The sequence below is a fragment of the Plectropomus leopardus genome, chromosome 14 (genome assembly GCF_026936395.1).
Source record: "Plectropomus leopardus strain MGB_pleo_1.0 chromosome 14, ASM2693639v1, whole genome shotgun sequence".
Lineage (NCBI taxonomy): Eukaryota > Metazoa > Chordata > Actinopteri > Perciformes > Serranidae > Plectropomus > Plectropomus leopardus.
The window spans coordinates 21628503-21913702 of record NC_142189.1 but is presented as its reverse complement, the minus strand read 5'-3'; the positions used below and the strand labels follow the sequence as shown (position 1 = coordinate 21913702).

Genomic DNA, 285200 nt, shown 5'->3' with positions numbered 1-285200 from the left:
TTGCATGTGTAGTGGAGATTGATGGCTGGGATTGGAAAACCATGACCAATTTTACAATGTGAAGGCCAGACAGCATGTAATTGCACAAAACCATTACAACAGGAAGGAGTGGGTTCAGCCTGTGGCTTGTGTACCATGTGGCCCTTTCTTTTTCCTTTATAATGTCTGTCACTGAACAGAGATTAAGAATCCAGTTTATTCTGTTGTCTTGTGTTTTCAGGCAGGTGAGGGAGCGTCTGAAGAAGGATGTGGAGCAGATGAAGCTCCAGGACCCAAACTTCAGACCTGGTCTAGTGGTTTTGCAGGTAAGTGTTAAATGGCAACTAGAGCGTATTGCAGTTAAAGCACATGTTGTTATTTTTTGTGTGCTAATTTGGGCATATGATTTCTCATGGCGTTCCCCTGGAGATGGTCTTAAGGTAAGGATTTTGGTCAAAAAGTGAAAAAGTGTGCCATTGTGTGTCCCTGCATGTTTGTAGTGTGTATAAATGTGTTCCACTGAACTGAAGTCCCCTTTTTGAAGCTGAAGACAATTATGTATGTCCCCTGGCATCATTAACACACACACACACACACACACACACACACACACAAGAATAACACGAACACCTATGAATCACGTTTGAATAAGTGGTTTAAAAACAGCAATAAAAACATAAAAACATTAAAAATCAATTAATAAAAATCTACAGAATATGATAAAACAAAGTAAACACCAGTGTTAAAAAAAAAAGATTAAAACCTAAAGTTAAGTCTGTAATATGACTTCAAATTAAAAGTCAGATTAAAGAGACAGGTATTGAATTTCATTTAAAAAAGTTTGCCATTCTAATGTCCAGAGGCAGCTTAGTGCTGATGAAAGATGTATGGATGATCACAACCATTTAAAGCTTTATAAACATTTAAAAACACTTCAAATCAGTTTTTAAAAATGTTATGTGTCTTTGCAGGTTGGAGACCGGGATGATTCAAATCTGTACATCAGCATGAAGCTGAAGGCAGCAGAAGAGGTAAACAGATCATTTATGCAAAATGTGTACAAAACACTTTTACTGGACTCTGTTTATGATCTGTCCAAACTTCCAATCTGATTTCTTTTTCTGTTCACACAGATTGGAATAAATGCAACGCATATGAAACTTCCCAAGACTGCAACGGAGGCAGAGGTGAGACTGGATGTCAAGTATTACTGCAACTTATTTTTATTTGCCTGTACACATACACGCACAGTAACAGGCTTTTAACACAAATTCCTCTCAGCCCAGGACTAACTTTGCTTTTCATACACACACATTGCTCACCTTAGCCCAGGTCTATACGATTCACACTGTAACTCTACCAGCCCTGGGTTAAATGTCAGTCGAAACATCTAACTCACGTTAACATTCTCGGTTTCTCTTGTTTACTTTGCCTTGATTCACACTGGTAACTTTAAGCCCGGGCTAAGTCTATTTCCTGGGGATAACCCCACAAACACATGACTAACCCTGCTACAGAACAGGGTAGACAAGCCCCTGGCTAATGTCAGGGTTACCCCCGTTGCAGGGTTCCTACAGTCATGGAAAACCTGGAAAAGTCATGGAATTTCACAATTGCATTTTGCAAGCCTTGAAAAGTCATTGAATTAGTAAAAATCATTGAAAGTTTTGGTAGTCATGGAATTTTGTTGTGTGTAATGGAATTGTTACAGTAATCTTTCGCAGATAAGCTTCCACATTAAGTAACATAGGGGCAAATTTATTTTCTATAGCTGTTGATGTAATGTAGCTTTAATATGCTCTGGTATGTGAGGTTTTATTTACCATCATGTACATTTTCCTAATTTTTCCCCCCGTTCTGTCATGTATGCCAGCCACCTAAAATTATGTTTGAATAGAGTTTGAATCTCTTGTTAAAAAAAAAAAAAGCAGACAAGTTTGGTATGGATCAAGGATTTAAAGATTCTTTATTGTCATTCCAGCCATGCAAATACACGAAAAGAACAAAATGTAGTATTCAGGTCTCTGTGATTATTAAACAGTGAACATTATAGTTAAACACTGGATCGACAAATAAGTAAATAAAAAAATAAAAGAAGTTAGCAGTTCAGAAATAATAAAATCCATAAAAAAAAAAACTAGAAACATTATTGCAGCATGCCCCTGAGGAATATAAATTATACTGAAAATATTAAATTATGAGAAAAAATGATGGTTCCTCAGAAAGTCACTGAGCCTGGGGCTAAGTGCAGTGTGATAACGGCTCAGGACACTCACATGAATCCTTTAATTTTATTGTTTTACATAGTTAGCAGGTGGTTTTCACTGCAGTAAGATTGGGGTTAAGTTTTGGATTTGGATGCTGTTGTTGCTGTAACAAAACAAGAATATAAAGCTCACATGGTAAATGACAAACTGAAAGTACCAAAAGTGTAAAGGCTGTCTGTCTGTCTGCAGATTCTTCACAGCATCACTCAGGTGAACGAGAACTCGTCTGTCCACGGCCTCATCGTGCAGCTGCCTTTAGACTCCATCCACAAGATCGACACGGAGAAAGTCACCAACCACGTGGCCCCAGAGAAAGATGTAGACGGGTAGGCACAGACATAAATATAAAGATCAGGGTGCTCATAATTAAGGTTTTTATTTGTGTTTCTTTGTTTCCGTTGAGTCTTGAGATTCTCTTCATTATTCTAATCTTATTATTCTGATCTTTTTATAGACTGACCAGTATTAATGCAGGAAAGCTGTCTCGTGGGGATCTGGGTGACTGCTTCATCCCCTGCACACCAAACGGCTGCATGGAGTTGATCAGACAAACTGGTGAACCCAACATTTAACACCCTTTAACAGCCGTTGCCGAGTTAACCCTTTGAAAACTGAGCAAATTGACCTGATTGCAATGTGCAAGAAAAGAATAAATGACCCAAACATAAGCAAAAAATAAGTAGAAAATTACAAAAAACATACCTGAAAAAATAAGTTCACATACACGCACAAGGCTTGGAAAATGTGCTTAAAATTATAATAATTCTGTAACATAATTTTAAATATGTAATTATGATAGTTTATGATAGCAATTATTAACAAAAGAAGAAATGACCCAGAAATTAGCAAGAAATTAGTAAAAAGTACAAGAAAATTACCTGAAAGTTAGTAAAAATGAATAAATAAATAATAACAAAAAAGAAAAAGAACTCTCCTGAAAAAGTGCGGAAAATTTAAAAATCAATCATTTAATAATCAAATGTAATTTTTAATATTTGATTATTGAAAATATTGTTTTTCCATAGCATTTTTCTTTTTTCCCTAGACACTTTACTTAGCTTTTAAAAATAACTTTCTAAATCTAATAATTTCTTGCAGTTGATGAAACTGCAAGAAGCTCCTAATTGCCCTTTTTTCATGTTTTTGAAGAAATTGCAACAATTTGCTCAGAGCTGAAAGGTTTAAATACTTGTGAAAGGTGTGTGAAAGCAGCACATGAAAAGTGATGTCGCTCCAGGTTTCAAAGGGTAAAATAAAACTGTGTGCTGTGAGAGTATGTGACGAAGAATCAAATAAGACCAGAGGGAACTGATGAATGGATGGCTTCTCTACAGGTGTGTCTGTGGCAGGAAAGAGAGCGGTAGTGATTGGTCGCAGCAAGATCGTGGGCGCACCGATGCACGACCTGCTGCTGTGGAGCCACGCCACTGTCACCACCTGCCACTCGAAAACCGCTGATCTCCCTGGAGAGGTACAACACCTCAACCCAATCCCGCAATATAGTCTCAGTATTCATTTTCCTTTTTGTCATTATGTGACCCAACACTGTTACAATCTGAGCATATAATGTGACCACTGAGATTTCTTGTTGATGAAACTCCATAAACCACTGGTTTGCGATGACGTGCTGGGAATTATAGATCTCTACTGCCATCCAGTGGTGTAAACAATAACATCATGTCTTGCCAGATTTGGAACATTTCTGTGAACTCACCTGAAATTAATGTCGGCTAAGCCTTGCATGATTTCTTGCTATTCTCTTATTCATGACCATTGCTGTTTTTGTGCAGGTGAGCAAAGCAGACATCCTGGTCGTCGGCATCGGAAAAGCTGAGATGGTGAAAGGAGAGTGGATCAAGAAGGGAGCAGTCGTCATCGACTGTGGTATTAACCACATCCCAGGTCCGACTCTGCATTCCTCTCTGCTTTAATTCTGACGCTCCAGAGTTCAGTTAGTCAATCAGAGAAATGTTGTGTCATTTACCACAAAATTTCTCCCTGTGTCTTTCAGACGAGACTAAAGCAAGTGGGAAGCGGGTGGTGGGTGATGTCCACTACGCCTCAGCCAAAGAGCAGGCCGGCTTCATCACGCCTGTGCCCGGAGGTGTGGGACCCATGACTGTGGCTATGCTGATGGCGGTAAGTTTTGTCTGCAGATTGAAATCTTCTTGGCATGTTTGTGTTTTCATTGCTTGCACACTTATTAACTGAACCACCGTATATAAGTGGGAAATTGAGACTCTAGCCTCACGTAATCTAGATGTTAAAACTGTGTGTTTGTGTGTAGAACACGGTGTTGAGTGCAAAGCGTTTCTTGGAGAGCCACCAACCAGGAAAGTGGAATATTTCTTATACCAAACTCAACCTCCAGAAGCCCGTGCCGAGGTTTGTACCCTCATCTTCCCCGTCTCTCAGTCATGCGCTCTGTTAACTTGGCACTGCTTTGTTTGATTTAGTACTACACATGCAAGAAGAGCTGGTTTAAAGGCAAAAATTGCCACCTTTTATGTGGATGTAAATGATGCTGGTGGTAAATGTAGTTGATTGAAGCAATTAATTCCTCAGTTAACAGAGAAAGTGAAGTTCTCCTGCTTTCGTAGTCTTGCTGGCAGTGCCTATACATACCAGGATGTAATGTGCTCAAGCTTTGATGACCGTGACATAGCTAGGTGGCAAATGTACTCGCTCAGTCGTCATCTGTCCTCTTGCCCCTGCTGATCTTGGTTGTTTTTTTGTTTATTTGTAGGATTTTGAAGAAAGTCTCCAGCAAAAATGTTCAGTCATAGTGATGCACACAGCGTTTTCGCTCATGGCTTGTAGAAAAAATAGATCAGAGGGCAAAAATGTTGCTTCAGATCGTGAGCGGACCACAGAGCTCTGTGTCCTGTAGAACAGCTTAATTGGTTACTCTCGCCTATGCAGCCTCTGCCTCGACCTCCTCCTGCAGCAATTGTCCTGCTGTGTTTTGGGATGCAATTGCTGCTACTTTGGAAACATAATTTGTTGCCAAGTGAAGAGAACAAGGAAGTCGTGTGTTTGAACTGCATCAACAGCATGTACCCAATCCAAGCTGAAATAGCCTGTAGTTCCTTGCCTCCAACTATGTTACTGTAACATCAAATGACATAGGTAGAAGGGAAACACATTTTGCAGCTGCAGACTCTGCTTCCTCTGTCAATATTGCAAACTCTGAGGATTCTGTTGCTTCATTGGACAACATTTACTGTCAGCATTGATTGGACATCCAATAAAAAGGCAAATTTTCCCTTTTTTTCCCTTTTTCCTTACCTCACATTAGAGCTATCTGAATGTGCTCTTTGTCTTTCAGTCCTTTTTGTGTCTTCCTTTGTTCAGATACAAAAAAGTGATTTTGTGTGATTTTCTTTGAATCTCCAATAGCGACATTGTGGTTTCTCGCTCTGTGGTGCCCAAACCCATCGACTGTCTAGCAAGAGAGGTTGGCCTGTTGTCCGATGAGGTGGAGCTCTACGGGAAGACCAAGGCCAAGGTTCAGCTGAATATCATCAAGCGGCTGCAGGCCCAGCCAGACGGCAAATATGTGGTGGTCACTGGGTACGCTGTCAGCACTTTATCTGCCTTAATTAACATTACTGTTTGTTTTTCTGGAGTTTTTTTTATGTTACAGTCAATATCTTCAGATAGTATATAGCTTTGTTTGTAATGTCATGTTTTCTGTTACACTGCCTAGCAGGTTTATACAGCTGATCAGTTTCCTACTGCATAATGCCATACAAAAGTAGTTCAAAAGGATTATTTCTAGCTTTGCAGTCCATTATGTTTTATGCTGATAAGATTTTCTGTCTGCAGCATTACACCCACCCCCCTTGGTGAAGGAAAGAGCACCACCACCATCGGCTTGGTCCAGGCGCTGGGAGCACACATGAAGCTTAATGTGTTTGCTTGTGTCCGACAGCCTTCGCAGGGACCCACCTTTGGCATTAAAGGTGTGCTATGGCAAAAAAAGAAATAATATAGTCAGTGAGAGGTTCTACAGTTTAAAAGCTGTAAAAATGTACATTTTAACGTCTCATGATGTAGTCTTCTGTCTACAGGTGGTGCTGCAGGTGGTGGATATTCTCAAGTCATTCCAATGGAAGAGGTACTACAATGCAAGTTAGAAACTATGCTGCTTGTTTAAAAAATCAAAAAAGGCAAAAGTGCATTTGATTAATGAGTCTGTTCATTTTAGTTTAACCTCCATCTCACCGGCGACATTCACGCCATCACGGCTGCCAACAACTTGGTGGCTGCTGCCATCGATGCTCGCATGTTCCATGAGTCTACACAAACTGACAAGGTGGGTACTCTATTTTGTCATCATTATATCAAGAAATATATACTTTTTGTAATGAATGGATTGTGACTGTCTTTGTCTCTCTGTGTGTCATCCTCAGGCTCTGTATAACCGCTTGGTCCCGCTCAGTGGAGGACAGAGAAAGTTCTCTCCCATCCAGATCAACAGACTGAAAGTAAGTGATTGTGTCAGAGACTTGTATGTTTTGGCTCACAGTCCAGACAATGCTGCACATTACACATCTAAGTTTTCTGTATTGGTTTTAGAAACTGGGCATAGAGAAGACTGATCCCTCCACTCTGACTGAAGAAGAGATCACCCGCTTTGCCCGCCTGGACATAGACCCCAGCTCTGTCACCTGGCAAAGAGGTATGATTAATCCTCACAACTCTGAAGTTGTTGGCCTCATTCAATCTGTTTATGAAAGATTGTGAGTGTAATGATCCTTGTGTTGATTTAGTGTTGGATACCAACGATCGATTCCTGAGGAAGATCACCATCGGCCAGGCGCCAACTGAAAAGGGATACACAAGAGAGGTATGAAGAGAAATCCAAAAGAAACTGTCGCTCACTCAGTCAAAGCCACTCTGTTACACCAGAGAGTTTGTTTGGCTCCACCCAGTGACTGTCAGAAAAGACACTGTGGTAGGAAACAATGCAACAACAAACCCTATTTTAGAGTTAATTTAAACCTATAAAAAACAAAGTGAAAGATAGACAAAGATTCCAAGAGTTCACAGCAAAATTGAGAATTGTTTACATTTTTTAACAATAATGAGACTATGGGAACAACGGTTATATTTAAGCTGTTAATAATTTACATGTAATTCTATAGCTATGTATTATTGATTTTTAAAGAATGTGTATTTGAGGATAAAATTATTTGATTTTATTTATAACATTTTTAAAACTTGAGACTAAAGTTTTGGTGCGGATAAATCATGTCTATTTAAAAATTTGAGTACGTCCATCTCTATGAACCTATCCACACCAGAGCTGAAACTTTTGTATTTCACAGTGAAGGAACAAGGACATTCTGAAGCTGTCTCAATTCCTGCGGATTTTAGATGCCAATAAAAAACAAGCAAACAAATAAGATGACAGGGTTTCAGGTTCCCGAGGATCCATTATAAGTCTTGAAAGGCACTGAAGTTTGAATTGAATTAATCATTCTTAAAAAATAAGGTCTTAATTGGTATTAAAATGTCTTTAATCAATCTTTCAGAAGTCTTAAAAATGTTCAGACATTGGAAGAAGGATTTGGGGAATTTTTATTTTTTATTAAATCTAAAAAATAATTGGTAACATATTTTTTTTACGATATATATATATATATATATATATATATATATATATATATATATATATATATATATATATATATAAATTAAAACTTTTGTTTTCAAATTTGGTTATTGTAATATTGGTCTTAACTTTCATTTTGTGGCATTTAAATAATTTTTAAAAGGTTTAAATCTAACTTTCCTGAAGCTGAAGAAACCCTGCTTTTGCTCATGAGTTTCTTGAACATCAGTGTAATAATTATTATCATACTGTCACACAACATTATGGATATTGATCTTGCAAAAAAGTGTCTGCTTTGATAAATAAAATAAGTAGTACACTGTCTCTGAGTTTGCTGGATTGTTGTTGATCATAAGTAGTCATGCATTTCCTATCTTTGTCCTCCAGGCTCAGTTTGACATCACAGTGGCCAGCGAAATCATGGCGGTGCTCGCCCTCACCAGCAGCCTTGAGGACATGCGTCAGCGTCTGGCCAAGATGGTCGTTGCCACCAGCCGCGGAGGACAGCCCATCACCACTGAGGACCTGGTCAGTGGTCAGGACTCCTCTATGACGAGACCTTATGAATAAGCACCTGTGGGAACAAGGTTCCTTTAATGTAATGTTTTTCTCTGTAGGGTGTGAGTGGTGCTCTAACTGTGCTAATGAAAGATGCCATCAAGCCAAACCTAATGCAGACCTTGGAGGTGGGTAAAGCACACACATGCTGACTTATATAGTTCCACTGTGAAGTAACTTTATAAGAAAAAAAAGTTGCCTTGAGTTATCGGCTCTTTGTCACATGTGTTGCATGAATCCACAGGGGACGCCTGTGTTTGTGCATGCTGGCCCATTTGCCAACATCGCTCATGGCAACTCCTCCATCCTGGCTGATAAAATAGCTTTGAAGCTGGTGGGACCTGAGGGCTTTGTAGGTAAGTTGGGCTGAGAAAATGGCTCTATGCTATCATGTTTTTCAATGTTTTTGTGTCTGATCTTAAACTGCAGAGCTACAATAGGTTATTTGTTTATAGTTAATTTGATGGAAAAGCAGATGTAATATAATTCACTAATGTTACTCAGTATTCCTCATAGCTGTGAGTCTTTTACTATTCTCTTTACCTCACAACCACTGTGCCCTACAGTGACGGAGGCTGGCTTTGGTGCTGACATCGGCATGGAAAAGTTCTTCAACATCAAGTGTCGATACTCAGGCCTCAGACCCCACGTGGTGGTGCTGGTGGCCACCGTCCGAGCTTTGAAGATGCACGGGGGAGGTCCGACAGTAAGTTTGCTTGAGTTTTCCTCACCAATCTAATAACAATATAATTAATTTTATTGAAAAAACAAAATGTTCCTTTATCATTTTACACGATATTTGTATTTCTCTATTGTGAATTCTAGAAAAAAGTTTCTGCAGCGTGCACATCTAAATGTAGTAAAGACTAGGTGCTGGACAAAGCGAAAACAGATTCCCAAAAATAAATAAAGTCCGCACACTGGCGAATGCTCCCATGAACATTTATTAAATTAACTCCACGCGTATGACGTTTTGGGCCATAACCCTTCTTCAGACATCTTTTGTGAATTCTAAACATCAGCATTCACACAGTCACAATAAATACTTCCTCTGCATGTAACAATGTTGCACCCTTCCTCAGAGAGTGCCACACTGCTGGGAGTGTTATTACATTTCCTGCAGAGTGTACGTCACAGAGCAGTGACTTATTCATTCTCACTTCTTTATTCACACAGTTTTTGGTTTCTTAATTATCATGAAGCAAATCATTTAAAAAAGCCTCTGATGTGTAAGGTTTATTGAGTTCATTGATTATTTTTGAATAATTAAAAGTTTGACTTATTGTTTTGTTTAGGTCACTGCAGGAATGCCACTGCCTAAGGAATACACTGAGGAGGTAATGCATTGCAGCAGATCTTTATTTAAAATGATATTTTCCTGTTGATGAGCCAATAAATAAGTTTGTTCAGAGATCCTCTGGTTAATAACATGTCAAGTGTGCAGCACGGCACATTGTTGTATACAGTTAAGACAATATAAAGATGTACATAAAACATGTATGTTGACTGAGAATTGCTGCTCTGAAAAAAATGGTCATAAGTTTATATGTACCTGCATGTAGAACCTTGAGCTGCTGGAGAAGGGCTGCAGCAACATGAGGAAGCAGATAGAGAACGCACAGCACTTCGGCGTGCCAGTGGTGGTGGCTGTTAATGGTTTCAAGTAAGTGATGGGTGACGACACAGTGGCAATGGCTTCAAATTATCTATTTGACCAAAAACATAGACATAGAGAACTTTTTATTCAGCAGCTCAAGAGCCAGATAAACACCAAAAACAGATATTAAGAAAGTGAATACTGGACTTATGGAGGCTTTACGGTATAAAGTGAAATATGTCTGTTTTTTTGTTTACAGCTTATTGTGTTGCCCTTAAGAGGCCAAAAATCAATATAGACAGGTTTACAGCAGGATCAAAGGACTATGAATTTATTTTCTGTTGATTTATTGTCCCAACAATTTATATTGTAATAGGGTTGACTGGCTGAATAAAAGCAAAGAAAATATTGCCCTTACAACAGATTAGATGACAAATATCAGGAAAGAAAAGTTTCTTGTATTTCCTACGTTTTTGTGAGCCTGTCTGTATCCCTCCTTTTGGATGGAAGCCTCTGTGTCTGTTTATCTCTATAATACCTTTTGTTGTTCTGATCCGTCCTGCAGGACCGACACCGAGGCTGAGCTGGACCTTGTCTGCAGCGTGGCCAAAGCCGCAGGAGCCTTCGATGCCGTGCGCTGCTCGCACTGGGCTGAAGGTGGAGCAGGTGCAGTGGCCCTTGGTCAGGCTGTCCAGAGGGCCTCCGAAGCCCCGAGCAAATTCAAGTTCCTCTATGAATTGGAGGTACCATCACATTATGTGTCACAAAATTGGTCGTAAATGAAATTGCCAGAAAACATGCATGTTATTATTAGGAGATTCGATTCATCAGTCAGAGACCCATTAGTCGACTGAGATTTCTTCTGAATTGTCAGTGTGCTTTGCAGTGTACTTTTCGGGGCTTTTTGGTCCCTACATTTTGCTGCAGAGAGAACACTTTAATGATACTCTTTGATAAAAGCTGCAGCCGACGTGATGCAGTGGCACTGAGAGGAAGAGTCACTCTGCACTATGAGGCTCTGAGACAGCATTATCTTCTCTTTTCTGCTCAGAAATGGTGGATTTGCAGTGAACAGCAGCTTAATAAGACACAGACTCTGGCTTTTGTTTAGTGTTGGCGCCGTAAGCTTTTTTACCATTTTAAGTGAATGCCACTGTCACATTGAATGTCCTGCTGATCTGTTCAAATTGTAAAATTTTATACGCAACAAAAACCCTCAATAGTCAGATGTTTATTATTGAACAACCAAATCTGATTTGAATTACAAAATTCTGAGTTGAGTACAGCCCTTGTCATTATATTTGTTTTTTTTCTGTAAAGGGGAATAAAGATGTCTGCATTTGTAAAACACTGCAAAGAAAAACTTGGGTCCTAAACTCAATCAAACATAAAAAATGTCCTAGTTTGGTCTGGATGGCATTAGTTGGCCAACGTGTTGATTATTGTTTTTGGGTATATCTGATTCCTCTTTAGCTTCCTATTGCTGATAAGATCCGAATAATCGCCCAGAAGATCTACGGGGCGGATGATATTGAGCTTCTCCCTGAGGCTCAACACAAGGTGGAGCTCTACACCAAACAGGTGAGCATCTGTCCCAGTCAATATGTCTTCCCTCTGTCTTGTCAAACCTGTTTGTAACTGGATGGAGAATGCTTGATTTGGCTTTTAAAAAGACTTAATACATTTCTTTTCTCCCCTCTTCTCCCCTCAGGGCTTTAGCAATCTGCCAATCTGCATGGCAAAGACTCACCTGTCGCTCTCCCACGAGGCAGACAAGAAGGGTGTGCCCAAAGGGTTCATCCTACCAATCAGAGACATCCGAGCCAGTGTGGGCTCTGGCTTTCTGTTCCCGCTGGTTGGCACGGTAAGTTTACAAAACAATGCATTTCTTTCACACTGTGTTGGCGCAGACTCACGTCTGTGACGTATTAGCATGCGACTCTTCACTGCTCTGCATCTACACACCATCAAACAGCGTCGCTGTGTAACTTGATTTTCTACATTCATCTGTCTGTCTGCATGGTGTCTTATTAATAAAAACAAAGCATTAGTAATACTCAGCCGTCATAATCTTTTCATTTAAATGACAAACACATGATGTCACTTGCTGTCAGCTTTGTTAAAACACACACTGCTGTGATCAGTCTGTGCAGACACTGTGTGTGTAATGACCTTCGACTGTAGTGATGGGCACAGCAGTTCTTTACAGTCTACTGGATCACTTGAATAGAAGTTTTTGTTAAAGATTTGTTTGGATTGTTCAGAGTTTGACTGGAGCTCCGACTGCGTGTTGTCCCACTCACTGAACTGAAACACAGCTGGCAATAACACTCCAAGAAGCATGGTGATGGATGTTCAAAACACTAGTAGGCTTATTTCTTTTGCAGCCACCACACTAACCGTCATTATCAAGTGAATCAACAGAAGGAGAGGTAGGCGGGTTATGGGAGCAATAATGGAAAGGCGAGCCTCTTATATTTGGGAGCAGCCATATATGAGGGCTTTCTCGGAGGTGATAGTCCACGATTTCACAGAGGAATCGTGGATTCAAAACATCTGGATGAACTACTCAACTCTTGAACATTTATGCGATGCAATAACTCCTGCTGCATCATGCCCGAGGGAGCCAGTTCCTACCGACAAGCTCATAGCCATAGCATCATGCAACCTATTAAATCCAAAAAAGTGTTTCCTTTGTAGTTTTTTGCCAAATGTGGCTTTTTAGAATCGCCTGAAATACCACCTCATGCGAGTGTAAAAGCTTTTTTGCTGTACATGGGAGTTTTTGTTTCCATTTGGTGCATTTATATTCGCAATATCAATTTGCACAATTTGAAGGTTAATGGAAACCCGTCACTCTTTCTCTCTTTAACACTCACACATGCTGCAGCGCATAGTCCTCGTCTCTGTCCTACCTGAAGTCCTACTCTGTAATGTACAGAACTCATATTTTCCTAATTATTAAATAAAATATTTGGTTTTACTTTCTACTTTAAGACTTTAAGATATGCGAGGGAGCAGGAGGGAGAGGGGCGGGCTTGAGCCACTCAGCAACTGTCCATCACGGCTCATGTTCACAGTTTAGTGATCACTATATGTGATTCACTCACTCATTGAATAGCTGCATGTTCGCTCGCAGCAAAACATTAATTCTTTTGAAAAAAACGTTAGTGGATGACACATTACTCAGTGAAGAGTAAATGGATAAATCCATTCATGCTCTTATGACCACATGCACTCAGGAAGAGTAAAACAAAGCATTATATTTGTGTTTTGTGTGCAATGTGACACCACCTGTGTTTGCTGAAGGTTACCTGCAACTGTGAATGAACAAGTATCCTAATCAGAGAATGCAATGAACAGTTGCTTTCATTTTCAGTTATTCAAACAATTGAACCATAAATTATTTAATATATAAAACTTAGAAAAAAAGTGCTAAATGAGTCACTATTCCCCATACCCTGAGAATATATCTAAATGTCATGTTTTATCCAACCAACTGTCCAAAAACCTCCTAAATAAAATTTTGAAATAATGTTTTTAACAAAGTAAACCAGAAAACCCTTACAAATCCTCACAATGAAAACAGTAACAAATCTGACTTTTTATTTCACCACGATTGACTTAAACAGTTAATCTACAAATCAATTAAGCAACTAATTGTTTCAGCTCTAACAGAGACTCATTTAAATGCCCCGCTAATAAAATGAGTCTCCATGTCATCCCTTAAAATTCATTATGTGTCTGCACAGAAGTTGTTGTTCAAGTTCAAAGGCTGCATTATATGTGTATACTTTTTTATATAATTGATTGACAGGAGATTTAAAAAACGACTTTCTTTTGCCGTCCTAGATGCCCACCATCCCTGGTCTGCCCACCAGGCCTTGTTTCTACGACATTGACCTGGACCCTGAGACTGAACAGGTCAATGGGCTCTTCTAAAGCGCGCCTCTGCACTGTACGATGGTAAGAAAGGTAGTAAAGACATAAAGTTACAAGTCTCATACAGGCACAGATTTTAATAGTTTGCGTTGGTTGTTTTCTTTTTTCCCTCACTGTGTAGACCCAGCGTCCCCCACTGAGCCTTAATGAGATGTGATGGACTCATTACTGGAAGCGCCATGAGCTTGTCTGCTGGTGCTGTTTTTGTTTGTTGTTTTTCGTTCAGACACTGACATCTGTAAATAATTGATTTGCTTTGCCCAGAGGGCTGCAGATGGGTAAATCAAGAAACTTAATTAATCACAGAGCAGTTTACCCCCAGAGATTGTGTACGAGGGAGAAGCGTCCTACTGACAATTCTTTCAGATACATCTCTCGCTGCACATAAACAGGAAAAAAACCCTCAGTGAAAATAATAACAGGCCTATATTATATTTTTAAGTGACAAATCTAAACTGTATTGACCACTTGTGTATATTTTGTGTGCAGTACACCAGGAGCATCTCTTCCAGGCCACCGTCCTTCCTCCAACTCTGTGTGCCTTTGAGATACATTTAGTATAAAAAGAAAAACATCTGAACCTGAAAATAATGTTGATTTACAAGATGTCTCTTTTTCTGAACAACCTTCCATCCATCGCCTGTCAAATGTCCCATTTTGTCTGTCCTTTATTCTAATTGACTATTTCTAACACTGTCTAACACTGCTGGAGAAATCATTGTGTTTTAAATCAGTGGTTTCAACTTTTTTTTGTCAGAAAACATCAAATAAATTGTCCATGATGACCCACTTATCAGCCCTTTTTTTGAGATGTGTTATTTTTTGAGATGTGTTATTTTTGACTGTACTTGTTGAACCTGTTTGTGGAGATGGAATTTTGAGATTCAAGATTTATTTGTCCCTGGGGAAATTTGTCTTGTACATAATTTGAATTTGTTGTCTGTTTGATTATTCCGTCACTTTCACGCCTTTCTGTGCATTCAGTCTTATTTTATTACTCTTGTTGTGTTTTTTGTTTGTTTCTAAGCTAGTGGTCTACCTAAAGATTTGTTGTACATATGCTGTATGTTTTTTGTATGTATGTTTATACATATATACAAACTGTGGTGGCCAAATTTGGCCCTCAGTAGGGTGCTGGGTGGCCAGGCTTCCATTATGTAATCCACAGTAAAAATGAGCTTTGTTTTTTTTTTTTTTTACTTTCAACATAAATAAGGTGCCAGAGTGCATAAAAATGATTAAAATAGAGCTTGTTTAATAATAATAAAAAAAAGTGGCAACACATGGGCGGATTATGAGACTATGCGCCCCTGGGCACAGGTACACAAAAGGCACCACTACCTCTTCTAGATATAAGCAAGACACAGAATTTGTGGTATTTTGGCCTCTTGTTTTGCGTATCTTTGGGGTGATTTTATGTCTTTTTTGTTGTTTTGTGTCTCTTTGCAGTGCCTTTTGGATCTCTCTGTGGTCTTTTTGAGTCTCTTCCTGGGCACTGACTTTTTACAGGTGCCATTTTGGGCCCCTGAGCTTGTAGGATAGGCCTGTACAGTGAGTGAAGAACCCTTAAATCCCAAATGTCCTCAAATCTGAGTAACACTTTGTTGTCCCCTGACCTGTGCAGGGATGCTTCACAGGATCTATCTAATTTATTCATTTTACCTGCTAAATACTAATAATGTGTTTATTAACTGGCCTCCTGTCATCTTGCAAAAGTGGCCCCTAGGCAAAGGAAGTTAATTATCTGTTATTTAGAGTAGGACAGCCAGACATTTCAGTGCACAAAAATATAGAGCATGTGACAAATAAATCTTTTAATCTTAAGTGTAAGTAAATATTTTAGTGTGCATATTGAGTGATAATTATATATTTGTGGACACTCCAAACTGAGTGATGATTGCTAATGCTCTCGTTCAATAGAAAATGCAGGTGAGTGTGTCATGATCACATGCTGAGAATTTTTTCTTTCACACAGAAAAAAATGAATATAGAAAATGTTTTCCAGATAAATGCATTTTTATATCTAAATTAATCAGGAAATGGTTTCTGAAATGCACTTCCAGGATCCAATATCATTTGCTCAAATATCCTGTTTTATTACAGTGGCTGTGTACTGGCGTGGTTGGCAATTCCTTGCATCGCGAAACACGTCAGTCATTGCATCTCCATGGAAACCAATGTGCCCAGTTGCTGTTAGAGCTCTGCTGAGCATCTGAGGCGTAAAGAGGAACATTCAAAGGGGTGTCAAATACACTGCTGTGGAGTGAAATAAGGGGAAGCAGCAGAGATAACTGACAGGTAAGGAACATTTTTCATGCATGTGGCTACAGATATGTTAACTGACGAACAGTCCAGATGTAAAACTTGCATATTAGAACATCTTTCCTTAAAAATTAGTGCAAATGTGATTTGTTCATGTGTTTAGGCGACACTTGGGCCATAACTTTTTCTTTTGAAAACATATTTCATTGGATAGTAACATATTGTATGCACTAGCATAAATATGTATCAATGGATGAATCAGACAGCAGTGGTCAAAAAAAGTCTTATCAGCATTTTGTTTAAAGGAGAGTGACTCAGTTTTGCACAGATCGCAGTGAGACAATAACAGATGGTGTGTCACTGTAACAAACTGCAAAGTGGACATTAGCTGTGCCTTTTGATATTTTTAGGAGAATTTATATTAAACAAATGCTTTTCTATCAGCAGGAAAACTGTTAAAGATCATGGATCATCTGAGGGGTAAGCTGACTTCTTCTAAGTGTCTCCTGGGAACATCAAGGATAAATACTGGAAACGGGAGCATTGCAGTGTGCAGGCACAATAGCCTAAACTGCACATGTAACGTTATTGAGGTTTTTGTGCAGAACTGTGATGTGAAAATCAGTGAAGTTAAAGCAGCATCTCCCACAGAGCATCAGAAGCACTCAACGTCCACGAGTCCTGAAGTTCACAGATCACACCAAAATCATTTGACACGAAAACTGAATGCTTTGAAAAAAGTTTTCTCAACAGCTGTCAGCTGCTTCACGTGCACCCTGAAAACTGAAGATGGAGGCAACCATGATGGATGTGAATATCACGCCATAACAATCTTCAACAGACACACCAGAGAGTCTGTGGACCTGAGCACCCAAGAAATACATCATTTCAGCAATACAGGATACAAATCGTCTGTGGAAGAAAGGGAAGCAATCAAAAGCAAAACATTTGAACTCTTGAAATCTTTATTTTCTCTGCGGCTAAAAGCATTTTGGAAGCAGAAACCCAAAAAGCCTTTTCCTTTCTTCCAGAAGTATAATGAAGAAACTGAGTATATGGCAGAGGAGATAATAGTCCTGGCTAACAAACATGCTGATGAGAGCACGACCCCGAGCACATGCTCAAAAACCGAGGTAAAACACCTCTGTCCTGGGATGCTGACAGTGAGTGTAGATGTTGCGGCTTTTACATCCGAGATCACTGAAGATAATAAAGCCTCTAAAACACCTTCACATGTAAGTGATGACATGAAAGTGATGGCAGGAATTCCCAGTGAGGGTGTGACTGGTGGTGGAGAGACTCACATGATCGCACAGTCTCCACGGGACTCTTGCATGACTCAGAACCGCGCGGTGAGTCCTGATTATGGCCATTCTCCAAATGTGGACGATCTACACAAACAACAAAGCACTCCTGATGTCATCTCATAGGGAAATGCATTAGAGCATGTGGCAGTAAGGGATAACATCAGACTTCAGGCAGCATCCAGCAATGACTCATTCTCAATTCACCACAATGCTGCTGCAGAAAAAGGCCCAATGGGAGACAAAATAACAGCAAACACCAAGACAGATGTGTCTTATGGTAGTTTTTATGTAATGATGGTGCACTCTGAGCAAAATGCAGAGGAACAGTGCGAGGCAAGAGAGCTTTTCCTTTTAGAAATGGCACTCTCTGTGGTTTAGGTTGCGATAAAATCTGCACTGAAAATGTTTGAAGATGAACTACTGGGTACCTCTACCCATCTGGATGCCTACAACTGTATATAATTATAGTGACAAAGCCATTAGTTTTGTGGATATTAGGGTTGAGCCAAGTACTCAGATAAAAGGAGCATCTCACGTGGATAATGCTCTTTTTACAAGTATGACTATTATGTGAATAAGATGTGTCAGTATCCGTACTTGTAGAAATATCCTCATTTGGGTATTTTATCTCTTAGTTTTGTAATTAAAAATGAACTGAAGCTGAATCCATTTCCAGATTAAGTCCCAACCAAATCTGGTTTAAAGTCCACTCATTTCAAATAAAGATATGGATACAGATTATTTAGGTCACTGACCACATACAGATTACAGTGTACTTGCTCATCCCTAGATTATGTTTGTCTTGAAGACGGCAGCAGAAATGGTTTGTGTCTAATATTTTGTGTTCTATGTGGAAATTTTTAGGTTTTTATTGTCTACAAGTGAAACTTTTGGCCTTGTAATGGTGCTACAGTAGGTCAAAAGTCATTGAAATCAACAGAAATCATTCTTTGGAAACTGTAAACCTCAGCTGATTAGCTGCTGGGCCCAGACCTTTGAATCCACCCACAAAAATGAGTTTGAGTAGACTGTTTAAACAAAGTGGAACAAGTTCACAATTCTGTCTAATATCAGGTAACCAAGCCTCCGTGTGGTAAGTTGATTAAAAAAAGTAATTTTGGAATATGCAACATATAGGCAATAAAATTAACAAAATTATGAACTTAAAGTGTTAGTTTGACATTTTGGGAACTACACTTATTCACCTTGATTTTTTGCATCATCATCACTGTTTGCTGTTCTTAACAATGCTTTTGTATTTTAATTGATATCATTTATTCTCCATTATAGCCTTTAGCTTAGCTTAGACTGTAAATGGGGTATAACTGCTGTATTTGTTGTGTGAACAGATGACAAAACTGACTTGCAAGCACCTCTAAATCCCACTTTTTAACATGTTTTGTCATGTGTGTTTATCCCATAAAAAAATTAGTTGTATGCTATACTATGCTAAGCTAAACTAAACTAACTAATTGCTGGCTGTAGCTTCAAATTTGCACAATAAACATGCGATTAGCAGTTTATGATGACTTATATTCTGTTTTCTTGTTTATAATGTAAGTATAATATTTTGAAATATTCCCATGTCCCTAATCCTTCGTCTATCATCCTCACACTTAAACTGAATTTAATTTCACCAACTCTAACTCTATCCTATGCCAAGGTTCTCTCTAAATATTTGTTTACCACATTACATTGTTGTCACAGACATTATATTAATGTAATCTGATCTACTGTTATTGATATTATGCTTCATCATCAGGCATTTACTGTCAGCATTAACAGATCTGACAGTGGCAAGACTGGCAGCAGCAGCAAAACGGTTATATTATTTGTAAGAAACTCACATCATCATATTCCTCCGTGTAACACCACCCTGCATAGTTATCAGCCAGCTCTGCATGTTTACCACCTTTAAATTATAGAGACAAGCTCATATCCATCTGTTTTGGGATAAATGTGTTAAAATTGAAAAAACTGACGTTTTGTTTGTGTGAATAAATAATACACCAGTCTAGCATTTTTCTGTATTAGTTTATTGGAGATGTACTGTATTCTTTACAGTCATTATGTCAGAAAGGAGATTAAAGGATTTTTCATCATTCATCGTCACCACAATGACCGCCATGACCAGCATGACCACCACGGCCACCACGGCCGCCAGGACCGCCACGGCCGCCACGGCCACCACGGCCACCAAAGTCGCCATGACCGCCATGACCGCCATGACCGCCAGGACCGCCAGGACCACCACGATGACCGCCACGATGACCGCCTCGACCACCAGGACCACCCTCCTCATCAAAATCACCTTGTCCTCTCATATTCCGTCCATGTTTTTCATCCTGTAAACAACCATAAGAACAGAGATGAGCCAGTGGAGCAAACCAGTTTGAAACTCACGACAGGAACATTAGCAAGCGTTAGTCACCACTCTTAAACACTGCAGGTAGACAAACCGGCTCACCGTGTTTTCACCTGTGATGGCAAGACCAAAAAAGAAAAAATATTCAAGTTTAAAAAAAAATTTAATGAACTACATTTTGTCAGAAGCAGTAGCAAGTGGACAGTTTATTAAATAGCTTCTAATAGTTGTTTTTCTAGAGAGGCCCTGAGGGTCAAGTGAGATTTTTTTTTTCTGGTGATCCATTTTCCAAGTTCAATTTCTTTTTTCATGTATGAAATAGAAAGAGAAAATTATTGGATTTTTTGCGAGAAAAAACATTTTTTTGGCGAAAAGAAAAATTGCACTTGGTTCCACACATAAAAAAATAATTATTTTGCAAGAAATGCTTGTTTTTTATTTTGTGAGAATTTTTTTTTCTCACTCGCCACTCAGGGCTTCCGTATTTTTCACAACACATGCTGATTTTTTTTTGCACTGAAAACAAAGCATTCTTTAAATGTAACATAAAAGATACTTACAGTCACTCATTTTGTCTCGACAAGTGCAGGATAAAATCTTTCCCTGGAAAAAAAACTAACAAAAAAATAGAAAGTTAGTTTTCCAAGCAGTCATTACAAATTAACAATCTTGCAGTTCCACTACATACCTGTGGCAGAAATCAAAATGTTTTGTGTCTAATGTTTGCGCTCAGTCTGTATTTATAAGGTGCTGTATAATAAAAAGGGTTGGGTTGGGTGTGTTAACCCTGCACGCAAGTCTCATGCTCTCATGCTCCAGAGCTGGAGGGATGAAACTGTCCAAGCTGTAACATTACAGGGCAGCTTTTGTTTCAGCCTGAATCATCAAATCTTTTTTTGCCTTCATGCACTATTTACTTTCTGCTAAATTGCTAAATCATCATTTTATGTGACCTCAGTGACTGAATTTTGCTCATTATTCATTATGAATGTGCCAAATGGTCAACAAAGATCATGACCATAGATGCCACACATGTAAAATCTTGTTCTTTAAAGTTTCTTATAGATAAATATAGTGAAAGCACATATTTGCCTCTAAAATGTGATTGAGTAAAAAAGCATAGAGTTAGAACACTCTAGTAAAATTGTACTTCATTGCAAGAGTGACGAGAAAACAAGACACTCCACCAGTCATAAATGCATAAGCAGTACCACCCGTTTACTACATGTAGGTGCATGTTTTTTGTTTTGTTTCTCCACTAACTCAAACAGCAACAACAGAAACAGACTGTCCTTTTATTTATAATACTTATACAGATCATAACGTTAGGACACACATTTTGGCACACCTTGTCTTAAGACATTCATCCAAAATTAGATGTACAATGTCACATGAGGTGATCTAAGAAGTTCATAGACAAACAGTTGCCAGTCCAGGTGAGTTTCGAAGTACACACCCAAATTATGACCAGAAATGATCCGTCTTTTGCTTTCCGAGCTGCAGACATGTCTACACATTTTGTATACTCAGATTTTGGTCAAGCTCTATCTCAGGCCACATTTAAATCTGAATGAAATTTTTAGATTTGTGCACTAACTTTGGCATAAACAGGCTCACAAAAAATAATTTTCATCTGAACACATTTGTAGGGCATGCTGGTCGTGACATTATCTGCATAAACACCAAGTTATGTTAATTTGGGTGAGACACATGGGCCTATCTGAACTCAAAACTTTGAAATTCTACAGTTTACATACTAAAATGTTTAAGACTGCAGCATTGCTCATATTGTAGCTAATTGCACCTCTAAGACTTTAGATTTTATTCTTTTCAATAAATCAGGTAACAAAATAGATATTCAGCAGTTGCCAGCTTTTTTGTTCTTTTTTTTTTTTAGTTGAGCAAGTTAAGATCAGTTTAACTGATTCAGACTTTTCTTCTAACATCAAAACCTTTTTCTGTTTCATGCTGTAAGGGGACACGGTTTATAGTGAACAGGGGCCTCTGGTGGTGAGGACTGCTCACAGACTTTTTATCTTTATTCTTACTATGTAAAACAGAGACACTAGTTTACAATGCAGATGGTGTTTCATTACTAATTGAAATTTTTTGCTGCTCACAATAGTCTTTTCTCTGTCTCGTAGGAAATAAAATAAAATATTCCTTTATTAGTCCCACCACGGGTACATTTGGATTGTTACAGCAGTAAAGGGATATAACATAAAACTAGTAAGAGTGATAGAAATTGAATGAAAATACTAGAAATAGAAATAGAACGAACAGTATAAATAGTAAAAAACAAGATGCAAAAACTTGAGCAAAAAAGCAAAAAAAATGTCTAAACCAACTGCAGGTAGAAAATAATTGCACAGTTGGCTTCTTTTTGGAAAATTGGCTTTCTTTTTTTAGGAGAATTAAGGAGCAAAAGAATATACCAGAATATATCATCATACAGAGTTCAGACTTGAATTTGATTTCTGAGATAAATTCTGAAACTGTACGGGCTAATTTTAAAGCCAATCAAGTTTTCTTTTGGATTTACCTGTTATCTCAAGAGCACATTAGACAAACAAAGATGAATGCAGTGAAAGAGAAAAGGGATCTTGAATTAGGATCGGGCTGAAACAAGAGGGAGGCTTTTTTTCAGGAGCTGAATTTGATAAGTATATGAAGATGGTCAGAATCTCCTATTAATTGTAAATTGAGCTCAATTATATTAACAAGACATAGGCTGAACAAAAAGAAGAGATCTTATTTTGAATTGTCCTTTCTCTGGGTGTTTTTGTCCATTTTCCTCTCATTTCAGTTTCATAGTCTATTATTTTCATACTATTATTGTCTATTTCAATTCCAGTAGATTTTATTTAAAATAATAAATCTGAAATATTTCTTATGTAATGTAATGATATTTATTAACGATCTTAGCCATCAGGCTGGGAGGAGGTCAGGAGGTCAAGGGTCAGGAGGTCAGGACTCCTTCGTGTGTTTTGGGCTCCGTTTGACAGTTGATTTGGCGCCATGTAGTGGCCATGAAGTGAAACTGCATCCTGTCTGCTGTTAGCTTAAATGACGGTGAAGCCAGCTAATGTGGAGGTAAGTACAGTTTTCGTTGTTGTGTCACTTATATATATACCGACAAATAAATTCAAAGTCATTGTATCGTGATTTGGAGTTACTGTGGGCACTAAAAATGGATTTCAAAGCTAACATCCAAGTTGTCTTAAACTCCGGCATATGTGCTAACGTTAATTAAGCTACAGCGAAATGCGATCATTAGCATCAATAATGCTAGCTGTCACTGTGAGTGTGAATGTCTTTTTGCGTTTGCTTAGAGATAGACTTGGGACCTGCTTGTGGAAGTGTTTGGTAATGGAGACAGTGTGTCTGGTTTTATGGTAAAGACAAAACCGTAAAATGAAGGAATTTATTACAACTGAACCTGACAATGGAAGGAAATTAAAATGAATGTGTGGGAAGGCTAACATTATTTTTAGCCATGCTAACAGCGTGTTGGTCAGTTTGTAGGTCCACCACTTTGGTACAGACTGAAATATCTCAACAAGACCTGTTAGACTAATTGGCAAGAAATATATTTTTTTGTTTTATCGAAATGTGGTCCCTTAGGAAGTAGTGTTTCTCCCTGCTAATGTTCGGCGGTCCTCTCGGTGGTTCGGGTTAAAGCTGAGGGTTGGTGCAGGTTCAGGTATGGGGAAACAGGTATTGATGGGGTTTCTATTAACGGTCTGTGCCACAGATCTGGTTCATCTTGAAAACTTTGTGGATCCATCATCTTTCTTTCACCCAGTGCCATCTTCAGGTCAAAATTTCACTGTCCATTATTTATTTCATGTCCAAATACGAGCAAAACTGATGACATTCCTGTTCAACCATAGCTGTACTTTATGAGCTCAGTGCTAATTAGCAAATGTTAGCATTTACAACACTGTAAACTAAGTATTTAGCATTGTTATAGTCATTTTATTAAACATTTGCCAAAGGCATTTAAAAAAAAGTTTTGTGTTGGAGTTTGTTATATTCCAAAGTCTAAATATTGACAGAAAGATTTTCATTTTTATTACAAATGCATATTGGTTCCAAATATTGGTTATTGGTCTCATTAACTGATAATCGGTATCAGTATCGGCCCTGAAAAACAACATTGGTTTACCCCTACTTCTTAGTCTTTTTAATTGATTAATAAGCTTAAAGAGCAACTATATCCATTTTCAAAATTCACACACGCTATACCTATGGTCAAACACAGTCCAAAAATATTAAGAAACATGAACAGTTCCCTCTCAAATTAAAAAAAAAACTGTGAGTGCTAAAACTCAAATTTCTGATGTCGGGTATTAAGTCTGGAGCTGCTCCATAGACAATGAATGTTGACAGATGCGTGGGATGAGTGATTCCCAGCTCATGGGTTGAGGTCGAAAAGTGTGTTGTGCCATTCTGAATGGACCACAAGGGACTCGTGTCAAGTTTATAAAGAACACGCTTTATTTTGATGTAAAGTTGCACAGAGCTTTTATTTTGAAGTGCTATTTCTGTTTATTCTTGCAGTATGTTTTATTTCTTCATGTTCCAAGCCAACGCGTTGTTTACATTTTATGAAATAAAATGTATTATCTGGTAATTTATCGGAAGTGTGGACCTTGAACAAATGACTACAATAATATAAAGCTTATTTGAGTATAAAAAAAGAAAACAAACATTCTGTAGGTTCACAAAATCATGCTTTCATTCATTGTGTGTGGAGCAGCTCCAGTCTTCATACACTGTGGCATCAGTTGAGACTTAACTTCATGTTCACAGATACTTCATAATGTTTGAATTAAGATCATTAAAATATAAGTGCAAGTATATTCTTTAACTTGAACTTTTACTCGTGGACACCTTCAGCTGCAGTTACAGTTAATAAACCTAATCACAAGGTTACAACTCAAGTACTTAGTTCACCACTTAGTGAAATAATTTCTGGGTGTTAAAATGTTAGGGGCCAACACAAGATCAAAAACAAACTTTTTTTTCAAAATTAATTCTAAAATAGCTCAAATACTTCTAGGCTAAAATGTTTTGTAAAGAGCTTTTGCTCATTAGCAGGACTGATCCATGTAGAATGTAAGATATGTGGACTTTGCTAAAAATGTAGTTGAGCCCGGTAACTTTCAAAGATGTGTTTGTTTCCGTAATGCTCTGGAAATTGCAAAGCACTGACTCCAAGTCTCAAGTGACTGACTTCACTGCTGCTGCTGCTGCTGCTGCTGCTCTCCTTGAGACGCCTGTCGCATTTGTCTGCCAGACTGCCTGTTTGCTGCATGTCATTAGCTCTCAGACTTGGCTTTGGCAAAAGGCAGCATGCCGTGCATGAAGAATTGTGGGAAATTTGGCAGGAGACCCCTCATCCCCCCTCCTTTCCAGTCTTTAGGCAGCTTCTTTAGTACTCTAAACATGTAGTGTGGCGCTTGTAGGAGATGCAGCTGTCGAAACCACAGTGGGAACAAATAACACATGCATCGCATTTATGATGTCCACATTGAGATGAGAATGAGACCCTCACCACAATGTGAAGAAGCGCTTTAAAAATGGATTCTTTAGATTAATCCCCGCCCCTTTTCCCCCTTCTTAATAAAGTTATTGTTATTATCTTGTTTGGTGGGGACACAAGGACATAACATAAAAAAGATATGGAAGTTCTCACACAGAAAACACACACCACATGATAAATTATCTACAGACTTTGAAGAAAATGAAGAAAAATATCTATACACAAAAACATTGTTTGTAATAACTGTTATTTACCCCGACGTATCAGCATAAATACAGACCCCAAACCAGTATACCAACCCCATATGCCTATTATACCTAAAACAGGAAAAAAGACTTCACCCTGAGCAAGATATGGCTGAAAAAAATGCAAAAAATGTAAAAAATGTTACAAGAGAATTACCTAAAAATAAAAAAAAATGCGCTCAGTTTTGTGGCTCAAATAGCTTGTGAAAGACATCTGAGTGCAGCACAAAAAAAGTGACGTCAATCCAGGTTTCAAAGGGTTAATAAACAATCAGGTAATGGATATTACAAAACAATCATATTGCCATTCCAGCATTTTAATTGGAAAACAAAAAAGTAAAAGTGATATAGATTTGCGGTGGCTGCCAAGCATTTAATGACACATACACGAAAAAAAAAAATCACAGCGTCATTAAGCATTAGTGCTAATTTACTTTAAGAGTGCGTGTATGTGGGGAGGGTGACGGGATATAACAAGCATGCTCTGAGCAGAAGATAAGTGAGGAGGGGAAAGAGCAAGTGCTTTAGAGAGGGCGAGAGGGAGTGAGAGAGCGTATGTGCAGAAGGGTGGGAGGGTTGGAGAGAGAGAGAGACAGAGAGGGAGACAGAGGGAGAGAGAGAGGGAAAGGACAGGCGGATGGGTGCTGTGAAATCTGTTAACAGGGGAGCTCTGTGCATTTGTTAGACGTCTTGGCCGCTTGCCCAACTTGGCTCATTGTAATCGAGGCATGATCGTCGACTCTAGGCAGCCCTCTCTGCCGCCTCGGCTGCCTCGCGTCTGGACCCAGCCCAGCTCTCACCGCTGACATGGAAAGACCCGTGAGTGCCTTCTCTCTCTCCTTCTCATCCCACCCTCTCCAGCTCTCTCCGGTGTAAGGTTCCCCCCTCTCCCTCTCCTGCTCTGTCGCAGATTTAGCTGTGGCTACATGCAGCGTTTCAGTTGTGTCTCTGGATCTTTCTCTCCCCTGTTGTTGCTCCTGTAGGTGGCAGGAACGCTGGCAGCTTTCTCTCTGCAGGGCCCCCCTTCTCCCTTTCGCCTGCCAGTCCAGGCATGGGTGCTGTCCGCTGGCAGACCCACAACGTCTGTGTTTAGTGTGTGTGTGTGTGTGTGTGTGTATATGTGTCGATTTGCCGGTGCACAAACACAGAACTGACCCAGAGGGGTACTCAGGCAGAGTCGCCCCACTTTGGTTTGTGGAGGCCGGTGTTTACTTCAGTCTCCGCCATTGGCTTCGCTGAGATTCAGATCCGGCAGCGTGTCTCTCCGTTGCGCCTATTCTTGGTGGTATGTCCTCATGGTCTGTTGTGTTTGGATACCCTGACAACTAGGAGCTGTGAGGTAACCGCTTTCCAGCCTGCTGCTTCTCTGAGTGAGTCCCAACTTTTCTCACTGTCTCTCTGCAGGTTCGACACAGCTGCAGTCAGGATGTGCATTCTTTGTTTTTCTACTAAAAGTCTGTGCTGACACCTCACATTCAGTCGACAGCATCTCAGTAGCAGCTATTCTTCGCAGGCATAACAGTGGCTGTGATGGAAAAAGCCCTAAAAAATTTCTTGCAGTCCCAATGTGAGGGTCTTTGTGCGCCCGCTCGCCGTGAGTCATCATTCTGTGTTAGCGATATCACACAGAAAAAGCCTCAACTCTTTCGTTGTCACCGGGGCGACAAGTGGAGAGTGACTGTCTCACTTTGGCACATCTACTTCCTGTCTCTGTCAAGATGCCCTGACCCCTCCAAAAAATTTACGCAGAGTGCCGAGAATGGGATGCTTCAAAAATGTGTTTTCACAGTTTCGACAAACAGCAGTTGCAACTTTTCCATTGTCACTTCTCCTCAGCTGTGAATGACAACAGGTAGTGATGCCAGCATTGATTTGGAAACACTTGTTGTAGCTGATTGAGTTGAGAGTTGTCGTTTTTTTCTTTTTTAACAGCGATTGTCATTCGTTGAGTATTCTCAGAGTACTGTTGTTTGTCTGCTGAATGAAAACTTTGTGAAAACATAAAGAGAGATACATCTGCCAGGAGGAAGACGGAGGGATGAAACAGCTTCAAATTCACAACTCTGATCCCATCTTTCCAAAGTTTTGGCACATATTTGTTACTTTCTGTCAAAAATCTCAGAGAATTATTATTAACATTTGATTTCCTCTTCAAGCTGAGGGCTTTGCTTGAGTTCATTTTTTTTTTTTTTCTGTTAGTATCATTTTGTTGCCTGAGGCGTGGGTCTTTGACACAAGATGATGCTTTTTATGAGGAAAGAGCTGCCTTGTGACTGGTCTGTGTGCTGACGTTTCATATACACTGGCGCACCGATTTAAAGAAACAGTGCAACATTTTGGGAAGTATGCTTATTCACATCTACTTCACAGAGGCCTCTGGAACTTACATCTGCATGCTAATTTAAGCTAACAGGCTGCTAGCTGTAGCTTCATATTTATCTACAGATATGAGATTAATATTAATCCTCTCATTAAAGTCTTGGCTTGAGTTTATTCCCAAAATGTTGTGCTATTCCTTTGAAACAAGCTGCAGCTTCTTCTTTCATGGCATCTCTGACATGTCGTGCACCTGACCTGACCTTCCAGTGATCTTGGCTCTCTTGGAAGGCAGCACACGCTCCTAAACCTCCTGCTGCAGAGAGGAGCCCCTCACCCGCCAGTCCTCTGAGACACTTGCCCTTTAGTTTACTTTACGGCTAGGTTAAGGAACCAAAACAAAGGAGGGAACATGAAGCTGCTGCAGGCTAAAGAAAATTAGATCTCTGCGTTGGACAATGGTTGATGCCTTCCCATTATTCTGTAACATTATCCTAATCTTACCTCTTTTGAATATTTGTGCACATTTCTTCCACTCAGCAGCTCTCTTGCACATGCATGAACAGCAAGTTGAAGAGAGATTTTCATGAAAGGAAGTGTTAGCATGCACCTAGTTGCTGCTCCGTGAGAGCACATGGAGATTTTTGGTGTGGGGCCTCTTGTCGTGTAAGGAGGTGTGTCCCTGCTGACCGCATTGGGATGTTTAGGATGCTCGGCATAGGCATTCTCTCTGTGTAACCGAGCTTCGTAATGAATGCTCCATCTGTGGTGGGTGTGAGGGTGTGTTGTGTGCTATCGCAGCACACACAGTGGTGTACCAAAAAACCTCAAGTAGTGAAAGCCGGCATGCAATGTCTGATCAAATTAGTAATCTCTGTTTTTTATAGACTAATTAATATGGGCAAAGTTCTTGTACAGCTGCTTGTGTTTAGACAATATTTTGGAACCTTGGGTTCTTTTATTTAATGAATAAGTTTTGTAGACAAATTTTAAAAAATAGTAATTTATAATATATACAAAGTGCTTTGACAAACAAGGCAAAGCAGAAGCAAGAAGGGTTTCTTGCAGAGGCAACATAACTATCAGAGCCAAACAATAATGCTGACCTAAGGCCAGACAAACTGTAAAGTAGAATTAAACAAGAGAGAAACAATCACAAAACAAAAATAACATTAACAACCCATGCCAATGTGAGTAAATAAAATCCAAAGGATGTTAGTAGTAAACACAGAAATAGTAGTAGTAATAATAGAATTAAACACAATCAAGACAGAATAAAAGAATAAATTAAAAGACAAACTAAAACAGATTAATTTAAATAGACGGCATCACATAAAAGCGAGTCTATATAAAGGGGTTTTAAGAAGTGATTTAAAAGAAATTTACATATCTCAAAGTTATGTAAAAAAAATTGTGCACAGTAGACCTAATTTTGAAATGCAAGGTTACCTTTTTGTATAAACGCTGTGATGTGTTTCTTCACAGACCCCCAGTGACATGATGCCCAAGAGGGATCATGAGAGGGACCTGGAGCTGGACAAGAAAATCGAGGCTCTCCGCAGGAAGAATGAAGCACTAATGAAGAGGCACAAGGTAACGACAAATGGTCGCAGGCAGAGAAAGCTCTGTGGAGTTTCAATGGTCATCATTCCAGGTGTAGAAATACACGTCTGGAGCATTTGTGTCTTCTGTAAAAGCCTGCAGCTCTTTCAAGCTTCCTGATTAGTTTGTTGTTCTCATTGAGTTGCCTTTAGGAGGTGGAAGAGGACAGAAAAAGGGCAGAGGAGGAAGGAATGGCACTGCAGAGCCGAAAGGGCAAAGCTGAGGATCTTTCCATCACAATCAGCAAGTCTACCAGTGTGAGTTCATCAATACGATTCGACAGATTTAAGAACTGTAATAACACTTGACGAATGGACCTTTTTCACAGCAAACATTTTGACTTGACTGGAGGAAAAGCACAAGTTAACTTGATAACAAACTGTGGCTTAGTTCCATTAAGTATGCCAGTAAGCTATTCTACACAACACCAGGACCTCCTCTAAATGCAGCAATCATTCATGTGATTAAGTACACCTGTGCTTTTCCTACTATGACATCAAAATGTCTGCTATGAAAAAGGTATAAGCCTCAAAGAATTGTTATTGCTACTAAGCACACATGACCTAGTCACAATTTTTGTCTGAGAAAAGACGCTACAAAGTAAAGCATGTTTGTGTCTGTGGTTTGGAGCAGGACAGTCGAGTGGTGGTGACAAAGCCATTCAGCGGTGGTTCACCAGCTGGGAAAGGACAGCAGGAGGCCGGGCCAGACAAGGGGGGAGAAGGCCCTCCGCAGGGTGCTGGCCGAGGACACAGGAAGCAGCTAACAGTCACCATGGCTGGCAAAAAGGTAAATACACCGCAGTGCAAAATTTCACTTCGAACAACAAGAAGAGGCATTTAACCAACAGGTTTTAGGTGGGAAAGAAGTACGATAACTCGCAAAGAAGGCAGGAACAATTACGAACAATGCATATGCAGTGTAGACTTTAATTCATGAGGCGATGCATATGCAAAATTGTGCCCTCAGAGAAAAAATAAAAGAAGTGGATACTGCAATGAAAATGTTATGATTATCATATCACAAGGACTTTTAACAAAACCTACATATGTATCAGAACCTCTGTTGAAGAACATTATGAGAAAAGCTCACAACAAACATTTTGCAAGAGTCAGAGCTTTTATGGTCACGATTACTGTATGCGTATCTGCTACTCAGCAGGTTCTTTATTTCACTCTTCCAGGACGTTTCAACGTCAAGTGAAATGAACACATAAAATGTGGGGGTAGGGGGTCCTCCACCAAAAGAGTTTGAGCATCAAACACTTATTGGTAGACTGGTGTCTATACCAGTCTAAACTCCTCAGCTACTTCTTGCTTTTGTTAGGGGGGACAAATAAACATGTTCTATATACTGAAGGGGGCGTGTCCCCTGCGTCCCCCCCAAACTCTAAGCCTATGGTTTGTATGAATCTATGTGCTGATTGTGCAGTTAAAAAAATAGGCTAAATATGTCTTTTCTTGCTCAACCAAGCTGTGAGAGCTCCTCACATGACTTAAGTGTCTTCAGCTCCGAGCTTGCAGCTCTGTGAGCCACACCAGTGCTTTGAGCTAAATGCTCACTTTGACATGCTAACATGCTCACAATAAAAAAATGCTGAAATACTGTTGTTTAGCAAGTAATCTTTACTAGGTTTGACATCTTAATATAGTGTGTTGGCATACTAATGTTTGCTAGCAGTTAGCAGGAAGTACAACTGAGGCTGAATGTTGTTAGTTTTGCAGGTGTTTGATCGTAAATCGAGGTATTGATTATTAACAAAGTTAGGATACATTCTCTGAGCATCTTGGATATCTGTATCACATGGCAGTGCATTCAGTGGTTGGTGAGATTTTTAAGGCTGGTGGACTGAAGTGTAGTGGGCCGACTGGCAGAATGACAGAGAGACACACTGCTAGCATGGCTAAAAATGTGCAGCTGTGTGAGATGCAGCATGTAATCCTGTTCAATCAGGGAGCTGCTGGATTTAAAAAATTAAGGTTTGTGACAGTGCTATTCAATCCATAATTGTGTCTGAATAGAGGCCACAATTGTCAGTGTTTTTTTTGCACGAGTGAAAAATGCTGTGTTACAAATTAGTCACTTGAATCCTCAAATGAATCATTCTTGTGCACAATTTTGACATTATAAGGACTGACACTTAAATATTAAAATGCACACTGCCACAGTTGTGATACTTTAACATGAGTGACTGTCTCTCCAGGGTAAGAGGGTGGTGAGTGAGAGGCCAGAGAAGAGGCCGGACCCTGTTGACATAAAGAGCCCTTCAGATGACGGACAGGCGAGGCGTGTGGAGTCAGCTGGGAGGGGGAAGCAGCCACCTCACATGACCAGAAGAGACGCAGCAGCACAGGTCTGAATCAGACTCTCAAAACACTCAAGCAATCGTACAATTCGGCATTTAAAACCCAGCATGCACCCTCGAGTGTGTTTCCACTCTCTCAGCCCCCTTTGTTCATTCTCTCGTGCTGCACCGACATGTTTTACATAGATGTCAGACATGTCGGCTGGCCACACCCCTCCAGTGACGGAGCACAATGGTTTGTGGACAGGAGGTGGATTGAGGCTATGAGTGACTGGTGTGGGATTAACAGAGGGGGGCTGCTAATAGAGATGTTGGCTGAGTAGTGCTGTCGAACCACACCTTCAAATTGCCTGGATGACTGGTTCTACTGTTTTTAGCATAACCTTACTCAGGTCTGATGGTTATTTATCTTGTTTTGTTTTTCTGTGGAGCTTTTGCTGTATTTGCAATGGAACTGAATTGGAGACATTGGAGATGGCATGTTAAACATCAATAGCTTTACTTTATACTGTAGGCCTTAGATCCCATGTTTAATGCAGATGGGCAGAGACACACGCACATGCAGTGCCCCTGGCTCGGCTGTGAAATGCCACACTGTCATTGAACTTAGGCCCCCCGGGTATGCAGAAACTCTGGAACAGCTGCTCTGCCCAAGTCTGACACACACTCACAGACACACACATGCTCCTCAATCAATGAGTTAAAGCACAGCACAGACAGCTGATCCTCAACACTGTAAACACAGACACAGTCTGGTTGACGGAGAGGTGTCCGGACACAAAGCTCATGGAGGCTCTTGCTACATATGTATATATACATCTGCTCCTGATTGGCTGAAACACTGAGCACTGCTCACTGGCCCGTCTCAGTTAATGTGCACTAAATCTATGGGCCGAACACGCTGTTCTCTTCGCATTTATTTCTGGCCGGCTTGGTCTGTCCCCCTTTATTTATCATGTGGACTGAATCAGCATTTGAACAGAAGCCAATGCTCCAGTGCACCAGTCATCTGTGAATCCCGGAGACCCAGAGTTTCCACGTGGTCGCTGTTTACATAACCAGTATCGTTTAACGATGTTTGTGAGACCTGCAGGGTAAAATGCTGCAAAAGGGTGTTGATGGGAGTAGAAAATGTTACGGATCTATCTGGCAAGTGTTAGAAAAATATTTGTATGGATTAGATCCATGATAAGCTGCACATTTATGTGGTTTTGCCCTGCCGCTGAAATATGTTTCTAATGAGTGCCTGTGTGTGTCTGTTTACACTCTCACATGATGTGGACAAAATGCAAGTCCCTGCGGTTTAGGGTAAGTCTCAGTGAGAATATTGTAAGGAAATATAATGTCCGCTGAAGAGAGGAAAACACGACTATGTTTGTGTGTGTACATGTGTGTGTATGTGTCTGTTAACACTGTCCCATTGTGGGGACTTGCTTTTGTTTTTGGGTAATGTAAATCATCAGATTTTAGGATGAAGCCTTTGGCTAACTTTAGGGTTAGGATTCTCCAGGAAATGAATGCAAATCAATGTAATTTCCTCTGTAGTAATGGAAACATGACTGCGTGCGTGTGTGTGTGTGTGTGTTCGTGCGTGCGTGTGTGTTTGACACTGGAAATAAATAATGACTCTGTGAGGGGGGTGTGGCTATTTGGCAGCATCCCAAGCTGATATTGTAATGCCTGGAAGTACCCCATGACTAGGCTGTCAGTTCACACTCATAAGAGAGCGAGAGAGAGACAGCAGAAAGGAAATTTAGAGGGAGGGAGGAAAAAGTGGAAGAGGGAGAGACTCCTGGCAGCCCACCATCTGTTTCCAGCCTCCATTTCCCCTCTCTGGAACCTTAAGTGGTCTGCTATCCTTCGGCACGATTGTTTCCCCATTCCCACCATCCTGAAAGGACCGATTTGATCTAATTAACATTCAACTGCCTTCTCACTCTGAAAAGGCTCATTATGCTGCTAAAGACAGTGGCCTGGCGAGGTGCCAGGAATGGGTCAGTGAGGGAGAGGAGGAAGGAGTGAGAGGAGAGAGAAGAAAAGAAACAAGGTAGTCAGGAGTCTTTTGTGTTTGTGTATAAGCCAGGCTGCATTTGGGTGTGTAGGAGAGCGTGTGTGTGGGCGTCATTGTCTGTAGGTGCGACAGACCGCTCTGTCCAGCTCTTATTGCTACCCCCCACCCCACCCCCGGCTCTTCATACAAGTGCTGTTGTTAATGGCAGCATGACTCATCCAACGTGTTCACCAGAGCACATCTTTGCAGTCAGAAATACACTTGAAGCAAAATTCATACAATTCTCTATCTGCAATAAGACAAGTTTCATTTTCCAAACCACTGAAATGCAATGACCTGCAAACTGCACTCTGCTGTGATGACCTCATTGCAGAGTGAACATTTAAAACTGAAACACAACAGCCAAATTATGCTGCAGCAACATTAGTCCACTTGGGGGCAGTGTCGGTCTCTTAATCCTTCTCAATGGGTGAATCTGAGCTCTTGCTTGATTTGTTTTCACTGTTTATGGCAGCAGTAATGTGACTCTGTACAACCATGTGTAATTGGCTGGCAGCAAGTTGCTGTGTCACCCTTATTGTTGTTATGTTCATCTTCCTCTTCTTGTCTTTCCTTTGTGACAGGATGAGGTTAAACAAGGGCAGAAGCACGCCGAAGAGCATCACAGGCTTTCAGAGCAATGCCAGGTATCACAATGACGTAAACACTCATGACATATTAATGTGCATTAATTTGCACATCAAATGAGAACAAATATGAAATTTCCACATGACAGCGCCGCTATAACACAAAAACAGAGAGGAATGCAAATATTCGCTCCTCATCATAAACGCTCACATGCAGACAGGCACAACACGTTGCCATGCACACCCCTCTTTTCTAGTACTCGTCCCCATCTGCCTCCCGCTGGCTCGCGTGTTAACGTCGCTGGAGTAGCTCAGAGCTCAGCTGTCTCGTGGAGCGGGCGTGCGACAAACAGGCTAACTAGGGAGGCAGGGAGGACAGGCTTCAAAGGCTCGTCGAGCACGCAGCATGACAAGTGATGCTGTTCATGCCTCTCTGCCTCTCTGTACCTTGTCTGCTTTGCAGCCCGAGCTGAGTGACTGCTCAAGGAAATATGAGTTTTTTTTTTAGGTGTTGTGTTACAGAGTAAAGGTCAGGCTGCCTTTGGGTTCTTTAGGTGCTTTGTTTAACAAATTTACCGGAAACCTCTAATGGCATTTTCAAGCCTAAACGAGTGCAGCTTTGGAGGATGAGAGGAAGCATTTTAGCACTTGAGAATAAGTGCATGATCATTCTTACAGACCAATCTGTCTAAATTTGCATGCACATGTCTGAGTCCGTTTTTTGTTTCTGCACTGGCCAGACTCGCTGTGTAAAATCTACCCTACCTGTCTTGGCCACTGACAATCTCCCTGCGAGGCTACACTGAGGCAAGAAATTGAAAAGTGCTAATTAGTGCTGTGACTGGTGTGGCAGCAGGAGACGGCCTGTTGGAACATGCGACAAGTGCCCTCCCCTGTGGCCCCTTGACGTCCTCTAGGGGCCAGAGGAGAGGGAGGATGGAGGAGATGGAAAACAGAAGGATGAGCACAGATGCCATGTTCTCCAATAACTGTTCACTGGAAGGCAACATGTTTACTTGGCTGCGATTGGTCCACACCTGAGTCGAAAAAACATCACACATCATAGTTTCTTACCGGCACTGTGCTGTTTCTCTCTGTCACAATACGCAGAGCAGCGTGAAGACTGTTTTCCCTTTCCCTCACACTATTTTATTTTTTCTTTAGACAGCATCTCCCTCCTGCTGTATAAAATGAAAAACACTGATGAGCACTTTCTCTCAGAGATTGCTGCTCTTTTACGTGATTTCCCTCAGAGCAACAGCAGTGTTTGTAGTCCTGCTTTGCTCCAGGGCTTTGTAACAAGAGCACACAGCCTCTGTCGCCTTTGATGTGTTAAAGAGCCTGCATCACATCTCCCTTTAGTATTAGCGAGCAATCCTTTCTGCTCTCATCACAGTAATCAATAAACAGGTTAAGAGGGGAATAGAGGAAGGGGACTTAATTGCATTTACTGTAGACTGCACTTTCCCTGGAATATTGTCTCAAAGAATTTGATTGTGTTTGTCATCACAGCAGGCAAACAAGACGCTTTTTGTAATCACATGGTAGCCGACTGGAATGAACTCACATTCTCAGCGGCATCTACAGAGGTGTAGCAACTGGAATTAACAGTTGTGTAGAATGCAAGAAAATTGCAGAAATATCCTGATTTGCTCCTTTTCTTTTGAGCCCGAATGATCTGTAAATTGCTTTGTTGCTATTTACTTGTTTACAAATGAAAAGTTGTTCTTGTTGGCCACCCATGCTTAACCCTTTGAAACCTGAGCAAATTTGTTTGATTGCTTTCAAAAACATGGGCAGAAGGCAACGAGCAAACCAGACATGGCCCAAAAATGTGCAAAAAAATTAGCAAAAAGTTACAAGAAAATTACAACCCCCCCCAAACCAAAAAAGACAATGACCCCCCAAAAAGGGTCAAATAGCTTGTGAAAGGCATCTGAACACAGCATAGCATGATATAAAACTTATATCAGTCCCAGTTTCAAAGGGTTAATGTGAGGCTATTAAGCTTCACTGCTCTGATTAGTGTGTAGTGATGCTTCAAATGTATTTTAACGTGCCAGTCTTGGCGCGAGTGTTTAATGTAGTCATTTTTCAATGCCAGTGCTTCATTAATGGCGAGCGGACAGTAACATGATATAAATCTCCATAAAGAGGACGACTTATTTTAATGAATTAAAATACATTAAACTGTTTTGTTTCTGCCAAGGAGCCTGAGAGCCCGCAGGCCAGCACAGACCTCAACATCCCCACATCGAAAGAGGAGCAAGAGGAGTATGTGCGATGGAAGAAAGAGCGCGAGCAGATCGACAGGGAGAGAGTGGCACGCCACAAAAATGCCAAGGGCCAGTGGAGACGAGCGTGGGACATGGACAAAACAGAGAACATGTAAGACTTCTTAGCACTCAGCCCTCCCAAGGCAATTCATCTGCTGATGTCTTTGATTTTTTTACAGCTGTTCCTGTGGGTGAGATTTCAGTGGCTCCCTCTATTTATATAAGGGAATACAACTCCAGGAAATGCTGATTGAAAGTTTGAATGTTCTGCAGCAGTGCACAGCTTTACAATCACACTCATCTCCCCAAATGCCACTGAGCTGTAGGAGATAACATGTTTATCAAGAGCCAGGTGATGGTAGTTGTTAAAGGAGAAATCTGTCTCTCTAACCACTAGTTTTAAGTCACGTTACTTATGAAATAATAAAATAAGATGACTCTTCATTATTTTACTTTGACCTTACATTGTGTAATATCATTATGTAGGCATTGTGCTAACAATCCCCCATCTGTTTTTTTTAATTTAAGTAATGGTTCAACATTTAGGGAAATAAACTCATTCATTTCTTTGCTAAGAAACTGCTAGCTTGGCTTTTTACATACGGAATAAAAAAAATGCCTACCAGCCCCTCTAAAGCTCAACAAATCAACATGTAGTATTTATTTTATTTTTTTTAATTTTATCTGTGCACAAACAGAAATGTAAAAATGACAATTAAGATACGATTTGAGGTTTTAGGCGAAGTCATGGTCTGGAAGGTTTTTTTTTCCGCCACAAACTTGTATTTAATAATGGCAAGATACGTTCAGAGGCACTGGTAGATGAATATTTTTATGACTGTGCATCAATGACAGCTGTGCTAGGGCAATATGTTTTCAGGATTTGGAGTCTGTCCCTCTCATTCTTGTGAACACAATGACTCAAGAATACCTCTTCAGATTTGGCACAAATGTCCACTTGGACTCAGCAATGAACTAATTCCAATTTGGTGGTCGAAGGTCAAAGGTCAAGGTCTCTGTGAGCTTACAGAACATGTTTTTGGCTATAACTCAAGAATTCATACAAGAAAATGACTTGAAAATAAGGAATAAAAAATAAAAAAGTCAAGAAAATGACCTGAAAGTGCAAAAAAAAATTCTACAGCTATATGTATATATATATATATATATATATATATATATATATATATATATATGTGTGTGTATGTATATTTATATATATATTTATATGTATATATAAAACACAACATTCCAGACCTTTCTTGTCATGTTTCTCATTGTCTTTTTCCCATTTAAAAAAACAAAAAAAAAACCAGACCAATTTTCTTTGGTTTCATTACTTTAAATGCTTGTGAAAGGCATCGGCATCTGAACACAGTACAACAAAATTGATGTTGATCAAGGTTCAAAAGGGTTTAACTACGGTAACCGTCTTCTTCTCATCTAACTCTCTGCAAGCAAGCGGATAAGTTCATTTCCCAAGAAAAGTCTATTTTAGTGTATTTCTCATGAAATGTGCTCTAATCATAGCACCTTTACTTTATTTTGCTTTGCTGACTTACCAGCAACACAAGCCCTCTGCCTAGTTAGCAGTCATTTTAATAATCAAACATTTGCTTCAGTCCTCTTTTTACTTCTGAAGTGAATGAAAAGATTGAGGAGCCTTGAGGAACATGTTGTTTCTTTTTAGTCAGTTTATTCAGTGGAAGAATCAATTAGATAAGGCCTATGGTCTATGTGTCCTTCCACATGATCACAAGACTAAAACTCATGAAGTCAGAGATTGTTGCTAAATTATTGTGTCACCAAATAATTAGGTTTCAGGCTAATAGTATCATTGTATGAACAGTTATGTAATTCTATGCCAGCATTACTTGTTATTCTCGCACCGTGAAGACTCAGTTTGATCACATCTTTGTGAAAACACACAACAGCACCCCAAACTGACTGGAGGGAAAAACACAGCCCATTCATTTTAAGTGTTTGTTAGATTTCAAACAATCCAGGCTGTGGTAGGAAGAGTAAATTAATGTGCTGTTTAAGGAAGCATCAAAATGTAAAGAGACAAGGGAGGAGCGGCTATTTTTAGCTTGGGATAAGGGATGGAATACCTTGCCTTATTTGGCGAGGCTTAAACAAGGCCCTCGGGTAAGAATAGGAAGAGGAAATGTGTTTTTGATTCGACAGTGTAGATGGCTTCACTGGATGTAAAATGCAAGGGTGTGACTCATGGAGCAAAAGCCTCTCGCTGACTCTCCAGAATCTCAAATTTACATAATAAATGTACAATAATGATACTTGAATGTCAGAAGAGCCTTTTAATGGGGTGCAGATGAACTGTTATGTCACCTGAACAAAAAAACGAACTATTTTAAGACCTGACAATACAGGACTTGCACTGGTTTGTGTTTCTGTCTAAACTGAACTTCCACTCTTTTAGGTTTTCAGACAAATCCCTCCCTGACAGAGACTGGGGGCCTTCAAGCAGAGGTGAAACATTTACACCCTCCACACAGAGAGCATGAGGAATGAGACATTTCACATTACAATACGATTCTAACATGTATTTCATTATCCTTTTCCCTCATTATTTAATGCATTTTTTTAAATTCCAGGTGGACGAAATGCTAGAAGAGGACAGTCCAGGGCAGGTGCGGTATCTTATGTTTAAAGCCTTAAAGGGACAGTTCACCCCAAAATCAAAAAACATTTTTTCTCTTACCTATAGTGCTATTTATTAATGTAGATTCTTTCAGTATGAATTGCCAAATGTTATATATATATATATGTCTGCCTTCTGTCCAAATTATGGAACTAGATGGCATTCTGCTTGTGGTGCTCAAAGTTGAAAAAAATTACTTTAGGAAAACTCATTGCGTTCGAAGTATGTATTTCTGAGTTGGGATGTACTTTTAAAATCATCAAGTAGTGTACAAAAAAGCCCAGATAACGTTGTGAATTAATGTTATTCTCTGAAGATGCAGTGACACAATCTTCTGAGAGCAGCTTGCAGCTGTATTTTTACAATTTTTATGTTGAAACAGGATACTGGCGGTGGATATAATTCACATGATCATCATTAAACTGGGTAAACTGGTGGGATCACAGCAGTGATAAGAAAGGAAGATAAGGCTGGGGGTGGCAGAGTGAAGGCAGTTCTCGGAAAGCGTTGGCATTATTTATTATTATTATGAGACAGTTAAGCCCACATAATAAGAACGCAATTGAAGATTTACTGTTGTCTCAGAAAATGACATTTTATGTCATTTAATATTGACTTTAAGTATTTTTCTGTCTTAGGTCACGAGAAGCGAGGCAAAGACAAGGGAGCCAAAAACGTACTGGTGATGAGCAGTAAAGCAAAAGGCATAGATCGTCTGACTGGGAGAGCCAGGAGGTCAGTAACAGCTAAACATCATCCACATAAGTGCCACGTACACAACAGCCTGATGTTCTGATTCAACCAATGGGACGTCCCTCAACGCAGCCTCAATTACGTGTTACTAGCAAATGAACTACGACTAATGAAATGCGTGAAACGAATGTGGGAAAGCACATAGTTGTTTTCCTGCACTGTGCCCTCATGCACAAATTCCCCCGAATGTCATAAGACTTGATTTAGAAGTTGTGGCAGCTGACTAAACAACCCAGAAGGCCTCATTTGTGTCCCATCGCATTAACTTTTTTTTTTATCCTGCAGCTTTCCTCTGTTGTGAAACAAGCTACTGTGCTGGGTGTTGAAGAGGCTTTCAGGGTGTGTTGTTACACAAGCATCGCTCATAATCTCAAGCCACAAGGCCAGGGACATGCAAGTGAGGCATTATAGCCTTTTAGTGTTGAAATGTAATGTGCAGATGATTTCCTCTCCATGTGTCTGCGATGGAGGTAGGAAAGGGTTCGGAGAAGCACAAAACAGCAGGTGTGTGCTGACAGGTTCCTGTTATTTGGCTGTGCTGATGTCACAGGTGGTAATAGACTGTAGTGTAATGAGAGGCAGCCCACGGGCTACTGAGGATACAACAGCTGAGACCAAAGCTAACCAAACTAAGCTACCTACAGCTTTCCAGCTCCACCATTTTCATCCTTTACTTTCTCTTCCAGGACAAAGCAATGTTAACCCTTTAACACCTGGATTGACCTCAGATTTCTCGTGCTGCATTCAGATGCCTTTCACAAGCATTTAAACCTCCTGAAACCTGTGAAAATTGGTTCGATTTCTTCAAAAACAGGAGAAAAAAACACAATGAGTAACTTGGCAAGAAATGTAAAGAATTAGTAAAAGGTGACAAGGAAATGATCTGAAAATATTATTAGATTTATTAAAAAATGGAGGCAAAATGTCCAGGCAACTATATTTGGTTATTTCTCTTTTTTATAGATTAAAAATTTTATTACAGAAAAAACTGTAATTTATTAATTATAACTTAATTTTCTCATGTGTTTTGCATTATTTTTTGTATGACTTTTTCCTTTCTTTTTCATGTTTATTTTCAAGTATTTTTCTTGTATTTTTTATTAATTTCTTACCATTTTTTGGCCATTTCTTATTAAGTGGCTCATCACCTAAATCCCATGTTAATTAAAGAAATCAAGCCAATTTGCTCAGGTGTCAAAGGGCCAAAGGAATAGTTTTACATCTTGTGAAATGCACTCATCTGCCTACTTGAAGAGAGTTAGATGAGAAAAATGACACCACTCACCTGTACTCGGGATGCACAATAATATTGGCACATCATCGGTATCAACAGATTATGGCTTGAAAATGAATTATCGGCATCTGCATTTAATTCTTCATCTTTTCTACTAATAGGACCATCCGACAAGTCTGTTTTAATTATGCCACTTTAACTAGTCAAAACAGGTCAAATTTGCCCTTGTTTTGGCTCTTGTCAGGATTGTATTATGGGGAGCATTGTCCAAGCCTACAATTTTGTTTAAAATTTGTTACATAAGTATTAATATGAAATGTTGACATGTAATCTAGGTTAAAGTAGTTTTTTTGTTTTGTCCAATGGCCATCATGATAAGAGTAGGTGTTATATGTTAATCACACTATAGACCCTATGTTCTCTGCCATTAGGTGGAAAAATGTATATATCGGTATTGGCATCAGCAATCGAGTCAGAAAATATCAGCATATCGTATATATCAGAAAAAATCCAGTGTTGTGTATCCCTAATCTGTACAGGATATATGAAGCTACAACCAAGAGAAGGTTAGCATAGTTTAGCACGAAGACGGGAACCCATGTCCCCAGGAAATGCACCTGGCTTTTAAGTAAATGTTCATAGTGGCCAAATTTTGGAATTTATAACCTCAAAGTCCATCATGTGATGCCACTGGGCCCAAAAAGACTTTTTCTCCAAAGATTTACCTAGTGAAACAGAAAATCTCTAGTCTGGAAAATGTCACAAGCCCCAATTAGTGACTTTTTTTTGCGAAAATAATTTGATCCATTCAGTCTGATGATATTTGTAAAGTTCAGAAGAGCCACCTGATTAAATCATTTTATCCCCATTCAGGTTAGCGGAGCACTAAACTGGCAGTAGGAAGTTTCCAGTGCGCTTGCTCTATGGGCCCAATGATGCACATATATTCCCGGGTACTTTTATATGCTGCAGATGGACATTTTTGGCTTAATAAGTCACTGAGGCAATTTATATAGGAATGAACGGTATCCTGCCGTCAACGCTGTATCCAGTTTTCTTTATACATTCATGCTAGTGATGTGGAAACTGCTATCCTAGCTCAGTCAAAAGCAAACAAATGCTGCCTTCCAATAGCACAACCCTGTGTGAGGACAATAAACATATTATGGTGTCAGTCAGTTCTGCCTTTCTGCTGACTTCAGAGTGCTGCTAAAATAGAACATGTTGCTTGTTGAATTAAAAAAAATGAAAGGAAACTATTTCCAGTACTATTAATTGAACATTTATTATTGACCAAATTGAGCATTTAACTCATTATAGGAGTTATGGTTACATTTTATAGTGCAGTTTTCCACAGATACTGTCATGCAACTTCAAAAAATCCCTCAGTGCAAATTTGTGATGCGTTTGTTCGCACAACTTGACATCACAATTACGATTTAAAAAAGCAATATATTGTGCAGCCAAACCTACCAGCACCTGTGAAGTTTTCTTAATAACTCGTTATATCTTGTTTTACTTAGTCGTTAGTATTTTGTTACCCCACGACTGAGCCAAGCTGGCTGTTTTCCTATTTCCTGCCTTTATGTTAAGCAAAGCTAATTGCTGCTGGCTGTCGCTTTATATTTACTGTACATGACAGTGATAATAACAATCGTCCCATGTAACTCTCTGCAAGACAGCAACTAAACGTATTTTCCAAACTATTCTAGTTTACTGTAAGTTGCATATGGTAACAGAAAAAAGAATAACAGATTTACAACAAACTCTTTCTAAATGTCACAGAATGGCTTTTGATAAAAGTCCCTTTATTTTTGTAGATGGCAGGCAAATGAAGATGGAGAGAAACAACAGGTGAGATGAACCTGTGAGTGTAAATGTGAATTGGTTGATAAATATTACTTAAGATGCAAAGTATAACATAATATAAATGTTCTAATCCCATCCTCTAGTCCCCTGACACGACATTAGAGGAATTCTTGGAGGAACTGGACGCCCTCACAGAGACTGAGGTAGATCAGCAGGACGAGGACTTGAAAGTGATGCCGTCACCCAGCCCAGATTCACTGAGAACATCTGAGGAAGTGAGTGGATCCACAGCTTCCCCGAGAGAGGACGCCCCCACTCATGGGAAGGCAGAGGCCTCGTCCCCTCGGGGTTCGGAGAAGAAAGTGCGCTTCTCAGAGGAGCTCATCCAGGGGGCTCACACCACGGGCTCTCAGGACACTGCCAGCTCAGAATCAAGAAATGCGAGCTCCTTAAAAGCTTCTTCACCTATAAAAACCCAACACAAAGTGCAGGGGCCACAGAGGCCCCTCGAAAGTGCCAAGCAGGACAATGTTAGTCCTCAGGATCAGGGAGGTGGTTCATCTGCTCCTCCTGTTGCCCAGCGGCAGGCTCCTGAAACTGAATGTACTAAAAAAGACAGAACCCTTCCCAATGCTCCCAACTCCCCCTCTGATGCTGAAAAAGCCTGCGCCTCTTTACAGGAGAGTTCTGTCCCGCCTGTAGAGCTCGCCAAGTGCAACATCAGCAACGCAAACACAGGTATGCAACAGCTTCAACTGCCCTGACTTTGTTATGCCTCGGTGCCTGATAGCCATGGCTTGAGGCATTGTATGTTTTTGGGTTGTTTGTCCGTTTGCCTGTGCTATTCTTGCAAAGGCATTATCTCACAAACGCCTTGAGGGAATTTCTTCAAATTTGGCACAAATGCCCACTTGGACTCAAGAATGAACTGATTAGATTTTGGTGGTCAAAGGTCAATGTCTCACTGACTTTTTCTCTCATTCTTGTGAATGTGAATGCCTTGAGAGATTTTTTTTCTAATATGGCATAAACACTTCCTCTGAGTCAAGGATGAACTGATTTGATTTTGAAGGTCAAAGGCTAAAGGTCAAGGTAACCATGACCTTGCATCCGCCTCATTTTTGTGAATCTGGTATCTCAAGATCACTCTTAGAGAATTTATTCAAATTTGGCACAAGCATCCACTTTGAGGCAAGGATGAACAGATTAAGCTTTGGTTGTCAACAGTCAAAGATCACTGTGACCTTTCATGACCGTTATTTCTCAAGAATGTCTTAAGGGAATTTCTTAAAATTTGGTCCAAATGTCCAAAATTTGGAATTTGGAATTTGGTCAGTTACTGAATTGGTGACACTAATTTTGGGTGTCCATCTTGAAACATGCTGATTGTAAAGATCTTCTGTGTGAAGCATCCATGTTGTTAAAGACATGGATGTAAACTTTAAGTGCAACTTGACAGGTTTACAACTGCAAAGAGATGATTCTGGCTTGTTTTTTTTTTTCGCCCTGGATGGTATATAATTAATATAGTGTATAATTATATTGTTTTTTCCCCTCAAAGAGGAACTAATAGACTCTGGTCTGTCTGTCCTGAGCCTGGAGTCAGGAGAAACACACCCAACACACTCCACCAGCAGCGACAAGGTCAGTGTGCGACACAGGATGAGGGATGATATAATCAATAGATGTGTAAATGGACTGATGGAGGGAAGTGCAAATGGATGATGAGTTAAATGGATGGAGAGAAAAAGAGACGTGCAGTATATCTGCACTGCAGCTGTGTGATATCCAATTTCGGTTTAAGTACATTCACCACCTCTGAGGCCTGTTGGAGTGCAGGAAAAATAGCCTCACGAGATAATGCCTCTCCATCTCATCCAGCACAGAAACAGCTTGATAATATATAACAGCCTGCTTAAACCATTCATATAGAAACGAGATGAATAAGTGGCTATTTGAATTATGGGAAAGAAATAAGCTTCCACTAATGCATTTGTGTATGTTTTTCTCTTTTTTTACAGGCAAGAGAGCATGGGAAGATAGTTTGACATTTTCGGAATGTAAATACAGAAACCAAAACACAACGACACAGAGCCTTCGCCTCTTTGTATTTGCATTTTGCTTCAGGTAGCTCTTATGAGATACCTTGTATATGGCTTACACACAAAACCATGGTTTATGTATTTTGCTGTGGCGTGTCCCACCTGTGGAAGATTTCAAATTATCTAAAATTTGATGAAGGTATGGCAAACATTTTTTCTGCTCAAATATTTTTTTACATGCAAGCACTTTATGAGTATAAAAGTATGTGTACTGACACAGGATTCAGTATGTTGGTACGCTGCTTGAGTGCAATATCATTGAATGTTTACATTTGTATGAAGATTTCAAGGTACATATCAGGAGGCTAGCTAATCAGTTACACTTTGATAGCCCTTGAAAATTCAGCCACAGTTAAATTATCTAGTGCCTAACTCTGCCTTTGAGGTATTTTCAATAAATGAAGTCTGTGTGATATAATGATACAGAAGTGACAGGCAGCACGGTCTGTATTTCTGCACTCAAAACTGTGTGAGTAGGTATTGTTTATTAACTGCTTCCAGCATCAGTTAATGGCCTTTCACCAATCCGAAATCAATACACAATTGAAGGGCACATTTGAGACTTATCATCTTATTAGCCACTGAAGTTTCTACAGTATTCCTACTGACATGAATGTTTTTGTCATTAAGAACATAAAGGGGCACTTCAGTTTATTTGTCAGTGTTACTCGCCTTGTCCAAAAAGTCTTGTGATGTCTTCTGTGGCTCTGGAGGAGCTTCATCAAGTGGGACAAAATAACCCAGATGATGTCATAGTAATGTTATAAACGTTGTCTTAATGTGGAAATAACGAATTTATACCAGAAAGCCTACATTAAAAAACTGGGGGTAGAAATGATCTAACAAATATATACCATCGTGGTGAATATAGGGAATGTAGTATCAAGGGTTTTGGAGCTACAGTAGGGTTTAAAAGTCAGGATACTCAACCCGTTCTCATTCCCAGGGGGCAAAAAACGGCAGCTTGGTCAGTGGTCGTCACCGTCTGAATCCGAGGCACAAGGCACCCCTCTAGAGTCTGTATGAGATGCACCGGGCTTTCAGCTAACTTCAAGGTAAACATACCCACAGAAATTTTAGACGCTCGAGGAGCTGACGTGTAAAAAATTATAAAATGTGAAAAAGGCTGCAAAGGAGGATATGGGTGGATGGACGGGTCAATCAAATAAGAGGACTTTCCCCCAGGAGACCACTTTTTGTTTCCCATATGAAACAATAAGTCAATTTTGAGTTTTTTTTAACGTTACGTTATATGTCACTTACTTCTGCAATTTAAGTTACATTAAAAACCTATTTATTTGAACCCAAACTAAGATATTTTTAGAAAAACCTAGAGTAGTTTTTGTGACAAAAGCCCACCTATTCTGTTATCTCAGAAGTTTGTTTTGAAAGGACACTTAATGTATGTAACAAGGAATCTGACTCAACCAAAACTGATGCTAGAGTGGTACCTAGAGTCCCGGAGTTTGAAGCAATGGGCCGTTGACCAAGCTGTCACATTTGACAAGTTGAGAGTGAAAACGTGTTTGGATCTCTCTGCTTCTGCTACATAAATTCAGACTACTAATTTCATACTTTTCATAAGAAATCACTGGAACCAGATCACCAAATCAAATCACCAAATCACTGGAGTAACTTTTTCATAAAAAGCTAACTGTCAGCTACTTTCAAAATCCACATAACTGTTGTAAAAATATGTGGTTTGATGAGTAACCAATGTCACTGTGGAGCTACAATCTCAAACTTGCCCTTAAACTCAATATTTTTGTGCTCCAAAGTTGGCACAGTTCAATTCCAATTATCTGGTCTTCCTCAAACTCTTACGTTTCCAGGCTTAATATAAAATTGTTATGTATGTCTGTAGTTTTACAAATTGAAAGAATGCACAGCAGAGATTTGAAAATCAAGGTTTTGTGAATCAGAAACTAATTTGGGATAGATAATAGTTCAGTCATTCTGTTTTTAAACAACCAGTGTTAAGGGTCCCGGTACGTAACAGTCTCCTCTTTTTTTTCTGTTGAGACTTTTGGCCCCTGTGGGACCGACAGAGTCGAGGGTTTGGCCTTTAGTCCACAGTCAAAACACTGGACTTCAGCTGTGATTCCCCTTTGACATTATTTTGTCATTTCTTTTATTTCTTTTATGAAAGACAAGTATTTTTAAAAAGCTGAATTTCGCCAGTTGTTGTGCCTTGCATATTGGTTTCTTTAAATATTGAAGGTGTACCTTTATTTCATTACTTGCACTGTAACATACAGTAGTGTTAAATGTACTGTACTAACAGCTCAGCATCAGCATTGATTTTATTTATTTGCCTCTCCATTTGGACAACAGAATGTTGACTACAATGATTTTACAAATCTAAAAAAAACGTCCGTGTGCATTATAGTAGCTGTTTTTTTCCTCTGTGACGTGTATAGATCTGTTTTTATTTATTGCCAGTTTATGGTTTTATTTTTGGTATCAAGTTACAACTACAATAAGAAGCCTTACAAGAACTCTGTCCTCAAAGACATTTTTTGGCTTTCGTCAGTGCTACAGTATAGTAAACAGTTATGTAACCGTAAGTAGAGAACATAGTGGACATGCTCCGAGCTGCGGGGCCCCGTCAGCTTCAACTGTGGTTACATAAAATACAAATCATCAGGAATCTAGTAGAAGCACACTGGGGAAAAATCAAGAAGTGAATCACAAGGTTTGAGACAGGTCGAACCATCAAGAAAGAAAATGTGCTGTGTTTGGGTATAGGGGCCTTATTCTGTATTATATATGGATAGAACTGATGCTGAAGGAAACATCTGTTTGAGAAACAGGTCATACTGTACAGATTACCTCTGAAGTATTTAAAATTCCCTCTGGGATTCAATTTAGTGAGTGAAATTTAGGACCTACAACCATAGAGCAGTTGTACATTTGTTTAGCATTTAGTTATTAGACATCTGCATTTTCACCTTGCTTAAATGTCAATTTTAGGAGGTGGTTGTGATTGTCTCGCTCCACATGGGTTTCCTCTGCTGTCCTCCATGTTTTCACATACACTCATAAGGAAGGAATAATTGTTAGTGCCTGTGTATGAGTGTTAAATCTGTGTGCATCATAGCTTAATTTACTGTAGAGTAATTTGGAATAAAGCATACAGAACATCAATAAAGTTTTTCCAAACTCTCTCATCATGACTGGCATAATTTTGTTGCACAGTCACCCTCTCTTACGTCTACCTCCCGCGCCTCTCACTCTGTTTAGCACCTGCGATAAACACCACAGATATGAATGCAATCCTGTCTCTGCAGAGTTGTTGTGTCTAAAAAAAAGAAAAATGTTGCTGTGGCGAGTGAGAAATTAGGGCAGATGTGACGGAAATGTAGCATTGCAGCATCAGCAGTCCATATCGTCATACCTCGGCCCACTGAGTCTGCCTGCACCATGGATTTGATTAATTTCAGATGAGCTCTCTGCAGGGCGGTTGCATTGGAGACGGCTCCCTCTCAGCCCTACAGGTGGGACCTCTTATAGGTGCTACCATTTTAATTATCTCCTCCCAGGGCTATCTCCATAGCAGCCCTCTCCCACTGAGGCTTTGGGGCTTGTTACCTGTTGTACACTGCCTGCAGCAGCCTCATTCACCTTGAAGATGAACCTTGTTTTATTTAGTTACTCTTTGTAACACAAGCATGAGGGTTTCAGTCCATATCACTCCTGGTTCACTGTGGTGCTAAGCTAGCTAATAGTTTGAAGGGTTTGACGCAATAGTACAGCACTACAGTGGGGGTGTTGGTATTATGGAAATGAGTCCTGTAGGCTGTTAGAGGTTTGAAGTGCAGTGTAGGATTATGTCAGCTGCACTCTGCAGAAGCTTGCCTTCCTGAGGAAAAATCAAAAATGAGCTCAACTTTTGGACAAAGCAGTTTTAGAGCAAGGTGGTGCTGAGACAGGATCTGTTTTTGTGTGATATCACAGGATTTTTGTTTCGGTGCTAGGTTTTGATGTGTGGACCGGAGAAAAGACTCACTGACTACTGTCACTTTTTTGGTGAATATTGATTGCACGGTGTATGGCTATAGAATAATGAGGCCATAAGCATTTAGACTGGTTCCCTATAATCCTGCCTTTCATTATGCAGCTCCGTCTGCCACGAGGTACAATCTCCTGGGATTATGAAGGCTTGATTTACAGCACAAAGGAAGTGCATTAATGTCCCTGTTTACTGTTCCCAGTTAGCAAAGAGTATCATTTGAAGTTCTTTGCAGTTGCTATCAGTAGCGGAAATGGCGGACAGTGATGACTGTGCTGTTGGTAGTTGCTTTGCTCTGGGGAAAATAGCAGGCAATCCTGTTGTCTTTGCGACAGTGTCTCTAACAAAACTACCATTTTGAAAGTAAAGCACTAATTCAGAAATTTGGGGCTAAAAACAAGTGTTACAAGAGTTAGATGAGAAGACTGAAAGCATTCTCATGCATGTCTAGCAATACAAACAGCAAATGTTTAGATTAGCTTAGATGAAAATATAAACACAGTCTGACTCTGTTGGGAGCACTCAAATAAATTATTTGGTCTATTTTGACAAATTTACTCATTTAAATTATATATGAAATTACCATCCAGTTGAGTAAAGTAATTCCTTAATTTAATCAAATCAAAAAGAAATCAATAGACTATGGGGATTTATGTAACTTTTACTAATAGAATGTACTTAATTTACACAAGTATATATTTTATATAATTACTGTAATAAATTGTACATTTTAAATATGATGAATTTATTTTGATAAAGTTTATTAAATTACTGTTAATGTGTCTAAATATGTTGGTGCTAATCAACATATTTGAAATACAATAAACGCTATTAAAGTAAATTAAATGTATTTAATACACAGAATTTATTAAGAATACATGGGCTACATAAATTTAAGTAAATTGGGTGAATTGATGAGCTACAAAAATTCTCATAGTCTAATTATTTCAGTTTTGTTTGATTTATTTACATAAAAAGTACTTTTTTGGTTGATGTTATTCAGTTGGATGGAAATAATTTCTCTGAGTGAGTCTAGCCTATCCCTTTATACAAACAACTAAAGCATATTTAGTGCTACTGACCAAGTGCTTAGAGCTGTTATGTTTTTCTTTTTTCTTTTTTTTAAGAAATGACACATGAGAAGGCTAAGTGCTAGCAACACTATCTCATCAACACTGTTGACAAGACTCCAGAAAATAGTCTGGCACATAACCCCGTGTAAAAACCACAGTCCATCTTTTTATACATCATTTTTAGGAACTAAACAAAATATTTTGTGTTAATTGGTGAGTTTCAGAGGTAAGACAGCAAATAAGCGTATTGTAAGTTAAAATCTTAATTGCTATAATAATGTTTTTCCTGTGTCTAGGATGCCGTCTGTTAACCATAAACACAGTGATTTAACAGTGGGAGGCTCACGAGGTGTTTCATTACAGTTGATGGATGTGGGTTAATTGGAAGCGGGGTCTGGCCCGGCCCTGCGACCCTGACAGAACCTCACACAGAGAGGCTGGCAGTCCCCACCGAGCGTGTGCGTCATCCCCCAGCCCTGCCACGGTTCAGGATGTAACAACCACGCCTCGGCAACTGCCCAGATCAAGCAGAGTGTTTGTGCGCCCCCCTTCCACCCACCCACCACCACCACCACCACCCTGGCAGCCTGAAGACAGGAGGCTGGGCTGATAAGGTGTCCATGTGCTGCCTGCCATGTTGAGCTGAGGTTGGTCCTTTTCGTTAGTATCTAATAACCCTCTTTGAAAGCCTGTCTGTAGAACTATTATTTTTTTCCTAATTTTCAATTCTTATAAATGTCAGAAATATATTACAGAATTCAGCAAAGCAAGCAATCCTCAATCACATCAGGATGTGTTAGTACATGTGCTGGATCATTAGTTTGACATTATTTAACAGTGCAATTCATTTGAAGCATGTTAAACAAAGGTAATTTCGTCTTTCGCAGCATATAAGAAGAATAATATTATTATAATGGTGTACTTCTATTGGGTAGCAATCCTAGCTGCCACTAGCTACTGACCTAATGTTACCTTTTTCAACAAAATTTAATCAGTTTATGCCTCTAAGACATAATAGCGCAGCTCACAGATACCCAATATAGCTTTAAACCCATTTGACCTTTTGACCTTGACAGTTTTCATTGCATCTTATATAATAATACCATCTTCCTTGTCCTTATGAATACATACATAGCTTCATCATATTCGTCATAGAAATACACAGCTATGTCAACCTGCAAACTAGCAATTATTGGAAATGAATGCCATATATTTGCCATATATAAGATGTAATATTGTTATCAAACTTTCTGGAAGCTGACAACACAGTGCCTACCTATACAGCTTTGTTTTTGTTTTATTATGCATCACTCATCACACATTTTTGCCCTTTCATTAATTGAAAATGCTATTGTTCGCTCTCTTCATATTGTTCTTCTGTATCCCAAGACACCATGTTAATATTTCATAACTTCTGTGATGGCGTCTTGCTCGAACAATGGTGTATTGGAAAGCCTTTAATTCCTCCGACTTTGTAAAAGGTCTCTTGGTTGTTGCATGTCAGCCCAGAAACATGTCAAATCTGATGCGGAAAATAGATTCTGAAAAGCAGAACCTTAAAGCCTCACCACAGTTTCAAATGTGTTTTGTTTATTGGCACTTCACTTGGATGTTTGAGCTTCTCTGTGCAGAATGATGTACGTGCGTTGTACGTTACGTTTGACAACAGAACTCTATTTTCAGTTAAGCTGCTGAAGGGTGATATTTCTAGGATTACTGAAAATCTGACTGAGGTTCTTGACATTTTTGGACATCACAGTAGGTTTGTAAATCAGCCATAATCCAACATAAAATTTGTAGCAGTGTGGCATAGACACATGGAGCCTCCAGCCCCTGTACACTTATAAAGGAGAGGTAGAGAATTTAAAACATTTCAAAGCAAAAATATTTGCATATTAATAGATTTAGTTTAGGTAAAGAAGTGGGTGTAATTTCAAGATTTTGTGAGGGGGGGGGGTATGACATGCAAAGGGCCGAGGCCGGAATTGAAGCTGTGGCTGCTGCGGCTGCTGTAGTGGGCATGTAACCTCTGTACATGCGCCCCAGATAATCACACTTTTAAGTATCAGACACAAAAAAGATCATTTCTAAGTGTATAATATTTGCTTGTCTGTATAAGTTCTTTTAAGGAGCATTATACAACATTCAGAGTATTTATGTAGCATTAAACAGCTATTCGCTATCACACTCCCTCTTTGTGTGTAATCTGAGCTTCTCTGTCGTTTGTTGTGATAGCTGGTCCAGCTGTGTGTGCACATTAGTGCATGTGAGTCTTGTTTGTGTATCCTATGGGCTAGCTAATCACCACTGCTTTGCACTGTAGTCATACAGCAGTTACCACCTGTGTTGGAGGGGGTCAGTTTTATAATGTTATAGTTACAAATTGCCAGTTACCCTGTTGAAAAGTGTTATAATATTTTTATAATAATTATTATTGATATTATTGATTACTTTTCTAACCAATGTTAAAACTGGGAAATAAAGCTGAAAAATGTCTGGAAATCAGCAATGCATAGAGAAGTCATTCCAGCAGGGCAAAAAGATGCAAAGCAACTGAATGCATGTATATATAACCCTTTTGATTATGGAGTATGATTTAATTACATTTTTTCCCAGGAACTGACAATTAGGCTACATTTACTTTGTAATTTAATTACATGTAACTAGTGACAACACTGTCCCAACCCTCTGCGTCACTGTAGAAGCGTAATGGCTACTCTCTGATAGCTCTGCCAGCATTGTTGGTGTTAATAGCACTCTTTATGCTGTTAGCACCGATAACTCCTTGCTGCTGGCTGAGTCATCTCCATGTTGAGAGCCGTGTGCAGACAATCCCAACCCAGCTCTGAAGTAATGATATGCCCTGAATGTCATATAGAGCTCCTTTAAGCACTTTTTGGCATATGCTTCTCTGCCTTTTAATTTACATTACAAGCAGTGTAAATCCGTGCAAATCCCCCTCTATATAATGCCTTGCATTGTCTCACTGTGTCTGATGGATGATGTAATTACTTGTTTAGCTTCCTCTTGACAATTCTGACCTAAAAGTAGCTGGTGCAGCTGAAATTGCCACCATTTAAGAACGACTGTGTTATAAAAAGGCACATCCTTAGCTTTTATACATACATATATTCATGATTTGATAAATGTAATGATTTTTTTCTCTTTCCTCTTGAAAGAAACCATTTCATGCTTTGGCTTGGGCCACAAACAAAACTGAATCTTAAACATATAACTGATTTCACATTAGAAAATGTAATCATCTATCTGGGTGACTGGGTTCAAGGGTCATAAGGTCAGATGCTGTGTCCTGACTCAGACGTAGCCTCCAGTAATAACTGTCAGTAATGATGAACTCCTACATCAATAGGTCAGTCTTTACTCCGCTCGTACATCACAGGAAGCTATAAGAGGCAGTGGAAACGCCTCCGTCAAAGCCGTCCCATATATCGAGGCCACTGCAGCACTGACAGGCCTGCCACTGCGTATCACATTTTTCCGATACACATGGTTTATGTTGTGATGATGGGTTATGTTTGTGTGCTGTGCCATCTTCCCTGATGAATGGACTTCCTTTTTAGCACACATACCTTGGCTTTGGTTCTGAAAATCTGTCATATTAACACAACAGTGCATGTCATCACTGTTTACATCACATTGGCTGCTCGGTGGATATCAAGTGGTTTTACTTTCAGCGTGATAGTGAATGGTGCTTGTCACCAGCCAGCATAGAAACCAAACAGTCCTTTTTCACAGAGAGCTGGATCAAAATAGCACCGAGCCGTATTGTGTAATGTGTTCTTCTCTGTTTTGTACAGCGCAACAACAGAGCTCTTGAATCGATACACCTCCCTCACATGCTGCTGAGAGGGCGCACGGGGTGGTTTGGTCTTATTTCCACTTCATAGTTCACTACATGTGACTGTGTGAAGTGGTTTTCAGTGAGAGATGCAGTGAGCGACTGAACTGTGGCAGACTGGGAAGATGAATGCTTCTAACTCCACTAGGAGCAGACAGCCTCTCTGATCACACACTGGACAGTTCACTCGGGTAATTAAAGTGCTCCCACTGTGATTTGATTAAATGTCCAGCTCAGAAGGATTGCCATAAACTGGGCGCTCTTTGTACTTGGCACTCTTATTATTATTTCTCCTTGTATCAATCAATAACTGTGGTTTTTTTTCTCCACATTTACTCACCTAATAGCCCCAAGTGAAACACAATTTAAATCTTCATTTTTGAAATAAAATGGCAGATGTTAGGAAAAACCTAACATTTATTTGAATATATATTATCCATTCTGGCTCTGAATAAATAAAATATCATCAACATACAGGATAATGTCAGGTCATGATTTACATAGATCTACTATAAAACCATATGATTTTCTAAGGATGTTTATTTTGTACCTTGTGATATAGTTATACCTATTATACATATTGTACCTTTAATAAAAATCATCTAATTACACTAAAAGGCCCAAAAAAGATGTACGCCTGCCCTATATACTGTATGTACATAACCAAATACACAATACATTTACATGGTTATATGCACATACCTGAGCATAACTCAATAACGCGGCTTCTTCTACTCCAGGTTTGATCCATGAAAAGAAAACACAGCCTATGTTAAAATGCAAAAAAAAAAAAAATTGGTTTAGACCAGCTGATGAATGGCAGTGATGTAAGCGCTGTATGCCTGTGAGACACATTTACGTCCTGCAAAACTGGAGTCTATTAATTTAACAAAATATCTATACCAGTATTGTCCATGCGCACAGGCAGGTTAGTGGCCTCAGTCCGAGGTAAAGTAGACACACATTGATTTAACCCTTTAAAACATTGGCAAATTGGTTTGATTTTTTTTCCAAAAACACAGGGAAAAGGCAATAAGCAATATAACAAGACATGGTCAAAAAAAGTAAAGAATTTACAAGAAAATTACCTAAAAATAAGCAAATTAAAAAGAAAAAAAAACAGACATGAAAAAAGAAAGTGTGAGAAATTAAATAAAGATTTTTTTCTGTAACATAATATTGAATATATAATTATAAGAATTATTAATATAGGTATCTGGACATTTATCCTTTTTTTGGGGAATAATATCTAATAATCTTCACACAGCTAATATTCAAGTCACTTTCTTGTTACTTTTTTTTCTCGCCAAGTTGCTCATTTCCTTTCCCCGTGTTCTCAAAAGAAATCAAACGAATTTTCTCACGTTCCATAGGTTTAAATGCTTGTGAAAAGGCGTCTGAACACAGCAAAAGAAAACTGATGTCGATCCAGGTTTCAAAGAGTTAAGGCATACAGATGGCCTAAAACAAAAACAAAAAAGCATAGTTAGTGTTGAAGGGGAAACAGTGTTCACTGAAGAAGCGAGGTCTCCTCTTTTCTAATGAGTTCATATGTGCAGTTAAGCATCCATAAGAGGCTCTGCAAAATGTGTTATCCGACCTGCGGCACCGATTCTGTAAAACACTCCTTGTAGGGTCAGTTTGTGTGTGTGTGTGTGTGTGTGTGTGTGTGTGTGTGTGTGTGTGTGAGTGAGAGAGCGAGGGGGGGGGGGGGGGGTGTGTGTGATGGTGGTGGTGATGGGGATGAGGCCCGGTCAGTCTCCTCTCAGGGTCGTCGGGGATGTTGGAGGATCCGTGGCCGCATCTGCAGCTGCCTGCTTGGGGTTGTCAGTCGCCCCCAGTCTGTGCGCCTCCCTCTTCTCCTCCTCCTCCTCCTCGTCCCCAGACTCTCTGGTGCTTGACGGGATATAGTGCCCCCCTCCCAAAGTGTCCGATCTCTCCGTGTGACCGTGGGAAGACGCGTAGAGTCCTTCCTCCTGCTGCGAGTGCGCAATTTCTGCTCCAGGCACACTCTCGGCTCTGTCATCCCACTGAAACGCCTGACTGTACGGGGTTGTGCCCTGCCTGGTCTGGTTCAGAGACAACAGTCCAGTCTGTGTGGAGTTCCACTCTGAGACATTGTTGCTTGTGGAGATATTAGTTGAGATGTTGGCGGTGGGGGTGACCTCCTCGGGCGCTCCCGGCTTCCCCGCAGATGAGGATGCGCTGGTTGGTTTCCAGATCAGGCTGTAGTAAATTGCCAGGATAATGGCTGCTAAGGACACGGACAATACATATGCAAAAACAGTGGCTAGTCTCACCCACTTCTTGTTAGTCTTAGCAGCCATCTTAGCCTTTTTGTCCCCCGTATAAGTAGCAGGTTTGCCCCTCTCCATATTGGGCATGAAGTCCCGCTCTCTCATATTGCCCCTATTTTTTCCTCGATGCTCCACCACCCCCTCCGTCTTGAAGGCTTCTTGTTATCCACAATCCAAGAGAAGACAGGAAGCGGAGGGCTGAGGAGAAGGACCACCTTGAACCGTCCGCACCGCAGGAGTATTTTGCAGCTAAATTGATTTCTCGTAATTCATTTGATCTCAAAAGCGCTGCGCCGACTCGGTGCCCAGTGCAGCATTGCGTTTCATAATGGACATCAAGCATCCACAGGGGCTGGTTGCGCGTTTCAGCATCCGACAGCGGCGGGACAAAACGTCTACGACATTTCCAGGGAACAGCTGGCTGTAGGCCCACGACAAATCCGCAGTATAAGATGTGATTTATTAAAAGCGATTAAGTGAGATCATACGGTACACAACTGTCTGTCTTATCCAGCAAATGAAGTGGCTGGCTCAGCTAAAAATACAGGAGAGGGGGCGGGCGGTGGCTCTTAAAGAAGCAGCAGCTGTGCAGCAGCCCGAGAAGAAAAACACACACACACACACATGCACACACACACACGCACACACGCACACACATCATCATCTTCACATCAGGACGCTTGTGGCGCACATGGAGAGCAGGATGTTGTAGCGGGGATGAACACTTGTCCTAGTGACGCTGCAAAGTGTTTACCTTACTATGTGCGCAGCCAAGTGGAAAGGATGTCTGTCAGATGTGTACAATGACTCAGTAAAGTGGTGATTGATTAAATCTGACCGGAATTTATGAATAATGTAATGTATATCAAACCCACTCACGAACCTTTAAGCGCAAAAAGCGGCATATGCATACACATATAGTTGTCATTTTAGATCAGTTTGGAGCAGATTCTACCTGTTGGCAGGTCCACTTAACAGCGCGTCACTTCAGCACAAAGGACAGCGCCCAGGAATTGTCAGTGCGCATGTCCTCTGGGAGGCTGCAGAGGTGAGACAGGTGAAGGACAGGGACAATGCATTCAGCAAGTGATGTGCCAAATTAGAACTAGCTCCAGGTGGTGATCAATATAACTCACATAAGTATAAATTGTGAAAAGCTAATATTGTCAAAGAATCACAAACTTCAGTATGTAGGATTTAGGGGCATCTATCGGCAGAAATGGTACATGTTTTCATTAGTTTATGATCGCCTAAAAATAAGAATCGCTCTGTTTTTTCATGACCTTAGAATTAGCTGTCTGTGTCTATATCAAAGAGAGCTGGAAATATACAGTCAGTACGTTTACATGTTGTTAGGAAAAGTCGAACCATCGCTTTAGACTAATTAGACTATAGTCTAACTAGACTATAGACTATAGTCTAATTAGTCTGATTAGTCTAAACTGAACTTTTTAAATGCATGTAAACATGTTCGTTCTACTGAATTTCTCAAAGTTTGACTAACACAGGGAGATAATTCATTTCAGAATAACTCTTTTCTCTTTCATCACTACGCCTCAGCTGTGTCTGAGCTGGCCTAGGCGTCTGTCGCCTAGCTCCTAGTCGTCTTATCCGACTTTGACTCAGAAGTCAAACTGCATAAATTTGCTAAAGAAAGCTGGGAGAAGGGGAGAAAACAGGCAGTGTAGGTCAGTGTAGCACCTTTCTGGGCCCTATAAATAAGCGGTCTCTGTGGGCCCCCTGCCTCTTGATTTATGTGTTTCTCATGCACCTTGTGAACCTCTTATTTTAAAAGAAGGCAGTTTTATTTCTTTCTTCCTTGACATGACAGTGTACATTAGTGCTTCAGCAGCAAAAGCAGTTGCTCACATGTTTGTTTAAGGGGTAAGAGGGCTCCTCAGTTTCCATTGTTATACCATAGTCAAAATTTCAACCGATTACTGTGCCAATTTTAATTTAGTTAAGCCACTTATTACTTCATGAAAAAAACCAACCTGCAACTCGACTTTCTAACTGTTCAGCCGATCCTGCTGCAGCAAGCATGGCTGCTGTCAGTGAAGTATGTTTATATGTGCATGTGATGTGAGACAAGCAGTCCTCCCACAGACACACATACAAACACATTCAGGTGTTTATAGGAAGGCAGATTGTTTTCATTAGCATGTTTATGAGAAGGAGAATGAGGTGGATGGTGATCAGCTGAAATGTGGGTTGCTTACCACATAAAACACTTAAAATAATTACACTAGAAATGGAGGAAGGAGAATGTAATGGGCGGGCTGTTCTTCTGTCTTTTACGTGAATTTTTTGTTTGCTTGTTCAGTGTAAATAAATGGCTGCGTGCAGCTCAGTTACATCAACAACAAATCAGCTGGAATTTATTGCCTCATCAGCTTATTATTTTATGATATCATGCCTCAACCATCTGTTCAGGGTAATATTGCAGAGTCATTTATTACAGGAGGAACCACACTGACTGCTGTTTCAACAAAAAAAAATCCTGGTCATTTGGATACCATTCAAATAAACCTTAAGACTGTGCAATATCAAATGCAAACTTTCAGCCAGTCAGACACCAGAGGAGTGCCACCTGAGAACCACAGAATCAGTTTATTTAAGATGCTGATGTTTTTTATAAAAAATACTGTTAAAAAAATGAGACCACCACATTAACACATCAGCCTGTAAATCAAAATTGGGGAAAAGCAGCTGTGAAAATCACTTATTAAAGGGTCGGGTCACCCAAACTACAAGGAAAACGTTTTCTCACTTATCCCCAGTGGTGTCAAGCTATTTAGATGCTTTGAATGTTTTTGCCAGGTGTAATATTTTTGTCTGTGTCCCAATACAGTGAAGGTAAATGTTTTTTTGTTTTTTTAAATCTGATGCCCACAAAATAAAAATAAAATAAAGTAAAATAATTAAATTGAATATATAGGGGAAAAATGATCCTGCATTGTGTCGGTGCTATATTGATCCAGTGGTTTTTAGTGTGTATTTTAAATTCTGTGAGCAGCACAAAGAAACATTCTCTCACCTGCCTTGTCTTGGGGTGACTGTGCAGAAATATTACACACAGATAGCTTACAACCAGAGCAATGCACACTTAAAGCTATAAAATAGGTTTGATTTTTATAATTTGGGCTAATTAACCCTTTAATGTCAGCATGAAACTAATTTTTCTTTCCTTTTTTTCCAAATACTGCCTGTTCAATCTAGCATTCTGATTCAAGTTAGTTTGAAAGCAGCACTTTCACCTTTAGTCAAGTTACATGTGATACATGTTTTTTGCAAACTTCATTTGCAATGCATATCACTCGGGGTGTGTCTTAAGCACTGAGTCTATGCACTAAATTACATTTTAGTGTATCTTTTGGATCCAGATGGTGGAGTAAGCTAGTCAGTGGGTATGACAATAGTGGATATATTTCAGGTATAGCATTAAACTGTGTCAAAAGTCATTCTGGAAGGACAAAATGAATAAGAAAAGACACTTTCTGGAGCCTCCAGAGGTCAAAGACTACCTGGTCAAAGGAGAAAGATTTACAAAATGGTCAGAGGTGAGTGGAAATTTCAGTAAAATCTGAGCTGTATCATTAAGCTCAAAGGAAATAGTAATTCTGAAAATCTGTGCACATCTGATAAAGGGAGTTTTATTTGAATTCCACCATTGCAACAACTGTTCATGTTGAATTAATGAACTGTTTCATAAAATATATGTAGTCTTTCAGCGTACATGACCTAATAATCTAACACCAGCACATCATCATCAGAGGTTTTAACTCAAAACATGTCCAAAAAGTGTGAACACTAATTCCCTTGTGTCGATCCAGGACTCCACAAAGACTGTCCCTGTCACCCTGAAGATGGATCCCAAAGGTTTTTATGTCTACTGGATCAACCAGAGCAAGGTAATCAATATCTAAAGAAAAGAAAAAAGCCCTTACACGATATGTCAAGAGCGACAGGAAGTGTTGAGTAGCCAAAAAGAAATGAAATGGCTTTTTGTGCATCAGACACCCTGACAGATTAAAGCGCATAGTTAAATAGAGGCGGTCGTGTTTCAATGATTCACATCCAGAGTGTGTGTAATGTGCGTTTGATTGGGATCCGCCAAAGCTGTAGGATCACTAAGAGCTGCTTTCTGGTCCAAGCAGCTTGTGGAGATTATTGATTGGTGCTGATGTGGGCTCACTATGCTGCTACACCGTGCTGCTGAACTGTGATGCACCTGATGGAGAGGACTGCTTCATCTCTCTCTTTCTCTCATTGAGGCACCTACTGGTTTCCACCACATCACAAAACCAGTGAAGCCTACATGAAATGTGTGCCTGATGTGTGTGTTGTTGACTTGAAAGCTTTTGTGCGAATTTTAAATGAAAAAGCAGTTTCCTACATGATCTTCCAAGACATTGCAGTCAAATATTCTCCACACAAACAAAGTAAATCCCATAGTTTTTGCACTTTGCCAAAGGATGACTTGTATCTGAATCCATATTTGGCCTGGCGCCTACATGTTGAATTGTATCGGAGATGCTTCTCTGCTTCTTGTTTCTAGGAGACAGCGTTCCTGGATGTTGCTTCTATCAGAGATACCAGAACAGGAAAATATGCAAAACTTCCCAAAGTGAGTACATTATTATTTTTTGTACAAAACCTGTTCTTTGATACAATTAAGTCAAACTGGTGAGTTTGTTATGTAAGAATCTCTGCAGGCATGCAAATAGGGTTTTAGGCCCTCAATTTGCCCATTAGTATGAAAGGCATATTTGCATTGCAAAAACAGCAATGGACACATGCACTCAGGCTACTCCCCTACTAAGGAAACACACACACACACAGACACACAGACACACACACACACACACACACACACAAACACACAAGTGAACGCACACTGTACCACACCCTGAGTCATGACCTCAGATTTCTGTGAGTGGTCTTGCTTGTTTGTTGTTTTGAGTCCAAATCTGACAGCTGTAGTTCTTTTACCGCTCCTCGCTGGCCTCCACGGAGAGTTGCAGTATAAAGCCATCGTCATCCCTCACTGAGGGTTCAGAGGTGGAATCTGAAATCTGTTCCCCTCGGAGAAAGCACTGCATCATCCCAGTCGGGGTGCTGTTGGAAGCACGTCTTCCTCTCTGGCCCCTGAGGAGGTTTTTAGGGGTTGGAGTGAAACTGGCACTCGGGCTGCTCAGCACTTTTGACCGTAGCATAGAGGTGGTTTATTGTAGAGTAGCAGATACATACACATACTCACACTGGTCTTCTCGCTGCTGTTTGTGTTTTACATAAATGTGTGTGTGTGCGCGCGCGCGCATGTGTCTCAGTGTGTGTGCATATGTTTGCATGTCTTGGTCAGCAAATTTGCCTGCTGTGCTGCAGAAGCTCCCAGACAACAAGTGCTGCAGACATGATATTACTTCTTTAAAGGAATACTTCACCCACAAAATGATCACTGTGTATCAGTTACTCACCTCGTCGTACTCTGAATTTTTGTAGAAAACTTCTCACATTCCTCCACGGCACTAAACACAAATGTAAATAAACACCAAGAATCATTTTCATCCAGTCACTTAAACCACTCACCGAGGTGAGTAACTCATATACAAGTCATTATTTTTTGGATGAAGTGTTCTATTAAACAAACATAAGGTGACCAGATAGAAAAAAAAAAAATCAAAATGTTGCACTTTCGGTGCAACATTTTGATTTTTTTCTGCACCGTAAGGAAATCTAATTGGCTATGAACACACCTTCTCTCTTTTGGCTTTCACAGCACACCAAGGTTCGCAACGTGTTTAACATGGACTTCCCGGACAGCAACCATCTCGCAAAAACTCTCACCATTGTCTCAGGTCCTGACACAGTGAACCTCACCTATCATAACTTCTTTGCCTCCAAGGAGAAAGTGACACAGGTAAAAAAGTCACTGACTGTGTGCGTTTTGGCAATGTATCTGTCCTCTAGCTGTTTACAATCCTCCCTTTCTGTCCACTCTGATTGTTCAAACACAGCCACAGGCCATTAGCTGTTATACAATGAGCCTTTGCTTCCCCCATACAAGGCGCCCTCTGTCTCCCCTTTGGTCTTTATTAGACTTTATGACTCCAATATCCGGATTTAATCAACTGTAATGAAATCACAATTGAGCTTTGTTCAAATGCAACATGCACTACTTTAATTTCCTGAGGTACTATTATATTAATGCCCTCTAGTGGTGACTTTGTGTGTCTTTAAAGCCTTTTATGACATCTCAGGAACAATTGATGCTGCCCTTGAATTTAATACCCTTGTTTGTTTTTGTAATTAAATGCATATCAGAACTGGGCAAATGACATTCTTGCGATTGCCTACAATGCTGCGAGGAACAATGCATGCAGACAGGTCTTCCTGGAGAAAATGTAAGTGAAAATCATGTCGCTGAACAGATCAGCTTGTGTTGAGTGAACATCACTTAATTTCACCATGTACGACACAGAGTCATGTGGTAACATAAAGCCTTTGTGCTCAATCTTAGATACGTCCGTATTTCTCTTCACACTAACAAAGACGGCAAGATACCAGTGAAAAAGTAGGTCACAGTTCAACCATTTGAATGTTAAATGCAGGCGCACAGAAGTTTGTTTTTACAGTGGAGTTCAGTATTTCATACTCAGTGTTTCACTGTTTGTTCCCTCTCAGTATTTACAAGATGTTCCCTGCAGATAAGAAGAGGGTGGAAAGTGCATTAGCATCGGCACACCTCCCCAAAGGAAAGGTTAGAAAATAGAAACATTTTTGTGGATCAGTTATCTAAGTCCAACTATATTTCAGGACTCTTTTACTGTTTTAATAACATTTTCCCTTCATTATCTCAGTGTATAACAAGATAACCAGAAAACAGTAACATTAAGTCAAAAGACTGTTTTTTAAATTTTTTTTCAGTTGCAAAGAGATTTTAATAATAACTAGAGCTTTAACCAAGTCGATCAAAAAAAAGAGGCAACTGTTTTAAAAAATATATTTATGTTCCAGTCACAGTAATTTTTCAAGCAGATGTGTCAAACATTTTCTAGTTGTAGCCTCTTAAATAATAGAATTTATTTGGAAAAAATAAGCAATTTGAAGACGTAACTTTGGGCTCTGGGAATTGTTATATTGTTTATTGTAGACCACATGATCAGTCAAGCAAATAATTAGTGATTAATTAAAACAATTAGTCCAAATAATCACATGTACAGAAAATGATCAGAAATGATGTGGATGTTTTGTTTTTCTATTTTAGTATGACACCATGAAGCCTGACGTCTTTACTGAGTCTGCTTTCAGGACATTTCTGACAAACCTCTGCCCTCGGCCTGAGATCTATGAGATCTTCACTTCTTAGTGAGTTGACCTATCCTCCGCTTCACTGATTCTTCTGATATAGCTGAATAATCCTTGATTTATCATTTTATATCCTGTAGGTTTTCCAAATCTACACCTGTTTTTTTTTTAAATCTTATTTTATTTTAACCTTCTCTTTTTGAAACTTCGACAAATTTTCTACCAAAAGTAATCAGTTTAATTTGTTGTTTTTCCACATGCTCTTTTTGGAATACCCTTTCATTTGGCATCTAAAGCTTATATTATAAATGGGGAGGCTAGTTTTGAAGCCAGAAACTTGCTTCTTTACGTATTCTAATTTGGTCCCACAAAACCAGAAACATGCTTCGCCAGTCTGAGCTTCCACTTCATGCATTAGCTGCTTGGAGCGGGCTCAGGTAGCAGGTTCTTTGGCCGTGATTGGCAGGAGCAACATTACATACAGCGCTCAGGTGACTGTCACGCCTCACTGTGCTCTGCAGCTCCAACAAACCCACCATGACGAAGGAGAATTTCACCAAGTTCCTCAATGAGAAGCAGAGGGACTCTAGGCTCAACGAGGAGCTGTTTCCACGTCTGCGGCAGGACCAGATCAAGGTTCTGATGGACAAATATGAACCCTGCTCTGCTAATTCAAACAGAAGTGAGTCATTGGTGATATGTTTGTTAAATGGAGGATTGACACGCTGGATAATGCTTTGTTTTAAATGTGTCTTTCTTGTTCATCTGCAGGTCTAATTTCTCCAGAGGGTCTCTTATTCTTCCTGATGGGGCCAGAGACATCAGTCGTCATGCAGGACAAGTTGGCCAAGTGTCAGGACATGACCCAACCCATACCGCACTACTTCATCAAGTCCTCTCACAACACATACCTGACAGGTCACACACCACTCTGATTTTAGCTCATAACTTCTCATACCTGACAAACTCAACACCTGAGGATCATTGTTTGAGGGTATTTTTCAGAGTCTCTCTGTCTGTCACCCTGCAGCCGGTCAGTTCTCTGGCGTGTCCTCTCCAGAGATGTACCGTCAGTGTCTGCTGTCCGGCTGCCGCTGTCTGGAGCTGGACTGCTGGAAGGGCAAACCTCCAGATGAAGAGCCCATCATCACCCACGGCTTCACCATGACAACTGAGATCCTCTTCAAGGTGGTGTCTCACATTTCACTGTAACATTTGACATATGACGTTTTTGTTTCAATTTTTTACATCTGCCCTCTGCACAATCTTATCAATGGCAATGTAAACACATACAAATACATTAATTGGATATGAACAGATAATGATTTCCTTTTTTTTCAAAAGATTATTTTTTGGGGCGTTTATGCATTTAATCAATGGGAAAGCTTATACATAAAAGGGGCAGAGAGAGAGAGGGGGCGACATGCAGCAAAGGGCAGAGGCCGGAATCAAACCCGTGGCCGCTGCGACGAGGACACAACCCCTGTACGTGGGGTACCCACTCTATCTTCTGAGCCACCAGACACTCCCAGATACTGTTTTCTTGACGGATTCTTACCATGCCTTTTTATCATGCTCTTTCAACTCGAACCTTAGACATGACGAGGAAGAGCTCAAGTTAGGGGTCGTCTCAAAAGTGCATACCAGGAGGCTGAGAGAGCTATTCAGATTTCTGTCAATTGAGATCTCTCTTTTTGAAAAATATTCATACTTAACAACAAATCCTCCAACAATTAATTTGTTCTACCCTCAAATACCCCACAGGAACATTTAATAAATTAGCACACTTATTTGTGGCAGGAGATCAACGCCTACTCATACCTAAATAACAGAATAGATTGTTTACCAGTGACTCTGAAAGTGACATATATGATCGCTAACGATTACAGTTTTAAACATGAGGTTAATTTCAAAAAAGATCATGGTTTGGGTTAAAATAAGTACATTTGTTTTGTGATTTAGGTTACGTATGCAACTCACGGTAAGTGCATTGTGTTAACGTAAGAATGTCATGCAATGTACGCAAGTTAAAATAACTGTGCTGACTTTTGATTTCACACAGGACACAAACAGTGTCTGCTGGGTCAAAGTCCTGTGTTTGTTTGACACATTTATCCACTCTAACCTCCTCGTATAGACAGTATAAAAATAATAAAAGAAGCTACCTTGACATCTCCCATTGGTTTATGAATTATCGTTTTGAAGCCACGAGTTCGGCATTTCAGCCACAGCCATCTTGATTTTGAGAAGTGACCATATTTAGTGACAGGTTTGAGCTGTGTAGAAATGAGGCGAGGATCTGGAGGTTACCGCTTGCCTCCTCCCCACGTGGACTTTGTCTCTCTTTATATGACTTCACCTTACTTCCTCATTTGCTCCCATCACAATTACCACGGCCAATAGAGGTTGCTGTGTAACAAACAACATAAACATGGCTCATAAAAAGTGGCTTATACAAACAACATATGATGTTATTTTCTGGGGGACAGTCTCATGCATCTATCCAACTGTATGTTGGACCTTCTTTTATTGCATATACATCCTTTAAAAAAACCCTGCGAGCTATTATGGCTAAACATTGTTTATCACATACTTTTCAAGCCAACTTTAGACTCTATCTTAGACTATATCACAATCACCTCTTTTTAAAGACAAATCAAGCAATATGGCCATTGGGACCATAAACAGTTTATTATAGAATAACTGTGTATATTTTGTAGACAGCTCAACATTTACATATACCTATGGGAAATGGAAAACTATGGAACCCAGAATATGAAACCTTATAGACAAAAATCACTTCTTGTGTAAGCCCAGTTCACTTCCACAGAATATGTCTTTGCTGTTGTCTATCATAAATCTTGGGCCATTTCTAGTAAATGTCCAACCCCTCGTTTCCTGTGAGCACAGTTTGCATTGTTTGAATAAACATCTTCATGATAATGCTCACCAGAAGCTGTTCAGAATCAAAGAGTGCAACAATGTGTCACGGAGATCATAAAAAGCATATAAAGTCAACTTTAATTAATGTCCATGTGCACATTAAAGAGCAAAAGTGTGTGAAGGCTGAAGAGTACACAGTTACACACACACACACACATACACACATGGCCGTCATCCTCTCACTCTCAACACTTCCATTTAAGGGCAGCCGGCGCTCCACAGTCCCAGGGGCTCGGACACAACACCTCAGTTCAGTTTACTGTCAGCCTCTAGATGTGATAGGTTTGGAGCTGACTTGAGGGCCTTTGCACAGACGCAATAGCTCTGCAGTTTGTCATGTTTTCGCTCTTCATGTTTTGGGAGAGTAGTCATGATTGCCTCAGTCTGATTCTCACACTTTTGTGAGATTTTCATGATTTTATAATGATGTTTCTTGCAGATTGCTGCTGCATCATCTTCTACTTTGTGTTTACTACAGCTCTCTTGCCCATTGTATCTCTTTAACTAAAATCTAATTCAAATTAAAGTCTAATTAAATGCATAAAAAAACAATAAATTCCTGTCTCTTTTTGATCACAGGATGTGATTGAGGCCATCGCCGAGAGCGCCTTCAAGACCTCCCAGTATCCCGTTGTCCTCTCGTTCGAGAACCACGTCGACTCGTAAGCTTGTGCCATGTGATGTTATGCCATGTGATGTTATTAACACAATGTAATAATGCACTGAGGCCATTATCCCAAATAGAATATTTATGGAACATATTGAGGGTGTAATTGAAGCTTTCGCTCTGGCAGTAACAGCAGACAGTAACAGGTGTTGCTCTGTTTGTTCCAGGGTGAAACAGCAGGAAAAGATGGCCAACTACTGCAAAACCATATTTGGTGATGCCCTGCTAACAGATCCGCTGGACAAATACCCTGTGAGTACCCTGCTGCAGCACAGCTCTCTGTCACAATAATAGAGTGCGATAAAGTTAACAAACGGGGGTTTGTAAAACACACTTTGATAAAGTAGATAAAAAGATTATTGCTGTTTACTTGGTGTCTGTGTCATGAAGGCAATACATGGACAAGAAAGTCCCTCTCTTTTTGCTGCGTGACCCCGACAGGCTCCTGTGCCCATCCAACAGATTTACATCAACAGTAAACGCACCTCCTCTCTGCTGCATGTTGTGTGGAGGGGTGCGCATGTGTTTGTATTCCTCCTTAGTCAAACAGAGAATTTAACAGAAAAAAAATTAGGGCCATAGCTAGGATTTTTAGGAATGTAAATTTGTTCTAACGTGACATTTTATGATCTTTCTTTTTATGCACTTTCAAAGTTCCCATAAAGTCAAAAAAGATAGTCATTTTTATTACAGATTTCTGCACTGATAGCCACCTTTACATCAGTATCTGGCCCAGCAATTACAAAAAGTAATTTTGTCTTTATTCTAAATGATATATGGAGTTTGTCATTTCCTGAAAAAAATATTTTAAAAATTTCGACTCATCCTGCACTCAGGGGTGTATAGCCTACTTATTTTGCATCCAATGACACGCTAACAAAATTGTTGTGTCCCCTGCACGACTATTAATTCTGCCAGTTATGACTGGCATACAGGACCTACATGCTAGCTAGTGAGTGATGGAGAGATGTCGCTCGGTTACCGTTGATAATGCCATCCTGACCCCTTATGGAAGGACAGCGTCATCGTGGTTTGTAATGCCCAACCTCATTACAAGGTTAACACCGTTAGCCCTGTCAGCACTGTTTCTGTTGCTTGCACTGTTGGCAATATTAGCAACTTTAACAACGCTAACATCTGAGTAACACAGTACTAAAATACTAACACAGCATTAAAAGCTCCCAGTGGTTGTAATTGTGCAAATCAAATTTCAATCAGGTACATCAAAAACTGCACAATTAAAATTGTTGGGAGCAATCTGACAGAGGGATCAAACAGATCAAGAGCTTTTAATACAGTGTGTTAATCTTTTGTCAGATTCTTGCCTTAATTTTTTTACAAGCACCTATAAAAGTTTTCGGAAATGTGAACCCTGCCTACACCTTATTTGTTTTTGTAAAATTAGAATGTAATTGCCTTTTCTGGTCATAAGAGAAACATTTTTTTCTATAGAGAGATATGAGAATATTGATGCCATTTTAACACGTTGCCCAAAATGTCAAATTATTCCTTTAAAAATCCTTGTTTCCCAAACAGTCCCAAAGACTTGACTTTGGTTTTATTTTTTGACCTTAAGTATTGTTTTGTCAATATTTACCCAGGATGAGTTTTGGTGTCTGACTGTTTATCTGTTTGATCCAGTTGAAGCCGGGCCAGCAGATCCCGAGCCCAACTGAGCTCATGGGGAAGATCCTCATCAAGAACAAGAAGGGCAGCCATGAAAAGCCGACCCAGACTAAGAAAACCAGCACTGCAGCCACTGATCAGACCACAACCATAGCTGCACCCACACAGGACCCAAACAACCCAAACACCACCTCCCAGGATCCTGCCAACCCAGCACCCACCACCCAAGAGAACCAAGGTCGGACTATAAACTTTAAGTAACTATATTATAACTTTAAGTTGATTATGTTCCAAAAAATAGTCCTATTTAGTTACTTTTGGGTGTCACTGACAGTATGTTTACATGTTTAACTAGAGGGGGACACAGCTGTGGAGGACACAGAGGAGCAGGAGGACACAGAGGAACAGGACGAGGAGAAAATGAAGACATCAGATGAGGTAGAGTATGCGGCTGCGATGACAATTTAGTTGCTATACATCATCTGTGTCCACCTCAAACAGCTCACGCATCAGTTAACTTCCTGTCAATCCCCCACAGGGCACAGCTGGACAGGAAGTCACAGCCTATGAGGCGATGTCATCCCTGGTCAACTACATCCAGCCCAACAAATTCATCTCCTTTGACAATGCCAGAAGTATTTCTTAGCTTCACAGACAAAATGGATTTTAAAACATATAAAAAAATTGCAGGTAAACAAATCAAAGTCAGTGTGAGTTATGTAATTTTTTTTTCTTTCCTCCAGAGAAAAACAAGAGTTACGTCATCTCTTCTTTTGTGGAGACCAAAGGGGAGGCAATGATTTCCAAGACTGCTGTCGAATTTGTCGAGTATCCTTTGAGAGTGTTGCACTAAAAAAGCCATCACTGTACAGCTGTGCTCCCTTAACCATCTTGCTCAGGTACAACAAGAGGCAGATGAGCAGGATTTACCCCAAAGGAACCAGAATGGACTCATCCAACTACAGCCCCCAGCCCTTTTGGAACGTAGGCTGCCAGATGGTGGCGCTCAACTACCAGACGATGGGTAGAAACACACACACACTCAATGCACTTAAAATGTGTTGCACTGCATGAGGGGAAGTAACTCTTTACCGTTTCTCTTTAATCTGTTGAGACCTGAGCAAATCAGCTTAATGTCTTTCAAAAACTTAGGTAAAAGGTGATAAGCAACTTAAGAAAAAATAACCCAAAAATGAATGAAAAATTTGTAAAAAAAAAAAAAAAAAAAAGTACATGAAATTACCTGAAGATTAGAAAAGCAAAAATCAAAGAAAAAATGATAAAAGGGAAAAGAAACAAACAAAAAAAGGAAAAGACCTGGTAAAGTAAAATAATTTATAATAAATAATTATGATAATGATAAATGTTGTGCTATGGACATTTTCCAAAAATCTAATAATTTCTTCCAAGTTGCTCATTGCCTTTTTCCCATGATTTCAAAAGAAAGCAAACCAATTTGCTAAGGGTTCAAAGATTTAAATAAGGTATCTGAATGCAGTGCAAGAAAACTGATGTTGATGCAGGTTTCAAAGGTTTCATCTCCACTTGAGTCTGAAATTTTTCAGAAATGTGATATTTTTATTTTATTTTTCATTTAATTATATTTTTTTAAACCTGAGCTTCTATTTTCCACCACAGCAGGTCAGTGTTGCACCTCTTTAGGCCTCTGCATACCATGAGCTCACTGCTCCTCCTTGTGCTGAAGAGAGGGGGCATGAATGGGCCATTTTTTGTGCGTCTATTTTCAGATTTCCCCATGCAGCTGAACATGGCTCTGTTTGAATTCAACGGCAGAACAGGCTACCTGCTCAAGCATGATGTCCTGCGTCGCAGTGATAAGAAGTTTGACCCTTTCTGTGACAGGATTGACACAGTTGTGGCGAGCACACTGACCATAAAGGCAGGTTCACAGACTTCACTTTAACCATCCCTTGTGGTGTGTGTACGCAGGGATCCCAGTATCTGCAAATAAGCTAAAAAATGTTTAAGAACTTAAAAGCTGCAGGTATAATTGTTCATGCACTAAAGCTGCATCATTAATGGTGGTGCATTGTAGGGAAAGTGATGCAATATGTGCATAGCTGAGAGCTGTTGTTGCTCTTCTAAATTGAGCGCCAAATTAGCCTCAATAGCCTTGGGAAGTCTATGTGTGTATGCATGTGTGTGTGTGTGTGTGTGTGTGTGTTTGTTAGTTGAAGAGTCTGTAATAATAAAAGCTTCCTGCTGAGCCTGATACATGGTTCTTGGTATTCATCAAACTCTGCATGACTGAAAACCTGGTCTCTATTTATACCCACCGTGTCCTGAACTCGGGTCCACACACAAGGACATCCATACTGTTAGCCACTTCATACATGTATGTCACTAAATCCTTTATGCCTCTGCTTTATTAGATCTATTCAGGCCAGTTCCTGTCTGACAAGAACGTGAAAACGGGAGTCGAGGTCGAGGTGATTGGGCTGCCAGGTGACCCCAAGAAGAAATATCGAACGAAGTGGACAACTACGCCCAACGCCATCAACCCAGTGTGGAATGAGGAGCCTTTTGTTTTTGAGAAGGTGTGTATCAGTAGACAAACACATTAAAGGTCCAGTGTATAAAACTTAGAGGGATGTAGTGACATCTGGTGGTGAATATTGCAGGTTACAACCGGTTGAGACTTCTCCTGGTTAGAACTCCCTCAATGTTGTTCAGGAGATTTTCGGAAGGAAAATTATCCTCAGAGTTCTCCTTCTTTCCAAACAAACGGACCAGATGATTAAAACTGGGGAAAACACTGAATAAAGCATGCTGTTTTGCATGCTGTAGACGTGCCGTTAGCTTAACACCACCTAACGTGTGTTCAATTTCATTCTCTGATAACTTCATGTAATCTGATCCAGATGATCAGGAGGTTTTTAGTGTGAGCCAAACTATCTGCAGAGGTCTCTTCCACTCCAAAACAAATGGAAGTTAAAACCTCGAAAAACACTGAATAAAGCAGTTTCACATTACAAATCAGTGTTTCTGTTTGACACGTCACAGCCCAGTTGCCCAGCACCTCCAAATGTGTGCTCGCGTTTTTTCTCTGATAAATGCAGATCCAGATGTTTAGGAGGTTTTTAGTTTTAACCACATTATCTGCAGAGGTCTCTCCTCTAAGAAACTGGTGATTTAATGTGCTAAAAACACTGAAAGAAGCCGTTTACTGATAAAGATATAAGAAATAGTTACCACGTAGAGGGTGCTAACTATGGTGACCAACATGAAAATGTGAGTGCCAGTGCATCAAGATGATCTACGTCGATGAGGACTCAACTCCCTATGTAGATATAAATGGCTCATTCTAAGATACCAAAAATACAATTTTTTTTTTTTTCAGGTGATCATACACTAAAGAAGTTATACTATACTCTACTATACTATACTATATTCCATGTGTGCCAATATATCCCCCTAAATCCAACACACTTGACCTTTAAAATATGCACAAATGCATTTTTAGTGAATGTATTTATGTGAGCTCGGCCATAATAACCCACTGTGCTGCTGCTGCTGCTCCTAATATATTTGTTGTTGTTATGATGCATAGATCCTGCTCCCAGAAATGGCCTCTCTAAGAATTGTCGTCCATGAAGAGAACGGTAAATTCTTGGGACACAGGATCATCCCACTTGATGCTATCCAATCAGGTCAGTGAAACAGAGAAAAAACACCTCACTTCATGCTTCATCTGATCTACATAATTTAAAAAGCCTCTGAATCATCCAAGGCCTCAGAATTTTTTTTTTTTACGTGTTTTGGCCAGCTTCTGGATCAGAGGAGCAGCTGCTTTTATTTCACCGAGGTTTGTTTTATGCCCTGCAGGTTTCCATCACATCTGCCTGCGCAGTGAGAGCAACATGCCGCTCACTCTGCCTGCCCTCTTTGTGTACATTGAGGTCAAGGACTACATCCCTGCTGCCTTCGCAGGTGCTTGGCTTTTTACTTTGGGTCTCTGCAAACGAAAAAGCGTCTGCTGCAATTGAATGCATGTCGTTAGAGTGACAGATAGGGACAAAGCTGATTTAGTTTGGATGTGAGGAGCTCAGTAGCATTTAGTTTTTTAAACACACTTTTGGTTAAAGAGCAAAGTACTGCTACACTGACGCATTTGATTCTACCCTAGATTTCACAGATGCCTTATTTAACCCGACTAAGGGAACAGAGAAGACCACAAAGACACCAAAGGAGGTAACGAAAAGCAGCTAAAAGGAATCTAATTCAGCCATCAGCTTCTAAAATTGACATATCAGTAATGTCCTCAGTATTGCCTTAAACTTTTAACAACACTAATTACCTTCCTGGAAGATGGCCAGCCTTTTTATCTTGTGATGTTCCTGTCCTTTTTGTGCCCACACAGTCATCCTCTGACTACATTTCTCCTTATGAGTTACCTCTTGTGGTCCAAGCCGCCACGGACAAAGCTAAGGAGAGTGAGGCCCCTGCTGCAGGTAATTAAGTGTGCAAATGGGACATAGTTTAGAGAGACTATTTTTGAAAGATACTGAGCTTTAAAAGACCAGTGTGTAGGAATTAGGGTAATCTGTTGGCAGAAACTGTATATAACATTCATGACAATGTTTCAATTACTTCTGAAAATAAGAATCGCGTTTTCGTTACATTAGAACAAGCCATTTCTACCTACATATGGGGCGAGTCCTCTTCCACTGAGTCTGCCATGTTGTTTCTGTCATGGCCCAGAATGGACAAACAAAACACTTGCTCAAGATGGGGCCATTCACGTTTTCATGACAGCCACCGTAGTTCTCCTACATGCTTTGCACATGGGAGAAGTTTCAGTTCTTCAAGCTCACCACTAGATGCCACTAAATTCTTTAAACTGGACCTTTAATATTACTACTGTAGTAGGTGTTTAGTGCTGAATGTTCAGATGCCTCGTCTATTCCAGTGAACATAACTTTTCTAGAGTGTCTAGAACTATGATTTCGGACATCTGACTCCACCCAAATGCAAAGACTTATTTGATGGTTTGTCTATAATCCAATCGCAGTGTTCAGCATCATCTAAAGTGTGGACTGCAGTAGAGCCATTAACCCTTTTTTGACAAGTATAGCTGACCATGAGGGAAGGAGGAAAAGCAAGGCACTTTTCAGACCATTAATCATACTTTTTAAGTACATAATTTGTCTTTAAACTGTTTTTAAAGTAAACATGAGATGTTATATGACTTAAACATGTCAAAAAATCATATGAAAGATTTATAGTTTTTAGTCAGGATTTTTTTTTTAAATACCCGTCCATTGGGATGGATGGTGGATCTGATTGTTACTAGAAAATGAACAGGGTAATACAGTTTAAATAGGGAAATACTGTTCTGATTTAATTTAATTTTAATTTTTAATTCTCATAATATTGCAAGCTTATTGATTATGTTGTTGTTAATATTCATCTCAGGAGGTTTTCTGGTAATAGATCAGAAATTGAAGATATTTTGATTTGTGATGACAAATACAATACAAAAATATACGTAATGTGTTTTGAAACATCACTTTATCCACTGACATGAGTTAACCGTTAATGAAAAATAAATAAACTCATGTCTTTGTTAAAAATAAATGTTTGTTTTTTGTTAGATGGTTTCTGTGGTCAGATTTCATCATCAATATGAATGGACAGAAAAAAGAGTGCATAATAAATTATTCTAATAAAAATAAATTGCTAATGATTTATGAGGGCACTGAGATAGAAATCCACTTTTACACAAAATTTATTTTGTGTTTGGAACATATTTGGGTTCTCTATGGGTTGAGAAGCTGTATTTGAACACTTTTCCACTTTCCCTTTTTCCCGTAGAAAAGGCCGCATCCGAATCTACACCACCAGCTGATGCCGATGACCAGTCACCCCAGTCTCCACCAGAAGCAAGTGCAGAAGAAGCTAAAGATGAGAATGAGATCAAGTCAGATGCTCCACAACCTGCAGCAGAACCTGCAGCAGAACCTGCAGCAGAACCTGCTCCAGCTCCTGACGACGCTCCTGCTGAAGATCCAGCCCCAGATGCAGAAAGCGCCACACCTGAAGCCCTCCCTGAAGCCTCTCCTTCCCCTGAGGAGGAGGTAACACCTGAGAAGGAGGAGGTTCCAGAGCCAGAAGCAGTTACTGATACCAAAGAGGAGCTGGCAAACGACTCCAATGCAAACCCTGAGCCTTCTTCAGATGATAAATCAGACACAGAAGCTGCCGGTGCTGCTGAAGAGCCAGTTGCTGTAGTCTTGCCCTGTCCAGTGAGTCCATCACCCGAGTCTGCAGGATTGAGTGACCCATCTCAGCCTCCGTCATGCAGCGAAGGTAACACTGAAATGCTTCATGTGCTGCACTCACCACAGTTTCCAGTATGTTAGTGCACTAATATCTCTAAGAGGGAAAATGTCTAAGAATATTTGGTACATAGATATATCACAGTACAGGTGCATGCCCACTGCAGACAGCTGTGGGACGATTCTCACAACAAAGCCGCTTGTGTTTATGCTGCAGAGCCTTCGACTGTGACTACCGAGGAACTGACACAGCACAAGAACTATCTGAAGGTCATCAAGCGACAGGAGAGAGACATGAAAGAGGCAGAGAAAAAGTATCAGAAAAAAGGAGAGGATGTAATTCAGAAACACTCTGACTCCTTCAAGGCCATCAAGAAGAAGGCCTCGGTGAAGAAAAAGGAGTAAGACGGTTTATTTTATCTTATTTGTTGTCTTTTCCAAGTCAGTTTTCTAGCTGAAATGCAGTAGGAGAGAAAATGTTTGACACAAGACACAAGACTAGATAGTGTTTGTGGAGGAGGGGTGTCGCGCAATAATTTCAGAGTGCTGAGATCCATCTGTCCGATTGTTTATGTTTAGTCATTCACCAGAGACTGTTTCTGTTTCCTACAAAGTAGCAGTGAATTCAACAGCATATTAATACTGACCCACTAATGAAGTTGTTGTTGTTTTGGTCCGTGTCATTAATGAGATTATATTTAGAAGCATGGAGAATATTCCTCAGCTAATGTGTTTTTCCAGCTGAAGCAAAATATTAGCGGATGAAGAGGACAACTAAATGAATATGCTTTTTGTGCACAGTCCTCAACTCTAAGCTCTCAGGACAAACATGTTATTCAAGGCCAAATCAGCATTGCTATATAGGATTTCCAGTAACCATTTCTGCACTTAAAGGGGTACTGGCTGTTAGTGCATGAAGTGTAATTCCCTTGCATATGTCCTGTTATGTTGTCTCATGTCATGTTTCCTCCAGGGGAGGGGGAATCTCCTCGGACTCTGGGGTGAAGACAGAGCGGGTGCAGGAGCAGAAGGAAAAGATGCAGGCTGAGCTGCAAGCTCTGTGGAGGGAGCATTGTGATCAGCTGAGGAAAAAGAAAGAGCAGTGTGCTACAGAGGTCAGTAAAATACAGGCTCATGTTGGCTCATTTAAAATTCTGTTTCCCATTTAAAATGAGAAAAAAGGACATAAGTGATTGAAAGTAAATCAGTACATTTACTAAAGTACTGCACTTAATGCTGCACTAATCAATATTCTTATATTAACAAGAGGTCAATTGACTGTGTAATGTGTAAGGTGTTGCTCATAGTGGCAATTATCAACTTCTTTAATTGACTCTCCAGTTCCTGGTCAGCAGAAGATCCACCTGTGCTGCAAAAAAGGGCCTTTATGTCTGATTTATTCGCATCAAATGTATAGCTATTTGTCACACTAACTTCAAATGTCTTGCAAGAAAGTTTGGAACCATATACTTTTTTTTATAATTGCAGTATCAGATGATGCACTTCAATGTGCTATAATCTCAAACACATCAACAGTGTTTTTACATTTCATCCATATATGAACATTTTAAATAGATACCTGAAAGTAATAATCAACTCCTCATCCTAGTATAACCTGCTCTTACGGGCTTCTTATTATTAACCATTACTCTCCTCATACCTCCCTCTTAGCTGTCATTATGACTTCTGATGATACAAACCAAAAATAGGATTCATTTCCATGACTCAAGATGCACTGTGGCTCATAGAGCACCTATTTTTTTCTCTCTCTACCTGTGGTGTGTGTGAGATTGTGGGCGAGCAGCCAGTGTTTTAGATGCTCTATTGATTTCTATACCAGATGTAGGTGCTCAGGGGTACTCTCAGCATAAGCTCCAGATCTGCATGAAACTGAGAGGTCAGTCAGGTAATTTTGGAGTGAGGTGAGAGGAAGCATCCTGCATGCAGGTTCTGGTGCTCTGAGAGCCAAGGGCTGAACACGGGGCTGAACTTTTGCTTTGGGGGAGAGACTTTAATCACACACAAAGCACTGGCATTGTTATTTAGAGCAACTCAAAATCTTTTCTAGCTTGATCTCAACTGTGATTGTGTCACTTCCGTCTTCTATTGTGACAGAGACTGGCCAAACTGCTAGAGATGGCCACAGAGAGACACACCATAGAGCTGAAGACCCTGGAGAGGTGTGAGCACACATACAACACATTGAGGACATGGTGTGCACACTGACAGTGCAGAGGGTTTGCTGGGTGTGTGCAATCTGTGCCTTGAGATTTTGGTGTGACAGTGTGTATGTGTATGTGTGTCATCTGAGGTGAAACATTTGACATTTTTGCAAAGACAATACTATCAAATAATGAATAAATCACCTCAATGTGCGGGTCTTTTAATGTCCTTGGCTGGCTTATGGTGCTCTGGATGTGTGTGTGTGTTTGTAAGTGTGTGTGTTATCCAGAGTCCCCAGCTGGCAGATGGTTATCTCAGGACAGCCATTATCCAACAGGTGTTTAAACAGCAGTAGGGAGGCGAAGGCAACCTCAATAATCTACCTGTCTGCACAGACACTATAACATCACATTTTAAGCCTTCCTTTCACTGTAAAGAAAAGGTCACATCAGAGACACACAGCCCAGCAACTCCTTTTTAAAGGAAGTAAGGTTGTTTATAGTAACACTTTTCATTTTTTAGAATCTGAATCAAGTAGGGGTCTTCACTTTCTATCTTGTTTTGCAGTGAAATCAAAGAGAATAAGAAGAAAACAATCTCCAAATGTTCATCCTCAGAGAAAGCAAAGTGAGTTCACAGCGTGACCTTGCCTTCAGTTACTTTATGTGTTTTCTTTCATTGCCGTTTCTCTGTCTGTGTCGCAGTCTTTTTACTCAGAAGAAAAACAGCACATTGGATCTGATTTGATGAATTTTTAACATTATTTACAAGAGTTCAAATTGAAAATTATGATTATCTTCTCTTAGGCTGAAAAAGGCAATGAGCACAGAGATTTTGGATGAGCCCAGTCAGTCTGATAACGTGGTAAGTAGTCTTTTAAACTTGTTGAAAGTAGCAGATTTAGACTTTTTGAGCATGTATGTAGACTTGAAGGAGTTGTTTGACATCTTAGGAAATGCAATTTATTACTTTCCTGCTGGGGGTTTGATGAAAGGAGTGATACCAGCATAAAGTCTGTGCAGAAAGTATGAAGGTAGAACTAGAAGCTGGTTAGCTTAAAGACTGAAATCAGCTGAAATCAGCTAGCCTGGATCTGTCTAAAGGTAACAAGTTACCAGCATGGCTGGCAGAAGCTTGATATTTAAAGGGGATCTAATATACAGTACTTTTCCTTGTTTTCTCTCAAAGGCTTTATGTAATGTCACAATGTTAGATGTTCATATAAACTGTGGCAAAGATTTAGGTTTAGGAGCTTTTACCAATAATTTTTCAAGGTAGAAAGTGACACTATAGACTAAATCACAATGTTTTTTTACAATAATGCTTAACTGGAAAACCTCTGCATCACATACATAAAATAAAGGGTTGCTGAGCAAACGTTCCCTCAATTGGTTAGTGTTTAGCCGCCTAAAAAGGTCCACTGAAAAAAATCCATATAAGTTTAACTATACGTTATATTTGGAAGATTGCCACTGCTTTACCTCGCCACCACACCGAACTTTCAGATGGGGAACTTAAACGGTTATCTCAAAGCCACCAGCCTCTATTGACAAAACAGTCATTTTACTTTGCAAAACACAGAGTTGGTCCACTGCTGCCTCGATCAGTTAGTGTGTTAGCTAAAGTGGTGAAAATATTCCAACTATAGTGTACACTTAAACTGATGTTGATTTTTTTTAAGGTGGGTCTTTTTAGTTGGCTAAATTTTGATTTGCAGTACTTGCTTAGCTTCTGTTACAGTAGATTTGGTTTATTAAAGACATATGAAATAAACACAACAGAACTGCAAGATTTATCACACCACCGTGTTAAACTATACATCTTTAAACATTACTTTTATGAATGAAAATGACAAACAAGTTTGCCGGTTTCAGTTGTCTACCTGGAAGTTAATGTTGTTTGTTATTGTTGTCCGGACGTCAGTGGCAGTGAAGCTACGCTGAGAGTGAAAATGTGGAAAACCTGGAAACGCTGATCAGTCAGAGCAGAATGGGCATTTTCAGGAGTAGGGCTTAAAGAGACAGATGCTAAAACTAAGTCTTTCAGAATGAGGGTGAATAAAGGTGTTCCAGCAGAGACAGTATGAGGAAAATAAAGTGTTTTTTTGGAAATTAAAATATGTAAGCATGTTTAGGTAGAAAGTCAAAATACAAGAATGAACCTCAAAATGAGCATAATAGGTCCGCTTTCACAAGCAAACATGTGAGTGGTACCAATCTCTTCACCTAAATCGCACTAAGAAAGTACATAAGCATACATCTCAAAATGTTGAACTGCTCCTTTAAAGGAAAAAGCAATGGAAATCTTCACATAATTTGACTGAAGTTTGATGCTAAAAACTCACATCTCTGCACACGTACCTTAAACAGCATCACTGTCAGAGCTCACACTTCACATCCACTGACTAGCTTGCTTAACACATTATATTTAACAGTGTAACTATGGTTACCAAAAGAATCGAACAAAACATTGGAGAAATACGCGTCTTACAGCGCTTTCCTTTCATACATCTGCACACCTGCTCTCATAAACCCATGTACTTGCTTACACACACACACACACACACACACACAAACACACACACACATTGTTGAACTGTAAGTACAGTCACACACACGTGAACACGCACACCCATTTACCCTCAAGCTACCCGCACAGGCAAACACACACAGCCCTTTAACCACTGAGTAAAGTGCAGCAGGCCCTGACCATAGGCCAGGCTTGTCCATTACTCAGAGGCTGTTTACAGGGAGCAGACTAATCCATGTGTGGTCGATGACTCACCGGGCTCTGCTCTTGTTCCTCATCAAGATTCAGACCTGTTGTATCTGGGTTAAAGACCAGGCCATTTCACTCTGTTCCTCTGCCATCGACTCGGAGCAAAAACCCACTCACCTCCGTGCATAAGGGTCGCATTGCAGCTCATTTCGATCTACCTAATCAGCATTTGCCTGATAATTATGGCAACTATTTATAACACAATCACTTGTTTAATCAGCGCAGCTTCAGTATTGAATGGCCCAGGTGCAATAACAGCGGTGTAACCAAACTGGACAAGTCCAGCCTGCTGTGACTTAACTGTATCGATTCTTTTGCTCAGGTTGCATCCCATGAGTGCATTCCTCTCTAGATCTGCACACATATACACACACACACGCACAGGCAGAAACATGAGCAGAACTGCTTATAGACATGCAGACAGTCTTTTATCTCTCACCTGATACCATATGCACTCAAACAGACTCAAACCACAGATCAATCATGTTTTCCAGGAGTGACATGTGTTGTACTTTGCTGTGATTTTACAGTCTTCAGATTACAGCCCACAGCAAGTGGCTCTGATGAAGAAACAGGCTGCTACGCTGGAAGAAATCAAGACCCTGACTAATCAGGTAACACACTGACACCAGGATACACTTAGGAGGATGTTGCAGTCACTTTTTGAACAAAAACTCTAGAAGTTAGGAGCTAAACTAATTACTAAGGGCTATGACACACCAGAGCCAATCGGGGGCAGAGTGAGGTAGACTGTTGAGGGTCATTCCTTCGCTATCCTCGGAAACACAAATCTATGTCCTGTTGGTCTTCCAGTTTCCTTTGAGAATGAATAATACAGACTATGAATGTATAATAATAGATGGATACCAGACCCTAAGGTGGCGCCTATTTGATCCATTGGAATTGTTTGCCTGGCGCAAATGCCCCAAAAATTTTGAGCTTCCAGGTTTACTTCTGGTGTATGTAGCCCACTGAATATGCGTAGTGGTGTTTCTCAGCACTCTACATTTAGGATGCTGTCACAGATTTTTAATATTTTCTAAATATAAATCTCCATCGATCATAACATCATAACAGAAAAAGTCATAACTGGCCTCGTTTGCAGTTCGAGGTGTCTTGTCAACAGTTTAACAGACGTTTCTTTTACTGGAAAAGTTTGAAGCAAGGTTGCGTTCCTGGGGGGCCTGATACAGACAACCATCTGTTGGTGTGGACAGTAATTCTCTCTCACACAGGTCTAGAATGCACATGCTGTGCGTTAGCTGTTGTTGTCTTTGTGGTCTTCTCAAGTGCGACCTTGTGGCTGAGACACAGACCACGTAAGGTGACGCACCAGTTTGCCTTCGTTGCCACTAGTTTTTTTTTATGTCTGTTTGGTGTGTTTGAGGCGTAAAAGTCCCTTTTGCACATTTCTTCTTCTGTGTCTGAAGATCTGTAAAGGCAAATTAGATCAATAGAAGTTTTACAAATTAGCAAATGTTCAGCACTGTAAACCCAGATGGCTGGTAACCATCACAACCCCCTGAAGAAGGACTTTTTTGCTGCCTGGAACAATCACGCAGTAACTAGACTCAGCCTGCGGTTCCTCCGGTCAAAAAGCAGATTAAATTCTTGATTTCTTGGCCCCCTAGAAATCTTCTTGTGCTGGAAACACCCTCCCACATGGTAGGTGTGTTCCCACAGCGTGATTAATATCTGATTAATACAAGCAAATCGACACTATGCCAACAACAAATCCCCAAATTCATTGTCAACGGCTGCCATCTGTCCATTCAGAGATCATACGTAATGTTTCAGTGTGACGCATCCAGTTCAGGCGATTGAGAAAGCAGCCCCAAGCTCCCACCGCTGTAAATGATGTCAGAGCACTTTTCTGACAATGCTTTGCTTTGGATTGCTGAAGTCTTGGCAGTTATGATTGAGAAACGAGGTGTTAGATAGTTTAGACATTGACGCTTGAACGCCAGATGGATGGTGTGTTTTTATGCCTCACCAATAGTATTAGCTTACAAATACATTTTTTGATATGAAGAGAAGCAGTGGGAGGAATTCAGGCAAGTGCTAAGAGATTTAGGGACAAATGAGGATAACATGCAAAACTAATCTTTGCTGTATGTGTTTAACATCATTGATAAAGTATTGAACCATTTTCTTTCATACAGGCACATTGCCACATTATTAAATATTCTGAAAGTAGCTGATCCTCATTGTTGTTTAAAATCAATCCACTGGGTTCAAGCCAGTTTGCTAAGCTGGAGCTTAGCAATGATCTTTATTTTTACTGGTGCCAATACACAAATCTATTCCCTAAAGATTATGATAAGCATCTGGCAGAGAGAAAAGAGACGGTGAAAATGTCAATGTGTCCTTTCAACAAGCCTGTAACCTCTAACTAACCTTTGGTCCCTGTGCCTGCAGCTCAATCAGGAGGCCCTGAAGGAGCACGATCAGAAACTGAGGTCTCTGCCAGTGGAGGTGAAGGAGGCTGTCAACGTGTGTGTCGGGGCTCACTTTCCCGAACTGGTCGACCAGGCCGGAGACAAGAAGGCGGAAGGAGTGGGCTTCTATGGAGATGTCTTCTTAGGTTAGAGTTGCCTTTTGACCTCACTTTTTAGGAACATTTTTACAGTCTGAGCATAACTGTGGAGTAGTAGAAGATTGAATTAGGGAAGATGTGTGTGTGAAATTTCAATTTAGAGGTGCTTTTCTTAGAGAAAGGTATTTTAGGAGTCAGTAAGCCATACTGATGTTTTTGTGGATGTGCTGTAAACCAAAAGTTCGATCAGTTGGAAATAATTTTCCATTTAATTGTATTTTTGTTGCTTTTCCCTGATGAGAAACACCCAAATGCAGCGACAGATACCTTTCAGATGAAGGCCCATCACTAAAAGCTTCTCCTGTCTCCCTTCGGTCTTCTTAATGAGTTCAAAAATAGGAATAAATGTAGCAGGGAAAATGTAGCGGCAAAAATGGGTTACCAGAGTCTGCAGGCTGAATTGAGACAATGACTCCATCTGTCACACTTCGGCACATGGTGTGTGATACTCTATGAAGCCACAGCAAAGCACTCTCTCTGAGATTTAGGTGTGTTGTGGTTGAAATGAAGGTTTGCAGGGGAAACATGGCTACATTATTTCTTTAAACCCTGGATTAACAACAGTTTTCTTGTGGTTCGTTTAGAAGCCTTTATCATGCATGTACACCTCTGAAACATGAGCAGATTTGGTCCAATTTCCTTTGAAAACATGGGGGAAAAAAGTCAATTGGCAACTTGGCTAGAAATGTCATACAAATTGCAATAAAATAGTAAATTATTACAAGAAAATTACCTGAAAACAAGCTTTAAAAAACAAATATAATATTCCCTCTGCATTAAGAAATATTTGTTTTTGTGATATATAGTTCCTAATAAACTATAATTGCACTGTATGCAGGTGTGTCATTCTGTACTGTCTGACATTTCTGTTCACAGCTGTAATGACATTTCAGCACACTAGAATTGTTATTTATCATCAGACTTTTTGTCTTACTGGCTGTAATGTGACTGGAGTTAAGGACACAGCTGCATGCATGGCAGAGAATGAGCAGAAACCTGGACAAGATGTTTATGTGCCCCAACGTCCCTTTTTATATCACGACACTGCAGCTAACATATCCAGGTGTCTGAAACCAGGATGTGATATTGACAACATAATTGGTATGCACCAAAAAACTGGTCATAAGCAGGAAACTAATCTGCATAAAACTCACTGAGATAAATGCTCTCTTTTCAGGAAAATTCCTGATCATGCTCACGCACTTACCCACATTCACACATACGAGCCGCCTTCTAAAATGTTGTTCTTGCTCAGAAGCACTGAAACTTTCACGTACACTTCCTGCTGATCCAGGGATCAAACTGGCAACCTTCAGCTTGTGTTTCTATGCTAATTTGAAATGACTAAAATCTGACAATCTCTATCATTTTGTGCTGCGTTCAGGCATCTTCATAAGTATTTAAACATTTAAACCCTGAGCAAATGGATTTCCTGTCTTTTGAAAACATTGGTTAAAAAAGGAGGAATTTGGCAAGAAATGTTGTGCATATTGCAAGAAATTAGAAGTTATGAAAATTATTTTTAAAATTAAAATGTTTTTTAAAAGCGAGGGAAAAAATGTCCCAGAAATATATTTGTAATTATCATAATAATATATTTAAAGTTATTCCACAAAATTACATTTTTAAGCACTCTTTTACATGTTGATTGTTGTTGTTTTTATTTTATTGTTCTTGTAGTTTTTACATTTTTATTTAGTTTTATTTTTTGCTAATTTTTGGGTCATTTCTTCTTAAGTTTCTCTTTGCTTTTTCCCATGTTTTGAAAAGAAATCCATCCAATTTGCTCAGGTTTCAAAGGGTTGAGAAAAACAAAAATTTGAAGTAGCACCTGACTACTTATTTTTGCAATGCACCGAACTGCTTATGTTCCAGTGTTTTCTCATACTGTCAAGATCCTGAGTTTTTGTGTGTCTGTTATCTTTTGGACGTTTTTTTTTTTTCCTGAAGGTTTTGCTTTGTTTCATTTTGGTCTGATTCTTGTTTTTTTTGTAGGCTCACTCCTCATGTGCCATGTTTGGTTTTACATCCTGTCTTTGTGTGTTTTCCCTCTTTAGTGATCATCTGCCCCACCCTGATTAGGTTCACCTGTTCCTCTTTAACCCTGCTGTCACCTGTCCCCTGTTATCTCCCGACTCTCCTTGTGTATTGAGTCTTTGCTCCCTCTTGCCTTTTTTCAGTCTGTTTATCACAAGTGTCCTCTCTGTGCTCCTTGTTCCAGTATGGCTCTGTTCTCAGTTCAGTTTATTGTGTTATATTGTTGTACTTTGTTTCACCTCAGCCAGCTTCCTAGTTCTGTTGCTTGCCTGTTTTTTTTTGTTTTTTTTTTGTCATTTGTCTGCCATCAGCTTTATCTCATTACAGCTCACTTTTTGTTGTTTCTACCTGCCTTACTGCTTTTCTGCAATCGAGTCCCCTTTTGAACTGCGAATTGTGACACATACAGTAACACATACATTGGTTTGTATGCTATCTACATACACAAGTACACTTGTGTACCAAATACACTTGCTACACAAGTTACATAGGTCATGTAGTTTAGGTTAAGGAAACACGGTGATGATGTAACTTGAAAAAAGTTCACTTGGTTTCATTACTCAACTCATATTTTCAGGCGATTATTTAAACTAAAGAAATATAATTCTGAATATTAAATACCCTTTCTGCTAATAGATGACCTTAAATATCAAACATGCAATTCTGTGTCACAGGGTAAATGTCTAAGAGCCCAGTTGAAGACTGAGTGGACAAGAGAAGCATCAAAATTGTATTGTTGTATTGTATACTGTAGTTTGTAATAAGACTTTCACAGTCCAGTGGTTCAACCATCGCTAAGAACTTGAGTAAAGAGCAGCTGGTACATGGAGTCCAGTGGTGACCACCAAGGACCATCTAGAGGTCTCTCTCTCTGTGCATTGCTTCAGACTGCTATTCTGGTCGGTGTAATTTGGCAAATTATGGCACAGCTGATTCATAATTGCAATGTCCTTTCTCTCCAAACTAATAAGAGATCTGCAGTGGATCGAGTGCGCTTTTTGTAAAGGCACATGGACTGGAGAGAACGCAGGTGACTGAGAAATGTTCAAAGTAAATACAGCACCAGATACATTAAATGAGATAGACCAGGGCAGTCTGTCAGATCAGTGAGAGCCCATTGCTTCTTCAATTGTTTAGACACACATAAAAACATTTAGTAATGAGCACAGCTCTCCACTGACTCGCCGTCCAAACCAATCTGTCTGTACCTCTTATTTCCTTTTTGGTGCGAAACCCGTCTTCTGAATCAAATGACATGACTGACATTTAAAAGCGGAGGATCTGGACAAACCACGTCTGGGAGACACAGCTTGTGCCTGAGAGTCCTGCCACCTCATGCACAACACAGATGAACTGTGAGCTTTAGAGTGTGAAATCAGTCAGCCCTGAGTCACCGGGCTGATAATCTTACATAAGACGATGAAGACGACTCTGGCAGCTCTGTCTCATACCAGCTGGAGAGGGATGGCCTGAGCAGGATCTTTGCCACTGAGCAACACGTGTCTGCTCACTGAAACTGGATGGAGAGCGGAAGGAAGTGCTTCTGATCACACATGTACTGACACAAACATTTACAGAGCGAACACCAGAGCAGATGTTGTGATGGAAAATTTGATTTTGTTGGCTAGAATTCCCAGTGCATGCATGTTCAGAGAGAAATGTTTAATTTACTCTTTGAAACCGGGAACTTTGAGCAAATTGGTTTGATTTCTTTTGAAAATATGGCTAAAAATGCAATGAGCAACTTGGCAACAGATGTTCCACAAACCACAAAAAATAGGGAAATAAAATGACCCGTGAAGAAAAATTAATAGAGAGTAATGTCCAGAAAACTATATTTAAAATTATTATTAATATTATTACTACTACTATATATTTAGCATTTTTGTCCTGTTTCTTTGTTTGTTCTTTTCGTTCTCCTTTTTTTTTTCGTTTTTGCTAAATTTCAAGTTTTCTTGTAACTCATAACTTGTAACATCCTCCCATGTTTTTGAAAGAAATCAAATCAATCAATTTGGGTGTTTGTAAAGCTCAAACAAGAGCTGCGTACAGTTTTTTGTCTTTTTTTTGCATCCAAAAGGGTCTTAAATACATTTTTTCGAAATAAATTTACTGAAAGGAAACATCAAGAAATGAAAAGCATAAAAACTGTTAAAACAGGCCATCAGTGTAGTCCTACTAAATCTTGGCTGTGATTGAAAGCACAGTTCTGCAGTAGCTTTTCTCTTTTGCTATCCATCTATTTTAATCCTGGAATAAAAAACTGAGAAAGAAAACCCTGCAATTTAAAGACCTAATTCTGCACAATGTTCTTGTCTAATGTGTAACATGCAAGATTAAAACAACATACTCAGAGAATAGAAATTGTGTAATTTTGGTCAGATAAGCACAACAATTGAGAACACTGTAGAGTGCATGCAAAGAGTATTTTTCTCGTCCTCTTTGTTGTTTGCTGTTTGAGGAAGCGGGCCTGACCCACAGGAGGTGGGTACTCATGATCTATAGTCCATCTTGGCTTGAAGTGGATGCCATCCTGGAGGAATATCAAGCACCCACACCACCCACATACACACCACCTGCTGAGGCTGCACTGTCACAGGCTGCTTGTGTGTGTTGGATCATTCTGTGGGCTGCGTACGGTACTTTAAAAAAGGAAGAAGACATTGCCAGGAGTAGAGATTGTGATAAAATACTGATTTCTTTAAACATGTGCATGTTTTCTCCAAGCTGCAAGGATGTTGTTTTTTCCTCCAGGTTACTTTAACAAAATCCCATCAAAATCATGGTTATGGCATGGGATTAGCAGACTAATGAATGTCCCAGGAGGCTCCAGCTCCCCTGCGTGTCACATGAGCATCAAGTGCCTGTGAGAGACACCTCCACCTTCTCAGAGATGCAAATTTTAGCTTCCTACGTGCGTTGAGGATACGGTACTTACATTTAGACAAACACAGATGCATACAATTACACGCAGACACCCACATACTGTAAGCCGGTGCCAGACAGCACTCTCATGGCTACTTGAATTCTGATACTCTCGTACTCCCTAGGCATTTTTTGGAGCTGAAATTCATGCCATCAGGTCCAAGTCGGGTGATTTATTCTGGCTCTTTGCACTGTTTGGATGCCCCATTGCCTGCTGATATCTCCATTACCTCTCTGGGGTAAGAGCATCTGTCTCACTGCAAGTTAAAAGGACAGAAGGACGGAGCCTCAAGAGTCATCAGAAACCCGGCAGCTGGCTGTGCTGTTATGTAATCGTAAAGACACCTGATTTGAACAGCAAATGATTGGACATAATAATCTACACTTGTTTCTGCAGTGTTAATAGGTTCATGGCATGAAGTGATAGGACACATGGTTGAGTCAAATAAGTGTTTTGATTTAATATAGAAAAAACAAAAAATTTATGTCAAAAGTCAAACAATTCTATTTAATATTGCTGGAAATCTTTTTTTTATTTATCAAAGGAGAAAAAACCTTTTAAAGCACTCAAATTGAATTAAAACTACATTTCGTTGAAGAAAAGAGACACACTATGAAAAGCAGTAAGTCCCTGAGCCTTCATTAGAACTGGTCGGCATTCAGGAAAATACACTTTTTGTTTTTCTTGCCAAGAATTATAAAGTCAGCACCAAGTTAGCTTAGCTTAGCAGAAAGACAGAAAATAGATGAAACAGCTGATGCAATGCCATTGTTCCAATGGCCCCAAATTCTGAAGCCCCTTTAGTCTGAAAAATGTCCTATTGGGCCAAAAGCCCATTTCTCTCACACCGCATTATCTCACAAACAAGCACTTATTGCTCTGAGGTCCTGTTTCTCCAACAATACATACCCCTACAGTGATTGAAGCCACCAATTTTGGGTGTTTTCACTGACCCTTCATGGCATTTTCCAGCTGCCTGTGAGCACTGACAAGGTTTTTTTTTTTTATTTGACCTGTCTCTGGTTTTCCAGTAACTTTTGAGCCAATAAACATGCGAAAATATGCTCTTTTCCTCACCATAACCAAATGTATGTATTCATGGTTTACAGAAACATAGCCTACAATGCCAACATGTGATTGAGTTGTCTCATTGCAGGCAGGGTGTATTTTTGGAGAAATGGGACTTTGGATAAATGGAACCTTTTTCATACCAATGGAGCTCCAGCAGAGCAGCTGCGGCGCTGCTGCAGAGTGCTGCGGCGCTGCTGCAGAGCTGCCTGCTCCTATGACTACTGTATTTCCACAATTAAAAGCTGATACTCCACTCATTTATAGAGCCATGAAAGCCACTGCATTGTCAATAACACAGTCGTGCAAATATTTTTTTTAAAAAAGGACTTGTATTAACAACTGAAGGGCTTCTGTCCACAGAAATGTTGTTAGAAGGCTATTTTAAAATGGAGGCAGGAAAAGTTCAGTAAAACAGGCATATTTGAATTTCTTTATATCTTTGACAGATGAAGACATTGAAACTACAGTGCAATGTGGTTGTCAATATGTTTATAGATAGATAGATAGATAAATAGATAGATAGATAGATAGATAGATAGATAGATAGATATACTTGATTGATCTCAAAAATGAGAAATTGGGGTGTAGCAGCGCCATGCAGTAAGAACAAAACATTATTAAAATACTATTTGTACTGTTTATTTTTGCTGTATACCTAGTGGAAAAAATGGCAAGGCTCTGAATCTCTACATGTGCCACAGCTGAGCAGCAGCTATGCTGTGCCTGAGCAGCGCTGCTCATGCTGGCAGTGTGGCTGCTTAAATATGTTAACACAGGCACAAAAACAACAGGTTTCACGACGCACATGTGCTGATCCACAGGCAGTGTGGCCTGGGTGTAAAGCTCACATATTAACTTATCACATTTGTTTAATCCTTGAAAAACCTCAAATAAGTGTGAACATGATATGTCATGTGCCAGGCAAGCTGCCCATCCTTGTTTCCAGCATTCGTGCTAAGCTAAGCAAACGGCATCTCCTAGATTTAGCTTCATAGACATGACAGTGGTCTCAGTCCTCTCTCTTATTGAGAAATTGAAGTATGTCTACATCTTGTTATTTGTAAAATCAAATTTAAAAAAAAATCTCAAATTAAATCAAAACTATATTCCACAGAAAAAGAGCCAAACTTTGCAAAGCCATTCATGGACTCATTTATCGGCACAAAGATCTAGACATTGTTTTAGGACATATAGAAAGACTCAGCTTTCAAAATATCTAATTTTTAACAAAATAATTTCGGTATATGCACATTATATCTCTTTTATATCTCTTATACCATTATATCTCCTATGTTTTCCTGTGTTCCATGACCTCACTTTGTATCTCTCTTTGTTTGTGTGTGTGTGTGTGTGTGTGTGTGTGTGTGTGTGTGTGTGTGTGTGTGCGTGCGTGTGTGTGAGTTCCTGCTGCTTACCTGAATCATTCACACCTACCTCCAATCAGCTCATCACCTCCGCAGCCATCACACCTGTCTTACATCAGCTCATCACCTCTCCAGTATTTCAGCCGCTCCTTCTCTCCCAGTCATTGCCAGGTTGTTGTTTCTGTCATTGTGGATCACAGCCATCCTGCCTGCTCACTGAACTCTTCATCACTACCCCCGTCAACAACGCCACTTTGCCATCTCCATTCCTCCAGTTTTCTTCAGTGCTATAATTTCGTCTTACAATATATTAACCCTCATCTGCCTTTGAGTCTGTGTTCTGTGTTTGGCCCCACTGGAGTACTAAACCTGACAAAAGAGCATTTCCCCTTCAGAAGCTGTGAAAACAGCCTGCATATCATTTTACACAGTGAAGGCCAAACATGCAAGTGAAGTAACAAAAAGCAAAACGAATTTCTGATCGCAGGAACTTTAATGAAGGTGGTGAGTTAAACCAAACATTTTTGCCATTCTTGAGTCCATGCGCCTGCAGGCTTTTTCAGACTGTTTGAAGCACGTGCCTTCCTCCGAGGCTAAAAAGTGAAGCCAACATCCAAGTGCCAGAAACTGTAGTTCCTCAAATGGCCACTGGCTGGCCATTGGCACAAGGGTGGTTGCAGAAACCTGTCAATCCCTTTTTTTAATTAACAAAATGAACATGCACAAAATATAATGCAAATAATAACTGCATGTGTGAAATTAAGCATCCAGATAAAAAAGGTGTTCAGTCGAAGGATTCGGTGGCAAAAAATGCATATTCCAATAGCTGGAGACTATTTTTGTTTTTAATAAACTAAGATTTGAGACGAGACTTTAGTTCTAAGAGGAAAGATAGAATTTCATGAAGTGAATCAGAGAATTTCAGTTTGTGAATGAAAAATTAAATATTTAGAATGACAGAATTAGCTACATATTCAAGATCAAGGTGTTATGGTCAGGATTATGATAATAAAAATAATACCCTTAAGGTTACAGAAGTAAACTGAATTCAGTGTTTCCAGGAAGTGAGATTCCACATTTGTCCAAAATCATTTGGTATTTTACATAAAAAGATGAGAAACTGTTTCTTTGATAATGTTAATAAAAGGAGCAGTAAGTATCAATGTCTGTAAACTTAGCAATAAGACAATTAGCAGGGTATATTTTATGTGGAGTTTAGAGATCTAAACTCCTTTATCCTTATTTGAGGTACAACAAAAGGTAATATAATTAAAGGCCAAACCCTTATCCAGTGTACCTTTTTTGAAAACTTGCCTCTCGGTACAGTTTTATTCTTTCTTGGAAAAGATCAGCAAATATATTGCTACACTTTATATCTGTTAGCTTAAATCTATACAACTGTGAATGGAAAAAAAATAAAAACCCATGGATGCATTAAGAGACCTGGATACAGTTTTGGAGGCAGGAAACCCCTCCCCCATGTTGAAATGCCCAACTTTACAGCAGAAATAAACATATTTACAGCCTAGTTTTCGGTCAGATCCATCCCTCGCTTCTCAACAGCACCACCATCTCACCCAAATGTGGTCACTTCTAGCTCGAAAAAACAACAACCAAATCATCAGTTCATTTAGCCAGTTCTTGCTTTTTTCTTTTTCTTTTGTTTTCTTTTTTAAAATTTCTGCTCCATAGGGCGGCAAGTGACAGGGATGGTGGGTGTGTGGAAAATGTCAGAAGCCGCAGGCACACCCACCATGTCATGAGAACATGCATTTTATACTGTGCACTTAAGGCAGGTGAGTCACCAAGTGGCTCCTTTCAAAGTAATAACAGCCTTACCGCGGGCTCATTTGCTGTGAAACTTATGCTTTTACCTAAAAGCTACATTTACTGTATGCAGCGTGCAGCTAAATAAAGAGCCAAAGGAGCCAGTGTGAGCATTTAGAAGGTGAAAGCTGAGCAACGTGAGTGGCAAGGCATGTGGGGGAGAGAATGGATAGTCGTGGGCCTCAAGGCCGATAGTTCATTTATAAAGAAATGAAGCTCTTTCGGGAGAATGGAGCTTTTGTGTCTTGAGGTGAGGTTTGACTGATATGGTCTTCCTCTGTTGTTAATGTTGTCATCTGTCACTCTGTTTGAGTCACTTTATAAAACATAGATGTCTTTTAAAAATTTAACATCAATGAAAAGTTGATCATGAAACAAAAAGGATCAGCTTCCTTTTAATTCAAAGTCTATATAAGTGATGGACTGAGGGAACTTGATAAAAGATGCAACAGTGTCAGCGGTCAAGACATCATGTTAAATGAAACCTGGCATCAGTTATTTTCTTAAAGCCTCCAGGTGCTTTTTTTTTCTGCCCTGACCCTGTCAAGCCTGCCATTTCCTGCCACTTCCTTTGTGGATGTAACTGTGTGGCAGACCTTTACTCCAGGTGTGGCTGAGTGTTACCCATCTCTGCACAATGTGGCCATCAAACAAATACATTTGTTATCCATTTGTACAATTTATTGAGCTGTCAGAGGTGAGCGGGCCCGCAAGGCCACAAATAGGACCTGTCAGATGGGAGATGGAGAGGGAGCTCTCTGGCCCTCCATCTCTTCTGCATCATTGCTGGGAAGGAATTTCCATCAGGCCTGATAGATTAAGGAGGGGGTACAGGTGGCTCAGGGGAAACAGCATGGAGGCTCAGCGTGGCAAAACATATTGTTGATACACATTCAAGTCTCCAAGCTCAACAGGAAACCAGTGACAAGTTTGATTACTGGGACATGTGAGACATGCTGCGTTGTGTACTTCTAACATCAAGAAATAAAGTGTTGCTGCCAAGACTGCTTATTCTTGGGATTTGTCACTGCATATGAACATTTACACCTAATTTTTATGCTAAATTTATGTGAGTATTGATTGTGCAAGATGGTACTTTGGTGCAAATATGTTTTTATAAGTAAGCCAAAACATTTTAAGCTAGCAGGGTCTCCAGCAGTCAGAAAATGTGTTAGCACAGCTGTGGTTTGAGTTAAATGTGAACATATGCTTGCTAACAAGCTCACAATAATACAATGTCAGGAACAGCATGACATATTGGGAAATATGCTTCCCTGCTAAGAGACTGACAAGAAGATTCATTCAGATTCTTGTGTCTGTCCACAACCATTTGAGCTAGAACCAGAGTCCAGTAGCTTATTTTAGCAAAAAGATTTTAAGCTGCTGTAAAGCCTGGTTATGGTAGGACCCTTAGTGACTGTAGCTTGACAGAAATTAGGGAATTTTGACAGGGAAGTGTTGTCAACCCTTTTTCATATGGAGACAATGGCGACCATGAAAAGATAGCTTCTGTTGAACCTACTCTATCTAACATTAGTATTGCAGAAAGGTAGTACGGAGTTCTCTTCACCCAGAGAAGCTGTCAATCATGATGCCACACCCCCTTTTTGCAGCAAAGAATTAACTATAACCAAAATTAACAGAAAAAGAAACACATGAACATAGAGCACCATGATAAAATGACAAAAACCATCTTTGTGAAAAAATTATTTGATGGGTTTTTTTTAGTTTTTTGTGTGGCCTATGTCCCATTCACCAACATGGAGGGGCGGGCTTTATGACCTATACTGCACCTGGACACTAGGGGGCGATCGAGATGCTTTGACCTCGCTTTGGAGGAAGTGTCATGTCATCAATCTTTTTTTACAGTCTATATTTGCACCCTGGAGAGTTCTGTTATGTCATGGACAACTTCATATTTTGTCGCTCAACGTGATTGGTAGTATTACTTACTCCTCCAAAGAGATGGAATTTTTCAGTCCACATCCACGATGACCTGAATTCATCGTCCCTGTCCACTGAAGCAGCTGTCTGTCAGCAGCAGCTCCTGGAGGAGCTGAGAGGTATGCAGCCGGTTCAGCTGCCCTCACAAGCCTGACATACAGCAGACTTTAATGAACCAAAATGTTTTTTCTGTCAGCATCATGGGCAGAAATAAACAGTGTTTGTAAACTATGTTAAATGTCTGCCAAGCACCCTACCATTTATCAAGCTTAACCTCACTGCAAACTTTAAAAAGACAAATACTTTAAGTATATTACTCCCCATAAAATCACAACATGTTTTTTTATTTCAGTTTTTGTACACAAATGAGACATAATGTATTAATGAATTTCGTGATGCTGATAGGCTGATTTTTTCTTTTTTTAAATTTAACAGAGCCAGGCTAGCCTAATTCCCCTGCCTACAGTCACACAGACACAAGAGAAGTTTCTTCTTAAGAAAGCAATTAAGTGTAGGCTATTTCCCAGAATGACAAACTATTCCAAATATGTCAATGTTAGGCAGGTATGTTAGCCATGGTCCCCATTTTAGTTTAGTGTATAAAAATGCTAACATTTAGCACTAAACACAAAATACAGCTAGGGCCGATGGGACTGTTAATAGGTTTGCAGGCTGATTATCAACCAAATGACAAAATGGAACTTTTAACCTGGTGATGGAGCTACATAAAAAGTCAGAGGATCACCGAAGACATTACAATTCATTCTGAGCAGAAGAGGAAAGTTTTTACCATATTTTATGACTATCCTTCCAATGGAAAATTTCAAGACCAAATTGGTGGACCACCATCGCTTTGTCCCTTTGTTTTCTTTTAAATAAGTAATTCATGGCCTCATCTACACAAAACCACCCAAAATTTTGTCTTGATTTGCATTTTGCACTTTCCTCTGCGGTGCTGCTACCTCCTAAACTATTATCATCCCATCATTTCCCCGGCAAAAGAACACAGGACAGTCACAGTGTAGACGCTAATTCTCTGTTGTCCAAAATGTCTTAGTCTGAGAACTGATATTAGAGCCCCCAAAATCTGAAGGCTGAGGGAAAACAGCCCACTGTTTACCATCTGGTTGTGGAGAGCCTGAATCAGGGCGATAATTGATGAGAGCAGAGAGAGCAAAGGCCCTGAAGGGCCCGCCTCCTGGCCAATGACATATCAGTGGCCCCTGTGAATGGCAGCTCCTGGTGCGCTGTCAGGGTCTTCAGCTGCAACCCTGTAACTCCATGTAATTGTCTTGCAGCTCCTCTGTGCGATCTATCCTTTGTCTTGTGGCAGAAATGAAAAAATATAAAACCTTTGATCATTTTTTTTTATCAGTAAACAAACAGAAAACAACACAAAGTCACTTTCAGTAAGGAGGAAGTTCATTTAAAGAGATTCTGCTGTTGAACATGACATTTGCTCTCTGCCACGACAGTGACCTCGCCTCCTCAGCAATGATACAAGCACACCATGGTTACACGGTGACAGCAGGCCAGCTGCTGCCTCTTTCCTGGAACGGAAGGCGTGTGAAATCTCCATTCAACCTCAGACTGCTGTGTCCTTGTATCAAATCAAAGGGCATTAGAGGTACCGAATGGACACACAGACACATGATTGTTCTTGCTGAATACGAATGCATCAATTTGGTGCTTTTGTCCCAGCAGGAGCCTTCATCCCCCACGGCTCAAATGACTGAGCTACCTGTGTTAAGATGTTACATAACTAGTAGGAAACAAAGTCAAATTGGGTTTTGTTGTGATTTGATATTTGGACATGAGGTGGAAACAAGAAAAGAGGTCTGTAAAAATGGTGACATGTTCTAGGAAAGTGTCATTGTATGAGGTTAGAGATTATGGCTTGATTGGGTTAATTGTGCATGAGCTGCTGATGAATTTGAGCAAGGCATGGAAAATAAAGGTCATGGTTGCATTTGTTTTTCACAGTGCAAACATGTGATAGCCTGAACCACATCACTCTCAGGTGTGCTCAATTATCAGGCAGAAGATGAAGCAGTCCATGGAGGATGAGGGCATGTTGAATCATTGGTAAGAAAACATTTTTAGTTACAGTGAATGGGCCTTGGTGAATCTGGTCCCAGATGAACTCCATTTCCTATCCTCTCCTCAAGTTCTAATTTAGTCCCAGGTGTTAGTAGCTAAGTGGAGTTACCAAGGGTGTTTAGCTCAGTGTTTTGTTTCCATTTACAAGTTTTTCTTGAAAGAACCTTGAGAGATTTGTTGATTTTGTGGCACTGAAAGTGCATTCTCCCCAGTGGCTAATTAAGACGTTTAGGGCTGTTGATAACACCTCAACTTGACACGAGCTTTAATTTCTAATCAGGCATTCAGAGTGGCTCCTGCCTGGGCCGGGCCGGCAATGAATGGGAGATCAGGTATTTACCATGACATTGCTGCTTTATTGCATACATCTTCCCAATTAGCAAGTCTCATGGTACCAACTCATTCTCAGTCTGAATATTTCATCCACATTTCATTCATTTCTGCTCAGTCTATTTTGAGTGAATGGATGATACGGTGGTTTTATATAACACATTCTTTGAAATGTTTTTTCATTTACTGATTTAAACCCCTTTGAGTGCAAAAAAATGTCTGTTTTCCTGGAGCCCTCTTTTTTGATGGTCTTATAGTGTTCCTACAGTGCTGTCTGTGTGTTACCCCTTGAAAGCCCCCCCGACCTTAGTTTTTTAAACAATGTGATTATTTTAATTTTTATGTTTTATTTATTTACATAAAACCTTGTCCCATTTTTTTCAGGGATACTTGGCTCCACTCTTGAAACTTCATCTTGGAGTTAAAACAGGCATTATTGAGAAACACACAGTGTGTGGTAAGTATACCTATTCAGCTGATCTGATAGTTTAAGGCAGTGGTTCCCAACTGGTGAGGTGTGGTCTAAAAGTGTGTCACCGGTTTATTCTGAATGGACTGCATGTGACTTTTGAACATGCAAGTTTGTAAAAAAAAAACCAATTTATTTTGAGGTTTACACAAGATAACTTCTCTGTGGTAAACCATTAGTAAAGGCCAGAATCAACATATGAGAAAGATACGATAAACTAACTGTTGGATGTCGACAAAAGAACATATGTTATCACATGATACAATCGGTATACATGCTGTAAATACAACAACAAAATCACATGTTATGATAAAGCTATCAAGTGATATTAGAAGTCACACACTAGGATGTGGTACTTAAATTATTTTCAGGTTATTGTAAGTTACTAAACTGTCTGTATCCATATGCTTCAAGTCCAGACAGCGATATGATAGGAATGTTAATCATAATTATTGTCTTTGCCCTGTGCTAAAAATAAAGATGAGATAAAAAGGTTCATAGACAGCCACCCCCAGGGAACTATTTTAAAAATGACTAGTCTATTAATCCATAACTCATTCTTATAAAAACAGTCAGCCCTGGTAGAAAATGTCACCCCACATACAGATAATCAGCCATAGCCGGGGGCCAACACAATAATTCAAGTGTAGCCTGGGCCTGCCTGCAAGGATGTGTACAGTCCAGGCAGCTCAAATCTATTTCTGGACTGAACTGTCCTCTGTATAAAGCAGCCAAAGTCTCAGAGTGTTCAAACTGGAACACCTGATAAGAAGTGAGCACAAGTGTTATCAAGCTCTGTGCAACGCTCAGTGCCTGTTTCATCAGTTTTATCCCAGAGGTGTCCTCTATTTGTCATATATTTATCCTTCACGTAATACTGTGGAGCCGAGATGATGCTGGATTCTGAGATGTTTTTATGATTTTGTCAACATACTATAGAGTTTCACCTCCTGTGTAGGAGACAGACAAACTGTTTGTCATGGACACAACCTACTTGGTATGGAACGTGGGCTATATGTTAATTTGTGTAGGAGGTGATCTGCAGCATTTCCACAGTCACATTCAAGAACCTGTGATGTGGCACTTTATAATCATGCATGTTTACCATAAAGGACCAGGTCCACTCTGCAGTATGGATTTAGATATATTTAAATGTCTTGAAAGTTTTGAGATTAAAAGAGTTGTATTGACATTCCTTGTATGGTCTGCAGGATGCAACTTTGTACAGATAAAGCATGCAAATGAGGTTAAGAGGTTCAGCTACTCTTACATTAAACATTAAGATGTCAGACACATCGTCTGCAGTGAGGGACTTTGAATGTGGTGTGACTACTTAAAAGTGAAAGAGCAGTGTAAAATGGTGAGACTAAGTACAGTTAAAAGGATGAAAAATATGAAACATGAAATATCTCAACAACAATGTTATGGACCACCACCAGTAAATTTTGTTCAGAAATCCATGGTCCATGGTGTTCACTGATTTTCCACCTAGCAAGCTAACAGGCTAAATGAAGATGATGAAGATGGAAAACAATCGATTTTAACATTAGAATAGCATTGTTATTGTCTGATATGAGCATTGAGCTCAAAGTGTCACTTTGCCTCAGTCCAGCCTCACAGATCTGCAGTCGTGTTTAATCAGAGCTTTATGTTTCATTCATCTCCCAGGCCTGCTTGCATCAGTAATTCAGTTTTGCCATTATCTGGATTGAGTTACGACTTCCTTTCTATGGATAATATATGCTTTGAAGGCAGAGCATCAATCCTTAGGACATAACACCTGTGGATCCGGGCATTGTGAGGCTGGATCTGGAATGGCATTTCTGGCATTAAGTGCTTAAACCTGAGATGTTACCATGATGTGATTTTGTTATAAAAAGATGTGGCAATGATATTTCTTTATGATGAAAAAGATATGTCTGTATTAAGAGAGTTGCCTGAAAGATTCCCAGGAGGAAGTGTCGGCCCGCTGATGAATTTCAGCCATGTGTAGATGAGTGAATGGCTCTCTGTGTAGCATGACGGACCCGCTGAGGGTTTGATGAAGCCGGATGGTGAACAGTCAGGAAGGTGGAACCCCAGCAATGTTTCTCTCACCTCTGCTGTTTGGCACAATTTTGGCCCTGCCGAGATTTATATTAGCAATTAAAATGACATTCTGGTCTTGTGGAGGAGGAACAGTTGCGTTAAGGGTCCATGTTGCTTTTTTTATTAAACAGAAGCTTTTTCAAATGATGTAAGAGACAGGTGTTAAAATTTGGAACATCTGACATTAGTAGTGTTGATTATGAAGGCTGTCAGCAAAGTGCGGAAATAAAAACATGACTAAATTTAATTAATGTAGACAATGGAGCAATATAATTCTGTGTGACACACCAAGTCAAAGGTTGGCTTTTGGTCAATGTTTGGTCGTTGGTGAGAATCTATCACCCACACCATTGAATTTTTTTAAGCCACTGAGCTCTTTAGCAAAAAGTGTTGGTAATGGTTTGATTGACTGTTCACTTTGCTTTTGTTTTTCAACATCAAGATGCGTTGTTAATGTGCTGACTGGTTAACCAGCATCTTGAAGCCATCCTGACGGTCTTCTGGTTATCCTTTTTAAATGACGAATACAGACTACCCCCACCTGCTGCTATAGAATACAGCAGGGATGAGTTTTTCTTTGTGGGCTAATGCAGAAGTTAGAGTCGCCAAGGAGTCAATGGAAGACCCCCCCCCTTGTATAATTTGTTATACAAGGGGTGAGTGTTCACATGACTCAACATCCACACCACAACGAGGCTGTAAAGCCATCAGCATGATAGTGTTCTCTAGTCTCAGTTAGCCATTTGTAAGCAAATACCTTTTTTTAAGACACCCTTCAAAATTCATGACTTGTGTATTTACTGACAACGTATCTTGTATCATAGAACTAAACTGAAGTCTATAAAGCTGTGTCAACCACAGACCTTATTTCAGGCATCTAACCAAAAATCCACACAAATTATCCATTGATTTCAAGACGAGGGAACAAAAATGCAAAAAAAGCTAACTCCTCTCCGGGGTTTAGGAGTCATTCCTGCACCACTCTGAATTATATCCTCTCATGATGTTACAGAAAGTATGTGCTGGTTGGCCATTGGCTATATTCTTTGTGTTCAAATGCAACTTTTTGGCTGAGACACAGGAGACATAGGGTGACACAACAGTTGTTTTTCATCGTTAGTAATTCTTTGATGTCAGTTTGGTGTGTCTGGTCCTTAACAAGACACATGATAGACATGAACATATGATACTAACAAAAACAAATCACAAGAACATTTTACATTTATTGTCAGTGTTACTTATGCAACAGATAATCATGCTGAGATTTTCATAAAAACAGCAGACTTGTCCATTCAGTTCAATGAGCTAATAAAACAAGGCTTTCACCTCATTTTTTCTTGGAGTTCACTGGATTTCTACTATTTTCCATGACAACAAAAAGACCTTCAGGCAAAGTTATTATTATGAAACCTTGATAGAGTTGAGTTACACTAAAGTACAATATTTGAACTTGTTGCAGTGTATTATAATTTGTGGATGAAGCAAACTGCAAGCATAACCATGAGGTAGATGGATGGATGCAGCAATTAAAGACACATTGGAAAAAGCAAAAGCAAATTTTCCCTTTCTCTCTATTTGAAGCGAGCCTCTCAAAGCCTTCATTCTTCCCCCAAATCTTTACTAAAAGCCCTGATAACAGAACAGTCTTGAATGTAAATGGGACTTGACATAATGCGCTATTCATAGGTTTCAGAAAATGCTGTTTGGTTCCTTCTATGAGCAGCAGGAATTTGTTAATTAAGTTAATTTGCATCAAAGAAAAGTAAAAATGGTGCATTTAAGTTAACCTCACAGACCTCACATGAAAAACACTGGCCATGTTTTTCTCCTTGAGTAATTATTCTGTTCAAATAGCATATATTTCTCTCCAGGCAGAGAGTGCTTGGGCTGAATGGATGCTGCCACTGCATAATGGTCCTCAGACGTTTGTTTCCTAGGCAACGTGGGGAGGGCATGTGGAGAGGGAGGTATAAAAACACTGGCAGCTCCTCTCTGAGTCTTACTCTGAGGTAAATGCACTCACTGTCAACAGAGCGCCTCAGAGAACTTGCTACACACTTTCTCTCCCTATTTGTCATCTTCTGTCTCAGCTCCCTTGAAGGCTCGGCTCCACAGGTAGTTGTTTGAGAATGATGCGGCCGAAAGATTTACGCCAGGGCTCTGGCACCAAGACCTTCCTGGATGCAATGCATGGTGGTAAAGTTCACCTCGCACGCTTCATCCTGGACGCTTTGGACGGGCGCATCATCAACTCTAAGACAGAAAACAGCCGCACCCCACTCATGTACGCCGTCTGCCTACAAGACCCTGGGACCAGGGCCAAGTTCACCCGTCTGCTGCTGGAAAAAGGGGCCGATGTCAACTGCCAGGATGAGGACGGTCGCACTGCGCTGAGCCTTGCCTGTGAGATGGGTCACCTGGACGTGGTCAAGCTTTTAGTGCAGTTTAACGCTGACCCGGATGTGTCTGACGCCTGGGGTAACAGCGCTCTGATGTATGCTGCCTTTTCTGGGCACAGTCAGATTCTGGAGTTCCTGGTCCGGGCTTTTAAAAGACTGGGACTGAGGCTGGACAGGACCAATAATGCTGGTCACTCAGCCATCGAGGTGGCAAACTTCTTCGGACATAACCAGTGCGTGCAGATTCTGAACTTTCCCTGCAGGAGGAGCGTTGGCACAGATGACGCTGATTCGGGTAACATCGGTGAGGGAGAGTGCCGACTGCCCAGCAGGCTGCCCAGGCATGTTCTGGAGAAGTTCTCCAAGCAGCTGAGTAACAATGACAATCAACTACCAGAGGTATTTCAGAGACAGCTGAAGGTTGGAGACAGCAGCGGGCTGTGGAACCGCTTCAGATGTCCCAGGAGCCAGTCTCAAGATGACAACTATCGCCACAGCTGGGCTCTGCCTCCTCATGTTGAGAAAAACAAGACTGAGGGGGATCACAGCACTTTCTTCACTGCCAAGCAACTGCAAAACTGCAATCTTAGAGAACTAAGAGCTAAAACTCTGAACTCTGTGCCTAAGCCAAGCCAGAAAGATGTCAGTGGAGACACTGGACTCCAGGAGCAAACACCAGTAAGTTTTCCTCTCTGGGGTAAAGCAAAGTCGTTTAACCTGGACCTTCTGAGCAGCAGAAAGCAGTCCTATCACGGTGATGTGCGTGACATGAGCCTGACAGCCAGCAAATTAAAGAGAGCCTCGCTACAGGATGAGAGATGCCTGATAGACAAGATGGAATGTCAAGGGAACACCCGAGGCCTGACAAACGATGCTGACAAAACTGTCTCCGTGCCAAAATCTCTTTCACACAGCAAGAGTCAGCCCGTGAGAGCACTCGAGGAGAATCTCAAATCACAGAGGGAAGAGGCTAATGACACAGCCTCATCAAGCAGAAGAGAGCAGCAGAAGCGGGGAAGCTTTGGTGCGACCGGGAGAAACAACAAACTGCTGTTTGCCAGAGGGGAGATGGAGTCCGGGAAGATCCCAAGCCGCACGCCGGGGTTCATGGGCCTGGGGACCAGACTGCTGCGCCGATTCACTGCACCAGAGTTCATGAGGATGGTGATAGACTGTTCGTCTGGCTCCTCGAACGGCCGAGGGCGGATTTCCCGCTCCGAAACCTTTCCTTTCTCTCACACACACCAGCAGGTCAACAGCCAGCCGAGCGTCGACAGCATCAGCGGAGTGAAGTGTGAGTTTGAAAGCTGCTCATCTCAGTCCACCCTGAATTAGAATAAGGACAGTTTCAAGTGACAGAAATGGCTGGAAGGAACATTTTTACAGTGCTTAAAATTCTGACAATGCAGTTTGATTGCTTGGTGATTTATTATATTTGTTGAGAGAAATAATCTTTTGCTTATGTTGTAGGTCATTAGTTTTTTCAATGTTTATCAATAAAAAAGAGCTAAGTGTTCAGTTGCATACAGCTGCAAACAATTTTGCTAATGTACATTTGAAATAATTTATAGATTGATATTATTTCAGTCCATTAGCTACTGAAAATAATTATTTTTGTTTGACATATAAGATATTTATATTGTATCAAATTAAATGTATTTGATATTGCTTCTGTGTTTATAAGAAATACTGTATGTATTTCGCTTAAAGATATTCACTGAGTGTGCACTGTACGATATATGCTGAATATCTAATAAATATTTTAAAACACCAGTGTTCATACGTGTGTGTGTGTGCGCGCGCGTGTGTTTGTGTGTATTTCTGTGAGTCTGCCTGTGTAAGGCAAATGCAGGATTAAATGACTTCCAATTCAATATGCATCATTTATTGATTTATACAAAATTAAAATGTGTAATTCTCTTTTTCATGAATGATCCACACAGAGATAGAAATACATGAAACATGTCAACATGTATCCGTGTCAGAATACAAAGACTATGTGCAAAGTGTTTCTCAGCAGGTGGACGTCCTGCAGCATCACATGCCAGGCCTGTGTGCTTTATCTAGGCAAACAAATGCAAATACAGTCATACACATCTTCCAGGAGGAGCCACACACAAGTCTTGTGGTTTTTAAAAAGTCTGTCACAATACAAAGAGGGTTGTATCCGAAGCAAACACTGAGATGTCACCACACACACACACACACACACACACACACACACACACACACACACACACACACACATCCATGTGCCAATGTGCTCACACACACATGCATACATACACACACACACACACAAACACACACACATACAACTATACACTCACATTTCAGTAAGGAAAAGTAAAATTCTGTATTCATCTCATATAATTTACTGCAGTAGATCAGCAGGTACAAGGACCTAATATTTTTTATGTACATTATTAATTTATCAGCTTATGTTTCAAGTCCATACTTAATAGTGAAAACTTATTTGCAACTTCACATCATACAAACAACCCACAACACCTTTTGGAAATAAAGAATAAATATGAAAAACAGGAATATGGTACTTTATGGTAATTTTCCAATAGCCCAATAGTAGCAGCTGGGCTTTCATCTACCCATTTATTATGCTAATAAAGGAGAATTGTCTTTCACATCCCGGTTTGGTACATATTCAAGCATTCACATCAGGCCAGGTGTGCCTCCATTTGGCCATGCAAAGAGTCTACTGTCAGCGTTTGCGGAGTGTACTGACCATGTCGTTGTCCAGTTTCCACAACAGAGAGAGTGAGTGTGCAGAGGTAACGTTATCCTTCCTTAATAATGTCACAATGAGCTACTGTGGTTTGAGCCTAACACCAGCTTTATAAGCTTTACACTGCTAGTAATAATGCCCACTATGAACACTATAAAGGATCTTTAGAGTAGCACATGTCCATTACATATAGTTACGTGGAGTATTGATTTTTGCTATCAGATGATATGCACCATGTTGTGTTGTGTTGAGTCCCACTGAATGTTACAGGAAGCCAATCAATATTCGGGTCAAAACCGAGTCGAGAGGTGAGGAATTGCATGCTGCCTTTAACTCACTCCTAAAGTGCTTCTCTCATGCCTGAGACCATGCGGTGTCTGTCAACAGAACTTGCCATCCTGCCACCATCACTCTGGCAGCAACATGCTGTCTGGGTCTGCTTCTCTGGAGCTGATCTCCCGTTGGCTTGGGTGCTAGAGGAGTTGGGACCCCGGTGCTGGTCCTCGCCTGGACAAGGTCAGACTGAAGGTGGGTGCTGGGGAGCGGGAGCCCCAAGTGGTCAGCAACGGGACATGCGCTTGCGGTACTGCTCCACCAGTGGGACCAGGCACTGAGGTGAGCCGCTCTGCAGCAGGAAGGGGTGCTCCAGCAGGTCGGTGGCACTGGCCCTCTCTAGGGGGTCCCGAGTCAGCATACGGTCCAGGAAGTCTTTTAGAACTGGGGAGATCTGGACAAAGAGCAGTGGGTACATATATTTTAACACCAGTGAATTCTGGCTGTATTTACTTGTTATACTTAAAACCCTTTAAATTTATTTTTAAATAATGTGAAAAAAATTGTTAGAACAACTTTATTTTTATGAATAATTATCTTAAAACGAGTGTTCATAAATATGGTAATTAAAAGTACAAAACATTAAAATTTCTTGTAGATAATGCGGAAAACTTAGCTTGAGCAAAAAAACCTGTGTTTATAATTATGGTAAGTAAGTATCAATTACCATATATATGAACACACATTCTTAATTTAATTCCTTAGAAAAAATCAGTCTTTTAGATTATTTCAAAGGAATTTTAAAATGTTACTTACTGTTACCATAATTATGAACACGCATTTTTAAATCCATTACTAGTAAAACTTAAATTGGTCCAACATTTTTTTTCTCATTTAAAAGGATTTCAAATGTTATATAATAATTATCAGAACATGAACACAGTTGATACCTCATAAAAATGTTATTTGTTGCAAATATTTTTTCCCACATCATTTTAATGGAATTTCAAAGTCTCAATGATATTATTGTGAAAGTTAAAGCCGCACTGGCAGCACTGTGCTTGGGTACAGGGCTAAATGAGCTAAATATGCCTTATTATGTTTTAGCTTATTACATTTACTATGATCTTGGCTCTTTAATGACTTTTCCTTACTGTGTTTCCAAATGTGTTTTATGATTTCTTTTGTAAGACCAGTGTGTAGGATTTAGTGGCATCTAGTGTTGAAGCTGATGTAAATTTTGGTTTGCAACTTGATTAATGGACACCAGATCCTGCTCTGTGTCCAGAGTCCCTCTGCCTTTTTTTAAGACTATCTGGTACATATCTTTAAGCTATATTTGTAATCTGTCTTGTTTTCACGTCTTATGAGTATGATGATCTGATTTTTGGTTTTTCCTCTAGCCTTGATCGCCTGCCCCACCCTGATTACTTTCACCTGTCCCTCCTGAGTTTGCAGTCATCTCATCTTCTGCTCACCTGTTTGCACTTCCCTATCACTCACTCCCTGTATACACATGCTCAGTTTTGCTCTTTGTCAGTTCATCATCAGTCTTTGTGCCTAGAAGTCATGCTTCTTTTTGTTTGTTTATTTCCCAGTGTTTTGGTGTTCCTGGTTTTCTGTTTGGATTTGCCTTGGTTGCCTGCCTGTTTTTGGACTCTTGCTGTAAGTCTCAATCATCCTGCTGCCTCCTCTTTTCATTCTGTGTTTTGGGTCCTAACCGGTTTATCTTGGGATCTTTACAGTACCAATAACAGTGGAACAACTTCACAACTCGGGAGGCCGAGGAGCATGTGAATGCAGCTGGAGTCATAAATCAAAGTCTTAGATAAGGTAAAAAAAAATTGACCTGATGAATACTGATGAAGTTTGCAATACATCCAGAGGGTGGCATGAATGTCTGTAACAAATTAACAATCCATTGGCCCAAAGTGATGGCTCTATAGACTGATACTGCCCTCTCCTAGAGCCAAACCATTAGCATGGATGAAAATGCTACATACAGCATAAAGAACCCTTTGAAACCTGGAGCAAGATCACTTTACTTGTGCTGCTTTCAGATGGCTTTCACAAGTATTTAAACCTTTGAACCCTAAAAAAAATTGGTGCAATTGTTCTGTTGTTGTTGTTTTGTTTTAAAAACATGGGAAACAAAAGGCCATGAGCAACTTGGTTAGAAATGTTCCACAAACTGAAAAAGAAATTAGTACATTTAGTAAATTACTTTAAAAAAATAAGTGAGGGAAAAACTCTATTATCTAAAAAAAAAAATCTATTATTATTTTATTCCTTTTAACTAACTAAAAGGTAATTCTCTTGTACGCTTGCTCATTTTTGGGTTGTCTCTTCTTTCATTGCTCATTGCCTTCTTTCCATGTTTTTGAAAGAAATCAAGACAATTTTCTCAGGATGCAAAGGGTTAAAGAAATAATATGTTGTGAGTGCATGTGTGTCTATTCTAGTACCTGGTTGACATTTCGCACAGTAGGAGCCAGCTCATCCCTCAGTCTCTTCATAGCTGCTACAGGGGTTTCACTGAAGTACGGTGGCTCTCCGTCCACCATCTCCACCACCATGATACCCATTGACCAAACATCCACCTGGTGCACGGGACACATTTACATTATGCAAAAGCTCTTACTGCACAGATTGCCACCGTTGGCATTTACACTAACATGAGAGAGACCGCCGCTGTTTGTCAGCATGGGTGCATTTGAATGTGTGCCTCCTTACCTCAGTGCCATATGGCGATTTGGAAATGACCTCAGGAGCCATCCAATAGGGCGTCCCCACTAAAGATTTCCTCTTAGGGATGTCCTTGCTGATCTGAGCACAGAAGCCAAAGTCTGAAAGCTTGACCTGTTTGGAACGAGAGAAAGACCTTAGTATCAAGTTAGCAAAATAAAGACAGAAAGAGTACAACATCTCATACCCTTCCGTCTAATGTGAGTAATATAGAGTCGCTCTTGATGTCTCTGTGGATGACTCCCTGAGAATGGAGATAGGCCAGGGCTTGCAGAACAGCTTCACACACTGTGGCAATCTGCTCTTCACTCAGCCTGCAGGATAACACACATACCAGTTAACACACACATACACAAACAGATTTTACATTAACATTTCACACTTTTCCATTACGGGTTACGACAACCATGAGAAAGTTGATATCCATGAATCACTGTGCATTAATGATAAAGAGTGGAAGGATCAAAACAGCAACTCCCACACAGCCGAATGACCGACAAAACAAGCTCATTCCTCTACAGTGTTTATGTTACTTTGATATTTTTACAAGTGCAACAAAAAGACACAAGAGCGAAGAGACATTTTCAAATAGCAAGAAAGGTTGTGTGCCCACTAAAAAACAAAGATAACACAAGGTAAGAGTTACCTAACTGAGTGCTGAATTCTCCCACACATAACTCTCATCTTATTTAAAAGACACCTCTAAACTATGTCAGGAAAACACTTGCATTAATAGAGGCAATTACTCTGCTTCTTAATTTAGGGAGACTTTAATGAGTCCGAAAATTATTTGACTCCAGACTGCAGCCAGGAAAAACAGAAGAAGAAGAAAAGGACCCTTAGTCTTGATTATCATGTCAATATACCGATTATCTTAGTGTTTGACAAACAGTGGCTGTGACAGTTGGCTCATTTTATATGTCCTCTGGCTCAAGAGAAATATTTTCATCTCTCCAAGTCAAGGGATGTAACCCCGGTGTCATCCCATGAAGATCGAGCCAGCCATCTGTTAATAATATAAAATATACTGACAGCTCAAAAACAAATATGCCCCGACCAATTCAGCTCCCTTCTGCTGGTCAATATGTTTTCCTTATTTTTGATGCATGTGTTACCGGACAACGTGACAGCATCAGGAAATCAAATTCTCAACTGAAACTGACTTTCCGCATGTAAACATGCACATATCCAATTATGTTATTGAATTTTTACTTTTCCTCAGAGAAAAGCAACACAGGGAGAGAGACGACTGAATGACGGCCTTTATCAGTTTTTGTGCTGCTGGTATCAACACTGATCCCTCTTCAGTCAGTACCACACTACCCCCTTGTGGTTGATTTAATTATTAAAGATGATATCATAACCAAACAGATGCACCAATGCAGTTTCCCTAAGAGGGACCAGGATGAGTTGGTGGGGCTCTTACCTGGTCTCAGACACAATGTTGGTCAGTGCTCCACCCTGCAGGTACTCCATGATAACCCACAGCTCCTCCTCCACCAGAGCGGACTTAAACATCTCCACCACGTTCCTGTGCTGATAGTCCCTCATGATGACCACCTGCAACAGAAAGCATTCACGTTAAAACCGAAATCTTTAGAGAAAAGGCCAAAAAATGTGGCCAAATTGTAGTTCTACAATGTTAAAGGGGTGGTCAAGCAGTTTAGTGTGGCACTTTCATAAAGTTCGGGGACTTGCGAGAGACAAAAAGATTGGTGCTGCAGAGTCCAAGATGACTTTCACCTTCTTCAGCAGAGGTGTGGACTCAAGTCACAAAACTTGGACTCCAGTCAGACTCGAGTCACAGATTTGATGACCTCAGAATGGACTTAGCAAAATCAAAAAGGACTTGTAACTTGACTTGGACTTCAACACCAATAACTTCACTTAGACTTGAGCCTTTTGACTTAAGAATAATTGATACCTTTCCCTAAAGCCCAAAAATTAAAAGTATGTTGTTTAAAAAGAGGGCCATGTAAACTGAATGCAAAGAACAGATTGCAGTATGCAAAACATACAGGAAAAATAAATAATAATAATAATAAAATTACAGACAGAGATGCAGCAACTTCCGATGTTGTTTGACATTTGAAGTTGCACAAAGAACAATATGTTGAGGCTGAGTTAATGCTTAGCTGACGTATATATATAGAGCTTTGTTAAAGTGGTTTTACATTTGGCTAAAGCATATTATCTTGTTTGGGACTACAAAATTAAGTTTGTGACTTGAGACTTGACTCAGAACTTGCCTGTCTTGACTTGGAACTTGGGTGCAAAGACTTGAAGCTTCACTTAGTCCTAACTCTACTCTTTTGTATGGATAAGGCTCTAACTGTTTAACTTAGTAGTGTATTTTATTAGATCACATCTGGTAAATGTCCATGTCTTTCACTGTCTCCAAGTGTAAACCTTGGTAACCTGGATGACATCATGAGGTGGTATTTTCTCAAACTTTATGAAGCTCTCTGCAGACCAACAGAAGTTATTATGCATCGGTTTTTATGGGTTGAGTTGAACGACAGGCAAACTGAACTTAATGTGTAAAATTATCAGAGTACCCCTTGAGGTAAGCATGAAAGGGAAATTCTTTTTTTTTTTTTTTAAATTCCCTTTTTGTGTCTATTATGACTCAGTGGCTCATGGTAACTTGGGGGTTGCCACCTATGTTGTAGAGATTCAGGGAAATGAGCTGTAATGTATGCTCCAGGTGGAGATAAATCTTTGAAATGCTAAGTGTAGAAATGATGTATATTTAAAAGGCTGTGGGAGACTCACAGCTTGCCCTGATATACGTTGTTCAGTATGAGTCCTCATTAACTTGAATCTCTACGACAGAGGTGCAAGTGCGAGATCAGTTAGCACAACACATAGAGCCACATTAATGGGTAAATAAGCAAGGATGAAACTAACCAGAATTTCCTATAAATGCAACACCACAAAGAACAGCGAGCCTGAATCCTCATATGTGTTGCTGTGACCTTGAATGCACTGTGTTGGTGATTTGTGTTGTGTTTGTTGGAATCACTTTGTAGGCCACCTAGTTCAGCATTGTACCTCATTAAAGAGCAACTCTCTCCTCTGCTGCCGCCGCAGGTCCATCATCTTCACCGCCACCTGCCTGCCGCTGTGCTTCTCTGTAGCGATACACACAACCCCCGTTGAGCCCTCCCCAATCTTCACAAAGTTCTCCAGGTAAGACCGTGGATCGCCCTTATCCACCACCATCTGCAGGGCCGCCTTGAACTGTTCGTGGGTCACCTTGGGCGGGTCTGGCGGTGGTCTGGGGGAAGGATGTTGCGGGGGCCTGAAAGCAGGGGAGCAGGTGCCTGGAGGACTGGTGGCAAGTGAACCTGTGGGAGATGGTCGAGGCTGGGAAGGGCTGTCTTGCCGGGGGTAGGGAGGATTGGGGCATCTAGAGTGTCTGAGGAAGGGGTCGGGACCATTGGGCCTCAGCCCCATGTTAGGAGACAGGCCCAGTGTGTAGCTAGCCGAGGAGCGCACAGTTCTCTGGGGTCTGATGCCGCCCGCAAGAGGACTGCTGTTGCCAGTGGGCAGGAAGCCGGAGTGGTACCTCACTGCCGACTCTGCCTGCACAATAAAAGAGAGAAGGGTAAAGAACATTAAGGAGCTAAAAGAGAGTTGGCCGCCTGCCTGGGGTTCAAGACCTGCTTTAAAACTGAATGTAAATCAAGTCATTCCCTCTCACTCTGCACCCACTTCACCTGATATGACCCATGTAAAGATGTTGCTATACGGACGCAAGTGTCCCGCTGAGGTCTTGCCAAACACACCATCTCTCAACTTTTACTACCCCACTGGCACTTTAAACCCACATTTCATATTTTAACTCTAGAATTAAATAAAAAAAGTCAACCCCAGAGCTTTAATCACCTTTAGTGCAAATCCAATCAATATGATGCCGCACTAAAGGCAGCATATTGATTGAACTGACTTGCATTTAACCCCTGAATTTGCACACAAAAACATAAAAATAAATACTTAGATAATAATAATAATAATAATAATAATAATAATAATAATAATAATAATACATGTATTTATTTGTTTATTTATTAATCTATTTTAAAGGGGACAAGGTACTGTTTAAAAACATAAATGGTACCATTTGATGGACCATACCAGATTATACCTTAGAGCTAATTTGCATCTTGGCTGGTCAGAACAAAGAGACAGCACAATGATGATAATAATGACCACAACAAAAACAACATCAATTATTATTACTATTATAGTTTTCAGGAAATGTTTCCAAATTTGTAATAATTATTAACCTTAAATGATTTATCTCTCCCTCTCTTTTTAAAAACTAATTTTCAGGTCATTTTCTTGTCACGTTTTCCTAATTTATTGCAATTTGGGGGACATCACATTCCAAGTTGATCATTGACTTTTTAGCTATGTTTCGAAGGAAGTTAATTAAATTTTTCAAAAGGTCAAATGCTTGTGAGAGGTGTCTGAACACAGCACAGGGAAACTGATGTCTTTCCAGGTTTCAAAGGGTTAACATATTCAGAGCTCATGCAAAAACATGTCGAGCACGAGTAATATGATGTACATAACGTTAGCAGAAATATGCATATATTCTGTATCCCATAAATAATGTATTATCAGTGCACTTAATGACCACAGAGATGTGCAAAGAAGCTGCTGTGATGTCAGGCTTACCTTCAGGTCATAGGAAGAGAACGGCCTCCCCGGGCTGTTCTGGGGGTGCATGTACATGGGTACGTTGGGTCGTAGCTCCGTGGTGACTGTTGCTTGATCCCCGTGTGGCTGCTGGACAGCCATAGCTGGGCTGTAAAAACAAGCTATAGGTCTCTGATTTGGTGGCATTCCCCTGGGCAGCTGGAAATCTCTTTTCCATATCACTCTCTCCTGAGGGCTGCCGACCTCACCGCTCACATAAGCCCCGTGACTTAGCACAGGCATGTTCTGGGGTTGAACCGGTTGCGAGGGCCCCTCCAGGGAGGTGACACTGACTTCATAAGTGGACTTGGCCTTTGGTAAGATCCCATTGGGCTGCAGAGTGATGCTCTTCTTCATGCCCAAGTAGGGGGTGTTGGTCTCACTATGAATGTTCCTGGCCCTGTCCCTCCACTCCTGACCTACATCCTCGTCGTCTTCGTCATCCTGGGTCAGGCCCTCGTACTGGTAAGCGTCTCCCTCGTTCACTTCCCCCAGCCTTCCCAGTGACTGGGCCCTCTTCCTGGCCGAGGGGCTGCTCTTCCTCAGAGAGTTGGAACTGGTCACAGACAGACGGTTCATGTCATTGATCATGGCTGCGATGTAGTCTCCGTGACCGATCATGCTCCCTCGCACAATGGTCTGAAAGAGGAGAGGCGTTTATCTTTATCACATAGCACTTGCCATGATCACATTATAGAAAGATTTTGCACTGAAAGGAATAATGAGGGTGACATAATCATTGCTCAGAGGCGAGTTAAATTTAGACTTGAGAATCTGTAAAGGACATCTTTGTCATTCTTCAAAGACAGCGACTTAAATCATTTCCCCAGTGGCTCCTTCTGACAATACACTGACAAATATCGCAAGCAAGTGTATCAGGAGACACACTACAAAGTCAGAGCCTCTACAACTATGTTACCAAATTCAGACATAACTGTTCCTATTGACATTTCAGATGGTATGTATAGTTAGCAGGCATGCAAAGACAAACTTGCCCTGACAGAAAATGATCAGACTTAAGATCTTTTGCTAGATCGGTGATACTGTTGCAACTGTAAGAGAGAGTGCATGGTGTCTCATTAGTCACTCTCACGGTAGAGTCATGTTCAGTTCACAGCCAGTCAACAGCCTCTCCTGTTTCTCTGGTTCGATGCCATTACATCTGCACAGGGGGTAGAGGTCAGATGACATCTCACCTACTGTAGCACCTCTCACAGAGGAGAGAATGGGAGGTGATAATGGCCTTGGTGAGAAATCTTATTCTAGAGGATAATCATAGTTTGAAATGACATCACATTTTCCTCTTTTTCCCCTGTTAATATCAGAACTGTTTTTCCATTGTTTTTTATTGTTATTTTTTATTTATGCATTGTTAGGGTCATCCGGGCAAGGGTGTAGCACCAAATAGTAAATAATCCCCCACCTCTTTCCCCTTACTTTATTTATTTATTTTTTTTTTAAATGTTGGAGCTCCGATTTCCTGTTCTTGGTAAAATACATGACACTGTAGACAGGTGCTCCAGCAGCTCTAGCTGCATTTAAAGGCCCTGACACACCAAGCTGATGGTCGACTGTTGGTTGGGCCGTCTGTGAGTGTCTGTTGCCCTAGTTGTTGTGGTGTGTCCAGCACCATTTGCCCTCACTGGCTTTTTTCCTGCTGATTCAGCTTGTTGAATCGGCATCTGTGACAGCAAAACCTGCTGGTGTATAAAATCACTCTGATTTGCAGTTCAGCTCAGTGCATGATAAGAAAAATGAGTGAGGAAAGTAAACAGAAGGCTAAAGTCAAGAGGGAATGAGGTTGAAACAAACTTGTTATATAAGGTAAGACTGATTTTCTTAAGAGGATGAGTTCTGTAGCAGAATTGTTTCCTGATGGTTTGTGTTTTTGTCCACTGACGTATGGTAAATATGCTTTGTTCTTTCAACACTGGATTGTGTTGTTAATGTGCCACCTGGCTAACTAGCTTTTAGACAGTCTTCCAGTTTCCCTTTTTGAATGGCAACTACAAATGACTGCTTTCTGCTGGTATGGTGAACTATTTCCTCTCATGCAGGTGCAGAACATAAGTACTGGTCGGCCGGCAGTTGTAGTCTTGGCGTTGTGTTCAAGGGCTGCTTTTTGGCCAAGACACAGGCAACGTGAGGTAACACAACAGTTGGCTTTGTCGCTGCTAGTTCTTTGGTGTCGGTTTGGTGTGTTTAGGCCATAATGATGAATCCTAGTGCAGGGATGGACTCCACCATGTTGTGCCCTTTTAGGGGTGATAGGAACCTCAGAGTGCTTCCACTATTTTTTTTTTTATATACAAGTTCAGTCTTTGAAACAATTTTTTTCAGCCACTTTTTATTAAGTTTTGGCAATGATTGCTTAGAGATAAAAACTCCGAACAAAACCAAGCTTTTTATTCCATGTTTTTGGAGGGTCCCCCTCTAATTGTGATCATGGTTAATCAGTTCCATTTTCTCCCCTTACTACAACATCCCTGCTTCTTGGTATCACCACACTCATCTTGATGACGCACTTAAACCCATAAATCTGACCTAAATGCTGACATGATGGTTCTCATATCGAACAGCACTTATCACATCAGGGAATTAATGAAATGTTGGTGTTTTCTTTTTTTTCTGAAGGGTCACAAACAGAGTCAACACTGTATGCTTCGTGGAGCATAGAAATCAAAGAGATTTGCAGGCGTTATCACTAACTGGCATTTCCTTTGCTGTACCTGCACTTTTTTTTATCCCTTCTGCTTGACATCTGTGGGAAGGCACCATGGACTGTTATTAATTGCCTGCATGGAGTAATAAATCTTGTGGCCCCTCTGAGTATTCAACATTGTACAGTCAGTGTACACAGCAGGGTCATTAGCTCAGCCCCATGATAGATAAGAAAGCAAAGAGATGGGGAGGGGAAGGGAGCAGACCTTCCCTTCTGCGTTGTCATCGGAGGATTATGGCATTTTCTGAGACTAAAGCACTGAAGGACACTTTTGCATCAATACAACAGGCAGCAGAGATTACTTTACTCGTGATAGCTTAATGAGCGCCTGGTTGAATAGTTGAATAGTGTGCTACTCATTAGTGATCAGTTCAAGGTAAGGTTAGGTCAATAAAGAGTTTGACCCTTTGAAAATTGGGCACATTGGCTTGATTTCTTTTAAAAAACATGGAAGAGGAAATGACGCAGGAATTAGCAACAATTTGGTTAAAAAAGATTTTTTTTAAAGTGCAAGAAAATTACCTAAATATTAGCAAACATCCCCCACAAACCAACAAACAACATGAAAAAGTTTAAAAAAAAAAAAAAAAAACCCACAAGGAAATGACCTGAAAAAGGTTACTTAAAAAATATAATAATTCTGTAAAATAATTTTAAATATTTAATATGAAAATTATAAATATAGTTTTATGGACACTTTCCCCTTGCTTTTTTAAAAAAAATAATTTTCTAAGTCTATTAATTTTTTGCAATTTGTGGGACATTTCTTACCAAGTTGCTCATAGTTGTTCTCCCCATGTTTTTTTTTGAAAAATCAAACCAATTTGCTCACTGTTAAACCTTTAAATTACTTGTGAAAGGCGTCTGAGAGCAGCTCAAGTAAAGTGATGTCAATGATTTCAAAGGGTTAATGGAGGGTATGGTGTACCTTCTTTGGCCTCAGCTCCACCTCTGTGATCCTGGAAGGGTCCACCATAGGTTTGGGCCTGCGCAGATTCTCGATCAGGCTCTGCCATTGGGTCGGCAGGCCCACAAAGCAGCCACGCTTGGAGTCAAATGAGGTGTGGACACGGTGCTCAAAGTTCTTGGGCGCTGATATCTCAGGCCTCTTCTTTTTCTTCTTGCGAAACATCCTCAGGTCCACGAGGGCGGCAGCTTGCCCGCTTCAAAATGTCCCTGCGGGGGAAAAGTATTCGGCCTTTAATAATCTGCACTCAATATTACAGACAGCACGTGTTCAAGTAACTGTAAACTTGACATTTGAATTTAAGCAAATCTCTTCTGCCCCAGTGATCAAAATGTTACCACTGACTGACCACTGTCCCTTATTATTATCTGTCTGACCGAGTGTTTTCAAATAAATCTGACAACAGAAGATCTTTCCACGTGGGGGAAAACATTGAAACGGCTCGTCTAAAAGCTGTTCCGTGTCTGGGATGTGTGCGTCCCTGCACGCTGCCTTGCTGGCTTGTCACAAGCTTGTGCCTCTGAGAATGGCTCTAAGGAGAGTGGATGGATTTGTAAGCACATGTGTAATGAAGGATATCTGGTCAATCATGGCTTATTCATTCTCTGTGCCATTTTACTGATGAGCACGTGGCCGGGCTGGCCAGCACCCACAGGCTTTCAGTGCATTAGCAGGACGGGTACAACACGCAGACACAAACACACGCTCATGCACACACACAAACACAAATATACTATGGCAGGCTATCCTTCATAAACCCTTTATAACTCTTTCATATCCTGTCCTAATTAGAAGCTCGTGTGCCCTTGATTGCAGGGAGGGTAACCATTTAATCCTTGGATGGACGGCCATGCATTTGGCGAGCCACTAACTCGGGTTTACTGTATGGTAAGCTTTATTTTCCATTCAAGTGTAGGGAAATAATTAAATACATTACATCTCATTTCCTCAGCTGCACAGCTGAACTGGGAGATAATCACTCAAATTTTAAGTCTCATGATTAGTATTAATACTGTTTCATGTAGCTCTTAGTATGGAGGATGTTTCGGCTAGTCATGCTGGCTGCGCGGCTCTAGGGATGGCAGTGCTAGTCCATTGGTCAGTCCATCACTTGTGACTGAAATATCTCAACAACTTTTGTCATGAACTCTGGTCCCCAGAGGATGAATTGTGATATCTTGATTCCTTTTTATCTAGAAACATTATCAAGTAACGTTTTAATTTTGACCAATATTTTGATTTGTGACCTTATACCAGCAACATCATGAGGTCTCCATCAGCCTTTTTACCTTGTGTTTACTGGTAACTATTGAGGTAGAGAAAAATCCCTTTGCGTTCAAGTACCCAGCCAAAGTCAAGCACAACACCACAAGGGTTCGCACAACCAAATCAACTAGAAGGCTCTCACATCAGGGACCCGGCCCCGCAACAAGTACATTTGACACCAAAGTCCAGTTCGTTTGATTAGTGTGAACACTGTACAGTATACCAAGGCCAAGTCCCCCAATCAGTGCCCAGGTCCACTTGTGAAAGGTTGTCTCGAGTATGGTTAATGTGTACTCAGAAACTACAAAATCTGCAACCGCGTAGCACATGCCACTCTTATTACCTGAACTGCACAGCCATGGGTGATAAAGTAGGAAGGCAGGCAAGAGGGTCATTCTTGACATTATCAAGATAATCTAAACAATTGCAGGCATAATGTGAAGGCTGACATGGTCTAACTGCGATTGCAGTGCTTCTCGACATTGTAGCAACAACAAGAACAAGCATCATATAGATGATGATGCAAGTGTACTCAGGTAAGGAGCAACATAATAATAATAATAATAATAATAATAATACTACAGTAAAAGCTGAGCAGCAGGGGAGTGAAGAGGAGGGGCAATTCCAGGTACAATACTAATCAATTATACCTACTATGAAAACACCCTTGTTGTTCCACTTCGTTTTTTAATGTCAAAACTAGCACAGGGTGAAAATTTCACACACATTTCCGTTATTCCTTCTTAAGTGTAAAATAGTCCTTCAGTGTCCTGATTAAGTCCTTTAAACTTATTAGCAATGGGTGCAGAGTGGCTACCTGTCATAATTATAATACATAGGACTTCTATAGCACTTTCCTAGGTACTCAAAGATGCTTTTATGAATAGAGCAGATACAAATACAAAGAACAGAATACAAAAACAAAATGTAGAAGATATGGCAGTCAGATTTGGGGAGGCAGTGGGAAACAGGTATTGTAGGCTTTTTTAAAAAGCAAAATAAACTCAAAACCCACTTTTAAGTTTATTTTTAAATGAGTGGAGTGAGTGAGCTGTGGATGTTTGGAGGGAGGGAGTTTCATGTTATCAGTTAACATGCTTCCCCAGGCTAGTAAACATGATCAACATTTTACCTGCTAACATGCTAGCCCCATCATTGTGAGCATGTAAGCATGTTGGTATGAACATTAAGCTCAAAGCACCACTGCGTGTAAGTACAGCCTCACAGAGCCACCAGCATGACTGTGGGCCTTAAATGTTGTTTATTTTTGCAGGATGTTGCACTTAAAGTCCCTGTTGTACTTGTCCCAATGCAGAGCCCGACAAGGTGCCCCTAGAATATCAGATACAATCTCCCATCATGCACTGTGAAATGGTGGGAGTTGAGGAAATGAGTTTTGCAGTCGTCCGCAGCTCAGCAGGCGATCACGCTGGCAGCCTCTCCTCTCTCCACCTCCGCCCTCAGACCAGCACGGCTCTAATCGGCATCAACGACGCCTGTTATGAGCTGTATCGGTGACTACCCCATTCCACTTGCCTCGCCACACCACCAGAGGGTAAAAGGAGGTCGGGCCCGCTGGTCACATCAGCTAAACCTGCCTCATTAAAGGGAGGCGGAGTAAAGATGGGAGAGGGGGAAGTGGGGATGTCACCCTCCAAGGATAATTCAATCACAAGGCTAATATGCTAAGTGTTGCATAAGCGTATCACTCTGTGCTCTCCCTATGTACATAATGTGGTGCTGGGAAGGGCTTTAATTCCATCTGACAGGGACATTATGGTGTGAGGGCTCTCAGGAGGAGGTGAGGAGAAAAGAGTTAGGGCCAAGATTACGGTCAGACCAGGATGTATCAGAGAGACAGGGACCCAGCTTCTTTGCCACAGACACAGAAACGCTTTTAAGCACCAATTGTGGCTGCTTTTTGAATAAAGAACACTCGAGAGAACAAGCTGCATAACAGAAGATTGCGATCTCTTTTTTTTCTTTTTCCGCTACACAAGAGACTTTCTGCTTAGATAGCTGTTCGATGTGCAGATGTTGGCATTGCCTGAACAAATATTTACACATAGCGCCCATGTATCCTTTTTACAAGCAGATCAATCAATATTTACTCATGAGTCAAATGCAAACTGCTACAGTCCTCCACTGCCAGCAATAATGGGGTAAAAAACTACACAAATAGGACGGATGCTTTGCATGCTACTTTATCGAGCTTTGTCGGTTCGAAGCGGCAGAGAACAGTGCATATCACAGCATTCATTATTCATCCACATTTTTTTCTAACCACTGTGATATTAGAGGCAAGTGGAAACACACACATCCACTATGTTGATTCATGCCTTGGCAAAATGAATTGAAAAGTTGATGCAATTATTGATTTACAAGCTTTAATCACATGCAACTGGCCTTATATTGACCCCTCGCACTCTGCCAAGCTTATGACTGTCTTGATAACAATATGCTATTGATTTCCGAGCTCGTCGTATAATGCACAGAGCTGAACTTGCTCGGTGCATAATCATGCTTTCTGGTCACATCCCTCTAAACTGCAGGGACTTGACCCTATGCCTCAGTGGCTTGTCTTGAATCTATCAAAGTGCTGAGGCAAAAACTCAGCCTACTGCTGTCAGGGATGTGAAAAGCCAAAGAGGATGAGGTCACTCCAAAATTGTGTTATTTTAATCTCCATGACTGTGTGCAGGATCAAAAAAAAAATTAAATAGATCCAAATGCATGACCTAAAATCTCACTCACATAAAATCACAAGAAGCTTCAAGTCTGACTTAACACAAACCTTTTAAAAAAAAAGATGATGGAGCATGCAAATAGATCCCATTTTCTCTGCAGAATCACCACTTAATCACAGCAATACATCCCTATCCCAGGCTCAAATGAATCACAGCCTTACCCCCTCTACCGCTTCTTCACCTGACAGAGCGGCCGGGCTCTCCATGCCATGCAGAAATGCAAGCAGGCAATCCATACGTATACTACAGACAACATGACAGAGGAGGAGAGGGCATGCTCACATTCCTCTCATGTTCAAACCACCCTGAGCAGGAGCTGGGGATGAGTGGGAGTGGATCGGGAGATAAGAGAGATACTGGATTTGCTCGATGTTAGTGCTCCGAGCTCTGTTGAATGATTTTTTTTCCTATTTGCCCTGATTTGTGCTTCTATCTTTTTTGTTGGCATGCAAGCAGGAATGTAGTGAGTGTGCAGGTGACTGTGCTCACAGGATTAGTATGGTGTTCAGTCCTTCACTGATCTAATTTTAGGACACATCATGCTCCCCCCAACACCACCACCAGCCTCTCCTCTCTAGCACCAGACGCGTGTTTATTTTGTACAGGATTCATGTCAAATAGTGAGGTGAGGGTGGGAGACGATGGAGATGAAGTAATCCTCTTTTTGTGTTTGTCAATGCATGTAGAGGCATAATCCTGCTATGCTGAATTACAGGGGACTACATCTATTTCATAGGGGCATAGATAGCATCAAGGTCTTAACTGCTGTTTTTGGTCTCTGCAGTGCAGCGTGGGGGGCTTAGAGATTGCTCTTCTATCAGCTTCATTATGATGACCGTTCTGCCCTTTGAGTGTAATGAGACTGCCTCTCAAGAGGGAGGAAAGGGTGGGGGGGGCTCTTGGTTGGTCATCTCTTCCTTTTCCTTGTGCCTTTTAAAAGATACACACACACACATACACGCCATCTGAGGACATGAAAAAGGTACACAAGCGCTGGACGTGACTGGACAGTACAATAGCAGTGTTTATGATTTAAGTTGATGTCTGCTTTCTCTTTGAAGTCACCTCTGCCGACATGAAAGGATTGTCAATAGGAGACGACAAGTGATGTAATAAGCTGCATTCAATGACATGGAATAACACATTGCTGTCATGCATATTTCATGCTAGTGGTCTGATACATCATGCACGACAAAGCACTCAGAATACAAGGAACATTGGAGGATGGCACACATCTACTGCCTCTGTGGAGTCACCCACTGTGCAAATGTGGCTACAGCCGTGTCTACAGTTGCTTTTTTTAGCCATGCTATCAGCTAGGGATGGTCTATCAGTGGATGGTCGGAGGGTCAGAAGGTTCGTCAGTTGGTTGGTCAGTCATTTAATTGGTAGGCTGGCTGGTCGATTGGTTGGTTGGCTGGCCAATTGGTTGGTTAGCTGGTTCACCACTTTGGTCCAGACTGAAATATCTCAGCAACTACAGGATGGATTGCTATAAGGTTTCCAGAGAATAAAACCCAATAACTTTGACGATCCCCTGACTTTCCCTTTAGAACCATTCTAAACCCTTTTCCACCAAAATGGAACAGGTTCTGTTATTGTTCCCGCATTTGAACCATTCAGAGCATTTTGGGAAAAAATAAATAGGTTTGGACTCCAAAAAGTTTGTTCCCAGCTGGAACCAAAAATATCAGGTTTTCCTTGACCTGAAGTGCGAACCATGACCACATTAGTAAGTGTGTCATGTTCTCCAGGTTGGCAAGAGAGGATGGAGTCCATGTTTGTTTTAAGGATAAAAACAAATATCTCTAATATCAGAATAAAAGCTCAAAAGTAACCCCTCCAATTGCCATCTTGCTCCTACTGTTTACTTTTGTTGTGCATGTGCAACGGCCACCACTGGTGACACATCCTTGATTACATCGGTTCCACTCAGAACTGGTGGAAGCGAGAGCTGGTTTGTTTGTTAGAACCAAAGTTCAAAGAGTCCTTAATGAAACCAGTTCAAGAACCAGACCTTATTTGGTAGAAAGGGGGATATATGAGGTTCACATTTGAGTTTTTGAGTAAAATGTCTCAACAATCTCAACAAATTATGGGTTGACTGCCTTGAATAGCCTACACAAATTCATGTCCCCCACAGGGTGAGGTGTTATGGTTTTGGTGACCACCTGACTTTTCATCAAGTTCAGCTTTCAATTTGTGCTAAATTTCAGCTTATGACTAGATACATGCATAAACAATGACAGCACCCTCGGCTTTACCTTTTTATTTTCTGCCAGTTAGCAAATGTTAGCATGCAAACATGCCAAACTTAGATGGTGATAATAAACGTCATACCTACTTTGCATCAGCATGTCAGCACAGTCTTTGTGAGCATGTTAGCATGCTGACTTTTGAGCATTTAGCTCAAAGCACCATGTTGCTAAGACATTAAGAGCAACTAGCATGACTTTAGACTCTTGGTCTAGGATATGGATTCAGGTACCCAGAACCAAAGGACGTTCAGTTTAATCAGGACAAGTCAAAGTTCCCTATAGCCCGATCACAAAGCATGACCCAATGGGCTTTTCAAATAATAACTTCAATTTTCTCTATAACATAAAGCCTAATATCACAAATTACAATTTCCCTCTCAGGGCTTTAAGACAAATGACATCCCCCTGTCCTTGGGAAGTGGGTGGGGGTATATGAGGTTTAGGTAAACTGTCTCAACAATTATTGGGTGGATTGCCTTGACTTTATTACACAAATTTTTGGTTAATGATGAGATACATGCATAAATAATGACTGTTAGAGCCTCAGCTGTACTTTTTGTTTCTTCCTAATTAGCAAAAAAATGCCAAATAAAGAAAGTGGATTTAAATATGGTACATGCATATTATCGCCATATTAGTACTGTCATTGTGAGCATGTTAGCATAGCATTTAGCTGACAGTGACTCAGTACAGCTTCACAGAGCCACTAACTTGACTTTAGGCTTGTGGTCTAGGATACGGATCGAAGGACACCGACCCACAGGACATTCAGTTCAGCAGCCGAGGAAAAAAAAGGTTAAGATGAGTGCTCGTCTTTTCAAAAGTGGTCAAACAATAACTTTCTCAGTCCTCGAAATATTTGTATCTCTGATAAAAAAAGCTCCACTTAGGGGTAAGGACACAGTGTAGAGCATATCCAAGGGCATGTGAAGTGAACGTTATGGACTACTTTCATGAAAAGAGAAGCACTAAAGGAGGGTAAAGTGCAGAGAGTGTGCAGTTTATGATAAAACCTTGTCAGAGTCAAATAATATTCAATGAATTTATTCCATAATTTGCATTTACATCTCAGTTTGTAGAATTGAGCAATAGGCTGGGATGACCCATATTTGCACAGAGAGTTCATTGATAGTGACATATCCCCGGGTATTTCAAATGTCACATAACTCGCAGAGATGCGTCATGTGTAGGCTTTCACTAAAACCTCTGTATGAAGTAGTGCAAGTCGGAAATAGTCAGAAGTCACAGAACACCGTGATTCTGAGAAAGTAAACAATCAAAGAGCTTGTCTGTCACTTTCTCATGCACTAAGAAAAGGCCTCAGGATTGGAAGTGTGTCAAAAAATGCAATGTCCATGCCCAACAATGTGGACTGTCAGTCCTTCAAGGGCAGACATCTGCACAGGAGTGCACATCAGTCTTGTGTTAATATTGACAGGAGGAAACAAGAAATGAGAGGTCAGGACAGGAGGAAAAATAGTGGGGGAGGAAAGGAGAGTCTGGATACTCAGATGTCATGACAGAAAAAGAGATGGAAGGGAAGAAAGCGAGTTGATAGGAATGAAGAGAATAAAGATACTAAATAAGTGGACATAGATTTAAGGTGTCAGTGCCTTGAAAATGACTCTTTTTGGTCTAATTTAGTGGCACAGTTTTGTGGATCGCAGCAGGATTAAGATGTAACCTCTTTTTTCTGTCATCTTGAGCAGCTATGTCTGCAGCAAACAAGCCACTGAAAGGGGATTTGAGGACAAGACAGTTGCATCATCAGAGCGCATATATCATTCTGTCACCTGACATATTGGCAGTGATTCTCCAGGACGACATAATGGGCAAGAAAACTAGTTTGTTGTGCCCTGCAGCGAGGAGTGTGGACATAAATGCACAGTAAAAGCTATAATGTACTCAAAACACCTTAACATAATGACATTGTAAAAGCAGCACGTCTAGTGTCCTGTGGCTTTTATGGGATGTTCTACTGGTGCTGACACATCACAAGAAAAACACAATCTTAACTCAGGAAGTATGCCTCTCCATCTAGAGTAACAATATGTATACTAAGGGCCAGTTGGGAGAAATGCAGCACTGACCAACACTCTGTTTAATTAAAGATCCTCTTGGCTCTCACAAGTGCTTTGAACAATTTGACGCTGCACTGATAGAGACGTATGATCAGCCTGGACCAATGGTACGAGCCCAACTCTTCTCCCTTGGGTCTAATTTATTGATGCGCCAAGCCTCAGTGCAAGCTTTACTGTACGCGCATGTGCTTATGAAAGCTTTGATTTATATTTTTTTGGCCCAGGCCTCAGCGTGTCTCTCCCAGGGACAAAGCACCGACCATTTTTAACCTCCGATTCCTTCACTGTATCAATCTGCGCCGACTCTGCTGCCCTCCTCTGTCACCCAGCATGGGTGCTGTTTCAGCCCAGAGAGGGGAATCATGTCACACTGTCCTAATTTGGAATCTGTTTTAATCCTTAGTGCTTGACGTCTCATGGCCAGTGGCGACGCTAAGCTGCTAATGCACGCTCTCCCCCTTGTTCGGCTGACATGACACGAGTATTCCTGAAAACAATCGTAAACACAACAGGACACATGACAAATGATGTACACCTGCATGCATGTGTGAGGCCCCCATCACTTCCTGTCCTGTCAGAGTCCCAGTGCATGGACCGGAGTCTGTGCTGCCTGTTCGTGTTTGTGCAAGATGGGTGGCCTCCAAAAAACTTCGAAATGACTTTAGTCTTTGGAGCGTGCACATCACCCAGCAGATGTCCAGCTGTGTGTGTGTGTGTGCATGCACCAGGAGACCTTCTCTGTCACCTCCTCTGCCCTCTCCCTTCTTCTCCCCCTCCTGCTCCTTGAATATCAATGAGTAACCTGAGACACAAACACATGACAGTTCAGGAATTGCAAAGCCTTGATTACATCATCACCAGACTTTGGTGTTGATCATTTACAGTACACGTCTGCAGTCACAACTCTTTAGCAAGTGCATGAATGTCACGATTGTGTCAATAAGAATGAGTTCAATGGTGATGCTAAAGCACTGGGCGAAAACTAAAATCTATACACTTCTTTAAAACACCTTAGCCTCCATTGATTTTCACTGTGGATTTAGCATCTAATAGAGAGGCTACAAGAGAGACTTCACAAACCTGTTTTCAACAATATGGAGCAGATCCCCTGTTTCTTAACACCTCAAATTCAGATTCAAACAAGAGTACAGTTCAAACATCGCCTCCCATGTACATGCTTGCGCAACAGGTTCTGTAATGATTACATTTATGGATGAAAGTAAACGTTAATGAAATATGTCCCATGTCCTCTCCTGTGCCAGCATCCTTCTAGGTGTGTATATATACAGTAGCTTAAATCCCAATGCACTGGTAGGACTGGAAAGATCACCTGAGAACTCAGCCTTCACACACACTGGAATACACAATGGTAAAAACAGGAAGCTTCTGTCCACAGTGCCCATAGCGATGGCACAGTCTGTGTTTGTCAAGTGTGATCTGTCTTGGGGAAGACAGCATTTTAAGGGCTGTAGTATCCTTTTCGTTGCATTAGAGGTTGAGGATGGAAGCGACAGAGGGACAAAAGGGAATGTTGGGTATTTGAGGAGGAGGAGTGAGGATAAAGTGAGGGCTCTTTTAAGATGCAGTCCATCACTGAATCCATCCCCCTTTTTTCTCCCTTTCTCCCCCACATCAGCACCTGGCTGCACTGCATTCTGCTCACAGCCCTCCTTCTTCTCTTCCTCCACCACGGCTGATGCCTACCGATGGCACACACCAGCCTGCTCTTTATCAATGACGTTAAGCCTCTTTTCCTTTTCCCCCCACCATCCCCCCCTCTTTACCCCACTCTCCTCACCGTGGAACGAGGAAACAGGAGCTCTGGTGGGATAAATCACCATGCGATGAGGATAAAAAATAAAAAAATAAAAAATAAATCAGTCATCCCCCTTACCTTGTGAAGAGGAGAGCCTCTCTCCTCCAGGAAGGATTGGAAGCGAGAGTGCGCACATACACGCTCACATACACTATAATACACTCACACACACATCTCTCTCTGTCATGCACACAACGACGAGGAGTGCTGGCTCTCAAGCAAGCGCACACTGCAGGCTGCCGCTTGCCTGGGAAAGCCTGATGCGTTCCTCCCTCCAGGCAGAAGCACACACTGCCATCTCAAAGGCTCTTTGTTGGGGCTGATTCATCCCCCGCTTCATGGATTGAGTGCTGGTCCGTGTACCGGTGCCTGCTCCTGGGGACACACGGCGACCGTACAAAGGAGGGACAAAGCCATAAGGAGGAAAGGCAGCATCCAGGAGGAGAGAATATCACGGTCCCATACAGCTCCTTCCATCCTCCCCCCCTCTCCCTCTCCTTCTCTGGCTCGCTGTCTCTCTCTCTGACACACACACACACTACCTCCCACCTCCCCTCTCCCTTTCTCTCTCTCTCTTTATCGCTTCCCTCCTTCTCTGCCTCCTCCCACTCTCTCATTGGGCTGCAAAAGAATTGATAGCAGCGTGTGCATGTGTGCGTGTGTGTGTGTGTTTAAGCTGGTTTCCAGTGACTGTAAGGAGAGGAGCGCTCTGCTACACCTCATCACCTGGGATACCTTTCACCCGCCCTCCCTGCCTTCTCCCCTCTGTCTCCTTTGCACGTAATGTGGGTGACATGAGAACATGTTCGCCTAGTTTGCTGCTGTTCAGTCAAATGCATTATCCATGGTATGACAGGGTCAGGGATGGCAGATGGCGGGAGGGGTTGCTGTATGTGTGTATGTAAAGTAAGGGGGGGGGGGCAGAGTGTGGGACTATTTCTGTAGAGGGTACAATCCTCACAATCTCTTTTGAGTCCATTGTGACCCAAAAATCTTTGTGGAGGAAGGAAACTTCAACACTGGCCCAGTCTACCATCCTCATTATTTGACTGAAACGTTCCCCTCTCTTTCCACCACAATCATTTCCTGAATAATTTATACAGCAGCTAAGACCAGACACAAAGCAGGAAAATGTATTAGGGTCAAGTCGTGCAGAAACTGCACACAGAGCGAGCCAGATTTGGGGCATACATGTTATACATGGCGTTTTGATATGATGAGACGCATGCAGAGGCACTGTAACAAGCTTAACATGATGATGTTCCTCCTTACACATCAAATAAAGTCAAGTGAAAAAAGACTCCACTGAAGCAATCTGCATAACAATAACAGAATTGGCCTGTTGGGGGATATAGCAGACACGACCCCTCCCTCTCTTTCACTCTTACTTGTCAGCATTATTGTCACAGATATTTATTGGCTTGGCTATATTTTACCCCCCCGCATGACTTATTTTCTTGATTTCTTTTGAGTTCAGAGCTGTGAACAGCAATAAATCGGTCGCGTAACAGGCATCTTTATGTGCCCAAAAAATTGTGGTTGTCACAAAAACAGTCCTGTTTGCTCATGCTGGGTGCTGAGTCATTTATGTACCCTTACTCATATCTCTGCCAGCCCGGAAACTGAAGGGGTCAAAAGGTCAATTAAACTGCTTCCATGATAGAGTTTACCAAACCTGACATTTTTTTCAACAAATACAGGCAATACAGACAATTTAAAATAAAGAAACTAAAAAGGAAATAATAAAAAGCCTTTATTATGGTTGCTGCATCGGTAAAAAAGTTGTTTCTTGTCCTGAATACTGATGTACCATTAGCTAAAAAAAGTAATTTTTGAAATACAGTTTGACTTTTGTGATTTTTTTTTTGTTTTGTTTATTTGTATTATTTTAGAGGGCAGGATTGCAAATATGCAAAGGAAGCTAAATAATAACAAGAAAAAAAGAAAATTAAGGCCAGGTTTATACATCTATACTTGTTTGTTTCTCTCATTTATTTAATTTTTTTTAATATAATTTTTTATTATTTTTCATTATTATTTCAAAATATGTATATATGATTATTTTGCATGTGCAGGTTATTTGAGTTACATATGTTGCATATTGTCTCTATAATGACAGGATTATTTGATTTTTTTTTTTAGCACGCCTTTATAGAGAGAAAGTACAATGGTAACTAAGATTTCTGTCAAATTAAAAATAAAAGGGGACTTAGAGGTGTTAATTCAAATGTATTTGTCAGCTTTGCTCTCAGACTTCATGACCTTAGTAAAGTATCTCATGAAAACACTTACCCCCTACTTGGATAAATAGTGGGAAATGGCTTGTTATGTAAAAAGGGCTTACAGTTAAACCACAGTGTCATTAAAATGAGAGCCCAGGGGCCATATAAGTGATACTGCCTTAATTGTTTGCATTTCAATTCATTCTATTGTTTAGGATGAATCTGTAAGGATTACACCGGGGGTTATCAGGGTTCAGCCTATACAGCTAAAGCTAATGTAATTTCTTGTCAAAATCCATTGACATTCCTAGATGACCTACAAATCCATTTTAATTCTGTAAGAGTGAGGAGACTACAGTTGAAACTAAGACAAAGCTCATGTCACTCTCATGCTTGCTCAATAATAGTGTCGTATTTGGAGGCCCATTTCTGCCCAGAAAAGAAATAAATAAATGACATTTTAGCCATAAAAACAAAAGTTCTCATGTTACTGAGTCACAATTGGGATTTTTTAAAAAAAATCTAATTGTGATTATTTGTTTTTACTATGAAATAGTTATAAATAAATTGTCATAATTATGAGGCTCTAGACAGGGATGGACCCAAACAACTTACTATTTAGATATTTGTTCATTCGGTAGGTATTCAGTTTTCAGTGGCTTGTTTTTGTTTGTTTGTTTGTTTTGGGGTTTTTTTTAGAAATGAAAAATAATTTATGAATAGTGTTTCCTGTACATTACATTTTTGTCGCAGCTACCACAATATCAACATTGGCCACCTGTTTCCTTTTTTTACAGTTTAGAATGGGTAAATATTATTCAGTTGTACAGAGTATTGATACATCCAGCCTCTCTTCCTGCTATCTTTCAATTTAAATCATGATAGGTCCGCTCTGTGCCGAGAACAGTTAGTGAGAGTTGCTTGCATACACATGGTGACATGGCTGACAGGTAGCATTAGGCTAGCTAACAGTCAAGCTTTTTTTTATGTCAGTGTGTTTGTTGGGATTGATACTCAGAGTTGAATTGTATTTGATGTTAGCTGCTGCTGTGTTAGCCAGCACTAACTGGACAGATGTTAAGCTGAATGTTTGCTTGGAGGAGAGTAGCTGCGGAGATCGTTTTTCTTCGCGCTAACCTGCGTAAAAGACACATTAAATCTTATAAATCTCAAATGTGTTCAAGTTAGTAAGCTGTTTCTGTGGCTCTGTTCACTTTGCTTTGACAGGCATCAGGTAGATTTGAACTCGTGCTTACAAAATGGGAGGTCTTGGACACAAAGTCGTGAACTTGGAGCTCAGCAGATTTTCACTAACGAGGTGATGAATACCACATCACGGGGGTGTTCGTATGGTTGTTTCTTGTGAACATGATAAACGCGACCCTAGTTGGATCTATCAAAACAATGTATCCATTATAAGAAAATTTTGGGGCTTCGAATATTTGTAGTTGATAACTACTGACGCTCAGGAGCCCCCTCCCAAAAAATGGTATTCAAGAGACAACCCTACTACTATGAGGGAAGTTATTTTCACCATAATTGATTTAAGCATTTTTCTCTTTTCTTGGCTTGAATGTGCTTCCATACATTTTCCCCCCAAGAAATCGCTTTCATGATTTGCTGCTGCACTTTCAGAGACTCTTCCCTCTCCATGCCTGGCTGGTCAATTGCAGTTCACCTTGATGCAAAACTGACTACGGCCACTAGACAACTTTCTGTGAACTGGTGCATGCAAAGCCTAACCTTACAAATAGGTTAAGAGCTCTGACTGTAAAATGTGGCCCATACAGAGCCTAAGTGTTCTTGTCCATCAAAGTAACAGTGCTGGACAAAAGCGCTTCTCTGAGGGCCTGTCCAAGGCACATTAAGGAAAGGTAGCTTGCTTGTACCATCTGTCCACTGCAGTAAGGGAGAGCTATGGATTTTCTGTCTGAGACGCTATCTGATGCACTGGCTGCTTGCTTTCATGGGATGAGCTTTTAATAAGTCCTGCCAAATAGCGAGCCATAGAGTATGCATTATGATGTGGTTATGCTGTGTTATTATGATGGGACTGCATCATGTTGCCTATCATTTATCACTGAATTTCAGCTGCTCTCAGAGCTAAGCCAGAATTGAGAGTAGACGGTTTTGGGAACTCACCAGTTGAGAGGATCTTGGCTGGCAGTGTCATATTTCCAGAATGAGATTAAAGTCTGTTCCTTCAGTGCTCCATGTGCATGTAAAAGCAGCAACGCTCTGTGCCACAGTACATCAGGGTAGTGACCTCTTGGGGATAACTGAGGCCCGTTCTGCCCACAACTGCAAAGGGTGGATTTCACTTGCTAATGAGCCAACCACCTATCTTCCAGCCATTCATCAAAGTCTGCCCCGTGAGCTTTCTGTGTGTGAAGTGCATCCCATCATCACAGTAGATTAGGTTTACTCCCACCACTTTACTCAGCGGACTTCTGGGTAACTTCCCTGGACAATAATTAACATTTGGCCTGCTGAATGCATGATTTGCTTCTGCCCAGTGTTGGGAGTGCCTAAAAAGCACAAGTGAAGATGAAAAAATTAACTTGCAGAATAACTGACAAATAATTATGACATGTATGTTTATTTGACCGCAGATTGTTTCTGTTTCTACTGAAGCCCACCAGTGTTACAGATAACCGTCAGCACTAAATTGTTCTTGTGGGCCATTAGTAAACCAAATACCATTACCAGATATAAAATCCATGCTTTCTCTCGCAGGCCCCCGCTGACAGTGCATTATTACAACCCCCCTGCCCCTCTCCATCCAACCAACCAACCAGTTTCTCTAGTCATCAGCAAAACATTTTTAATGAGTTCACTGAACACCAATGACACATGGCTGTAAAAGACATTTCAATCAGACTGAGACAAAAAAAAAACAACAGTTCAGAATCACCTCACTGAAGACCATTTTAGACTGTATTTGAATTGTTCTGAAACACAAAATACCAAACTAGACGGATCAACTTAAAGCTATACAGTTGGTAACTTTTAATTTAAAAAAAAAAATCCATCAGAAGCAGAAGGAAAAGGAGGGATTTTTTTTTCTCAGAATATGTCTCATGGGCTTCTTTCAGAATACAATGACTGTTTCAACAAATATGACAAAATTATTTTCACATAATTTTGACATTTAAAGAGTAAGCACACAAGAAAAAACACCATTCTGAGGAAATAAGTGATAAAAAATAGAGAAATAAAGTAGGCTAGAAATTAGCAGTAAGTGTGAGTAGTATATCTGTAGCAGAGACTTGAACTGTGGTGAACAAATGTGTTTAGTATTTACAAAGTATAATGAGTGGACACTTAATATAATACAATCCAGTAGGCCTTTCAACACTATTCTGAAACCTGTCATTTCTTTTGTTGAAGTTGTACAAATGTTCCACGTTACTGTCAGGTTGTTATTTCGTACTGGATTATTTTACAGTGTACAGTACTTCCCCCATTATTTGGTCTATCAAATATAAGAATGAATCCGACACAACTACAATACTGTACCTTCAGCTCAAAATGTCTCTAAACATCTTAAACCCTTTTTTCTTTTTACCTTTCTAAGTAACAAGCTCTCTATGAGCAAAATATTTACAGCAGGAAAACAAATAAACAGCAGCAACTACATGATACTTGCAGTATAAATGATGGTAAAAATTCAGGAAATTAAGAGCAATCAAATTGTCCTTCGATGCATCAGTCTGAAGCACTGGCACTTGCTTGATCCTTTTGACCTTTGACCTCCTGTGTCATCTTTTTGAAGTAACGTTCAGCGCGCAGCTCTTCAAAGCAGAATTCAGTGGCGCCGCTGTGCAGCAGCTCCTTACAGTACATATGCTGCTCTTGTAGTTTTCCTGATTCTGCTTCCCTCTGTTGCTGTTGGTGTTCCTGTAGTCTCTTTAGAGGAGTTTCCTCTCTGCAGGGCTTACGTGCTGATAAAACTGTGTTCACGGACGGGTTGATTTTACAAGGAGTCCTGAGCGGGTAGAGGGGAGAAGCAAAAGCAAATGAACAAAATTTTACTAACATTACAACAAGCTCAAACTAAGATCACAGACTTAAACGTACATATTTATTACTCTTTCAGTTATTTGTATAGTCTATTGAAAAAGGCAACCCATAATGTGGTACACATTGTATTTTTTAACATCTGTCTATAAAAATTATTTACATTACATGATATGAAAAGCAGCACACCATCACAATTGAGACATTGTAATAAGACGTGCTTGACTTAATTATCAAAGTTGTTGATTCATTTATTTCAAATCAAAGCACTGCAGACAAAAGTTAGATTTTTGTCACCCACATTGTTGGAGGCTGATCCGACTCCTCAACAAATGGTTGGAAGGTGGGTTTGGGAGGCGGTGGGGCCATAACAGTGTGCCCAAATTTGGTCTTCTGGGGCATCTGTGTTAAATACACATTAAATTGACATCAGTGGGTTACACTCCACACCTTTAAAATCAATTAACACAACGCCTGCTTGTCTCATACCTTGACATCACACCATTTTTCAGCCTTCTGCTCGTTCTCTTTTGCCCTGGAAGTCGGAGGGGCCACCCAAGACTCCATTTTAGGCTCTGAGGGTCCCGCACTTTGAGACTTGCTCTCATCAAAGATCATCAGCCGACTGTTTGAAACACTGCCGAGGACCGGGGTGCCGTGTGACTGCAGGCCTCCAGAAATACCTGTTCACAAAACCAATCAAAAATTTGAATGATAGTGCTGATATTTCTAGGTGCTAGAGCACTATTAACACCAACCTAAAATTTCACAACAGATTTTAGTTGTATATTCGCATGCTTACTTCTGATTGCAGACCCAACTCTGTTTACAGGGGCGATGGCCTTTTTCTTTCCTCTATGTTTGAGGTCGGCTAGAGAAAATCTCTCCGGCTGTTTGGGCTCATCGTCACTGTCGTCCTCATCCACATTCATCATCACCTGTCGGGACACACGTGCCTGCAAAGCCCTACGAATAGAATAACATAAAATTAAAATTATGCCAATAATTTGCAATGTCAAACTATATCTTAAATTTTACTGAGGAGTGTGTACTTGTGAAACTGCAGGAGCTTCTCATGCGGCTCTGCACACTTCTTGAATCCTTCCTGGTAGACCAGATCTGCTTTGCGACAGTTGCCTTGATTTTCATATTCTTCGGACCAAGCGATGTAGAGGGATGCCTGTGTCACTCCGATCCCCTGTGCTTGCATGTATCTGTAAATGTCCAAGGGCTCTGGGCAGTTTTCTGCCTAATGGTACACAAAATACACATATGGAAAAAAGTTATTATTGCTGCATTAGGTTATGAAAGTAGCAAAAACAGTCAAAGGTTAAAATGTTTAACGTACAAATTTGATCCAGAGGTCAACATAGCGAGGGTCGTCGTGATATATCTTTTCCTCTGTGAATCTGGTCACGACTCGTTCCAACAATGTGGCGAGGTTGCTCTCCTTTCCTCCCTGAGGGAAGGTTTGCTCTGTCCACTTAATATACCTAAAAAAGAACCATGGGTGGATTAAAAATGAAACCTCTCAGATTTAAAAGCAGTACATTTGAATTCAACAGACTGTATAAATATCTGACTTACCGATCCCAAACATCAAGTGGATCATCTCCGTCATACATCCGCAGTTCAGACTCAAAGGCCCTGGAGAAACAAAAAGCCACAAAACTTCCATCATCATGTGAAAACTGACAGGAAAAAGTGTTTTACAGAAATTTTAGCCACCCAATGTGGGTGTAGCGTTTTAGAGATCATCCATACTGTCGCTGCTGGTTGATGGCAGAACTGAGACCATCCTGTTGTTGACTGAGCGCCTGATGTAAAGCTGATATAGCTCTGCCTCGTCGCAGTGGCTGGATGTTTTCTTTGCTTAGCTCCCACTCGACATCTCCTCCTTCTGCCATTGTAGAAATTAAAACAGACCTACACACACACACACACACACACACATACAAACATATCATTTATTTAAAGTAGTCTTATTTATGTCTAAAATCATTTCTTGCATATGTCTGATGATCCTTTCATGGAATATAATTTCATATTATTATGAAATGGGCCATTCTACAGTGCTTTTATAGTATGTCCTTTGAGAACACTGTCATGCTAATATTTTTGTAAGTTTACTTAAGCAAGATTTTCAATGCAGGACTTTTACCCTAACAGAGTACAGTACTGTGCAAAAGTCTTAGGCCAACATAGAGTTGTTGTTTGTGGATATGTATCTATACATTACTCAGTCTCTTTATTAAGATATAAACAAAGAATTCAGACAAACCCCATACACCAAAAAAGTCAGAACAAACGGGAGTCTTTGGACTCAAAGTGAATATTTAGTGTGAATCATATAAGCGTATAACCACAGCAAAAGATAGTTAAAACAATCAATATTAAGCTTTGGACATGTCCTGAATGCAACCTGATGTGAATAAACCAGAAGTTTAGTATTGTAAATCTCAAACTGTCTGCCCAAGGAGTTCAAGACATGCTTGAGTGGAAAAGGAGGTCACACTAAAACCTGCAACTTCAACCTATTGAAATCGTTTTATTCTGAAATATTTGTGTTTTTAATGCTGAATACAGATTTCCTGTATGCTGTGGTTATATTTTTGTAACAAGACTACTGGGAAATAAATATCTATGACTGTTGTAACCTTGCAAAATAAAGTTTAAAGTGGCCAAATACTTTTACACAAAACTGTATTTCTGTTGTATTTCTACTTTTACTAAAAAAAATGATCTGAATACCTTTCCACCACTGGGGACCAAGTACTATGATCTCACGTTATCATAAAACGTTACGAATATAATCTGGCACACAGCATTAGCAGTCAGTGAATAGCTGTAGGTTAACAAGTACAAACGCAAGTAACGTTAATAATATAATCACCTATCGCAAAACAACATTTAATACAAAAATAAAAGATTATTTATTGTAGCTATCATCTTGGATCCAAGACTGGGGGACAGCTGTCATGTTTCCAGTGTCCTTGCTACACAAGTGAGGTCCCTTCACCAACGTAAACGCACAGCGTGGGGACGGGACGAACATGCTAGCTAGCTAGCACTAGCTTTAGCTCGGTCATTATTTTTGTCGTTTTTCGCAATATTAGCGGAATTCAAAAAACGCTGACAAAAACAAAACCGACAAGCTACAAAACTGTGCGCTTCCATACCGCTTACAGGCCTTCTTCGTGTCTTTTCCAGATTAATACAGCTATACCGTTGTTGTAACAGGAGCGGTGCTCAGCGGTCGGTTAAGTGTTTTGAACAAGGACCGCGAGAGGATTTGGAGAAAGCTGATTGGAGGAACGTCAAACAGGAAGACGCAAGTTTACGTCACACGGCATCTTCCGGAAAGCTTCCTGTTTTGATTACAGCAACGTTGAACGGTTGAATAAAGGTAGCTAGCTGCTAAATGTTTGTTAATAGAGTCCGTTTTATTTACACATTTACCCGCTAGAGCTGTATAGGTTACATTTAAATTGCCTGTCTCATGACTGTCCACACGTGTCGGCATGGACAACCGTTGTTATTGTTGTGCATCAAAGTTCAGTCTCTTCAAGAAGGAGGTAAGGCTAATATCAGCAGCGCTGTACACATGAAACGTTTAAAGGGGAGTAAACTGTAAATTTACGTTGCAATATCCTTTTAGCTGGGCTGTAAGAGCTGCGGCCGCTCCTTCTGCTCCAGCTGTTTGACTTTCAGTGCTGTGGTGCCTCGCTGTGGCAACACCCAGCAGAAGGTCTGCAAACAGTGCCACGGTAATCTGACGAGGTAAAGGCCAAACCATGCAAAAGAACATACATGTAATTATTAATTAATTTTCCTATGCATTGTCGCTCATCTTCGTTTCTTTATTTTTAGTCGAGAATCGCAAAACAGTGCTGGAAAATGGTCTCCTCCTGAAAATTATAAGAAGTCAGTATGTGATCAAATTTGGAAAAAATGTTTACTTTTTAACACTGCAGTTTCATGATCAAGTTCGTGTTTCTTCCACAGACGAGTCGCTGCATATGAGGCCAAACAGCAGGGACAGGCGACACAACCTCTTGCACAAGGAAGCAATAGAAACAGTAAAGCAGGACATCTACCAACCAAAGGCCTGAGTAAGGAAGATCAGGCTATTGCTGAAAGACTTCAGAAGCTGAGGGAGGACACTGCACCAAGTAAGGAAATTAGAATTTTAGCAGCTGCCATTTTGATTAAATCTGGCTCATGTTGTCATAAAGCAAAAGCAAAAGCCACTGTAAGCCTGTTACCTCTTTTTCAGAGTCTGTCCCCTCACAGAAAGAGCTTGAGTCTCGTCTCGCTGCTCTGAAAGCTCCCAGCCAGCCAGTGCCTTCTGCAGCAGAGATGGAGGACCGCCTGGCAGTTCTACAGGGTCAGAATCCCTCATCTCAAGCTCCTCCACCTGTGAGCAAAGCCTCTTCCAACTTGTCTCCCATATCTTGGGCATGGCTCATTACTAAGACCTGCATGCTAAATAGTTTACCATAATATCTTACCAGTATAAATGTACTTGTGAACTCATGTGCACAGGTTCATCAGCCTCCTGATAACCGGACTCAGACTGAACAAGCCAATGATCTGATTACTCAGATGACAGAGGAAGTTGCCATAGACGACCAGCAATCAAATCCTGAATGCAGTAATTATTTGTCTCATCGATTTATCTCACCTTCAATTAATTATTAACAATGTAATCATATCACAATTTTAGGCAGTCATACTCATTTGATCATGACTGCATTCTGACATCAAAATCTGACTGATGATTGAGATCAAACCTAATAATCCCTCTTCAGGTGTAGATGGCCGTATGAATGATCTCAACAAAGGGGAGGGGGATACATTGGATGAGAATTTGGAGGAGAACCAGGATGCAGACAAGCAGCTGGAGGCCGAGAAAGCCCGTGTCCTTGAAGAGGCCATGGAGGAGCTGAGGAAGGAGCGCCATTCCCAGGATCAGATCCTCCATATGGCAAAGAGGATGGCGCAGCTGAAAGGGCAGGATCCAGACAAAGGTATGTCGCACAAAGATTGTGGTGTGACACTTTATTGGCGTTATTGGTTCCGCTTACTTTCACATCAGAATGTCAAAAAATAGGACAGGAACTATAAGCTGTGACGGACGAGGACAGAAGTGTGAATATCATTATTGTCATTTCACTTGTAGTTACTATGGAGGACTTTCAGCATCCTGACAGCGAGGAGGAGACTGAAGAAGAAGCTGTGATGAGAGTGTTAAAACAGGTCTGGGGCTTAAGTACAAATACTGTTCATATACTGTAATGGAGATTATATTAGATGCACATAATAAACTTGTTACAACTGAGTGCATATCACACCCTTAAAGAAACTTGTGACTTAATATGGACCAGTTCAAGTAGCCACAAGGGGCTGCTATTTTGCCATTTTAATAATCTTGTAATGTAATTTGAGGATAGGTTTTGAAATTCCTGTTTCTGATTTTTGTTCCAGCTCTCTGAAGAGGCTGCGCTGGATGAGGCCTGTGGTTACAACATACCTTTAGAGCACAGCGGACCAAAGAACACAGAAAAGAAAAAAACTTCTAAGAAACCGGTACTAAACAACAACCAAAATAATATAAAAACTCTTAGAAAATTTCAAGCTATTACAGAGAATAACATTTAATACCTTGTTAATCTGATATAACTTTTTTTAAAAAAAAAATACCCAGGCTCCAGCACCTAAGAATCGGATTTCAACGTCTGCTGTGCCACATCAGCCATCAGACAGTGACGAGGATGAGCTACCGTGGTGCTGCATCTGTAACCAAGACGCCACCATTCGGTGTCACACCTGTGATGGAGACCTATACTGTAACCGCTGCTTCAGGTAGCTTAACATACATTTATTAAAATAAGTTAAGTAATAATTCTGGTTTTTGCTTCGTAGTAGAGCTTTGCATGGAAATCTTTGCACTGATGGCAAAGTAACATGGCTGTGATTTGGAATGCATACCATGACCCAGATAAATTGTAGACAGGCTGTTGCCATAATGTTAAGCAGCATGAATATAAAGTATTTATTGTGATGAATTATCAATTCGCTCTCCATTATCCCCCCAGGGAAGGCCATGATAAATATGACAGGAAGGAGCATCGCACCAGTAACTACACTGCACCAAAGAAGAAGAGGAAGACATGATAGGGAGACTGTGCTGCAGGTGTTTGCCTTATCAGGCTCTGGTCAGTCATCACTGTTAGACTTGTGCTTAAGACTTAAGTGACCTATTAGTGTTAATTTAAAAAAAACAACTGTGTCTCAGAGGGTATAAACGCTACCGTATTATCTTAAAAAAGCCAGAACCCCTAATTTTAACTCTTAACTTATAAGGGCTGTACCGAATGTCATTATATTACATTTGACGCTTCTATTGAGGTTTCCAAATTAAGCTTTGAATGTCTTTTTTATGACATTGTCATTCCCCTCAAGAAATTAGAAATCCTCAAATGAAATCCTCAATTTAAATAAAGTGATTCATCAGATTATAATATCAACATTCTTTAATGAATAAATGTAATTAATGGTAGTGTTAGATTGCCACTAGATGGTCCCATTAATTCAGTTGCTCACCTCTCTTTGTGTGCAGCAAACATACAAGTAAATCCAGCTGACATGTCATGCGATGTCAGGCGGCTAAAATTCAATGTCAGGACAACTCGTACCAGCGTCAGATTGGCATAGAATACTGCCAACTGATGATGTTAACACTTCAAGTTGTATTTTTAAGTAAACGAAATCAAAATTCTTCCAAATATCTCATGCCAGCGTCATCTTTACAATAACATTTGGTCATGAAGAATTGCAGGCCAAAACCAAACATAGACAAAACATAATAATGTTACCGTCCCAGCAACGAGATATTCCAACGTTGTTGTACATGTAAAATATCGTCAAACAGATTTTTATTCCAACCAAAATTTAAAATCTGTCCAACATCAGATTCCAACATCTTTCTAACGTCTTATTGATGTCCAGTACCAGCTTGGAACTGTTTTTTGTACGCAGGGAGAGTGTTGTTTTTGAAATGCCAATGAATATTGATTGAAGCAGAATATTTCATCAGATAAAAACATGTTGTTAATTTTGGAAATGATTCCATCTGTCTTTTTTCAAATTAATTAATTAATTTGAACTATTCGGTACAGCCCTACAACTTATCCAGTCTGCTTAGAGTGGCTTTATACATGTGTCTGTGTAGACCACAGGAAGAGCAACATCTGCTTTCTGTAATAGCTAACAGGGATCTAGATTAACTGAACACTTAAAATATAATGCATAATATTTATGATAAAGCAAAGACTAGACATACACATACACTTTAATGTTAATGCAACACAATATGAATGATGTGAAAAACATAGCGCCTGTTTAACCATCTAAATGCCCTTTGTGGGCATCAATAATCATCTTATCCTTTAGGTAAGTAAATCTTGCAGAGGCTGCTTGACATCGTTGGTATTTTAGCAAAACTCTAAAGTTTTAAACTGTCAAACGGAATAAGAAGCTTGAGGTGTTTTCTTATGTCACTTGTCCTACTTCCAAAAAGCAACAAAGTCTCATCTCAGATGATCTTTGCACTTGTCACCGTTTGAATATTTTAAAAAAAGTTGTCAGCACAGACAGAAAGCAGCCATATCATGAGCTCATCTGGAATGATGTACAATCTCAGACTACTGTCAGCTCTGGACTGAAGAAGTACAGAGGAGTCAGTATAAAAGGATTACTGAGGGCTTTGTTTTCTTTTGGCAGGCGCTGCAGTCACTCTTGTAATCTATGTTTGGCTGCAAGTGTGACATGAGCGTTGCCTTTCTTGTCCTTGTGTGTAATTCCATTATAAAGGATGCAAAAGTCTGAGGTGCCATGTCACATCTTTTGGGTTGTATTTTTAACACAGAAGCCTTTTTTTTTAAATCACCAATATCATCACTTGCCAAAAATGTCCCGGACTGGCAGGTCTTGTCAGAAGTGTAGTCTTTCCAGTATGGATGGCCTTTGTGTCAGAGAGTGGAAGTGGGTGGCGAACAAAGCAAATTACTATAATGGAGCCCTCAGCCAAAAGACCCTCTGTGTATGACAGAGAGAGAGGGCCAGAGTGCAGTTTCATCAGTGTGCATTACCGTCAAGCTAACCGGGGAGAAACCATAATTACACTTTCCTCTGGGGGCCGGCTCCATTAAGGTTTGCATGGAGGCCGTTGCTGTGTTTCCCTCGTCTGGCCATGTCATACACGCACCACAGACAGGAAATGGAGGAAGATAATGGAAGCATACTTAATGGACCTTCCTGCTGCTGATTTCACTGTGTTTACTCCTAGACATGACATGTCAACGTCTCCTTTGTTTCCATCACTCTATTGAAAGATTTACACCACAAAGCTTATATTCTGGGAATGCTGACAGTAAAGTCTTACAGTTGTCTCTGGATAGTAGGACATAATCATTCTTTGTGTTTTAGAGCAGAGAAACTGTGGTAACAGGGTAGTGAAATTGATAGTTGTGGTGGACATGTCAATATTTATTTGTATATGTTGAATGAATAATACCTGGTGATAGCATACTATTTGTGCTGTCACTTTGTTGAAAATCAGATGTAACACTTTTGATCATTCATCCACAGCCTTCTCTTGAAAATGTTCAGTTTTATTTCGACATACAACACTGTTATCAGAACAAAAATATTTATGTACATAAATAGGCAACCGAAAATGTACACCAAAAAAACAGTCCATCTGAGTAATAGTCAACTTTTATCACATGTGCATTATTGTTATGTTTATGGGAGACAAAATGTTACAGCAGTCCATAAATTAAAGTGAAATAATAATACAAAAATTCCATTCAAAACCCGTCTGCTCTGGTGTTAAGACTGATGCTGACCCAGGACGGGTGGGTGGGCAGGAAGAGAGTCCCACTGACATGTTACAGTCAACCCTAATGCATGGGAGATGGAAAGATAAGAGGATCCTCATTGTCTAAATTCTTTTTTTGACCTATAATTATTTCTTCAAGGGACCTGACATTTTGCGTAGACCCTTTATCCTGTAGAGCAGCCCGTTGATAAAATCCTATAGGGAAAATGGAGAATATTATTTTTTTTTCTGCATGTAACTTTTAAAGACCACACACAACGATAGTAACTGTAAACACGCAATATTCTACTCTGTTAAAGGTCCAGTTTGTAGCATTTATGGGCATCTGTTGGTGGAAATCTTGTTAACCATTCATAACGATGTTTTCATTGGTGCGTAATCATCCTTAAACAAGAGTCATCCTTTCAATACCCTAGAACAGTGGAATCGTAAGGCATGGGCATTTTAGCTCTGAATATTTTATAAATAGTATAGGCTATAACAAAATTAAAACTAAGAATAGGCCTAATTATTTTTTTGAAAGGCCTGGATTTAATTATCTGTCATGTGTGCTTGTATAAAACCTTAGTTACATTCAACCACTGTTAACATAAACACACACATTTAACAATTTTTCCAATTATAGTCAGTAAAGTTTATATAACAATATTTGTAAAGTATTCTGTACTCAGTGTGAGGCTACTTTAAAAAAATGCCATAAAAAGCATCAACATAGAGCTTGTTCATCAAAAGAAAAGTTCTCAGGGAATGATCTCCCTGGTCCTCCTTAAGTTCAGGGTAAGCCCCCCCCATATCATAAAATCCTACAAATGCCCAGAACGGACAAACCAAACATTAGCATTTTCGCATTGATCACCATAGTTCTCCTATACGCAACATATGAGAAGTTTCAATTCTGCAAACTCACCACTAGATGCCACTCAATCGTACACACTTAGACCTTTAAATAACTTGAAATCTTTACATACTTGTGTGTAGTTTCACATAAGTATTTGTCTCACCTCTTTTGGCTTTCCGCATTCCTGCAACAGCTCCTAACAAAGGAAACAAAGACATATAGGCCCCCATTGGACATTGCTTTTTCACTGCAAACATTGCAACACTGGATCCCAGCAAGGGTCAAGTGCTTGTTAAGCCATTACCCCACATTGCAAATGGTTATGTACCCATGTGTGAAGGTGTTGAAATGTTCAAAGTCTTTGACCTGAATGTTGGATTCCTGAGACTTAAGTTGTCTTTTGTTTGAATAGCTGCAGTTGGGCGCCAGTTCCATGAAGCCAGGTAGTTTTTTTTTTTTTACTGTTTATAACATTTCAACAGCTTATTAGTTGAATTTAACAATTCAGCTGTTTTGCTTTATTCTGTAGATATTAAACTGATTATATATAGAGTATAATGTATGTGACAATTAATGAAGATACCTCAATATTCTTAGAATAATTTAGTTAAACTTGATCTATTAACTCAACCTGTGCAGCATAGGTTGTTTACCATTATTCCCACTGGGTAACACCTTATGTAGATTGTCCATGTTACCCAATGGGAATAATGTTGCTTAATAAGTCATCCATTGTTATCCACTGGGAATAATGCTACCCAAAGGGAATAATGTAACTGAATGGAAATAAAACCCAATTTGAATAATGCTACCCAATGGGAATAACACTCTTATGTGTCACATCTTACGTGTAGACGGGTTCTCTGCCCCTCGTCTGTCAGCTCCAGGAGCTCATCTATGTCAATCTCTAACTCTGGAATCTCTTCCTCCTGTAAAAGAAGAGAGAAATACATTTTGAAAGCAATATTCCCCTTTTACAATATTGCCCACATTTTAGCATTTCTGCATGCTCTAAAAGCTCTTATAAATCTATAGTTTGGGCTTCTTGCCATCCTCTCAGTCGCAGTGGTAAGATTTTCCACAACACTGGGCAAAGTCATACAAAAGGAAAAGAAAGTGTAAGATGTGACCCAGGATCTGATGCAACATGGTTGGATTGTTAGGTTTTTAGGAGTTGGCACCGTACTTTTATCACCCTGAGTTAATAGTGTTGGCTGTATTGTAGTAATAAGAATAAACACCAGCTTTTCTTCCTTAATTTCTCATAATAATAATAATATGATTGATGATGTGCTGTGCACATAGGCAAGGCTGAGGAGCACTGAGGCATGAAGGCAAAAAAGGCTCCAGGGGGCTGTACTTGCCACATGACACCATCAGATTTCATGGATGGTTTACCCAGCTAGCATTTATCTCAGCCAGATTATTTCCAGTTTAAATGTTCTCTGAAGAATATTTTCTCAGCTAAGGTGCCCCACGTTGTGAGTTAAAATACAAACCCAGTAGGAACTTTAACTTTAATATATAAACTGCATGAGGTATTACTAAATCCATACAAACCCCTTTTTCTGAAATGTTAGCCTTAACTTAACAGTTACTGGCAGCAAATTGAAAGATTAATGCCAACATTTTGTAAAGGGCAAACAGTCTTGAGTTATAAAAAGCAAATATAGGAAAGTAATCAATTCATATCACAAGCTCTTATCCACACCCTTTTAACTACCTTTTCAGAGGGACTGAATGGTGCTTACTGGAGGAATCCTGAGATATCTAGAGTCAGCAGGTGTACACTCATTTTTGACAAGTGGGGCCTCATTTTAAGAGGAATATTTTCCGGTTGGGGAGTTTTCATGGCTTGTGAGGATGGGGCTCACACAGCTTTCTGGATGAAGAGAGAGCTAATCAATGTGGAAGTGCTGAGTGGCGGAAAAGATGGGCCCACCTTCAGAATCCCCTGTGCCCCCCTCTAATTGATACATGCTGCCTGTTTGGACCTGGTGATTCTGCTGATGTCTGCAGGACACACGCAGGGCTGAATGCTTGTCTTTTTTTGGTTCATGCTGTTCATTTCTGTGATATGTGGGCTTTGCTTTACTAGTTATAGGCTGTGGGCGGTTGTATTGTGCACTTTGTATTTCAGTGTTAGGCCAAAGACTTCAGCTGTTTGGTGTAAATGAAATAGTCCAGATTTCTTTTCATTATTTCCCTGTTTAACAGTCACTTATCATGTAGTTTATATATATGTATGTGTATAAATATATATATATATATATATATATATATATACTCGTATTTATACACTGATTAGCAACAACTTCAAAACCACTGGCAAATGAAGTGAATGACAATGATCATATTGTTACAATGCAACTTTCTGCTGGGAAACATTGGGTCTTGGTTCTACTCAAGAATGGGCCAAGAAATGTGACAAAGAGCTCAGTGTGTCAACTTGACCTTCAAATTCCCCAATTCCATTGAACATTAGTGGGATGTGCCGGGACCCCACCTCACAACCCACATGACTCTAAGGATCTGCCGCTAACACCCTGGTTCCAGACTCAAGGGGACACCACCCACAGGTCCTGTGTCCATGCCTCGACAAGTCAGAGCCAAGTCCGATCCATTCATTGGATCAGATTCATGTGGGTGCCACTTGACACTCATCACCCACCCAAACACTTTGCAGACCAAGTATACCTCATCATGGCAACCACGCTCTCAAATAGCATTGGCTCCAAGTCCGCCCACAATGGGACCTCCTTGGATTAGACTTGGCTCTGACCTTTCGAGGCATGGACACAGGACCTCGTTGGGCGTCCTGTTGTGTCTGGCACCAGGGCGCTGGCAGCAGATCCTTTGAGTCCTGTGGGTTGTGAGATGGGGTACCGCCACATCCCACAAAAGCTTGATTAGAATTGGATCTAGGGAGTTTGGAGGCCAGGTTGATGCCTTTAGCTCTTTGTCATGTTCCTCGGGCCATCCATGAGGAGGTTTTGCATTGTGGCTTCATGCGTTTTCCTACTTTGTTGGCCACTATCATCAGAGTGTGCTGTTGCCATGAGGGGGTGTACTTGGTGCGCAGTAGTGTTTTGGTGGGTGGAGTGTGTCAGGTGGCATCCACATAAATGCCAGCACCCAAGGTTACCCAGCAGAACATTGCATTGTAACAAGATATTTAATATTATTCACTTCACTTGCGATGTACTCTCTTTAAGTAGTCCAGAGCTAACATGATGATATCCACCCACCTAGTGACTGTGAGTAATTATTTTAAAGATTTACTGTTGTTTCTCAGTTGAAATAGGTATACTCTCTTTACCCTTTTGGCATCCAACTGTACATTTGGGGATAACCAAATTTGTTACAATAGAATTTAGCTAGAGTAAGGATTAATAATATGTTGACATTAATTGCACAGTAGTTGAGCTCTATGGAGTAGTAGTAAGTAAAGGATGGAGGTGAAAATGAAACCTACCTAAGTGCTAAATTAGTAGTAAATGTAAACATGAATATATCATATGTATATTGTAAATAGATATTTATTCCTTTTTGAGGTAAAGCCTCCCTCTGTCTGCGTGTGAATGTGAGGCCAAACAGAGAACTACTGAATATCGAGAAGTAAATGCGTGTGCATTTAACATGTAGAAACACAGTGACCCTCCAATAACATTTTAGTAATGCATATTGTACACAGTTGCAATATTCAGCTTGTCAAGAGTTACCTTCATTGTCAGAGGAAAAGCATTTTAATGAGGTCTCTGGGCAGAAATGTCTTAGCAGCACTTTCTGAAGTTTAAAAGCAATGGACTGAAGCTAAAATGAATGTTGGCACTAATATTGGAATTCATGAATATCAGAGTAATTCTCAGAGCAGTGCAGTTCAAGACGGCAGTCAGGATAAGCAGCTGGATTTTGTCGAGATAAGATGACCTCCACTAGAATTTATGATTCAAAATCAGGAAAGTTGCCTTCACTATCATGAGCAAACCTGTCAAAACTTCATAGGTTTGGAACTCATATTTGAGTAAGAAACAGCAAATGTTTATTTTTTATTTTTAAATTTATTTCATTTCTACAATGGATTTCTATGTCTGTTTATTTTTATCCCTTTGATCAATCAGTCAGCCCATGCAACACCTTTTAACTACTAGCAAGTCATGAAATTGAGTATTGACATTCATGGCCCCCCGTGAATAGTTCTTAATGATTTTGGTGATCTTCTGACCCATCATCTAGAACAACCCTCCGGTTAAAATTTTGCCCTTGACTTTTGCAGGGTATATATATACATGCTGAAATCAGAATTTAAGGTTAGACTGGACACTTATATTCTGGTGCAAAGCCCAGTAAAAAATCTGTCAAGCAAGTGATCATAATATTTCCTCAGCACATTTAAGCTCCTCAGAAGATGACCTGTAATGATTGTGGTGACCCATTGACCTTTATTCCATCACCTCCGTCAGGCTACACTTTCCACTTTTTACATAGGGCAGTTTAAATTATAATTGACAGATAATTAGGATGTTTACCAAACATGCTAATGCTCCCCATGAAAGGATCTCAATCCTATTTCATAACTATTTCTTTAACCCCACCCTGTAGGCCAGTTTATGAACTTTTGAAACAAGACACCTGAAAGCTTTATAACTGTGAAATTTGTTGTAGACATTCATGCTTTTCAGGTGATTCAGTGACCCATTTTGTTGTTTGATGCTTGTTAATTTGGGTTGTTGGTCTGTTTGACTCCTCTTCAATATTGTGGTTGTAATGAGGAAGTTTGCAGCATGTTAAGTTATCAGCATGTTACTATTTAAAGCAATAGTTTGACATTTGTTGACACATACAGCATAGCATTAAAATTAGCTGGGCTCACTGTTTCCTGTCGTTATGCTTAACTAACCAGCTGCTGAATATAGCTCAGTACAGTCTTTGATCTTCTCGTCCACCTTTCAACTAGAGAGCTAATAAGCATATTTCCCAAAATTTGAAACCATTCCTGTACAATTTCAGCTGCTAGAGTGGAAATGTTTCCAACATGAAAAGTATTAAATGGTGATGTTATCTGACCACTGATGTCCGATAATACAACAAAACATCTGTGGTTCCATTACACATGCTATGTGTTTGCTATGTTAATGTAAAGGAAGCCATGCCCAGGAAATCAAGCTGTTTTGAAGATGCCAGTGTGAGTTTAACTTATCAGACCCTTCCCTTTTCCTGCCAGGGGCATGAGCTGCACACGGATCACAATATTCATTAACTTCACCAAGTGAGTCATGACACAGTTTAAAGAGGGAAAACAGAGTGTACAGATCCAAATCGTGTTGCCTAATTATATGAGAGGGGCTTAATTTTTGGAAAAATTAAAAAAGACTAAAAACAAAACATTTGTAAGTCCACAGTACATCAACATTTCCATTACTGACCTGTAGTCTCTTAAAATAATACTTCACCTGCAAAATGACTATTTGTGTATCAGTTACTCATCTTATGTTATGTTGAATTTGTGAAGAAAACGTTGTTTTCCTGCACTCCTCCACAGTGAATGGAGAGCCCCAAAAATGGCAAACTTTTGAAGTAATTGGGGTCCGCATTTAATACCAGCAAAACTGTACCAAAACATCTGTTTACAAAGTCTCACACAACTTGTGCAGTATAATTCAGGTCTCACCTATCCACCTGAATGCTCATTACTTCTCAAACACATACATTTCACTAAAACATCACAATTTAAAACACTTGCCCTGCAAGTATTGAGCCCTGAGTGCATTTGCACATGCATGTGCATATGAGCTGAGCTTAAGCAGAGTTTAAATGCATATGTGTGTCCAGGAACGCTACTCAGCCATGCGTGAGACTGTACGAATATGTTTTAAATAATATTTTTTTTTGCAAAAATGCATGTGTTTGGTAAGTACTGAGCATACAACTGGATAAATGAGACATGGATTATACTGCACAAGTTGTTTGAGAGTTTTGTTAACGGATGTTTTGATATAGTTTTGCTGTTGTTTAACCTGGACCCCATTCACTTTAATGCATGAAGAATGTTTGCCTTTTTTAGATGCTCTTTCTCTTAGATTGCCTTAATTAGAATAAAACTGACATTGAAAACCCCTTATGGTTTAGTGTCAGTTAGGAAACCTCTAATTTTGGTTACTGTACACACACAAGCATAAACATGCTCAACTATCTATCTATCTATCTGAGAGCTGTTTTTCACACCCTTTTTTGAGTTTATCATTTCTCAAAAGGTGTGAAGTTTGCAACGAAGGCGACCACTCCAGGCCGAGGCAGCACTTGTATGAATTAGAGATGCCTCTAAATAATTCAGGTGGTGACACAGGGGACTGATGGTAAATGCTTCCACGCGGAAGACTCTGAGAACCAACAGAGTAACCTTCCCCTGAGCCCATGCAAAATTCATTACACTGGCCAGTGCACATGGACGAGCCACGACTAATTCCATACAAGTGGCTAATGCAAATATCCAGTCTGTCCCATCCAGAAAGCAAAGCGGTCATTTTCATAAAGCAAGGACGTAGACTATTATTAGGACTTGAATTCATGACATTAGGCAATATCATGATTGAATCAAAGTTATTTCTACTGTTACTGCTATTTTTCATGAATATGAAAGGCCAAGTACTGCAAACATGAAATAAATGTCTGTTTCTGGGACGAGATCAAAAGAGTGCGCAAGGAAAGACTTCAGATCTGTTTTCACATGTCCTGGTTTCCACTAATGTAATTTATTCCACCCTCAGCTCTACAAGCATATTATCATATATTACCACAGGGAAGAAGGCTCCGGATGTGAATGGAAAAAAGCTCATAAAGTAGACTAAGTATTGCAATGAAAAATATAGTAGCACAATATTGAAAATGCCTAGCAATCAGCTGCGACTTAAGCCAACCAGGCTTTTCTGTAAACTTTGATGTAAGGCAAGCCATTTAGATGGATGTGGATGCATGCTCACGGCCTGCAGTTGTAGTATATGCCATATGCAAAAGGGCTCACTCACAGTGTAAGGCGATGTCAGACAGAGTGGTGGCTACAGGCCATCTGCAGCCAAGGGGTCTTTGTGCGGTTTGAGAATTACATGAAAGACAGTTTGCCTCTGCCATCTCCGCTATGAAACGGAGGCGGCGTTGTTGTCATCTGATCTGCATCGTCATTAGGAAGCTTGTGCTTCTTAACAGACACCCTTAAATGCACCCTGCCATGCTGCCTCATGTGGGCGACGAGACATCTGTTGCCATGGTTTCCCCTTGGAGAATGCCAAGCAAATCAATATGGAGCCTCTGACATAATTGGATTCTATCCCACTGTACAGAAGCGAAGTTATGAAGGTTGTGTGTGTGTGTGTGTGAGAGAGAGAGAGAGCTGGCTGATGTCTCAGCATAATCCCCTGCACATATTCAACTTTACCATCTATGCAATAAGGCCATTAATTAGGCACACTATGGAAATAATGAGCACACATTTTCACATTACAACTTTTTTTTTGCAGAACACCTACTGTGTGCTAATACAAACTGCATATCTTCCAATGTTTGCGTGTTTGTTTATAGAGCAAGTTTCTCTAACGTCATCAGTGATCATCATCCATTAGGGAAGATCTAAGTATGTCGTTTCTATCATGCGTAACTGTTGATTGATTGTGTAAAAGAATGTCTGCAAACATAGAGACAGGACACACACACACACATACGCAGACACTACAATGATGACATCATGTCTTGGATGTCACCATAAGCCTGACGTAAAAACAGAAACATATGGACTGCATTTCAAAATAAAATACCCTGTCTATCCTGGTCCTTAGCTTTTATTTTTATGACTTCCTCTGGCAGTTTTTTATTACTTTATCACAGGGTTACAGGAATATTTTTTCAGTGGTGTGCCTTTCGTCTTCCTTGATATTGTTTGCTTCATATGTTACTGATCTGAAATTCACTTCATAATACCTTAAGTAGCCATATGGCAACCATATGTTTAAAGTGATCGAGCATTGTCGTGGTTGCATCCTGCTTGCATTTGTTTCCTAATGACTTGAATTAGACATCATATCTTGGTAAAATAATCTTATTGCGATGGTAGAACACCCCGGAGCACACTGCACAGCTGATACTGCAGTCAGGTTGATGACACATGAGAGCTTGTGTGCCAGAAATTGCAGCCTTGCTTCCCACTCCTCTTTTAGGTCGCCGTAATCTCTCCTGCATGATGGATAGCCCCGGTCACAGCCACCTATGGGTCGCTCAGTGCCTCCCTTGCTCCTTCCCCTCTTTTCCTCCTCAGGCACCCACCACAGTGTGAGTGTGTATCAGTGTGAGCCAGCCCTACCTCGCAGTCGAACAGCAGGTGCAGCTGCCCGTCGATCCACTCCTCAATATCCAGCCTCCTCTGCAGGTCCTTGCGGTTGTATTTGACCGTCAGCTTGCCCAGCTTGCGGTGCGCCGGCTCCTCTGTTTTGTCCGTCGCCTGGAACATCACCCTGGACTGGGTGCTAGGCTCTGACGCCATGGCTGCCACGGCCTCAAGAGAACCGTGGAAACACACAGAGCTCTCTCACACACTCACACACACAGCTGTGTCTCTATGTGTGCTTCCAGTGGGCAGTCGTTCCCACACGTATCTCCTGTTATCTTGTTGAGTGTTCGTACTCTCCCTCTCTATAGCTCTGGTTCTCTGCCCGTCCTCGTTCTCTCTCTCCCTCTCTCTAAAGCTCACTGTCTTACTCTCCTTGCCTCCTCCTCTTGCAACACCCACTGGCTGCACTATCAGGAGGATGGTAATGAGATATGCCTCTGCGCGTGTGCATGTGTGTGTTTGTGTCTGGGCATGCATTTGTGTTTGCACATGCACCTTATAGGGTGTGTGTTTGCCTTTTTGCTGTCTGTGTTATAGCTGGTGGGAGAGCAGAGTTCAATTGCAGTGATAAAAACAGCAGAAAGGGTGAGAGGGCAACCACGGCAATCAAGTTTGGGATATTACTCTGGCTGAAAAGATGCCAATATGTGTTACTGACATCATGAAATGTAGAAATGTGTCTTCTTTTTTCTGCAGTCATATGATTTGTAGTCATACCTATCATCAGAATACCAACACACAACTCATATTTTCCTAATATTCACTCAGTAAGAGTATCTGAAGTGTTTGCTTACTCACAAAGTCTAAAAGGTTTGGCATGCTAAGGGCTCTTGTGTTCACAAACACTTCCAACAATAGCTGGGTCCCCCTGACAGGTGAGCCAGGGTTCCTCTAGTGTGATAGCAGCCCTGCCCTTTATAACAGGCATTATCAGGTGTACGTTTAATAAGCCTTGAAGTCAAATTGGCATCCTCAGTTACACACCCTTGAATAATAGATGAATAGCAGAGCACTATTTATGGCTCCTTAGAAGTCAAATGTCAAATAAAAGCCTGGAAACCATCAATGTTTGCAAAGTCAAATATCAACAGCAGCACATAAACCCAAGGTCGAAAATTCATAGTTGTACCTCCCACTGCCAAATTATTACAGTTGAGACAACACAGACAACAGGCCACAGAGTTTCCACAGATCCTATTACGATATGAATAATGGGGTTCAGTTTTTTGTTTTGGCAGGGACTATCAATCAGGCAGAGCCGCGCGTGTTCACCCACTGATGCACCGTCTGTTACAAACACTGAATTATTGAGCGCCTCTAGCAGCTCACCTTTCCAGGCAAACAAATTCATTCATCTCGTCTTATGCTACTTGGTTCTGCACCGTCAGGTTAAAAAAGGAGGGGACATGCACCAGAGGCCTTCTCACCTCGGACAGGTGACGCGTCCAGATGAGAGAAAAGGAATGCAGCTTGACCTTTTAACTGTTTTATCACTGTTTAATGAAAATGTAAGATCTCATTGGCATGAAGTTATGCTTTTCCAAAAACCAGTTATCCTCTTGCTAAATCTGTCTGACGTTATGATTCTGTGCAAATGACGAAACCAATTTGTACACATTGCCTAAATTGGAGTGACCACCTTTCTGTTTCCTCCAGTCTGGATTGTTGATAACTTCCTTACTGGCTTCATGACTCACTGCATACTGTAATTGGATGACTCAATGCATGAATCATCAGTATCACTACAATTGCGAAAAGATGACGGGGGAGGGGAGCTTTGAGTTTAAATTAAAAGTTTTGTTAATGATTATAGTGTATGTGAGAGAGCATGAGCCAAACATCATGTTTTACAATGCTTTTGAGTAGGTTCATCAGCTACTGCTTCTTCAGCTGTAGATGGGATCATACTGCCACCTCCTGGATTAAAGCTTGTCAATTTAAAAGAGGAGGACAACTAAATTGTGGCAAAGCAAATGTTTCCCTAAAACACTTTCTTTTTTTTGACCACCAGACATTTTTAGTTTTGTGTAACCAGCTCTGCCATGTTACCACCAGGGTTTGTGTTTCTTTTTTCTTTTGTTACTCTTGATTTGTTTACGTGGCAGATTTCGATAATGATTTGATTTTGTACCTTAGTGGTGATTTATGTGTTTTTTGTGTTTTGTTTTTTTTTTATTATTATTTAATGTGTAATTGTACTTTATGCTATCACTCTGCATTAGAAAGCATTTTGTGCACCTACACAAATAGAATTATTTCTATTAGACATTTTTTTAAACGGGTAACAATATAGGACAATTTATTCTATATCATACATACCAAAGAAAGTAATACATTTTATTTACACTTTATTTTGCCAGTTAGATTGATAATTGTATTGTCGTTGGTAAACTTACTGGACATTATCTTTTTAATCACCTATCCCAGTGGTTCACATCCTGGGGGTCCCCAACCCCCACTAGGGGTCGCCAAAGCCTTCTAGGGGGTCAGAGGCCTTCTCAAGGCCCAATAGAACAATGGCCAGGCAGAGAATAATTTAAAAAGACCCTAGAAATATCAGAAAAACCCATCTCTGATGCAATATTCACAAGACAGTAATCTGCTCAAAATTCATCCGAATAACTTGTTTTACACAAACATTTATTTTAATTAACTGTACAGTTCACCAGTTATTCTGTTCTGTTATTGTTATGCATCATGTAGAATAATAATTCCATAAAATATACTTAATCAGGGGTTGTCAGTTTACTCTGTGATAGAATGGTGGATTTCCCCTTTTACAAATGGGAAGTCCATTATGACTAAATCAAACTACTACTGCTAGAGTCAACTGCTAATTGTAGATGACGATGAATCTTAAGTCCATACCCTTAAAAGGTTAAAGTTGCATCAACTTTAGGGGCACACACATAATAATGTTGCCAAAAGGTCAACCACCAACAATAAGGACAAAAAAAAAGAAAAGAAAAAAAAACACTATTGTTATAAAAAAATGTTTTAAGTAATAATTTAAAAACTGGATATTTCTTAAGTAAACTATTTATAGAACTTTTCAAAACCGAGATCCTAAGGAACTGTACTTTATTATCAGAGTTGGGGTTGTGGCTGGGGTGTGACCTCACTTTTTGTTTTTTTGTTTTTTTTTTAAATATCATGACCCTCCCCAGAGCTCCAAATATTTTTCCTTGAGCCTCCATCAGTGACTGGGTGAAAATGCAAGACCCTCCCTCCACCATAAATAACCATATTTCACAGTACTGGCTATGGTAAATTGTGTGATTTTGGTGATTTTTTTTGAAAGAAAACATGCTTTTGAAACAAACTTGCTAGTTTCGAGGTTCTGAGGATACTTAAAATAAATACAAAACACAACCATTTAAAGTTGTATGTCTCTCCCCTAAGCCAAATCAAACAGCATGACTCCCTCCCCAATGCTTTAGAAAGTTTCCCACCCCCCTCTCATAAATAACAAACAATCCCTAATAATCGAGTGTCAACTGATGAATTAAAAAAAAAGATATTTCTTAAAGTAAGCACAGCTTTTTCAAAACCAGGGCCCTAAATGCTTCATCGTTAGGCTACAAATGAAAGAAGTTCATTCATACGAGAGAAAAACAATGTCACACACTATGACCTACATTCTCTGAATCTGTCAGTGAAAAGACCCAGAGGAATGAAGTAGGAGAGAAAAATATGTTTGAAAGCAGCTCACTCTATTAAAACCATATCCCTCTGTCACAATTTGAGACAATATTGCGTATTGGGAATATTGTGTCAATGTGTTAACGACGATGCTTTCCAACACACACACAAAGCACAGTAGCTGTGTTTGGAGCCCGGTCACATAACAGCCAGAAGGGAGTGGCATCTCAGGAGTGGAATTTCACTTCCTGTATCTCTCAGGTGAGTCACCTGGGCACTGTCGTCGTATGCTCGGGTTTTTGTCGACATCGAACGGTTGAATCTCTTGTGAGAGTTTCAGAGTTGGATTAAACCCGTCCGGAGAGCGTTTGTGGGCGTTTTCCAAACCATTTTCTGGGTGCTCAGCGGGAAGTCGGGAGCATAAGGTTTATTTGTGAGAAGAAGCGAGGTGTTATGCACCTTTGCGGCCTAAACACTCCCCGAGGAAACTGATATTTTTTTTTCAATAATTAGTGATATTTTTTATTATTTGTCGCAACAGGTTATATCTGTATTTGACTTGTGCGGGGACCTTAAAAATGATTTCCCTTCTTAAAGGACAATTAGGAGCGTGTGCGCTCCTGCTCGTGGCGTTTCTACCGGACTTCACCTGTAGCCAGGAAACTGGTGAGGCATGCTTAGCCAAATTCAAGGAAGGTCGGCAGGATTTCGTCCTCGATGCCGATGAATCAGTGAAAGACGGGGCGACGTTTATTTCGTCGCCGCCACTGGATCGATACAAGGACTGCGTGAGCGCCTGCTGCAAAGAACCGAAGTGCAATGTCGCCTTCATGGAGAGAGGATCCGCGGAGGGCTTGGTCAAATCCTGCTTTCTCTTTGACTGCCTTTACAAAAAGAAATACGCCTGCCGCTTTGTCAGGAAGAAAGGATACATCAGTTACATCCTGGAGTCCGTTTATGAGAGTTACCTGGAATCTGATGTTCCTCCAAGTAAGACTCCCTTATCACTTTATTTGCATGACAAGGTTTCTGTTTTAGTGTTAGAGATGCATATCACAGTCGTACTTTTTAGTCGTACTTTCATGTAGTGTTTCTGCAGAAATTAATCATATAATGTGTCGCCCCCCCCCTTTTTTTTCTTTTTACATTTACATTTTTACATAGGGACTGTTCGTTATTTATGAGAGGGGAGTGGGTGACGCAAAATAGCAAGCACTTTTAAATATTTTGAAACACTGTGGGTGGAGTCATGTTTTTGATTTGCCCTATAGGCAGGACATTCAGCTTGAAATGATTTTATTTTGTATGTATATCAAATACCCCCAGAACCCACAAAAGTGGGATTGAAAAGTATCTTTTCTTTAAAAATCTAAAATAAAAACCACATTTATCACTGCCATAGAATATGGGATTATTTATGGTTATATAAATTGTTTATGGAAAAATGTTATATTTGTGATTTATTTATGATGTTGGGAGGGTCATGCATCTTCCCCAGTCACTCAGGGAGGCTCATGAGAAATGAATTCAACCCCCTATTTTGATAAATGAAAGCACAGCCCCTCATGGGGAGGGATCACATGATGAGAATAGTCTTTACCTTATTGAGAAATAACCTTTCAGTGTAAGTTTTTGTCGCTACATGTGAACATGCCACTTAAATAAATCATTTGCCTCATTTACCCCGTCAAATCAAATCAAATCAAGCACCTTTTAAATGATTTCTTTTGCTGTGCTTTTTAATGAAAGTCTTCAAATGGTTTGTGTTAAAACATTGTTTGTCATGAAGTTATTCGAGGCCACAGTTTTAGGGCAGAACCCCCCCAATTCAACATGTTCACACACGTCAGGCCATTACGACCCCTAGTAGAGCTTCAGGTTTCCTCTGGTGAAACTCCAACTGTATTTGCTCACCTTTTCTTTGGTGTTTCTCCAGATGATTCCGACCGTCCGCCAGTGGCCAATGGAGGCCTGGACAAGGTGGTCCAGCCTCAGGACAGTGTGACACTGAGCGGCATAGAAAGCAAAGATGATAAGAAGATTGTGACCTACCAGTGGCAAATGCTCACTGGATACCCTTATGCTGTCATTGAGGTGAGTAAAGAGACCATAGTGCAAACCTGAGCTCACTTAAGTTACTTCTGAAAAATACACTTGAACTATAAGTAATCATGTATCTTGTCCTATGTCCACTGTAATGTTTTTTTTCTGTGTCCATCACTTAATTCAAAATCTGCTGGTCACAATTGTGGATAATAAGCACACACTGTCTTTTCATGGCTTGTAGAAAACCAACTTTGACGACCAGATTGTTGTGTCCAATCTGACGTCTGGGATGTACAAGTTCCAGCTGACCGTCACAGACACCATCGGCCAGTCTGACTCAACCAAGATCTCTGTCCTGGTTCTTACTCCTGAGCAGTCTGAGCGTGAGTATCTAAGATGAGCCTCAGCATAGTCTGAACATAACAGGGCCTGTTTGATTTATGTTTTTTTGGAATGCATGTAAAAATATTTTCACCCTCGACACAAAAACTTGCATTACATCAAAATCCTGCTTAGGTTTGCAGTGGTATAAGATTTTCACAGAAGGATAACCTTCTCAGAAAATACTGCGGTTTCACCCTATCACAGTGTTACAGAATTATTATTGTTGTTATTATTATTATTAGTTACTACCTTTTTTTTTCTTTTTGCTTATTTCCACAGTGGGCATGGAGAGAAATGCACTTTCAATTCCTGTATGTCTAACTAACATGTCAGAATTGACAATAAAGCTGACCTTGACTTTTATTTTTAAATGAAAGTATATCGAAAAAGTCTCCCTTTTAAAAATAACTTAAATAAAGATAAAATTCACAGTTCAGTTTTTTTTTCAATACCGTCGATAAACAAATGTATATGCTCTGATAACCATTCATTTTCATACCACAACATACCTTGAAACTGGTATATTGCTGCAGTCCTAATATCACTGCAGCTGAGTTTGTAAATCAAGACTAAAATCAGCATTAGCCACTGTAGTTTCATTAATTTGCAAATGTGACTCAGTGGGGGCATTTGGTTAAAGAAATGGTTGAGTTTCAGTTGTAAACATGAGTCATGTGTTCACTGTAATTGTTTACATTTCTTTTGTCTTATTCAGAGTCACCTGCTTTGTGTTTTATGTTGGGACATGGGGATGATGCCCTTTGGTTCTTAACTTCGTGAAGCACATTCACAAATTCCATAAATCTTTCCCTTATTTTTCAGTTAATATTAACATTATTAAACTAACAAGGCAATTTAGTATAAAATAACATTTAAATACAATTAAAATTTAAAAAATAGGGTACAAAGAAAGTATTATAGCTCAATATCAGCAATCCCATATATCTTAAAGTCATGAAATCATAAGATTGTAACATGATATACCATAATACTTGTAAATCAAGTAAAATACAACAATTTAAGAGAATTGCAGAAGTGCCGAGTGCAAAAAGAAAGAGCTTCAGACCTGTATACAGAAAGTCAAAGTGAAGAGATAAATATAAGCCTATGTAGCGATCTGCTTTCCCTGGTATCTATGGGTAGTGATTGATATGTTGAAATTTCTCTCAATTTCTGAACAGACTGTGACTGGTGGGACGTTTCAGTGCTGAGTTGTCTTTTGTTTTAGGGGGGGTTCCTCTAAGGAACTCAGCCCATTGTTTGGTGTTGATCACAAGTGTTAGTTGTTCCCTGTTAGTCTGTGATCAAACCTGTCAAGGCATGCTCGCTTAATTCCTGTGGACTGAATGATGAAATAGCATGAAGATATAGAGATAAAAGGAAATGTTATGAGAGGACTCAACCAGGTTTGTTGTTCATAAGGGCGAAACTGTTGGTAGGAAAAAAACTAAACTGAAATATTGAAGTAGACGTGTTTGTTGTTGACCAGCAGAGTTTGGTAGACAGTATACCTTTTTACCTCATGTCGCTTCCCTTGATAGAGAGAAAAAGAAAGCTGCAGTGTAGCTTTCTTGGCACGTTTTTTTTCTTTAGAAAGCGGATGTGAGGTTTGCAGTTGGTGTGCTTTTTTACTGCTCCCCTAGTACCATCCCACTCTCCGCCCCCGACTCAGCGAAACCTGTCAGTCTGGTTTCAGCTTGGATTACACAAACAAGATTTCAGTCCTCATTGTAATCCTCTTCAGCACTGATTAAACGTTTTATCATTTAAAAGTGCTTGTGGTGGTATATGCAGCTTGTTGGTTGATTGTAGTCTAAAGTCAAGAAAAAGACTTTTAACCGTTCATTGGCTCAGTTACTGATTAACAGCTTGTGTCCTGAGTAGAGTGAGGAATGTGCTTGAGTGGAATATGCATAGGCATGGCAGTGACTCTACAAGTCAATGCTGCAACATTTACACAACAATGATGAATAGTTTGAATAGCAAACATATCTATTCATGAATTACATTCAGACATGATAACATTTGGTAATGAAAGTGTAGCTCACAGGCCCTTGTGTAGTTTTGGAGTCAGCAGGTAATGTCTTCAAATTGTAGTAGACACGAGCACTTATGTATCATCAACCACATGCAGACAGCCTACATCGCCTTCTCTAACCTCACTGTCTGTTTGAAACACATCGCCTGTTCTTCTGAGGTGCATTTCTTTGTCTGTCTGCTCACAAGAGAGACACCAAAAGGAGGAAGTTAGGAAAAACTACAAAAACAAAGCCCACCAGTTCTGGTATCAGATGTAAGACAAAGCTATTAATGGTTAGTCAGACTAGTTTGTGGACTTAAGACACGAAGTGTCTTGTACATATTAATCCAGCCTTTGGAGTGAACACATACGACAGCTTTGATTATTTCTAACTGTATTTTTCCATCAGTAAACCTTGGTGAGAGTGTTAGAGCTATTTCTCTTTACACTGAACTGTATTTGTTGGCCAGCTAACGAGAGGTGGGACATAGTTATTAGCCCTTTTTACACAAAGATCATACTTTAAGGCCCTGACACACCAAGACAACAGCCTGCAATCAGTCAGAGTCGGGCCGCTTGTGAGCTAGCGGCCATGGAGCCCGTTGGTAAATGAAATCACTCTGGTTGGCAGTTTAGCTGAGTGCACGAGAAACAGAAGCAAAAAATGTAAACAAACAGCTGAAGTCAAGAGGGAGTGAGGTCAAGACTGTCTTCCGGTTTCTCGTTTTGAATGAGTGACACAGAAGACCACCATCTGCTGGTACTTCGTCTCATGCAGGTGGAGAATGTACATGCTGGTAGGCTGTCGGATTGGTGTTGATGTGCAACTTTTTGGCCAAGACATGGTCATGTGACACAACACAGCAGGGGGCTTCTGTCACCACTTATTCTCTGATGTTGGTATAGTGTGTCCGGGCAACAGCGAAGTCTTTTTCATGCTGTCTTTTGCATTTTTACATAAAACCAATGAACAGCGTCATTGTACCGCTGCAGTGTGTGATTTTATTTATTTTTTATCAAACCTAATCCCTTCTTTTGTGTCCCACCAGACCACTGTATGGCTCCAAAGAAGATTGGACCGTGTCGTGGCTCCTTTCCTCGTTGGCATTACAATGCTGCCTCAGAGAAGTGTGAACAGTTTATATTTGGGGGCTGCAAGAATAATCTCAACAACTATCTCTCTGAGGATGAATGCACCAAAGCCTGCTACGGCTCAGGTATCTGTACTGAGTTTTTAAACTTGAATTTTCCATGGTGTCATGTTTAGTTTTTTTCTGTTTTGGTCACCAAAGTGGCAGTAAATATCAAGGTAAGTGGCTTCAACCTTTTAACCTGGTTGTATATGTTTGTTTTTTCTCAAACTGATACAATCATAGTGAATAATTGGTTGCACTATGTGTGTGTCAAAATGGTCTTGGTAGGGTGCAAGAACTGTTCAAATCCTGTTTATGGTGGCATTACTATTGTAAGCAATTATCTAGCTCTTCTACTCAGAAGAGTTGAAGTTGTGGGTGAAACACTTGCTAAAATGGCTAGAATGGCAACAATAAAAGTAACCAGTAGTGAAAAGAATAGTTTTAAATTTTGGGATATTTGTTTTAATAGTTTCTTGCAGGGAGTCAGATGAAACAAGTTCTACACTGCCGACGTCTTTACAGTAAATAGGATGCTAGGAGAAAGTTATCATATCATAGCATAAAATCTGTCTCTGTCCGGCTCTGGCTCTGTGATCAAATCTGCCTACCAGCATCTCTAAAAGCCAGTGGCAGATCTTCCTTGAGGTCACTTAAGAACTTTTTACACATCGCGCTATAGGTCTGCTAGGGAGTCCCTTCTTCAGAATCAGAATCAGAAAAAGATTTATTGCCAGGTATAGTTAACACAATACGAGGAATTTGTTCTGGTGGGTTGGTGCAACATAAATATAGAAAAAAAAACAGATAAAATAGAAGATAAAAATATAAAATATAAAATATACAAATATAAAATATAAATTCTTTATGACACCTTTAATTTTTACGCAGAGCTAAACAACAGTGGCATCATGCCAATCCATTGTGTAATTTTAGACAGCATGCCGGCACCGCAGATCCAAAAGTGGTGTGACAGGCTCGACATTTAACACAACAGCGTCTGCCTTAAGTGTGACATATAACATACAGCCCTTCTAAACAATACCAATGGCATAACATGGCAATAACAATAATTTACCATCCCTGTTATATGGCGGTTCATCTCGTCCTCTGCTCGGAGGGTCAGGAGCTCCTGAATCTCATTATTTATATTTATATTTATTGCTATAAGCTGCTTCGCAGTGGGATGGTGCACCAGGGGAAGTTTGTCTCGGGTGAGAAAGATCAAGTTTTGGCACAACTAAAACCCATAAATTACCTCAAACAGAGAAGTGTAAAAACAACACATTTTGGTTTTGTGGGGTTTATTACTGGACTCCTTCTATGTTGGGCTCATAACTTCTGAAATATCCACTTGTTACCTGGTAAACAATATGTGTGCCTGAAAAAGATGTCATTTTTAACAAAGAACTAAATTTGAATCTAATTTTGTTGTTTTTCCTTCAGAAAAAAGTACCAAAACTGGTAGAGGTTTGCCAATTTCCACGCCTCAAGGTAGGTGGATTCTGCTGGGTCATGATTGAAATACTATACATTTTCTGACACAATCTCCTCTACTCCATTATGCATTTTAATTATTAGTGACAATTGTCTCTGTGTTTGTGTGCAGCAGGAGAAAGATGTGGCACTCCCTGCACAGCAGAGGAATTTACCTGTGCAAACGGCTGCTGTTTGAGTCCCGGTCTGGAGTGTGACAAGACCCCGCAGTGTAGCGACAACTCAGATGAGGACAAATGTGACATCTGTGAGCAGTGACTATGCAAACTAGTCTTCATTTTCATACAGGCTCATAGAAATTTAAATGCACCAATGGTATGACTGATAAAATGTTTCCTTGAAAGATGTGCTAACTTGAATTATGTCTTGTGTGCTTATTAGTAAACAACAACTTTCGGATTTTGCTGGAGATTCCTGTGAATGAACAAAAAGGTGATATGAACTTTTAGTATTTTTTTGTTGCTGTTGTTTTGTGCTTAGAATTTGTTGTAATTGTAAACATGCTCTCTCCATTTTTTAACACATTACTGCCTACAAAGTCCTCACCTGACCATTTTCTGTCATTCACAGTGCGCTGCACAGAGCTTCCTGATACTGGAAGCTGCAGGGAAAGTTATAGCAAGTGGTACTACAACCCCTTGAGTCAGAAATGTGTCCGTTTCAACTACGGTGGCTGCCATGGAAATGACAACAGATTTGACACTGAGCAGACCTGTGAGAGAGTTTGTAAAGGGGTAACAGGTGGGTTGTTTTCAACATTATGTTTGAATTTTACTGATATTAGCATCCTGGTAAATAAACATCCTGCTTGTACCATCAATACCCCTTGTCCACCCAAATAAACGTGGGTACACAGTTACTAAAAATAGATTATAGACTCGTTTCCCATTGCCAGCAGACTAGAGCTGTGTTGTTGTATGTTGTTGTGTCACGTTCGACGTCATGGACAGGCCTGAAAACAGGTTAGTAAACAGAAGAAAGCAGCATGGAGGCCAGTGTAAATGTTGCAGTGGTTACTTTTTTTTCTCTGTAACTGACTTATTCCATCTCTTTAACAAAGTCGGTGCAGACTAATTTGGAAATATTGTTGAGTGCCACTTGGGCAGAGATTAATGGTATTTATTTGTTTATTTATTTATATATTTATTCTCGCCAGTAAAGGAGCTAAAATTAGCACATTCACCTTGGAGTTGTATTCCCATCACTGCCAATTTGAGCTGGGGTGATAAATACCCATGACCCCTGCAGAGTCATTTGAAGTGGGTATGAATACAGATTGTAACCTTTTACATTAAATTAAAAAGCCAGATGTTAGCATTTGTTTGATTGTGGTATTTTGTGTAGCGTTAAAAGGGCTTAGGATGTACATTGTACAAAATCACAGAATAGCACACATCCCAGACATCTTTTCCACAGACACACCGGTGAGAGGCCCTACACATGACGGTTGTATCATTTTGCCCACACCCATGCTCCAACCAAACCATTTTCAACATGTGAATTTTTCATGGTATTTTAATTTTTGTTGATGCTGTGGTTTTGTTTGGGTTGCCATTCTCTTCTACCGCTGTCTAAGTGGTCCAGCACTTTCCACTGCCTCAGGCTGTTTTCTCAGAGTGTTGTCAAATCAACTGTCACCTGCGGTGGCCCCGAGGGAACAGATGACAACTCTGTCTTTAAAAAAAAAAAAACAATCCGTGAACAAGGTAAAATTTAAAATGAATTATTAATTACCAGGGAAGTTCTGCTCCTTTGTCAATACCCTGATATAAAACTACTTATAAGCTTTTAAATGTGTATGAAGATGAAAAAACATTTTATTTCTTTAAGCGATATTGCTCTCAAGAGTTGATTCGACAAAGGAAATGTAAAAATGTAACGACAGTTTAATACTTAAATTACATTGTAGAACTTGTAGACTATATGTAATGGTAGAGGTGTTGTTTGTAGTGATAAACACACAGATAACTAAAATCTCTCAGCTCTATGAGCATCTTTCAACACATTGTTTAGGCCCGCAACTTAAAGGTCCAGTGTTTAGGTTTGAGGGGATATGTTAGCACAGAGTGAGTGTATATATATATATAAATATATATATATATATATATATACAAAGCATGTTCTCTTAAGTGTATAATTACCTCAAAATAAGAATGGTTGTGTTTTCGTTACCTCAGAATGAGCCGTTTATATCTACATAGGGAATGGCGCCATGTTGCACCGCCATATTTCTACAGTATCCCAGAGTCAGCAAAGCAAACACTGTCTTTAGATAGTGCCATTTGTGTTTTTGCATTTTCGTGTTTCTGCCACCATGGCTGGCAGCCTCTCAGCGATGAACAGCATCAGAAAAACAGATTCTTTTTTTTTTACATAAAACTGCTTTATTCAGTGTTTTTATCTGTGTCTTTATCGATTTTTTTTTCTTTATTTCAGAAAAGGATATATTTGCAAGAAGGGAGGAATTTGAACGCAGCGTGTCCGGAAGCCAAACAGGTATATTACCCTTCATTTTTCATTCTATATTTTTAAAAAGTACAAATCATACTCACCTGAAAAAATGCAGCTCCATCAGCTTTGACCTCATGTTGTTTTTCAGTAAACTTTTTAAATTCTCCTCCACTGCACTTTTCCAGTTCACTGATTGAAGCAGCTTTTGATTTTGTGATCTACCTTTGTAGCCTTGAAACTTCTCATGTTGTCTCTTTAAATCACTTTTTAAGAATATATTTTCTATTATTTTAATAGGTATTATAGCAATAGCTGCCCTCCTGGGTGTAGCTATCCTCATTCTACTGGGCATTCTGGTGTTCTGCCTCATGAAGGGAAAGAAGAAGTCTGCACAACACCACCGTGTGCCCGTCAACACCGCCCCGGTCACCTTTGAGGACAGAGAGCGTCTGGTCTACAACAGTACCACCAAGCCCATCTGATCCCTAACCTTTAACCCCGTCCTGGTGGTGAATGACACTGGTTGCCGCAGTTGTGTCGCACAGCAAATAAACTCAGATTGATGAGAGAGGAAACAAGTCTTAATACTGGAGGGGATCTGATTTTATTCTGTCCATACACGGATGTATTTCGTGAGGGTGATGTACATAGAAGGCAGAACATCTTCCATAATGAAATGTGATGTTTTATTTTGATTTTTAGCTTGTTTTTAATGCATCAGCCTGTTAAACTCTTAGTTATTAGTTTATACTCCGTTTTAACAGGATTTTCATTAGTTTGGAGGTACATTACCACTGGATGTCTCACACGTTGTTCCCACTGGATCAGGTTAAATCCCTGAATATTTTCTACTTTGTTGTATTTGCTCACATTAAATAATTTGATAGCTTTAAGTGCACAGCTCTCTTTAAAATATTCATTAGATCCACAACACTCGGTCCCCATTGGTCCGTTACTTCAAAATAAAAGTCAAGATTCCGTTGCATCCTCATAAAACTGACCTCTGGGAAATTTTGAGGATAGGCAGTTTTGTATGTTGATCCCTTCAACTTCCCAAAGTCCTGCTACACCAGCATCTTCCCTCTGTCAGATTTTTTTTAAAAATGCTGTTAATAAACCATTGTTACACTGGATTTCAGACACAGTTCATGCAAAATGTTGTACATATTCTTAGAATTTTGAGAAAGAAATATTTTACTTAAGAAAGTTATTTTGTCAATGATTGTTCAAAAGTGTTTTAAGAACAAGCAGATTGCATACTTACATATGTCAAACAGTGCTTATTCATACGTTTATAAAGAATATTCAACTTAAGATGTTTGTACAGAAGACCATACATAGGTTTCTATAACTTTGGCAGTATCATTATGATGTTTATACTGAATAAATACACTAACTCAAAATGTAATAGGGAATGTTTTTTGTCTTAGATATCTAGCAACCTTCTGTGGCTCAGAGGTAAAGCAGGTCGTCCTTTAATCAGAAGGTCAGCGGTCCGATCCCTGGCTCCTCCGGGCAACATGGAAGTATCCTTGGGCAAGATACTGAACCCCAAGTTGCTCCCGATGCCGCATCATCGGAGTGCGTGTGAATGATTAGTGAGTGGCAGGTGGCACCTTATGGTACCGTATGTATCGTAGCCTCGGCCACCAATGTGTGAATGTGTGTTTGTGTGTGAATGGATGAATATGACAGTGTAATGTGAAAGCACTTTTGAGTGGTCAATAAGACTAGAAAAGTGCTATACAAGGACAATCCATTTACATTCTTCAGAGGCCTTTATTGATTTACTTCAACATATACTATCAAACCACCGTATAGGTCACAGGTCATTGTTTCAGGTGTAGGTTTCCAGTATGCTTTTTTTTCTCCGATCTACATATTATACAGAAATACTATAGTGACAAAATCGAAGGTCTAAAGAACTGAGAAAAACCACTGGAACAGCCTTAGGCCGCAGTGTTAAACATTTTAGTTCATGAACCACATATAGCCCAATTTGATTTCAAGTGGGCCAAGCCAGTAAAACCATTGCAAAAATAACCTAAATAACCCCTCCAATGTTTCCCTTTCATATAATACATTAATTAATCCTTTCAAAAAACAGATTATGAACAGTCTGAGATATTTTAAGACACATCTAATTACACAATATAAACATTAAACTGACGCTTATAACAATAATGTTTTTTTTTCTTTTATAAGACAAAATATGGTGAAAGACTGTCCTTTTAGAAATTAATTAAATGATTTAAGCTTTAGAAATGAATCTCCCTTTGCACTGTGGGCGTATTGAGCATTTCATGTAAGTTATGCTTTAGATACAGTGACATCTAGTGGCATCTATTGGACATAAACTGACAAAAAAAACCTGCTGCCTTTGAGGACACAAAAAATGAGATCTAAAATATACATTTATCCCAGACAACACATGTTCAGGCTGTCTTCTGACTATAAACCACAGTCATATAGTTACTGTGTCTGCTGACATCTTGTAGTTTGTATTTTCATCTTTTATAACAATACAACATATTAGGCCTATACTTATTAGTTTATTTTCTAAACACAAAATACTCCTGTACTGTACTTTTTTATTAAAACTCACTTTGTTTTTATTTTTAATTTTCACAGATGTATAGACATAACAGCACAACAACACTGACAAAAATGTTATTTTGTATATACATTATTATTATTTTAAAAATTTTAAATTATTAAAAAAAAATAAAATAAAATGCACAAACCAAACACAAAATATAAAGAAACACTGATTAGTTGTTCAGAACTGTTTCAATATTCATACAAGTAACTTTAAGTTGTTGTCATATCTCACAAAATATCAATTTTTTCCCCAGATATTTTAAAATATATTCTCTTTCACTCTCAAAACATATACCAAACACTTAACTTTTTGAGATGTTTTGATGGTACAGTTTCTAAAATGTTTTTTTAGATATTTATTATTTATCAGATGGCTGAAATTACAAAATCACCCTTCTCTACATTGACAAACCAGTGTTACCCATAGGTGTAATTTCCAGGGAGTCCCCATAAAAAACCCCATGAAAGTAGAGGATTACATATATTTTTGACAAAATTAAAGGCATATAGGGCATAAAATGATGCAGCGGGGGCACAAATTAGAGTGTACGTTGCCTTTTATAACCACCAGATGGCAACATTACTTTATTAGAGATTCAACTCAGCAGTATTGTGCAGCTAAATCAAATTAATATTGGCTACACAAACTCTATTTCTTAGATTTTAAAATCGTTATCTCATTGAGAACAACTGGGATCATGCAATTAAAGGCAAAAAAGATGTACATTGTACTGGAGTCTTCAGTTTAAGTGGCAATTAGAGCTGCAGTCTCTTTTAGTGAAGACTTCCAGCATATTGTATTCTTCACAGCCTGTAGCCTATAAGGGCAGAGAGAGGGGGTTGTGCAAAGCACAAGCGCCCCTCTCTATTTAATCAGCCTCACATAAATTAACACCCACCCAATTGATTCCCTGAAGCCAACCTTTGTCAACTGACCTGAACCTCATAAAAGTAATTGGCAGGGTTACAATTTATTATGTCCTTTCACAAACCTGTCTTTGGTTTGCATACAAATTCTTCCACGAGTAGAAATAGATGCTTTTATTCCAAAATAAAAAATAAAATAACAATACGGTACTGTGCAACAGTCTTACCTTAAACTTTGTTATTTTTGCAAGGTTATAATGGTCATACCTATTTATTTTTGAGTAGTAATTTTACTACAAAAAAATAACCAGAACATACCAAAAATATGTATACAGTAGTAGAAACACAAATGTTTAAGAATAAAACAACTTCAACATGATAAAGTTGCAAGTATTAGTGTGACCACCCCTTTCCACTTAGCATATCTTGAACTCTCTTGGGCAGGCAATATAAGATTTGTAGTATTAGTCTTCTGGTGTTTTCACAAGTTTTTTTTCAAGGTATGCCCAAAGCTCAGTATTGATTATTTAAGCTAGCCCTTGTTATAGTTGTCTTATTCCACGTTTCACACTAAATATTGACTTCAGTGGGAAGAAGCCATTTTGTCCTGAATTTTTAAAAAATGCAGTTTATGTTTTCTGTATCTTTGTTTGTACCTTAACAAAGAGACTGAGAAATAAATACATATATATCCTCCTTACAACTTTGCTAAAACATATCTATGATGGCCTAAGACTTTTTCACAGTGCTGTAAATCTGTTTGTTTGCCCCATTTTACGCCACTTCAAACTGGGAGAAATGACCCGACTATGCAGGCCAGATGTTCATATGTGGGAGCACCTCTGACACCAAACACACACTGGCCTGTCAAAAACAGGCGGTCCTTTGTGACATTCAAGTACTCCTCGTAAATTAGAGACTCGTGAGAGTGTTGCCCTGTAATAGACAGTTTTCTTGCTTTGAAAAAGAAAATGAATAAGACTTAAGATCGATATATTTTGAGTTATATAATCGTGCATTTTTGTTGGAAAGGGATAAGTGTGTACAAAACAATAAAATACATCCTAAAGAAACAACAGTTATTATGTGGCCGATATTATTTATTCACTCAGAGAGTCAAGTAAAAACATGGAGCAGTAAAATAAGTATTTCTTTACCACTTGTAGTCGATTTGAGGCAGAACCAGATGAGATTCACAGTCTTGTTTGTGGTGCTGCGTACACTACCAAACTCGTAGTTGATATATTTCCGACAGGTCCTGAACGCCGCATCAACTCTTCTCAGATCTCCTTCAGAGATGCAGCAGTGTTTGGTTCAAGCTAGTGACCTGCGGCGGGACGTGTATGTCTGAGCGGCTTTTAACATGTGAAAAGAGGAAACTGACGGAGTAACTTCAACATTTTCATCAAGAAAGCGCCGAGAAAAGTTTTATTGAGGACAGAAGTCGGCGGGAGGAAAGAAGTTGTCGAAGTCGGTAAGCGAACTGCTTTTGACAACTTGACCAAATCTTAGCTAACGTTAACTCGAGGTTGGTTAGCTGTGATGCCAGTTCAGCTACAGGTCAAACAATTCCGCTTCTGTTGTCTTTTTGTCGATAGTAATAGTGTGTTATTGAAGGTTGTTTGACACTTTTATTAGCTTTGTCAGGCGCCTCTTGAACTGTCGTTTAAAAAAGGAAAAGGGATTTAGTTGACAAGCTTAACAATGCTCCAAACAAATAAAACTGCCATAGTGTTTACGAGATGCTAACACATCTGCATGCGTGTATTCAGTGATGGAAGAAGCACCCAGATCCTTTACTTAAGTCAAAATACTAATATCACCCTGTGAAAATACCCTGTTACAAGTAAAGAGGGTATTTAAGTTAAAGTAAGTAAGTATAATCAGGAAAATGCACTTAAAGTATTAAAAAAATATTAAAGACACATCTTAAAAACACACATACACACCGAAACAATAACAACAACAAAAAACAACCCTCAAAATTATTAAATAAAAGGAAGAACGAAAAAAAACATGCAGAACTCAAAAGTATTAAAATTAACTAGAAAAAAACACATCAAAACATAATATTTGAAAAAAAGAAGAAAAAACATTCTTAAAACTCAAAATCATAAAAGATTTTTTTTTAAAAAAAGCGACCCCATCTCTCAAAACAGCTTTAAAAATACAAATGACTTAAATGTTTATCAAAGTAGTTTGATAAATAAACTGATTAATAAACATATTGTGGCAGCTTTACTTGTGTAAACTGTTGGGTAATTTATAACAAAATATCATATTTTTATTAATTCTTATGACTGTTAGGCACAATATTCACTTGTAAAATCACTAAAGCTGTCAGATAAATGTGGGGAAGTCAAAAGTACAATATTTCCCTAATAATGTACTGGAGTGAAAACATAAAGTTGCATGAAAAGGAAATATTCAAGTAAAGCGTAAGTTCCTCATATTCATACTTAAGTACAGTACTTGAGTTAACGTACTACAATCCACCACTGCGTGTATTTGTGCGTTTAGGTTCAGCAAAGAGTTTATTTTTGTAAAACACTTCTATATGACGAGCTCCTCTGCCTTTGCTTTACTTGCAGGTATTGCAAACACATTTTGGGTACATTTTTGCCTCAAATAATTTCACAACCTCTGAGCTATACTGTAAGTCCTGGAGGGGGCATGAGTTTCAGTCAGATAAGTAGTGTTTGTCTTTGAAACAAAACACTCTCAGTTGAGTGAACTTTGATCAGCTGTTGAAGATTGTGTTTTCCTTTTCTTCTTTTTTTTAGAGGATGGGATTTTTCCATTTTCCACTTAAGCATTGATGTCAGATTTAACTTGCGAGACAAACTAACTTCCCTGCTGCAGCTGAATCATTTGTCATTTCCTCTTTCCCCCAATGGTGCCTATACTTGGCCCCAGCAATCCCTAATTGTTCTGTCTAATGAGCACCCCAGTGAGACACAGCAAGGTCTCAAATGCAGGCTGTTCATAGGTCAATGACTTTCCCCCACCGGCAGCTGAAGAAGAATGGGACCAAATCAATCAGTTACCAGTGAAAAGTTCCATCTTCTACTCATTTGACCTCACATGACCTTTCAGACAATAACGTCTCCACATCATTTCAGATAAATGTTGCCTCAATGCGATAAACAGCTCTCTCTATCCAGGTGGTCCAGACAGGAAACTGCGCAAGTGTGTCTTGGATCTCAGAGTTGGCACTAAATTCATTCCTCCCTAGTCTTGGTATGCTGCAGCTGTGATAAAATTACCAGAGCTGCAGAACTTTATAACTTTAAAAACCTGCTTCTGAGCTTTTCATCAGTCCCCTTCATTGTCGTTTAGTGGTTGAGCGCTTATTTGATGCTTCTTAGGAGAGACCTCGATCTCACGAGACTATAAAGTTCCAGCTTTTGCAAGTTACAGCTAGGATTACTGGTGAGTGTTAAAGGTTGACTTTAAACAAGACCTGACAACGCTGTGTTTTTTTGAAAGTGAAGAGCCGTAAGTGATTTAGCATTCCAGACACCCAGGGGAGGCCAGACACTGTGATTTTGTTATTATGATGTTGGCATGTCCCCACGGAGACACACGGGAGCTGTTTGCCTAAACATGTGGTGTAATGCACCTTTAAATGCTCACACTCTTATTCTATTTGAAGACTCTCCATCTAATTTTACCCAGCAGTCCTCTGCTTTCCCCTCCAGACACTGCAGGACGTTATGGAGGACTACTTACCCTCTGGTTGTCTACCATTTATAATTTTAAAGAACTGGAAGTCTTCACTTGTCGTTTGCCAATTAGGATGGTACTTGCCAACTTCACTTGCCAGGTATGCATTCTGTGGTTATAGGTCATTGATGAGGAGGTGAAAATTGCTGTTTCTCCTTCTTCAGCACAGCAGGGAATGATTATTCTCCCATTAAGGGCTATTTTGGCCGGGCTGTACGTGCACCATATGGGTACAACTCCACACAAGTGCCCTGTGGGTGTTCAACGGGATGGATCGCTTATCACCACATCTAAGCGAGCAGCATGCTCAAAAATGTAGCGGACTAAAATAAGAGGCTCATATGTTGTGTGTCTGTGGGAAGTCACTGGTTAGGGCAGAGCTTTTGTGAAAGCTGTGGATTTGATTGAGGTGAAGAGAGACCGTAAGGGTTTATTGTTTTCCCCAGTGAATGAAAAGCTGTTAGTCTCTTAAGGCCTGTGTGTCAGAGGACAAACTGCAGGAGTAATGTGGGAAAGAGGGCACCAACAGAAAGGCTGTTTGTCAGGGGATATTCTCTGCCGGGGTAGACGGGGTTAGAGGGTGAGAGAGAGGTCTTGCAAGATAAACATGGCACCAATGCTGAAATAATAAAGACTTTCTGTCGCAGTCAGCCTGTAGGACCCTGTACCTCTGCCTGCCATGCCAGGTTTGAGTTTTATTTGTTCTGAACGTAAACATCCGTCCTGACTGATGGTATCTTAAAAAACTCGCACCACCGTGTCTGACTAGAGACATCCCAGGGGGCTTATGTCATGCTTCCAGATTCCCGTGTGCCTAGTTGGAGCAGACGGTGAATGCAACGTGATCCGGTAGGTCTCCGACTGTGAGAGAGAACTGCAGCCGGAATTCTCTGGACTATTTATAGCTTTTTCCTCCCATCAACTTGCTCCGCACGAGGGAAACTCTATTTGTGCTGTTAATTGTTGCACAAAAGGCGTTTAAGTTCTCTTTTTGGATTTAGATGTGGGACCAAAACTGCATGCAATTAGTACTGAGCATCATCAGTTGCCAGTAAGGCACCTAGTGGATGGAGATTTTGTTTGGAGACTCCACAGATTTAAATGTAAACACAGTCCTTTAATTGGCAGCAATCTTGGCATGCATGAAAGCATTTTTGGGTTAAAAATAAGGTCACATCCTCACTGACTTGTTTGTATAACAATGTCTCTTACAAGTTACGTTTTGTATGTTACCAAATTGTTCTAATGAATAGATAGTGGTGACAATGTAATTGCTGCTTGGATTATGTTCAGAGACAAAGTTACTTTGAGTTAAAGGAATGCTGCACTCCTAATATGATGACTTTATATCAATTATAACCATGTCATGCTCAGTTTGTAAAGAAAAATGGTTTTCTCACATGCCTCCACGGTGTTTCTTGATGAATTGAAGTAAATGGGGGCAATATTTCACAACAACAAAACAATATCAAAACATCACTTTTACACACAATTATCACAGTATAATCTAAGTCTCATATATCTAGTCATATGTTCAGTAATTTGCAAACATGTGCATTTTTTGCTAAAATGTTAATGTTTAAGAAATTTTGGCACAAATAGTCTTGCACACGTAAATTGAAATCCCGACTCCCAGGTCATTAATTGGCCAGGAATTTTGCAGCATTTGTAAACCCAGGTGCACTACTTTGGTGCGTTAGACTGTTTATGTGGAAGTGTTTTAAATAGTAAGGTTTTATCAAAAATGTGTGTGTGTAGCATACAACTTGATAAATGAGACTTTGATTATATGGCAGGAATTGTGTAAGAGTTTGTAAACAGATGTTTTGATATAGTTTTGCTTTTTTTTGAAGATTATTTTTGGCCTTTTTGCCTTTATTTGATAGGACAGCTTTAAGTGTGACAGGGGTAGACAGAGAGGATGACATGCAGCAAAAAGCCAAAGTCAAAATCCAACCTGTGGACACTATGGCAAGGGTGTTGCCTCCTTACATGGGGTGCCCACTTTACCAACTGAGCTTCTGGGTGTCCCAGTTTTACTTATGTTAATCTCTGCCCCCTTTACTCCAATTCATCAAAAATTTTGTTCACTGTGATTGATATGCAAATGATCATTTTGTAGATGAAGAATACATTTAATGAAACACTATATTTAGGTATCATGCTGGATTCATGGGGGAGTGTTCGGGGTGGATGGCAGACATGCAAAGTGCAGTACTGTTGCACCAGAATTCTGATTTGGTCCCCAAATATCCTCGGTTAAAACTGGGGAAAGATCAGGATTTTGTTAAAATGTTAATAGAAAGGTAAAATTGAAAAATAATGCTATAGTCACTGTGAGTGGATTGCCTATTTTGGTGGAAACAAATGAAATACGCTGTTAGTGAGCATTTTGCTGATTCGTTCAGTATCAACATTTTTGCAAATTGCCAGGTAGATTTTGATAATTACCAACATTTCCTCATTATTATAATGAAACAATGCAATTCTCTTGGCATTATGGTGCCCTCAAACACATATTCGCTGTTTCAAATTAGTGTGTATACAAACATCATTTCCAGGAGACAGGTCTGGTCTGTGTCGCCTACTATCCTTCCTGAAGAGACAGAGAAAGTGGCAAATGGCTAGTCTTATTTCCCTTCGGCTTCCTCTGTAGACGTTTTCAGTGGTTTCACTTCTCTCATAACCTTGACAGGCTGTCAGTGGTGAAAAATGCTCCTGATAGTCATCACCCCCCCAAGGACCCTTTTCCTTTAACATGTTCGGCCTGAGGTCTTGGTTAAAGGTATGTGTTTGTCTGTGCGGATTTTCTCAAGTGAGGCTTTTAACACATTTCTGGAGATGACTCAGTATAAATATTCTCTTCATTTGCATGAGTGTTGTATCTTGGCCAGCATCTGTCCCCCTTAATTATCTGTTTGCTTTTAAAGAAAGGAATTCAGGCTGGATCAGTGTAAAGCCTGGCGATCAGAGGAACAAGGAAGTTTATCAGCCTATCATGAAGAAGTGATCCATTGCAGGTCTTTCTTTTAATAACCATCAGATTGGTTCTTGTAGCATCTGTCTTCAATTAAGGGGCAAGTTGCAGATTCCCATGCGGGAGGTTCATGCTGCGGGTAATGCAGTCATCAGCTGTGGGAACCAAATGCTCTCCATTTGTGTGAAATGGCAGCTAGTCCAAGCACAGGTGGCCAGCCTGGCATGAATGTTAGCCTGTATGTAGTGTTTTCTTTAGGATTTGAAATCTGGATGTGCCTCCTCCCTAGGAAAACAAGGATTTGGAATTGCCATATGTCAGCAAACAGAAGGTGAAAGTTAATGAGTAATGATTGTTGAATTTTGTCCAGATGTGTTAAGATTGTGGGTTATCCTTCTTTGCCATGTCCTGCTGGACATTTTCAAGCATTTGCACTCCCTCCACCCAAACCATATTCTACACCCCGCCTTTGACATTGGAAAAACGTGTTTAAGACCCAGACGTCTACAGCATATCTAGGTTTTGAGCCCATTATTCCTAGTCTAGCCTCTCATTGACCAAAAACAGATTAGCATAGTTTTAGCCTGGTCATTAAGCAGGGATAGCTCAGAGGTCATGGTAGGTGGGATTAACAGAGGATTTTATGAGTTCACTGTTCACCGAGACTGAGTTCAAAGCCTGACCCTCGACATGAATTCTGCTCCTGCAGGTTATACAAACTAACCCACCACTTGAAAATCAATTGGTCAAAGGCTGCTTGAGGAGGCTTCATCCTCAAAGAATGTCATTGTAGCAGTGCAGCATTGACTGAGCATAAATCTGCGTGTCTTACAGCCTGTGTTATGCCCTCTGCTCTCAGAAGCCCTTTTCACACATAGATTGTGCTATAGGGTTTGCTATGAAGTTATTTCTTTGCTCTGCCTTCTTCCACCGAAATAAACAATGCCGGCGTCATGCTGCTCCAGTGTGGGATTTTAGATAGTATGCTGGCATCCCCGAAGCAAAAGAGGGGTGATGGGCATGACATGAAACTGACAGCATAAGCCTCTAGTGTGACATATAACTATTATATGGCAACTGATCTCGTCCTCAGCTTGGAGGAAATGGAGCTCCCTGACGTCATTGTTTCCCCAATTTGCGGACATTCATGGCCACTGTTATAAATGGCTAACTGCCATTTGCAATTGTGTCCCCCCCACTTTGCTGGGTTGCACGTATTATACATTGTCAAAACCACGCATCCATCCCACCCATGTTCCTGTCCTGTTGGCTGTCCCTTTTACACAGATGCCGTTTCGGCATGTTACTACCTCCACTGCAGGCTCAAAGTAGAGACGACTCTTTTCCCCTCATTCCGTGACACAATATTCCCGCCTTGAACAGGCAGTGTAAAAGGGGCTGAAGATGTATCAAGATTGTTGATTCCAGTCAGGTCAATGTTAAAGACACAACAGATTAAAATGTATATGTAGGCTGGATAGACCAATGTTTTTCATCAAATGTAAGTGTAATATCATAAAGCCATTGAAATGGATGCTTCTTGTTACCATACGCCCATGCACATCCATGTGTGTCCTTGTGTGTGAGCAGTAGATACAAACAAACGGGGACCCACTCGCAAGGACAGCGCTCCATAGTGATAATGGTCGAATCCTCCACAGGGTATCTTATAAGTAAACATGTCAAACATAGTTTACTTTTTGAGTCCAAAAAAAAGAACCTCCATTTAATTTTTGTAGGGTTGATGAGATCGTTTGCCTCATTCACTTGTTGTGCTTTGGTGTGGGATGAACAAAAACAATAATAGTTTTACGGCTGCTGACTTTCTTGTCTAGTAAACAAGCTCTACTTGAGTCAAGGCTGCAGCTCCAGGGACTCGACAGTGAAGCACTGATCCTAATGTGTGGATCCAGCTCTGCAACTTTCCTCCTTGCATTCCTGCACATCTTAATTGGCAGACCTCCTGGCAGTGGTCTCGGTTTGGCCTCGGCTGGTCTGGCTGTCAGCTCGGCACAGTGGCCAGTGAGCGCACTATGAACAATGCCCATCCTAATCCCCGAAGAATTCCTGCTTCTCTGATCTAGCTGGCCCAAGAATGTGATGTTTAAAAGGCCGGAGGCTCACCGGGAATCACAGGGAGACGAGTTCTCATGCACAGCCGTCCATGTTAATTTGTTGTAAGGAGCCAGAGAGGCAATGATGTGAGAAACTGGCATCACAGTGCCTCTGAAGGGACCTACCTCATCATTAACAGCACCGCAGACTGGCATGAGGGATTAGAAAAATACATACCACCAGGGGTGAACCTGTAATCTCGCTGGACAGTTACATTGCTAATGAGAGACTTATTTTGATGTGACATGGTTTTATTTGTAACACTTTATTCAACTAATTTGTATAAACATGGAAGGTTTATATAACTTTTTTCAGCTCCTGTGTTTATTTTTTGTTGTTGTTTTATGTAGCATGCATTCATATTTATACTGGTGACCTTTTTGTAAAGCTATTTGAAATACTTTTTTTAAGGTACACATCAATTAAAGATGCATGATTGATATTTTTACAGCTCAAATGGCAGTCAAAAGTCAGATCTTTTAACTTCTACTTTGCAGCTGCTAAATCTCTCGAGCCTTCATTCATGTTAAATTAGACTGTTGTCTAACCTCCTGCCCTCTCTCTACTCATTAGCATGAGCTCATATCACAGTCGCCTCTGCTGCGCATACCTCAGCCCCAGCTTCGCTATATATTAGCAAGTGGCTGGTATGAGCTAAAGCAGAGCAGCGAGCAGTGGAATGGGAAGAATTTCCTTTTTAGTCCTAAATGGACTGTTTACTTTCAGCAAGAAAGCATGGCTCACTTGACAGATTGACACAATAAAAAGTTAAAAAGGATGACAACGTGAAGAAACATAAGGTGTTTTTGTTGAACGTGAGGGATGAAAAAAAAAGTTCTCCTGAATATGATGTAAAACACACTTGATCAAAATCCCACATTATGTTTCTTAGGATTGCTATCAATGTTGTTACATAAAAACAGAAAGAAACAGAAAACGTAATGCTGTTTCAGCTATTTTAACATGGAGTAGAGTAACTCTAAGCCACTGGAAATCCTCTGCCTTGACTTTTAAAGAATGGAAAGAGGTGTTAAGCACACTGACAGGAAATAAGTGGGTTACCTGTATAGTGGCTTGGAGGGAAGGTCTGTTTAATAAATTATGGGGCTGATTCCTTGCATAATCTTTGGATAAAAGGTTGATACAACCCATGTGAGTGTAATGTATATTTGGACCTGGTGCGTAGTGTTTGTGCCAGTGTTGTGGTCAAGACCACCTAAACCGAGACAAAGTCATGACCAAGACCAGAATATATTGATACAGAGACAAGACCAAGACTTTGAGGAGCTGAGACCAAGTAAAGACCAAGACCACATCATTGCGGATCCCATACTGCATGACACACTTATGATAAGATGTGTAAAGTGCAAACCATAGGCCTATTGATCTGAAGAGTCCACATTTCAATTAAACACCCAAAGAAAACAAATAAAGAATTCATTCACCTTTTTTTTGCAATACTCTATATGAGGTTGTGTATATGTCTACCATGAGAAGTGTCTTGATAAAATAATCAAAAGGCATTGCAGGTGAATTTTATGTGTGAGAATTTTCCTTTGTTTTCTGTGAGCAAACAAATGCAGTCACTTAGGAGCTAAATCAACTAAACCATCTTCATTCAAGATTCCCTTTTTGCACTGGTATATAAGTGTTATCCCTGCAGTTTTGACTGGTCTTGAAATAAGATCCAGAGTCCTCCTTGTACAAGACAGAGATAAGACAGATTAAAAATGCATTTGAGTCTGAGACAAGACCTTCAAAAATGTGTCTTGAGACCGACCTCAAGTACTACAACATTGGTTTGTGCTATCTACGTATATCTCCAAAGGTGTTGGGTGTTTTCTTGATGTTCCTTGTTTTGTGTTTTGTCTGGCCATATTTTTATTTTGTCGCTGCACTTTGTTATTTCAGTTGTTTAAAAAAATTAAAACATGAAAAGGACTGGACATACCCTAAAAGCAGATATATTTACATCATGTAACTGTAATAATGTAACTGTGATTTCAATGTAAATGTCTGACTAAAACTATAATACCAGCAAAGAAATGTTATTTATTTATTTTTTTTTCCATAAATGTTTTATTATGGTTTTTTTTTCAAAGTGAAACAATTTTCAATTATACTCGTAATTACAAAGTAGTTCAGTATCACATGTTTTGTACAAATATATAGACCAAATATAGAAAAAAGAAAAAAAAAACAATAACAGAAATAAAATAACCCGAAAATAAAACATAAAACAAAATAAAACAGGGCCTTTCACAAACATTACTTCTCTTTGGAGTTTAGGAGGTAATCATCACTAGATACAGTACATGGCTGCAAGGGATTCAAAAATTGGTCAGGTCATCAGAAACATCCAAATCCTTAATAAAGTCAATAAAGGGCCTCCAAATCTTTTCAAATACATGTTGTTTTGATTTATGAATATACGTTATTCTTTCCAAAGGTAAGCTAGTTAACATCTGTTTTAACCATTGGGAAGTGCCAGGTCCATTCATATTTTTCCAATTTAAAGCAATACATCTTTTTGCTATCAATGAGCTGAAATCAATAAAGGTACTTTCTGCTTTACTAAAGTTATGTTTATCCGGATATATAGCCATTATAAATAATTTGGAATCCAGCGTGATCTGTTTTAAAATTATCTTTTCAATTACATTTTTCACTTCTATCCAAAACGTTTTTATTTGACCACATTCCCACATACAGTGTATTAACGTACCTTTTAAGCCACATTTTATACATATATCTGGTATGTTCCTATTGTACTTATTTAATTTCACAGGTGTTGTATATATACGCATTAGCCATTTGAATTGTAATATCCTTAAGCGACTATTAATTGACATTGTATTGACTTTACTGCATGCCCTTTCCCAATCCTGTTCATTGATATTGGCAGATAGGTCTTCGTTCCAAGAAATTAATTTCTTTGTCGAATTTTCTGATGTATTACATAACAACAAATTGTAAAAGTCTGAAATAATACCCTTCCTCAAAGCATTCTTTATAAACAATTTTTCCAGTTGTGTATGAGGAACCTTATTAAGGCCACCTTGATTGGTATTGACAAAACTTCTTAACTGTAAATATTTGAAGTAGTGTTTTCTGTCCAAATTAAACCTCGATTGTAGTTCCCCAAAGGACATAAAAACATCTGACTGTGGAGGGTAAAGGTTACAAATCGTTTTCAGTCCCCTTGATGCCCATATTTTAAATGTTACATCTGCCCTCCCAGGTATAAATGACTGATTACCCCAAACTGGGCTAAACTGTGACAAAAAGTTTGACTCATTCAGGTATTTTCTGACAACATTCCAGATTTTTACCATGTGTTTCAGAATCGGATTTCTGATCTAGAAATGTTATTTTTAATGAGAACCCACCAAGAATGACAAAGATTGCCGTATTATATGTATTGTATGTATGTCTGAACTCTTTATGACCCTTTATGTTTTGTTTTGTCAGCTCCAGAGGCCTGAGTGCCATGCCAGAGGGGTCCCATTCTGCTCTCCACCAGGGCCCAATGGGGGAAGGTAAGATCACGGTAGTTACAATGAGCATAAACCATGCTCTGATAATTATTGCCCATGAATTGACCAGTCTTACAGCACAGAGTTTTAATAAGTCTGGTTATTCCTGATGGTATATCTGGTTACTCAGGGCAGTGTACTAACAAAACACAGAAGTACAGCAGAGGTAAGTGGAAAAATGCTGAAAATGGAGGAAAAGAGGAAATGTAGAGGCATGAGCTCAGAGAGCAATGAACTCCCCTCCTACAGTCCAGAGTGGCAGAGAGGCTCTTTGTGTGGCTGTGGAGCTCGGCCAACCGCTTTCATACAGCTGAAAACCCTGAACACTTGCACATCAAACCAGAATGTGTCAGAAACACAGACAGCCAAGATGGTTGGTCTAGCCAGTGGTGCTGACCTTGTATGCTGGGGGCCACTCAAATTACATATTATTTTAGTGTTCATTATCTTCAGTTGCAGAGCCACAGCATTGACACAGGGCCTCTTTGTATCTGTTTGCCTACTCTGTCCCTCAACCCCCCCTCCGCCCCTCCACTCCTCCGCTCTTCTCTGAACACATTTGGCTCTGGGCTTCCACTTTGGCTGAAGAATACCAGTGTGTCAATGGTTCCCTTTTTCTTCTGCGCTTGTCCCTTTGGTTCAGCTTTGGCCAGTGGAGGCTTTTGGCTGAGGGAGACGTGTGCCGCCCTCATGAAAATTTGTGTCTCTGTTTCCTCAAAAGGCCACTCTGCACCGACTACATGTTCTCACAGCTCATTTTGTAGGTCAGATATCCAGTGCGAAATCACTTTGGCATGACAGAACAACCACTTGTAGTTGAAACATTTTCAGATTCATTTTGTTGGAGTTAAATTGTGACTGACCTATTACTAACCCCACCCCCTCACCCCCCACCCCCTCTACCTGCTGTGGATGGATGGATGGTAATTAAGGGGCAGGGCTGCTGGTTATGTGCTATCTGTGTGAGGTGATGAGTGGATGTGGTTAACAGGCAAGAGGAATGCATATGATGAAAGGAAGAACCCCTCTTTAGGCAGAATAAACAATAAAAAGGTTGTTGTGCCTATGCAGCTCCAATTCCTTTAAAGAGTTTTGAAGTGAAAAGAAGTAATGTTGATAATTTTCACCACCAGCAGGCTTCAGATGGCACTTTGCATTATGAGACAAAACCAGCATAAAGGGAAATATTTCAGTTCTGCTTAGGGATGCCAGTTTTGGTTCATTTTGAAAATTTTAAATTGAGGCCTACCACCACTGCCCCTATTTGTTGCCAGGAAAAACCCTGGTATTGATAATAATGATGATGATGATGATGATGATGATGATGATGATGATGATGATCTAGTGACAGTAGCTTCTAGCAGTACATATTGTAATTGTGTGCTTATATTGCCGGTCCTGATGCTGCATTATTGTGACTGTCATGACCTGTTGATGGGGATGCATACTACATTGGAAATTGTTATTTTATCAGGAGATGTTGTCATGTTCACTAAATTATTACAGGCCCTATGAAATTATGGTGGACACTCATTAATATGCTCCTGTGAAGCTTGAATGTGCATAGGTGCAAGTCACCCTGTGCACAGAGCAGTGTCTGTTGTTTGTTTCTTTGTCACTGTTTGTACTTTTATGTGTTTTTTCTGTGTTAACACTCGCCTCAACACAAATTGCCCTCTGGGGCAAAAAATTAAGTTCAATTAAATTGTATCTGCACTTGTTTTTCCAGAAGAATTGGCTTACGGGTCCATTCACAAGACCCCTTCATACTTTCCACCAAAGCTAAACTTTTATCTCCACATGTGAAATTTATCAGGTGAAAAATATAATGTACGTCTAACCTTTCAGCCCAATGACAGTGGACCAGCCAGCCATCAACAGACCTAAGGCAGATTGAAGCATCTCTCTCTAAAGATAAGGGTTCCCTCTGACCTACTTAACCCCGCGTAGGAATGTAGCTGTGTGTGCAGAATGTACAGCTTTAAAGGGATTCTGGGGGGACGGATGGATCATCTCCATTCACTGCAGCTTTTCCAGACCAGTGGGCATAGGGTTGTGGATATAGATGTATGATGGCAGGGATGGCTGCGTCTCTGAGTGGGCTTGTCAATGGAGCTCTTGGACTGGAACTCTTTTACTGCTTAATCGCCTGCAGCATTAATCTCGAGCAGGTTAGCCTACAGCAACTCCTGTTCAAGTTTTGCAGTCATGCACCGACACTCACTGAAACTCCTGACAGCCCCTTACCCTGTATGTCCACAACATCTTACTAGTGTTGCGTAAGATTTATGTAAATCCTTACATAATATAGCTACGATTGTACTCCACATTCACTGTATTTCATTTCATTGTTTGGCTCAGACTCCCGTAGTCCTAACAAAAGAATTTATTTCAATGTAAATTATTTTACAGCCTCCTACAATGGCATTCCTCCTATAGAGTTCTTCCGGTGGATTAACCACATTAGTTACAGGCTCTCAACTTTGCGTGTCCCTGTCAGATGGCCTCTTAGAAACTCATTTGAATCAATAAAAGTCTATCAGCTTCCTCCATATCACTTAACATTCAGCTGATGTTTTGTAAGCAGACATCGGAATATTTTAGTGACACTGCGGATGTGAAGCTAAACATAATAATTAATTTAATTTATTACAGCATAACAAAAACAAACATGTTCTGTGTTTACAAATGCACACAACAGACAGGGAAGTAAAGTAAAGCAGGCTGTCAAATTCCTCATTTGACTGCTGTGTTATTTAAGGTCTTCACCACAGGAGAGACAGCATCACTCCTGTTTTGATGCAGCATGCGATAAACAGCTTGATGTGAAGTAAATAAAGCATCCTTCCCTGACCTTTACCCCTCCACACTTCACACAGCTGTCCTGCCACCAGCCCGTGTGGACTCTGCAGAGAGGCGCTAACAGGACAGCAGTCTGGTTGTATAAATTGGTGGTAAAGTTTACAATGAATTCACACCTCAGGGCCCAGATGGTGTGTTTGTGTGTGCGTGTGTGTGTGAGTGTTATCCAGAGGAAATGTGAGTTTTGAATGGATTCAAAGCAGGCTGTGTGCTAGTGGCCTGAAGGGCTCTTAGAGGGGGGGCTTGTTGATGGAGGAGTTTCCTAAGTGGATCATCACATGCCTATGCACTGAGGTTAGCTGGCACAGCTGGATCCTTTAATAGCCAAGGTTTGGTGCAGGAGAGGGCTACAAGATTAAATTTGAGCTTTTTGAGGAGTTTTGTCCTTTTGTTACTTTGAGAATCCTGTTCTCTGAAAAAAATGTCACGTCATGATGTGTTTTGCCCTTCCTTCCATACTGGTTTATATTTTTGTGTCTAAATGGGGTCTCAATGGCCATGGAAAACTTGGAAAAGGCTTGAAAATTCAATATCGCACTTTCCTTGCCTGGAAAAGTCATAGAATTAGTAAAAATTAGTGATGCAGCATATATTTTTACCGATATGCAATATGACTTATTTTATACCCCTTTCCTCCCAAAATTGCTGCATGCATGCAGGTTTTTCAAACACAGATAAACCTGCTAAAAACGGGCTATAAAGTACATTCCCATTTCCAGTAGCAGATTTGTGTACAGGGCACCGCAGCCATGCAGCAGACAAGTTTGCCCTTTTGTGTGTGTGCAGGTGGATTTGTTTGGTGTGTCAGTCCGATGTCACAGACATATCGGAGAACAGGTAAACAGTAGACAGCAGCATGGACAGATGTCTGTGAAAACTTCCCGGTGGTTATTTTTTTCTTTATACATATTTCTTTCTTATTCAGTCTCTCTTTCAAACTTGGTGCAGACTTATTTGGATCAGTGTTTTAGCGCTGCTTAGGAGGTGACACAGGGTAATTAGTGGTGGCACATCATTGCATCGTGCCAGTTAAGGAGCTGAAATTAACGCATTCATCCAAATGTTGTGTCCCCATCAATGCCAATCAGAGCTCGAGGAGATAAAATAAATACCCGTGACTACTGCAAAGTCATTTGACCAGGGTATGAATGAAGATGTACACTTTCCCATTGCATTAAAAAGCCTGATGTTAGTGGGTGTTAGTGGGTTTTTTATGCAGTGGGAATGAGGCTTTAATGATCATCAAGTCCCTTTGTAACATCATATAATGCATACTCTTAACATGATTGCCACCAGCAGATGAAGACATGAAATACAATACTCTTCAAAATATATATATATATATATATATATATATATATGCAGATATAATTGTGTATCCTTAGTTAAAATTGAAAGTTTTGAAAAAGTCATGGAATTTTGTAGTGTGTAATGAAATCGATTGCCAAGTAATTTAACATAATAGCAAATTTGTAGCTGTCGATGTAATGTAGCTTTAATCTGCATCGATGTGTGACGTTTTGTCTACCATCGAGTACGTTTCTTCATTTTCTTCCCCTAATTCATCTCTCCCTTCATGTATGTCAGCTAGCTGAAATTATGTGTGAAACAAGATTTGATATGATTGAAAAACACTCTGCTCTTGAGGCAAGAAAAAAATGTATTACAGGTCCTTGAAAAGTCATGAAAAAGTTTAGAAATTTTGTCCATGAAAATGTGTAGGAACCCTGTATAAAGTTGAACTTAATATGAAAGTGCAGATTCTTGACTCTTGTGTAAGCTTTTCTGGGTATTTCGCCATCGTAGGTTATCTGATCCAAGAGAACATTTTTCACACAAAACATATCAGGAATCATCTTGATATTTAACTGTGCTTGTGAATGACTAAAATGTGTAGACTACACAAAGCACAGTTTCACTTTTAAACACACAGAATTCCCCCCAAAACTTCCCAGCATAACGTTTTGACCTTGGCTGCTGATGTGGAATGCAGGTTCAGTTTGCGTGTGTGCTCAGCCTCTGTAGTCCGCTGCGGTTTATTTACCAACCTTCAGGTTGATTATTAACACAGCATTAAAAGTTCCATGTGAGGCCAAAGGCAGTTGTAAATCAAACCATCTATAAAGGACTTTTTCAAGAAAAAACCCTTGAAGTGACCTAAATTCTTTCCTCCATCAAGGGATAAGACATCAATCCAGGCCATCGGTCTCAGTGTCTAATCACCAGTGTTCTGTCTCATGCTGTTTGATAATGGTCTGTGAAGATTCGGGGCCTAATCCTCGGAGGCACCCTCTGTGCTTGTGCCTCCTGCTCTCCTCGGGGGCAGCCATTCACTGTTGCCAGGTGGGGAGGAGTTTTTCCCAAGGGGATCAGTGTAAGACTACCTCCCTGTCTCCTAACAGCCACCGGGGGAGGAGTTGAGTGCCAGAGGTTTTTGAGGGGTGTTGAAGATGGAAGTACAGAGTGGATCTTAAGGAGCGGAAGGGCTTTATTAAGATGTAGGCCTATTGCAAAACACGGTTCCCTCTTTATTCCCCGAAGGGAAACAAGGTCATTCACTGTGCACTTGGCCCTGAAAGAGTTAGCAGATTAGCAGTTGCCTCAAGAGCCAGTTTGAAGTTGTTGTTTTTTTTTCTTAGGTTGTGAGTGAATATACTAATCTGCCAATTAGGAACAAGGATTTTCCACCTTGTTACATGCTTTTATGTGGGAGATGAAAGTTTTTTTTACGGCCAGTGGGAATCGCCACAAAACATTACAGTGAAGAGAACAGGAGTTGAAACAATGTTTTTGTCTAGAGAGATATGTTGCAAAAAAAGTTGTAAACTGATTAGACTTGAAGGAAATACTTCACCTACAAAATGACCATTTTTATATTCATTACTCACCCCATGTTACATTGAATTTACAAAGAAAACATTTGAACTTGTGCAATCCAATGGGTTGCTCAGGCGGGCCATCGTACGTGTGTGAGACTGTTTATGCAGAAGTGTTTCAAATGTAACATTTTAGCCAACATGGATGTGTTTGGGAAGTTTTGAGCATTCAACTGGATAAATGATACTTGGATTACACTGCATGAGTTGTGTAAGAATTTGTAAATGGATGTTTTTATATAGTTTTACTGTTATTTTATGTGGCACCCCTATACTTCAATTCATCAAGAATGTTCCCTGGTTTTTGGATTCTTTGTTCACTATGGAGACATAGGACAAAAACAAAGTTTTCTTCATGAATTCAATGTAACATGAGGTAAATAACTAATATTCAGATGATCATTTTATGGATGAAGTACTTCTTAAAGTTGGTGAAGATCATGAGCACTTGCAGAAAAAGGAGCACCTTTTTAGTCCTGAGGGGAATTAAGTAATGTATGAAGCTGTCAAGACAGTGCCAGGCACCTAGTAAACAAGGAATGCTTTTCCCAGATGACTCAACGTGATGAAGCCGAACTCTGAAATTACCAATATTTCAGAGGTTTATTTACCGTAATTTATCGGGCAATTGTAGGTATGATCAAGCTAGTGTCTAGGAAGGAATATGGCAAGATGGCTTAAGGTGTGATTCATTGTCCCCTGTGTTCAAATTCATCACCTATTGATACATGAGTCAGTGTGAATCAAGCAGGAGCGGCTGTGTGCAGTATTACTAACAGAGCAGGCAGGGGCTTGTTTCTTGCAGTGGGATGTTCTGTCTACAGTGCTGTCACTCTTTCCGAAAAAGGCTTAACACTGTTATCTGCTATCACTTTTCCAGTGGAGAGAGAAAGTCCTTTTCTGACACAAAGTGCTCCTGCAGTTTTAGGATAAACATTTGCATGCTGAACATGGATATAGTCTGTGTTGTTCCTGTTTCTTTGTCCCTGATTTGGTTAGACAACATAAGTCCACAAGCTAGACAGAATCACAAAGGGGGAACCAGCTCTGTCTTTTTTTTTTTTTTTTTTTTTACAGTTCTCATAGCCATACCCAATTGTGGGAGAAAATTGAACTGGGGTTCGCAGGTATTAAATCTTAAAATAGTCATGAAGGTGTGTCTGAGACAGCACCTCTTTTAGCTGTGCGCACACACTCATTGTTCATCATAATAAAAGTGTGGTCACAGAAACTAGAGAGATTGGAGAAGGTGCTTTAGAAATAATCCAGGATTTTGACACCTTGGTATTGGTTGGTACATCTCATCACTCATACATTTAAAAGGTATGTGAGGACTGACTTATAGGAATTACAGTTTTGCTGTGTAGAAATAATTTAAACATAATAATTCAATTTGACAGGAATAATTATTAACTCTTGTTGATGCTTGTAACATTTTCCATTGCGCACCATCATATTTCAGTTTACATTGTTATTACCGTTGTTTGTTTCCTAATACCGTACTTCAAGTAGACATTGTGTTGCTCTTAAGTAATGCTCTGCACTCACAAAACTTTTTATTGACGCCTTGTTGTGAGTGCAAAACAGCAGTTGGACAAGCTAGGTATATGTGGACGGGGCAGTTTTAGATGTTGGAGGAAAAAAAAAGCTATAGATTGTCCCAGGTAAAATTTGCATGGAGGCTGGTTTGCATGAACTGATGAAATGCGAGTCACATCATCACAGCGGTTTTGCAACACACTATTAACGTCAGAGCTACATGCTGTGGCTTATCATGTTCTCAGAAATGGTGTTAACATCCAGCTGGAAAATGTGTTGCTCTGATATGATAATGTCAGGTAAGGTTATGGTAGGAACATTAGTGTCTGTTTCTTGGATATGCCTGCCATTAAACAAGCATACTAAGATTGGTTTTACGCAAGCCAGAGAATTTACTTTCTGAAGGATTGCTTTGTGTCTCACACACCAAAAGCTTGAGACAGATACAGATCGTCTCTGTCATACATGTGTCTGCAGCCTTAACTTAACAACCAGGTGCTGGGGTTTTCATTTCAGTGTTTCTACTCACCTTCTGCACCACCTTATTAGGCACTGCATGTCATTCATGTAACCATGATGTCAGAGGCGGACAAGTTTATGAACTGTCTGCATTGTCAAAGGCATGATAAGCCCAGACTGAAATGGAAACAAGCGCAGACTTCACATTATTAGTTCCAGACTGATTAGTCATGGAGCCCCTCGGTGAGTGAACTGGGAGTCTGCTTTCTGCAGAAGCATTTACCTGAAATCACTTGTCGTACCCCTGACAAACATTTCTTTATCATTCATATCCCTGAAACTCAATGGTTATATCAAGTTAAGGGACTGAATCCAGGACAGGTATGATATCTTGTATGACTTTTTCATAACATATGGTGTCTCCATATACTTAAAAGGCATTAAATATTTCTAAATTTGAATTCATGAGATCTAAATTATTTAACATTTATTCTATTTTTTTCATCCCATCTTTAACTCTTTGAAATACTTGCACTTACCTATTTGCAGTACTAGATTAATTTACATTTAACAATATTCCCACATTAAACCTCTGCGAAAGACTACACGTATACTAACCCTTATACTTAACTGCAAGGTTTGAATAAGATTAAGATGATTTGTCCAAAAATAAGTCTAAAATTTCATTTAAAAATTATCTTTAAAATGGCTTAAAAGCATCAGAATTAAGTGTGTGACACCTGTAGACACCTGTACCATCTAGAAACACTGAACAACTCCATTAATAATACATAGTTTTTTTGTTACATGTTATATTAGCATACACCAGCGCTGCATTAAAATGAACCACTGTCATGCGGATTTGGATTTGGGGAAACAACAAAAGAGACGAGAAGGTCCTTAACGCACCTTTGTCTGTAAATGTTAACCACGGCTTAACAGCCAGGAAACTGGAATTCAAAGAATTACAATGAGGGGTTAGGAGTTTTCTTTCTGCCATTCCAAACATTTTCCTTTTAGCAACACTATGAGTAATGTTTTCACACACAAGCAGCTGACATAATGTAATCCATTAATAATAACGCAGTCTTTACACACTCAGTTAACAGTATTGCTGGTGATTTTGTTGAGACTAAAGGGACTTTAAAAAAACAGTGTGAGTTATTTAAGTTAAGAGGCAGCCTGGAGTGTAGTCCAAATACTATACTATCTCTCTAGCCTTGACTTGGTTAATGGTTATGTCTGTGAGTTAACAACTGTATTGATGTTGTCCTGAGACAAGGAGAGTGTTGTGTTTTGTTGAGGCAGTGTACTGTGAAAATTGTGGTGTGTGAATGTGAAAATCTATGGCTTAACCGAAATGGAAACGTTGCTCTGGACTGTATACTTAATTGTGTAACCAGTCTGTGAAAGATACGATTTATCAGGTCTGTCCACTGAGCTGTTGAGAAAGAAGTGTTTGGGAGGTTTTGTCAATAAATACAAATATGCTGCTTAAAGGGACAGTTAACTCCCTAAATTAAAAATACACCTTTTCCTCTTACTTGTAGTGCTGTTTGTTAATCTAGGTTTTTTTGATGCTGGGTGTGAGATATCGGCTGTCTGCCTTCTCTCCAATTTAGTGGAACAAGTTGGCACTCGGCTTGTTGTGCTCAAAGCACAAAAAAAAAAAAAAAGAAAACGTTTAAAAAATCTTTTGTGATCTCTTTTCAGAAATCACAACCACACAACCGATACCAACAAACGTTTTTCTTTCTATTGAAGTACACTTACTAACAATATCACTGCACAGAAGTGCACATCTACTGCTGAACAAAGACTTATGTTCATGACACTACAAGATGAAAACATTAATGGTGTCCTCCTCGGCTGAGCTATAACTAGCTCAGTGATGCTAGGTGAGCTGGAAGTGCACACTTTGTTCTTTGCGGTGATGGGGTTGGTGGATGAAGTTCGGGAGAGAGAAAGTAGTTCTTCCGTGAAACTGCTCACAACAAGGTCTGTTGATTATCTTCAGTAACCAGTCTAATGATTTCTGGAAAGAGACATTGTTGTTGAATTTTCCAAAAGTGTTTCTTGGCACTTTGAGCACCACAAGCCAAGTGCCATCTGGTTCCATTATATTGGAGAGAATGCAAACATCTCTGTGGTCGATGTCTCCAACACTCAGCAGCTCATAAGAAAACTATATGGATTGATGAACAGCACTAGAGGTAAGAGGAAAAACGTGTATTTGGATTTCAGGGTTAACTGTCCTTTTTAACTATGAAGGTATAAAGCAGTCATACCCTTGTATGTGACCTCTAAACAATCTGAAGTCATGCTCAGTAAATACATTAAAACCCTGAAGCACTTAAGTTCTTCTTAGCTGAATCTGACTTCTACTTGCACATGTTTTAGCTGCCTTGTTTTCTATGATCAGTGTGAAATAAAGCCCATTTTCCAAAAATGTCTTCTCCTTCAACACCTAAGAACAGTTAACACTCATTTTATGCTGAAAATGTGAATTGTATTGTAAAAAGGTGTTAAAAAGTGTAAGTTTGTGTGCAGATGTTATATTTGACTGACTTCGCCAATTGGTAGTTTTGTAGAAAACAGATGGTTTAAACTAGTGTGCACTGCTCTCTGCCCCTGCTATGGTGGTTTCTTTTTTATAGACATTTCCCTGCTGTAATTGCCAAGACATCATTGGCATTTGGGCTTTAGGATGAATTCCAAAAACTATTTTTCCTACCAATAAAGTTAATGGTAACAAATGTGGCCTTACAGCAGTCAGAAAGCTGTGCTTATCTTTGATCAGTCTCAGAAGGGAAAAATGCTTAAATGTTAAGTATGTATATTCACTTTCCCATGGTTTGCCATCAAGGCAATGGCTTTAACACTGCAAAGACATCGACAGTTGTTCAGCCAACAAATGCAAACAAACTGTGACACAGCTGACACATGAGCCCTTTTAACACAAATTGCACTATTCAGTCCCTTATTTGCACCGTCTTTGCATTTTTACACAGAACCAAACAATAGCGGCATTATCCCGCTCCAGTGTTTGATTTTAGGCAGCATGCTGGCATGACAGAATCAAAAGAGGTGCGTGGGTGAGACATTTAACACAACTGCATCTGCCTCCAATGGGACATATAATAATAATATAATAATAATACAGTATAACATATGTATCTGCAGTGCTCTCTAAACCATAACAATGGAATAACATGTTAATAACAATTACTTACTGTCTCTGTTATATGGTGGCTGATCATGTCCTCTGCTTGGAGGGTAAAGAAGTCCCTTATCTCATTGTTTCCCAATTCGTGGTCATCTTCGGCTGCTGTTCTCTGTCTTTGAGCTAACTGCTAACTGCTTAAAACTACTTTACACATCTCCTTTGTGGGTCACACATGTAACATGCTGTCAAAATGTCACATCTGTCACACCTATGGTCCTGTCCTGCCAGCTGTCTTTTTTGCACAGACGTTATTTCAGTGCTGTTACTGCTCTTTTGATGGCAAAAATGATGAGACAACGCTGTCCCTCCATTTTGGCAATCATACTTTTTATATAGAACAGACAGGCGGCATGACGGCGCTACATTCCAGCCTTGACCAGGCGGTGTAAAGGGGACCACAGAAATGCACACTAGAGATGTACACAGATCACATAAGATGGCAATAACAAATAACATGAAAAAAAAATCTTTTAAGGTCCTGTCTGTAGGATTTAGGGACATCTATTTGCAGAAGTGATATATTATGTTGTCGTCATTAGTTTATAGTCATCAGAAAATAAGAATCTTTGTGTTTAAGTTTGTTACATACAGAGCGGGTCTTCTTTCCCAGAGTCCGCAATGTTGTTTCTACAGTAGTACAGAACAGACAAACACAACACAGGGTCTAGATAGGACCATTTGTGTTTTCGTGTCAGCCACATACTGGACCTTTAATTGAAAACTTGTAAAAATGATTTTAAAAGGCTAAATTTGATACTGCACACTTTACATTCCCCCACATCTGACAACAGGGTGGCACAGCAATATGCATGGCCTTGCCACTGTGGCCACAGATCCCTCAGAGATTAGTGATAAATGTTTGCAGATGCCGAAGAGACTCTGTGGTACAGTGAGACCAGACACTCTGCTTTTACACTGTCTGAATGATTATTTTTTAGTATTTATTCATCATAATGGGTGAAAAGCAACAACATAGATGCATGTTCTTCTGTTTTTATGCTGGATGAAGCGGAGTGGTAACAGAGGATGCAGACTTCACTGCAGATCACAAGTTGTCTTTGTCCAGAGCGACAGGCAGAATGGAAACACTTTGCACTACATGGCGCAGGACCTGGCACTCTGCTTATCTTAGACCTGTATGTTGACCAGATCATTTGCATTCCTCTGCACAACCTGTTTCAACAAAGTTAATGAGTGCTCCACCAGTGTTTTCCCGAGAAACCTGTGGTGTGTGGTATCAGCCACAGATAATGCCTGCCTGTAGAGTCAGTGTCTGAAGCTGGTGCTGGAGTCAAGTGTGTGCTCAAGTTTAAAGGGGAGAGTTACATAGTATTCCTATACCACTGTCTACTTTTTTGTACAGATTTTGGCACTTGGGGTGTGCTTGAGGATAGTTTTGATTCTGAGCAATATATTAAGTAGAAGAGTGTGTGGAAACTGTGCAAACATGGTGTTGATTTGTGCTGTTGCTTCCCCCTCCCTTTAACTTGGCATTGACTGCAGTCCTCAGCACAGCAGCTTTATTATAGGGGGATATTTGGTGTGAGGAAGAGAAGGGAGGAGGAAGGGAGTTTCACATGCCGGACGCTAAAAACTAAATGTACACACAGAAGAAGAGCAAAGGAAGCAGATGCCTCGTTCTAATTCGTAGTGGCAGAGTTGGTGTAACAGCTCACCGCTACACTCCTTTTACACCATCAACCCTGTGATTTGTCATGGAGCGTAAACAGAGTTTTCTCTAGTGGTCAGCTTCTGCTTGCCAGCTCATCCGTTTCTCTCAGTGAGGTTTTGCATGGGAACTGTGTCGTGGGGCGGCTTGGAGGAGATTGTGGATCAAGTTGTGCAGCGTGAACGAGACTGTCATGAGCTCAGTACTGACTCATGGAACGTTTCAGGATGCCAGAAGGTGTGTGTCTGTGTGAGTGTGTGCCTGAGTGAAATGAAAAGGCTGTTTGATTCCTCATGAAGCCATCATCCAGCTGCATATCAGATTTTTTTTCAAGACTTCATAAATCACTAACTTCAGGCACTTCCCATGCGCTCATGTGAAAAATTTCTCTTGTTTCATATAATTCATTCCAGGGAGAGCTGTAAATGGTTGTGCTGTATGTTCTCTATAAAACTGAATATAGGACATAAGTCAAGTTAGAAAGTCTTTCACAGACTGACAAAGTACCTTTTCCTTAGAACATCAGGTTTGTGTTATCAGCCGTGAGCTGTGGAACAATGATGCACATGTAATGGTGAAAACATTTAGGTTATAAGCTTGTCAACACTAGAGAAACGTGTATTTCAGGCCCATGACATAAACTACATCTGTGGACGATCAACACCAAATTATGCTCTCCATCCCCACTTGGCAATATCACCTAATGTTTTGTTTACTGATGGTTTGTGACCTGTAGATTTCCATTTATTAGCCTAATGTCAAATTATACAACAAAGCTTCATTTATTTAGCTTCGCAAAATGGTTTTGACCCCTTTGCTCTGCAAATATTTAAGGAAATGGAGCTCTCTGCACAGTGGCCACTCAGTGCTCCTTTCTCACACCGCCATGACTTCATATATTTAGGAAACATTTATGAGGAAAATTCCCCATTTGGTCAGGAAGGATGTGAAACTGAATATGGATTCCATTTCTCTTAAACTCAAATGTAGCTCAAGAAAGACATATAAACAAAGCTGCTGTGCCCTTTCCCCATTTTTTTTTTTCGTCCCATCAGTTCCCCCCCCTCTGTTTTTCCAACATTCAGCCTTCAGCAGTCAGGAGAACAAGAGGAAATGGCTGGGTTTTCCATAGAATATGCTGTGCTGAATTTAGGCCATGTCAGTAACGATTTGAGCAAGGCCTTTTACTGTAAACCACTCCTCTGTGTCTCCGTCTGGGAGTAGTAACACAGAGCTCTGAGCTGTCTTTTATTGATTTGTGGATAATAGTCTGTTCAACATAGCCAGAATTATATTTATCTCAAGTTGTCCCCAGACAGTGTTTTAATGCAGTCGTAGCCTTGCTGTTATTTATCCGTTGGTGAGAGAAGTCATCACTGAAGACAATTTGAACGTGCATCTGGTTTGTAGCAGTGTTGTATTACTTGATGTTAACAACAGAGACATGAAAGAATTGAAAGCCAACAACACTGAAAACTGGGATGACCTACAAAAAAGACCTCCAAGTTATTCTAACACATTGGGTTTTTTATGAAATAATAATTGATCGTTGTTAACAGGTACTTGTGCTGTTTACTATCAGTATGTATACATCTCAGCTTCTCAAAACCCTTCCTGCAGCTGCACAAAAGCCACAACTAAGAGGCTGGTTACAGGGTAGCTGCCAGGCATGCAGAAGTGGAAATATTATTTATAACATTGATGCAAAAGAGCAGTCATAATGAGTTTCCAACATAGACTATAAAATTTTAATTCAACCCATTAAATAGCAGGTGTTTTTAAAGTGATACTCAAACCAAAATGTGTAATTTGAAATATGAAACACATAACCTTTTATGGCTTGAAAGTCAACCTTAATATGTTTGGTAGCGTGGAGAGTCTGCCTTTAAATTCACAGTAGTGCTGTACCAAATAGTTTGAAGCCTCAAAGCTTCATTCATAATGATGACATTAAAATTCTCAATCGACATCAGAATGCTGCGCAGCTTTTTTTCTTTATTACATGTTGATTCATTCGGTTTAAAACCAATTTTCAGCAGTCGCAGATGCAGATTATACTTCACTAATATTATTAGTTTTATACTATTTTTGAAAGATTCCAGGGGTGGCTGTGTAGGATTGTTTCTGACTCGTGTCATTCAAACATTTCCAATAACTCCAGCGTCTTTTGAAGTCCAAAAGTCAAAATTTATTGAAAGAAGATGGATGCAGTAATTTCCAAAATTTAAAACATGTTTTTATTCAAGGAAGTATTCTGATTTAATCTGTATTTGTTGGCCTTAAGCCTCTTAAAACCAACATTTTCACTGCGGTTCACTGTTACCTCTCCGGCTTGCCGCACACAAAGGTAGGCATGCACCTGTATTAACAGGGTGGTCTAACAGCACCATAACTTCCATCTATTCATTAAAGAAAGTTGATTTAATAAAGAAAGATAAAGTAATTTAATCCGATATCACTTGAATCCAATTGAGGATTTTGTTTTTAAAAAATTAGGGTAATGATATGATAAAATATGAAGAAACACATTTGAAGCTTCATTCAAAAACCTCAATAGAGGCTTTGAATGTAAAAAAAAAAAGAAGATATTTGACACAGTCCTAATAATAGTCCTATAAGACAGTTTTAAAGGTTTGTCTGTCAAGTCTTGACGCCAATGTCTGTCTGTGTTTCTCTTACCTGTCCCAGAATCTCCTCAGTTGTCCTCGCCCCTCTCCACCAGTGAACCTGACCAAGTAAACGTTGACTTGGGCTCAGATTGTTACAGCCGGCTATGTGTGGAGCCACTGGATGGAGAGGGTGAACGTCCAGTGAGCCTGGTGTCCACCCTGTCCTCTGATTCATCCCGGGATAGTCGCAGCCTTTTTGGGAGCACCGTAGCCCTTCCTTCCTCTACCACCCCACCCGTACAGAGCGAGGAGGACATTGACCTGGAGCTGAGCCCAGCCGAAGGCACCGGAGAGCAGGCAGGGGACGGGAGTCCCACCCTCACAGGCTCCAGGGGCCGCTGGCAGGAACGGCTGGAGCCCAGGGTGATCAGCCACCAGTGGAACAACAACGCCACGTCCAACAGGAAGGCAAGTGGCGAAATACCTCGCATCACCGACTCGCCTGTCGTCACGCACGCCATGGCGCCCAACCCAAAGCTGACCTATGTGGACCGAGTTGTCATGGAGATCATTGAGACAGAGCGCATGTATGTCAAGGACCTGCGCAGCATTGTGGAGGTGAGTGGAAATCAGAGTTATGCTGACTGTACTGAAACTGAGTTTTCCGTTACAGTCAGTGTTTTTTTTTTTCTTTTAGTTTTATTTTTTTTACTGTCAGCCAAGTATTCACTGTGAGCCAACCATTTGATATTATAGAGAGTAAATCATCAGCATTCTGTGTATTTAAAGCACATGTTTGACTTGGATTTATGCGCAGCTATGACTTCACGTCTGCAGCACTCATTGGAGGTGATTTACTGAATTTGGCCAGCTAGGAGCCGAAATTGGGGGAATTTGACTCAACGGCTGTTGAGAACAAATAATGTCTGCTGTGTTCCAAGCAGCTGTTTGTAGCTGCAAATGAGTAAAACATCCAGTGGATTTTTCTTTTCTTTTCATTAACAAGGATTCAGTTTGATTTCCTGCTTTCTAAACAAATCGGTCAGTTGACAAAAATGCATGCCCAACATCTGGCATTTGTATTCTTTGTTTATAGATTTCTAGTTCGTAGAGATGAAGGCCGTGGAACAGTTTATGATCTGGTCATAGTATTGTATATAAACCATTCTGTATATTTGCAGTGCAGTGACATTTTACAGCCTGTAGCTCGGGATTATGGACTACTCATATCTGGAGTTCAAACACAAAACTGGGACACAGTGCAGGTCTTTTGTGACTGAAGTCATGGGCTTTATGATCTGGTCAAAGATAGCAGAAACCTCATCTGAGAGATGTGAAGCATGAAAAATGGCCCAGGGATGATTTCTTCACTCAACAGACCACTTACAGCTTATCGCATCTTTTTACCTTTTGTAGTCTGGAAACAACTTCCAGACCAAGAGACTTTTACTGGCACTCAATCTTTCTGCATAGAAACAGGAGCGCTCAACTGTCAAACAATCTCCCCTGCACTGATGGTAATGTCTTTAACACATGAGGCATTTCTGAGACTGACTGGCAGTAAACCAGCCAGCACCTCTCCTCACCTTGTCTCAGACTGCGCTGGCGTCTGGCAGTTGCTGCGGGAGGGAGCACTGCCCTCGTCACAGCTTGAGTAACGACTTGCTCCTGACAAACACCTCCAGGACTTCTAACTATTTCAGCTGACAGAAGCAGCAGCCCATCAAGCAGCCTGCTCTGGCCCTGGTCACGCAGGCCCTGCAGCTAGCTCCAGCCCAGCCTGAGCTCTCAGGCCCTCCCAGCCAACACAAACACCTCCATCTTACGCCAACTGGAGAAATAACACAGATGAAAGGGAGAGAAATTGGGTTTTCCATAGGCTACACTGTGGGAACACATTTTAATACAGATGTGCCCTCTATTCTTTTTTGATCACAGTATGGCTTCCATCAGACCGATCCCATGCAGCTCATTTTAATTTCACACCAGGCCTTGGATGTGACAGAGATGTGTGAAAGTCCTACTTCGTCTTGGCATTGTTTCTTTAGCAAATAAGTCAAAGCTTCCTCTTGATATTGACACTGAACTCACAAGCAGCTGTTGAAGCAAAGTCCACTTCGTCTTTAGATCTATCACTCACTCTCGAATCTCAACTGTCTATCCATGAGATAAGGTTTGGACAACAGCTGTTTGACCCAGCTGGTCTCGCATGTGTAAAGGCATCCACAGCACTTGGCCTGAACACACCCAGAAAGATCATACTCAGCATTGTTGAAACAAGAATGTGGTCTATGCTTGTGGGATTCAGAAAGAAATGGTAGTCAGGGGTAGAAACAGTAGTCAGTATTTTTCTTGTTTAACACTTAAAAAAATATTTTGAATTTGACCCATAATAACATTATAATGACAAAAAAGCCCCTCATCTTATTCTTCACAGGGTTCCCACGATCAGGAAATTCCTGGAAAAGTTATGAAATTGTGAAAAACTGTTCTCCAGGTCTTTAAATGGTTTGGAGAATGTTTTGGAAAAGTTTTCAGGATGGGCAAATTATTATTTTTTTGTTATGTTTTGAAAATCTTTTCATAAAAATCACAAAACATATCTAACTTCCCGCAAAATATGTTCCTGTCTCTATTAGTTTAAAATCTAGTGCTTGGGTGTGTCTCTTTATTTGTTTATTTGACAAAGGACTCCACAAAAAGCAGAAACTTGGCATTTTTAAATATCAGATTGATTGTGACAGAAACTCTACTTGTAAACACTCCAAACTGGCATCATGGCATCACATCATTGCTAAGGCCGCGCCCCCCTTTTTGGATCACTGATTCACTTGGGGAAGACAGACAGTACATGACAACAATCAACCTGCAATTTATTAGACATGTCTGTGAGACAGACATTTGTTTAACAAGCAATAAATGCATTTCAACTTGTCAAAATTATCATCCAAACAAACATCAAACTGCACTGACGTCTACTGAATCCCCTCAGAAAAGGCACAGCCTTGACATTTCGTGAAGTGCTCATATGTACTGGTCAAGCCCACTGGGATATGCAGTTAGTTGGTAGCATGACTGTCTAACAAGCAAGAAATGCATGTGTAATAATGAATGGCTGGACTGCTATACAAGTCTACCCATTTTTAATTACTTTAATAAAGTCATTGAAATGAGGTAAAATGAAAGCTTTTGAAAAATCATTGGCAAAAATGTGTTGTAACCCTTTCTTTAATAAAGCACAGCTTGCGGCACTGTAAACTAGGAGACTCCATATATAGCATTAAATCTCTCACACCATGCAAAAGGTCACGTGTTTGTGGTATTAACACTACTTTCTATAGGAGACTATGAGACGCCCTGCTGACTGCAAGTCAGCATTGCTCTCATTGCACTGGAATTCTCCATCCATGACCGACTGCAGTTCATTCAGTAGTGCGAAGTGATGACTCTACTCTTAATCTGGGCTCCCGGCAGGACTGTGAAGTGTGTGTGTCTGTGTGTGTCTGTGTGTGTCTGTGTGTGTCTCTGTGTGTGTGTGTGTGTGTGTGTGTGTGTGTGTGTGTGTGTGTGTGTATTTGCACCTCATTGTCTGGGAGGCTGGGTGCAAGCTGTTTACTGGTATGCTCTTTATATAGTCGCTGCGTGTGTGCATGTTTGTCTCTCGTCAACGTACTCCTCCACTTGTTTGGAGCTGTTTGTATGCCACATGAGTGTGTAATTGACTAAGAGGGAGGATAATCACCCAGAACTTGGCATATTACTGTGTTTTTATATTTTTTTTATCTATGTCTGATTACTCCTGAGGTCCGGGGGGAGTCTGATCCAGGGAGGGGAACAGGCTGTGCTGATGTTTATGGTCTGGGTATCACAGACTCTTCCAGACAGTCACACTGGCTTCTAGTCTACTGGAACAAATCCTTAAAAGGATCCTTTAAAGATCACATCAGCTGTCTATGAATTACTATAGTGATCCTGCTTTTTTTAAACAGAAAAACTGAAATCACGATGTACATTAGATGGCATGCACATGTTACAACTGTAACAATCACTTTGTCAAACTAAATGTCATGTGATAACATCATAGAGGATGTAACAGGAACACAAGGAGAATATTGTTTTTCTACATGCATGCTCCCTCTACTGATAAGAATTTGGAAGTGACTGTATGACATTTGAATTATAATGTCACCAAATATTTATATGACCTTTCATTTTTTTCTCCAACTTTATATATAACTCTATCTCTGCTGTCTTTCCAGGATTACTTGGCTCACATTATTGATTTGAGTAATCTTCCCATACATCCAGAGCAAGTTTGGGCCCTGTTTGGAAACATACAGGACATCTATGAGTTCAACAGGTAAGTCACGCCTACACCTAAAAACACAAAGAAACAACAGTTCTAATCTAAATAATGTTTTAATGAAACAATGTGTAAGATTCAGGGGGATTTAGTAGTATATAGTGGTGAGGATTACTGTTTATTATTCAGGAGGTTTTTAACAAGAGCCAAATAATCCTTAGAGGTCTTATCCTCTCCAAAACAAACAGACCAGGTGATTAAAACTGGTAAACAAACTGAATAAAGCAGTTTCATGTTATAAATCAGTCGTTCTCCTATCCTGTTTGGCATGTCAGAGACGGGCTGCTAGCCCAGCACCTGCTAATGTGTGCTCACCTGCTTTCTCTGGTAACTCAAGATCCAGATGTTTAGGAGGTTTTTACAGAGAACTGAATTATCCACAGAGGTCTTTTCCTCTCCAAAATAAATAGACCATGTGATTTAAATGGGCAAAAACACTGAATAAAGTAGTTTTAAAGTAAAAATTGTTCTCTCGACACTCACTGCTGAGGGGCTGTGAACTACAGTGGCTGATGCAAAAACATGAATGGCCCTATCTAGTGTCAGTGTTTGGTTTGTGTGTTCTGGACTACTGAAGAAACATGGCAGTGCAACATGGCGATCTCTGTAGATGAGGACTCACTCCGTATGTAGAAAAAATGTCTCATTCTAAGGTAACGCAAACACTGTGATGTCTTCTTCAGATGATTATACACTTAGAAAGCAAACCCATCATATTATATTCCATTTCTGACAATATATTTCCCTAAATCCTTCACACTGGACTTCTTTAGCCAAACCTATAATCCCTATCCATTTTTTATAATGATGTACATTTCCATTCATGGTAGCCTGGCGAAGCACAAAAGACTGTGATCAATCATAAGGGAGATCACTTCATTCGTGTCTAGTCCACTTCCTTTAATGGAGGAATGTTTTCATATATTTTGATATGTCTGTAATATAATATTCTTTGTAAGATAGTGGAAGAATGTTAAGAATGCATGCTGTTATTTCACTTGCTGCTGATACTTCTTTTACAGACATAAAACGGATGTAATGAGAAACAAAAGAGCGCCACACTTGACACTAAAAACACTTTTGCAGATAGCAGAAAGCCAGGGAAATGGTGGTGCAGCTACATTTATGTCAGCGAGTACTTATTGCTGACCACACTGCTTGCCAAAACACACATTAACATTCCTGCCTCCCCTCACAGCGAGGAGCCTCCCTGTAATGCCAAGGCTATTGTACAGCCCTGAACCACAAATGGGGATGATTTGATTTTTATTACATTCTAATGAAATTCTAACCAGCTGTACAAGACAGATTCGGACAATTTTTGTAACTGAAGGGTCATGTGTTGCCCTTTGCTGAGAGATCAGGCTGTTACTTCTTGTCACATTGCACTGGGTGGGAGGCTGTGTTTTCCGTTAAGTTAGCAAAGATAGTGATACTGTCTTTTATCACAGCATTGTTTAGCTGGAAAAATACTTGTGTCAGCCTGTGAACAGGTGCTACACGTTTACTTAATATTGCAACAGAGTTGTTCCAATTTGCAGAAGGCAAAAAAACAGTTTTTGTTGCAAGATAGATTGTTTTTGATACAGTGTCTCAAAAAAAAAAAAACTAAAAGTTTTAAAAAGGTTTATTCACTGTCACCAGGGCTGACACTGTCAAGGACAAGCCATTTACTATACATACTGCACGCTACAGTATGTATAGTTGATGCTCTGATAACAGTTACTTACTTTGCTGTAATGCAAACACTCAGTTGGCTGGCCTCGCCTGGATCTGTCATCTTGGAGTGTCATTAGCTCACATTTGACGTAAAAATGAATTCATTATTTGACAAACGGCTGTTCTTTTATCCAGGAAATTCAATTTCTTTTTGACATTCAACCCTCATCCAAGTTCAAATATTGACAAAACAATCATGCTGTATGACCAAATATTGATAGTGTGTCAGAAAAAAATCTCAACACAATAATTTTCTCATTGTAACATGTTGACACATTTGCTTATAGTCGGTTTCGGTAGAGCCACATTGTCTTTGATCTACGTTAAATAATGCAGTGTGATAAATTGTGTTTGATTCTCATATTTTTGTGTTGTGCAGAGTACTTGTCATGATTGGTGATGTTTGGGATTTATTTATACAGTTGTATTTTTCCACACTGACCCTCCCTTCATGTATCCTCCCTTAAGTAATGCACATTCTATTGAGTTGATGTCATCGCCGCGCAAATCATCGAAATACCTGACAACTCTCTGGTTTTAGTTTCCCAAGCTGTGAATAGAGCTTGTTTTTGATGGGCCTGTGCATAAAGAATTCCAAATCAAATGTTCTTTCATGCTCAGTCTGAACATTCAACGTGGGTCATATTTAGTAGTGTATGGCGCCATCTAGTGCAGATTTTTCATAATAAAGGACAAATCTCGCAGAGAAACTATTAGAATTTACTTTGCCTCTCATCATTATTCCTTCCTTCATGGTTTTCTTCTGTTTTTGTTTTCCTTCCTAGACAAAGAATTTAGGTTAGTAAGTCTGTTGTGTTTCTGCATTTCAGTGAACTGCTTCAGTCCTTAGACATGTGTGAGAACGACCCTGTGGCCGTCGCTCGATGCTTTGTAGATAAGGTGAGAGGGACTGTCATGCTCCTGTTGATTTAAAGTGATAATCATGAAAATAAACACTAATGATGTGTTTGTCTGACTTGTGTTTCTTCAGAGTGAATATTTTGAAATATACACTCAGTATTGCACCAACTACCCCAAGTAAGTGCCTGGAAATATTTATTTTTAATTCAACTTTTGTTTTGTTTTTTTGTTTTTTTGAGGGACAAATGAATTGTGATTGATATGATTCTATGTCATCCTCCAGCTCAGTGGCAGCACTGACCGACTGCATGAGGAGTAAAACTTTGGCCAAGTTCTTTAGGGAGCGGCAGGCTGCTCTGAAGCGCTCCCTACCCTTGGGCTCCTATCTACTAAAGCCAGTCCAAAGGATCCTGAAGTATCACCTGCTGCTTCAGGTAAGCAATGTGTTTAGAGGTTGTTTTACTTCATCACAACTTTTTTTCAAAAATGCAGCCTGAAGGCTGTGGTCGATTTATGGTTACAAGAATAACAACAAGTTCTCAAACTTGTATCACACGTTGCCTGTGACTGATGAACAGTTCAACCATAGGGTGATTATCTGCCCTGTTTTTTTGTTTCGTTTTTTTATTTTAATGAATTATTAAGAGTCTAGAGACTAAATGCTAGTAAGTAATGCTAGTAAGTATTTTACGAGGTAAAACATGAAACAGCAGACAATTCTCAATACTTCAATACTTCTCACACTGTTTGGACACTACTTTAACTAGTTCCCTGAACAAGTGACCTTGTCAGAAATTATAACCGTCCCTGATCTCTTTTTAAAGGAAATTGTGAAGCACTTTGACCCTGACGAGGAGGGCTATGAGGTGGTTCAGGAAGCCATAGACACCATGACCGGAGTGGCCTGGTATATCAACGATATGAAGAGGAAACACGAACACGCTGTACGAGTGCAGGTCAGATGGAATTACCACATATGCATGCCAACATCCCCTTGAAAATGTGTATTTATGTCATTGCCGTGCAGTGCTTACAGACGGTACAAATATCCTCAGTCAAGGCACATTGGCAAGATCAGCATCGCTGTCACATCCTGTCTTTCTTTTTTCTCCTCTCTCTTCAGAGACTTTCTGATTTTCTCATGTTGTCCAGTGTTGCTGTAAAGGCCAATTTATACCTTCTGTGTCTGTGACGGTTCACGTGACATAAATGCCATCAACCACCCATGTCCACAAGGGTCCGCACAGACTCCCATATCAATGTCCGCTTGCAGCCAAAAGTTTGTGACCATGCAGACTGACCGTATAGCAAGTGGGCTGGCTGCGCATGGTCAAGTAACAACCTATTGTCATCTCTTGCACCAGTGCACTGTCTTTTCTGTCCCTGGTCCATGTCTCATTAAGGGGTTGTTCATCATATTTTGTATTTTTAATTTTTTTTGTTGTTCAGCCAAAAACAACAAACATAAGAGCTCGTTTTGTTTTTGTGAGATTATTATTTTCTTTTCTGACACGCTTGCTTTTTCGTCTCCTTAATTTTAATGGCAGCTGGCAAAAAAAGACCTTATGGTGCATCACTGCCACCAACTGGAATAGAGTGTGGATAAGGAAAGGTGCATGCATAGAACAGCAGATCAATGCATAGCCTCAGTTGTGGTATGAATAGAACCATGCGCACGTTCACGTTGGCATGACAGTCTGCTCCGGTCCTGGAATGTAGCGAGAATGTCAGAGCCTTAACTCTACCTGCTTTTTCTGGAAGTGCCCAAATTAATTTATCTTCTTGATTTATTTCATGTATTTGCGTCCATGTCTTGCATATAGATGTGTTTGAAAGATCTCAGTCTTCCAAGAATTTCCAAGCTGATATTGACCTATATGTCTTTCCTCGACTCTAGTTAAATGTTTAAGTGAGGGCTAATAGTTTTGAATCATTTTCCCCAATTTGAGTCACTGACGGAGAGGCCAGTTCATCTTCCTAGTTTTCTTTCTACAAGCACATTATAGGGAGTACAAATAAAGGCTAACACATGGCTGGCATTTATTATCTCTCATACTGAAGGCACATGGCTCAGTTTGCGTGGGGCTTTGTCCTTTTATGTGCATCCTCAGGAGATACAGTCTCTTCTGATAAACTGGAAGGGTCCTGACCTGACCACCTATGGGGAGCTGGTGCTGGAGGGCACCTTTCATGTCCTGCGGGCGAAGAACACTCGTACACTCTTCCTCTTCGAAAAGATGCTCCTCATTACCAAGAAAAGAGGGGAGCACTATGTATACAAGACGCATATCTCGGTATGGTTTTTGACTTTCTTTTTTATTGATTAGTGATTTAAAAGTTCATCACCTTAGAATAATAAGGTTCCATCTGGCAATTTTGTCAAAGTTATTATTTATATAATTGTCTGTAACAACTTATTAACATTGTGTGTGATGTTTAGATATATGCATTTTTGGACTTTTTATATAGAAAACAAGAGGTTTCATATCAGTTATCCTATTTTGAATTAAAACTTTTCAGCTCAATATCTCAAAAATGCTCAGAATGCAGATAGAACATTATAATTCTGAGGTGGTGAGTTTACAAAATGAATGTGACAAGAATTATATTGGTGAGCAACATAAGGGTCATATTTTCTGTTAAAATACACACAATTTATATTATTAAAACTTTTAATAAGGGAGCAAATTGTAGCAGTTGGGTTAAGCCTCAATACAACACTTCATTCATTGTGGTTGCAGTGCTCCACCCTAATGCTACTTGACAGTGCCAAGGATCCCCTGCTCTTCAGTGTCATCCATTTCAAGCATCCGAAGCAACCCCATACAGTGCAGGTAAATGTGAACACCAGTAACTGTCAACCTTTTTCCTTCTGCACTACAGTCACAGAACACATTATATTGCATCAGCTGTGCAGCAATATCACAAAACTCCTGCTGTGGCCTGATGATGTTTATTAATAAGGCTCTTTTTTTGTACGCCTGAGGTTATTCTTTAAAGTAATTATTTAGATAATAGAGGAAAAAACAGGAATTTCATGCTTGTTTTTCTAATAATCATTTTTCTGTGTTTGAGTCAGTGGTTTGCAATGTAATGTATCTCTATTCTGTATGCGTCTGGTGTATCTTGATCAACATCAATGACTCTTTCCTAAGTGACAAGTGATTGTTGTTCCAGGCCAAGTCAGTCGAAGAGAAGCGTCTCTGGGCCCATCACATCAAGAGGCTCATCCTTGAGAACCACAACACCATCGTCCCACAGAAGGTTAAACAACATCGTCCCTAACTAGGGGTTTTATTCCTCTCGGTTGATGAAACGCCTTGTATTTAAACACGCTGTCCTTTTTTTTACAGGCAAAAGAGGCTATCCTGGACAATTCTAACTGTAAGTCTTACAAATAGAGTAACTACTTTGACAGTTTCCATAGCAACTTAAGATGCTGCTCACAAAAGAGGAGGGTGGTTAATTTTCAGTGGAAAATGTGGAATGCAGTTGAATTTACCAGGAAAGTGTAGCTCATAACCCATCTATCCATCCATGTGGAGAAAATTGTTTTTGTAATTGCTGCCGTTTGAGTGTGATGACGTGTCACTCTGCTGCTCAGATCCAGGGAAGTACCACTATAGTCCTGAGAGGCTCAAGAAAGCAGAGTCCTGCCAAGCTGATGACTTCCATCTTGGAGGGCGAAATGGGAGAAGGAGATCAGGTTGAGAAAACCCTTCTTCATACATCTATTTGTGTCTGTTTGTTCTGTATTAATATTTGGAGCATTAATAGAATAGTGTAGCAGGTTATTAAAGGAATACTTCACCCACAAAATGATCATTTGTATATCAATTACTCACCCTGTGTTATGTTGAATGCACAAAGAACATTTTGTTTTTTCGGGTGCCTCCGTGGTGAACAACGAATCCAGAAACAGAGAAAATTATTGATGAATTGGAGTCATAGGGGGCTGTAGTTAACAACAGCAAAACCATATCAGAACATCTGTTTACAAACTCTCACACGTGCAGTATAATCAAAGTCTCATTTATCCAGTCATATGTTCAGTACTTAATCACATGCATCACATGCATTTTTACTAAAATCTTAATTTTCAAAACACTCAAATAGTCTAACACACGGAAGAGCAGACAAGAAGGAAAGTAGAGTTCAAAATATGCACGTGCCAAGGAGCACTGCTCTTATATAGAGGTACTTTAAATAGTAAAGTTTTAGAGAAAATGCATGTGTTTTGGAAGTACTGAACGCAAGTATCTGCATATACTTTTTTAGAAAAATCTAATATAAAGCTAAGTTGTTGGCAGACAATAGCTGATTGGTTCTGAGATTGTGTTTCGGCCAATGCGTTTCACCAAGTTTGCCTGCAGTTCAAAGGTCATTGGTTAACAGTACTCAGGCTATGAAAGGACTACAAACCAATATATGTATATATGTGTGTGTGTGTGTGTGTGTGTGTGTGTGTGTGTGTGTGTGTATACAGATATCTGTTTATAGAGATAAGTAATTGATATTATCATTTTGTGGGTGAAGCAGTTTTTTTATTGTCACTTACAACATTGTCTTTTTCAACTTTTTGTCTTTTTAGAGCCTGCAAAACAAATCATAAGGAGCACAAAAGGTCAGTACATTGTAGTTTTTTTTGGTGATTTCAGTGGATGTTCATTATGATTTTAGCAGCTAAAAGAGCAGATTTATTAGTACTGGGTTAGTTTGATCAACAGTCTGGGATTTGCCTATTGTCCCCACAGCCCACTACCAAGGTTATTACCCTGTGCCCATAGCACTTCCGCTTTGTTCTCCCTCAAAGACACCTGGAAAATGGATCAAAAGACAAGCATTCACTCCTACTCCCACTCCACTGGCCTCACCCATAATGAAGTTAATTATATGCCACATTGGTGTAAGGCTGCATCATAAACAAGCTCTTTCCAACAGTCAAATTCAGCCTTGCCTTCAGATCCCATCTCCCTGCTCTCATCTATTCTACTGTAATTGGCCATTATGAAAGAGAAAACCTCTGTATTCTTGTCCTCGGTTCTCCTTTGCTCCCAGTTCGCATCAATTTTTCAAACCAATGTAATGAAGAAGCAATTTTCATGTCAACCTTCCCATCTTAGTGAGCGAGTAGGTCATCACATCCTGGCTAATTGCATCATGTCCAGTTTGAGCCTCTGAGAGGAATATGTTTCTAATTGGTATTTATCTAATCACAAAGCCTCCCTTAAGTCTGGTCCAGACTAACTAGTGCCTCACTCAGTCTCCTCTTGTGGAGGCAGAGATTGTGCCCTGACCATAATTGCACAAGATGCATGTGGCATTAAAGTTATTTTGTCATGTAATATTTGTCTTGAATGCATGCTTTTTTTCAGAGTTATTGACATTCTCTTTTGTTTATCTGTCCTCTTTATTTTTGTTCTCCATGCAGCTGTTTTGAAGGTAAGTTCTGAAATAAAAATGTAGTTGTTTTTTTTAATAAACCTTGATAAGCTTTTTCATTCTGTTGTGTGAAAGAATTTTTTTGGTCAGTGTGCTGTGGTGAGATATGGTTTTGACTCAGCAGTTCAAACTTTCTCTTCTAATTGCAAAAGAACTCCAACCGAAAAATGAGAAAGTACAAACCTTATCTTCCCAGAACATACTTTGACTTTGCCCTGGATTACAAAAAAAATCATATCTCACCCAAAGCTAAAGCAGCTTTATGATCCATTCCATTTACAGCCTTGCAATCACATCATGACTCTAGCACTGGCCTTACAATAACAAATCACATGTCTATGACTTCACGCTACAGCATGCAGACAGTGAGGGTGCACTGCTGGGGGAGCGATGCTCCCTACAGCCTGCCACTAGTGTCAGTACGCTGGCCTCCAGTCTTGGCGAGCCCCAGGCTGAGAGGCCATGTGTGGAGGATCTGATTCCCAGAAGGGAGTCTCTGGAGCAGCTAAGTCCTACTGACAGTGACCTGAAACTGGGCTCTTCACCCAGTGAGGGGGGGCTGGAGAAGGCAAAGGAAGAGGAGGAGGAGGAGGAGGAGGGGGAGAGTTACAAGGAAGATATACTGATGGGAGAGGACCAGGTAGCCGACTTTGCCAGCTCAGTACTGGCAGCCATCTCCTGCTGGCACTATAGAGCCAGGGCTTTGCTTTCTACTCACTTCACAACGGTGAGGGTTTCTGCCACCCACGGGTTTCCCATTTCCTGCTCCATTCCACCGGCTTACCAATACTCCCTGCCACTCTCTCTCCCACGCTGGCAATCGCCCCTCACATTTTTTTTTTTCATCATAAACAGAACCAACTAACACCTGCTTCCATTTGCACTGTGCATGTTGAATGCCTCAGGTTGAAGTCATTGTATTGAAGTGCATGGACTGAAGTTCTTCCAAACTGCATCACTGTGAAACTTAAAAGTCAAACTTGGTGCATGCCTTTGCTTTTGTTGTTTTGCTTTGGAGTTGAGGGTCATCCCACTGTGCATGTTCTGATTGTATGTTTTCCTCATCCATGCGACTACAGTGTGCCGTGTGTCATGATTGTGCATTTTGGGGACATGATTGATGTTGAAGCTTATTCTGTGAAACCCTGCCTGCATTTGCATTAGAACCAGTGACTTAATGCACCCTGTTAAATGCTGTTGACTTCAAAGTTGTCATCTAATTAAATGATCATTATAATAGCAAAGGCTTTGCTCTTTGATAAACATATTTCCTGTCTGAATATTCACATTTAGAAAGCCTTTGTTTAAGTTAATTGTCATACCTTGATTGTTTCTGAATATGAGAAGGGGAAGACTTTTATTAACAGAGAGATTTTTAAGGCTGACCTTAAAGGAATACTTCACCACTTAAATGATCATTTGTGTTTCAGTTACTCACCTTGTTTAATGTTGAATCAATGAAGAAAACGTACTTTTGTCTCATGCCTCCATGGTGAACAAAGAAACTAAAAATTGAGAAGTGAGGAGCATTTAATAACTGCAAAACTATGTCAAAACACCTGTTTACAAACTGTCACACGGCTCAAGCGGTATAATCCAAGTTTCATTTATCCAGTATATGCTCAGTACATCACAAACAACCATCTCTTTCCAGCAGGGAACTGAATTTAAAGGGAAACTTATCTATGATCTTTTTAAAGCCTTACAAAAATAGTAATTTTACCTCTCTGAACATACAGTATTTTTTGTTATTGTGTTACTTTGGTAAATCTGAACTAATCCTTTAAAACACCAAAGACTTTGACACTATGACTTCAGTTGATAAAGAATTCTCTCCATCCTTCGTTCACTGGTGGAACGCAAAAAAAACAAAATTGTCTTCATGAATTCAGCATAACAGCTGTGAGTAAATAATGTACAAATGGTAAATTTGGTGGTGAAATAATCCTTTAAAACAAACCAGGTCTCTAGGAAATGTTTGTCCACTGTAGTGTGATGTCTAGGATGGTTTAGAATATAAACTCAGTGTAAAGCTCTGTTTTGCTCTTCCAGGACGATCAGACCAGAGATCTGGCTGAACTAAAAAGTACACCGACAGAGGAGGTAGAAACTCACAGGCAGGAGGAAAAACATGTGGATGTGGCTGTGAAAGAAACTGATGCCACACAGGTACTTATTAAAGTTTAAATTTACATGCATCCATTCATTTCCACACACGTCTCTGAGGCCACATGTGACATTTATTCCCTCTGTTAAAGAACGCCCATTTTTCCTCGTAACCATGTTATTGTTTAGTTTTTTTGCAAAGCCTTTTTTCTAACCATTGTATATTCTGAATCATACACTTTCAGTCTATTTGCAGTTGTTATATATTCTTTCTGTGAATGAGATCGAGCTGACTCAATTCTGCAATACTGCATTCAGAATTTCACTAATTTTCCTACCTAATAAGCGCCCTTTGCCATGAGCACAGCGTTTCTCTGAGGTCTATTTGAATCATGCCTGGAGCTATATTAGGGCCTGAGGTCTATTTGTTATCCTGGAAATTAGAATGCAACACACACACTCATCTTCTCACACTGCTGTCCTGTCGCCAGTACTCCCACTGAGATAGGCAACATTGTATTTTTGAGCAGTACCTGATTTCTCATGGTAACTTTGTGAAACAGCTCCTGCATCTGAGCAGAGCGTAGGTTGTTACTCTTGCTAACCTTATCTCCAGCACACAGCTCCAGGCTGCACTTTTTGCAATTGCTAGTGCTCCAAAAACAGGCAGGCAACACCTGGAAACAAATTTACATTAATGGCCATCGAGGGTGACATCAGCACTATGAACATTGTTAGAGCTACAAATGTCGCAATGTTCATGGTTTAACTCACTAAAGGGTAACAGATATGTTCCAGGAAGGGGTCATTAGTAACCAGGCTGCAAATACAAACAGTACAGTCTGCTTAATTTTTACTACAGTTTCATATTGTACATAGAAATAGGTAACAGTAATAAAGCTCAAATGGGCATGCGTCATTAATTCTGCATGCTTGAGATAAATGTGCCTAGGTCCATTATGTTAATGGATTATGAAGCTCACCATCATAATGTATCTTTTCTCATTACAAACCACTTTGCAAACACTCCTATCATGTTTTAGGTCACTGTGGAGGAGCTGTACACTCTAGACTGCGTCCCTCGAGAAAACAAAAGGGATGAGCTGGAGGAGCATTGTTACCCACGCCCTGAGTCTCCCGTCTCCCCTTTGCAACAAGAAGCAGACACACCAGAACCTCAGGATACCTCAAGAGAAACTGGAGAAGAGGAAGAAGGGGAGAGTGATTCCTCTGGTCTCCATGTGGAGGAGACAAGTGTACTGACCAACGGGGAGCTCTCAGAGGAGGAAGAGGAGGTGCTTTCAGACAATAAAAGCATCCTACCTTCCTCTGTATTGGACCAGGCAAGTGTGATAGCTGAGCGCTTCGTCACCAGCCTGTCCAGGCGGAGCAGTCTGGTTTCAGAGGACTTGGGGTCCCTCGCCTGCCCGTCGCCATCAATAGATAATGACGTCTTCAAAAGCCCCTCGGCGTGCATGGACTTGGAGCAACAGACTGAAATGTTTGCCAGCTCTTCCCCAGAGCCTCAGGTGACCTCAGAGGCCAATCTGTCAACACCTGCACAGGATACTGCACTAAATGCCCTTATTGAAGCGGAACGCAGGTCCACTCTGTCTAAACAAGATCGCCTCCTCATCCGCAAGATCAGAAGATACTACGAGCACGCCGAACACCAAGATGCTAACTTTAGCATCAAGCGCAGGGAAAGTCTCTCCTATATCCCAGCAGGTCTGGTCCGGCACCTGAGCCGACAGCTTAACAGTACTCCCCAGGAGCAGGCAGTCCCAGTCCACAGGAAAGGCCTCTCTCGGAACCGCCCCACTTCCTGGGCTGTGTTCGACCTTCCTGGTTTGGAAAAGAGTCGCAACATTGATGCTCATCAAAAGACTGAACCACAGAGACCAGCGGAAGCCAAGGCTAGATCTCAGAGCATCACTGATGCCTCCTCGACCACAGAAGAAGAGTTCAGACCCTCATCAGACATGCAAAAGGTTTGGCGAGACATGGAGATGCACGAGGAGAGCCAGGAAGTCCAGCACATCGCAGAGGAGAAACTTAGTGACTCAAGATTAGAGGTGACTCAAGATACCAGTTCAGAGTCTTCGAGTGTTAAAACCAGTAGGCAAACACCTCCTGTTTTAGAGGAGTTGGAAATAGGCACTACCTCAGATTGCTCCTCCGTCTCATCTCCGACCACAACCTTTCCAGCAGTGGAGGGGGGATCCTGTCAGGACTCTGCGTCTCAAGACAAGAGCCAAGTCAACCAAGGCCAGCTACCCAAGATCATTAGCTTCCGAACAAGTATGGACGAGGACCAGATCCTACAAGACATGGGAAAAATGAAAAACAAGGTGTTCCAGCTAGCTCGTCAGTACAGTCAGCGCATCAAAAATAACCGACCAATAGTTTGGCAGAGGAGCCGAGAAAGAGCAAATCAGCAGAGCTTCAAGAATATGCCTGCTGTCCTCGAGGAGAAGACGCAACTGAAGAAAAAGGGTAAATAGAACGCAAAAGATTGCCATGTTGCTGTCTTTTGCAGTAACCCTTCTCCATAGCTATTTTTTTTAAATTTTCTTTTTGTTCGGTTTTCTTTTAAAGATCATGGAAAATAAAATTATACATACGTGTCCACAAGACACACCTGAAATAAATCAAAAACAAAATCAAACAAAATCTGCACAAACATACATACATATATACATGCATATACATGCCTGCATTGCATACGTACACATAGATACAGTATGTAAATAAATACACACACACCTGGAAAAAAGTGAGTGTATTTTAAAAGTACTTACACATTCTAATTAACCAGTACTAATTCTGCACTTAGGGAAATTAAAAAAATATTTGAAGTTGAAAAACATGCCCATAACATCTATGTATTACAGCTTTACCAAATCAGGCCCATAGTTGACACACATTTAAGCCATTTTGACCAGTTTTCATTGAAAATATCAGTTTGAATTTTGTTTGGGATTTTTTTGTGTATTTGTACAGGTAAACCCAACCTGAGGTTGCCATTGAGCGCATGCAATCAGGCGGTCATCCGTGAAGAGCGTTCCCCAAGCCCGGTCCACACGCCCAGTTCAGGAGCCAGCTCCCAGAGCACAGTTACCTGCCCGCAAAGCCCTCTGGCAGAGACCGAGAGCTTCCACTGGCCTGACGTACAGGAGCTGCGCACCAAATACACAGACACCTCCCGTTCCTCAAAACTAACCCGTGCCTGCACAGTCCCAAACGGGATGCTAGAGTGCTGCACAAACAGGTGTAATGGCTGCTCACACAAGTACAACAGCTCCTCTGACCTTCATAATGCTGTGACAGACTGTCCGAGGACAGAAACAGCATACAAGGAAAGGTGTCCTGTGGGAGAGGACTGGCCCCAGCCTCAGCTTCAGCCCCTGCTGTGCAGGTGGAGCTCCTTGGACCACATGCTCGGGTCTCTTCCACTCCATGAAGTACAAAACCTTCAGGAGCCTGCAAGGACTTCATACACAGCCAGTCAGCTGTCTCTGGTAATGAGAGAAACTGGCAAAGATGGGGATAATGTTCTCCAGGAGGGCACGGGCTGCACCACAAAGTCTGCCGCCCTAGGGAAAATGACAGAGAGTAATCTAGTGAAAAGCTTACGAGAGAAGTTCCAGAGCTTGACCACAAGCTCATGAACATGTGAATTATGTATATTTTTATGATCAGGGACTTTCACGTGGAAACTGCCAGTTACCTGATACTTCACAGCTTCCCTTTTTTCCCGTCTCAGTATAGGGATCATGGTGATGATGTTGACTAGTGAAACACAAAGGGATGTTATTGATCATTGGTGCGTTCCATTGGAGGAAAGCATATTGACTTAAAAAAAAAGTTGTATTGCAATATTTGTACATTGGGTACTTGCCTGCACTGTACAAAACAAGTTTTATGTAAAAATGTGTATATTGTCCCCCGTATCAATTGAAGATTAGGTTCTACTTTATTTGGTTCCCTCCCACTGTTGGTGATTCTTGCTATAACCACTATAGCACTTTTATCATTTAACCACATAAGCTGTTAGCAGGAGTTTCAGGGGAAAGCAAAAGGAGCTAAATTGTCATTCACAAGAGAGCTGTGCTGTTAGCAAAGTCTCTGAGCATACACCAAAGAGGGTTTCCTGTTAACATTTGTTGACTTTTAATGCATGTGGTCACAGCATTAATTTGCTTCCACGTTTACTGTAGCTGCTTCTAAAACTGTTTTCACATACTGTATCACTGGAGCTTTATTGCTATCAATAAGTTGTATATTTTCTTAAATATTATTTATGAAACTGTATATTTGGGAGAGATTGGCCTCATGTAAATACTGACCCGCAGCAATCCCTTTTTACTTTTCCATTCCAGAAAATATATTGTTTCATACTTAAAGTTTCCCATATTTTCAATAAAAAGAAAAATGGTAAATGTTCACATAAGTCCCCTCTTTAACGTGTCATGCATCTTAAGTATAGTACATCATCCAATGGGGGGCATCCGTTTGTACCTGCCATGTCAGCATAGCTTGTCAAAAAGGGAGGCTAAGTAACGCTCTTACTTCAGGTTAAATTTTGGTAACTTGCATGGCCATTTTCAAAGGGGTCCCTTGAACTCTTACCTAGAGATGTATGAATGAAACTTTCATCTGCGGGTACCAATGAGCCTCCCTTAAACTTGAGAACCCTTGTTTCCAGTAAATATTTCCTTTTCTTACTATCAATATACTCTTTTCCAGCTGGTGCCAGATGTCAATATGACGTCAGATGGACTCTTAGGTCAGACAGACATTCTATTTTGGTTGGAATGAAAATCAGGTTGATGATATTTTATATGTCTGATGATGTTAGAGTTTCACATAGTGTGGATTATTACATCATGGCATTTTGCAGACGTCAGGTTTTGGGCACCATATCTTACAACTAAATGTTATTTGACGTTACAAAGACGTTGGATTTTGGCCACTTCACAGCAAAACCTCAAACCAGCAAAATAACAGCGTCATGTATTGATGGATCTGCAATAATCTGGCGACCCGTCAGGGGTGTGCCCCACCTCTCGCCCAATGACAGCTGGTATAGATACCGTAAAACTTGATAGCACGGGCTATTATTTGCTTAAAGCACTAAATTCAACCGTCTTTAATTTGGGACAAGACGTCTGTATTGGACGAGTTTTTAATTCCTATCACAAAAAGTTGCCTAGAAAATATGTAAATACAATCAAATTCTTTATTTAATCCTTTGAGACCTGGCCAAATTGACATTATTTTATTAAAAAAGATAGGAAGAAGGTAATAAGCAGCAAAAGAAGAAATGTTCCAGAGGTTAGTAAGAAATCTGTGAAAAGTACAATTACCTAAAAATTTGCCCCAAAAATTATAAATTATGGTAATTCCGGAAATTCAGTCATGGCTTTTAATTTTGGTGTGACACCCCAAGATTTTCTGGGGCCCTATCTGGCCCCCTCATGAAAAAAAATCTGTGGGCGCCACTGGTTAAAATACAAAATTAACAATGGAAAACAAAATAAACCACCGCACACTGAATAACTTTACTGTGATTTATTCAGAGCGAACGACGCGTTTCGCCTGTGGCTTCTTCAGGTTCACTCAGTAAAATAAAACAAGCGTTCACAGGTGTGCTAAATAACTACGCATGAGTCACGTGACAAATTCTCAACGTAACCTCTCGTTATTTTACAATATATAAATAACATTATCAAAAAGCAAAATATCTTATGATTCACAATAAATACACCAATATTACTGTGATTTATTCGGAATCACATAACATTTTCAGAAGTGAACAATAAAAAAACATAATATTTACAAGGCCCACAAAGTAGCAAAGATCTCATGATGCACAGTAAATACAACAATATTTACAACATAGTAGAAATCAAAAACAACAAGAAGCTGAGAAAATAGAGTGGCAGTTTACACAATTTCATCAGAAAAAAGGGAAGCTTCTGTGATTCGGATTAAATCACAGTAACAATGTATTTATTGTCAATCACGAGATCTTTGCTTGTTGAAAATGTTATTCATATATTGTAAAATAATCAGAGGCGACGTTGATAATCTGTGACGTGACTCATGCGTAACTGTTGAGCACACCTGTGAATGCTCGCGTTATTTCGCTGTGCGAACCTGAAGGCGCCACAGGCGAAACGCGTCGCTCGTTCTGAATAAATCACAGTAAACACATTCAATGTGCGATGGTCTGCTTTGTTTTTCCCACTTTATATGTCTTTTCTACCAACCAGCACCTGACGATCACATTGGCTGTGCACGGGCAGTTTTGTTTAAAAATTAATACTCTTTGAACTGACAGAGGGAAAGATTCCCAAGTTTTAATCTAAATGTGCAGTCAGGCTGGATTAGTTCGTGTCAGTGTTATGAGGTGGGCGCATGTGTGTATGTCTTTATTAATTTGTGCTCTCTGTCTTTTATTCAAAATGACTGCACAGCTCAGCCTTGGTGCCTCCGATTACTGAGAGCCCTGGTAGAGCCAGCACGCTGTTTGCCTCATCTGAATCATCTTCACCTTCAACAGCTGCGTCAAAAGAGACACACATACACACATACTGACACCGGAAGTCTGCAAGGCCATCCCTTAACATAAAAGCGCGATCACTGCTTAGCTCTCCCTGTAATGGTGTTCATAAACGCGTGCTTTTATTTTGAACCATTAACCAGAACTCGCAGCTTGTGTGTGTGTTTGCACGCTTCACACCAGCCCGTGACACCGACCACAGGCGTGTAGTTCAAGACGCAATTGGAGTCGCGCACTTAAACCAGATGCCAGCAGCATCACACCTCATCTGGCTCATAAATAACTAATCCTCTTGTTTTTTTTCTGCCTAGATTTGTGCAAAAAATATAATCGTCTTGTTTTATTTTCGAAGAATGGGCTGCGCAATATCAGGTCTGGCAGCAAAAGCAGAGTTTGGAGAGAGGACTACAGAGGATGCTGCGGCTGTGTTTCCCAGTGAGGACCAGATTCAGATGATCAAGGAGTCATGGAAAGTTATCCGAGACGACATAGCCAAAGTAGGGATTATCATGTTTGTCAGGTAAGCCTTCTCTGTACTTTTCCATGTCCATTAACTCAAAAACAAAGGCATTTCGTCTAGTTGGCCGATTAGGAGTGTAAAGCTCCACGATCAGTGATTTTATAGTCTCACCAAATTCCCATAGGCATTCTTACTGAGTCCCTGCAGACATTATATACATGTATATTTAATAGACTAAATACTGTGGATTTTTCAGCCCAAAGACACAAAGTCCAACTTTTTCAAATTGCATTTTCCATATCATGTGTGTTTAATCCTTTGAAACCGGGATCGACATTAGTTTTCTTGTGCTGAAAATGTGTGCTAAAGTTCCGACGCCTTTCACGAGCATTTACACCATTTAAACGTCATCAAATTGGATTAATGTCTTTCAAAAACATCGGGGCAAGAACCTGTCAGAAACTTAGCACAAAATGTTCCGCAAATTGTTTAAAAAAAATGTGAAAGGTGACGAGAAAACGACTTGAAAATTAGCTTCAATAAAACAGAGAATTCTTCGAAAATGATTTCGTCATTCGGAGGAAGTATTATTATTGTTGTAGTTATTATTTTATTTTTAATCACTTTTTTCAGGCTATTTCCTGTTTTTGTTCTTTTATCTTTATTTTCTTTTTTCCCTGCTAATTTCAGGTAATTTTCTTGTAAAGTTTTACTAATTTCTGGGTCATTTCTTTTTTAGTTACTCATTGCCTTTTTTGTGTTTTTGTGAGAAATCGAGCCAAATTGCTCAGGTTTCAAAGGGTTAAATGGTTCATGCTCCTGATCATATTGCCCAGCAAATGAGCAACTTTTCATTCTAACCTTTTCAGACAATTTAGTGACATGCTGGCCCAAGAGACAAAGAGGTGTGCAGAGGGTCCTCTGATCTGCTGCTATGATGCTACAGAGCCTGACCTTTTCATACAAGCCAGAAAGTGAATATCCAGCATCCCTCCGCCTCCACCACATCCCTCTGCTCTGCCCTCTGACCCTCAGCTTTTCATTCAGGGCTCAGAGCAAAATCCCCCTCCTCCCTTCTTATCACTTCATATCACATCTCAGTAACATTACATAATAATATGCACACAGCCACAGGCCTGCCATAGTAAACAATTAAAGGCATGATGACCGGCATCCGGGGAAACATCTTTGGCCTTTGGCAGGGAAATCAAACCAATGACAGAATATGTGTTGATAAAGAGCGGTGGGTGGTCAGGCTGCAGCATTTACAGTAGAGAGACCATTGGGCACATGGCTAGAAGCCCATTTAATGTCATGTGTCCCCTGGGTGACCTTAGAGAAATGAGGATGTTAGCCTGGAAATTCACTGGCCTCTTGTGGATCAGGGTCCACGTGAATACAGCCTGTGGACAGTGCCAATTAATTCCACTGGAGTTGTAGCTACATTCTCTGTATACAATGAGTTTAGCTGTAATTTAGCAGCTGCAGGTTTGACCCACCCCCCCTCCCCGTTTCATGCTTCAGCTGTCCTATCATAATAAAGCTGTTTTTTCTCATGCTAAAGGCCATGGGAAAATAGACAATATACAGAAAATAGAATAAGCAACTGACCAACCTGCCACACCCACAAGTGTTTTAAATCATAGCTATTATCAATGCTGAGATTCAGCACAACAAATAACAAATGTTCTGGATGTCTGTGCTGCATATTTAAGTTTAAATTATAAAGCTACATGCTCATTTTCTGCCATCATTATCCTCCTTTTTCCTCTCATTTGGACAAGCCTGCAACTTTATTGTGAACACAAAACAACTCACATCCAGACGAGGCAACTGTGTACTCTAGCAGCATGACTAATTATGGGTACCTCATCTGGAGACGAGGAGGCACTCTGATGGGTTGTTTAGCAAGCTTAAACTCTCTGGTTAAGGAAATTGATTGAGCTTAAATCAGAAAAACAGAACTCTTTCAGGATGAGTGGCTCCATTTAACTGGGACTCTGTCTGACAGGGGTACCCATTGCCCGGCTAACAAACTAACAGATCCACCCTTTCCTGTCACTGATGGCTGCTGTTGGGTGTGAAAACCGGAGCAGAGGACAGCGATGATTAGAGGAAACAGAGTAAGATCAGAAGGGCACAATCAGATATCTATTCAAAGTGAGAGAATGGCTGAAGGATGAGAGAGAGGCCTCTGATTACAATGTTGATGAGCTGAAATTTGGACACAGCACTGTGAATGCATGGTTGCACTTGTGTCACTCTTTGGGTTATGTCATGTTAGCTGGGAAACTCAGGGGGAGGTTTGTTTTGGTCTGCATATTGGTCATTCAGAGGCTAACATAGATGTCTGCCTGCACTGTTGTTGTCTTGGTAACAGGTTGTTTGAGACCCATCCCGAATGCAAGGATGTCTTTTTCTTGTTCCGAGATGTAGAGGACCTGGAGAGGTTGCGGACCAGCCGGGAGCTCAGGGCACACGGTCTAAGGTTAGTCACCAACCATGCAACTTACACCACACTGACACATCAGCATCATCCAGAGCAAAACTGGACGAGCAGCCAAAGATGGCATAGCACAGTACTGCATGGTATGTACTGGCCAGATGAGCATATTGATTTTCAGCACTCTGTAGTCTCGTTAACACCAGATAATCGAAGTGTGACATTCATTTATTGGCTTCTGTCATTATAATGACTATCCCAGTTGCTATGTGAAAAGGAACATGGCTTGCATTACTATATATTTTCTTACTGTGTACAAATCTCATGAAAACACAAAAAACAACACTGCCAATGCAAAATTAGCCAATCTCCGAACATACTTAACAACCCTGTCTGAGAAACAGTCAAAGTGTAAAACTCATAGCACTGTATGCCATAAAAATGCCATAGCATAGCTTGTATAAACAGTGCATAATAAAGTGTGTCATACACATCTCTGGTATAGTTTGCCATGAATTATTTTTATAGAATTGTCATGGCATGGTATGCAATAAAGCATCTGTAAACACTGTCAAAACAACTGTCAAAGTACAGTATGTCCTCAAACAAAAAAAGGGTGTACCTACATAATATAGTATGTTGTTCAAAGTATGATGAAATGTAGTAGTTTAGTATGTCGTTCAAAATATGATAAAAACTTCATGGTATAATATGTTAAAAATTATAATGAAAACTTTAAAGTATAGTATATCTTACAAAAATGATGAAAACCTCATAGTTTAATATATCGAAAAAAGTAAAATATTAAGGTAAATAATATGATAAAATCACTTTTCAAAATTGGTGTCATTTTCAGCCATTTTTATGACATTTGACGTTTTTGACATACTATACTTTTGCTTTGTTAGCCATTTTTTTCAACATGTCATTTTATGGTGTATTTGGCTGATTTTAAAACATCTCATGTTATGACGTTTCTCAACATGCTATTTTATGGGGTTTGGGGCCGTTTCTGGATGTTTTTTCAACACTGTATACTATAACATTGCCTCCACATATGATACTTGCCTTGCTGTTTTGGTCATTTTTTCAACATGCAAAATTATGTTATTGTTGGCCGTTTTGTACGTTTTAATGCTATGGCGTGTCTTAGCGGACTATTTTTTGCTGTTTTGAGGTGTTTTCAGCTGTTTTTGGGATATGCCATTTTTTGACATTTTGCCATACTATAGCCTTGCTTTTTTGGTCATTTTTCAACATGCTATAATAGGTTCTTTTTGGCCATTTTACATGTTTTAATGCAAAAGCACGACTCAGCACACCCTTTTATACTGTTTTGAGGTGTTTTCAGCTGTTTTTGGGACATGCCATTTTTTAAAATTTTGCCATAGTATAGCCTTGCTGTTTTGGTCATTTTTTCAACACGCTATAATATGTTCTTTTTGGCCATTTTAGCACGTTTTAATGCTATGGCATGTTTTTGCAGGCTATTTTATACTGTTTTGAGGTGTTTTCAGCTGTTTTTGGGATATGCCACTTTTTGACATTTTTGCCATAGTATAGCCTTGCTGTTTTGGTCATTTTTTCGACATGCTATAATATGTTCTTTTTGGCCATTTTTGCACATTTTAATGCTCTGGTGTATCTTAGTACGTTAGTTTATGCTGTTTTGAGGTGTTTTTTAACTGTTTTTGGGACATGCCACTTTTTGACATTTTTGCCTTGCTGTTGTGGTCATTTTTTTGACATGCTTTATTAAGGTGTTTTGGACTGTTTTTACATATTTTAATGCTATAGCACGACTCAGCACACTCTTTTATGCTGTTTTTTTTAGGTGTTTTCAGTTGTTTTTGGGACATGCCATTTTTTGACATTTTTGCCATAGTATAGCCTTGCTGTTTCGGTCATTTTTTTGACATGCTATATTATGGTGTTTTTGGCCATGTTTTCACGTTTTAATGCTATGGTATGATTTTGCATGCTATTTTATGCTGTTTTGAGGTGTTTTTACCGATTTTTGGGATATGGCACTTTTTTACATTTTTGCCATAGTATAGCCTTGCTGTTTTGGTCATTTTTTCGATATGCTTTATTAAGGTGTTTTGGACTGTTTTTACATATTTTAATGCTATAGCACGCCTCAGCACACTCTTTTATGCTATTTTGAGGTGTTTTCAGCTGTTTTTGGGACATGCCACTTTTTGACATTTTTGCCATAGTATAGCCTTGCTGTTTTGGTCATTTTTTCGACATGCTATAATATGTTCTTTTTGGCCATGTTTTCATGTTTTAATGCTATGGCATGATTTTGCATGCTATTTTATGCTGTTTTGAGGTGTTTTCAGCTGTTTTTGGGACATGCCATTTTTTGACATTTTTGCCATAGTATAGCCTTGCTGTTTTGGTCATTTTTTTGACATGCTATATTAAGGTGTTTCGGTCCACTTTTGCACGTTTTAATGCTATGGTTTGTCTCAGCATGCTATTTTATGCTGTTTTGAGGTGTTTTCAGCTGTTTTTGGGACATGCCATTTTTTGACATTTTTGCCATAGTATAGCCTTGCTGTTTTGGTCATTTTTTCGACATGCTATATTATGTTGTTTTTGGCCATGTTTTCACGTTTTAATGCTATAGCATGATTTTGCAGGCTATTTTGTACTGTTTTGAGGTGTTTTCAGCTGTTTTTGGGATATGCCACTTTTTGACATTTTTGCCATAGTATAGCCTTGCTGTTTTGGTCATTTTTTCGACATGCTTTATTAAGGTGTTTTGGACTGTTTTTACATATTTTAATGCTATAGCACGACTCAGCACACTCTTTTATGCTGTTTTTTTTAGGTGTTTTCAGTTGTTTTTGGGACATGCCATTTTTTGACATTTTTGCCATAGTATAGCCTTGCTGTTTTGGTCATTTTTTTGACATGCTATATTATGGTGTTTTTGGCCATGTTTTCACGTTTTAATGCTATGGTATGATTTTGCATTCTATTTTATGCTGTTTTGAGGTGTTTTTAGCGATTTTTGGGATATGGCACTTTTTGACATTTTTGCCATAGTATAGCCTTGCTGTTTTGGTCATTTTTTCGACATGCTTTATTAAGGTGTTTTGGACTGTTTTTACATATTTTAATGCTATAGCACGACTCAGCACACTCTTTTATGCTGTTTTGAGGTGTTTTCAGCTGTTTTTGGGACATGCCATTTTTTGACATTTTTGCCATAGTATAGCCTTGCTGTTTTGGTCATTTTTTTGACATGCTATATTATGGTGTTTTTGACCATGTTTTCACGTTTTAATGCTATGGCATGATTTTGCAGGCTATTTTATACTGTTTTGAGGTGTTTTCAGCTGTTTTTGGGACATGCCATTTTTTGACATTTTTGCCATAGTATAGCCTTGCTGTTTTGGTCATTTTTTCGACATGCTTTATTAAGGTGTTTTGGACTGTTTTTACATATTTTAATGCTATAGCACGACTCAGCACACTCTTTTATGCTGTTTTGAGGTGTTTTCAGCTGTTTTTGGGATATGCCACTTTTTGACATTTTTGCCATAGTATAGCCTTGCTGTTTTGGTCATTTTTTCGACATGCTTTATTAAGGTGTTTTGGACTGTTTTTACATATTTTAATGCTATGGCATGATTTTGCATGCTATTTTATACTGTTTTGAGGTGTTTTTAGCGATTTTTGGGATATGCCACTTTTTGACATTTTTGCCATAGTATAGCCTTGCTGTTTTGGTCATTTTTTCGACATGCTTTATTAAGGTGTTTTGGACTGTTTTTACATATTTTAATGCTATAGCACGACTCAGCACACTCTTTTATGCTGTTTTGAGGTGTTTTCAGCTGTTTTTGGGACATGCCATTTTTTGACATTTTTGCCATAGTATAGCCTTGCTGTTTTGGTCATTTTTTTGACATGCTATATTATGGTGTTTTTGACCATGTTTTCACGTTTTAATGCTATGGCATGATTTTGCATGCTATTTTATACTGTTTTGAGGTGTTTTCAGCTGTTTTTGGGACATGCCATTTTTTGACATTTTTGCCATAGTATAGCCTTGCTGTTTTGGTCATTTTTTCGACATGCTTTATTAAGGTGTTTTTGGCCATGTTTTCACGTTTTAATGCTATGGTATGATTTTGCATGCTATTTTATGCTGTTTTGAGGTGTTTTTACCGATTTTTGGGATATGGCACTTTTTTACATTTTTGCCATAGTATAGCCTTGCTGTTTTGGTCATTTTTTCGACATGCTGTATTAAGGTGTTTTGGACTGTTTTTACATATTTTAATGCTATAGCACGCCTCAGCACACTCTTTTATGCTATTTTGAGGTGTTTTCAGCTGTTTTTGGGACATGCCACTTTTTGACATTTTTGCCATAGTATAGCCTTGCTGTTTTGGTCATTTTTTCGACATGCTATAATATGTTCTTTTTGGCCATGTTTTCATGTTTTAATGCTATGGCATGATTTTGCATGCTATTTTATGCTGTTTTGAGGTGTTTTCAGCTGTTTTTGGGACATGCCATTTTTTGACATTTTTGCCATAGTATAGCCTTGCTGTTTTGGTCATTTTTTTGACATGCTATATTAAGGTGTTTCGGTCCACTTTTGCACGTTTTAATGCTATGGTTTGTCTCAGCATGCTATTTTATGCTGTTTTGAGGTGTTTTCAGCTGTTTTTGGGACATGCCATTTTTTGACATTTTTGCCATAGTATAGCCTTGCTGTTTTGGTCATTTTTTCGACATGCTATATTATGGTGTTTTTGGCCATGTTTTCACATTTTAATGCTATGGCATGATTTTGCATGCTATTTTATACTGTTTTGAGGTGTTTTCAGCTGTTTTTGGGATATGCCACTTTTTGACATTTTTGCCATAGTATAGCCTTGCTGTTTTGGTCATTTTTTCGACATGCTTTATTAAGGTGTTTTTGACTGTTTTTACATATTTTAATGCTATAGCACGACTCAGCACACTCTTTTATGCTGTTTTTTTTAGGTGTTTTCAGTTGTTTTTGGGACATGCCATTTTTTGACATTTTTGCCATAGTATAGCCTTGCTGTTTTGGTCATTTTTTCGACATGCTATATTATGGTGTTTTTGGCCATGTTTTCACGTTTTAATGCTATGGTATGATTTTGCATTCTATTTTATGCTGTTTTGAGGTGTTTTTAGCGATTTTTGGGATATGGCACTTTTTGACATTTTTGCCATAGTATAGCCTTGCTGTTTTGGTCATTTTTTCGACATGCTTTATTAAGGTGTTTTGGACTGTTTTTACATATTTTAATGCTATAGCACGACTCAGCACACTCTTTTATGCTGTTTTGAGGTGTTTTCAGCTGTTTTTGGGACATGCCATTTTTTGACATTTTTGCCATAGTATAGCCTTGCTGTTTTGGTCATTTTTTTGACATGCTATATTATGGTGTTTTTGACCATGTTTTCACGTTTTAATGCTATGGCATGATTTTGCAGGCTATTTTATACTGTTTTGAGGTGTTTTCAGCTGTTTTTGGGACATGCCATTTTTTGACATTTTTGCCATAGTATAGCCTTGCTGTTTTGGTCATTTTTTCGACATGCTTTATTAAGGTGTTTTGGACTGTTTTTACATATTTTAATGCTATAGCACGACTCAGCACACTCTTTTATGCTGTTTTGAGATGTTTTCAGCTGTTTTTGGGATATGCCACTTTTTGACATTTTTGCCATAGTATAGCCTTGCTGTTTTGGTCATTTTTTCGACATGCTTTATTAAGGTGTTTTGGACTGTTTTTACATATTTTAATGTTATGGCATGATTTTGCAGGCTATTTTATACTGTTTTGAGGTGTTTTCAGCTGTTTTTGAGATATGCCATTTTTTGACATTTTTGCCATAGTATAGCCTTGCTGTTTTGGTCATTTTTTCGACATGCTATATTATGGTGTTTTTGGCCATGTTTTCACGTTTTAATGCTATGGCATGATTTTGCATGCTATTTTATACTGTTTTGAGGTGTTTTTAGCGATTTTTGGGATATGCCACTTTTTGACATTTTTGCCATAGTATAGCCTTGCTGTTTTGGTCATTTTTTCGACATGCTTTATTAAGGTGTTTTGGACTGTTTTTACATATTTTAATGCTATAGCACGACTCAGCACACTCTTTTATGCTGTTTTGAGGTGTTTTCAGCTGTTTTTGGGACATGCCATTTTTTGACATTTTTGCCATAGTATAGCCTTGCTGTTTTGGTCATTTTTTTGACATGCTATATTATGGTGTTTTTGACCATGTTTTCACGTTTTAATGCTATGGCATGATTTTGCATGCTATTTTATACTGTTTTGAGGTGTTTTCAGCTGTTTTTGGGACATGCCATTTTTTGACATTTTTGCCATAGTATAGCCTTGCTGTTTTGGTCATTTTTTCGACATGCTTTATTAAGGTGTTTTGGACTGTTTTTACATATTTTAATGCTATAGCACGACTCAGCACACTATTTTATGCTGTTTTGAGGTGTTTTCAGCTGTTTTTGGGACATGCCATTTTTTGACATTTTTGCCATAGTATAGCCTTGCTGTTTTGGTCATTTTTTCGACATGCTTTATTAAGGTGTTTTGGACTGTTTTTACATATTTTAATGCTATAGCACGACTCAGCACACTCTTTTATGCTGTTTTGAGGTGTTTTCAGCTGTTTTTGGGACATGCCATTTTTTGACATTTTTGCCATAGTATAGCCTTGCTGTTTTGGTCATTTTTTCGACATGCTTTATTAAGGTGTTTTGGACTGTTTTTACATATTTTAATGTTATGGCATGATTTTGCAGGCTATTTTATACTGTTTTGAGGTGTTTTCAGCTGTTTTTGGGACATGCCATTTTTTGACATTTTTGCCATAGTATAGCCTTGCTGTTTTGGTCATTTTTTCGACATGCTTTATTAAGGTGTTTTGGACTGTTTTTACATATTTTAATGTTATGGCATGATTTTGCAGGCTATTTTATACTGTTTTGAGGTGTTTTCAGCTGTTTTTGAGATATGCCACTTTTTGACATTTTTGCCATAGTATAGCCTTGCTGTTTTGGTCATTTTTTCGACATGCTATATTATGGTGTTTTTGGCCATGTTTTCACGTTTTAATGCTATGGCATGATTTTGCATGCTATTTTATGCTGTTTTGAGGTGTTTTTAGCGATTTTTGGGATATGCCACTTTTTGACATTTTTGCCATAGTATAGCCTTGCTGTTTTGGTCATTTTTTCGACATGCTTTATTAAGGTGTTTTGGACTGTTTTTACATATTTTAATGCTATAGCACGACTCAGCACACTCTTTTATGCTGTTTTGAGGTGTTTTCAGCTGTTTTTGGGACATGCCATTTTTTGACATTTTTGCCATAGTATAGCCTTGCTGTTTTGGTCATTTTTTCGACATGCTATATTATGGTGTTTTTGGCCATGTTTTCACGTTTTAATGCTATGGCATGATTTTGCATGCTATTTTATGCTGTTTTGAGGTGTTTTCAGCTGTTTTTGAGATATGCCACTTTTTGACATTTTTGCCATAGTATAGCCTTGCTGTTTTGGTCATTTTTTCGACATGCTTTATTAAGGTGTTTTGGACTGTTCTTACATATTTTAATGCTATAGCACGACTCAGCACACTCTTTTATGCTGTTTTGAGGTGTTTTCAGCTGTTTTTGGGACATGCCATTTTTTGACATTTTTGCCATAGTATAGCCTTGCTGTTTTGGTCATTTTTTCGACATGCTTTATTAAGGTGTTTTGGACTGTTTTTACATATTTTAATGTTATGGCATGATTTTGCAGGCAATTTTATACTGTTTTGAGGTGTTTTCAGCTATTTTTGAGATATGCCACTTTTTGACATTTTTGCCATAGTATAGCCTTGCTGTTTTGGTCATTTTTTCGACATGCTTTATTAAGGTGTTTTGGACTGTTTTTACATATTTTAATGCTATAGCACGACTCAGCACACTCTTTTATGCTGTTTTGAGGTGTTTTCAGTTGTTTTTGGGACATGCCATTTTTTGACATTTTTGCCATAGTATAGCCTTGCTGTTTTGGTCATTTTTTCGACATGCTTTATTAAGGTGTTTTGGACTGTTTTTACATATTTTAATGTTATGGCATGATTTTGCAGGCTATTTTATACTGTTTTGAGGTGTTTTCAGCTGTTTTTGAGATATGCCACTTTTTGACATTTTTGCCATAGTATAGCCTTGCTGTTTTGGTCATTTTTTCGACATGCTTTATTAAGGTGTTTTGGACTGTTTTTACATATTTTAATGCTATAGCACGACTCAGCACACTCTTTTATGTTGTTTTTAGGTGTTTTCAGCTGTTTTTGGGACATGCCACTTTTTGACATTTTTGCCATAGTATAGCCTTGCTGTTTTGGTCATTTTTTCGAGATGCTTTATTAAGGTGTTTTGGACTGTTTTTACATATTTTAATGTTATGGCATGATTTTGCATGCTATTTTATACTGTTTTGAGGTGTTTTCAGCTGTTTTTGAGATATGCCACTTTTTGACATTTTTGCCATAGTATAGCCTTGCTGTTTTGGTCATTTTTTCGACATGCTTTATTAAGGTGTTTTGGACTGTTTTTACATATTTTAATGCTATAGCACGACTCAGCACACTATTTTATGCTGTTTTGAGGTGTTTTCAGCTGTTTTTGGGACATGCCATTTTTTGACATTTTTGCCATAGTATAGCCTTGCTGTTTTGGTCATTTTTTCGACATGCTTTATTAAGGTGTTTTGGACTGTTTTTACATATTTTAATGTTATGGCATGATTTTGCAGGCTATTTTATACTGTTTTGAGGTGTTTTCAGCTGTTTTTGAGATATGCCACTTTTTGACATTTTGCCATAGTATAGCCTTTCTGTTTTTGTCATTTTTTTGACATGCTTTTTTTAGGTGTTTTGGACTGTTTTACATATTTTAATGTTATGGCATGATTTTGCAGGCTATTTTATACTGTTTTGAGGTGTTTTCAGCTGTTTTTGAGATATACCACTTTTTGACATTTTTGCCATAGTATAGCCTTGCTGTTTTTGTCATTTTTTCGACATGCTATATTATGGTGTTTTTGGCCATGTTTTCACGTTTTAATGCTATGGCATGATTTTGCATGCTATTTTATGCTGTTTTGAGGTGTTTTCAGCTGTTTTTGGGATATGCCACTTTTTGACATTTTTGCCATAGTATAGCCTTGCTGTTTTGGTCATTTTTTCGACATGCTTTATTAAGGTGTTTTGGACTGTTTTTACATATTTTAATGCTATAGCACGACTCAGCACACTATTTTATGCTGTTTTGAGGTGTTTTCAGCTGTTTTTGGGACATGCCATTTTTTGACATTTTTGCCATAGTATAGCCTTGCTGTTTTGGTCATTTTTTCGACATGCTTTATTAAGGTGTTTTGGACTGTTTTTACATATTTTAATGTTATGGCATGATTTTGCAGGCTATTTTATACTGTTTTGAGGTGTTTTCAGCTGTTTTTGAGATATGCCACTTTTTGACATTTTTGCCATAGTATAGCCTTGCTGTTTTGGTCATTTTTTCGACATGCTTTATTAAGGTGTTTTGGACTGTTTTTACATATTTTAATGCTATAGCACGACTCAGCACACTCTTTTATGTTGTTTTGAGGTGTTTTCAGCTGTTTTTGGGACATGCCACTTTTTGACATTTTTGCCATAGTATAGCCTTGCTGTTTTGGTCATTTTTTCGACATGCTTTATTAAGGTGTTTTGGACTGTTTTTACATATTTTAATGCTATAGCACGACTCAGCACACTATTTTATGCTGTTTTGAGGTGTTTTCAGCTGTTTTGGGACATGCCATTTTTTGACATTTTTGCCATAGTATAGCCTTGCTGTTTTGGTCATTTTTTCGACATGCTTTATTAAGGTGTTTTGGACTGTTTTTACATATTTTAATGTTATGGCATGATTTTGCAGGCTATTTTATACTGTTTTGAGGTGTTTTCAGCTGTTTTTGAGATATACCACTTTTTGACATTTTTGCCATAGTATAGCCTTGCTGTTTTGGTCATTTTTTCGACATGCTTTATTAAGGTGTTTTGGACTGTTTTTACATATTTTAATGCTATAGCACGACTCAGCACACTCTTTTATGCTGTTTTGAGGTGTTTTCAGCTGTTTTTGGGACATGCCATTTTTTGACATTTTTGCCATAGTATAGCCTTGCTGTTTTGGTCATTTTTTCGACATGCTTTATTAAGGTGTTTTGGACTGTTTTTACATATTTTAATGCTATAGCACGACTCAGCACACTCTTTTATGCTGTTTTGAGGTGTTTTCAGCTGTTTTTGAGATATGCCACTTTTTGACATTTTTGCCATAGTATAGCCTTGCTGTTTTGGTCATTTTTTCGACATGCTTTATTAAGGTGTTTTGGACTGTTTTTACATATTTTAATGCTATAGCACGACTCAGCACACTCTTTTATGCTGTTTTGAGGTGTTTTCAGCTGTTTTTGGGACATGCCACTTTTTGACATTTTTGCCATAGTATAGCCTTGCTGTTTTGGTCATTTTTTCGACATGCTTTATTAAGGTGTTTTGGACTGTTTTTACATATTTTAATGCTATAGCACGACTCAGCACACTCTTTTATGTTGTTTTGAGGTGTTTTCAGCTGTTTTTGGGATATGCCACTTTTGACTTTTTGCCATAGTATAGCCTTGCTGTTTTGGTCATTTTTTCGACATGCTTTATTAAGGTGTTTTGGACTGTTTTTACATATTTTAATGCTATGGCATGATTTTGCAGGCTATTTTATACTGTTTTGAGGTGTTTTCAGCTGTTTTTGAGATATGCCACTTTTTGACATTTTTGCCATAGTATAGCCTTGCTGTTTTGGTCATTTTTTCGACATGCTTTATTAAGGTGTTTTGGACTGTTTTTACATATTTTAATGCTATGGCATGATTTTGCAGGCTATTTTATACTGTTTTGAGGTGTTTTCAGCTGTTTTTGAGATATGCCACTTTTTGACATTTTTGCCATAGTATAGCCTTGCTGTTTTGGTCATTTTTTCGACATGCTTTATTAAGGTGTTTTGGACTGTTTTTACATATTTTAATGCTATAGCACGACTCAGCACACTATTTTATGCTGTTTTGAGGTGTTTTCAGCTGTTTTTGGGACATGCCATTTTTTGACATTTTTGCCATAGTATAGCCTTGCTGTTTTGGTCATTTTTTCGACATGCTTTATTAAGGTGTTTTGGACTGTTTTTACATATTTTAATGCTATAGCACGACTCAGCACACTCTTTTATGCTGTTTTGAGGTGTTTTCAGCTGTTTTTGGGACATGCCACTTTTTGACATTTTTGCCATAGTATAGCCTTGCTGTTTTGGTCATTTTTTCGACATGCTTTATTAAGGTGTTTTGGACTGTTTTTACATATTTTAATGCTATAGCACGACTCAGCACACTATTTTATGTTGTTTTGAGGTGTTTTCAGCTGTTTTTGGGACATGCCACTTTTTCACATTTTTGCCATAGTATAGCCTTGCTGTTTTGGTCATTTTTTCGACATGCTTTATTAAGGTGTTTTGGACTGTTTTTACATATTTTAATGCTATGGCATGATTTTGCAGGCTATTTTATACTGTTTTGAGGTGTTTTCAGCTGTTTTTGAGATATGCCACTTTTTGACATTTTTGCCATAGTATAGCCTTGCTGTTTTGGTCATTTTTTCGACATGCTTTATTAAGGTGTTTTGGACTGTTTTTACATATTTTAATGCTATAGCACGACTCAGCACACTCTTTTATGCTGTTTTGAGGTGTTTTCAGCTGTTTTTGGGACATGCCATTTTTTGACATTTTTGCCATAGTATAGCCTTGCTGTTTTGGTCATTTTTTCGACATGCTTTATTAAGGTGTTTTGGACTGTTTTTACATATTTTAATGCTATAGCACGACTCAGCACACTCTTTTATGCTGTTTTGAGGTGTTTTCAGCTGTTTTTGGGACATGCCACTTTTTGACATTTTTGCCATAGTATAGCCTTGCTGTTTTGGTCATTTTTTCGACATGCTTTATTAAGGTGTTTTGGACTGTTTTTACATATTTTAATGCTATGGCATGATTTTGCAGGCTATTTTATACTGTTTTGAGGTGTTTTCAGCTGTTTTTGAGATATGCCACTTTTTGACATTTTTGCCATAGTATAGCCTTGCTGTTTTGGTCATTTTTTCGACATGCTTTATTAAGGTGTTTTGGACTGTTTTTACATATTTTAATGCTATAGCACGACTCAGCACACTCTTTTATGCTGTTTTGAGGTGTTTTCAGCTGTTTTTGAGATATGCCACTTTTTGACATTTTTGCCATAGTATAGCCTTGCTGTTTTGGTCATTTTTTTCAACATGCTTTATTAAGGTGTTTTGGACTGTTTTTACATATTTTAATGCTATAGCACGACTCAGCACACTCTTTTATGCTGTTTTGAGGTGTTTTCAGCTGTTTTTGGGACATGCCACTTTTTGACATTTTTGCCATAGTATAGCCTTGCTGTTTTGGTCATTTTTTCGACATGCTTTATTAAGGTGTTTTGGACTGTTTTTACATATTTTAATGCTATAGCACGACTCAGCACACTCTTTTATGCTGTTTTGAGGTGTTTTCAGCTGTTTTTGGGACATGCCACTTTTTGACATTTTGCCATAGTATAGCCTTGCTGTTTTGGTCATTTTTTCGAAATGCTTTATTAAGGTGTTTTGGACGGTTTTTACATATTTTAATGCTATCGCATGATTTTGCAGGCTATTTTATACTGTTTTGAGGTGTTTTCAGCTGTTTTTGAGATATACCACTTTTTGACATTTTTGCCATAGTATAGCCTTGCTGTTTTGGTCATTTTTTCGACATGCTTTATTAAGGTGTTTTGGACTGTTTTTACATATTTTAATGCTATAGCACGACTCAGCACACTCTTTTATGCTGTTTTGAGGTGTTTTCAGCTGTTTTTGGGACATGCCATTTTTGACATTTTTGCCATAGTATAGCCTTGCTGTTTTGGTCATTTTTGACATGCTTTATTAAGGTGTTTTGGACTGTTTTTACATATTTTAATGCTATAGCACGACTCAGCACACTCTTTTATGCTGTTTTGAGGTGTTTTCAGCTGTTTTTGGGACATGCCATTTTTTGACATTTTTGCCATAGTATAGCCTTGCTGTTTTGGTCATTTTTTCGACATGCTTTATTAAGGTGTTTTGGACTGTTTTTACATATTTTAATGTCATGGCATGATTTTGCAGGCTATTTTGTACTGTTTTGAGGTGTTTTCAGCTGTTTTTGGGATATGCCACTTTTTGACATTTTTGCCATAGTATAGCCTTGCTGTTTTGGTGATTATTTTGACATGCTATATTAAGGTGTTTTTTGACCGTTTTCACATGTTTTAATGCTATAGCAAGACTCAGCACGCTGTTTTAGGTTGTTTTGAGGTGTTTTCAGCTGTTTTTGGGACATGCCATTTTTTGACATTTTGCCATAGTATAGCCTTGCTGTTTTGGTCATTTTTTTGACATGCTTTATTAAGGTGTTTTGGACTGTTTTTACATATTTTAATGCTATAGCACGACTCAGCACACTCTTTTATGCTGTTTTGAGGTGTTTTCAGCTGTTTTTGGGACATGCCATTTTTTGACATTTTTGCCATAGTATAGCCTTGCTGTTTTGGTCATTTTTTCGACATGCTTTATTAAGGTGTTTTGGACTGTTTTTACATATTTTAATGTTATGGCATGATTTTGCAGGCTATTTTATGCTGTTTTGAGGTGTTTTCAGCTGTTTTTGAGATATACCACTTTTTGACATTTTTGCCATAGTATAGCCTTGCTGTTTTGGTCATTTTTTTGACATGCTTTATTAAGGTGTTTTGGACTGTTTTTACATATTTTAATGCTATAGCACGACTCAGCACGCTCTTTTATGCTGTTTTGAGGTGTTTTCAGCTGTTTTTGGGACATGCGTCTTTTTGACAATTTTGCCATAGTATAGCCTTGCTGTTTTGGTCATTTTTTCGACATGCTTTATTAAGGTGTTTTGGACTGTTTTTACATATTTTAATGCTATAGCACGACTCAGCACACTCTTTTATGCTGTTTTGAGGTGTTTTCAGCTGTTTTTGGGACATGCCATTTTTTGACATTTTTGCCATAGTATAGCCTTGCTGTTTTGGTCATTTTTTCGACATGCTTTATTAAGGTGTTTTGGACTGTTTTTACATATTTTAATGCTATAGCACGACTCAGCACACTCTTTTATGCTTTTTTGAGGTGTTTTCAGCTGTTTTTGGGACATGCCCCTTTTTGAAATTTTTGCCATAGTATAGCCTTGCTGTTTTGGTCATTTTTTCGACATGCTTTATTAAGGTGTTTTGGACCGTTTTTACATATTTTAATGCTATAGCACGACTCAGCACACTCTTTTATGCTGTTTTGAGGTGTTTTCAGCTCTTTTTGGGATATGCGTTTTTTTTTACATTTTTGCCATAGTATAGCCTTGCTGTTTTGGTCATTTTTTCGACATGCTTTATTAAGGTGTTTTGGACCGTTTTTACATATTTTAATGCTATAGCATGACTCAGCACACTCTTTTATGCTGTTTTGAGGTGTTTTCAGCTGTTTTTGGGACATGCCATTTTTTGACATTTTTGCCATAGTATAGCCTTGCTGTTTTGGTCATTTTTTCGACATGCTTTATTAAGGTGTTTTGGACTGTTTTTACATATTTTAATGCTATAGCACGACTCAGCACACTCTTTTATGCTGTTCTTAGGTGTTTTCAGTTGTTTTTGGGACATGCCATTTTTTGACATGTTTGCCATAGTATAGCCTTGCTGTTTTGGTCATTTTTTCGACATGCTATATTATGGTGCTTTTGGCCATGTTTTCACATGTTAATGCTATGGCATGATTTCGCATGCTATTTTATGCTGTTTTGAGGTGTTTTCAGCTGTTTTTGGGACATGCCACTTTTTGAGATTTTTGCCATAGTATAGCCGACAAGCTATTTAAGGTGTTTTTTGACCGTTCTCACATGTTTTAATGCTGTAGTACGACTCAGCACACTCTTTTAGGCTGTTTTGAGGTGTTTTCAGCTGTTTTTGGGACTTGCCATTTTTTAAAATTTTGCCATAGTATAGCCTTGCTTTTTTGGTCATTTTTTCGACAAGTAATATTATGGCATTTCTGGTCATTTTTGCACGTTTGAATGCTATGGTGTATTTTAGCACACTAGTTTATGCTGTTTTGAGGTGTTTTCACCTGATTTTGGGACATGTCAAATTTCATATTTTTGCCTTCTGGGGCAAGATATGGGGTAAGATGGGCCACTTTTTACTTATTTTGTCCCGGAGGTAAGGAAAAATGACACAGAAATTGAATGAAATCGTATACCTTTACTTCAGGATGTCTCCTATCAAATGTAAACATCAGAATGTAAGTCTGACAAAGCTGCCCCCAACAAAATGACTTCTCAACAAAACAGTGCTTCTGTGGCTCAACTTGCCCCAGGTTAGGGGTAAGTTAAATCAAGTCATTGGGTAAGTTGAGCCAACTGGGGGTAAAATGACCATCTGAGTTTTAAAATGTAAACCTGAGCATATTGTGTTAACAAACAGTTTTAACAGTTTTGAATTTGTGAGAACAAACCAGTTGGTTTCAAAACCATTTCACCATTTAATCAAAACAGCTATTCAATATTCCACCTGTCAAGGTTGCAGGGGAATATGAATTGTTTTTGGGGCAGCCTTTTGAGGTTGAGCCAGCTTCTTCAGTACATCACTCTGTGGGAAAGATGCCTCATCCTTTTCCTTGAATGCAAAGGTGGGTTTCTTACTGCCAGTGATCCCTCGGATTCTTCTGAGAAATCTGGCACTCGCTTCATTGCCTGCAAGGCTGTCAGCCAAGCCAATGTAATGGTGGCTCCTGCACTTGGATGCAAATTTTACGATGATAAAGTCACCAACTACCAGATCTGAGACATCTGGTTCACTTCTTTCATCGCTGGAGCTCTCATGCTCAGAAGTGTCATCAAATGGGATGGCAGCATCACTCTCCTCAGAGCTGCTTTCCACTGCAATTTTCATCTGGGTTTGTTTCCTCTTCAGCTTTCCTTGCTCTTTGATGGTTCTTTCTGTTTTGCCTTTCTATTTATTTTTCCTCTCCTCATGGGCACGTTCGATTGCCTGCTTTTCAGTTGTGTCAGTCAGGATTCTTGTCTTCACACGCATTTGGTTTGTTTGTTTCCTGGGCTGCTAACTTTTGGGTAAGGGTAGAATCTCAGTAAGAGCATAGTTGGGTGTGAATCTGCGTCACTTGGTGAAGCATGTGCAGGGCCTGGTGAGGGTAGCTTCTTGATATGGTCTGCTAGCTCCTTCTCCACCTCCTCTGAGAAGATTCTCTTTGCTTCTGCTGTTCCACCGTACCCTACTGCTTTACTTCCTTTGCCTCCCTCTTTTTCATGTACCTCCTCAATGTTGATGTGTCAATGTTTCTCTCTTTGCCACTGATCTGATGGACTTTCCACCCTTGACATCATTGGCTGCTCTCTCCATTTCTTCAAGGGATGTTGAGCCCCAGCTTGTTTTCCTCTTGTAGGTTCTCGGCCTGATACCTTTTCTACAATGGTTAACATATGACAAACACAACCAGTTGACTATACGAAACTGAAATACCATTTTATACGTCAGAGACTTAACTGAATTTCAGTGCCTTATGGTGGGCTAAGTTGAACCATTGGCTCAGTTTACCCCATAGCCTTTGGCTCACTTTCACCCATGGCCACCATTTTGGAAAAAACGGGCTAGCTTAGAAATTCAGGGTAATCTTCAGTGAAGTGATTCAGATGATTTTATACATTAGGAAATCACCTACATGTATAATATATAATTTAAGACCTGGATAAATTTGCTTTGAAAAAACAGTCAAAAAATTTACTTTGACAAGCAAAAAACAGTTTTTTGTGTAAAAAAAATACTTACCCTTTCTCCCATGTGCCACACTATAGCCTTGCTGTTTTGGTCATTTTTTCGACATGCTAGATTATGTTATTTTTGGCCATGTTTTCACATTTGAATCCTATGGCGTGTCTCAGCATGCTATGTTATGCTGTTTTGAGGTGTTTTCAGCTGTTTTTGGGATATGCCACTTTTTAACATTTTTGCCATAGTATAGCCTTGCTGTTGTGGTCATGTTTTCGAGATGCTATAATATGTTCTTTTTGGCCATGTTTTCACGTTTTAATGCTATGGCATGATTTTGCAGGCTATTTTATACTGTTTTGAGATGTTTTATGCTGTTTTTAGGGTTTGCCACTTTTTGACATCTTTGCCATACTATAGCCTTGCTGTTTTGGTCATGTTTTCAAGATGCTTTATTATGTTGTTTTTAGCCACTTTTGCACATTTTATTGCTATGGCATGTCTCAGCATGCTATTTTATGCTGTTTTGAGGTGTTTTCAGCTGTTTTTGGGACATGCCATTTTTTGACATTTTTGCCATAGTATAGCCTTGCTGTTTTGGTCATTTTTTCGACATGCTATATTAAGTTGTTTTGGACCGTTTTTACATATTTTAATGCTATGGCACGACTCAGCACGCTCTTTTATGCTGTTTTGAGGTGTTTTCAGCTGTTTTTGGGACATGCCACTTTTTGACATTTTTGCCATAGTATAGCCTTGCTGTTTTGGTCATTTTTTCGACATGCTATATTAAGTTGTTTTGGACCGTTTTTACATATTTTAATGCTATGGCACGACTCAGCACGCTCTTTTATGCTGTTTTGAGGTGTTTTCAGCTGTTTTTGAGATAAGCCACTTTTTGACATTTTTGCCATAGTATAGCCTTGCTGTTTTTGTCATGTTTTCGAGATGCTATATTAAGGTGTTTTGGTCCAGTTTTTCATATTTTAATGCTATGGCATGATTTCGCATGCTATTTTATGCTGTTTTGAGGTGTTTTCAGCTGTTTTTGGGACATGCCCCTTTTTGAAATTTTTGCCATAGTATAGCCTTGCTGTTTTGGTCGTTTTTTTGACATGCTATATAAAGGTGTTTTGGACCGTTTTTACTTATTTTAATGCTATAGCACGACTCAGCACACTCTTTTATGTTGTTTTGAGGTGTTTCAGGCTGTTTTTGGGACATGCCATTTTTTGACATTTTTGCCATAGTATAGCCTTACTGTTTTGGTCATTTTTCGACATGCTTTATTAAGGTGTTTTGGACTGTTTTTTTACATATTTTAATGCTATAGCACAACTCAGCACACTCTTTTATGCTGTTTTGAGGTGTTTCAGGCTGTTTTTGGGACATGCCATTTTTGACATTTTGCCATAGTATAGCCTTGCTGTTTTGGTCATTTTCGACATGCTATATTAAGTTGTTTTGGACCGTTTTTACATATTTTAATGCTATGGCACGACTCAGCACGCTCTTTTATGCTGTTTTGAGGTGTTTTCAGCTGTTTTTGGGACATGCCACTTTTTGACATTTTTGCCATAGTATAGCCTTGCTGTTTTGGTCATTTTTTCGACATGCTATATTAAGTTGTTTTGGACCGTTTTTACATATTTTAATGCTATGGCACGACTCAGCACGCTCTTTTATGCTGTTTTGAGGTGTTTTCAGCTGTTTTTGAGATAAGCCACTTTTTGACATTTTTGCCATAGTATAGCCTTGCTGTTTTTGTCATGTTTTCGAGATGCTATATTAAGGTGTTTTGGTCCAGTTTTTCATATTTTAATGCTATGGCATGATTTCGCATGCTATTTTATGCTGTTTTGAGGTGTTTTCAGCTGTTTTTGGGACATGCCCCTTTTTGAAATTTTTGCCATAGTATAGCCTTGCTGTTTTGGTCGTTTTTTTGACATGCTATATAAAGGTGTTTTGGACCGTTTTTACTTATTTTAATGCTATAGCACGACTCAGCACACTCTTTTATGTTGTTTTGAGGTGTTTCAGGCTGTTTTTGGGACATGCCATTTTTTGACATTTTTGCCATAGTATAGCCTTACTGTTTTGGTCATTTTTCGACATGCTTTATTAAGGTGTTTTGGACTGTTTTTTTACATATTTTAATGCTATAGCACAACTCAGCACACTCTTTTATGCTGTTTTGAGGTGTTTTCAGCTGTTTTTGGGATATGCGTTTTTTTTTACATTCTTGCCATAGTATAGCCTTGCTTTTTTGGTCATTTTTTTGACATGCTATATTAAGGTGTTTTGGTCCACTTTTGCACATTTTAATGCTATGGCGTGTCTCAGCATGCTCTTTTATGCTGTTTTGAGGTGTTTTCAGCTGTTTTTGGGATATGCCCCTTTTTGAAATTTTTGCCATAGTATAGCCTTGCTGTTTTGGTCGTTTTTTTGACATGCTATATAAAGGTGTTTTGGACCGTTTTTACTTATTTTAATGCTATAGCACGACTCAACACACTCTTTTATGCTGTTTTGAGGTGTTTTCAGCTGTTTTTGGGACATGCCACTTTTTGACATTTTTGCCATAGTATAGCCTTACTGTTTTTGTCATGTTTTCGAGATGCTATATTAAGGTGTTTTGGTCCAGTTTTCCACGTTTTAATGCTATGGCGTGTCTCAACACACTCTTTTATGCTGTTTTGAGGTGTTTTCAGCTGTTTTTGGGATATGCGTCTTTTTGACATTTTTGCCATAGTATAGCCTTGCTGTTTTGGTCATTTTTTCGACATGCTATATTAAGGTGTTTTGGTCCACTTTTGCACATTTTAATGCTATGGTGTGTTTTACCACACTAGTTTATGCTGTTTTGAGGTGTTTTCAGTTGTTTTTGGGACATGCCATTTTTTGACATTTTTGCCATAGTATAGCCTTGCTGTTTTGGTCATTTTTTCGACATGCTATATTAAGTTGTTTTGGACCGTTTTTACATATTTTAATGCTATAGCACAACTCAGCACACTCTTTTATGCTGTTTTGAGGTGTTTTCAGCTGTTTTTGGGATATGCGTCTTTTTTACATTTTTGCCATTTTTGCTTTGCTGTTTTGGTCATTTTTTTGACATGCTATATTAAGGTGTTTTGGTCCACTTTTGCACATTTTAATGCTATGGCGTGTCTCAGCATGCTATTTTATGCTGTTTTGAGGTGTTTTCAGCTGTTTTTGGGACATGCCGTTTTTTGACATTTTTGCCATAGTATAGCCTTGCTGTTTTGGTCATTTTTTTAACATGCTTTATTAAGGTGTTTTGGTCCACTTTTGCACATTTTAATGCTATGGCGTATCTCAGCATGCTATTTTATGATGTTTTGAGGTGTTTTCAGCTGTTTTGGGACATGCCGTTTTTTGACATTTTTGCCATAGTATAGCCTTGCTGTTTTGGTCAATTTTTTGACATGCTATATTAAGGTGTTTTGGTCCAGTTTTCCACGTTTTAATGCTATGGCGTGTCTCAGCATGCTATTTTATGCTGTTTTGAGGTGTTTTCAGCTGTTTTTGGGACATGCCACTTTTTGACATTTTTGCCATAGTATAGCCTTGCTGTTTTGGTCATTTTTTTGACATGCTATATTAAGGTGTTTGGACCATTTTTACATCTTTTAATGCTATAGCATGACTCAGCATACTGTTTTATAGTGTTTTGAGGTGTTTTCAGCTTTTTTTGGGTTATGCCATTTTTTGACATTTTTGCCATAGTATAGCCTTGCTGTTTTGGTCATGTTTTCGACATGCTATATTAAGGTGTTTTGGTCCAGTTTTCCACGTTTTAATGCTATGGCGTGTCTCAGCATGCTATTTTATGCTGTTTTGACGTGTTTTCAGCTGTTTTTGGGACATGCCACTTTTTGACATTTTTGCCATAGTATAGCCTTGTTGTTTTGGTCATTTTTTTGACATGCTATATTAAGGTGTTTTGGTCCACTTTTGCACATTTTAATGCTATGGCGTGTCTCAGCATGCTCTTTTATGCTGTTTTGAGGTGTTTTCAGCTGTTTTTGGGACATGCCCCTTTTTGAAATTTTTGCCATAGTATAGCCTTGCTGTTTTGGTCGTTTTTTTGACATGCTATATAAAGGTGTTTTGGACCGTTTTTACTTATTTTAATGCTATAGCACGACTCAACACACTCTTTTATGCTGTTTTGAGGTGTTTTCAGCTGTTTTTGGGATATGCGTCTTTTTGACATTTTTGCCATAGTATAGCCTTGCTGTTTTGGTCATTTTTTCGACATGCTTTATTAAGGTGTTTTGGACCGTTTTTACTTATTTTAATGCTATAGCACGACTCAGCACACTCTTTTATGTTGTTTTGAGGTGTTTCAGGCTGTTTTTGGGACATGCCATTTTTTGACATTTTTGCCATAGTATAGCCTTGCTGTTTTGGTCATTTTTTCGACATGCTATATTAAGTTGTTTTGGACCGTTTTTACATATTTTAATGCTATGGCACGACTCAGCACGCTCTTTTATGCTGTTTTGAGGTGTTTTCAGCTGTTTTTGGGACATGCCACTTTTTGACATTTTTGCCATAGTATAGCCTTGCTGTTTTGGTCATTTTTTCGACATGCTATATTAAGTTGTTTTGGACCGTTTTTACATATTTTAATGCTATAGCACGACTCAGCACACTCTTTTATGTTGTTTTGAGGTGTTTTCAGCTGTTTTTGAGATAAGCCACTTTTTGACATTTTTGCCATAGTATAGCCTTGCTGTTTTTGTCATGTTTTCGAGATGCTATATTAAGGTGTTTTGGTCCAGTTTTTCATATTTTAATGCTATGGCATGATTTCGCATGCTATTTTATGCTGTTTTGAGGTGTTTTCAGCTGTTTTTGGGACATGCCCCTTTTTGAAATTTTTGCCATAGTATAGCCTTGCTTTTTTGGTCATTTTTTTGACATGCTATATTAAGGTGTTTTGGTCCACTTTTGCACATTTTAATGCTATGGCGTGTCTCAGCATGCTATTTTATGCTGTTTTGAGGTGTTTTCAGCTGTTTTTGGGACATGCCCCTTTTTGAAATTTTTGCCATAGTATAGCCTTGCTGTTTTGGTCGTTTTTTTGACATGCTATATAAAGGTGTTTTGGACCGTTTTTACTTATTTTAATGCTATAGCACGACTCAGCACACTCTTTTATGTTGTTTTGAGGTGTTTCAGGCTGTTTTTGGGACATGCCATTTTTTGACATTTTTGCCATAGTATAGCCTTACTGTTTTGGTCATTTTTCGACATGCTTTATTAAGGTGTTTTGGACTGTTTTTTTACATATTTTAATGCTATAGCACAACTCAGCACACTCTTTTATGCAGTTTTGAGGTGTTTTCAGCTGTTTTTGGGACATGCCCCTTTTTGAAATTTTTGCCATAGTATAGCCTTGCTGTTTTGGTCGTTTTTTTGACATGCTATATAAAGGTGTTTTGGACCGTTTTTACTTATTTTAATGCTATAGCACGACTCAACACACTCTTTTATGCTGTTTTGAGGTGTTTTCAGCTGTTTTTGGGACATGCCACTTTTTGACATTTTTGCCATAGTATAGCCTTACTGTTTTTGTCATGTTTTCGAGATGCTATATTAAGGTGTTTTGGTCCAGTTTTCCACGTTTTAATGCTATGGCGTGTCTCAACACACTCTTTTATGCTGTTTTGAGGTGTTTTCAGCTGTTTTTGGGATATGCGTCTTTTTGACATTTTTGCCATAGTATAGCCTTGCTGTTTTGGTCATTTTTTCGACATGCTATATTAAGGTGTTTTGGTCCACTTTTGCACATTTTAATGCTATGGTGTGTTTTACCACACTAGTTTATGCTGTTTTGAGGTGTTTTCAGTTGTTTTTGGGACATGCCATTTTTTGACATTTTTGCCATAGTATAGCCTTGCTGTTTTGGTCATTTTTTCGACATGCTATATTAAGTTGTTTTGGACCGTTTTTACATATTTTAATGCTATAGCACAACTCAGCACACTCTTTTATGCTGTTTTGAGGTGTTTTCAGCTGTTTTTGGGATATGCGTCTTTTTTACATTTTTGCCATTTTTGCTTTGCTGTTTTGGTCATTTTTTTAACATGCTTTATTAAGGTGTTTTGGTCCACTTTTGCACATTTTAATGCTATGGCGTATCTCAGCATGCTATTTTATGATGTTTTGAGGTGTTTTCAGCTGTTTTGGGACATGCCGTTTTTTGACATTTTTGCCATAGTATAGCCTTGCTGTTTTGGTCATTTTTTTAACATGCTTTATTAAGGTGTTTTGGTCCACTTTTGCACATTTTAATGCTATGGCGTATCTCAGCATGCTATTTTATGATGTTTTGAGGTGTTTTCAGCTGTTTTGGGACATGCCGTTTTTTGACATTTTTGCCATAGTATAGCCTTGCTGTTTTGGTCAATTTTTTGACATGCTATATTAAGGTGTTTTGGTCCAGTTTTCCACGTTTTAATGCTATGGCGTGTCTCAGCATGCTATTTTATGCTGTTTTGAGGTGTTTTCAGCTGTTTTTGGGACATGCCACTTTTTGACATTTTTGCCATAGTATAGCCTTGCTGTTTTGGTCAATTTTTTGACATGCTATATTAAGGTGTTTTGGTCCACTTTTGCACATTTTAATGCTATGGCGTGCCTCAGCATGCTATTTATTCTGTTTTGACGTGTTTTCAGCTTTTTTTGGGACATGCCACTTTTTGACATTTTTGCCATAGTATAGCCTTGCTGTTTTGGTCATTTTTTTGACATGCTTTATTAAGGTGTTTTGGACTGTTTTTACATCTTTTAATGCTATAGCATGACTCAGCATACTGTTTTATAGTGTTTTGAGGTGTTTTCAGCTTTTTTGTGGGTTATGCCATTTTTTGACATTTTTGCCATAGTATAGCCTTGCTGTTTTGGTCAATTTTTTGACATGCTATATTAAGGTGTTTTGGTCCACTTTTGCACATTTTAATGCTATGGCGTGCCTCAGCATGCTATTTTATGCTGTTTTGACGTGTTTTCAGCTGTTTTTGGGACATGCCACTTTTTGACATTTTTGCCATAGTATAGCCTTGCTGTTTTGGTCATTTTTTCGAGATGCTATATTAAGGTGTTTTGGTCCAGTTTACATCTTTTAATGCTATGGCGTGTCTCAGCATGCTATTTTATGCTGTTTTGAGGTGTTTTCAGCTGTTTTTGGGATATGCCACTTTTTGACATTTTTGCCATAGTATAGCCTTGCTGTTTTGGTCATTTTTTTGACATGCTATATTAAGGTGTTTGGACCATTTTTACATCTTTTAATGCTATAGCACGACTCAGCACGCTCTTTTATGCTGTTTTGAGGTGTTTTCAGCTGTTTTTGGGACATGCCACTTTTTGACATTTTTGCCATAGTATAGCCTTGCTGTTTTGGTCATATTTTCGACATGCTATATTAAGGTGTTTTGGTCCAGTTTTCCACGTTTTAATGCTATGGCGTGTCTCAGCATGCTATTTTATGATGTTTTGACGTGTTTTCAGCTTTTTTTGGGATATGCCACTTTTTGACATTTTTGCCATAGTATAGCCTTGCTGTTTTGGTCATTTTTTCGACATGCTATATTAAGGTGTTTTGGACCTTTGTTGCACGTTTTAATGCTATGGCGTGTCTTAGCATGCTATTTTATGCTGTTTTGATGTGTTTTCAGCTTTTTATGGGATATGCCACTTTTTGACATTTTTGCCATAGTATAGCCTTGCTGTTTTGGTCATTTTTTTGACATGCTATATTAAGGTGTTTTGGTCCACTTTTGCACATTTTAATGCTATGGCGTGTCTCAGCATGCTATTTTATGCTGTTTTGACGTGTTTTCAGCTGTTTTTGGGACATGCCACTTTTTGACATTTTTGCCATAGTATAGCCTTGCTGTTTTGGTCATTTTTTCGACATGCTATATTAAGGTGTTTTGGTCCAGTTTTGCACATTTTAATGCTATGGCGTGTCTCAGCATGCTATTTTATGCTGTTTTGAGGTGTTTTCAGCTGTTTTGGGATATGTCACTTTTTGACATTTTTTGCCATAGTATAGCCTTGCTGTTTTGGTCATGTTTTCGAGATGCTATATTAAGGTGTTTTGGTCCACTTTTGCACGTTTTAATGCTATGGCGTGTCTCAGCATGCTATTCATGCTGTTTTGAGGTGCCATTTCCATTTTTGCCTTACTATAGCCTTGCTTGTTTGGTCATTTTTTCAAAATGTTATTTTATGGGTTTTGGGGCTTGTTGGAGATGTTTTTTCAACACTGTACACTATAACATGCCTGTCCATACCATACTAAGTGATTTTCAGCTGTTTTTTGGACATGTCAAATTTTTACATTTTCGCCATACTATAGCCTTGCTTTATTGGTCATTTTTTCAACATGCTTTTTAATTGGTTTTTTGGCCATTTTTGAATGTTTTTTCAACACTGTATACTATAACATGCCTGTACATACGATACTATGTGGTTTTCAGCTGTTTTTTGGACATGTCAATTTTTTGCATTTTTGCCATGCTATGCCTTTGCTTTTTTGGACATTTTTTCAACATGCTTTTTTATGGGTTTTTGGGCCATTAACATTATTTTTTTGTGGTTTCATGTGGTTTTCAGCTGTTTTTTGGACATGTCACTTTCTCGCTATAGTATTGCCTTTTCAGTCATTTTTTTCAACATGCTGTTTTATCGTACTCTGGGGCATTTTTGCAACATCCTATGCTATGGCATGTCTTGGCATGGCATACATGTGGTTTGTTTGTTTTGTGTTTTTCAGCTGTTTTTTGGGCATGTCAAATTTTGATTTTCATAACCTTGCTTTTTTGTTAATTTTTTTAACATGCTATGTTATTGGTTTTGGGACCTTTGGGGGATGTTTTTTCAACACTGTATACTACAACATGCCTCTACATGCTATACTAAGTGGTTTTCAGATGTCATTTGGACATTTCAAATTTTGATATTTTCCCAAAAGGTCCCAAAAACCAACATGTTGAAAAAATGACCAAAAAAGCAAGACTATAGTACAGTGAAAATGTCATAATTTGACACGTCAAAAAACAGCTGAAAACCAGTTAGTATAGCATGTAGAGTCATGTTATAGTATACAGTATTGGAAAAACATCCAGAAACAGCCCAAAACCCCATAAAATAGCATGGTGAAAAAATGACAAAAAAAGCAAAGCTATTTTATGTGGTTTTCAGCTTTTTTTTTTTTTTTGGGCACGTAGTATTTTGACAGCTTAAAATCTTATAAAAACACATGAAATAGTACACACCAAAGCATAGGATGTTGCAAATAAAGCAAAAAACACGATAAAATAGGATGTTGATAAAATGACTGAAAAGGCAACACCAGAGTATGACTCAAAATTTCAAAATATCACACGTCCAAAAAAAAGTCAAAATATGACATCATAAAAAAGCTGAAAACCACATAAAACCACATAAAATACCATGCCAAGACACACCATAGCAAAGGATGTTTCAAAAACAGGCCAAAACACCCTAAAGTTGCATGTTGAAAAAACGACAGAAAAGGCAATACTATAGTATGGCCAAAAAATTCAAAATATGACTTATCCAAAAAACAGCTGAAATAATAAAAAAAAAATCTAAATAATATAGCATGCCGAAACATGCCATAGCATAGGGTGTTGCTAAAACACCATAAAATAGCATGTTTAAAAAATGACTAAAAAAGCAAGGCTATTTTGGGTGGTTTTGTGTGTTTTTCAGATTTTTTTTTTTTTTGGACATGTCATATTTTGACAGCTAAAAATCTTATAAAAAAGGAAATACTATGAAAAGGAAAAACTACAGTATGGCAAAAAAATATCAAAATATGATATGTCCAAAAACAGCTGAAAACCACATAAAACCACATTTATGCCATGCCAAGACACGCCATAGCGTAGGATGTTGCAAAAACCGCAGAGCATGATAAAACAGCTTGTTGAAAAAATGATTGAAAAGGCAATACTATAGTATGGCTAAAATGTCAAAATATGACATGTCCAAAAAACAGCTGAAAACCACATAAAACCACATAAAATAGCATGCCGAGACACGCAATGGCATGGGATGTTGCAAAAACCCAAAAACATCATAAAATAGCATGTTGAAAAAATGAATGAATAGTCAAGTCAAGTCAAGCCAATTTTATTCATAAAGCCCATATTCCCATGCGTATATTGATAGTGGAGGCGTGGCTCGTAATAAAGGCAGTAGAGGGTTGCCAAAAACTGCCAAAGACACCATAACATAGCATGTCAACAACGACACTTTGTATACCATGACGTGTCTCTACAAGCTATAATATGACGTTTTCAGCCATTTTAAGGGCATGTCAAAATTTGACATTGTTCAACATGTTTTACTATTGCATTTTCTGTCTTTTTTTTTCTGTTTCTTGACTTTTTTTCTACTTTGTATACTATGACGCCATGATATAGTAGTATGTCAGTGTCAACAAAAAAAGGCAAAAACATCAGAATTTAGCATGTCGAAAAAAATGGCTGAAATCACTATAGTATATATTGTCTAAAAATGTCAAATTTTTAAATGTCAACTAAATGGCTGAAAACCACATATTATAGCTTATAGAGATGCGTCATACTATAGCATGTCGAAAAAAAAGCCAAATACATCATAATATAGCATGTCAAAAAGGCTGAAAACGACATTGTACAGGATGTCAAAAAATGTCAAATTTTGACATGTCGAAAAAATGGCTGAAATATATTAAAGCTTGTAGAGACATAGTATAGCAAAGTATAGCATGTCAAAAAAAAGGCCAAATACGTCATAGAGAGCATGTTGAAAAAATATCTGAAAATGACATATTAGCGTATGTCGAAAAAAATGTCACATTTTGACATGTTGAACATTTTGCATTTAGAGGGACTATTTCCAGCCACTGATGGTGTTCTTGTGCCGTGATTTCCAATCTGGTTAAGTTAAGATAAACTTGATTAATCCCACACCAAAGAAATATCACCCAGTGCATCAGTGCTCATTAATGCGTTTGTAATTACTTTTGGACAACAGTGGAGCTACAGGGCAGTATCGGGCTTTTGCTGCAGGAGTGTTAGCTGGAGGAATCAATACATAGTCTTTACAGTCTTTTCATGGTGAATCAAAGAATATATGAATACATGATCAACCACAGTGCACAATACACAAATAATAAGTGGCAAAGCTCCTCAGGTAGTGGTATCATTTGGATGTTGCTTACCACTCTGCAGAAGAGAGAGCTTGTAGCATCTATCCCAGCCACTTGTCTGTTGTCTCCAGGGTGCATCAGGCCTCTCATTGTCCCTCTATGCATGAGGCCAGAGCAGCCAATTACTGCCTGAGGACCTGAAGGTACACAGGTTACCGTGGCATTGCAGCAGCGGCACACAGACAAAATGTTTTGCGCGCCCCAGCATGAACTGGCCTGCTATCATATTCAGCGATAACGGCCCTTCAACCGCACTCAGGGACATTAGTACAAATGTCTGCAGTGGCAGCGAGACAGCGGGAAGAGAGAGCTAAACCAACTCTCGCCCTTTGTTCCATATTTATCCTCAAAGCAGTCACGAACACACTCCGCAGTGATGGCAGATACACCTGCAAAAGCAACAAAGAAAAGTGATCTTGTAGAGTTTGTGCAGAAAAATATAGTGCAATTTTGCATCATCAAATGTGAGCGATCTTTATAAGCTACGCGATCAATTGTGTTTGTCTTTCTTGGCATTTGTGAAACTGCAAATGTCACCGTGCAGCCTTCAAACACAGAAGAGCGTCACACTTATCTTACGGTGGAGATGTATCAATTGATGGTCGTCTGCTGCTAATTCATGATTAACTGGTGGATCAATCATGCAGGACGTCTTTTCTTCTCCGATCTCTTTCAGGGTGATGTCTTTTATTGAGAAAAGTGTGGCCAGACTGGACCAGCTGGAGAGACTGGAAGCTCTGGCTCTGGAGCTGGGAAAAAGCCATTATCATTACAATGCCCCACCTAAATACTACAGTGTAAGACCCCCATGACCCCAACTGTGCTCCATGCAGTGTGTATTTGTGAAGGTGTTTTGTTATAGTGTCTAATTTCACTGATACTGTAGTGCTTTGTCAGACTCACCATTATACTGAGGCTCCGGAAATTACAGCAGCTGAATGAATTAACCCAAAACTGCAAAATGGAAACACACCTACACTTGCAAATAACAATGGAGTGACACACCAACTGAATAAAAGCCTAGTTACCAAGGCGAAGCAATAAGTATCTTTTGTAATTATTTTCCAGTACGTCGGAGCAGAATTCATCTGTGCCGTGCAGCCCATCCTGAAGGAGAGGTGGACGGCTGAGCTGGAGGAGGCGTGGAAGGTAAGGAGTGCCATTGTGTGACCTGCATGTCTCTTTAAGTGTAAGCAGAAATCTCTTCAGTGAGAGTGAATGAGTAAATGTCTTGTGAAAATAAGCTGGAATTCTGCAGAGTTCTGCATGTCTTTAATGCGCCATGTAACATGTCAAGTTGGGAAGCAGTGCGACACAAGCTTGACTGATGTGCAGTTTACGTCTCACTGAACCATACATGAGCATATTGAGAAAACAGGACATGGCTCTGTCACATCGGGTTATGTCACTTCAACATCCCCGGTGTTATTAATGCAGAGACGCTTGAATAAAGCTGCTGCTACTCAGTATTTATACACAATAGATACATCTCTTTCCTTCAGTGAATTAAATTTAAGTGAAGAGCTTTCTGGCAGCAGACTGCAAAGGACTTACAAAATTTAAAGGAGTTCAAGCATGGGCAGATTATGAGACAATGGGCCCCTGGGTGCAGAAATGCATAGGGCCCCATTTGTCCTTTATAGGAGAAAGATACACAAGCTTTGTGGTGTTTTTGCATCTCTTTGTAGACGTTTTGCATGTTTTTGTGGTCATTTTGTGTTTCCTTGTGGTTGTTTTGTGTCTCTGAGGTGTAATTTTTGTCTATTTTGTTGTTTTGTGTCTCTTTGTGATCATTTTGAGTGCCTCCCTGGTCAGTTTATTAATTTCACATTAAGCATTTTGCAAATGAAGGTCAAATTTTAACATGCATTTTTTAGAAACAGCATCTTTGCAGCTTCATGTTATAATTCAATGGTAAAAATTTTAATATTACAACATTTAAGTTTCTGTACATCTTTCTACTTCAATTAATGGCCTGCTGCTGCTCTCTAGTGGTAGAAGTTGGTTAGTGTCAACTTTTGTGTCATGTTTTAAACATCTGACTCATCTCACTTAAGATTACAAAATTACAACACACTATGATTTATCAAAATAAGAAGTTGTATACACACACACACAAAACATACATTGTGTACTTCTATAGCCTTTTGAATAACACATTTATGTGAAATAATAGGGCTGCAACAAACAATTAGTCATTGTTGATTAATCTGTCAATTATTTTCACAATTAACTGATTAGTTTTTAAGATATTAGAAAATGGTGAATAACTTCAATCGTTTTCAAAGGACAAAGATGATGTCCTCAAATGTCGTTTTTTTAGGTCTCAACCCAAAGATATATAGTTTGCCTTCAAAGAGTAGTTAAGACATGAGAAAATATTAAAATTTAAGACAATTTTGATTTTAATCTTGTTACAAAGTATTTCTATACTGTTTTATTGCTACTTTCACTCAATTGAAATCTTAATTGAAATCCAATTAAAATTTCCCATTTCTTATTCCGTCACTGCTTGTTTGTGATCTAGACTATGTTCCAGTATTTGACCGGCCTAATGAAGCAGGGATATGAGGAGGAAAGCAACCGACAGCGCCACCTCGCACTCTCCCCGAAGGAAAGACCGGACAAGAGGAACACGGCACTATGAGATCCTTCTTTGCTCAACCACAACTCGGACTGTTTTTAGCAGTACAACACACACTTGTGTTAATGTATATAGTGTATTTTAGTCTCTCTTTTTCTACGTAGCCCATGTTTACCGCAATCAGTTTGCTATTTTATCACAATGGACAAGATAAATAATAAAAAAAAAAAAACTTGCAGTGACTTTTAACAACGCACTTTATTTCTGAACTTAAATTCTGCTGCAGTCCTCCTCCATAATATTAGGACCCGGGAGCACGGAGAGACCTTACAGATATACTAGCTGTAGTTAAACCTGCCGTGTAATTTTAATTAACAGAAATTACATTATTAGAATAACAGAGAACATTTTGTCTTTGAATTCATAACTTAAACATGTCTTTCAGTAAAATCTGTGACTTATAACATTTTGCGTCATGTCATCATTCAGAAATCTGGTTCACTTCTTCAATTACTACCTGAACTGAGGCTACACAGTACTATTTATTGGTGTTTAACATCTAAGACAGACAGTTTGAAAGCTTGGTATGGAACCGTGGTTCGAAACAAAAATAATGTCCATTGAATTAAAGGAGGTTAAAAAAAAACGGAATAAAGTGAATATTTATCTACAATACCAAGCTTAATGCAGTAAAAATTAGTTTAAAATAAAATAATCTGTGCTTCCAAGCAACTTTGCGGGCAATCCAATGTTTGTTTAATTTATAAGAAGAGAAAAAAAATTAACAAAAATTCCTCTCAAAACGCAGTCGAATTGAAACATGGCAGCACCTCTCGTAGGCTAGCCGTAAATATAACATAAATATTGACTCTAAAAATTAAATAGTATGAAAGGCAGGTAAACGTTGGGCTCGCTTGATTTGGCTTCTGAGGTAACGCAGCTGTTGATGACCTGGTTACGAAGCAGAAATAGTGGCGATTCAATGAAGTTGACTTGCTTCGTCCTGTACCAGAAATCCTCAGGTTTTCTGTTCCAGATGGCCGATGGCTTCGAACAGCCAGGGATGAGACATCACCATGCAAAAAATGGCATAATATCAAAGCAGTCATCGGGAGGATGAACAGTGATTCTGAGGCCTTAGGTGAAAGGGAAAAGGCTGAGTGAGGCGACAGACCAGGTGGAGACCTTTCCCACTCCCTCAGATGGTACAGGCCAGTTTACGTACCCATGGTTATGTTAAAGAGTCTGTTGCTCATTGGGTGGCTTTGGTTTTCTTGCTTTTGCTTTTCTTATCTTTCTTCTTAAGTCCGTCCATGTGAGCTCTCAGGAGGTTGGAGTATGCCTGTAAAGAGCAGTTTGATTAATTCCTCACAGCTCATTTATCAAAGATAGACTAGTCTGAAATAAACCGTAACTTTAATAACACTAATGAAAACAGTCAAGGCAGTATGCATACAGTGACGCAGAACAAAAGCTTTCAAACAACAGTGAAATCAGCCTACCATTTGAAACTTGATTACTTCTTTGGTGCTGACCTGAAATAGCAAGAAACAAGAATTAAACATGAACAGCAATATATCCAAGAACTATTAGATGAGAATTTGTTGTAGCTTTACACACTTTACTATTTTGAACTTACATAGTAGTTCAAGACATCTTGTTGGAGCTATGTGTCAGCAGTTTAGTTCATTTCTAAACATAACTAGTGTTGTTTTGATTATGCTAGATGTTTACATTATCAAGATTCATTTTTGAGAGTGTTTTCTTTTGTTAGTTATTTGTTTAGTTTGTTATTACAGCAGAAGCCCGTGGGGGTAGACCATGTTTGTTTTGTTTTATTTTGTTTTGTAGTGAAGTGGGCTCAAATTGTTATAAATATAGGTCGGTATGACCGGCAGGCACCTCGGTGGGTAAAATGTTTTTTACCAGAGCAAGAGAGGCAGCGGGAGCCATGATTTCTTTATTCCTGTGTTTGTTTGTTCTTTGGCTGAATAAATCAAGAAAAAATGCAATAATCATGAGTGGACAGTGGACTTATTTTGCCTGCTTACACGACATGCCCATGGTGCGTCAGTGGCCAATTGTTTGATTTAAGTATGATTTTTGCCGACAAACAGCTGCTACACATTGCATTGTAACCCAAGGCACAGTTTTTTAATATTTTACACACTTAAAATATTACACATTCCGCACATTATCCATATTATATTTCAAATATTCACAGATTAGTGCTGATTATCCAATGCTGAATATTTTACATTCATATTTTAGACACTTAATACTCTGCTTACTTACATACTTTATTTTAAATAGTTCCATACTGTGCTAATGGTTTACTCTATTTCTATTTTATATTTTATATACTTGTGCTAGTACTTATTTCTACTTGCTATAATTCTCTATGCTGGAGTCATAGCGACTGTAACAAATCACAGTCCCCCTCCCCCCACAGGGATAAATAAAATATTTCTTATTCTGATTCAGATTAAAAATAAATACACAGTATACATAGTAAGCTTACCACTGTGCTAATTTTCTTCTTGCCATCAGAGGCTCTGATGAGACATTTGTTGTCTGCTGGTTCAAATGACTCTGAGTGGCCCTTTCTAGGCACTGGCTTGGTCCTCCCATCATCTGGAAACAAGAAACACATCCAATTCCAGCTGCTTAGATATTGAAAAAGTTTTACTTCCTGTGTAAATTTGAGTAATTGTCAAAAACCAGGAGAGATCTGCTTACATTTCTTTAGTGTGATGACGACACTTCCAGATGTTCTGCACTTCTGGAACAGCCGCGTGAGCTCTGTGAGAAACTGGATAAACAGCATTAAATCTATTATTAATGCCCACAAACTATATCTTAACAGTGTTGTCTGAGCAGAAATGGTTGGGAATGTAGTTGATCCCAGCATGAATGACTGCCGCAGACATAGACTGATTTTAGCATAAGTAGTACCTAATACACTGCTGCACTGAGTTTAACATCATTATACACCCAGTTGTCAGTTTATTAGGTAAACCTTACATAGACTTGTGTAAACACCCATGCAAAACAAACAAACCGTCGCAGAGGTTTTAATGTTTTGTGAAAACTGTTGTTTATTCATACTAGTGGAGTTTTTCTTAAGTTTGTGGTGCTATTTAATTGCCTCATCCTTAGAGGAGTCTCTAATTTTAACCCTTACGTTAACCCCAGTGATGTAAGGAAATATTAACGTTAGACTGCAGTGGCTAGCTAATGCTAAGTGTAACGCTACGTTGCCTAATAGTTGGACAAGCGACTAGAAGGAACTAACAGTCAACTTCTACATGTCGGTGAGGTAACTTTGCTAGCTTCAGCACTAAACAAACTAATCTGCAGTTTAACGTTAACGTTACTTTAGTTAGCTGTACTGAAATAATGTTACTGAATGCTAACGCTAACTTACAGTTTTGGTAACGTTACAATACTATGAGTTTTACGGCGCTTTATGTTACAAAAAACAATTTGTGTTTCTACGCATTTGCAGCCTATACTCTTACTATATCAGAAAGTACAATAAGCGATCAAACTTCGCGACATTTGCCATCTTAACGCAAAGTTACTGTTAGCTTCATCCAAACGTTAGCAGGCTGCTAACGAATCAATTTGACGACTAACGTTAGCTTGTCTTACATTGTTGCTATCTGTTAGACAACTAAAGCAGACAGTGTCTACTTATAGTTTATTATCAACGACAACAGCAGAAATCGTTTACATTTAACTCTTGATTCTTACCGAATCGTTTTCCAGCAGCACCATGTTTCTGAGTTTGGCTTTAACGTTGGCTAACTGGCCGCAAGCTAACTGCTGTGAAGCACACGTACTACAGCAGCCGGAGCCCCGCCCTGCGCCCTCACTGCGGGGACAAGAGTTTATCACAGCGCCCCTACCGTCCGGGAGGAGAATAACACACACGACGGAATGCTGCTTCCTAGCATACTATATACAAAATAAATCAAATAAATAAGAATACATACATTTAAAAAGCAGCCTTTGCTTCTTAGTCAAAAAGGCAGCACATTGAACTGGTTAAATAATTACAAATTGATTCATTCTCAACTGATGGACTTTGTTAATGAAATATATGCATACACGCAAAAACAGACAAACTGAAAATTAGACACTAAGTTCATATCTTTGAAGAAATATGGGGGAAATGGGTGACATATAGCCAGCAACACAAACTATTTCAAATGATTCTTGTGAGATATGACAACTAAGACTAATGTACTTATGTCTTCGCACATAGGCACACACTCACATTTGTTGGCATGTGCCCGTGTCTGTGTTTGTCTGTGTTTATGGTACCCACTGTTGTGTCATATGTTGGCCAATATTCTGTACACATTATCTGTAAATTTTATTGTATGGAATGAAAGTTATGTAACAATTTTTTTCTCATATGAACTTACAAATTCATTCCAGTTTAAGCCAGACAGTAGAAACCGGCCAAGTTACTGCTATTATTACTACTATTATTAAGTCACTTTAATATTGTAAGTTTTTTGTTTTGTTTTGTTTTTTTGTAGAGCTTTTCATTGGCTTTCTGTATTTCAATCATACAAAAATGGGTGAATGAAAATTGATTGATCTGGTTAATTAAACATGAAATGATAAAAATAATACTTTCTATCTACTAGAAGACATTGAAACTTGAAAGGTATTATATAACTAGACAAATAGTTCTCCTGATGTTTATTAAGGAGATTGCATCAATGTACATTTTATTTTGGTTATTTTTCAATGAAAAGTGGATCAATCAGAATACTATTTTTTTTAAAGAAATCTTTAAGTTGAAGACTATGTTATCAGTTATGACTACAGTTATTGCTTTGAGAATTCTGCATGACGACAATGCCAAAGTAAGTTTTTTGTTTATTTGTTTTCTTTTGGGATTACACAATTGCAATTTACAAAAATGTCATGCTTAAAGTTGCAACTGTGATTCTGAAGTGACTGACTCTGGATGCACACAAGATTTTGTTTGTTTACAAAATCTCATGGATGACAGTATATAGGCTATATTTAATACTTAGAAACTCTGAAAGTTCAGCAATCATAATTAAACAATTAGCTCAGCACTACACACCCATCTTGTAAAAAACAGATGATAACTCAGTAAACCTTATTTGCATGTACTGGTGCATTAAATTATATTACAGCTGGTATACTTATTGATGTCAGGGCTACATTTTTACAAAAAACTCCACTTCATCCTAATTTCAGAGCACAATCACTTTAATGTGACTTATATTATTTTTTTGCATTTATAACATGCAAAAATCTACCATAACTGCTGATTTGGACAAAGACAATATAAAAACAGCAACATAAATGAAAGCTATGGTTTGAAAATGACCTTGATTATAAAATGCATTTATGTGTTACTTTTATAAAGGAGTTTCTGTCATGTTGATAGTGCACAGTCAGGGTGGTGTCCCAAGTCAGCGAGTTTCACAGCAAACTCAGAGTACCAGTCTCTGTCAAAGACTGCCCTGAGCTGGCCCTGCAGGGCCTTGGTCTTCCATATAGGGTGAGGAGCATGCTGGGAAACCACCAGACCGACTCCAGCTGTAGTCAAAAAGTAGTCACCTGACCAATTGGAGGTACCTGAGGTACAACACAACATGATCTGGTCAATTATTAACAAATTCACATGCAATGACGGGGCTTTGCTAAGTTTTAACTCAACAGCGAATGTGTGAAAATAATGCTGAAGATAATTCACCACTCACCAATGTAGGCTGTTTTATCAGTCACCATGAATTTATTGTGGTTGACTCTAGTATATGGAATATCAGTCTGGTTTCCCACCGGCACAATGTATAGTTTCTGCAATGAGAATGATGTGCAAACAAAAGAAGACAAATCACAGGCAAAGATCTGTGTTAACCTGCAATAGATGCACTTATTTCATGTTGCTCCTTACTATCTCAATGCTGACATCATGGTGAGGGCTGCTCATTGAAGCTAGAGACTGAAGGAAAGGCAGCATGGCTGGATCAGAATCCCGTCCACAGCTGATCAGCATCCGGATCTTAACCGTCCTGTCGAAAGCAGCTATCCTGATGGCGTCATCAATGACAGGCCAGTATCTGTTCAAGGAAAAGAAGAGGAGGATATAAAGCAAAAGAGTTGAATGCCATAATGGAAACAACTGGTTTCTTTTGTGGGTCACCTCTGAGGCTTTTCAAAGCGCGTGGTGGGGAAGTACTCCATGACGGCCACATCCACATAATACTGGGCGCCTGAGATGATGGAGAGAATAGCTTCCAGGTCCTGAGTCCTCGATGGAGGACAGAATGATGGTGGAGAACCCTGAGGGGAAACGCAGATATGAAATTGCAAAAACATTGGATACATAAAACCTGATTTCCATGCAGTTTGACATTTGGCTGAAGTTGTAATACACATGCTGCACAATGACTTCTGTGTGAATAGAGATAACAGCCCTCAATCCATCAGAATAACATTGTCCAGTGAAAAGAAACTCACTGTGAGGTAGAGCTTGCTGGAGACATTATCAGTTTTCACCAGCAGGGGGTGCTGTTGGTTGATGGCAGTGTCATACTTTGCAGGCCAGGGCTGTGGCAGGGAGCTGTTGGACTGTCCCATCGCCCAGTAAGACTCGAAAATCTTTAGGAGGTCCTTTGCCAGACTAGAGCAGTTGTAGACGACAACACCCAGTTCCTTCACCTACAGACAAATTAGTGAATAATGAAATGGTTTGTTTTAAAGGTCCCATATTATGCTCATTTTCAGGTTTAAACTTGTATTTTGGGTTTCTACCAGAACAAGGTTTACATGTTTTCATGTTGAAAAAAACACTTTATTTTCCTCATACTGTCTGCCTGGTCAGGTCTTCCACATCTGCTGTTACAGTCAGCTGAATGAAAGTAACAGCACTGTATCAGCACTTTTTATTTTTATAGAGGGTTTCACTGAAATTACAATTCAAGGCAACAGCTTGGGTCAGTGTTTACTTCCTGCCAGCTGATGTCAACACTACAAAACATTCCAACAGGAAATAAAAAAGGAACCATTAAGAGTGTTTATTTTTCAACCTTGAAACAGTCTATAGACTGAATAACAGTATTAATAAACAATAACAATAAGGTAATAAAATTACCTCGCTGTCAGACAATCTTTTCCGATGAGAAACTGAAGCTTTTATATTAAAGCCACAAAACTCCACTGGTGAAAAGAGTAATTTTACTTACCAGAACAGAGGTGGAGAAAATTTTCTATATAGCGTACAAATAGACCAATATTTACTTTTTTAGGTAGCTAAAATATGTTTTGATGGTGCCCCTTTCCACAGCAGTACATGGTTTATTTTCAGTGCTAGTAGATTCGGTTTATCAAAAATGATAATAAACATGGCACATAAAATAAAGTAGGAATGTGAGATATTTTGGACAACCATGTTTAACTATTTATCTTTAAATGGGATAGTTACTGCAAAAAAGGCAACAAAAATAAGCAACATTGTTGATTTCACATATCTCAGCAACTGAAACCTGACAGTTGTCTATAAAAAATGTTGTTCGCGCAGTGTCACCGTGATTCGGTCTATACCGCATAGTTGTGACATCATCAACTTCTCAAAAGTCATGATGGCTTACAGGCACAGTTTCTGAATTCGGGCTGTATGCATTTCTCTGTGGATTCAAGATTTTACAGTTTTTAAACAGCATTCATACCTACTATATATTTTTTTTTTAAATATTCAGACTTTTTTCTATTTACCTTTAAGGTTTCAAATAAGCCTTGTATATTTTTGGTGTTACCTGTGTGAGAGCCCTCCAGTCCATGTTGGCACTTCCAATAAACACATGTTTTCTGTCAACGATCCAAAATTTGCTGTGGAGGACGCCTCTTGTCAAGCGCCCAAAGTTCACCTTCCTCACCTGAACTCCTGCATACAACCAAAGAGGAGACTGCAGTTAAGGGAAGTTGGTTAAAACAGTGGACCACAAATAAAAAACACACTGCACTGAATAAGACAAGAGACAAGAACAGAGGAGTCTCTTGCAAACCTTTCTGTTTTAAGATCTTTAAATCTGTGGAGTTTGTTCTAACACTGGGAACACTGGTCACCAGTCGGACAGAAACATTCCTGGAGGGCAATTCCTCAAGTTCTTTCAGGATGTCCCGACCCTGCAGAGGACAAACTCTCAGTATCAAAGCACTTTTCCACAAAAACAACATATGGAAACATTTGATGATGGAAGTGTTTTCGTTGTTAACTCACAGGTATGTCAGAGGAGGAGTTAACATTAATGTCTTCCCCAGTTAAAGTCCAGTAAAAAGATGACACATCCACTTGGTCCGTTGCCATGGAGAGAAGATCTTTCCAGGCTTTTTCAAGAGGAATACCAAACGTTGCATTGGCTTTGTACCTCACGTATTTTGGGATGCTCTCCACCAGCACCATGCTGAGAGATAAACAAAGACATCTGCTGAGGAACGTTTTGGAAACAGAACTGGAGAAGATTATAATTGAGAGAATCATTAACCATTAAGTCAATAGATGTTGATAGTGTTTGTTTTGTGATTTCACTTTCATAATCTTGGCTGATAACTACCTGCCTTAAAATTAATAGAAAATGGGCCACAATGCACAAAGGTAATTCACAATTCTACTGCAAATAATGTATGTATTTAGCAATAAAACATCAGTTTTCTTTCAGGTGTTGTATAAGGGACTGTACTTTATTTATAAGAGTAGGGGGTTGACTGGGGTGTAATTTTATTTATTTAATTTATTAATATCATATCCCTCCCTGGAGCTACAATTTATTTTCCTTGAGCCTCCCTAAGGGTAAGGAGGAAATGTGTGAAGCCTTCCTTCATCATAAATAATCCTATTTTACAGTCCATACACATGATAAACTGCGTGGTTTTTTGAGATTTTTAAAGACAACATGCCTTTCAAACTCACTTCTGCTTTTTGGGGATCCAAAGGAATTTAAAATAAATACAAAATGTGACTGTCCGTCCCCTAAGCCAAATCAAAAATTATAACTCCCTCCCCAGTGCTTAAAATAAACAATAGAAGTGCCTCCTCCATTTTGCACCATCCCCTCCCCTCTCATAAATAATGCACAGTCCCTAGCAGAGATCTAGTTTGTATCATTACATACATCATATATATATCATCTTAAGTTCAAAAAATTATTTAAAATTGTTTACCTGCACTGGTCTGTGGAGAAATTGCTCCCAGCAGTTTCTTCAGGCAGTGTCTCATGATCTTTGGGGGGCGGTGGTCTTTCCAGCACAGCAATGGCGAGCAGGATCCCCAGGACTGTCAGGCAGCCCAAAACCACAGCTAATGCCACACAGCTGGTCGACCTCTGATGAAGTTAAGTTTGATAGAAAAACAAGACCGAGAATAAGACATAAAAAAAATGTGTCACACCGAAACAGAGAATTGGGCTTTTGATGTAGTCTTACCCTTTTGTTTGGAACATAACTGTCATGAAGGCTGCTATACATAGAGGACATTTTCCTTTGAAATGCTCCTTGCCTATTCATGTTCAAAAGCAGATAATTATCTTCAGATAGAAAATAAACACACTACAAGTGGGACCACACTACTCATAAGTTTGCAGTTTAAATGGTTTAAATCTCAGATAAAGTTTGGTTTCCAAAGTATTGAAAGCAAAAGCAACTCACACAAAGCAGATGCAGAAATTTTCCCCTAGAAAGAGCTCACAACAAAGCCTCTTCTTCCCCTCCAGCTTTCACTCGAAACTGAGCCGAAGTGGTATCTGCTACTGAATATATCACAGCACAGTTCCTGTTTTTACTTTCATTTCAGGTTTTGGAGACATAAATTATTCAGAGATCAAAGTTTATACAAAACAAAAAAAAGGTTATGACAAATCAAAAACAACTTTGCTAATCATATTTATTTGAAAAATCTGCATTCATCATCTCACAAATTACACAAATAACCAAACATAAATACCAGCTAACAATACAGCACGATTACAACCAAATCATTCTGGGTGACAGAAGGAGAAACATAAATTGAATATCAAAAAAAAGGGACACAAATCTGACAAACAAGAATTACATTTCAGCAAACCTGCTGTAGCTTTGACTTAGGTGGAGTAAAGCAAAGGGGGGAATACTATCCCAAATAGAAGAAGAATAGCAGCAACACTTTTGAGAAACATTCAATGTTTTGCTTGAGTTTGTAAACCTCCCACAAAGCTCTGTGGCACTTGTTGGTACTTCCCAATGCAATCACGTGTACAATCTAGACTGGGAAAAGGGAAACAGAGAGTTGCTGGTGTGTTGGGTCGCTTTGTCTTCTGCTTCAACCTCAACAGCATTAAATGTTTACAAACTTGTGCAAGGAGAGTAACAACTTCAGTTTGCAGCATATCAGGTCGAGGGGGGTCGCGTTTTACTACATTAGTGCAAAAGACAAGATTGAGAGGTAATATGTATGACGTACACTTCTTTAGATATTTACACACTGAACAACAGGAACTAATCATCAGATTAACAGTTTCAAACATTGACTGTCAACCTAAATGTTAAATTGACTTTACTTCTCCTGTCATGTGAGGACACATCAGGAGTTAACTTGTGACTGAAGAGGAAATTTCAAATCTTACCACGATGTTTTAAAGTGTGTGGTGTGATAAGTTTAGTACAAACACAGATAAAAGAGATTCAATATCTGTCAGTCGTTTTCTGATTGTCTTTGGCCAAACCTCTGAGCTGACTGTGCTCTTCAGTCATCAAAAACAACAAAAACTAGTTTCAAGCCTCCATCTGTGTTTGATGCATAAATAAAAACACACTTCTTAGACGGTAGAGAAGCCAGGAATGTCTTGTTTTACAGCCACTTCAGTTTGTGGTTGCCAAGGTGACTAACCTCTGGAGTCCCTCCTACCAATCGGACCACACATTCCTGAAGGATTTTCATCTCCAGCTGGACAAAATATTATGTCCATGTGCTGAGGAGAGCCAGGACAGAGTCGCTACACTGGGAAATGTTAACAGAATAAATGCTGAAGAAATTGGCTGGTAGCAACTATGTATATAACTTTAATTGGTCTGGCACTAGAGTCTAGAAACTTTCCAAAAGTCATGTTGTCTTGGTTACAGTGTCTCACAAAAAAACCCTAATAAATACTTCTTACATTCTTCAATTAATCTGGTCCACCAAAAGAAAAGTGGCAAAGACAAAATGGGTTTACTGAGTACAAAAGTACACTAAGATCTGCTGGTGTTTCTGCAGTTGTTTCCTACTCCAAACAAATATCAGTGAAGTATTTCCTCTAAAATGTGATTTGTCACTAAACATTGAAGTGTTATAGTAGTTTTCCCTGAGATGATTTTGCTCAGGCCGGTTTTCAAATAAACCAAGTAAATACAATGAGCTTTAAAATCAGTAATGCTGGTAATATCATTGGCAAATAAAAGAGATCAACCTCTAAAAAAAGAGGATCAAGTATAGTACAAGCCTATCAGAGGTGAGGTTTACTGAAGTTTTTGGTACTTCCTCAAATCTTCAGTTCATATTTAGGCCTCCCACTGAGCTTACTCTAAGGGCGTTAAGTGCAGCTGTGTGTAAGTGTGTAGTGCTCATAGTGCAGTAGTGTGTATGTCTGGATGTATGGGAGGCTACAATTCTGTGGAAATCCCCCCCCCCGGTTTCATTGTGAGTGTGACAGTCAGACACCTGGGTTTGGCTCAGACTAAATATCCCGCTCTGAGATCGTCTGGTGTCACCGCTGCTCTCCTAACGCTCTCACTGGGCCTCGGGCCGCCGCCACGTTTTGAGACAGAGTGGACTGTTCTCCAGTCTCGTGAGGCGGGAGGTCTGGAGGTCCGAGCTCCAGATGAGGAGGAGACCGCAAGGGCTGAGGCCTTTGATGCTTCAGGCTGCCCACTGGGCTCCATGACCGTGTTAATGACTTGGGGAAAAAAAGAAAATGAAATTTTTTTAGCTGACTATTTGGCTTCACAACACAAAGTAATATAAAGATTATTTACAATATCTGTCTCACCCTCAAGCTGTCGTTGAACTCTCCTGAGTTCTTTCAAGATAGATGTGATTTCCTGAAATACACACTTCATATTTAGTTCAAACAAACGCTATTAATTGGCATTCATTCATTTGAAAGTAGACAAACACAAGTTTCCAACCTTGTTGGAGGTTTTGACCACAGGAACATCATTGTCAGAGTTCACCTTGGCCTCAATTTCTTCCCAGATATCCATCCTATCCTGGAACAGCACCCTGCATGCATAACGCCAGATGCTTAGTTGTCAGACAGAGGGCTTTTTGCAGTGTTCTTTCAAACTGGACAATCTACATTTTTATGTTCTAAAAAAAACTAAAAATTTTTTTTTTTAAAAAGCTTTAAAAAAACTGTGGCTATTTCTTTCAATAGAAATATTTAAACACCAAAGTTTTATCGGTATCTAATCTTTTAAAAAGATTTCATCTCAATCCCATATTGTCAGTTAGACCAGACGTCTACACGCTGACTCACTCAGCTACTCTAGATTATTACGATTATTGGCTCAGTGCAGTCTGGTTGTCAGACGGAATCATCACAGTTTTTCATCAATCCCATATTAAATTTGGGGAAAAAAGGGATGCTTAAGTAACATCTTACTTAATTTTGTCAGCAAGTTGCTCAGTATTTTCTTTGATGGCCATGGTGATCTGAGACACTGGATTCAGCATCAGATTGTCCACAATGACCTGGAGAAAAAAAAACAAGTTAGTGATGCATTGTTGGATCATTATAGAGGTCTTTTAAATGAGGGGAAGCGGCATATTGTGTCAGACCTCGTCTCTGCTCCGAGCTCTCTGTCTGGAGATCTGTTCATGGTCACTTGTGCTCTGATCAGGTTCTCTTGTAGATGCAGAACTTGGTGGGACTCTCTGGTAGTTTAATCCAGCCTCTGGAATACGATGAATGAGCTGCAACACAATCAAGCTTTGGTGTTACGATATGAGACAGGCTGAAAGATGGATAATCTCTTCAGACTGATGCTTTAAACACAGCAGAGATAAAGTGTGCAGTATTTCAACTTAACGATTAATGACTAATTTTGAAAAGACATCATGTCACATAGTAACTGCACAGATTTGCAAAGTCAAAGTATAACAATTTACTATACAAGAATCTGCAACAAAAGCGCTGACATACTGTCCTTTTCGAAAAAAGTGTGTGGTTTGTGACAAAGGACAAAAAATAAGAATCTTCATATTATAATAATAATAATAGATTGGACTTGTATGGCGCTTTTCTAGGTACTCAAAGACGCTTTACATGAAATGCAAAAGAAAAGCAAATACAGAATGGAAAACAGAGAACACAAAATACATGAACAGAACAAATAAGAATACAAGAAGAGAATACAAAAGCAAAATTTGGAGGATATGAAAGTTCAGATTTGGGGAGGTAGTGGGTGACAGGTGTTGTGGGCTATTTTGAAAAGGTGGGTTTTGAGTTTATGTTTAAATGAGGGGATAATTTAGTTTCAGTCAGTTGAACCAGAGGTTTGATGCTAAACAGCACCCGCCCGAAGAGTAACATCAGGTGTACCTGCTCATGAGCGGTCACTGTGGAAACAGGTGCACTGCTCTCCACTCCAGGGTTTTGTGGATCACCATCACCTGCCACGTCATGGATCTCTCTGGCCAAGATAGCGAGGTCTTTAGCCAGGTCTTGACTCAACCTAGCAGGGATTGAACATGTGTTAGAAAGATGGCTGACAGGAATAAAACTTATTGTTACATTATTTTCACTGAATGTTGTATTTGTGATCTCTTTAGGCCCTTTAATGCAAAATGCAGAAAGTAAATGCTAAAAGCTGCATGTGTGATACATATTTTGTGTTGGTTAGGCATCATTATAACCTTTGGAAATCATATTAGCATATCCACCAGTAAAAACTACGTCCCTACCGTGCAATCTCAGAACTGTGGTTCGACCAATTTTGGAATGCATCTCCCTCATGGTTCTCCTCCTCAGAGTCTCTGCAACGGGGTTTCGGACGCAGGGCGACCACCGGCTGAGGCCGAGGCTGATGACGTGGGCTGTGGGAAGCTGAGGAAGGTTGGGAGCGTTTGTGTTTAGGAGTGCTCTGGTTTGAGTCGTACTCCTCATCTGAGGTAGACGTATAGTCAGAGCCTTTCTGTCGTCTCCTGGAGCCTTGGCGTCGTGAATTGGTTTGAGTTACGGGGGAGGAGGATAGAGAAGTTGGGAAAACAGGAGAAAAAGAGAGAGGGAGAGATACCATCAAAGAATACTGGAAAGAAAAACACCACTAAGCATATTAGATCTTGTCACCAAAATCCTTCCCAGAAAAACAGAAAGAAAAGTTGCTGTGGAAGTCCTCATTTCTGCAGCTAGATTTGATCAGAAAGATGGCTTAGATTTTTTATTTTATATGCCAGATTCAAAATGATTTCCGAAACAGAATGAGTATTTGTTTCCACAGAACAGCAGCAGCATGAAAAAAATTGAACATGGCTATAATCATATTAATAATGGCCCCTCAACCCTCATATATTGCCATTAAATGCACGAAAACACTGTGCAGGCCCGTTTTTGTAATTGTGCAAGCACGACAACAAACGCTCCTGTCTGCTCCTCTCCTCCCACCTGTGCCCGAATTTTAAGCTTCGGAAACTGTCAGAGCGCTGCTTGAGCTGGTTGTTGTGCCACCACAGAAACATGGAGTGTAAGTGTTAATGATGTAAGTTAGAGATAGTCAGTTCCCCTCCCAAATAACACTTAGACAAAAAAAAACATTGCATGTAGAACCGAGGTGTTATTTCCTGAAACATACAGTATATAAACATATCAAACCAATTCACCACTATAGTTACAGGCCTACTACTACAGGCCTCACGCTTCCAATCAAGGCCCAAGTGACTTTCTCAACAAAACTAAGCTCAACAGAAGTATGTGGTTATACAAGTAACGATATTTTAAACTCAGTGAAACAGGTACATGTGGGTGTCTGTATTATACTCACTTGCAGTGCTGCTGGCGTATTTGGCACTACTCGAGCGTCCACGAGTGACTGGTGCCTTGCTGAGTGGTGCTTTCTGCAGCCTTTCCACCGGCTTTGACACCGGAGCAGAGGACCTTCGAATGGAGCCGCTACCAGACTCAGTGCTGCGGTTGGAGAATCCTGTGCTCCTGCCAGTCCACTGTGGAGCGGAGGAGGCCTCGGTGTCGCTGGGTGTGTTGAACGAGCTTGTCCGCTTCCGAGGCATCGCTAGCATGTCCAGCCTGGAGAGTTTCTTGGTTTCCTGGGGTTGCTTAGCTGGGGCGTTGGCTGCCTCCTGGGACAGCCTGTCTGTCTCGGTGCCCTCGTTGTCCGAAGCTTCTCCCAGGCGAGCCCTGCGGAGCATGGACGCTCTGGTGGGTCTTGGTGCTGACAAGCTATTGGCTCGATTCAAAGCCTGGGACACTCTGGAGTTCTTGCCGTCCTCTTTCTGAAGGGGCACTGTGTATTTTTTGCGGGTTTGGTGGCTGTTAGACTCCTGGTCAGAGTAAGGTAAACTCTGAGGGTCGTCACTCAGGTCCGTGGAGTCACGTTTCCCAACACTACGTCTCAGTCCAACCGGTCTCCTGAGAGGCTCAGTCTTGCTGTCTGCTCCCTGAGAGCGCTGCTTTTCTGATGCAGTAGACTGGCGACTTGAGTCTTGACTCGCTATACTGGCTGAAGACCTCTCCCTGTGGATGCCACTCACAGAGGGTTTTTTAGTCACCGTGTTTGGTCTGGTCTTATTGCTGTGTTGGCTGACTGTGCTGGAGGTATCCACATCAGACTCTGCAGAAAGGGAGTCCATTATTGGCGACGGTGTTTTTTCTGATTGTCCCGCTTGCAGTTTGGCCTCCAGAGCCGCCAGAACATCCTCCGTCTCTTTGAGGAAAGAATGAGTGTCCTGATTGGAGACTCCCTGGAATGATTCAAGGCCTCTCTGATCAGACAGGCTGGAGATGTTGGGCAATCTGGCGTTGCTGGGCCGCTCCTTGGTGAAGCTCTCTTGTCTAATTAAGGGGGATGCAGTGCCCTCTTTGGGCTCTGGACTCCGTGACCTCAAGACAGGAGCCGACACACTGGGCCTGACTTTTCCAGAGTCCTGGTTACCTCTCTGTTTGGTTAGAGTGGCTGTTGAGAAAGTTTTGGTTGCATGTTTTATTTCAGTATTAGGAGCACTTGGGTTTGAGCTCCCACGGTCAGGTTTGGACTCTGACCCTATGTAGAATGATGTAGGCTTGGCCAAGTCTGTGGGTCTCAGTCTGTCCTCATTTTTCTTCTCATCTGTGTCCGACAGTGGTCTCCTACTTTGCTCTATGATGGAGCCATCATCTGACTTGCTGGCGTCACTCAGGCTATCAGGCTCCACGTCGTCCTGCACTGATAACCTGTGAAGGCTATCCTGAGACCTGGGGGCCACAGAGGTACTGTCTCCTACATCAAATGTTGAATGCGGGTCATAATGAACATGAATGCTGGGAGTTAGAATATCGGTCTTCTCCCCCAGCGGTACCTGGGGCAGGACGCGCCGAGCTCTTGAACTGTCGGAGTCGGTGCTGTCGTGGTGTCGGCTGAGCGTGGCCTTGTGGATGATTGTACCTCGTGCTGAAGCAAAACAGTTTTAATGCATATTAACCACACATACTGAAAATTAACATCATTCATATTCATCAGTGTGTCTCATTATCATTTCAAATAGACCCGTGTCTCGTCAGGTGGCTTACCCCCTCCTGACAGCTCCATCTGGGGAGGGATGTCAAAGAGGCCAGACGAAGGCCCAGAGTCTGTGTAGCTGTCTGCCAAGCTGGCCCAGCAAGACATCCATTTAGGAGCCCCCTGTAACACTGCACCTGCTGACTGAACCTGCATGAGATAACATACAACTTATTCAATATTAGTTTTTAAAAAGATGGATTAAACAGGTTGAAGAAAGCCGTTTTAAATCGTATGATTTTCTTAGTAGAAATAAAAGTTAAAAAAGACACAGAGAAGAAACCATACACCATCTGTTGTAAAAAGATGGATTTTTTTTTCTTATGTTTTGTTCGAAAGAGGAAGCAAAACAATAAAAGAGCCCAGAACCTGTGAGGAAAGATGAGGCAAATCTAGGAATCAACAGAGACACCAAAAAACAGAGAAAACCCCAGGAGAGCAAATCAAGACAGCAATGCATGCTGATTTCTACATTTACTGACCCATCAAATGAATTGTCTTTGTAATTGGCGATAAAATGATTGATTATTCCACCCAATCATTGATCACACCCACACACGACCCTGTTCTGGAGCTGGCCTCACCTCCCCACAGCTACTCTGCCTATGCTGCTCTCTGCTCTCAACAACAACAGGCCTAAATGCTGATGAGGTTTCTGCATCAGTCTGGTTGGTTCGCTCTGGGCTCTCAAAAACACCAAACACCTGTCAGGAACAAAACAGTGCAAGTTGATGAGTGCAAGTGTAGATAAAGTGGGACCACCAATGTCCATGTCTCATTCTGTATGGGACTTTCTCCCAAGAGATGGAGGACACTGGTGAATTGCAAAGCCAGCGCATGTCATTTAAAGCATCACGAGCACATTATTGTTATTATATTATTTAGATGGAACACTGACTTCTAATTAAGTGAGCAGTCAGGAACTCCCGGGAGAAAAGCGCAATGCTTTACATCGGTAGCTAGCTCAGCTGTTTGGCATTGCTTTTTGTTTTGTTTTCTTCATCCTATATGTTTGATTCTTTTGACACTCGACAGTTGGAAATAAAGATTATTAAAAAAGTGATCGAGCAAGATGCCTGTCAAACTAATGCAGGGTTGCAAACTCTCTATAAAGTCCAGATCAAAGTTGGAGTGACTTGTCTTAAGGCTAGTGTTCATCTCTGCCAATTTATTTAGAGTTTTGTAGGCTCTCCACATGCAAAAAATGAATGCAAACACTTAGCAAACTATGTATATGGGATGAAAACCCTATTAGTGCAGTGGATGACCACACTAACTGTGCACTTCATGGGAAATTTCGCAGTTAGTGCATATCACGTTTACTTCCAGATGTGGAGTCAGATTTGACCTCTGAGGACAGTGAGAGGTCAAATCAAAGATGGCCGCCAGTCCTTGCCATCTGATGTTCAAACATGTTTGATTTTGGAACAAGAAAGCGAAGAAAAATATTTGAGATGTATTTCCCACTATAGCAGTTTGTTGTCAAAGCACTGCTAGGGTTTTCAGCCCATATACACAGCGTTTGTTGATCTTTTCGTTATATCAGTGTTCAACTCTGATGTCACAATATATAGAACTCTGCAGAATCATATTTGGGTAAAATCCTGTAATATCACACTTCCAACCCTATAAGCTCCATTTGTATTTACGACAGTGGTTTACCACTTCGAAACTATAGGGGCACTAAATCGCAATAACTGTGTGATTTTGCTTAAAGGCTGGACATCTTCTGTCCATCCTCTGAGTTCATTTTGTCCATATTTTTGCATGTTTTATGAAAGCTTACGGATATGTAAGGAACTGAGCAGTAAAACCAGAGATTGCGGGGGCAGTGAAGCAAGCAAGATACAATACAGCATCGACAAAGACATTTGAAACATGGCAGAATGGAACAAATCAATAATATAATTAAAAAAAATATTTGTCCACATGTCGCAGTGAATTTAAAATGGCCTCTGTTAAAAGGTACATAATTACGAACTCTCGGCCATCGCCTTGCTTGTTGTTGGGTGATGCTATCATAAAGGACATATGGAGGTATGAGGGCAGTGACATTTACGACTGAAACAGATCAAACTAATTCAATGGAGAAAGAAACTTGCCTGGTCGATCTTGCTCCGTGCCTCTTCCAGCTCTCTATCCTGAACATCTGCTTCAATGGTGTAGGTTCCTGCATCACTCAGACTGTCCTCCTCTTCGTTCCTGGGACCCACATGGGGGCTCTTGGGCTCGACACTCTGAGATGCCACAGGCATCACAGGTGGCTTGAGGGGAACAGGCTGGTGGATAGGAGAGGAAGTCTGTGGCTGGTAGGGAGCTTGAGATGGAGGGGGACTATTTTGGGATACTCCCACTGTCTCTGTTTTAGCTTCTGTCGGGGGACTAGATGTATTTTTCTCCCTGCTGGCAGAAGAGGAATGCTTTGCTTGTTTGAGAAATTCAGCGGTGAATTCCTGGGCGAGTTTGGACCTCCGGCCCACACTGCTAAAAGGCCTTACAGACGCAGATGACGAGGAGCGAGAGGAGAAGCCAGTGCTGATCCGATCCTCTGTCTTCTCCCTGCGCAGAGAGCCGGCTCTTTGGAAGCCTTGGGAAGCAGTGCCCTTCAGGGGGACGGTGTATCGTTGGGTTGGGGGTGTGGTGCATGCTGGAGATGGGGCATGTCTCTCCCCATTTGGGCTTGAGCTCTTCCTCACCTTCTCCAGCTGGACCCTGAGGCCTGAGGGCTCAGGTGGGGATGTGTTATTGGTGAAGGACTGGGAGCGCTTCTTTCTTGAGTTATCATCAAAGAATTCAATGACAAACGCTTGGTGAGGCTCAGCCTTGCCAAGACTGGATAGGGGCCGAGACTCTGGTGGAGAATATGACAAGGGCTCCTCGGAGTCAGGGGAGGCAAAGCGCTGCGGAGGGGAGGCCCTCAGAGGTTGTGGAGACCCCTGGGACCCAATCCGAGGTTCTGATTGGAGGAACTCACTTCCATTGAGTGCAGGATTCCCTGAATCACTGTGAGTGCCGTCTTCACGATGGTTTGCTGATGATGGAAATAATGCAAGTTAGCTTCAGAGTTTGCACATCATCAATCAAAGCTTATGTTGTTAAAAATGGACTCTGTATAACTGACTCACCCTTGTTGATCTTCAGAAGTGATGGGTCACTGTTTGTGCTGTACATGTCCTCGGCCTGAGACCTCCTCCTCATCATGCTAGCGTTGCTCTGGACGAGCCAATCGGCAACTTTGCTCTCTGCTGACATCACCTCAGTGGGTGTGGTGACAAGCTCTGTGGAAGTTTGCCTCTGCTGCTGGCGGTAAGAAAACTTAGTCACGTGGTCCTTGATCTTCATTTTACCCGGCGTGCATTCATCAAATTCGATGGTGAAGGAGGCATGGCTTTGAACCACAGGAGGTGTCGGGGTTGAGGAGACAGCATCAGTGGGATCTGAAGTGTCCTTTGTGGGTACCTCATGAACTGGCGACTCTGGTTTCTTGGCAGGTCGCTGCTGTAATTCCTTCGTTGGGATCTCAAAGTAGCTGGGCTCCCGGCGGTAGGAGAAGATGGACTTGGCCTGACTGTCAGACAGAGAACCGTTGACCTCATATCTGGAAACGTCCTTAGCAGGCTCTATTAGCAATGAAGAGCGGTGAGAGGTAAGCATTAGTGATGGCTCTGCATACTGTATTCCACTGAGTGATTAAATGACTACAGAAAGAACACAATTTTGGCAATAAAACAAAAATGCACATGTGACATGCAACTTTGTTTCCAGTTCCTCTTCTAGCTCACAATTACAGCTGAGTGAGTCAATTTTAAAAGATACACAAAGTGGGGATGCAGAGATTTATCAGCCAAATATCGGTATCAGCTGAGCTTTCTAAACAGGTTTTTTTTTGGATGTTTTCTTGTGAAATAAGGTTATATTAAAGGTTGTTTCATACATGTGTACGACAGAATTTGTACTCATTCTCAGGAAGTGTAAAACAGGGTTGAATGACTTTAAAACACACCTGTAATTTTTAAAAAATAATATCCCTGTGTATTCCTGGCACAAAAGGACAAATACATAAAAACATAAATAAAATAAACACCAAACACCAACAACAACAAAAACATCAGTATTGGAATCGCCATATTGTTATTCTACACATTGGTATCTGATCTGCATCAGCCCAGCATTTCACGGTCTGTGCATCCCTAATACACTGCTGTGAAAACTGATTGAGATGATTGGGATGTCCCTATCACACATTCTCTGAAAGTGGCAGCTACAAATAACACAAAGATTCCAGCAGTTAGGCGGAGAAAACAAATCCGACAGTTGGTCTTTGGGTGCCAGTTGGATGTGGCCAAATATCACTTTAGGAGCTCAGAGTCCAGCGGAGGGTAGCTGAGCGGGAATAATCTGTTTCAGCCTGGGCACCACGAGGCAAACAATCACCCTTCCTCCCCCCTCCAGAAGCTTAGAGAGTCATAATCCATCACGAGGCAGACAGGCACTGCCCACTGGCCTGGCACGGTGCGGCCTGGCTAACAGTCCAGAACTGGCAGCCAGAGACCTGCCTTGGGCTCCACACCATCCATCTCTCAGTGACCCGCATCAGATAGCAGTGCCACAGAAAAACATGTCACAACAAATTAGGATCGACTTTACAGATGTGGTAAGATCCACTGCAATTATAGTACAAATAACTCTGTAAAATGCAACCAATTTAGTATAAATACTGTAATTAAATCAATGATTTACACAGTTTATTAAACATATAAGACACATTTTCTGACCTGGAGACTCCCGTTCTGGCGATTTTCCACCTCTATTCTTGTGTTTGTTGGCAGGGTCCTCATCCTCCCCCCACCAGGACGGTTGGCCGTAGAGAGGAGTAGGCTTGGATATCGGAGAATCTGTGGCAGCTACCAGACAAATGCACAAACACAAGCACAGACACAGACAAACACACACTATTAGCCACATGGATACACTCAAGAGGCAAGAGAGAGTCAAGCAAAGCGCTGAATTTACACAGCCTCGTGTATTTATAAGGCAACAAGTTTATGTTAGTCACGTGATGAAATTATTTTGTGTCTGACTTTGGTCTTACAGGACATTGCACAACATTGGAGCCCAGAAGGATCTAGTGTTACAATACACGTCGCCTTTGGGGCTTTTTACACTTCCCGCATATTACCATGGGACAGCGAGACAGACTGGTAGTGAGGCTCCAGCTGTGATACAAACTGTATCACGCAAACCATCAAAACAATAATCCTTCTCATGCAAGTGGGGGCGAAGCTAATCCTAATCTTCAAAGAAAAAAACGATGCAATGTTACATATAGGACAATGACTGCATCTAAAATAAGGCTTCTTGTAGACGCTGACACTGATTGCACATTGACCATTATATACAATGAGGGATATTTCCCTGATGCAGCATCTGAACTGGTTTTTAACTGCTTGCTTGCTGGTCTACATACGCCAGTCAGCCTATATGGCACTAATCAGATAATCTTGTCTGCCTGATACATAGGCCAAACAAGCTCTCTGGATTTTAGTGTGGAGGCTTCACAATTCTAAGCATCAACAGCACTTCACCACTGTTGCCTTGGACACAGACAATAAGACAGCAACACAGTGACGAGAGAAGTAGAGTGGCATGTTACTAATTCCTTCCCCCTTACCCACTCCTCTCCTTTTAGCTAAAGAAAACATGCAAGTGTAACAACTTCAGTGCACTGAGCACAATGCAGTTTTTAGGGACAAATAGAGCAGAAATTGTAAGAACGTAGACACAGAATAACCTTTTGTAATAAATAATAAATAAAATAAACACATTTGGCAAAGTCATATTTAATGTTTGCCCTGAATATGTGGCCTCATTAAAAGTTTAGATTCCAAAATTTTTTAAATAGTTTAATTCAGCCCAACTGTCACAGTAGCTGGAGAATTTGTCTAAGTTAGTTCATTTTTTGGGGGTCATTTTTGTACCAAATCTTGGACAACATAGTAAGTTACTACATTAACAACCAGTAAAAAAAAAAGGAATTCAGCATTAGAACGTTTTATATGATGTAGTGCTGATGTGAACAGTATCAGGGAGGCTGTGAACTATCCATTTCATGCCGTAGCCTCAGGTCCTGGCACAGTAAAGTAGGCCTGACTGAGTCACACACTGTACAAGTGAAGTGTCCTGCCCTACAGACAGCTGGAGGACTGGACACACTCCACATCCTGTACAGCTGCAGGGGGAAAACACGCAAGAGCACAAAAGGAAAAAATTATACACAGCTCTTGAAGCGCTCTAAAAGTGGCAGGATTTTATATAGAAAGACAATATGAAAATACACTACAGAATAAACAAAAATAAAAATGACATTACATCAGGGTATCCAGACAACCAAATTCAGCCAAAGAGAATCATTTGCATGAGGTCAGCAGAGATATGCAGTCTCTGGTAGTGTAGCCAAGTAGGATTTCTCATTTCTCACTGTGAGTGAAAAAATGGCAACTTTTTAAAATGTGTAACGCGTGCACATTTGTTTTCTGTAACATACTATGTTATTCTATCCTTATCTGCTTGTACATTTAGCCAGACAGAGAAGGCTAGTTTTGTTATCTCACTGGTGGACTGGTTCACATCAACACAGAGCAAGGCCGCTGTCACGCTGCAGGCTGTGACTGCACGGCCCCTAGTAAACATGGCTTCAGTGAGCATGTTAAACAAAAGCTTGTAGTCACATGATTACAGGACTGCTGTGGTTAGCTTATAGCTGCAGGAGATACAACCACGCTCTCATCTTGCTGAGAGGCTTCTTACAAGGCTTACTCATTTTTTTTCCAAAGTTCTGCAGCAGTTCAATGACTTATTTGTAACACACTGTGGGATATGAGCCTAGTGCTGGAAAAGTCCTATTTTTAAGCACCAGTTGTAGTTTTCCCTCTGAGCTCACAGGGGCGATTATGGAGCAGAAAGCACGAGAATTGCTAAATCAACAGCAGCTGGAATAGGTTTTGTCGGCGTGAATGAGCTTCATTCACAAAGTGCTTCTCTTGAACTAACAATTCTCTGGCTGTTCTACGGCTGCCCGTACTGTACAACAGGATTTACTCAGCACGGCTCAGGGCAGAGAGGGCATGACGACAAGTGGAAGTACAAGCAGCAACAAATCCAGCAGCAGCTACATGGACAGAAGTGCCAAGTTGGCACCAGAAGCTGCACACCTTTCTAATTCTTCTGCGGCACATGTTGAATATCATCGGCGTGTTTGGCAGCACCCCACCTCTTGTCAGCGGTCAGGCATGGCTGACAGAGATAAGACTGCTCGTCCTTAACTCTTCACCCATCCACTTTTCTGGCAAGCTCAAACTCAAGTACACTCAGTCCGCCAACTCGGGGATGTCAAGATCTATACCGACACCATGGGATTGCGGCCTCAGCCTCTAAGCTCACTTGACGGCTTAATCTCACACCAGAGAAGCTCTTAATAAAAGAAGCCACATCCGCCTTATCAAGTAATCTAACTTCAAAGTCATGTAGCACATGATAAAACTTCCTCTTCCTCGCATGTGTGATCATGGTATTCAAATCCACTTCAGCCAGAACAGTTCTTCTCAGGCAACACGAAACATTAACCTACTTCTGTATTCATAAAACCTGCGGCGCTTCCTGTTAAAATTTGCTGGGATGGACGTTGACAGAGTTGTTTACCTGTGAGAGACTGGGCTTTCCGCTCAGCTCTGTCCTGCAGTTTGGGAGCAGAGCCTTTGCTCTTCTCTGAGCTCTGGAGCTGCTGTTTTTCCTTCGCTTTGGCCTGCAGGGCTTTTATACTAAGCTGCAACTGGCTGGTGTACTTCTCATGCTGCACAAAGAGACAGGAGGGAAGCAGGATGTGAGAAAACCTTCTGTCAACAATCAGTGCACATGTAACTGTCCTCAGACATACACAGTGTAAGGAAGAGTCCACCAGGGACTTTTGCTCAGTGTCTGTTTGTCTATTTCTCATCAATAACAATGGATACTATATAATTTCATATACAAAATTGAGCATGTTTCAGCTAGTAAAGACGAGTAGGGAGTTTTCACATTAAAATACCATATAAAAGCTAATTAAACATTGTAAGTCTCTGTCTATTTGTGTATTTGTGTAGAATGGCCTTTTTTTAACTCTATGCTACATTCTGGGGTGTATTTAATTTGCTCTAGAGTAGGGGTGTAGAGATATACCGGCATTAAAGACAACCGTAATATTCAAAATTTAAATATTGATATCATTTTAATAATACACAAGATAATAGCGTGTTCATAATCCAGCGCCTCTTAATCATTTCCGTTTCTTTCTTTTCTCACTTTGTCTCCCCCGCCTAACTCTACCTAGTTGCATTTTCGTTTTCCATTGAGTGTAGTTACTTTTTTGGATGATTTACATCTACAGTTTGCAGTAACTACATCTCCCCACACTCGTATTTTAATTGCAATTTATTTGCCAGGAAAAAAAAGGCACAATAGATAACAGAAGATGAATTTGACTGATTTCAAATGTTACATAAACAGCGTGATAATGTCGTTATCACGAACTCTTTTGGCCACGATAATCAGGTAGTGATAATCTGATGTCATGCCTATCCTACTCTAGCTGTAGCCAACAGTTAGCTGGGTTGTGTTTATCAAGGTGAGGCTAAAGGCTGCACGTGGAAGAGTTAAACAGGTGACACGGTGCAGGGGCTGCCTATTTAAACTAAGCACAGATGCTGTGATTGGGGAGTAAACAAGGTCCATTCCAACAGCACTTATCCAATTTAATTCAAAGCACAGAGCTCATGTAGATGACTGATAACCTTTGGCAGGAACCTGATGGACTATGGTCACACACACATTACATCACGTTTCACACTTTCAATGGAAAACCTGCATATTGTGTAGTTTATTCCATGCATTTGTATTCTCTTCTGACATTTAACTAGTAAAGTGAGAGAAAAAAATAACTGATTGATAATGAGAACGATGAAAAGGCACTACTGCTTCTGCCTGTCACAATAACCACTTATGGTGGATGATATAATAATTGTGATACATATTAGTCACTGTTTATTCAGGCATCGTGTTGGCTAAAATTCTTCTTTCATACTTATGTAAACAAAAGGGCATTATCGTACAATATATGGACGTGACCTCAATGACTTTTGCTGACCTTGATACTGTAAGTCGATCATTATCATTACAGGCTCTGCTTTACTTCGCTTTATGATTATCAAAATCACCATGGCAGCATTTCTCCATATATGCATTTCAGCACTGCTAGCTTAAAAACCCATGTGTCAGTGTTACTTACTTTAAGAGCTTCCTCTGGGACCTTGTGTTGACTCTTCTCCAGGATATATACATGAGCATGTGCAGGAGGACTTAAGGAACACAAACATACTAACATTTTTGTGAAACATCATCTTTTATACATGTACTGCTTTAGTGTCTGCGGAGGAACTGGGGATACAAATCTGCTACCTAAAGTATGCCGCATGTGGAAATAGTATTTACATTTACATTCAAGTCTAGCTTTCACTTTGTCCCTTATTGAGTTCAAAATACTGTTTCTACCGTTTGCAAGACAGAGGAAAACAGATAAGCAGCACAGACCTGTTGCAATTCAAACTATCTCATATCCTTAGCGACCCACTCCTTAAAACGTGCAACTTCACACAAACATTCATAGATATCGTTATACTTTAAATAGTTTTCCCCTTGTTATCTATGAGTTTCCTGCTTTGGGGGTCAAAGGGTGCAGGAGATTTTCTGTGCTCTGTTCACCATAATCTAAACCCCCTGACTAAAAAACCACAGGGGATTAACATGCCAAAGTAGCTGAAGACCGCAGAAGGAAAATAAAATGTCAGAAATTTGGGACCAAAACAGCTGCTGGCCACTGTCTCATTTTGGTGAGGACTGCTAATCATCTACTTAAACTGCTCCAACTGAGGAGCAGAGAGTCTGTATTACATGAAGATCCCATCCTAGTTAAAATGTTAGGGTATATTTAAGATGAGGGAAAAAAAGGATATCATAGCCAAAGCGAATGACATCAGAGAGCTTGAGGGTGATGTACGTCTGGTCTGGGATTCTCAGATCATTCACAAACGTCTGCAAGATAAAGAAAAACAACATCAACTCATGTTCATGGGTCATTAATGAAGTAAATGTGATGACACACAGGTGACAGGCTCTCTAAGTCCTTGTGACATGCACAAAGGTATTGTAAGGTGCTTTGCAATTGGTCCCTTTCCCATTGAAAGTTAATCCACCAGCACATTAAAACTCTGATGAGATTAGGTTGTTACGCAATGGCCGTCTCGGCTTTTGTAAAATGCTTAATGGCCAGGTGGAGTTAACCAACTACATGCACCAGTGCTCAGTTTATCAGTTACGCTTTCTTCTGCCTAAACTAACAACTGGTGAGGCAGAGTTTATCATCAGATTGCTAAATATAAATAAAGTATAATAATGGTGGAAAAAGAAAGAAAAGAAGGGGGAGCAGATCTTGTCCTCTACAGAATAAATGATAGGAAAACACAGCCATGTTGGATTTCAGTTACAGGTCCGTGCGCTGTTCTGCTCTGATTAGTTTGGCTGCAGTTACCGAGGCCAAAAGAAACACTCTCTGAGAACAATGAATGGTTTCTCCCACTGCTCAACTCTGGATTTCATTGGGATAATGGTGCAGTGAAGTGGCAACAGAGCAGTGAAGGGAAAGAGAGAAGAGGGTGGGGGGGGGGGTCCAGGCCAGCAGGAAAATCCAGTCTCCTGATTATCACTGTCCTTCCAACCGCCCCTGTCTCTGGCACACACTCAGAGGTATTTTGTGCTGTGGGAATTGGTGTGGACAGGTAGCCTGACACTAGAAATGGACTCACTCACCCCGTTCAAGCTGCCCAGGTCCTTCACCATGTGCTCGTCTGTGTTTGCATCGTAGTTGATCACAGCATGCTGTTTGTCCACACTGCGAGACTGAAACAACAGCAATGCAAAATGTCATTAAAGCTGAAAAAAACAGTCGATACACAGGAAATTAATTCATTTGATTAATCATTTTATGTCATTTTTCAAGCATATAAACAAGCACTCTCTGTTGTTCCAGTGTGGGAATTTACGACTTTACTTAAGACTAAAAGTAAAAAGAAGACCCTGATCACCTTGGGTTCTGTAAAACTGTATCGCTTTTCTTTTTATATTACATGGACCACGTGATCAATCGTGCAAATAAGTGATCGATCAATTGTTTTTAAAAAAAATTGTTCATAATTATTCCTACACTGACCTCAAATTAAACTTAAAGGGACAGTTCACCCGACTACCAAAAGTACATATTTGTCCTCTTAACCGTAATGTATCAGTCAAGATTGTTTCGGTGTTGGTCTCAGAGAGTTGGAGATATCAGCCGTAGAGATGTCTGCCTTCTCTCAAATATGATTTAACTAGTTGGCACTCAGCTTGTGGTGCTCCAAGCACCAAAACAAAATTCACTGTGAAAACTCAAAAGCGTTGTCTCTTTCCGGAGCTCGTGATCTGGTTACTCAAGATTATCCACAGACTTTGTTGTGAGCAGTTTTATGTAAGAACAATTTTACTTTCTACTGAACTACAACCACCGACCGAATCATGGCACAGAAGGAAGCGTGCATCTAGTGCTAACTCACAGAGCACCACTGAGCTAGCTAATGTTGCAGCTCCGCCGAGGAGAACGCCAATAATGTCTGCATCTTGTGCTGTCATGAGCATGGATCTCTCTTCCATTAGTAGACGCATGCTTCCTTCAGCAAAAAGTAAAATAGTTCCTACATGAAGCTGGGTCTCACGATTATCCCAAGTGATCGCATTGTGATTTCTATAAATAAATATTGCTGCTGATTTTTTCAAATGTTTTTTTTTTTTTTTTTGCGCTTTGAGCACCACAAACTCAGAACCATCTAGTTCCCTTATATTGGAGAGAAGGCAAACACTGCTGCGGCCGATATCTCCATACTATGCAACTCACACCAAAAAAAAAAAAAGAAAAATATGTGTTTTTTGATTTGGGGGTGAACTGTCACTTTAACAGTTGAGCAGAGACAAACAGACCTTCTCCTGCATAAACTACAAACAAGTCTTATAAACTGCAGCTGATTTCACTAATATGGTAAATGTCTACCAAACTCCGCCTGCGTGACTAAAGTCCATGTGCACAGGGTCTACCTGCCATTCACCATGCTTTCTATCCATTATGTGCACACTGTGCAAGTGATTCATACTGACTCACTCTCTCCTCTGTGCTCATTAGGGCACTCTGGGCCTCCTCATCACAAAAATCACAAAGATTGAAGGTGACTGCCAAACTCATTTGCAAAATTACCACCATCCTTGTAACCATCCCCTCGCTGGGATAAACAGCATTCAGAGGCTTTATGTGTGGTCTCTTTTAGCCGATTCAATGGACTTCAAAATACTTCCTTTTAAATACTGTACTGCATATAAGTTTGTGTTTATCAGTTTACCTACTTGATTAAGTTAACTGTGCAGCAGCACTAAAAAATCCTCATTCCTACTTTGTTGACCCTTAGCTGTACTTTGCCTAGGTTGTCACAGAGAAAGCGTTTGTTCTGGCATCAGGAAACAATTACTACAACACTGAACTGGACTAAATGCAGTCACGACTATTGTGGGAGACATGTGATCTAATTACTGGTTATGGAAATACAGACATTGATCAGACACCAGTTGTCATAGAAAGTCCAAACATTCAAGTCGATGCCCTTGGCTATGCTATGTGATGTGTCTTCACCTACAATCAATCTCTGGTTTTCACGCTAAACAGCATTCTCACGTTACACACATTCAGCTGTGGCTTGAAAGAAAAAAATGCATTGAGCTATAAACAGAGAAAAAAAAAGATTAAAGACTATTTGGGGGCAGAAATGGACTGTGCGCCAAGTCAGGAAGCAGTCCTGAGCACTTCAGCAGGGCAACAGAAAAGTCTGCATCATTTCAGACTGGGAGAAGCTGAGGTTTTTTTTCTCTGGCAACGCCTAAATGTGGACAACGTTTCAATCTAACCGACGTCTGTGGTTGGCAGGGTTTTTTTTCTGAGCATAACATACTGACTGAGGAAAGTACAAACAACTGCTTCTAAGGCAACATTCCTCTTTCACTGGTCTAAATGCAGAGCTAGGAGAAAATGGGAGGGAAAGCATTATACAAAAACCACAAAGAAATTGTGTTTATAGCAGACACCGCTCGGAAAAACAACACAGCGGAATGCTTTAGCTGCGTTTTAACTCATTGTTTGAAAGACTGTCAGGGGCAACTTTGTGTGGAGGCACCGTCACCAGGTTACACGCTCAGAAATGCACTCACACGAAGCATGCAGGGAGCCTCCCGCTGGTGTTTCACATATTTCTGTGACTCGCTGTCTCGTCAGACATCAGTGAAGAGTAATCATTTTGACAGACTGCAGCAAAGCCCAGTGAGGGTTTATGTGACACTCTGCTGGTGTTTGCCGTGTAAACACAAACTTCTCTCCAATGTGACACACACACTCCCTTTCACCCGCGCTCTTTAACACACAAAGTCACACACCTGCAGCATTAGCTCGCAGTCATCCCTGCCAACAAAGATCATCTCCCTTGGCAACCGGTGGCGTGTGCCAGAGCTGCTGACCAGGAACCATGACGTCACACTCATGTTGGGGCCACGAGTCAGGATCTTCTTAGCATCCTGGGGAAAAACGACAAATTAAAAATATTCAGTGACAAATTGGCAGAATTTCAGTAAAGGTGGTGGGAAAAATGATATACCTTAGTATTGTGACTGTTTTAATGGCAATTTTGTATAAATACATGAATGCAGATTTCATTTTTTTAATTCTATGAATTATCAATATTGCAAGTGCATATACACTTTTGATAGTTTACTAGAGTAATAAAATCAACTGCTTTTTCAGACCACTATATCTGGGTTTCTACAGCTTAAAGCAAGTTAGATTTAAGAATATTTAAGACTTTTTTTTAAGGGCATTGGAATTAAATTTAAGACTAATTTTGCAACAACCAATACTGAAGTAAAAAAAAAAGGTTAGGGTTGTTTGTTGGTGGGTTTCTTGACAATTTTGTGTTTTTCAATCTGCATGTGGGATTCCACTGCTTTGATTCCCGTCATGCCAAGTTTGGAGAAATGTTTTTCATAAATTACACTCAGGTTTGTATGCATTACCTTGTAAAAATACTGTTTAAATATACAATTTTGGTTGAATTTGTACTTTCCCATGTCATGCAGGGTACAGTGACAGCTAGCTTGACAACCTGAGCATCACAGCCGGAAACAAACAAACAAAAAAAATGGTGTTGTTGGCTCCACTGTCCTGATCTGCATGATATATAAGTGATGTTTTTGAGACTTTTGAAAGATTGATTTAAGACATTTTAATACCAATTAAGGCCTGATTTTTAGATTCATGAATTATATGCCTTTTAAGACTTTTTAAGGATCTGTGGAAACCCTGTACATATACATATATATATATAGCTGCAATAAAAAAAGATTTAGATGAGAGGAACACAAGACTTTATCTTATAATTTAAAACAAGATTGTTTTCCTTTGGAGACATAACTTGCAGTTAAAAAATGTAATAAACTGCAATATATCACAATACTCAGAATATCATAAACTGTGTAAAATTGCAATAATATTGTATTGTGACTTCCTAACAGTGATTATATCATATTGTTGAACCTCTAGTGATTCCAGCCCCTACATTTTAATCAACAAAATCTGAGGGTTGAATGAATGGCACTCAGAAGGCATGATCAAAAATTCAATACCTGTGTCCCTTCACAGTGTCCTAAAAACTAAAAAAGCTGCTGTTGTGAAAGCGTGCTTCAGTGCAGAGATTACTGAGAGGAAGTTACATCTCACCTGAGTTAGACCTGTTTATCCAACGTATTTCGGTCTGGCTTTGTTACTATTGAGATAATGCAATTAAATAACAACTCTGAACATATTTTGGTGTGTTGGTGAGTCAGCCAGGTTGGAGACAGACAGGTTTCCATGTGTCAATAGAGGATATTTAGCATGTTCAAACAACTTATACATGCTGTTACAGTATTTCTTTTTTGCTTGAACACATTTAGCCATTCAGAGTTAACATTTTCAAAACAGCTGACACACGGATCTAAACTCAAAGTCTCTGTGGTCGTATGAGTATATTGTTTCATTCAGTCACTACACAATAGACCACAAAATACAGCTGTCAGTGTCAATATAAACCAGCTCAACCTTAGTTTGTGCTTGACCAATATTGTTTTTTCAGGGCTGATATTGGTTATTATTAGTTAATGAGAGTGAGAACCGCTACTTGGAATCGATATGCATTTACAATAACAATGAAAATCTCTGTCAATATTTAGAATTTGAAATATAACAAACTCTCACACAAAACTTTGTTTAAATGCTTTTAGCAAATGTTTAATTAAAACTTTTAACATTATATACAGTAAGTTCCCAGCATTTTTTTCTTTTAAAGTCAAGTGACAATTAAAGTTTGAAAATGAAGAAATAAAAATAGCTTCCGGAGATTCTTAAAAGTAAAAGTTCCTCCCATGCTAAACACTTTCTTTGTACTTTTTAACAAATTAATTTCATGGGTGATCATTACAATAAAATGTCCACAGATAAACAGCAAAATGCCAAAAATCTGCACCAATAATCGGCCAGGCCGATATTCCGTCAACCCCTACTTTATAGTATGTTCCAAAAAAGCACATCACAGCATGAATTGTGTTTTGTACCTAAAATGTTTCTAATTTTACCAGAGAAACAAAGAGCTGCACTCTGCACATGCAATGTTGACATCTTTTTGAGATGTCCTGTTGAAATACTGCTAAAAAAAAGGGACAGGTGTTTACGAGATTTTTACTCATGTAAGCAAATTCTATCAACCGTGATTGGATATTTTCATTTTGCTTAACACAGTTGATCCTATAGCGTTTTGGGCCTAAAAATGAGATAGGTGTTTTGAAAAAGGGTGAAAAATGTGTGACACCAATGAAAGAGCAAACTTGCTGTGCTGGGAAGGTGATGATGAAGATCAAGTAGATTTCAGTTTCATTTATCATGTCTTAGCAATCGAAAAAAAATGTGAATAAAGGTATAAAGTCATTTAAAACCAGTGCTTGTTTCATGAAGCATGCTGTGAAACCTGTTGCAAAGTGGCGCCTGTAAGTATCGTTCAATGACTGTTAGCTAACAACTTTAAACTGCTCAGGTTTTTACTTCCTGTAACCTTGGCGAACTAAACATTGCAGCCACATAATTGTAAGTCAGAAATAGTGTATATACCCTAAATTACAACGTAATTATGGTCTCGTAATGTCAGCAGTGATATCTTTTAAATTACACGGCTAACTGCCTGTGTGTGTCGCTGACAGTGAGGTTGTGAAGCTAACGTTTGTCACTCCCAAACAAGCTTTTTCCAATGATTTGCTCCCAACAACGACGTACCTTTAACGCCTTCTCCGTTTTACTCCTGAGTGAAGCCAGTGTTTTTACCTCCCACGGCAGATGAAACTCGACGGCCGACTTGCACAAAAACAGCACCAGGTAGGACTCGGCAGGTAGATTTCGATCACACCCTCTTCTTCCTCTGGGAATGACAACCGGGCGAAACTCTCCTCCAACGCCTCCTCTGCCGACCGACACGGTGACGTAGCTGACAAGTCCATCAGACGCTTTACGAGTTTGAGCTGAGAGGTGCAGAGAGGTGTGAGCTCTCACTCTGTTTGTTTTTCGAGTGAGAGGAAAAACTAAGTGCGCTTATAAGAAAGATAGCAACGCCCTCTAGCTGCATGGCTAAAATACAATATTCAGCTTTATTAGTATTGTAAGTCTTATTGTTGTTTAGTATTAGTATAGCAACTTTAATTTAGATCTTGTATTCGTGTATTTGTATGTTACAACTTGCTGTGCCGATACAACTACGTTTAACCCTTTCATACCTGGCTTGACATCAGTTCTCTTGTGCTGCGTTCAGACGCCTCTCACAAGCTATTTTACCCTTTGCAACCTGAGAAAATTGTTTTTTTTATTTTATTTATTTTTTTCTAAAACATGTTGGGGGGCAAGTTGGCAAACGTCCGACAAATCTGTGCTGTAATACTGAATGGTAAGCTTTGTATAGTCTTCAGTAGAAATGATGTCATTACTTTGAAAAACTAAACTTTCATGTGTAAAGCGCATGCGTACAGGGACAATATTCGCGAACCTGACTGGCGTTTTACTGTGGTGGTTCATTTTTTTAATAGACGATCTTTGCCTGTATTCCTGGCCACCGGACTTTGTTTATCTTGTGTGTCACGCTGGCTCGTGTTGAAACGACAGGAAGGGAAATATACCAATACCACCTGAAAGAAGAAGATAGTTAGTGCTAAAAAGGTGATTGAGACTCTTGTGTCATGGAATAAACTGGATTTGAGATCTTAATAATGCGGATTTATTGTTGTTGAAGAGTGTATGAGGCGCCAGTAATTACATTCAACAAAAACATCATACAAATTAACTACAACGTGCAGTGCGCATTCAAGGCTACATCATATTTTTTCCCAATTATAAACCAAACAAAACCTGTGATGATTATGTGTATATGGAATGTTAATTTTTTTTTTCACATACGCTTTATATCCGCTAGATGGCACTCCAATTCCAATTTAACGCACCGATCTCCAGTAAAACATCCATTTTTGTCAGAAGATAACTTCAGGATGTAAAGAACAATTTCAGTGAAGTCAAATCGGAATCTTTCCCTGTGGTCAATCTAAGTGAAAACCATCATCATTCTTTCATTTCTTTCATCACACATTGATATGTCATTCTAGTGTGTTGTGTTGAGACAGATGGCCTGAGAAAAGAGGAGAATGATTACTTCCAGTCTGTATTTGTATGAGGAACGGTATCTTTTCAGTGTGTTTCAAAAATCTTCCCATATACCACATGGATTTTAAATAGCTTACAATGCATACAAGGATGTTCACTATTCATTCATATGGCACTCTAAAAAGTAGAGTTTATTTTATAAATGAAAAAGTCTGTATATTAAGTTTGGGTGTGTTTTCCCCTCCACTTCAGCCCTGCTCTTAATGTTATGAAGGGGCTTGTAGTTAACAAGTTGAACCGGTTTCTAAGGGCCCTGTCTTCAGTCACTGCCTTGTAAGAAAACTACTGCTCCTTCACCAAATCACAACACCAGTTTCTTCCACCAGGCCCGTTGAACCTTTTTTTAATGAAGACTTTTTTACAGATGCTTTTGGTAATGATTTAAGATATGTATTTATTATTATTACTTTTTGTATAAGATAAACAAGAGTTTATTTATAGGGGTGTGTAATAAGTAGTAGCCTATTTACTGTGGTCAGAATTGTAAAAATTGATATAACGGTGTGTGTATGTTGGTGCACATATGAAAAGCCTTGCATTTCTATATGGGAGTTTCTTTTAAAAAAAAAAAAGATGTATCAAAGCGGTAGGATTAAATAAGTTCTTCCTACTCCCTTTCACATGTGTGAATTGTTGCAATTTACAGATGGAATTCATTATGTCTTTTTTTTCTCTCTCACTTTTGTTATTGATATGATTTTAACTACTTTTTTTTCTATGTTTACATGTTCAAAATAAAGACCAATCAATCAATCAATCAACCAATCTATCAATCATTTTTTTGTCCTGTTACAGCAGGAAAGTGCATGCATGAGATTAATGATGGCTGAATTCCATTTAGCTGCTTTGGTTTCAGCATCTTGGTACTTTGCATGCTGGTTCACTGTCACACTGTCATGGCTCACTGGGGCATTTGATTAAAGCAGAGAAACAGTAAATGTTATTAGTAACACCTGTACTTTTCCTATTATGACAGCCATTAAGCCTGGTAGTTATAGTCCATAGGGTTATTTTCACCCTCACGTCCTTTCTTTTCACCCAGGTTTTTCTGTGCAGGACCGTCAGCCATCCGGGGACAGCTGATGTCCCCCACCCTCTTTCTCTTCCCTGGCTGTTGGTGTCTCTTTCCAGATGTTTGGATTCTCCATCCTCCTAGAGATCCAGTTTCTCCTATTGTCTCTCTCCCTGTGT

The 285200-nt window shown here is 39.7% G+C and overlaps 16 protein-coding genes, 1 long non-coding RNA gene and 1 pseudogene across 30 annotated transcripts in view; 10 read left to right on the top strand and 8 right to left on the bottom strand.

The window, feature by feature from the left end:
- The window catches only part of LOC121953795 (C-1-tetrahydrofolate synthase, cytoplasmic), a 16240-nt gene extending 1484 nt beyond the window's left edge, over positions 1–14756 (top strand). Inside the window, exons 2-28 of the mRNA XM_042501017.2 lie at positions 221–305; positions 951–1010; positions 1113–1166; positions 2436–2572; positions 2701–2801; positions 3581–3717; positions 4037–4148; positions 4258–4385; positions 4534–4631; positions 5646–5819; positions 6075–6211; positions 6320–6366; positions 6457–6564; positions 6662–6736; positions 6828–6930; positions 7022–7098; positions 8254–8394; positions 8484–8552; positions 8669–8780; positions 8991–9130; positions 9720–9761; positions 9987–10087; positions 10587–10764; positions 11495–11602; positions 11733–11885; positions 13874–13987; positions 14085–14756. Of these exons, the coding sequence (XP_042356951.1) occupies positions 221–305; positions 951–1010; positions 1113–1166; positions 2436–2572; positions 2701–2801; positions 3581–3717; positions 4037–4148; positions 4258–4385; positions 4534–4631; positions 5646–5819; positions 6075–6211; positions 6320–6366; positions 6457–6564; positions 6662–6736; positions 6828–6930; positions 7022–7098; positions 8254–8394; positions 8484–8552; positions 8669–8780; positions 8991–9130; positions 9720–9761; positions 9987–10087; positions 10587–10764; positions 11495–11602; positions 11733–11885; positions 13874–13963 (2767 nt within the window). The 3' untranslated portion in view covers positions 13964–13987; positions 14085–14756. The remainder of the gene's footprint in view (positions 1–220; positions 306–950; positions 1011–1112; positions 1167–2435; positions 2573–2700; positions 2802–3580; positions 3718–4036; positions 4149–4257; positions 4386–4533; positions 4632–5645; positions 5820–6074; positions 6212–6319; positions 6367–6456; positions 6565–6661; positions 6737–6827; positions 6931–7021; positions 7099–8253; positions 8395–8483; positions 8553–8668; positions 8781–8990; positions 9131–9719; positions 9762–9986; positions 10088–10586; positions 10765–11494; positions 11603–11732; positions 11886–13873; positions 13988–14084) is intronic.
- A 141-nt stretch (positions 14757–14897) lies between these two features.
- LOC148187477 (uncharacterized) lies at positions 14898–19408 on the top strand (annotated as a pseudogene). The gene is made up of 2 exons (XR_015778650.1): positions 14898–16261; positions 16670–19408. The product of XR_015778650.1 is annotated as an uncharacterized LOC148187477 (transcript).
- Positions 19409–19547: 139 nt separating this feature from the next.
- On the bottom strand, positions 19548–20721 carry LOC121953202 (uncharacterized). 3 transcript variants are annotated; one of them, XM_088087402.1, is made up of 4 exons: positions 20586–20685; positions 20458–20512; positions 19964–20010; positions 19548–19877 (listed from the first exon to the last, which is right to left on the bottom strand). In XM_088087402.1, the coding sequence occupies exons 2-4, from the start codon at positions 20465–20467 to the stop codon at positions 19632–19634; spliced, it is 303 nt and encodes a 100-aa protein (XP_087943528.1). In that variant the 5' UTR covers positions 20468–20512; positions 20586–20685; the 3' UTR covers positions 19548–19631. The 3 variants fall into 3 exon arrangements, 2 of the variants coding, with proteins under 2 accessions (XP_087943528.1, XP_042356074.1); XM_042500140.2 differs by having other exon boundaries at positions 20000–20010; positions 20586–20680; XR_015778651.1 differs by lacking the exon at positions 19964–20010 and having other exon boundaries at positions 20586–20721.
- A 2196-nt stretch (positions 20722–22917) lies between these two features.
- On the top strand, positions 22918–48556 carry ccdc9b (coiled-coil domain containing 9B). 5 transcript variants are annotated; one of them, XM_042501432.2, is made up of 14 exons: positions 22918–22990; positions 29492–29599; positions 29761–29865; positions 30242–30397; positions 31812–31961; positions 34548–34610; positions 36760–36938; positions 39267–39316; positions 39442–39477; positions 40127–40223; positions 43296–43329; positions 43428–44022; positions 44846–44928; positions 45306–48556. In XM_042501432.2, exons 1-14 carry the CDS (start codon positions 22964–22966, stop codon positions 45330–45332), a joined length of 1710 nt encoding a protein of 569 aa, XP_042357366.1. In that variant the 5' UTR covers positions 22918–22963; the 3' UTR covers positions 45333–48556. The 5 variants fall into 5 exon arrangements, with proteins under 5 accessions (XP_042357366.1, XP_042357363.1, XP_042357364.1 ...); XM_042501433.2 differs by lacking the exon at positions 22918–22990 and adding an exon at positions 26219–26509; XM_088087557.1 differs by lacking the exon at positions 22918–22990 and adding an exon at positions 26694–27060.
- Positions 48557–50156: 1600 nt separating this feature from the next.
- Positions 50157–84558, top strand: plcb2 (phospholipase C, beta 2). Of its 2 annotated transcripts, XM_042501238.2 has the most exons (32): positions 50161–51118; positions 60461–60538; positions 61186–61254; positions 62407–62547; positions 62952–63031; positions 63148–63201; positions 63312–63387; positions 63895–63995; positions 64457–64617; positions 64707–64853; positions 64966–65123; positions 67458–67540; positions 67713–67797; positions 69187–69409; positions 69527–69609; positions 69710–69806; positions 69915–69999; positions 70071–70195; positions 70920–71071; positions 71565–71729; positions 72743–72842; positions 73018–73122; positions 73319–73383; positions 73553–73643; positions 75007–75501; positions 75688–75871; positions 76444–76585; positions 77586–77650; positions 78201–78260; positions 78440–78497; positions 80942–81025; positions 82830–84558. In XM_042501238.2, the coding sequence occupies exons 2-32, from the start codon at positions 60494–60496 to the stop codon at positions 82998–83000; spliced, it is 3750 nt and encodes a 1249-aa protein (XP_042357172.2). In that variant the 5' UTR covers positions 50161–51118; positions 60461–60493; the 3' UTR covers positions 83001–84558. The 2 variants fall into 2 exon arrangements, 1 of the variants encoding a protein (XP_042357172.2); XR_015778659.1 differs by lacking the exons at positions 77586–77650; positions 80942–81025; positions 82830–84558 and having other exon boundaries at positions 50157–51118.
- Positions 51070–57250, bottom strand: LOC121953952 (uncharacterized). The gene has a single exon (XM_088087427.1). The coding sequence runs from the start codon at positions 56730–56732 to the stop codon at positions 56085–56087; it is 648 nt and encodes a 215-aa protein (XP_087943553.1). The 5' UTR covers positions 56733–57250; the 3' UTR covers positions 51070–56084.
- A 16620-nt stretch (positions 84559–101178) lies between the features above and the next one.
- Positions 101179–103315, top strand: ankrd63 (ankyrin repeat domain 63). Its single transcript, XM_042501463.2, has one exon. It carries the CDS (start codon positions 101293–101295, stop codon positions 102895–102897), a length of 1605 nt encoding a protein of 534 aa, XP_042357397.1. The 5' UTR covers positions 101179–101292; the 3' UTR covers positions 102898–103315.
- A 116-nt stretch (positions 103316–103431) lies between these two features.
- pak6 (p21 (RAC1) activated kinase 6) lies at positions 103432–130482 on the bottom strand. 2 transcript variants are annotated; one of them, XM_088087973.1, is made up of 9 exons: positions 130252–130482; positions 115681–115928; positions 112010–112669; positions 110378–110911; positions 108750–108883; positions 107511–107637; positions 107312–107437; positions 107044–107178; positions 103432–105032 (listed from the first exon to the last, which is right to left on the bottom strand). In XM_088087973.1, exons 2-9 carry the CDS (start codon positions 115882–115884, stop codon positions 104865–104867), a joined length of 2088 nt encoding a protein of 695 aa, XP_087944099.1. In that variant the 5' UTR covers positions 115885–115928; positions 130252–130482; the 3' UTR covers positions 103432–104864. The 2 variants fall into 2 exon arrangements, with proteins under 2 accessions (XP_087944099.1, XP_087944098.1); XM_088087972.1 differs by lacking the exon at positions 130252–130482 and adding an exon at positions 125966–126418.
- On the top strand, positions 105566–125952 carry LOC148187476 (uncharacterized). Its single transcript, XR_015778803.1, has 4 exons — positions 105566–106243; positions 106324–106411; positions 110417–110515; positions 116536–125952. It is a non-coding gene; the product is annotated as an uncharacterized LOC148187476 (long non-coding RNA).
- A 437-nt stretch (positions 130483–130919) lies between the features above and the next one.
- On the bottom strand, positions 130920–135451 carry bub1bb (BUB1 mitotic checkpoint serine/threonine kinase Bb). Its single transcript, XM_042501022.2, has 9 exons — positions 135309–135451; positions 133894–134055; positions 133717–133776; positions 133478–133622; positions 133182–133378; positions 132932–133095; positions 132619–132812; positions 132431–132531; positions 130920–132097 (listed from the first exon to the last, which is right to left on the bottom strand). The coding sequence occupies exons 2-9, from the start codon at positions 134034–134036 to the stop codon at positions 131818–131820; spliced, it is 1284 nt and encodes a 427-aa protein (XP_042356956.2). The 5' UTR covers positions 134037–134055; positions 135309–135451; the 3' UTR covers positions 130920–131817.
- Positions 135452–135498: 47 nt separating this feature from the next.
- Positions 135499–140016, top strand: zfyve19 (zinc finger, FYVE domain containing 19). Its single transcript, XM_042500567.2, has 11 exons — positions 135499–135704; positions 135788–135909; positions 136000–136053; positions 136135–136301; positions 136406–136548; positions 136675–136783; positions 136941–137159; positions 137312–137388; positions 137617–137718; positions 137837–137994; positions 138228–140016. Exons 1-11 carry the CDS (start codon positions 135651–135653, stop codon positions 138304–138306), a joined length of 1284 nt encoding a protein of 427 aa, XP_042356501.2. The 5' UTR covers positions 135499–135650; the 3' UTR covers positions 138307–140016.
- Positions 140017–140783: 767 nt separating this feature from the next.
- Positions 140784–150637, bottom strand: ppp1r14d (protein phosphatase 1 regulatory inhibitor subunit 14D). The gene is made up of 4 exons (XM_042500565.2): positions 150223–150637; positions 142721–142801; positions 142036–142068; positions 140784–141229 (listed from the first exon to the last, which is right to left on the bottom strand). Exons 1-4 carry the CDS (start codon positions 150400–150402, stop codon positions 141161–141163), a joined length of 363 nt encoding a protein of 120 aa, XP_042356499.1. The 5' UTR covers positions 150403–150637; the 3' UTR covers positions 140784–141160.
- Positions 150638–154116: 3479 nt separating this feature from the next.
- Positions 154117–164830, top strand: spint1a (serine peptidase inhibitor, Kunitz type 1 a). 2 transcript variants are annotated; one of them, XM_042501003.2, is made up of 10 exons: positions 154117–154881; positions 155828–155985; positions 156179–156320; positions 159391–159558; positions 160921–160968; positions 161087–161218; positions 161353–161403; positions 161542–161712; positions 163408–163467; positions 163720–164830. In XM_042501003.2, exons 1-10 carry the CDS (start codon positions 154470–154472, stop codon positions 163902–163904), a joined length of 1527 nt encoding a protein of 508 aa, XP_042356937.2. In that variant the 5' UTR covers positions 154117–154469; the 3' UTR covers positions 163905–164830. The 2 variants fall into 2 exon arrangements, with proteins under 2 accessions (XP_042356937.2, XP_042356936.2); XM_042501002.2 differs by having other exon boundaries at positions 161084–161218.
- A 3352-nt stretch (positions 164831–168182) lies between these two features.
- On the top strand, positions 168183–213428 carry LOC121953469 (pleckstrin homology domain-containing family G member 3). Its single transcript, XM_042500593.2, has 19 exons — positions 168183–168364; positions 179180–179247; positions 194564–195102; positions 198744–198844; positions 201397–201466; positions 201558–201604; positions 201711–201861; positions 202252–202383; positions 203539–203721; positions 204169–204261; positions 204605–204691; positions 204781–204811; positions 205032–205133; positions 206019–206051; positions 206859–206869; positions 207225–207596; positions 208922–209038; positions 210019–211471; positions 211979–213428. The coding sequence occupies exons 2-19, from the start codon at positions 179199–179201 to the stop codon at positions 212644–212646; spliced, it is 4239 nt and encodes a 1412-aa protein (XP_042356527.1). The 5' UTR covers positions 168183–168364; positions 179180–179198; the 3' UTR covers positions 212647–213428.
- Positions 213429–215534: 2106 nt separating this feature from the next.
- xgb (x globin) lies at positions 215535–249877 on the top strand. The gene is made up of 5 exons (XM_042501403.2): positions 215535–216063; positions 218384–218491; positions 247391–247511; positions 247783–247863; positions 249242–249877. Exons 1-5 carry the CDS (start codon positions 215897–215899, stop codon positions 249359–249361), a joined length of 597 nt encoding a protein of 198 aa, XP_042357337.1. The 5' UTR covers positions 215535–215896; the 3' UTR covers positions 249362–249877.
- Positions 249538–253199, bottom strand: srp14 (signal recognition particle 14). Of its 2 annotated transcripts, XM_042501406.2 has the most exons (6): positions 253055–253199; positions 252038–252110; positions 251820–251932; positions 250801–250833; positions 250524–250640; positions 249538–250434 (listed from the first exon to the last, which is right to left on the bottom strand). In XM_042501406.2, exons 1-5 carry the CDS (start codon positions 253076–253078, stop codon positions 250551–250553), a joined length of 333 nt encoding a protein of 110 aa, XP_042357340.1. In that variant the 5' UTR covers positions 253079–253199; the 3' UTR covers positions 249538–250434; positions 250524–250550. The 2 variants fall into 2 exon arrangements, with proteins under 2 accessions (XP_042357340.1, XP_042357339.1); XM_042501405.2 differs by having other exon boundaries at positions 249538–250640; positions 253055–253198.
- A 977-nt stretch (positions 253200–254176) lies between these two features.
- pld4 (phospholipase D family member 4) lies at positions 254177–259081 on the bottom strand. Its single transcript, XM_042500861.2, has 11 exons — positions 258998–259081; positions 258776–258848; positions 258515–258675; positions 257574–257757; positions 257359–257479; positions 257110–257237; positions 255815–256015; positions 255498–255637; positions 255249–255414; positions 255055–255151; positions 254177–254929 (listed from the first exon to the last, which is right to left on the bottom strand). The coding sequence occupies exons 2-11, from the start codon at positions 258824–258826 to the stop codon at positions 254727–254729; spliced, it is 1452 nt and encodes a 483-aa protein (XP_042356795.1). The 5' UTR covers positions 258827–258848; positions 258998–259081; the 3' UTR covers positions 254177–254726.
- A 134-nt stretch (positions 259082–259215) lies between these two features.
- Positions 259216–282799, bottom strand: cep170ba (centrosomal protein 170Ba). 3 transcript variants are annotated; one of them, XM_042500432.2, is made up of 19 exons: positions 282582–282799; positions 279662–279799; positions 276968–277057; positions 276115–276193; positions 275391–275449; positions 273770–273920; positions 270847–270975; positions 269197–269691; positions 268174–269102; positions 266656–266775; positions 266083–266221; positions 264344–265963; positions 263268–263409; positions 262906–263038; positions 262143–262277; positions 261967–262055; positions 261491–261584; positions 261352–261403; positions 259216–261258 (listed from the first exon to the last, which is right to left on the bottom strand). In XM_042500432.2, the coding sequence occupies exons 2-19, from the start codon at positions 279764–279766 to the stop codon at positions 261035–261037; spliced, it is 4785 nt and encodes a 1594-aa protein (XP_042356366.2). In that variant the 5' UTR covers positions 279767–279799; positions 282582–282799; the 3' UTR covers positions 259216–261034. The 3 variants fall into 3 exon arrangements, with proteins under 3 accessions (XP_042356366.2, XP_042356368.2, XP_042356367.2); XM_042500434.2 differs by having other exon boundaries at positions 263268–263514; positions 282582–282798; XM_042500433.2 differs by lacking the exon at positions 266656–266775 and having other exon boundaries at positions 263268–263514; positions 282582–282798.
- Between the last annotated feature and the right edge of the window lie 2401 nt (positions 282800–285200).

Excerpts from the sequence above, each read along its gene's own strand:
- LOC121953202 (XM_088087402.1), bottom strand. Across the intron at positions 19,878-19,963 it reads ACCTGCAGTGTTTAAGAGTG|GATGAAAAACATGGACGGAA; the intron begins GTGACTAACGCT and ends GGTTGTTTACAG.
- ccdc9b (XM_042501429.2), top strand. The coding sequence starts at position 22,964 with ATGACGGTGAAGCCAGCTAATGTGGAG. Across the intron at positions 30,398-31,811 it reads TCACCATGGCTGGCAAAAAG|GGTAAGAGGGTGGTGAGTGA; the intron begins GTAAATACACCG and ends CTGTCTCTCCAG. Across the intron at positions 31,962-34,547 it reads GAAGAGACGCAGCAGCACAG|GATGAGGTTAAACAAGGGCA; the intron begins GTCTGAATCAGA and ends CCTTTGTGACAG.
- LOC121953952 (XM_088087427.1), bottom strand. The coding sequence starts at position 56,732 with ATGAGAGAGCGGGACTTCATGCCCAATATGGAGAGGGGCAAACCTGCT.
- plcb2 (XM_042501238.2), top strand. The coding sequence starts at position 60,494 with ATGGATCCCAAAGGTTTTTATGTCTACTGGATCAACCAGAGCAAG. Across the intron at positions 78,261-78,439 it reads TCATCCTCAGAGAAAGCAAA|GCTGAAAAAGGCAATGAGCA; the intron begins GTGAGTTCACAG and ends ATCTTCTCTTAG. Across the intron at positions 81,026-82,829 it reads TCAAGACCCTGACTAATCAG|CTCAATCAGGAGGCCCTGAA; the intron begins GTAACACACTGA and ends CTGTGCCTGCAG.
- ankrd63 (XM_042501463.2), top strand. The coding sequence starts at position 101,293 with ATGATGCGGCCGAAAGATTTACGCCAGGGCTCTGGCACCAAGACCTTC.
- pak6 (XM_088087973.1), bottom strand. The coding sequence starts at position 115,884 with ATGTTTCGCAAGAAGAAAAAGAAGAGGCCTGAGATATCAGCGCCCAAG. Across the intron at positions 112,670-115,680 it reads TGGAGCTGAGGCCAAAGAAG|ACCATTGTGCGAGGGAGCAT; the intron begins GTACACCATACC and ends CTCCTCTTTCAG. Across the intron at positions 105,033-107,043 it reads CTGTGCGAAATGTCAACCAG|ATCTCCCCAGTTCTAAAAGA; the intron begins GTACTAGAATAG and ends CTCTTTGTCCAG.
- bub1bb (XM_042501022.2), bottom strand. The coding sequence starts at position 134,036 with ATGGCAGAAGGAGGAGATGTCGAGTGGGAGCTAAGCAAAGAAAACATC. Across the intron at positions 133,623-133,716 it reads CCACTTGATGTTTGGGATCG|GTATATTAAGTGGACAGAGC; the intron begins GTAAGTCAGATA and ends GTTCTTTTTTAG. Across the intron at positions 133,096-133,181 it reads AAGCTCCTGCAGTTTCACAA|GGCTTTGCAGGCACGTGTGT; the intron begins GTACACACTCCT and ends TTCTATTCGTAG.
- zfyve19 (XM_042500567.2), top strand. The coding sequence starts at position 135,651 with ATGGACAACCGTTGTTATTGTTGTGCATCAAAGTTCAGTCTCTTCAAG. Across the intron at positions 137,389-137,616 it reads TGATGAGAGTGTTAAAACAG|CTCTCTGAAGAGGCTGCGCT; the intron begins GTCTGGGGCTTA and ends TTTTTGTTCCAG. Across the intron at positions 137,995-138,227 it reads TACTGTAACCGCTGCTTCAG|GGAAGGCCATGATAAATATG; the intron begins GTAGCTTAACAT and ends TTATCCCCCCAG.
- ppp1r14d (XM_042500565.2), bottom strand. The coding sequence starts at position 150,402 with ATGGCGTCAGAGCCTAGCACCCAGTCCAGGGTGATGTTCCAGGCGACG. Across the intron at positions 142,802-150,222 it reads ACCTGCTGTTCGACTGCGAG|GAGGAAGAGATTCCAGAGTT; the intron begins GTAGGGCTGGCT and ends CTTCTTTTACAG. Across the intron at positions 141,230-142,035 it reads AATGCGGAAAGCCAAAAGAG|GATTTTATCAACGGGCTGCT; the intron begins GTGAGACAAATA and ends TTTTCCCTATAG.
- spint1a (XM_042501002.2), top strand. The coding sequence starts at position 154,470 with ATGATTTCCCTTCTTAAAGGACAATTAGGAGCGTGTGCGCTCCTGCTC. Across the intron at positions 159,559-160,920 it reads CAAAGCCTGCTACGGCTCAG|AAAAAAGTACCAAAACTGGT; the intron begins GTATCTGTACTG and ends TTTTTCCTTCAG. Across the intron at positions 161,713-163,407 it reads AGTTTGTAAAGGGGTAACAG|AAAAGGATATATTTGCAAGA; the intron begins GTGGGTTGTTTT and ends TCTTTATTTCAG.
- LOC121953469 (XM_042500593.2), top strand. The coding sequence starts at position 179,199 with ATGCCAGAGGGGTCCCATTCTGCTCTCCACCAGGGCCCAATGGGGGAA. Across the intron at positions 198,845-201,396 it reads GACATCTATGAGTTCAACAG|TGAACTGCTTCAGTCCTTAG; the intron begins GTAAGTCACGCC and ends TCTGCATTTCAG. Across the intron at positions 204,812-205,031 it reads TATCCTGGACAATTCTAACT|ATCCAGGGAAGTACCACTAT; the intron begins GTAAGTCTTACA and ends TCTGCTGCTCAG.
- xgb (XM_042501403.2), top strand. The coding sequence starts at position 215,897 with ATGGGCTGCGCAATATCAGGTCTGGCAGCAAAAGCAGAGTTTGGAGAG. Across the intron at positions 216,064-218,383 it reads GGGATTATCATGTTTGTCAG|GTTGTTTGAGACCCATCCCG; the intron begins GTAAGCCTTCTC and ends TCTTGGTAACAG. Across the intron at positions 247,512-247,782 it reads CCCCACCTAAATACTACAGT|TACGTCGGAGCAGAATTCAT; the intron begins GTAAGACCCCCA and ends ATTATTTTCCAG.
- srp14 (XM_042501406.2), bottom strand. The coding sequence starts at position 253,078 with ATGGTGCTGCTGGAAAACGATTCG. Across the intron at positions 250,834-251,819 it reads AGAAGAAAATTAGCACAGTG|GTCAGCACCAAAGAAGTAAT; the intron begins GTAAGCTTACTA and ends TTGCTATTTCAG. Across the intron at positions 250,641-250,800 it reads AAGTAATCAAGTTTCAAATG|GCATACTCCAACCTCCTGAG; the intron begins GTAGGCTGATTT and ends TGCTCTTTACAG.
- pld4 (XM_042500861.2), bottom strand. The coding sequence starts at position 258,826 with ATGTCCTCTATGTATAGCAGCCTTCATGACAGTTATGTTCCAAACAAA. Across the intron at positions 257,480-257,573 it reads ACTCCTCCTCTGACATACCT|GGTCGGGACATCCTGAAAGA; the intron begins GTGAGTTAACAA and ends TGTCCTCTGCAG. Across the intron at positions 254,930-255,054 it reads TGATAAAACAGCCTACATTG|GTACCTCCAATTGGTCAGGT; the intron begins GTGAGTGGTGAA and ends GTTGTACCTCAG.
- cep170ba (XM_042500434.2), bottom strand. The coding sequence starts at position 279,766 with ATGAGTGTGACGTCATGGTTCCTGGTCAGCAGCTCTGGCACACGCCAC. Across the intron at positions 266,776-268,173 it reads CACGGAGCAAGATCGACCAG|GTGTTTGGTGTTTTTGAGAG; the intron begins GCAAGTTTCTTT and ends TGTTCCTGACAG. Across the intron at positions 261,404-261,490 it reads TGGTCAAAACCTCCAACAAG|GAAATCACATCTATCTTGAA; the intron begins GTTGGAAACTTG and ends TGTGTATTTCAG.